Raw genomic sequence first — 288,358 nt, 5'->3', positions numbered from 1 at the left:
AGATCCGAATTCCGACATTCAATTCCATTGTTTTTGCAATGCGTTTACGTGCGCGTTATCAATGACCAAGGCATATCGTGCTGCTTTCTTGCAGCGAAATCTAGAGAAGCCCCAGTTTAAACGGTTTTATTGCCCCGCCTTGAATTATGCGGACCCACGCTTCTAGCTGAACTGGCAGCTGCAATTCTTCCACAACTTCCAGTTGATAATGCTGAGGCATTTTATTGGTCAGATTCCACCATCGTACTGTCGTGGTTAAATAAGCCACCCTGCACATGGACAACGTTTGTCCCTAATCGGGTAGCTAAAATTGTTATGCCAACCAATAGCGCCACATGGTATCACGTCCGTTCAGAGGACAATCCACCAGATCTCCCTAGCCGCGGCCTGATTGCGCAGGAACTTGTACATAAGAATTTGTGGTGGCACGGCCCACCATGGCTACGGGAACCACAAGAGTCCTGGCGGCGAGCGACACTACTCTCACTAGACACTACCTTGGAGAAGCGGGTAGTGAAGGTTCACGTCGCGATCGCTAAGCCAGCCAACGATATACTGTCTCGATTTTTCAATTTGGCACGTGCTTTACGAGTGGTAGCATATGTGGTCAGTTTCGGCAGAAAGTGTCGAAAACTTCCAAATGAATACTACGGGGAAGTGACCTCTAGTTAAATCAATCAAGTACTCCAGGCGTTGATCCAAGTCACTCAGCGTGAATATGTACTTCCCGACGGAACATCAGTGTCTACAGCAGAAGAAATCTCTGCCCACGTATAGTACCATTGTCAAATTGAATCCGTTCATTGGCGCATCAAGTGTGATCCGAGCATGTGGGCGTGTGCAACACGCAGCGGCCCTCAGTTACGATGAGCGTAACCCCAACCTGTTGCCAGTCGTAAGTCCATTGTCGTAGCTGTTGGTGCTTTTCACGCATCAGATCTCTCTCCATGGGGCAGTCAACTGGTAGTGCGTCTCATCCGACACAGATACTGGATTTCATGACTGCGGAATCTTGTCAAATCGGTGGTCAATTCCTGCAAGGTCTGTGCGGTTTACATAAGAAGGCTGCAATCACAGCTAATGGGCACCCTTCTGACCCAGCGAACCACTTTCGCACGCCCTTTTACGACCACTGGGATAGACTGCGCAGGTCCTTCCGATCTCAAGAGTTTCACCGGCAGCGCCTGTCGCATATCAAAGGGATGTGTGTGTGTCTTTGCTTGTTTTTCTACCAAAGCCATTCACCTTGAGGCAACTTCTGACCTGAGTACGAAAACAGGCCATTTCCTAGTAGGCGGTTCATTGCTCCTTCATGGAACCTGAAATCAAGGATCTGGTCCCGCCTATCATTAACCGGTGGCAGCGTCTGAAGGCTGAGAGTCAGCATTTCTGCACCCGGTGGAAAGAGGAATATCTAAAGAAGCTACATAAGCAAAATATGTGGCGATTCCCTTGTAAAAATTTTGAAGTGGGCGATCTGGTGGTACTCAAGGACGACAATCTTCCATTTAATGAATGGCGACTCGGGCGAATCCACCAAACGTACTCTGGCAGTGTCGGCAACGTCCGTGTCGTCGATCTGCTTACCTCTTGCGGTGTTGTGAAGCGTCCAGTCGCAAAGCTGATCTTTTTTCCTCTAGAAGAAAGAATTCAAGTCCAGCACTTGGTCCTTCCTCCCAAATAAGAGGGGCCGAGCGCCAATAGTAATATGTGTATTGTAAAGTCCTACATTAATTCGCTTTCTTCGTTATTTGTTTCGGCAGCTTCCTGATATCCGTCATTTTAAATCCCGTTTCTATGGCTCCAAATCCACGTTCACTACAGGCATCGAAGGAGGAGCGCAGATGTTCGCGAGAAACTGAGTCCTTCCGTTGCCGAGTCTGTCGCGGAATCCATCCTCTGAAGCGATGCCGTCGCTTCCTGCGGCTGAACGTGAAGAAGAGGATGAGGGCAGTGCACACTGCTGCAGCACCGCAACCCACACCTGATGCCTGCGGCGATGATAAGGTCCCCGATCAGCGAAGGATGTCGACTTGAGGCGATCCTGAAGGTGGTCGTTGGCTTGTGCTGCCGAACTCCAAGCTCTCCGGTGGACCCGCAAATTGCAAAAAAGTTCGAGGGCATCGTCCTGGCGGTTGACACTTTCCACCGACCGTCGTCGGTGTCCTTGGTCCTGGGCGCGGACGTAATGACGGAGGTCATGCTGGAGGGGAGTCAACCCGGAGTTGGCGGGCGGATAGTTGCGATGCGCACAGTCTTCGTCTGGACCCTGTCCAGAGCGTGACATTAGATTTCCTGGGTCTTGCACTCCTGCATGGGGGGGAGCATGTTTATGCCCAAAAGGCAACACAAGGGTTAAAGGAGGCGGGAGCTTTCACCTCGCGCCGCTCTCCCGATGATGCCCACCGCTCTCCCCACGATAAGAACTCCCCACACTTCGCTCCAAGCGGGGCTTATTCCCAGCTCTTAGATAAGTTTTGTTTATAGTTCAATTGTACCTGTGAATAAAGGTACAACTGCAAGGAAATTTCTGCGTGCCTACATCAATTCATCTTAAAGACGGAAGGAATTCATTTTGCTGCCCCCAAAAGAAGGAACTTCTGCTCTCCTACGAAACACAAATATTAAAAATGTGTAATAATGAAATTATTAAGAACTCTGTAACTGTGCTGCACGGGGTTTCGTTTGTATTAAAAACAAACTTAAGTTACAGTTTATATAGCGATCAGTTTATTTAGCGCAATTTTACAGGTTGTGTGATGTAATTTGACATTTTAAACTTTTAAACGAAGACGCTTGACGACGCTTCTTTCCAACGCTTTAAAAAAGTTTGTTGCTTTCTTTCCTGGTGCTATCACATACTGACGCCAAACTCTCGGTTGGTCCCGCTCGTGTTTTTCAGGGTTGCTAACCCCAGTATTTTCAGGTCTGCCATACCCCAGTATTTTCGGGTTGACGGTTAATTTTAAAATTTGTAATGACGGCGGTAACAGTAACTCTGTAGCAATTGTGGTCTAGGATATGTTTGCGTTGATCTAGACAGACGGACGGACGGACAGATTATCAAAAATATATATACTTTATATAGTCGGAGATGCTTCCTTCTAAGCGTTGTACACTTCTGACCAAAACTCATATACCATATACCAAAAAAAGGGGTTAATTGTAATTATTTCGAAAACCGTAGCTGAATAATTGGATCACATAACATTCATAAAATTAACTTATTTAACCATTAACATTATTTTCACAACAAATGAGATGATTTAGGTCGAATGCATGAAAATGGAATCGATATCTAAGTCATATTCAGCTCAAATGACAAACTAAAATATAACCTCAAATTGGAAAATTTCAACTCGCTTAAAAACCAAAAAACGAGCTATCTTTGAAAAACCCAAAAAGGGGTTTGCTAGTCAATAAATGTACTTTCAGAAAAAAATGGTCCGGTGCGGTTTGATTTTTGGTGTTGCACAGTGCAATCGCTTGCAAATCAATTCAGGGGCTTGTAGATGTTAGGCGGAGACTTTAATGCTAAATCACAAATTTGGGGCAACAACGTCCATAATCCTAGAGGAAGCATCATCGAGCAAGAATTCTTTAACTCTGGTTTCTTCTGCATAAATAACGGCAAATAATCAATCATAAAGAGGTAGCTCAAGACTTTGCACATATTGATATAGAAAACATACCGTATACCTTCATCGTAATCATATCGAAAAACACGATTAAAGTAGATACCAAAAATAAATACTTGCCAAGGAAATACTGATAACTGTTAAAAACTATTCAGGATTGAGAAGAGTTCATTCTATGGGTACGATAGAGAAAACAGTGAACAAGTGTCACCAGACAGTTTATAAATACACTGATTCAACTCTGGGCGAGCGACGTTATGCTCTACCCCTGGTGTTATCGATAAGTGAAGAAGCAGTAGTTGGCAAAACGTTGAGAAGAAAAGGTGCGAACGAATAAGCTCCTACTATCGGTGGTAACGAACGGCCATCACGAACGAATCCTATGGCATAGCTTTGCAAACGTCTTTATTTTGTTAATTCTCAGTTAATTAATAAAGTTATAATAATTACCTATCTAAACGTACGAGTCTCGCATTTATATTGTTCACGTAAACCGCACTCCCCGCCAAAGCCTTCGTGACAGCTTCTCTACTTAGAATCTTCCTTTGGGTAATGGGATTTACAACTGACATTCTCAGAAGTGGGTATTAGATGTTACACAAGTGTGTAAGACAAGGCAGCGGCCTTAGTCCCTTTCTTTTTAACATCTGTACAGCTGAGCTCCATAATATCACCAATGCACGAAACAGCATCCTTTTCCAATATGCTGATAATATTTTCTTAATAAGCTTCCACAAAAACATTTAAGCAGCTAAACATATTTTTGAAAAATCTAGTCAATTTAACCCCAATAAGTCATCAGTCATCTTTTTTAGCTTAGGAAGACAACCACTGAAAATACTCTGCAACAATTTAGCTTTAAGGAAAATAGACACTTTTTAATTTAGGTAGACTTAATAATGCAAATAACTCCTCCATAGATCACATAAAAAAACAATTCCGTTTCGGTTCAGAGAGCAACATTTATTTCTATGCGTCAGGGAAATTAATTTTTCATAATTTTAGTAAACTCTTGTTCCAGGCGTTCCAAGTCGTACCTTTGGGGTTATATTTCAATTCCAAAGTGTTCCACGCGTTCCAAGTCGTATATTGGAATGTTCCGGCTCATGAAGTTACCATTCCAAACTGTCAGGGCCAAAGGTCTGTCACATAAGCATTCGGTCATCGCATGGACCTCCAGTCCAGATAGAAATAGAAGCTTTTGTCCTGTCCCAAGTTGCTGATGATTTGACGTCATGTACGATATCCCAAGCCACACTGGAAGGAAGGCCCAATATTCTGCTAGCCGACCCTTCCTTAAGATAAAAGGCGAAGATCGATCAGCTTCTTGGTATTGATGTCATACCAGCGGTGACCCTTTCCGGCATCCATAATGGCTCAAGAGACGAGATTCGGTTGGGTCATTCCAGGCCGTTTCAAGGGGTCTCCGTTAGTTCGTGTGTCGCGTTCACCACGAGGGTCGCTGTTAGCAGAGAGGAAGCACTTGAAACTCTTCTCACAACGTTTTGGGAGGTGGAAGATCTACCGGTCAAATCGGTAGAAGATTCTAATTCCAAGTGCGAGCTTCAATTTGTTTATGCAAAAGCTTTGGCTACAAGAGCTAGGGTGGGATGATCAATTGCCCAGTGAACTCCATCACACGTGGCAGGATTTTACAAAGAGCTAATCCTTTTTTGACCAGATTCTTCAAGATCCCAATTTCGACATTCAATTCCATTGTTTTTGCGATGCGTCACAGCGGTCTTATGGTGCCGCAATTTACGTGCGCGTTATCAATGACCAAGGCATATCGTGCTGCTTTCTTGCAACGAAATCTAGAGAAGCGGGTAGTGAAGGTTCACGTCGCGATCGCAAAGCTAGCCAACGAGATACTGTCTCGATTTTTCAATTTGGCACGTGCTTTACGATTGGTAGCATATGTGGTCAGTTTCGGCAGAAAGTGTCGAAAACTTCCAAATGAATACTACGGGGAAGTGACCTCTAGTTAAATCAATCAAGTACTCCAGGCGTTGATCCAAGTCACTCAGCGTGAATATGTACTTCCCGACGGAACTTCAGTGTCTACAGCAGAAGAAATCTCTGCCCACGTCTGGTACCATTCTTAATTTGAATCCGTTCATTGGATAGATTGCGCAGGTCCTTTCGATCTCAAGAGTTTCAGCGGCCGCGCCTGTCGCATATCAAAGGAATGTGTGTGTGTCTTTGCATGTTTTTCTACCAAAGCCATTCACCTTGAGGCAACTTCTGACCTGAGTACTAAAACGTTTCTGAGGGTGTCCCCATCAAGTGCAGTCCGACAATGGTAAAAACATCGTAGGCGCGTCCAGAGTTCTCGAAAAAGATTTCCTAAGGTCAACGCAGCAATCTTATCCCACTATGGCTATCAGAATCTGTTTTGCATTCCATCCCTCCCGAGGTGAAACACATGGGAGGGTTGTGGGAGTGCTGGAGTTAAGAGTTTCAAAACTCTGTTCTACAAGGCCACTTCCAACCAAGGGTATACCTTTGAGGAGTTCTCTACTCTGCTTGCTAAGATAGAGGCTTGTTTGAACTCGTAGCCGATTTCTCCTATGTCTGAAGAGCCCACCGATTGTTTGGCTTTGAGCCCAGGCCATTTCCTAGTAGGCGGTTCGTTGCTATCCATCATGGAACCTGAAATCAAGGATCTGGTCCCGCCTATCATTAACCGGTGGCAGCGTCTGAAGGCTGAGAGTCAGCATTTCTGCACCCGGTGGAAAGAGGAATATTTAAAGGAGCTACATAAGCAAAATATGTGGCGATTCCCTTGTAAAAATTTTGAAGTGGGCGATCTGGTGGTACTAAAGACCGACAATCTTCCATTTAATGAATGGCGACTCGGGCGAATCCACCAAACGTACTCTGGCAGTGTCGGCAACGTCCGTGTCGTCGATCTGCTTACCTCTCGCGGTTTTGTGAAGCGTCCAGTCGCAAAGCTGATCTTTTTTCCTCTAGAAGAAAGAATTCAAGTCCAGCACTTGGTCCTTCCTCCCAAATAAGAGGGGCCGAGCGCCAATAGTAATATGTGTATTGTAAAGTCCTACATTAATTCGCTTTCTTCGTTATTTGTTCCGGCAGCTTCCCGATATCCGTCATTTTACATCCCGTTTCTATGGCTCCAAGACCACGTTCACTACAGGCATCGAAGGAGGAGCGTAGATGTTCGCGAGAAACTGAGTCCTTCCGTTGCCGAGTCTGACGCGGAATCCATCCTCTGAAGCGATGCCGTCGCTTCCTGCGGCTGAACGTGAAGAGGAGGATGAGGGCAGTGCACACTGCTGCAGCACCGCAACCCACACCTGATGCCTACGGCGATGATACGACTCGAGACGGGAGGGAAAATCTTCGATCTGAAGGCCCTCGTGGACAGCAGTGATAAGGTCCCCGATCAGTGAAGGATGTCGACTTGAGGCGATCCTGAAGGTGGTCGTTGGCTTGTGCTGCCGAACTCCAAGCTCTCCGGTGGACCCGCAAATTGCAAAAAAGTTCGAGGGCATCGTCCTGGCGGTTGACACTTTCCACCGACCGTCGTCGGTGTCCTTGGTCCTGGGCGCGGACGTAATGACGGAGGTCATGCTGGAGGGGAGTCAACCCGGAGTTGGCGGGCGGATAGTTGCGATGCGCACAGTCTTCGTCTGGACCCTGTCCAGAGCGTGACATTAGATTTCCTGGGTCTTGCACTCCTGCATGGGGGGAGCATGTTTATGCCCAAAAGGCAACACAAGGGTTAAAGGAGGCGGGAGCTTTCACCTCGCGCCGCTCTCCCGATGATGCCCACCGCTCTCCCCACGATAAGAACTCCCCACACTTCGCTCCAAGCGGGGCTTATTCCCAGCTCTTAGATAAGTTTGTTTATAGTTCAATTGTACCTGTGAATAAAGGTGCAACTGCAAGGAAATTTCTGCGTGCCTACATCAATTCATCTTAAAGACGGAAGGAATTCATTTTGCTGCCCCCAAAAGAAGGAACTTCTGCTCTCCTACGAAACACAAATATTAAAAATGTGTAATAATGAAATTATTAAGAACTCTGTAACTGTGCTGCACGGGGTTTCGTTTGTATTAAAAACAAACTTAAGTTACAGTTTATATAGCGATCAGTTTATTTAGCGCAATTTTACAGGTTGTGTGATGTAATTTGACATTTTAAACTTTTAAACGAAGACGCTTGACGACGCTTCTTTCCAACGCTTTAAAAAAGTTTGTTGCTTTCTTTCCTGGTGCTATCACATACTGACGCCAAACTCTCGGTTGGTCCCGCTCGTGTTTTTCAGGGTTGCTAACCCCAGTATTTTCAGGTCTGCCATACCCCAGTATTTTCGGGTTGACGGTTAATTTTAAAATTTGTAATGACGGCGGTAACAGTAACTCTGTAGCAATTGTGGTCTAGGATATGTTTGCGTTGATCTAGACAGACGGACGGACGGACAGATTATCAAAAATATATATACTTTATATAGTCGGAGATGCTTCCTTCTAAGCGTTGTACACTTCTGACCAAAACTCATATACCATATACCAAAAAAAGGGCTTAATTGTAATTATTTCGAAAACCGTAGCTGAATAATTGGATCACATAACATTCATAAAATTAACTTATTTAACCATTAACATTATTTTCACAACAAATGAGATGATTTAGGTCGAATGCATGAAAATGGAATCGATATCTAAGTCATATTCAGCTCAAATGACAAACTAAAATATAACCTCAAATTGGAAAATTTCAACTCGCTTAAAAACCAAAAAACGATCTAACTTTGAAAAACCCAAAAAGGGGTTTGCTAGTCAATAAATGTACTTTCAGAAAAAAATGGTCCGGTGCGGTTTGATTTTTGGTGTTGCACAGTGCAATCGCTTGCAAATCAATTCAGGGGCTTGTAGATGTTAGGCGGAGACTTTAATGCTAAATCACAAATTTGGGGCAACAACGTCCATAATCCTAGAGGAAGCATCATCGAGCAAGAATTCTTTAACTCTGGTTTCTTCTGCATAAATAACGGCAAATAATCAATCATAAAGAGGTAGCTCAAGACTTTGCACATATTGATATAGAAAACATACCGTATACCTTCATCGTAATCATATCGAAAAACACGATTAAAGTAGATACCAAAAATAAATACTTGCCAAGGAAATACTGATAACTGTTAAAAACTATTCAGGATTGGGAAGAGTTCATTCTATGGGTACGATAGAGAAAACAGTGAACAAGTGTCACCAGACAGTTTATAAGTACACTGATTCAACTCTGGGCGAGCGACGTTATGCTCTACCCCTGGTGTTATCGATAAGAGAAGAAGCAGTAGTTGGCAAAACGTTGAGAAGAAAAGGTGCGAACGAATAAGCTCCTACTATCGGTGGTAACGAACGGCCATCACGAACGAATCCAATGGCATCGCTTTGCAAACGTCTTTATATTGTTAATTCTCAGTTAATTAATAAACTTATATTAATTACCTACCTAAACGTACGAGTCTCGCATTTATATTGTTCCCGTAAACCGCACTCCCCGCCGAAGCCTTCGTGACAGCTTCTCTATTTAGAATCTTCTTTTAGGTAATGGGATTTACAACTGACATTCTCAGAAGTGGGTATTAGATGTTACACAAGTCTGTAAGACAAGGCAGCGGCCTTAGTCCCATTCTTTTTAACATCTGTACAGCTGAGCTCCATAATATCACCAATGCACGAAACAGCATCCTTTTCCAATATGCTGATAATATTTTCTTAATAAGCTTCCACAAAAACATTTAAGCAGCTAAACATATTTTTGAAAAATCTAGTCAATTTAACCCCAATAAGTCATCAGTCATCTTTTTTAGCTTAGGAAGACAACCACTGAAAATACTCTGCAACAATTTAGCTTTAAGGAAAATAGACACTTTTTAATTTAGGTAGACTTAATAATGCAAATAACTCCTCCATAGATCACATAAAAAAACAATTCCTCTTGTTCCACGCGTTCCAAGTCGTATCTTGGAATGTTCCGGCTCATGAAGTTACCATTCCAAACTGTCAGGGCCGAAGGTCTGTCACATAAGCATTCGGTCATCGCATGGACCTCCAGTCCAGATAGAAATAGAAGCTTTTGTCCTGTCCCAAGTTGCTGATGATTTGACGTCAATGTACGATATCCCAAGCCACACTGGAAGGAATGCCCAATATTCCGCTAGCCGACCCCTCCTTTAGATTAAAGGCGAAGATCGATCAGCTTCTTGGTATTGATGTTATACCAGCGGTGACCCTTTCCGGCATCCAGACCGAAGTGTGCGGATCTTGAATGTGTAAAAATTCCGCTTTTGTATCTTTCAAGATGTGATATTTTGTGTTTGTAAAAAGAAAGACACAAGCAGGTCTTTTCAGTTTGAGTATGGTTTATTGAATAATTCTTGATTCTATTACAATTGTTCTCTATAGCTAAAACCGCGTAGCTGCGCTTATGTATAAATGTATAATGTTTACATAAGATATGTATATATGTCGCCGCAGCGAGAGAGTGAGGATGTATCATATTGCATATTGGGCCTGAGTGGCCGCGCATGTTATATTTGCCGACGCAGCAATTGTCCAGCACCATGCACTCATGGGTGGTTATGTTGCTTAAGAGGCCAATGTACTTGAATGTTGCGCACATAAATATTGTTACTAATTGATACAATATATTTGTATACATTGCAATGTTGTTACATCCCCCCTCTTTAAAAAAATAACGGAATTATATGAAGTTATTTTCTAATGGGAATTTTTTTATGTATTATTGGTAAAAAAAATTTTTTTTTTTTTTTTCAGTTTCAATTTGAATGTTTGATTATCTGTTTGATGATATATATTTTGTATATGTGTATAGTGTCATTAAATGCAGATAAAAATTTTGTTTTGTTTTATTATTATTTTGTTCATATATATTAATTGATAAACATTTTTAACCTATCTTTATGCACTTATTGTTTCTTATTCTTTGTATCCTTAATTAAAATGTTATCCCTATCTCTTATTTCTTCTATAATGTATGGGCCTAAATACTTAGGTTCTAACTTATGACCCGTATCATTACGTAATAAAACTTTACCTCCTATTTCTAATTCGATATCTTTTACCTTTCTATCATATATTTCCTTATTCTTTGCCTTATGCTGTTCTTACATAATTCTGGCTCTTTTATAAGCCTGTTCTAATATAAATTTTGATTCCTTAGCATAATCTTCTATGTTATATAGTGGATTTATATTATCAACACTATTAAAATGTTTGGGTAAGTTCGCAGTTTTACTAAATACCAACTCATATGGACAATAATTATGTGCCATAGAGGGAGTTGTATTAAAACAATATGCGAAGTACCGTATCCATACATCCCAGTTAGTTTTGTCAACTGAAATGTATGATCGTAAATATTCATTGAGTGTTCGGTGGCTTCGCTCCACAGTGCCTACAGTTTGGTGATGATGTGCAGTTGAAGTTATCTTTTTAATTTGCAAGTTTTTGCATAAATCTTCAATTATTGAATTTCTATATTCTGTTCCCATGTCCGAAATGAACGTCTTCATTGGTCCGTATTGCAGAATGAAATCTTCAAAGATAGCTTTCGCTACTGTTTTTGCACTTTTGTCTTTTATTGGTATTATTACAAGGTATTTAGTTAGATCGCAGATTAAGGTTACTGCGTATTCATTTCCTTGTTCTGATTTTGGGAGTGGACCGATCGTATCCACAATTACCCTGTCGAAAGCCAGTTGCGGCGTTTCAGTTATGATTAATGGAGTTTTTGTGTGCTTTGTTATTTTTGCTTGTTGACACTTATTACATTTTTTTATATATTGAGATACATATATCTCGTGTCATATTCCTCCAATAGTAATGCCTTTTTATTTTGGCCATAGTTCTTAATATTCCAGTATGACCTCCTTGTATGGGGTGATCGTGGAACGTAAACAGTATTGCTTCTTTTTCTTTATCTTTATTTTTAATAGGGTCACCGGCTTGAGTAGCGCTACTCTTAATGATTGTAAAATTTTATTGCCCATATTTTTAAAAGATTCTATTTAGATAGTTTCAAAGATCTTTTCGCTCGGTGCCACTTTGACTTGACTTATGTTGAGTATACCGGCTTCCTTTTCGAGCCTTTGAAAAAATTGACCTATGTTGAGAATTCCATTGGTATACATATCGCAAATGTCAATTCTTGCTATAACTTTCCTGCCATGTTTGAACGTGGTTAAAGAATCGGTTATTCGCAAGGTCACTACTTTTTGTACTTCGTCGTTTACAATGACGTCATACACATTGGGCTTAGAAGCATTAAGAGATTGCTTTTGCAACTCTTTTATATTATTTTCTTTTTCTTTTCCTGCGCAGGAATTTGACTGTTTACTTTGATATCTGGTAGTGACTCTCAGAATTTTGTGACTGGTTAGTATATTTTGTAAGTCCTGTATAGTTATTCTCGATAGCGCGTAGGCTACGAAATTATCTTTTCCCTTTAGATATTCTACCGTAAAATTATATTCCTCTAATTCAAGTCGCATTCTGGTTAGCTTGGAACTTGGGTTTGCCATTGAAAACAAATAAGTTAATGCTCTGTGATCTGTTTTGACAGTAAAATGTCTACCATAGATGTATGGTCTGAAATGCGTGATTGCCCAGTGAATTGCAGCTAACTCTTGTTCAGTTGTACTCTTATTACTCTCACCTTTGGTGAAAGATCTAGACGCGTATGCTACTGGAAGCTGTAGTCCATTTTTGTTTTGCGTGAGGACTGCTCCACATGCATATTTACTTGCGTCTGTGATTATGCAAAATTCTTTGCTAAAATCTGGGTATTGTAACAGAGTTGGGTTCATTAATGCTGGTTTTAAATGCTCGAACGCATTTTGACAATCACTGGTCCATTCGAATTTAACATTTTTCTTACATAATCTTGTTATGTGACGAGAATATTCGGCGAAGTTTTGTATAAATCTTCGATAATAATTGCAAAATGCAATGAATCTTCTAGCGCTGTCCGCATCATGTGGGACTGGATAATTTTGAATGACATCATACTTTGTGTCATCAGGCAAGATTCCTTTATCTGTGCATTTATGTCCCAAAAAGGTGACTTCATGCATAAAGAATGAACATTTTTCAGGATGTAACTTTAGGTTGTGTTGCGTACACTTCTCAAAAACATCTGTTAGATTATTGAGCATACGTTTTTCGGAACAACCTATGACTATTAAGTCATCCATGTAAAGGAAAGCTTGCGAAGGTTCAAGGCCAGTGAATGCTATAGTCATCATTCTCTGGAACGAATTTGGCGCTATTTTTAAACCGAATGGTAATCGCGTGAAGCGATATGAGCCATTGCTCGTTGACAAAGACGTTATATCTCTTGATTTTTCTTCTAGTTCAATTTGATGAAAACCTGACATTAGGTCGAGGCATGAAAAATACTTTGCTCTACATAGTTGATCTAAAATGTCATCAATTCTAGGTAACGGAAATTTATCGGACAACAATTTTTTATTAATTTGACGATAGTCAATTACTAATCGCCATTTTTTATTTTCGGAATTTGGTAATGATTTTTTCGGTACTAATAAAAGTGGGCTATTGTAAGGTGGTACAGAGGGCTCGACTATTTCGTCTTTTATAAGTTTTTGGACTTGTTTTTGGATTTCGTCTTTCTGACTATGAGAATTTCTATAATTTTTGGTATATATTGGTTCATCGTCTACCAGTCTTAATTTTTGTTTATAAAAGTTATTTGTTGTTATTGGTTCGGTTTCTAGTCCGAATACATCACTATATTTCTTGCACAACTTAGTAAGTTGGCTGTGAAACTGTGGGGGAAAATTTTTTGATAACGTAGTTAGTACTGCGTTTTCACGCTGTTCTTTATTTGTTTCTATTATTTCGTAGCCGGAAAGCGGTTCATATTTCAAACTTGATATGTTTACTATTTGGTCTATGTTTGTAGTGTTTAGCAATCGTATGACTGCGTTTTGGGGGTTAGTTATGGTATTTGCTAAATAAATACAGAAGTAAACCCTATGGATTTAGTTACTTCTTGGCTGATTCCCTGTATGTTTATAATTTTATTGGTTTGAATATTTTGAAGATTATCGGAATTTCCTTTTACAATAGATATTTCCGCTCCTGTGTCTATTAAGAATACTAACTTTTTTTCCCGTTGCCACATTCGTGAAGGTAACAAACGTATTTTGATTTAAACTGATGGCGTGAATCTTATTACTCTTTACTGCTGAGTATCTAAAGGTGCCTGTGCTACCATAACATTATTATTGGTATAACCGTTTTGTCGGTTATTTCCTCGGTTACCTCTATTATTCTTGTTGTAACCTCTGTTGTTATTATTCCTGTTTTGCTGGGAATTTTGGCCGTTATTGTTATTATTATGGTTATTATAATAACCACGACAATAACAAATATAATTATTGCGGTAGAGGCAATACCGCAATAATTATATTTGTTATTATAATTACCACGGTTTCTTTGAGCATAATAGATGGCCTTATTTTGGAAGCTATCTGTAGATCCCGACTCTACTGAAAGAGTGGTAAATCTAGTGATTGCTTTTTTAGCGGATTGAAAGTGTCCTGAATCCATTAATAATTGGACTCGGACTTTTGGTGTGACCTACCATGGCATTTACTGCCACTTTGGTAGTATATTTTACTGCTTCCTCATTTGGAAGACCATCGGACATATATGCGCTTTTAAGGGCGTCAGTCAACTCAGTAATTTGGTTTGTGTATGAAACACAGTTATTGGGATTTCTCTGCAGATTTTTAATTTTTGCAGTTAAAAGGTCTACTGAGTCACCCTTGAAGATTGTTGATAGTCTTTGTATTACTTCATCGATCGTTTGTTCTGAGCTTAGGCTGCTAGCCGCTTGACCTTTTAATTTTGATTTTATTAGTTGGATGGCTACCGCTTCGTGCGGTTCTTTTATGGTGTCAAGAACGCGAAGCGCTCCGATGAAACCTGGTAGATTTTTAACATCACCATCGAAGTATGGTATCAGCTTGGTGGCTGTATTTATGAATTCTACCCTCGTTTGTGTCATTGTGCTCTCTTTTGGAATGGCTGGTTTTTTATGACTTATTATTGATTGATCAGAGCTCACTGAGTTCCTCTTGACCTATTTCTTCATCAGCCATTGGTTTTGTTACTTCTTCCAGCGATATTGAACTTTCCAAATCAATTGTTTGTTTATATTCAATATTGTATCTTTTCAATACGGACTTTGCCTTTTGTTTGCATTCATCATAGAATGCATCTGCGGCTGTTTTTCGTCCCGCACTTAGTTTACTGTAGTGTTCTTTTAACACTGCTCTGATTTTTTTTAAACTCTCTATTATTATTTTCGAGTGTTTTTCTATTGTACTTTGGGATGTTTCCCTATTCTGCGAGAGGCATTTACAAGATTTATTTAATTCTTGTGCATGTATTCTAGCTTCTCTTATTATTTCATCCCAAGTAATCATATTTTGTTAATAGAAAAAAACTACACTCTCTTTTTTTTTAACTCCGTGAGAGATCGATTGTCTCTATGGGTTCTTCAAAGAGTTTATGTACCCAGGTGGGTAAAATTCTATTTTTTTGCTTTAGGCGATTATATGCTTCTATTATGGATCTTGCAATCAAGTGGGCTATCCTTGTTTTGAATTTTCTGTTATTTACAATCCAGTCCTTAATTTCCTTATATTTTGGATTTGTTTCACCTCTGTTGAAGAGGAAATCTAAGAATGGAACATATTTGTTCAAATATTTAAGTCCTACTCGATCCATTTGTATATTATATCTAGGCCATTTGCTCTACTCTTATGTTTTTCTTGATTTTTGACTTTATTCTCGCAACAACTTATTATTGTTGAGCTTCATCCATCAGGTAGAAGCAAAATGTGCCTGTGGCATTTGTGTAACAGCACACATATGGTACTGTGAGGATGAAACTCATCTGTACACAAGTGCAACCTCTTACTGGGAATTCTTCTCCTGTTATATCTAGGTAAGCTAACCTAATCTGTATTAAACAAATCGAGCGTTGGGGAGAATTACTTTGCTCGCTTCTAAAAACCTCAATTAAGTGGGAAACTATTCTGGGATGCCTATCTACTATCTTCCTAAAATAATCCTCTATTTTACTTATCTTAATCAATTGATATATATTTTATTCAGCTTAAATATTTTTTCTTGAAATTGATATATATATTTGTTCTTTTGATAATAATTTTTTTTTTAAATCCACTTTTATTACAATTGTTGCATATGTTATTTAGATCTTATCAAGATCATTAGCATGGCTTAAGGCTCTTTTTGTTACACATTTATTGTGTAGTTTGTATGCTTTATATAACACATATGCGCTCATTATTATTACAATTACTAATAAAAGTGCATTTGTTGGCTTTAAATCTACATTCGATGACTCTATTTTATTAATGACGTTAGCAGTGGAGTCCACTGTCATGGTATCTATTAACCCCATATTGGGTTCATTTAATATGTCATCAAACTTGCTTATTCTAGTATCAAACATTCAAATTTTAAAATTTTTTTTTTTTTTTATCGCAATCGTCAATGAATTTCAAGACGCTCTTGGTTCAGCTGGCTTTCCTTTCCGCAAGTGGACATCGAATGTGAAGAGCGTGCTCAGTTGCATCCCAAAGTGTCATTTGCTGAATGCTGATTTCCTCGATATCGAAGAGGCTAGCACAGAAAAAACACTTGGAATCCGATGGAAAGCGACTACGGATAAGTTTTATTTTGTCATCTCACCCCAAGATTTCAAGTCAGCTTATACTAAGCGAGAAGTCTCGGGCAGATGGCCAAGTTATTCGATCCCGCTGGCTGGCTAGCTCCCTTCGTAATTCAAGTCAAGGTGTTTATGCAAAAGCTTTTGCTACAAGAGCTAGGGTGGGATGATCAATTGCCCAGTGAACTCCATCATAGGTGGCAGATTTTACGAAGAGCTACTCCTTTTTTGACCAGATTCTTCAAGATCCGAATTCCGACATTCAATTCCATTGTTTTTGCAATGCGTTTACGTGCGCGTTATCAATGACCAAGGCATATCGTGCTGCTTTCTTGCAGCGAAATCTAGAGAAGCCCCAGTTTAAACGGTTTTATTGCCCCGCCTTGAATTATGCGGACCCACGCTTCTAGCTGAACTGGCAGCTGCAATTCTTCCACAACTTCCAGTTGATAATGCTGAGGCATTTTATTGGTCAGATTCCACCATCGTACTGTCGTGGTTAAATAAGCCACCCTGCACATGGACAACGTTTGTCCCTAATCGGGTAGCTAAAATTGTTATGCCAACCAATAGCGCCACATGGTATCACGTCCGTTCAGAGGACAATCCACCAGATCTCCCTAGCCGCGGCCTGATTGCGCAGGAACTTGTACATAAGGATTTGTGGTGGCACGGCCCACCATGGCTACGGGAACCACAAGAGTCCTGGCGTCGAGCGACACCACTCTCACTAGACACTACCTTGGAGAAGCGGGTAGTGAAGGTTCACGTCGCGATCGCTAAGCCAGCCAACGAGATACTGTCTCGATTTTCCAATTTGGCATGTGCCTTACGAGTGGTAGCATATGTGGTCAGTTTCGGCAAAAAGTGTCGAAAACTTCCAAATGAATACTACGGGGAAGTGACCTCTAGTTAAATCAATCAAGTACTCCAGGCGTTGATCCAAGTCACTCAGCGTGAATATGTACTTCCCGACGGAACATCAGTGTCTACAGCAGAAGAAATCTCTGCCCACGTCTAGTACCATTCTCAATTTGAATCCGTTCATTGGCGCATCAAGTGTGATCCGAGCATGTGGGCGTGTGTAACACTCAGCGGCCGTCAGTTACGATGAACGTAACCCCAACCTGTTGCCAGTCGTAAGTCCATTGTCCGCGCTGTTGGTGCTTTTCACGCATCAGATCTCTCTCCATGGGGGCAGTCAACTGGTAGTGCGTCTCATACGACACTGATACTGGATTTCAAGACTGCGGAATCTTGTGAAATCGGTGGTCAATTCATGCAAGGTCTATGTGATTTACATAAGAAAGCTGCAATCACAGCTTATGGGCACCATTCCGTCCCTTTCGACCTCAAGAGTTTCACCGGCCGCGCCTGTCGCATATCAAAGGGATGTGTGTGTGTGTCTTTTCTGCTGTTTTTCTACCAAAGCCATTCACCTTGAGGCAACTTCTGACCTGAGTACGAAAACGTTTCTGAGGGTGTCCCCATCAAGTGCAGTCCGAAAATGGTAAAAACTTCGTAGGCGCGTCCAGAGTTCTCGAAAAAAATTTCCTAAGGTCAAAGCAGCAATCTTATCCCACTATGGCTATCAGAATCTGTTTTGCATTCCATCCCTCCCGAGGCGACACACGAATCCAACGGCATCGCTTTGCAAACGTCTTTATATTGTTAAGTCTCCAATTCTGTTTCGGGTAAAAGAGCAAAATTTATTTCTATGCGTCAGGAAAATTAATTTTTCATAATTTTAGTAAATTCTTGTTCCACGCGTTCCAAGTCGTATCTCTGGGGTTATATTTTAGTTCCGAAGTGTTCCACGCGTTCCAAGTCGGATGAAGTTACCATTCCAGACTGTCAGGGCCGAAGGTCTGTCACATAAGCATTCGGTCATCGCATGGACCTCCAGTCCAGATAGAAATAAAGGCTTTTGTCCTGTCCCAAGTTGCTGATGATTTGCCGTCAATGTACGATATCCCAAGCCACACTGGTAGGAATGCCCAATATTCCGCTAGCCGACCCCTCCTTTAGATTAAAGGCGAAGATCGATCAGCTTCTTGGTATTGATGTTATACCAGCGGTGACCCTTTCCGGCATCCAGACCGAAGTGTGCGGATCTTTAATGACTCAAGACACGAGATTCGGTTGGGTCATTTCAGGCCCGTTTCAAGGGGTCCCCGTTAGTTCGTGTGCCGCGTTCACCACGAGGGTCGCTGTTAGCAGAGATGAAGCACTTGAAACTCTTCTCACAAGGTTTTGGGAGGTGGAAGATCTACCGGTCGATCCGGTAGAAGATTCTGATACCAATTGCGAGCTCAATTTCCAGAAGACCACAAGAAGAGATGTTTCGGGGAGATAAATGGTCTCACTTCCGTTTCGAGACCCAACCAACATCAACCTCGGTCCTATATCCTAGCGATATTGTCAAGCCCTATATGTATGTCGATGATGTCCTGGCAGGGGCTCACAATGAAGCAACGGCAATCGCAATGGTCAATGAACTTCAAGACGCTCTTGGTTCAGCTGGCTTTCCTTTGCGCAAGTGGACATCGAATGTGAAGAGCGTGCTCAGTTGCATCCCAAAGTGTCATTTGCTGAATGCTGATTTCCTCGATATCGGAGAGGCTAGCACAGCAAAAACACTTGGAATTCGATAGAAAGCGACTACGGATAAGTTTTATTTTGTCATCTCACCCCAAGATTTGAAGTCAGCTTATTCGATCCCGCTGGCTGGCTAGCTCCCTTCGTAATTCAAGTCAAGGTGTTTATGCAAAAAACAAGGCAGCTGCCTTAGTCCCATTCTTTTCAACATCTGTACAGCTAAGCTGCATAATATCACCAATGCACGAAACAGCATCCTTTTCCAATATGCTGATGATATTTTCTTAATTAGCTTCCACAAAAACATTTAAGCAGCTAAACATATTTTTGAAAAATCTAGTCAATTTAACCCCAATAAATCACCTTTTTTGGCTTAGGCAGACAACCACTGAAAATAGTCTGCAACAATTTAGCTTTAAGGGAAATAGACATTTTTTTAAATAAAAAATAAATAAATAAATAGGTAGACTTATTAATGCAAATAACTCCTCCATAGATCACATAAAAAAACAATAGCGTCTTGTGTGTGTCTTTGCTTGTTTTTCTACCAAAGCCATTCACCTTGAGGCAACTTCTGACCTGAGTACGAAAACGTTTCTGAGGGTGTCCCCATCAAGTGCAGTCCGACAATGGTAAAAACTTCGTAGGCACGTCCAGAGTTCTCGAAAAAGATTTCCTAAGGTCAACGCAGCAATCTTATCCCACTATGGCTATCAGAATCTGTTTTGCATTCTCGCATGTCTCGCATTTATATTGTTCCCGTAAACCGCACTCCCCGCCGAAGCCTTCGTGACAGCTTCTCTATTTAGAATCTTCCTTTGGATAATGGGATTTACAACTGACATTCTCAGAAGTTGGTATTAGATGTTACACAAGTGTGTGAGGCAAGGCAGCTGCCTTAGTCCCATTCTTTTCAACATCTGTACAGCTGAGCTGCATAATATCACCAATGCACGAAACAGCATCCTTTTCCAATATGCTAATGATTTTAATAAGCTTCCACAAAAACATTTTAGGAAGACAACCACTGAAAATACTCTGCAACAATTTAGCTTTAAGGGAAATAGACATTTTTTTATTTAGGTAGACTTATTAATGCAAATAACTCCTCCATAGATCACATAAAAAAACAATTGCGAACTTTAACCAGACAATCAAATGCTGAGTGGAGATTTTAACGTTGAAGTGAGGACGCGTTTTCGTCTTTGCTTCCAAGTCTTTGTCTATAACGTGTTCTACCTGTGGCACTTTGTGGGGTATATATGCTGAAGGGTCGCTTTGAGGGAAAGGTAGAATAATATTTGATTAAAAAAAATTTGTGTTCCGCGCCCCTTTTTTATTTCCGAATATTAGAATTTCTGTTCCAATTCCGTTTCGGTTCAGAGAGCAAAATATATTTCTATGCATCAGGAAAATTTATTTTTCATAATTTTAGTAAACTCTTGTTCCACGCGTTCCAAGTCGTATCTTTGGGGTTATGCTTCAATTCCAAAGTATTCCACGCGTTTCAAGTCGTTTCTTGGAATGTTCCGGTTCATGAAGTTACCATTTTAAACTGTCAGGGCCGAAGGTCTGTCACATAAGCATTCGGTCATCGCATGGACCTCCAGTCCAGATAGAAATAAAGGCTTTTGTCCTGTCCCAAGTTGCTGATGATTTGCCGTCAATGTACGATATCCCAAGCCACACTGGTAGGAATGCCCAATATTCCGCTAGCCGACCCCTCCTTTAGATTAAAGGCGAAGATCGATCAGCTTCTTGGTATTGATGTTATACCAGCGGTGACCCTTTCCGGCATCCAGACCGAAGTGTGCGGATCTTTAATGACTCAAGACACGAGATTCGGTTGGGTCATTTCAGGCCCGTTTCAAGGGGTCCCCGTTAGTTCGTGTGCCGCGTTCACCACGAGGGTCGCTGTTAGCAGAGATGAAGCACTTGAAACTCTTCTCACAAGGTTTTGGGAGGTGGAAGATCTACCGGTCGATCCGGTAGAAGATTCTGATACCAATTGCGAGCTCAATTTCCAGAAGACCACAAGAAGAGATGTTTCGGGGAGATAAATGGTCTCACTTCCGTTTCGAGACCCAACCAACATCAACCTCGGTCCTATATCCTAGCGATATTGTCAAGCCCTATATGTATGTCGATGATGTCCTGGCAGGGGCTCACAATGAAGCAACGGCAATCGCAATGGTCAATGAACTTCAAGACGCTCTTGGTTCAGCTGGCTTTCCTTTGCGCAAGTGGACATCGAATGTGAAGAGCGTGCTCAGTTGCATCCCAAAGTGTCATTTGCTGAATGCTGATTTCCTCGATATCGGAGAGGCTAGCACAGCAAAAACACTTGGAATTCGATAGAAAGCGACTACGGATAAGTTTTATTTTGTCATCTCACCCCAAGATTTGAAGTCAGCTTATTCGATCCCGCTGGCTGGCTAGCTCCCTTCGTAATTCAAGTCAAGGTGTTTATGCAAAAAACAAGGCAGCTGCCTTAGTCCCATTCTTTTCAACATCTGTACAGCTAAGCTGCATAATATCACCAATGCACGAAACAGCATCCTTTTCCAATATGCTGATGATATTTTCTTAATTAGCTTCCACAAAAACATTTAAGCAGCTAAACATATTTTTGAAAAATCTAGTCAATTTAACCCCAATAAATCACCTTTTTTGGCTTAGGCAGACAACCACTGAAAATAGTCTGCAACAATTTAGCTTTAAGGGAAATAGACATTTTTTAAATAAAAAATAAATAAATAAATAGGTAGACTTATTAATGCAAATAACTCCTCCATAGATCACATAAAAAAACAATAGCGTCTTGTGTGTGTCTTTGCTTGTTTTTCTACCAAAGCCATTCACCTTGAGGCAACTTCTGACCTGAGTACGAAAACGTTTCTGAGGGTGTCCCCATCAAGTGCAGTCCGACAATGGTAAAAACTTCGTAGGCACGTCCAGAGTTCTCGAAAAAGATTTCCTAAGGTCAACGCAGCAATCTTATCCCACTATGGCTATCAGAATCTGTTTTGCATTCTCGCATGTCTCGCATTTATATTGTTCCCGTAAACCGCACTCCCCGCCGAAGCCTTCGTGACAGCTTCTCTATTTAGAATCTTCCTTTGGATAATGGGATTTACAACTGACATTCTCAGAAGTTGGTATTAGATGTTACACAAGTGTGTGAGGCAAGGCAGCTGCCTTAGTCCCATTCTTTTCAACATCTGTACAGCTGAGCTGCATAATATCACCAATGCACGAAACAGCATCCTTTTCCAATATGCTAATGATTTTAATAAGCTTCCACAAAAACATTTTAGGAAGACAACCACTGAAAATACTCTGCAACAATTTAGCTTTAAGGGAAATAGACATTTTTTTATTTAGGTAGACTTATTAATGCAAATAACTCCTCCATAGATCACATAAAAAAACAATTGCGAACTTTAACCAGACAATCAAATGCTGAGTGGAGATTTTAACGTTGAAGTGAGGACGCGTTTTCGTCTTTGCTTCCAAGTCTTTGTCTATAACGTGTTCTACCTGTGGCACTTTGTGGGGTATATATGCTGAAGGGTCGCTTTGAGGGAAAGGTAGAATAATATTTGATTAAAAAAAATTTGTGTTCCGCGCCCCTTTTTTATTTCCGAATATTAGAATTTCTGTTCCAATTCCGTTTCGGTTCAGAGAGCAAAATATATTTCTATGCATCAGGAAAATTTATTTTTCATAATTTTAGTAAACTCTTGTTCCACGCGTTCCAAGTCGTATCTTTGGGGTTATGCTTCAATTCCAAAGTATTCCACGCGTTTCAAGTCGTTTCTTGGAATGTTCCGGTTCATGAAGTTACCATTTTAAACTGTCAGGGCCGAAGGTCTGTCACATAAGCATTCGGTCATCACATGGACCTCCAGTCCAGATAGAGATAGAAGCTTTTGTCCTGTCCCAAGTTGCTGATGATTTGCCGTCATGTACAATATCCCAAGTCACACTGGAAGGAATGCCCAATAATCCGCTAGCCGACACCTCCTTTAGATTAAAGGCGAAGATCGATCAGCTTCTTGGTATTGATGTCATACCAGCGGTGACCCTTTCCGGCATCCAGACCGAAGTGTGCGGATCTTAAATGGCTCAAAAGACGAGATTCGGTTGGGTCATTTCAGGCCCGTTTCAAGGGGTCCCCGTTAGTTCGTGTGCCGCGTTCACCACGAGGGTCGCTGTTAGCAGAGATGAAGCACTTGAAACTCTTCTCACAAGGTTTTGGGAGGTGGAAGATCTACCGGTCGATCCGGTAGAAGATTCTGATTCCAATTGCGAGCTCAATTTCCAGAAGACCACAAGAAGAGATGTTTCGGGGAGATACATGGTCTCACTTCCGTTTCGAGACCCAACCAACATCAACCTCGGTCCTATATCCTAGCGATATTGTCAAGCCCTATATGTATGTCGATGATGTCCTGGCAGGGGCTCACAATGAAGCAACGGCAATCGCAATGGTCAATGAACTTCAAGACGCTCTTGGTTCAGCTGGCTTTCCTTTGCGCAAGTGGACATCGAATGTGAAGAGCGTGCTCAGTTGCATCCCAAAGTGTCATTTGCTGAATGCTGATTTCCTCGATATCGGAGAGGCTAGCACAGCAAAAACACTTGGAATTCGATAGAAAGCGACTACGGATAAGTTTTATTTTGTCATCTCACCCCAAGATTTGAAGTCAGCTTATTCGATCCCGCTGGCTGGCTAGCTCCCTTCGTAATTCAAGTCAAGGTGTTTATGCAAAAAACAAGGCAGCTGCCTTAGTCCCATTCTTTTCAACATCTGTACAGCTAAGCTGCATAATATCACAAATGCACGAAACAGCATCCTTTTCCAATATGCTGATGATATTTTCTTAATTAGCTTCCACAAAAACATTTAAGCAGCTAAACATATTTTTGAAAAATCTAGTCAATTTAACCCCAATAAATCACCTTTTTTGGCTTAGGCAGACAACCACTGAAAATAGTCTGCAACAATTTAGCTTTAAGGGAAATAGACATTTTTTTAAATAAAAAATAAATAAATAAATAGGTAGACTTATTAATGCAAATAACTCCTCCATAGATCACATAAAAAAACAATAGCGTCTTGTGTGTGTCTTTGCTTGTTTTTCTACCAAAGCCATTCACCTTGAGGCAACTTCTGACCTGAGTACGAAAACGTTTCTGAGGGTGTCCCCATCAAGTGCAGTCCGACAATGGTAAAAACTTCGTAGGCACGTCCAGAGTTCTCGAAAAAGATTTCCTAAGGTCAACGCAGCAATCTTATCCCATTATGGCTATCAGAATCTGTTTTGTTTGTTTCTGGTTAGCTTGGAACTTGGGTTTGCCATTGAAAACAAATAAGTTAATGCTCTGTGATCTGTTTTGACAGTAAAATGTCTACCATAGATGTATGGTCTGAAATGCGTGATTGCCCAGTGAATTGCAGCTAACTCTTGTTCAGTTGTACTCTTATTACTCTCACCTTTGGTGAAAGATCTAGACGCGTATGCTACTGGAAGCTGTAGTCCATTTTTGTTTTGCGTGAGGACTGCTCCACATGCATATTTACTTGCGTCTGTGATTATGCAAAATTCTTTGCTAAAATCTGGGTATTGTAACAGAGTTGGGTTCATTAATGCTGGTTTTAAACGCTGGCTCGAACGCATTTTGACAATCACTGGTCCATTCGAATTTAACATTTTTCTTACATAATCTTGTTATGTGACGAGAATATTCGGCGAAGTTTTGTATAAATCTTCGATAATAATTGCAAAATGCAATGAATCTTCTAGCGCTGTCCGCATCATGTGGGACTGGATAATTTTGAATGACATCATACTTTGTGTCATCAGGCAAGATTCCTTTATCTGTGCATTTATGTCCCAAAAAGGTGACTTCATGCATAAAGAATGAACATTTTTCAGGATGTAACTTTAGGTTGTGTTGCGTACACTTCTCAAAAACATCTGTTAGATTATTGAGCATATGTTTTTCGGAACAACCTATGACTATTAAGTCATCCATGTAAAGGAAAGCTTGCGAAGGTTCAAGGCCAGTGAATGCTATAGTCATCATTCTCTGGAACGAATTTGGCGCTATTTTTAAACCGAATGGTAATCGCGTGAAGCGATATGAGCCATTGCTCGTTGACAAAGACGTTATATCTCTTGATTTTTCTTCTAGTTCAATTTGATGAAAACCTGACATTAGGTCGAGGCATGAAAAATACTTTGCTCTACATAGTTGATCTAAAATGTCATCAATTCTAGGTAACGGAAATTTATCGGACAACAATTTTTTATTAATTTGACGATAGTCAATTACTAATCGCCATTTTTTATTTTCGGAATTTGGTAATGATTTTTTCGGTACTAATAAAAGTGGGCTATTGTAAGGTGGTACAGAGGGCTCGACTATTTCGTCTTTTATAAGTTTTTGGACTTGTTTTTGGATTTCGTCTTTCTGACTATGAGAATTTCTATAATTTTTGGTATATATTGGTTCATCGTCCACCAGTCTTAATTTTTGTTTATAAAAGTTATTTGTTGTTATTGGTTCGGTTTCTAGTCCGAATACATCACTATATTTCTTGCACAACTTAGTAAGTTGGCTGTGAAACTGTGGGGGAAAATTTTTTGATAACGTAGTTAGTACTGCGTTTTCACGCTGTTCTTTATTTGTTTCTATTATTTCGTAGCCGGAAAGCGGTTCATATTTCAAACTTGATATGTTTACTATTTGGTCTATGTTTGTAGTGTTTAGCAATCGTATGACTGCGTTTTTGGGGTTAGTTATGGTATTTGCTAAATAAATACAGAAGTAAACCCTATGGATTTAGTTACTTCTTGGCTGATTCCCTGTATGTTTATAATTTTATTGGTTTGAATATTTTGAAGATTATCGGAATTTCCTTTTACAATAGATATTTCCGCTCCTGTGTCTATTAAGAATACTAACTTTTTTCCCGTTGCCACATTCGTGAAGGTAACAAACGTATTTTGATTTAAACTGATGGCGTGAATCTTATTACTCTTTACTGCTGAGTATCTAAAGGTGCCTGTGCTACCATAACATTATTATTGGTATAACCGTTTTGTCGGTTATTTCCTCGGTTACCTCTATTATTCTTGTTGTAACCTCTGTTGTTATTATTCCTGTTTTGCTGGGAATTTTGGCCGTTATTGTTATTATTATGGTTATTATAATAACCACGACAATAACAAATATAATTATTGCGGTAGAGGCAATACCGCAATAATTATATTTGTTATTATAATTACCACGGTTTCTTTGAGCATAATAGATGGCCTTATTTTGGAAGCTATCTGTGGATCCCGACTCTACTGAAAGAGTGGTAAATCTAGTGATTGCTTTTTTAGCGGATTGAAAGTGTCCTGAATCCATTAATAATTGGACTCGGACTTTTGGTGTGACCTACCATGGCATTTACTGCCACTTTGGTAGTATATTTTACTGCTTCCTCATTTGGAAGACCATCGGACATATATGCGCTTTTAAGGGCGTCAGTCAACTCAGTAATTTGGTTTGTGTATGAAACACAGTTATTGGGATTTCTCTGCAGATTTTTAATTTTTGCAGTTAAAAGGTCTACTGAGTCACCCTTGAAGATTGTTGATAGTCTTTGTATTACTTCATCGATCGTTTGTTCTGAGCTTAGGCTGCTAGCCGCTTGACCTTTTAATTTTGATTTTATTAGTTGGATGGCTACCGCTTCGTGCGGTTCTTTTATGGTGTCAAGAACGCGAAGCGCTCCGATGAAACCTGGTAGATTTTTAACATCACCATCGAAGTATGGTATCAGCTTGGTGGCTGTATTTATGAATTCTACCCTCGTTTGTGTCATTGTGCTCTCTTTTGGAATGGCTGGTTTTTTATGACTTATTATTGATTGATCAGAGCTCACTGAGTTCCTCTTGACCTATTTCTTCATCAGCCATTGGTTTTGTTACTTCTTCCAGCGATATTGAACTTTCCAAATCAATTGTTTGTTTATATTCAATATTGTGTCTTTTCAATACGGACTTTGCCTTTTGTTTGCATTCATCATAGAATGCATCTGCGGCTGTTTTTCGTCCCGCACTTAGTTTACTGTAGTGTTCTTTTAACACTGCTCTGATTTTTTTTAAACTCTCTATTATTATTTTCGAGTGTTTTTCTATTGTACTTTGGGATGTTTCCCTATTCTGCGAGAGGCATTTACAAGATTTATTTAATTCTTGTGCATGTATTCTAGCTTCTCTTATTATTTCATCCCAAGTAATCATATTTTGTTAATAGAAAAAAACTACACTCTCTTTTTTTTTTTTACTCCGTGAGAGATCGATTGTCTCTATGGGTTCTTCAAAGAGTTTATGTACCCAGGTGGGTAAAATTCTATTTTTTTGCTTTAGGCGATTATATGCTTCTATTATGGATCTTGCAATCAAGTGGGCTATCCTTGTTTTGAATTTTCTGTTATTTACAATCCAGTCCTTAATTTCCTTATATTTTGGATTTGTTTCACCTCTGTTGAAGAGGAAATCTAAGAATGGAACATATTTGTTCAAATATTTAAGTCCTACTCGATCCATTTGTATATTATATCTAGGCCATTTGCTCTACTCTTATGTTTTTCTTGATTTTTGACTTTATTCTCGCAACAACTTATTATTGTTGAGCTTCATCCATCAGGTAGAAGCAAAATGTGCCTGTGGCATTTGTGTAACAGCACACATATGGTACTGTGAGGATGAAACTCATCTGTACACAAGTGCAACCTCTTACTGGGAATTCTTCTCCTGTTATATCTAGGTAAGCTAACCTAATCTGTATTAAACAAATCGAGCGTTGGGGAGAATTACTTTGCTCGCTTCTAAAAACCTCAATTAAGTGGGAAACTATTCTGGGATGCCTATCTACTATCTTCCTAAAATAATCCTCTATTTTACTTATCTTAATCAATTGATATATATTTTATTCAGCTTAAATATTTTTTCTTGAAATTGATATATATATTTGTTCTTTTGATAATAATTTTTTTTTTAAATCCACTTTTATTACAATTGTTGCATATGTTATTTAGATCTTATCAAGATCATTAGCATGGCTTAAGGCTCTTTTTGTTACACATTTATTGTGTAGTTTGTATGCTTTATATAACACATATGCGCTCATTATTATTACAATTACTAATAAAAGTGCATTTGTTGGCTTTAAATCTACATTCGATGACTCTATTTTATTAATGACGTTAGCAGTGGAGTCCACTGTCATGGTATCTATTAACCCCATATTGGGTTCATTTAATATGTCATCAAACTTGCTTATTCTAGTATCAAACATTCAAATTTTAAAATTGTTTTTTTTTTTTATCGCAATCGTCAATGAATTTCAAGACGCTCTTGGTTCAGCTGGCTTTCCTTTGCGCAAGTGGACATCGAATGTGAAGAGCGTGCTCAGTTGCATCCCAAAGTGTCATTTGCTGAATGCTGATTTCCTCGATATCGAAGAGGCTAGCACAGAAAAAACACTTGGAATCCGATGGAAAGCGACTACGGATAAGTTTTATTTTGTCATCTCACCCCAAGATTTCAAGTCAGCTTATACTAAGCGAGAAGTCTCGGGCAGATGGCCAAGTTATTCGATCCCGCTGGCTGGCTAGCTCCCTTCGTAATTCAAGTCAAGGTGTTTATGCAAAAGCTTTTGCTACAAGAGCTAGGGTGGGATGATCAATTGCCCAGTGAACTCCATCATAGGTGGCAGATTTTACGAAGAGCTACTCCTTTTTTGACCAGATTCTTCAAGATCCGAATTCCGACATTCAATTCCATTGTTTTTGCAATGCGTTTACGTGCGCGTTATCAATGACCAAGGCATATCGTGCTGCTTTCTTGCAGCGAAATCTAGAGAAGCCCCAGTTTAAACGGTTTTATTGCCCCGCCTTGAATTATGCGGACCCACGCTTCTAGCTGAACTGGCAGCTGCAATTCTTCCACAACTTCCAGTTGATAATGCTGAGGCATTTTATTGGTCAGATTCCACCATCGTACTGTCGTGGTTAAATAAGCCACCCTGCACATGGACAACGTTTGTCCCTAATCGGGTAGCTAAAATTGTTATGCCAACCAATAGCGCCACATGGTATCACGTCCGTTCAGAGGACAATCCACCAGATCTCCCTAGCCGCGGCCTGATTGCGCAGGAACTTGTACATAAGGATTTGTGGTGGCACGGCCCACCATGGCTACGGGAACCACAAGAGTCCTGGCGTCGAGCGACACCACTCTCACTAGACACTACCTTGGAGAAGCGGGTAGTGAAGGTTCACGTCGCGATCGCTAAGCCAGCCAACGAGATACTGTCTCGATTTTTCAATTTGGCACGTGCCTTACGAGTGGTAGCATATGTGGTCAGTTTCGGCAAAAAGTGTCGAAAACTTCCAAATAAATACTACGGGGAAGTGACCTCTAGTTTAATCAATCAAGTACTCCAGGCGTTGATCCAAGTCACTCAGCGTGAATATGTACTTCCCGACGGAACATCAGTGTCTACAGCAGAAGAAATCTCTGCCCACGTCTAGTACCATTCTCAATTTGAATCCGTTCATTGGCGCATCAAGTGTGATCCGAGCATGTGGGCGTGTGTAACACTCAGCGGCCGTCAGTTACGATGAACGTAACACCAACCTGTTGCCAGTCGTAAGTCCATTGTCCGCGCTGTTGGTGCTTTTCACGCATCAGATCTCTCTCCATGGGGGCAGTCAACTGGTAGTGCGTCTCATACGACACTGATACTGGATTTCAAGACTGCGGAATCTTGTGAAATCGGTGGTCAATTCATGCAAGGTCTATGTGATTTACATAAGAAGGCTGCAATCACAGCTAATGGGACCCTTCTTACCCAGCGAACCACTTTCGCACGCCCTTTTATGACCACTGGGATAGACTGCGCAAGTCCTTTCGATCTCAAGAGTTTCACCGGCAGCGCCTGTCGCATATCAAAGGGATGTGTATGTGTCTTTGCTTGTTTTTCTACCAAAGCCATTCACCTTGAGGCAACTTCTGACCTGAGTACGAAAACGTTTCTAAGGGAGTCCCCATCAAGTGCAGTCCGACAATGGTAAAAACTTCGTAGGCGCGTCCAGAGTTCTCGAATAAGATTTCCTAAGGTCAACGCAGCAATCTTATCCCACTATGGGTATCAGAATTTGTTTTGCATTTGTGGGAAGCTGGAGTTAAGAGTTTCAAAACTCTGTTCTACAAGGCCACTTCCAACCAAGGGTATACCTTTGAGGAGGTTTCTACTCTGCTTGCTAAGATAGAGGCTTGTTTGAACTCGTGGCCGATTTCTCCTATGTCTGAAGAGCCCACCGATTGCTTGGCTTTGAGCCCAGGCCATTTCCTAGTAGGCGGTTCATTGCTATCCTTCACGGAACCTGAAATCAAGGATCTGGTCCCGCCTATCATTAACCGGTGGCAGCGTCTGAAGGCTGAGAGTCAGCATTTCTGCACCCGGTGGAAAGAGGAATATCTAAAGGAGCTTCATAAGCAAAATATGTGGCAATTCCCTTGTAAAAATCTTGAAGTGGGCGATCTGGTGGTACTCAAGGACGACATTCTTCCATTTAATGAATGGCGACTCGGGCGAATCCACCAAACGTACTCTGGCAGTGTCGGCAACGTCCGTGTCGTCGATCTGCTTACCTCTCGCGGTTTTGTGAAGCGTCCAGTCGCAAAGCTGATCTTTTTTCCTCTAGAAGAAAGAATTTAAGACCAGCACTTGTTTCTTCCTCCCAAATAAGAAGGCCCGAGCGGCAATAGTAATATGTGTATTGTAAAGTCCTACATTAATTCGCTTTCTTCGTTATTTGTTCCGGCAGCTTCCTAATATCCGTCATTTTACATCCCGTTTCTATGTTTCCAACACCACGTTCACTACAGGCTTCGAAGGAGGAGCGCAGATGTTCGCGAGAAACTGAGTCCTTCCGTTGCCGAGTCTGTCACGGAATCCATCCTCTGAAGCGATGCCGTCGCTTCCTGCGGCTGAACGTGAAGAAGAGGATGAGGGCAGTGTACACTGCTGCAGCACCGCAACCCACACCTGATGCCCACGGCGATGGTACGACTCGAGACGGGAGGGAAAACCTTCAATCAGAAGGCCCTCGTGGGCAGCAGTGAACCCTGTCCACAGCGTGACATTAGATTTCCTGGGTCTTGCACTCCTGCATGGGGGTTGCCAAAAGGCAACACAAGGGTTAAAGGAGGCGGGAGCTTTCATCTCGCGCCGCTCTCCCGATGATGCCCACCGCTCTCCCCACGATAAGAACTCCCCACACTTCGCTCCAAGCGGGGCTCTGACCGTAGCTGAATAATTGGGTCACATAACATTCATAAAATTAATTTATTTAACCATTAACATTATTTCCACAACAAATGAGATGATTTAGGTCGAATGCATGAAAATGGAATCGATATCTAAGTCATATTCAGCTCAAATGACAAACTAAAATATAACCTCAAATTGGAAAATTTTAACTCGCTTAAAAACCAAAAAACGAGCTATCTTTGAAAAACCCAAAAAGGGGTTTGCTAGTCAATAAATGTACTTTCAGAAAAAAATGGTCCTGTGCGGTTTGATTTTTGGTGTTGCACAGTGCAATCGCTTGCAAATCAATCCAGGGGCTTGTAGATGTTAGGCGGAGACTTTAATGCTAAATCACAAATTTGGGGCAACAACGTCCATAATCCTAGAGGAAGCATCATCAAGCAAGAATTCTTTAACTCTGGTTTCTTCTGCATAAATAACGGCAGCCCAACCTTCGCTTACACTCCAGCATACAGCTCAGCATTAGATATTACCCTAGACAACAAAAACAACCTACAATTTAATTGCAATCACTTCCCGATTGCAATTTAGATAGGGGGAACAAAACAAAAAAATAATCAAAAGAGGTAAAGAGGTAGCTCAAGACTTTGCACATATTGATATGGAAAACATACCGTATACCTTCATCGTAATCATATCGCAAAACACGATTAAAGTAGATGCCAAAAATAAATACTTGCCAAGGAAATACTGATAACTGTTAAAAACTATTCAGGATTGGGAAGAGTTCATTCTATGGGTACGATAGAGAAAACAGTGAACAAGTGTCACCAGACAGTTTATAAATACACTGATTCAACTCTGGGCGAGCGCCGTTATGCTCTACCCCTGGTGTTATCGATAAGTGAAGAAGCAGTAGTTGGCAAAACGTTGAGAAGAAAAGGTGCGAACGAATAAGTTCCTACTATCGGTGGTAACGAACGGCCATCACGAACGATTCCAACGGCATCGCTTTGCAAACGTCTTTATATTGTTAATTCTCAGTTAATAACTCAATTACTCTCAATTAATAAACTTATGTTAATTACCTACCTAAACGTACGAGCCACGCATTTATATTGTTCCCGTAAACCGCACTCCCCGCCGAAGCCTTCGTGATTGCTTCTCTATTTAGAATCTTCCTTTGGGTAATGGGATTTACAACTGACATTCTCAGAAGTGGGTATTAGATGTTAAACAAGTTTGTGAGACAAGGCAGCTGCCTTAGTCCCATTCTTTTCAACATCTGTACAGCTGAGCTGCATAATATCACCAATGCACGAAACAGCATCCTTTTCCAATATGCTGATGATATTTTCTTAATTAGCTTCCACAAAAACATTTAAGCAGCTAAACATATTTTTGAAAAATCTAGTCAATTTAACCCCTATAAAGTGAATGTCATCTTTTTTAATTTAGCAATCAAAGTGTTCACCGCGATTTCTTATGTGTTCGAATTATTTCCATGTCAAACTAGTTTCCTCACGCGCGTATCTACTTACATACATACATCTTCATCTGTTGATGTACGTGCATATGTACATATCCATATACATACATATAATTTCTTCGCACATTTACCACACACAAACAAAAATTTAAATTGCCATTAACGTATGCATCGCGAATTCTTGTTTGTCCGAATTGGTTTAATTGCAAAAATTAATCTCCTCACGCGCGTATCCACTTACATACATACATCGCCATCTGTTGATGTACGCGCATATGTACATATCCATATACACATAATTCATTCGCACATTTACCACAACACAAAAAAACAAAAAAATTTGTTAATAGCAATTAACGTATGCACCGCGATTTTTTGTGCGTTCGAATTGGTTGCGAAATTAATTTCCTTACGCGCGTATTTGAAAACCGGTGCATTTGCTTACATATGTATGTACATACATACATACTTACATAGTCATACATTGATGCACGCACATATGTACATACATATCCACAACACATAATCCATTTCGGTGTTGTTGATTTAACAAAAAAAAAGGAAGGGGAAAGGAACCCTACATCTACATCTACCTGTGTACTTACGCATGTATGTACATACATATATCAAAGCATTCGTTCATATGCACTGATCGGGTATTTTGTTTATTCTCGCGCACAACACTTGCAGTGTGTAAAAAACGTTCGTTTTGTTCTTTTTCCTCCGCACAACCACAAAAAAAAAAAAATTTTTATTAACATAATTAAACAACAAAACCAAAACCAAATATATAAGCAGCGGCCGACAGCTGTTTTCGAGTCGTGATATCGATAGGCGGATCAAGCGCGCCAAATTCAAATCACATTATTTCCGATTTCCTTCTTTCGTCTAATTATATACCCGTCCATATTTATAAATAAAGATACATATACTTTCCTCCGGCCATTATTTTGCCCACATATATATCTGTCCACATTTATAAATTATATATATAATTTTTTACGGCCAGTATGTCGCGCACATAAATATCCGCACATATATATATATAAATCCATACATATATATTTTTTTTTCAGCATCATCGTGCCCCTATACATCCGTCCATATTTATAAATTATGTATATAATTTTTTCCGGCGATTATTGTGCGGACAAATATATTTATATCCGCCCATATTTCTAAATAAATACATATATATTTTTGTTCCAGCATTATCGTGCCCATATATATATCCGTCCATATTTATAAATCATATATAATTTTTTCCGGCCATTATTTTGCGCACATATATATATCCATATCCAGATTTATATAAAAACGTATTTTTTTTTATCCTATACATCTTTATTTATATATTTCATCCGTGTTTTGTTTTATACGTACTCCCATCGTTACTTACGAATCCATATAAACTTGTTTTGTAATCATTTCGCTTCGTCTACATGTAATTTTCAATCCGCATTCGTGCGTTCGTATATTGTTCCGCATCTATCCCCATTAAAAGGGCTTCGTTTCCGACCCACACGCGAGAAAATTCTCCCACAATCCTGCGGTGCACAGTGAGAAAGTTCTTGCGTCCCCATACAGTTCACTTCTCACTTCCAAAGCAAAAAAAAAAAAGGGACGCGCACAAACTCGGTGTTCGTCGGTAAGGTCGTCCCCTGAGTATGTCCACGGAGCCGTCCAAGACTGCGCCGAAGTCCAACAGTCTTTCGTCTCCCTCTGCAACTCCGGAGAAGGTTCGGCCTCCGAAAACTCCGATGACTGTGAAGCTTAGGGATATTTCGCGCAAGTTCTCGTCTGTTCGCAGCCGCAGCGAATCCCCAAGGTCCCGTCCGTCTTCGTCCAGCCTACCTAATGGTCGCAGATTCTCGGTTAAAGACTCTAGTGAACACAAAGGTCGTTCCAAGCTTTCAACCCAGACCCAGATCCCGCACGTTGTTGTGACGCACTGTTCTGACGCTCCCGTCACCCGATCCGTATCACAACAGCGTAGAGAACACTCCGATTTCGTTCTAGCGTGCGATGCATTGACTCTGTTTAAAGCTCGTGAGAGTGAAGCTCTAACTTCTGAAGTGCCCTTGTTTTCCATTAAAATGCACTTAGAGCAGCTCAAATCCCTTTGGTCAACTGTCGAGATGGAATACTCCCGTTGTCACAAGGCCTTGACAGTCCAAACCGACGAGGAAAGCTTGGCAAACATAAGCCACATCAAGGCGAAGCACGAATCCGCTTACGCGGCGTATGTGCGATGCGGGACGTTGTTCGGAGAACGCATCGAACAGCTCTCGGCACAGATGACGAGTCTTATGCGGCAGCCAACCGCTCCGTCGGGGCCACCGGGGCATAGAGTTCCTCCGTGTGAGGTGGAGACATTTGACGGCGACAACCTAGCATGGCCCACATTCCGCGATTTGTTCGTCGCCATTTATATCGCCAATCCGTATTTGTCACAATTGGAGAAGCTCTATCCCTTGAACGCCAAGACACGAGGGGAAGCGAGAACCATCGTGGCTAAGTCCCCCCTGACGAATGAGGGTTTCCAGGCCGCGTGGGAAAACCTCACCGCACGGTACGAAAATAGCCGTCTGCTTGTCATGACTCAAGCCAGACAACTCCTTCAGATTCCCGCGGGGGCACAAGAGTCGGGCAAATCCTTGCGAGAGCTGCAGACCGCGTTTCAAGGGTGTCTTACCGCACTTGAGCGTTCGGGTGTTAGTACTGAGAATTGGGATGTCTTACTTATCGCCACCTGCACTAGTAAATTGCCGAAGGCCCCAATCCTCCTGTGGGAGCAATAAGTGCCAAATAAGACTGTCGGCCCCAAGTGTCCAAGCCATCCCCATTGGCCCCCGCAAATCCTCTGCAACGATGAAGGTCCAAGCGTTTCCAGCGAAAGCTCAGCTTAAACCGGCGTCTTGCAAGCTGTGCCATCGGGAGAATCACCCAATACGTCTTTGCCCTAGTTTTCTTGATATGCCTGTTCAGAGGCGTTTGGAAACCATTAGAGATCAGGGTCTTTGTTTGAACTGTTTTGCCCGCATCTGTTGCATCCTAGTGATGTGTCCGTGTCCGCGCCATCCGCTGCGCAAGTCCCACCATCCAGCGCCACAGAGCGTCCGTCCACGAGCAACCAGCTCACAAATGCTCAAAGTTATTTTGCATCTACCCCAGGCAGAGGCCTTTTAGGCACTGCGATTGTCACTCTGCACCATCGTGGTGTGGATCACAATATTCGGGCGTTGATCGACTCTGGGGCCGATTCAACCTTTCTCTCCGAGCGTGTCTTCAACATGGTCCAACCCCCTTTTACCCAGTAGACGCCGCGGTTACTGGCATGGGTCAGAGTGATGGAGGCTGCGCCGACAAGGTGTGTCTGTTGATGCTGTCTCCCCCGTGTGGGAGACTGAACAAGATTGAGTTCTCCAAATTGTCAGGTGCCATTCCAACGGCTCCATTCCTTAACACTGTTCCGACGCAGTGCCTCGATCGCCCCCTGGCTGACCCATATTACAACAAGCCCGCGCCTATTGACATGATTATCGGTGTAGACCTGTTTCCCCACATCCTCGGAGAGCGGATCAAAAAGGATATTGGTGAGTTCGTCGGGCTAGAAACCATCTTTGGATGGGTTCTATGTGGGACTATCATGCCTGACCCTCCGGTGTCTCGATCAGTTTTCGCGGCACAGACGCGTGTTAGTCCAGAAGCAAAACTTGAAGTACTCCTTACCAAGTTTTGGGAGGTGAAAGACCTTTCCGCAAAGCCGGAAAAGGAGGATGACGTATTCTGCGAGCGGAACTTCCAGGAGACCACCCACAGAGGGAAGGACGGCCGATATGTTGTGTCCCTACCATTCAAAGGTCCGAATGGCGTCGACTTGGGCCACTCAAGACCGATCGCGCTGGCTCAATTCCTGCGGAATGAAGCACGCCTTCTCAAGGATCCCGTCCTAAAAACGCAGTACGATGCCATTATTCAAGAGTACGAGGAATTGGGTCATATGATTCGGGTGACGCCGCCTCAAGATGGGAAAAACTTCTATCTCCCCCATCATGCGGTGTTTAAGCCCGATAGCACCACCACTAAGGTACGCGTGGTATTTAACGCGTCGAGCCCCTCCACACAAGGCGTCAGCCTCAACGATGTCTTGCACACCGGTCCCACTCTTCAGGCCGACCTCACGCTTCAGGTACTGAAATGGCGGTTCTTTCAATTCGTTTTCAACGCCGACATAACGCAGATGTATCGACAAATCCGAGTCGATCCCAGGCATACCCCCTTTCAGCGGATCCTCTACCGAGACCGCTGCGGCAATATTCAGGATTACGAGTTACAAACTGTCACGTTTGGGATTAACTGCGCGCCATTCTTGGCGATCCGAGTCCTTTTACAACTGGCACAAGACGTGCAAGCGATGTATCCTCAGGCGAGCGAAATCCTTCGGAACTACATGTATGTTGATGATGTCCTTGCCGGCGTTCACACTGAAGCCGACGCCCGTCTCGCCATACGAGAGCTTAAAGCTGTCCTCCAATCTGCGGGCTTTCCGCTTCGGAAGTGGACTTCCAATAAGAAGGAAGTACTTCAAGCTATCCCGAGAGAGCACCTGCTGCGAGAAGACTTTCTCGAGCTGGAAGACGCGAGCACTGCAAAAACCTTGGGCATCCGCTGGCAAGCCGCCGAGGACGTCTTCTTCTTCACCGTAGCGGACCCCCCCTTGAAGCAGTCGATCTCCAAGAGGCAGGTTCTGTCCCATATCGCTAAGCTCTTTGACCCCGCTGGTTGGCTAGCCCCATTTGTCATCCGAGCGAAGATATTCATGCAGCAAATCTGGCTTACCGAACTGGGCTGGGATGATGTTCTGCCGCATCTCCTGCTGCAGCAATGGCACGAATTCCTGCAGGATTACCCAGGCCTCAGTCAACTCCGCATCCCCCGTTGGCTAAACACCAGCGATAAGCTCTCGTGGGAGCTTCATGGCTTCTGTGACGCGTCACAGAAAGCGTATGGAGCAGCCCTATATGTGCGGGTTCGGTACGACGATCAAGTAAGAGTCCATTAATTAACGGCTGAGACCCGTGTAGCTCCAGTCAAAACAGTCTCGCTGCCTCAGTTTTGGACCGACTCCACCATCGTGTTGGCTTGGCTCAATAAACCCCCGTGCAGTTGGTCCACCTTCGTGGCCGATCGGGTATCCAGCATCTCCAAAAGCACCAGTGGCCAAAGCAGGTCACATGTGCGCTCCGAGGACAACCCCGCTGATCTGGCGAGTCGTGGAGTCTCCGCGGCCGAGTTATCGGCCAGCAGCCTGTGGTGGCATGGGCCGGACTGGCTCCAGCGAGCCCTCGAGTATTGGCCAACTCTCAATCATGAACTCCCGGACACCCAGCTGGAGCAACGAGTCCAGTGCCACACTACCGCGACCACCCTACTCGACGACGTCAGCGAACGTTTCTCGGACTACGGTAGGGCATTACGGGTCACCGCGAACATCCTACGCTTCGCCACCAAAAGGATTTCGACGCCTTCCACGGTCCGCCTCACCAATGACGAACTTCTCTCCGCCGGGCGCGCCTTGATTCGGACCTCTCAGCGTCGGGAATACCTCGCGGGGATACGGGCCCTTGGTGAAGGGCGACCCCTGCCATCATCCAGCACGCTACTCAATTTGAAACCATTTCTCGACCAGCATGGGGTACTCCGCTTCTGCGGACGACTCCGTGCCGCTGAGTCCCTCCGGTATGATGAACGTCATCCTATTCTCCTCCCCCTATAGCACTCATTTCACTCGCCTGCTCACATGGCGGCAACCAACTGATGGTGCGGTATCTGCGCACCAAATTCTGGATCCCACGGATCAAGAACCCGGTGAAGTCCCACATCAAGGGGTGTAAAGTCTGCATCGTTCATCGTCGACGACTACAGACTCAGAGGATGGGTGATCTCCCCCCGAGAGCGCATCACACACCCTTCACCCACACGGGCATTGACTTCGCAGGGCCGTCCTAGATCAAGAATTACACCGGGCGTGCGTGTCTCATAACTAAGGGTTATGTCTGGGTCTTTGTGTGTTTCAGCACGAAGGCGATCCATCTTGAGGCTACCTCCGACCTCACCACTGAACGATTTCTTGCAGCCTTTTCTCGGTTTGTCGCACGGAGACAATGCCCACAGCGCAAATACTCCGACAATGGCAAAACCTTCGTAGGGGCCTCAAAGGCGCTCGAAAAAGATTTCCTGAACGCCACCAAGCTTGATATAATGAAAGCATTTCCCCAGCACATTTTATCCTGGCAGTTCATTCCGCCAAGCGCGCCCCATATGGGAGGACTGTGGGAAGCGGGAGGACCCTGCTTTACAAGTCATCTTCCACTGTCAAGTACACGTTCGAGGAACTCTCCACTCTCCTGTGTAGGATCGAGGCGTGCCTAAACTCCAGGCCAATTTCTCCCATGAGCGAGGATCCAGAGGATCTGCTGGCCCTAAGCCCGGGACATTTCCTGATTGGAGGACCGCTCTTATCCATTGCGGAACCAGAAATTCTGGTTGAGCCTATGTCGCTGATCAACCGATGGCAGCGACTGAAGGCAATCCAGCAGGCTTTCTGCACCCGCTGGAAGAGTGAGTACCTCAAGGAGCTTCACAAACGGAATAAGTGGAAATCACCGACTCGCAGCCTCCAGACCGGCGACCTCGTGATCGTGTCCGAAGATAATCTTCCCTCCAACGAATGGCGCTTAGGGCGCATTGAGCGCACTCTGCCCGGGGCTGACGGTCTCGTCCGAGTGGCTGATGTCACCACAACGCGTGGGTCTATCCGAAGACCCGTAGCGAAGCTCATCCTGTTGCAAGACAGCAGGAGTCCTGAGCCTAAAACCCTATCGTGACTCCCAATCCCTCTATGTTCCGTCCAAATGTCCTAGTCTCCGTGCATGTTGTTCGTTCCCGTGCATCGACTAATCCACTCCCCCTACGTAATTTCTTTCGTTGCAGTTCGTTCAGCTCGCCCCTCCATAGCGACATGGCCCCCACGCGTCTGCCGCACCACCGCAGCAAACGATCTGCTCCAGATTAAAGGCGAAGATCAATCAGCTTCTTGGTATTGATGTCATACCAGCGGTAACCTTTCCGGCATTCAGACCGAAGTGTGCGGATCTTTAATGGCTCAAGAGACGAGATTCGGTTGGGTCATTTCAGGCCCGTTGCAAGGGGTCCCCGTTAGTTCGTGTGCCGCGTTCACCACGAGGGTCGCTGTTAGCAGAGATGAAGCACTTGAAACTCTTCTCACAAGGTTTTGGGAGGTGGAAGATCTACCGGTCAATCCGGTAGAAGATTCTGATTCCAATTGCGAGCTCAATTTCCAGAAGACCACAAGAAGAGATGTTTTGGGGAGATACATGGTCTCACTTCCGTTTCGAGACCCAACCAACCAATCAACCTCGGTCCTATATCCTAGCGATATTATCAAGTTTTATATGTATGTCGATGATGTCCTGACAGGGGCTCACAATGAAGCAACGGCAATCGCAATGGTCAATGAACTTCAAGACGCTCTTGGTTCAGCTGGCTTTCCTTTGCGCAAGTGGACATTGAATGTGAAGAGCATGCTCAGTTGGAAAGCGACTACGGATAAGTTTTATTTTTTTCATCTCACCCCAAGATTTCAAGTCAGCTTATACTAAGCGAGAAGTCTCGGGCAGATGGCCAAGTTATTCGATCCCGCTGGCTGGCTGGCTCTCTTTGTAATTCAAGTCAAGGTGTTTACGCAAAAGCTTTTGCTACAAAAGCTAGGGTGGGATGATCAATTGCCGAGTGAACTCCATCACAGGTGGCAGGATTTTACAAAGAGCTACTCCTTTTTTGACCAGATTCTTCAAGATCCGAATTCCGACAATTCAATTGTTTTTGCGATGCGTCACAGCGGGCTTATGGTGCACATGGACAACGTTTGTCCCTAATCGGGTAGCTAAAATTGTTATGGCAACCAATAGGACAATCTACCAGATCTCTCTAGCCGCGGCCTGATTGCGCAGGAACTTGTGCACAACGATTTGTGGTGGCACGGCCCACCATGGCTACGGGAACCACAAGAGTCCTGGCGGCGAGCGACACCACTCTCACTAGACACTACCTTGGAGAAGCGGGTAGTGAAGGTTCACGTCGCGATCGCTAAGCCAGCCAACGAGATACTGTCTCGATTTTCCAATTTCGCACGTGCCTTACGAGTGGTAGCATATGTGGTCAGTTTCGGCAGAAAGTGTCGAAAACTTCCAAATGAATACTACGGGGAAGTGACCTCTAGTTTAATCAATCAAGTACTCCAGGCGTTGATCCAAGTCACTCAGCGTGAATATGTACTTCCCGACGGAACATCAGTGTCTACAGCAGAAGAAATCTCTGCCCACGTCTAGTACCATTCTCAATTTGAATCCGTTCATTGGCGCATCAAGTGTGATCCGAGCATGTGGGCGTGTGTAACACTCAGCGGCCGTCAGTTACGATGAACGTAACACCAACCTGTTGCCAGTCGTAAGTCCATTGTCCGCGCTGTTGGTGCTTTTCACGCATCAGATCTCTCTCCATGGGGGCAGTCAACTGGTAGTGCGTCTCATACGACACTGATACTGGATTTCAAGACTGCGGAATCTTGTGAAATCGGTGGTCAATTCATGCAAGGTCTATGTGATTTACATAAGAAGGCTGCAATCACAGCTAATGGGACCCTTCTTACCCAGCGAACCACTTTCGCACGCCCTTTTACGACCACTGGGATAGACTGCGCAAGTCCTTTCGATCTCAAGAGTTTCACCGGCAGCGCCTGTCGCATATCAAAGGGATGTGTGTGTGCCTTTGCCGAAGCCTTCGTGACAGCTGCTCTATTTAGAATCTTCCTTTGGGTAATGGGATTTAGAACTGACATTCTTAGAAGTCTTAGAAGTCTTCTTTTCAACATCTGTACAGCTGAGCTGCATAATATCACCAATGCACAAAACAGCATCCTTTTCCAATATGCTGAGGATATTTTCTTAATAAGCTTCCACAAAAACATTTAAGCAGCTAAACATATTTTTCAAAAATCTAGTCAATTTAACCCCAATAAGTCATCAGTCATCTTTGTTAGCTTAGAAAGACAACCACTGAAAATACTCTGCAACAATTTAGCTTTAAGGGAAATAGACATTTTTTTATTGAGGTAGACTTATTAATGAAAATAACTCCTCCATAGATCACTTAAAAAAACAATAGCGTCTTGTGTGTGTCATTGCTTGTTTTTCTACCAAAGCCATTCACCTTGAGGCAACTTCGGACTTAAGTACCGAATTATTTCTAGCTGCATTCCCTCGCTTTGTATCGAGGCGAGGGTGTCCCCAACAAGTGCAGTCCGACAACGGTAAAAACTTCGTAGGTGCATCCAGAGTGCTTGAAAAAGATTTCCTAAGGTCTACCCAGAGGAACTCTCCACTCTCCTGTGTAGGATCGAGGCGTGCCTAAACTCCAGGCCAATTTCTCCCATGAGCGAGGATCCAGAGGATCTGCTGGCCCTAAGCCCGGGACATTTCCTGATTGGAGGACCGCTCTTATCCATTGCGGAACCAGAAATTCTGGTTGAGCCTATGTCGCTGATCAACCGATGGCAGCGACTGAAGGCAATCCAGCAGGCTTTCTGCACCCGCTGGAAGAGTGAGTACCTCAAGGAGGTTCACAAACGGAATAAGTGGAAATCACCGACTCGCAGCCTCCAGACCGGTGACCTCGTGATCGTGTCCGAAGATAATCTTCCCTCCAACGAATGGCGCTTAGGGCGCATTGAGCGCACTCTGCCCGGGGCTGACGGTCTCGTCCGAGTGGCTGATGTCACCACAACGCGTGGGTCTATCCGAAGACCCGTAGCGAAGCTCATCCTGTTGCAAGACAGCAGGAGTCCTGAGCCTAAAACCCTATCGTGACTCCCAATCCCTCTATGTTCCGTCCAAATGTCCTAGTCTCCGTGCATAATGTTCGTTCCCGTGCATCGACTAATCCACTCCCCCCTACGTAATTTCTTTCGTTGCAGTTCGTTCAGCTCGCCACTCCATAGCGACATGGCCCGCACGCATCTGCCGCACCACCGCAGCAAACGATCTGCTCCACATGGGACGAACGGGTACCGATGCCGGGTCTCTCGGGGGGTTCATGCATTCCGGCAGTGTCAGCGCTTCCTGAACCTCCGAGGGGAAAAGCGGCTCCGGGCGGTGCTTATAAACAAGAACTGCCCCAATTGCTTGGCACACGAGCACTCATCCGACGCGTGCCGGACTCGCTATGGTTGCCGAAGATGCGGGTAAAGGCACCATTCCCTGCTCCACATTGCCGACCAACCGCCGAGACAACGCGCCTTAACCCGGCGTCGCAGCTCATCACCCTCCTCCGGGCGTGATGCACCACCGCCACAACCCCGTTCCCGATCTTCGTCCGACCGCTCCGCTTCCCCAGAAGGCGCACCCGAGATCTCTCTCTCCTCCCTGCTCCACGCCAGGACGACGATTGTCATGCCAACCGCAGTCTTCCGGTTGGGCAATGGCTCGAAATCCTTCGAGACCCGCGTCCTCCTCGATGCGTGTGCGGCTGAGAGCCGCATCAATCTTTCTTTTGCCCGGTCCCTGGGGTTGGCTGTGACCAAGGTCGGGGTCGACCAAGCCTGCACGGCCGTCCTCGAGTCGAGGTCCGATAAGACGTTCCGACGGAAAGTAATATTCCGGGTCGAAGAGGACCTGCTCATCCGCACTCCCATCCGAAAAGTGTCGGCGCCGGTTCGGGAGAAATTCGCCACCCTGATCCTGGCCGACCCCTATTTCTATCGGCCGGCGTCGGTGTCCGTGGTGCTCGGGGCAGACCTCTATCCTGAGGTCATCCAACCAGGCTGTGTGCCCGGCCATAGCGGTACGCCCGCAGCCCAGAGCACCGTGTTCGGATGGGTCGTCTCCGGCTCCTGTGGGATCTAGGCGCTCCAGGACGCTGCCGTCCCTCATCCATTATATGTCCAGGGTGGCAATTGCAAAATGTTGCAAGGGGGGCGTTATGTTCACGCCACCGGCTGAACAGCAGTGAGCCGCGAAGAGCAGTGAGGAGTGAGAAGGGTTTTTTGATCTTCGGCAGCTACGGTCACACCAGGAGGGGTGACTTGATTTTTCCCATGGGCATCGCCATTTAATCTAATACGAGATTTTAACCCGAACACCCGTTCTTTTCTTCTGATTTGCTTTTTTCGATCATAAAATTTTCCAACCAGCATCCATCTCGTGTGTGTCGGGACATATTGTAAAGTAATACCAATAAATATAGATTAGTTTAAAACGAAGTTCTCGCGCGTTTTAATTACTTACTACACCAGACCCTTGAAGACATTGGCACCCGCCAACCACTTGCGGCTTATTTGAATTCTTCCGCCCCTCCACGAAAAGGGTTTATATTTTAATTCCAAAGTGTTCCACGCGTTCCAAGTCGTATCTTGGAATGTTCCGGCTCATGAAGTTACCATTCCAAACTGTCAGGGCCGAAGGTCTGTCACATAAGCATTCGGTCATCGCATGGACCTCCAGTCCAGATAGAAATAGAAGCTTTTGTCCTGCCCCAAGTTGCTGATGATTTGACGTTATGTACGATATCCCAAGCCACACTGGAAGGAATGCCCAATATTCCGCTAGCCGACCCCTCCTTTAGATTAAAGGCGAAGATCAATCAGCTTCTTGGTATTGATGTCATACCAGCGGTAACCTTTCCGGCATTCAGACCGAAGTGTGCGAGCTCAATTACCAGAAGACCACAAGAAGAGATGTTTCGGGGAGATACATGGTCTCACTTCCGTTTCGAGACCCAACCAACCAATCAACCTCGGTCCTATATCCTAGCGATATTATCAAGTTTTATATGTATGTCGATGATGTCCTGACAGGGGCTCACAATGAAGCAACGGCAATCGCAATGGTCAATGAACTTCAAGACGCTCTTGGTTCAGCTGGCTTTCATTTGCGCAAGTGGACATTGAATGTGAAGAGCATGCTCAGTTGCATCCCAAAGTGTCATTTGCTGAATGCTGATTTCCTCGATATCGAAGAGGCTAGCACAGAATCTTCCTTTGGGTAATGGGATTTAGAACTGACATTCTCAGAAGTGGGTATTAGATGTTACACAAGTGTGTGAGACAAGGCAGCTGCCTTAGTCCCATTCTTTTCAACATCTGTACAGCTGAGCTGCATAATATCACCAATGCACAAAACAGCATCCTTTTCCAATATGCTGAGGATATTTTCTTAATAAGCTTCCACAAAAACATTTAAGCAGCTAAACATATTTTTCAAAAATCTAGTCAATTTAACCCCAATAAGTCATCAGTCATCTTTGTTAGCTTAGAAAGACAACCACTGAAAATACTCTGCAACAATTTAGCTTTAAGGGAAGTAGACATTTTTTTATTTAGGTAGACTTATTAATGAAAATAACTGCTTCATAGATCACTTAAAAAAACAATAGCGTCTTGTGTGTGTCTTTGCTTGTTTTTCTACCAAAGCCATTCACCTTGAGGCAACTTCGGACTTAAGTACCGAAACATTTCTAGCTGCATTCCCTAGCTTTGTATCGAGGCGAGGGTGTCCCCAACAAGTGCAGTCCGACAACGGTAAAAACTTCGTAGGTGCATCCAGAGTGCTTGAAAAAGATTTCCTAAGGTCTACCCAGCAGAAAATCTAATCCCACTATAGCCATTAGAATCTGTCCTGGCATTTCATCCCTCCCGGGGACCACACATGTGAGGCTTATGGGAGGCTGGAGTTAAGAGTTTAAAAACTCTGTTCTACAAGGCCACCTCCAACCAAAAGTATACCTTTGAAGAGTTCTTTACACTGCTGGCTAAGGTAGAGGCTTTTTTGAACTCGTGGCCGATTTCTCCTATGTCTGAAGACCCCACCGATTGTTTGGCTTTGAGCCCAGGCCATTTCCTAGTAGGCGGTTCATTGCTATCCTTCACAGAGCCTGAAATCAAGAATCAGGTCCCGCCTATTATTAACCGGTGGCAGCGTCTGAACGCTGAGAGTCAGCATTTCTGCACCCGGTGGAAAGAGGAATATCTAAAGGAGCTACATAAGCGAAATATGTGGCGATTCCCTTGTAAAAATCTTGAAGTGGGCGATCTGGTGGTACTCAAGGACGACATTCTTCCATTTAATGAATGGCGTCTCGGGCGAATCCACCAAACGTACTCTGGCAGTGTCGGCAACGTCCGTGTCATCGATCTGCTTACCGCTCGCGGTGTTGTGAAGCGTCCAGTCGCAAAGTTGATCTTTTTTCCTCTAGAAGAAAGAATTCAAACTCATTAATTCGCTTTTTTTGTTATTTGTTCCGGCAGCTTCCTGATATCCGTCATTTTACATCCCGTTTCTATGGCCCCAGGACCACGTCCACTCTAGGCATCGAAAGAGGAGCGCAGATGTTTGCGAGAAACTGAGTCCTTCCGTTGCCGAGTCTGTCGCGGAATCCATTCTCTGAAGCGATGCCGTCGCTTCCTGCGGCTGAACGTGAAGAAGAGGATGGGGGCAGTGCACTCTGCTGCAGCACCGCAACCCACACCTGATGCCCACGGCGATGGTACGACTTGAGACGGGAGGGAAAACCTTCGATCTGAAGGCCCTCGTGGGCAGCAGTGATAAGGACCCCGATCAGCGAAGTTGGTCGATTGCTGTGCTGCCGAACTCCAAGCTCTCCGGTGGACGCGCAAATTGCAAAAAAGTCCGAGGGCATCATTCTGGCGGATGACACATTCCACCGACCGTCGTCGGTGTCCTTGGTCCTGGGCGCGGACGTAATGACGGAGGTCATGCTGGAGGGGAGTCTACCCGGAGTTGGCGGGCGGCCAGTTGCGATGCATACAGTCTTCGTCTGGTCCCACACTCTCCCCACGATAAGAACTCCCTACACTTCGCTCCAACCGGGGCTTATTCCCAGCTCTTAGATAAGCTTGTTTATAGTTCAATTGTACCTGTGAGCTAAGGTGCAACTGCAAGGAAATTTCTGCGTGCCTACATCAATTCATCTTAAAGACGGAAGGAATTCATTTTGCTGCCCCCAAAAGAAGGAACTTCTGCTCTCCTACGAAACACAAATATTAAAAATGTGTAATAATGAAATTATTAAGAACTCTGTAACTGTGCCGCACGGGGTTTCGTTTGTATTAAAAACAAACTTAAGTTACAGTTTATATAGCGATCAGTTTATTTAGCGCAATTTTACAGGTTGTATTCTAGACAGACGGACGGACGGACAGATTATCAAAAATATATATACTTTATATAGTCGGAGATGCTTCCTTCCAAACGTTGTACACTTCTGACCAAAACTCATATACCATATACCAAAAAAGTGCTTAATTGTAATTATTTCGAAAACCGTAGCTGAATAATTGGGTCACATAACATTCATAAAATTAATTTATTTAACCATTAACATTATTTTCACACTAAATGAGATGATTTGGGTCGAGTGCATGAAAATGGAATCGATATCTAAGTCATATTCAGCTCAAATGACAAACTAAAATATAACCTCAAATTGGAAAATTTCAACTCGCTTAAAAACAAAAAAACGAACTAACTTTAAAAAACCCAAAAGGGGTTTGCTAGTCCATAAATGTACTTTCAGAAAAAAATGGTCCGGTGCGGTTTGATGTTAGGCGGAGACTTAAATGCTAAATCACAAATTTGGGGCAACAACGTCTATAGTCCTAGAGGAAGCATCATCGAGCAAGAATTCTTAAACTCTGTTTTCTTCTGCATAAATAACGGCAGCCCAACCTTCCCTTACACTCCAGCATACAGCTCAGCATTAGATATTACCCTAGACAACAAAAACAACCTACAATTTAATTGGACAGCAGCGAACTCTAAGATTTCCAACAGCAATCACTTCCCGATTGCAATTTAGACAGGGGGAGCAAAACAAAAAATAATCAATCATCAAGAGGTAGCTCAAGACTTTGCACATATTGATATAGAAAACATACCGTATACCTTCATCGTAATCATATCGCAAAACACGATTAAAGTAGATGCCAAAAATAAATACTTGCCAAGGAAATACTGATAACTGTTAAAAACTATTCAGGATTGGGAAGAGTTCATTCTATGGGTACGATAGAGAAAACAGTGAACAAGTGTCACCAGACAGTTTATAAATACACTGATTCAACTCTGGGCGAGCGCCGTTATGCTCTACCCCTGGTGTTATCGATAAGTGAAGAAGCAGTTGTTGGCAAAACGTTGAGAAGAAAAGGTGCGAACGAATAAGCTCCTACTATCGGTGGTAACGAACGGCCATCACGAACGAATCCTATGGCATAGCTTTGCAAACGTCTTTATTTTGTTAATTCTCAGTTAATTAATAAAGTTATAATAATTACCTATCTAAACGTACGAGTCTCGCATTTATATTGTTCACGTAAACCGCACTCCCCGCCAAAGCCTTCGTGACAGCTTCTCTATTTAGAATCTTCCTTTGGGTAATGGGATTTACAACTGACATTCTCAGAAGTGGGTATTAGATGTTACACAAGTGTGTAAGACAAGGCAGCGGCCTTAGTCCCTTTCTTTTTAACATCTGTACAGCTGAGCTCCATAATATCACCAATGCACGAAACAGCATCCTTTTCCAATATGCTGATAATATTTTCTTAATAAGCTTCCACAAAAACATTTAAGCAGCTAAACATATTTTTGAAAAATCTAGTCAATTTAACCCCAATAAGTCATCAGTCATCTTTTTTAGCTTAGGAAGACAACCACTGAAAATACTCTGCAACAATTTAGCTTTAAGGAAAATAGACACTTTTTAATTTAGGTAGACTTAATAATGCAAATAACTCCTCCATAGATCACATAAAAAAACAATTCCGTTTCGGTTCAGAGAGCAACATTTATTTCTATGCGTCAGGAAAATTAATTTTTCATAATTTTAGTAAACTCTTGTTCCAGGCGTTCCAAGTCGTACCTTTGGGGTTATATTTCAATTCCAAAGTGTTCCACGCGTTCCAAGTCGTATATTGGAATGTTCCGGCTCATGAAGTTACCATTCCAAACTGTCAGGGCCAAAGGTCTGTCACATAAGCATTCGGTCATCGCATGAACCTCCAGTCCAGATAGAAATAGAAGCTTTTGTCCTGTCCCAAGTTGCTGATGATTTGACGTCAATGTACGATATCCCAAGCCACACTGGAAGGAATGCCCAATATTCCGCTAGCCGATTCCTCCTTTAGATTAAAGGCGAAGATCGATCAGCTTCTTGGTATTGATGTCATACCAGCGGTGACCCTTTCCGGCATCCATAATGGCTCAAGAGACGAGATTCGGTTGGGTCATTTCAGGCCCGTTTCAAGGGGTCCCCGTCAGTTCGTGTGCCGCGTTCACCACGAGGGTCGCTGTTAGCAGAGAGGAAGCGCTTGAAACTCTTCTCACAAGGTTTTGGGAGGTGGAAGATCTACCGTTCAATCCGGTAGAAGATTCTGATTCCAATTGCGAGCTCAATTTCCAGAAGACCACAAGAAGAGATGTTTCGGGGAGATACATGGTCTCACTTCCGTTTCGAGACCCAACCAACCAATCAACCTCGGTCCTATATCCTAGCGATATTATCAAGTTTTATATGTATGTCGATGATGTCCTGACAGGGGCTCACAATGAAGCAACGGTAATCGCAATGGTCAATGAATTTCAAGACGCTCTTGGTTCAGCTGGCTTTCCTTTGCGCAAGTGGACATCGAATGTGAAGACCGTGCTCAGTTGCATCCCAAAGTGTCATTTGCTGAATGCTGATTTCCTCGATATCGAAGAGGCTAACACAGCAAAAACACTTGGAATCCGATGAAAAGCGACTACGGATAATTTTTATTTTGTCATCTCACCCCAAGATTTCAAGTCAGCTTATACTAAGCGAGCAGTCCTCGGGCAGATGGCCAAGTTATTCGATCCCGCTGACTGGCTAGCTCCCTTTGTAATTCAAGCCAAGGTGTTTATGCAAGAGCTTTGGCTACAAAAGCTAGGATGGGATGATCAATTACCCAGTGAACTCCATCACAGGTGGAAGGAATTTACAAAGAGTTACTCCTTCCTTGACCAGATCCGAATTCCGCGGTGGGTTCTCCATCTTCCAAATTCCGACATTCAATTCCATTGTTTTTGCTTATGGTGCAGAGGCATTTTATTGGTCAGATTCCATCATCGTACTGTCGTGGTTAAATAAGCCACCCTGCACATGGACAACGTTTGTCGCAAATCGGGTACCCAAAATTGTGACGGCAACAAATAGCGCCCCATGGAATCACGTCCGTTCAGAGGAGAATCTAGCAGATCTCTCTAGCCGTGGCCTGAGTTCGCAGGAACTTGTACACAAGGATTTGTGGTGGCACGGCCCACCATGGCTACGGGAACCACAAGAGTCCTGGCGGCGAGCGACACCACTCTCACTAGACAATACATTGGAGAAGCGGGAAGTGAATCACGTCGCGATCGCTAAGCCACCCAACGAAACACTGTCTCGATTTTCCAATTTGGCACGTGCCTTACGAGTGGTAGCATATGTGGTCCGTTTCGGCAGAAAGTGTCGAAAACTTCCAAACGATTACTCCGGGGAGGTGACCTCTAACGAGGTCAATCAAGTACTCCAGGCGTTGATCCAAGTCACTCAGCGTGAATATGTACTTCCCGACGGAACATCGGTGTCTACTGCAGAAGAAATCTCTGCCCACGTCTAGTACCATTCTAATTTTGAATCAAGGATCAGGTTCCGCCTATCATTAACCGGTGGCAGCGTTTGAAGGCTGTGATTCAGTATTTCTGCACCCGGTGGAAAGACGAATACTTTAAGGAGCCTTCCTCCCAAATAAGAAAGGTCCCAGCTGTCAGTAGTAATATGTGTATTCTATAGTCCTACAGTTCATATTTTGAATTCAACGAATGAAGATTGGGTTATTCTTCTTCTCCGAAATCCCTAATCATTTTGGTCCTTCGAGAAAAAGGAACTCTTCCCCCACCTGTGGTTAGAGACTCAGAGATTGAATCAGCTCCTTGAAGCCTTTATTCTTATGCAAGTGGAAATGCTAAGATCAGCTAAGGTAGCAAAATAAAAAACCTCTTGTTTTCCCCCACCAGTCGTAAGAAACAGAGTATAATATTAAAGCAAAATATTGCTTTAAAAAAAAGTGCGTGCCACCGAGTTAAATAAAGGCAGTTTGGCTAGTCGAGCAACTGCAATAATTTCGGCGGTGGCAAAAAAGATCAATATAAAAGGAGTTGGCTTGTGGTGTATTCAAAGCCCAGATATGGAAAGTGAAACAGTATAAAAATATAAAATACAAATCAGTGTATATATGTATACACAAAAATAGTTGCAAGTAGGCAACACAAAACATCAGCAAGCAATGACACAGTTGCAAAGAAGCAGCAAGGCAACACGAAAGCTGCGAAGACGAAGAAGGTGACCGGAGGCGAGACGAGCTATCGGCGAACTCTACCCGTTGACGGACAAGCAGTAGCCAACAGGATCATCAGATAAGATATAAATTAAAAAAGTCTTTAGTACATACATCAACCTACATATTTTATTATTATCATTATATAATTATTTCGATATCCAAATATACCCATAAGTTAAAATGTTCACAAATAAGGCTGCAAAAGCGTTAAAGAAGCAGGCAGGGTAACATACCAGGTTAAGGCAGTTAGAAGCACTAGATCCTAGAAACATAACTAACAAAGTTGTAGAGGAAGTAAAAGAGATAAGGAATCAATGGATACCTAATCATAAAAAAATTCCTCCAGTATGCTTCAGATTAAAATCATGATTATTTTAGAAATAAAATACATGAAGAAGTGTTAACAATAGTTGCCAAAGTCAAAGCCACAGGAGAGGTTAAAAAACCAGGCACTAGTAAGTCGGTGTGCGGTGAAGCAGAAGAGAACATTACAGAGATGTTTGAAGATAGCACAGGAGAGTCGCGCGGGGACCTCTTGTAATGAGAACGCTAATGTTAACCAGGAGATATTTTTGGATAGAGCCCAACAGCTCCAGGCATATTTGGATAGAGTAGTCAAAGATTTACGCACTATCGACAATGCAACAGGCAATGAGACATGCATAGTATATGTTAATAAGATCAATTATTTATGGGAGAAAGTTCAGGCGTGCCAGGTATTGACAAATAATGCAAGATTTAAGTATACTATGCATGATTTAGAATTCGATGTCCGGAATTCGCTTTCAGTGTTAGAAATGAAAATGAACAATAGGAAAAATTGAGAGGCTAGAGAATGGGACCTGTTTGTGGAATTATTTACGGAATTAATCGAAAAAAGAGAAGATTTAAGTCTTGCTCTTAAGTTCAATTATTTAAAATCCGCCTTAAATGGCGAAGCAGGGAGTATGGTAGCTCATCTATTGTCAGGTTCAGCTGACAATTATAGTGCCGCTTGGGAACTGTTAACCAAGCGGTATGAAAATAATCGGAGGGTATTTTCCGAGCAGAGAGACTTTACAATTGTATGAGAGTCAGATTAGAAAAACAAGGCAGAATTGCTATCTAATGTCAGGGAATACTTGTAGCAAAGATATTGCTCGCTAAGTGCCATGAGCAAAGAAGAGAAAAGAAGATTAGAAAAAACGTCGGCTACGGGGTTTAAAGATAGTTATTTGATTTGCAAAGGCCCCTGGCATAACGCACTTCTATGCTATAAGTTTAAAGCGCTAACATCTAAAGAAAGGCTGGAAATAGGCAAAAAAGTACAACTGTGTACACGATGCTTGAAGCATTCAAGCAACAAGAAATGCGATCTGGTCTGTTCATTTTGCAGCAGAGGACACCATACTTTACTACATTTTAAAGAAAATCAGGAGAGCGTTAATACCTGTGTAACGGCATAAAAGAAATTGTTGTCTACAGCCCTAATACAAATTAAGAAAAAAAATGGAGGGTTTGAAACATTAAGAGCTTTGGTTGATAGTGGTTCTCAGAGTACTATATTATCTGAAGAAGCCGCTCAAATATTGAAATAACGTAAAATTAAACAATATACAGAAATAAGTGGCGTGTCCTCAATAAAAGCCAAAAAATCAAAATATAAGGTAAAAATAGATGTGAAGACGCGAAATCCACGGGATAAACTTCTTAAGGTTGAGGCAATTGTGTTGCCAAAGAGAATAAACAATTCAAAATAAAACTCAACCACAAAACTCAAATTCGACTCCCCCGGCAGGACGTCACCTAAGAGGTAAGATAAAAGCTGAGGTAAAAGAAATAATTTTTGAAAGTAAAAAAGAAATAAGTTTATGTCCCCCGGCAGGACCTCAGTTTAGAGGTAAAGTAAAATCTGGGGAAGAAAAAGTATATATCCCATAGCCAGTACAAAATGAGAATACTCAGATGGCAATGGTTAAATTAAATATTGATCACCTAAAAAATAGTGTCAAAATAGATTCCGGTAACAAATTATCCGAGGCTGTATTACAAAAAAGGGCAGATATTGCAAAATCTTTACAAAGGGACAACATTTAAACCAAAAATCACTGTCTGTATCTCAGAGATAACCTTGAAAAAAAACTAAACATTATAAAATATCCTAGCTCCGAACATTCCTTAATAAATACAAATAGTCTTATAAATGTCGCCAGGGCGCAAATACAGATTACGCGTTGCCAATATTCGGCTGGTGCGCAAAGTCACATTTCCACCTGTTTAAACCAGCCTACCACACAGCGGTTCGACGCAGTATCAACGCCTTTCCAACATCTCCAATAAAATGCGTCCTAGCAGAAGCGGGTTTGTCAACATTAGAGGACAGAGTTGCAGAAACAACCGCCCTGCTTATACCGAAAATGTTCTGCTCACCCAACCAGCTCCTTCAAACTGTGGTACGGAAGGCTATAAAACAACGGAGAACTTACCGATACCTCTCCACAATACGCCGATGCGCCGCTCCCTCCAAACAACAATCCTCTATTAACTGCGCGCTACAGAAATTTCCAAAAAATCACACAAACGGGGAAACTTTCCTCCAACTATTTTATAATGAAACAGCCAAGAAACTTTATGATAATCGAACGTGGATAATCACTGACGCAAAAAAATCAGCTGAACTCACTGCATTCGCATGCGTTGACATCAATGGTAAAATTCTATCAGCAGGATCACTACCAGAATACTACTCTGTATTTTCAGCCGAAGCAGAAGCTATTCTGAAAGCCATCGTTTACGCACAAGGCATAGCCTATCGACTGTAGAATCTGTCAAAAATATATCTAACACAACAATCGTGCAGATACGGGAGAGTTTAATAAAAACCCCTCTAAAACTTAACATATCTTGGGTTCCCAGCCACAGGGGCATTAGGGGCAATGAGTTGGCTGACAATGCAGCAAAAGCAATGTCAAAGTATCCCACAATCTTGGTACTCCCCCTCAGCGGAAAAAGATCTGCGAAAAGTTATTCTCAAACTGCTTCACTTGCAAAAAATCGAATTCTGGGCTAACTTTCATCACAGATACAGGAACTGCAACCCAAACTTGGAGAAAGTCAAGTTCCCTATCAACACATCCCGTGCGAAAAACACTATTTTCACCAGCCTCCGGATAGGACACAGCAGTGGCACCCATAGCCATGTATTGTCAGGAGACCCAAAACCGAACTGCCACTTATGTGGTCTAGAGCTCTCTACCGCACACCTGCTGGACACCTGCAAAAAATTAGTTAGCATTAGAAAAGCCCATTTTCCAAATATACTACCCTCATCCATCTTACCCTACGTCACAACAATAAATATAAATAAAATATACAGATATTTACAAGATTGTAATTTAACAAATAAGATATAATCCTACATCGAGCCGAAGGCCTGGTCGCTATCGCTCTTATTATATAGGTACTTAGCTTTAATATTCTTGTGTATTATAGCTAACTTTGTAAAATAAAAAATAAACCAAATAACCACTCAAAATTCAGATACCAGCAAAAGCCACATTGTCTTAAGACGAGAGGTAGAAGTAGTTAGTCTCCACCATATAAATAGGCTAGAAGTCAAGACAGTAACTCACATCAGGAATGGGTAGATGTGAAAATTGTTAGGCATCGGGCGATATTAAACTAATTTGGTAAACTATACAACAGAAAAGGAAGTCAGTTATAAGAAGAATAACAAATAATAACTAATCTAGCATATGACTAGAATTACAATCAGCCTCACACATTGTAAAAAAACACTTGTAATTCTAAACTAACCCAAAAGATCACAACGGCGGGATGTCAAGCGGCTGCTGAAAGCCCAATGGCAAACATTTTGGCAATTTCTTTTGCTGTTGCAAATTTCATCCTGTATTCAGGTGGCATTTCCGCAGCTAGGTGACTTAGAATGTTTTTAGGTGTAGATCTAATAAGGCCTAAACATTTTCTTAAGTGGAGGTAAGCATGGATTTTTATGCTATTAACTTACTTTCACTCGTTGCAGAGGACGGATGTGCTTTTTTGTGCTTATCATCTTTTATTTTTTCTCGCGCGACTAAATACTTTTCTATAACTTATAAACTCATTATCGGTTCAATTAAAATTTTATCATTTTATTTTCATTTCGGGATTGCTTTCACTCGCTTTTGTGCTTTCGCAAAATAAAATCTTCAACAATTTCAATATAAATTAAAACTTACAACGAAAGTTGCATTAGCGGTGTTGTTGTTTTGTTTATCTCATTTGCGTTGTGTCTTACATTTTACCGTTGTAACTGACTCTCGCGCTCTTGCGTACAAATTATTGTTACATGTGTTCAATGTGTTTGACGCGCTCTCTAGTTCTTTTCTATTTCTATTTCATTGCGCTCTCGTCTTGTTGACTCCCATGATGATATTCTTTCTTGGCTGTGTGACAATGCGGTTCATGTTAAGTGTAGGTTACACAGGTAGAATCAAGGAGTCTATTGCTAAAGGTGGTGGCTTAAAATATGGATGGGAGGTCGAGAATGAGATGCGGGCATTTAAGAGGCGGGCTAGAGACACTTTGAGGGCAGGTTTCAACAAACTCCAAGCGGAGTTTACTGCGTTGGAGACTCAATTCAGAAGCTTATCGCTTATGAATGAGTCTCCAAAACGTAAAAGGCCTAGTACTTGGGGTGTGTCTCTATGTGTATATCCGCCAGCGTTTCTTATCGTCCCCGACCGGTCTCATGCACCGTAAACACCCAATTTGCAGCAATTGATATCGTTTAAGAGCCCGGCGATGAATGCTGAGAATAATCCCTCAAAAACGGTGCCAATTGTATTGTCCGAATTGTCCGGGCAACTACTCATTCAGACATGCTCATAGTTTTAGGTGATTTTAATTGACCTGCTTTAGCATGTTCACTAACAGATGAATCTGCCATGTTGATGCCTTCTATGTCACATGACTTTATTGATGGCCTTCTAGGCTTATCCTTATCCCAAGTCACTCCTGTTCTAAATTCTAATGGAAAATCGTTAGATTTATTTTTGTATTGGATTCTTCTTATTGCGATGTTTCCAGGATCGAACCGTTTGTTCTCCCTGAAGAAAAATTTCATCCTACATTAAATTTGAAAATTGATCTGCCCTCGCTATCATCATTACTTGGTTCAATTACCTTTAACTATGTGCTTTCGTAAGACTGACTTTGCCAGCCTTAAGGAAAACAAGACTACTGTTACCGATTGGTCTTATTTGTACAATTGTAGAGATATGAACTCAGTTATTCTCTTCTCTTATGATACTCTGAATTCACTTTATGATATTTTTGTGCCTCTTGGTAGGTAAGTGCGGTTTAACAAACAGCCCTGGTTCTCTCGAAAGTTATCCTATTTTATCACTGTTTCCACTTGTTCGAATATAAGAACGGCGTGTCCGATTACTCGGTGTAAATGAAGCTTTACAGAGCGCACAGCCGATTCCCATTTGCCTCACCAATGAGGCGAATGCGCAGCTTTAACTTCCAGTTGATGCATATGATCGATAACGCCTCTGCTATCTTGTCATTGTGCAGCTGAGATTGCACTAATTGTTCCATTTCGTCGCTCTCACGAAATTACGTCCATTGTCGCTGAACATCGTCACACATTTGCCTCGGCTTAAAACGTCTAAGAGTGTAAAGTTGAGGTTGCCATACACACGAAGAGACATATGTATCCTTTTTATTTAAGAGCGTTTCTTCCCTTGTGTGCCTTAGTCATGATTGGGCCAGCATAATCACAGCCTGTATTTTCGATTAAAAATGCTTGCCAAACTCTCACTGCCATAAATTGGTTGCTGGTATGTGCTCGCTGTCTGAAGCACCTTAAACAGTTGTGAGTTACCTTACGAATCAGATTCCTGGCTCCCATTATTATATGAATATGACAACTCTCTATAATTATCTAGAATCGGAGTCAGATTACACAGCTTTGAGCTTTTTGGCACACATCCTTTGTTCTGTAATCATTTTCGTTCCTCATGCTATTCGGCTTGAGCTTGCTACCAACATAGGTTCCTAGCGGCCTTAGACTCGTCATAGGTTACCGCGAGAGTGTCTAATCTTTCTTGGAGGTTTTTTTATGCGTCGAATGAATCGTAAGATATACGCCACAATGCGCACATGTCTCGGACAGGAAGAAATACGATCAATAAGTTCCTCAAGTGGAGAAGACTCGCTCCAGGATTCCGCGAGAGTAACTAATACTGCAGCTTTTAACACCTTTTTGTACTCATCATCTGAAATTAAATTAGAGATTTGTCTATCATTTCCATTACATAAGTTAAGATGTCTCTCAGCCAGCCAGTCGGGACCCTTCCACCAGAGAGTAAACTGGCGCAATTTGCGAGGTTTTGCTTGGTTTAATATGGCGCCACGACTATCTTGGTGTTATTTCCAATATTTCGGCAGTACGATTGCCAATGACCGTCTTCAAGCTAGCTGGCAAATGGTTCAGTCATCTTGGAGAGATGAATTTACTTCGATCGTTGATAAGAGAGATGCTGCATTTGATCCTTGTTTTGCTGCAATTGAGGTAACTACCCTCCCGATATTGTTGACATTGCAATTATGTTTCCATGTTCATCAAATACTTTTTCTCCTGTGAATAGGGACCACACGTAGTCGCTACCCAACAAAATGTAAACATGCTTAGCGCTGGTTTACGGTAAATCAGCCAGTTGTAACCCATTGAATACTTTCAATACTGCCGGGTCGATTTCATCCTTTGGGAATAGAATGGTTATCTTACCTAAAACACGAGCTGCAATATCTAATGTATGCTTCGAAAACCTTGATTTCAACTATACTGCGCTGACCCCTTTTGTAGTATCGGCCTGGATTGACGAAACTCCTGAGACAAGTATTCGAGATGGTGAGCGTGAAAGTCCCAGTGATCGTATACAATGCTCCAAAATGTATGTGTGTGTGTATGATCCCTTTTAATTTAATGCATAAACTAGAGATGTGGGCAATACACTCCTTGGTTTTCTTTGCTGCTGTAGATGTACTACCGTACATGCTAGATAACTCTGTGATTCACGACAATATACTTTGACTCCCATTTTGAAATACCATGGTCAGACCTTAGACAACTGAAACACGATCGTTTCTCTTTAGGAAATAATTGGCGCCTCTCCACTGAGAGCGCCAAGAACTGGTCACAGTTGTATACAGTATGCTCCTTAGACTCACATTTAAGGCACCCTCTTGAGTCTGTGGAAATCAATATCCGAGTAGATTTCTTACCGTTTGATTCTGCGACGCAAACTCTTTACAACGTCTCATAGTCTCCGTAGTCACCCTTAGGGTCGACGTAAACTTGCGATTCTTGAAAATCAAACATATCATCTGTGGATTGATTCAACTCCTTCCCCACGGTGTCGATTCTGATCATCATGGTATCGACCATATCCCCTGTGCAGTTCACAGGCGGATTCTCCGAAAGTGTAAGCAGTCGCGTGAGACTGGACTTTATCTTGGTGCGGGTTGCCTTAATTTTTATCATCTTAAACTTGAACAGAATTGCCAATCCCCAGCAGAATCAAAATCCGGTTCGAAGGACCAATTTTATGGTGATACATAAAATAACTTTGCTTAAAAATTAAAAATGTGATGTTTTCCGTTGGTCAATTAGCAATTAACTGAACTCAACAAACATTCTTATTTCACCAGACGCTGGATATTGCATCAGCCAAAAAAGGTGTGACCATGCACCGTAAATACCAGAATAATGAAATACAAAGATCGGTTAAATTCAAAATAATATTAAGCAGTTGGGAATTCACAAAGATTCAAACGATGAGCATGTATATTCGTACTTAGGTTGACAAAAGCACTAAATAAATAAGGGCTTTGGAGGGGTGAACTCCGAACCTACCACCGCTCAACATCTGCAGAAACATATTCGACTTGTTGGAGTTGGATAGTCGTGATTTGACATGATTAAAAGGAGAGTTGTTGATCAACGTCTGTGATTAAGGTGTTTCCTGATATTATGTTGAGATTTTGGCGTCTTCGGGTGAAGTGCATAACTCAAGAATTCCTGCGGTTATACGATAACGATCATAAATTATTTAGTGCTTTTCTAGCAGTCAGGAAGTCTCTACGAAAGGTAATTAAAAACAAATCATCAGCGTATTGAAATAAAATACTATTGATACATTGATAGCACCTTTCTTCACATTAACTGAAGTGTTTCCGATTTAAAATCTTCTATTTGAAAGAAAACTAGTAATAAAGTTGGTATATCAATGACTAAACCCGCACTCAATCAGCACTTTGCCTACAATAGGAACGTTTACGGAGTCAAAGGACTTATAAATATATAAGACAGCCGCTGTTACTTGAAAACCTTGGGCCTTCAAGTTAGTAATTTTATTGATAAAGTCATTGATACAGTTAGCTGTCGATCTCCTTGGTAATAAATTGAACTTATCAATATACGCCTCCTTTTACCTTTGATAAGACCTTCTGGCCTTTCCCAGCAGCCTTCAAAACTTGCTGAATTCGCTGGTATAAATTTCCGTTCGATTAATTTTCGTGCGAATTCTCCGCGCGCCGCTTGTACATCTGTTTCCTGTTGAGCTTCTGTTAGTTCTCCTGAAGCGCCTTTAATATTTGTGCCAGTATCGGACCATAGTGTGTAAAGTTCTCCTTGCCTTGCCATCAATTAGAGTATGCGCGATTTCCACATGTATTGCTCTAGATGTTAAGCATGTATACAAAACGCCATTCCGCTTTCGCAGGCGTTTAGTGTCCTGTGTATAGAACACGACAAAAATTCCATGCCAAATGATGTGAAGGGTTTTTGAAATGTAGACAACCTCTCCTTGGGTAATAGACCCATTTGCTTTTTAACCGAATCGGTTTTGCGTTGTCTACAGCACACACATTCGCTAATAATTCTTTTGATCTTGGTATTAATCTTCGGCATCCAGAACTGCGATTTGAATTTATGTACGACGACTTGTATTCCGGTATTCGTTGTAAAATCATCTTCACTCATAGAAAGAAAATATTTGGTGAGGCGTAGAGCCCCAGTTATAGTCCAGTCTCATCATAGGTTATGTGAAAACTTTCTGCTTGGACATGGAGATACCATTTTGATAGAGACCAATTATACTCTTCCACGACGATATCGCCCCGACGGAGTTCCTTCTTATATCGTTTCGCTTTTACGTTTTCAATAAATATTTTGACCCATGCTGAAGCACTTACCAGTTTAGTGAATTTCAAAATTATATTTTCCAGTATTTTAAATGGGTGCTCGTATTGGCGAACCAGCATCATAAGTCCTCACTCAGTTAATACCTTTCATTTTGGCTGTGGCATCATCTTTTTATATAATCCAAGAAAAGCTGGACCATGTTGCCATCTGTCTGTCGCAACTTATATGGATGTATCTCTTGTTATGATATCAGCAATGTTTTCCATGGTTGGAACCCAATTCCATTCTGACCTCTTGGACTTCTCTTTACTATTTACCCATGAAATCACCGTTCACGGGAGTCTGTCCAGAAATATCATCAAATTTTAGATGTATTTCGTTCTCAATAGTTTCCGCCAGTCTACATCCCATCACAGCTGCCAATGTTTCAAGTTTTGGAATCGTAACATGTTTTAGTGGTGAAACTTGAGCCCGAGATGCCATAACTTCTTGTAACTTACTCGGATATATCAGCATATATGCAGCGTACGCTTTGCTACTAGCGTCACAAAAAACATGTAGTTCGACTTTCGTAGCAAAAGATAAATGTTGAGAATAACATCTTGGTATATTAACATCATGTAATCTTTTAACCACTCTTTGACCACTTTTTGACAAGATCTCCTTTAATGACATTGTCCCATCCGATGCCAAGCTCCCAAAATATTACGCATCAAGATCCGACCAGTTGTTATTACTGGGGTCACCATTCCCAAGGGATCATATATTGAGTTGACCGCTGCAAGCACCATTCTTTTTGTAGGCATCCTTGTTCAATTCAATATGTCCTCGCTTATACTGTGCATTGTAGTTGTTGAGAATATAAATATATCTCTTTGTGCGTCCCAAATCATGCCGAAAACCTTTTGAGATATATCTCCTTTTGCGCCCAACCGAATCGAACAGGCCACGTAGATCTTCGGATATTTCCTGTAAGACATGATTATATGTCCAACTGCGTGTATCACTTCACTTTTGTGTATCGCCGCATTTCATGGATTTAATTACTGCGCAATTTGGCAGCAAATAAAGTTTTGGAGATTTAACCAAGTTGATATTAGTGAGTATTTTTCCATTACCATTCTTCAGTGGCTTCTCTAATGCATTCTGGTATGCTCGCTCTAGTTCATGTTTTCTGTCTAACTTTCTTTCTAAGCATTTTAGTCTTTGTTCTGCCATTTGGCAGTCGCCAAAGTTTCACCATGTCGCTTTTCCACGGTAAGTACTTGATATTTTGATAACAGACACTTTTTTTCCTGTTGGTTTAGTGTTGTTCGTTGCTGGTTTACGGACACCAAATCCTTCTATACTAAATTGGTTTTTAAGCATATGGCCAAGATGTTCAAGATGTTTGCTTTCACCGTCTACGACCCATCCGAGTTTGTTTTTTTTGCCATAATTGGACCCTTTGGGTTTACATTTAGTATGGTTTGAGTTGTCAGGATCGTTGTCCAATAAGGAGATGAGACCGAAGATTCCGAATCGAGTTCAATTTTGCAAATTTTGTACATGGAAATTCTTTCTATATAGCTTTCTAATCGATTCGTTGAGTTGGTGAATTCAAATCCTTGATAAGACTTACATTCTCAAGCTTCTGAGTTTTGCTATCGCCAGCAAGAGCAATATTTTCGATTTCTGAAGTCCCCTCATATCTAGAGTTTCCTTCTGTCCATCCAAAGCAAAACGGTTTAGGCTTCCCAATTATACCAACATCTCGTGCTACAGTCAAATCCAACATTGTGGTTGTGCTCCCATCGTCGAGAAAAGCCAGAATTTCTTTTTCACCAGTTGTTAGCATTTTAAGAATTGCTTCTTCTTGGACTTCTTGAATGCATCCGCCAACAGCTTGCGGCAAGGATGGTAGATGAGACTGTTTTGCCTTATGTAGTAAGCGATGATGATATCTTTCACAGTTGTCTATCTTGCATTGTTCACGATTATTACTTTGTCCCTTATGAAATTTTAGACATGAAGCAGGCGTTACTTGTGCTTGCCTAGTCCCATCGTTTCTTCAACTCTGTCTTTCTAAATTTACTATATTTATCTAGGGAATCCTTGTCTTCATCTTAAAATAAACACTTGCTGGTTGAGCGAGTTTGTGTACTTTTGCGTTTGAATTTGTGATTTGAATTTATTTTGTGCTTTATTATCTACGTTATTGATTGTAATTATCTTCTTGTAGAAACATGATCAATATACAATCTCGACTGCTCCTGTGTTCATTCAGCAAATATTTCAAAATAACAATCTGCAGCTCCTAATTTTCGAGCGGTTAAAAAATTCTCGGAAAAAACTTTCATCTAGCCGCCTCATTTAGCAATGAAAGCAAGTTTTGTGTATGGATGTATTTGCATTTTGATTGATATTTTGAACAGAGCTGTTGAACTATTGAAAATCTGCAGTTTTTTTTACATATTTTATTTCCTGTGCTTTTGTCATCAGTTCGAAAGCCAGATTTTCTTGAACTCCATATATGTTGTCCAAAATGGCTAGAATTTTCGATGGCACCTTGGCCAACATCAACAAAATGTCAACTTTCTTTCCCGCTGTCTCTTTTAGTGAATTTTCCAGACGATATTCATACATCCTCTATTTCTTAAAATGTGGCCAAGCCAAATGAGAGGAACCGTCAAATTCCAGATGTTTATTGCCTAGGTTTCGTCTGGCTAACATGGTAATGACTGAGCTTTCCATATTGTTGTCCCCGTTGGAGATCGATAGAGATACATTTAACAGGTGGTCTTTATCAGAATATACAGATTTTTGTGAGGAGGATGAACGTTGGTCCTTCGAGCCGGATAATTAACACAATTATTAACAAATGTGGAGTTGGCCAAAAGTGGTAGAAAAGAGGCATGGAAGTCGCAAGACTTTCGCGACGTTTATTTCGTCATAAAAAAAAATTTGTTAGAGAAAATTTCGTGAAGCGCGAACTACGAAAATTCAGCTCCAAAATGAAGCTGCAACACTTCGACTGTATCTCAAAAAAGCTGAGCGCAGGCGCTTTGCAAAGAGTATGCAAAATACTCCATACAAGCATCAAACGCGAACCAGTTCGAAAACATGAACCAGTTGGACGTACTTAGGGGAATAGAAGCCATAGATGTAGAAAACGTGGAACTTCAAGACGAAATCTTAAAAAAGGAAATATTGATGTTTGGTGTAAAATGACAGCTAAGCAAAGCCCAAACTGGGGGCGCTTTTGCTGACGTCATCGAAGAGCATGAATACGAAATACAACAACTGTCATTAAAGCTTTGGTGAGCAAAAAAAACATACTTTGAATATTACTGTAACACTTATCTGTTATGTAGTGGAATTGGCAGTGGTTTTTCATTAGTTTTAGAGAACTTTATTTTTTAATTCTTATAGGCACGTGTGTCTTCGGCATCGTTTTTATTAAGAGTGTGGCCATCTCTTTCTAGAACAAAATGATAAATTGACTTACATACTAGATTCAAGAACAGAAATGTTTTTTTTTTTTTTGGAAACATAGCTTAAATACAAATAATAAATATTTTCTGCGACACTGTATACAAGTAATTTTATAGCGTGGTGCGTAGTCGATTTGAACAATGATTCTTCCATTAATCTGCTGCCGCTTTTCGGACTACGAAACCAAAAAATAAACTTTGGAGTTGTAAGCTATGCTTGCCTTCTTTCTACAATTCTAGAGGGGTTAGCAAAGTATGCTGATGAGAGAACTCGGTAGTTCTTGTAATACCGCAATACGAACAACCTGCTCATATTTTGTCTTTCCCGAAGATGAAGTCGATCCTACTTATTCGAAAGATTGAAATATACAGAACGCTAAAATAAATGTCACATACCAATCGCCCGACACGGCGCACACTGCTGCTTTTTGGCATTTTACATTGCAAAAATCATATCTTTTAAACCAATAGAGCGATATAAAATATTTAAAAAGCGTTTGAGAAAAAGCTTCAAAATAAATGTTTGCCAAGAGTGCTGGGTGCTCTTGGTGCTGAAATTTTCAAGGTCAAATTCAGAAATTTGAAATTTTCACCATTTAACATATTCTTGCTCGTAACCAACACCTGCTATTGAAGACGTCATTTTATCATTTTCAAAAAATCTCCTTAAATTTTTTCAATCCTAGACTCCGAGAGAATTCATCTTGTATAATCTTCTTCGTATATCTCACTAGGTATATTATCCGTTTTTTATCTCCTCGCCGAAGAAGTGTGTAAACTAGCTTCAGAATAAAATCCATACACTTTATTCTGCAATGCAACGGGGAAATTCCATATTCGTAGCGGTTCTTCTCACTCACTGTGTGTCGTGAAATTCGCTTTGAGTTTTTTTGCAAATTGGACAACTCACAACTTTTCCGTCAATCATTGTCAGGAAAAAATCAAACTAAACCGTAAATGTTTTTCCACTCTTGGTTTGAAAATTATGCGGCCTTTTTCGTCCTCTGCTAGTTGATGGTTGAACGAATCTACAAATATTGTATACTTTTCAAGCCAAACTCAATTTTTTTCACAAAATGTGGCACATTTCTGCTGCTCGCGTTCGATTTTTGCCTTAAGTTATAGTGTGTATATTTGATTTTTACCTTAAGCTCCATTTTAGAACTTCAAAAATCCTTTTTTTTAACAACATTTTTGCACTAATAAATAAAATTGTCTTGAATTATGTTGACGAATACAATTTAGTCCAGATTTAAGGTGTGTCCTCTTATGAAGTTCAAAATAAACTGTCGCAAACAAGAGGAATATTAAGCATTATATTTTTTTAATTAACTAGGTACATACCTTTTTGTATTAATTGGCTAAAACCTTAATATTTACATCCAATTAGGTAAACAGAAACAGAAGGTATTTAAAAACAGCAATAGTAGTGTATGTAGTCCTGCATTAATCCTAGTTGATCCTTGTTAGTTGTATTCCGCCAAAACCAAAAACCCCAATATTTAGTGTATTTTTTGAACGCTTCTAGTTCAATAATAGTTTTAGTAACTATTATAATTTATGAATCATGCTATTAATAGCATGATTCATTAATGAATAACATACTTTTTAGATAAAACAACAGAATCCCAGATCGATTGTTGAAATCGCCCTATATTCAGTTTTGAAGTTGCGACTTTTTGTAAATATTATTATTTATTCTCTTTTGTTAAAAATGTCTCAACTCTGGGCGCCTTTAACAGTCATGAATCTTGAAATCTTTCAAATTTTTTTTTGATGATTGGACATAAAATTTGAAGAATTCCATATCAATTGCCTTTATGATGTTTGCAATATAAAAAAATTGATTTTTGCAAAGCTAGCCGGGCAGAGGCCCAACTGGGCGGCGTTTACAAATTAATTGTAAATAAAATATATTTGGAACTTTGTTTTCAAAAAAATCATATTTCTTTGTATGCTGTATGTATACAAGTAATACCATAGCATGTTGCGTAGTCGGTTTGAACAATGTTTCTTCCACTAATAAGCTGCCGGTTTTCGTAATATGAAAACCAAATATCAAAGAAGCTAACATCGGCTATGCCAAAGTTTATATACCCTTGCAGTCCTTGGCAATAATAATTTTACATGTTCAAAATTTGTTTTCTGCAACTCAATTCATGAATATACATACAAACAAAACAATTTTATTCTTTTTACTACAATTTGTTCTTCTTCTTCATGTGCTCTGTTGATTTGATGGGGTTTTATATGCAATATTATCACATGTGTAAATTTCAAAGCGATACTCCAATTTTTATGAAAATATAGTAGTCCGATCCTGAGAATTCTCATACTTGATCTGCTCCAGTAATAAAAGACACAGAAAAAATATTTCAGCCCGATAGCTCTTAAGATGGCTGAGTAAAACGCATACGCACGGACGGACAGACGGACATGGCTATATCGACTCAGCTTCTCATGCTGATCAAGAATATATATACTTTATGGGGTCGGAAACGTCTCCTTCTGTGCGTTACAAACATCTTACCAATTTTATAATACCCTCTGCAAGGGTACAAAAAAGGCAACATATACCCTTGCAGTCCTTGGCTAATATATTTCTTCATGTTTTAGACTCTTTTTCTGTAACTCAATTCATCGAGGCACAGACAAAACCTTTCAAATATCATTCCCATTTCTTTTTCTTCTTGTTCCCCATTCAATTTTACGTGCTGCGATTGGCAAGCAAGCACAAACAGTTTATGTAGGGTTGCGTCTGTCGGCAGCGTTTGAGCAGAGCCTATTTCTTTTGACTGTAACTTGTGTTCTATTTATTCAATTTGTTTATCGGATTTGATTTCTGGATCTCTATCTCTATTTTGTATAAAAAACTATAATAGTAAATTTCATAGGGATACTCCAATTTTTTAACCTATTTTTCTTCCATAACTACATATATGATATAGTTGTCCGATCCTGAAAATTTCCATACTTTATCTTACCCGGGTTATGAGTATCTCAAATATCAAGTTTCATCCCAATAACTTTTCATATGGCGGGGTAAATATGATTTGCACAGACGGACGGACGGACAGACGGACATGGCTATATCGATTATCTTCTCATGCTGATCAAGAATATATATTTCTTTTAGGGTCGGAAACGTCTCCTTCTGTGCGTTACAAACATCTGACCAATTTCGGAATATCCTCTGCAAGTGTATAAAAATTACAGAATTAATTAGAGTAAGTTTAAAACTTTTGAAAAATAAATATATTTACCTGTGAGATGAGTTCGCCCACGCAAAAATGATATAAAACCATCGTTATTTTTTAAAAATTTTATAATTCCAGAATTGAAAAAAAAACAGAATGTAAATGTTATAAATCTTTAATATCAAATATTAAGAATACAATTTATTTGTTTGTTTTTTTTAAATATTTTTAGGAGACCAAGTCGGCTTGAAACCCCTTAAAAAGGTACGGTGAACTGAATCATAAAGAAGCATTTTTGGAATTATGTCTATCCCGTTGGCATCAAGATTTTTGAGCTGGTTGGTCAATTGATTTATTGACCAACGAGGAAAAGTATTTCTGTAGTCGGGAAGTGAAGTAAAGCCTGGCCAAATTTCTTCAGTATGTGTTTTAAGAATCCTATAAAATTCGTCAGCTCTTCGTCAGAGGGATTACTCTCGATGGATAGTACAGTCTCTATTGTTCTTTTAAGGCATACATAGTTGGCCTTTCCCAGCAGCCTCCAAAACTTGCTGAATTCGATGGTAGACCCATTTGCGTTTTAACCGAATCGGTTTTGCGTTGTCTACAGCACACACATTCGCTAATAATTCTTTTGATCTTGGTATTAATCTTCGGCATCCAGAACTGCGATTTGAATTTATGTACGACGACTTGTATTCCGGTATTCGTTGTAAAATCATCTTCACTCATGGAAAGAAAATATTTGGTGAGGCGTAGAGCCCCAGTTATAGTCCAGTCTCATCATAGATTATGTAAAAACTTTCTGCTTGGACATGGAGATACCATTTTGATAGAGACCAATTATACTCTTCCACGACGATATCGCCCCGACGGAGTTCCTTCTTATATCGTTTCGCTTTTACGTTTTCAATAAATATTTTGACCCATGCTGAAGCACTTACCAGTTTAGTGAATTTCAAAATTCTATTTTCCAGTATTTTAAATGGGTGCTCGTATTGGCGAACCAGCATCATAAGTCCTCATTCAGTTAATACCTTTCATTTTGGCTGTGGCATCATCTTTTTATCTAATCCAAGAAAAGGTGGACCATGTTGCCATCTGTCTTTGGCAACTTATATGGATGTATCTCTTGTTATGATATCAGCAATGTTTTCCATGGTTGGAACCCAATTCCATTCTGACCTCTTGGACTTCTCTTTACTATTTACCCATGAAATCACCGTTCACGGGAGTCTGTCCAGTAATATCGTTCATCAAATTTTAGATGTATTTCGTTCTCAATAGTTTCCGCCAGTCTACATCCCATCACAGCTGCCAATGTTTCATGTTTTGGAATCGTAACATGTTTTAGTGGTGAAACTTGAGCCCGAGATGCCATAACTTCTTGTAACTTACTCGGATATATGCTGCTGCAGCGTACGCTTTGCTACTAGCGTCACAAAAAACGTGTAGTTCGACTTTCGTAGCAAAAGATAAATGTTGAGAATAACATCTTGGTATATTAACATCATGTAGTCTTTTAACCACTCTTGCCACTTTTTGACAGGATCTCCTTTAATGACATTGTCCCATCCGATGCCAAGCTCCCAAAATATTACGCATCAAGATCCGACCATTTATTATTACTGGGGTCATCATTCCCAAAGGATCATATATTGAGTTGACCGCTGCAAGCACCATTCTTTTTGTAGGCATTCTTGTTCAATTCAATATGTCCTCGCTTATACTGTGCATTGTAGTTGTTGAGAATATAAATATATCTCTTTGTGCGTATCAAATCATGCCGAAAACCTTTTGAGATATATCTCCTTTTTCGCCCAACCGAATCCGTGTTAACAGGCCACGTAGATCTTCGGATATTTCCTGTAAGACATGATTATATGTCCAACTGCGTGTATCACTTCACTTTTGTGTATCTCCGCATTTCATGGATTTAATTACTGCGCAATTTGGCAGCAAATAAAGTTTTGGAGATTTAACCAAGTTGATATTAGTGAGTATTTTGCCATTACCATTCTTCAGTAGCTTCTCTAATGCATTTTGGTATGCTCGCTCTAGTTCATGTTTTCTGTCTAACTTTCTTTCTAAGCATTTTAGTCTTTGTTCTGCCATTTGGCAGTCGCCAAAGTTTCACCATGTCGCTTTTCCACGGTAAGTACTTGATATTTTGATAACAGACACTTTTTTTCCTGTTGGTTTAGTGTTGTTCGTTGCTGGTTTACGGACACCAAATCCTTCTATGCTAAATTGGTTTTTAAGCATATGGCCAAGATGTTCAAGATGTTTGCTTTCACCGTCTACGACCCATCCGAGTTTGTTTTTTTGCCATAATTGGACTCTTTGGATTTACATTTAGTATGGTTTGAGTTGTCAGGATCGTTGTCCAATAAGGAGATGAGACTGAAGATTCCGAATCGAGTTCAATTTTGCAAATTTTGTACATGGAAATTCTTTCTATATAGCTTTCTAATCGATTCGTTGAGTTGGTGAATTCAAATCCTTGATAAGACTTACATTCTCAAGCTTCTGAGTTTTGCTATCGCCAGCAAGAGCAATATTTGCGATTTCTGAAGTCCCCTCATATCTAGAGTTTCCTTCTGTCCATCCAAAGCAATACGGTTTAGGCTTCCCAATTATACCAACATCTCGTGCTACAGTCAAATCCAACATTGTGGTTATGCTCCCATCGTCGAAAAAAAGCCAGAATTTCTTTTTCACCAGTTGTTAGCATTTTAAGAATTGCTTCTTCTTGGACTTCTTGAATGCATCCGCCAACAGCTTGCGGCAAGGATGGTAGATGAGACTGTTTTGCCTTATGTAGTAAGCGATGATGATATCTTTCACAGTTGTCTATCTTGCATTGATCACGATTATTACTTTGTCCCTTATGAAGTTTTAGACATGAAGCAGGCGTTACTTGTGCTTGCCTAGTCCCATCGTTTCTTCAACTCTGTCTTTCTAAATTTACTATATTTATCTAGGGAATGCTTGTCTTCATCTTAAAATAAACACTTGCTGGTTGAGCGAGTTTGTGTACTTTTGCGTTTGAATTTGTGATTTGAATTTATTTTGTGCTTTATTATCTACGTTATTGATTGTAATTATCTTCTTGTAGAAACATGATCAATATACAATCTCGACTGCTCCTGTGTTCATTCAGCAAATATTTCAAAATAACAATCTGCAGCTCCTAATTTTCGAGCGGTTAAAAAATTCTCGGAAAAAACTTTCATCTAGCCGCCTCATTTAGCAATGAAAGCAAGTTTTGTGTATGGATGTATTTGCATTTTGATTGATATTTTGAACAGAGCTGTTGAACTATTGAAAATCTGCAGTTTTTTTTACATATTTTATTTCCTGTGCTTTTGTCATCAGTTCGAAAGCCAGATTTTCTTGAACTCCATATATGTTGTCCAAAATGGCTAGAATTTTCGATGGCACCTTGGCCGACATCAACAATATGTCAACTTTCTTTCCCGCTGCCTCTTTTAGTGAATTTTTCAGACGATATTCATACATCCTCTATTTCTTAAAATGTGGCCAAGCCAAATGAGAGGAACCGTCAAATTCCAGATGTTTATTGCCTAGGTTTCGTCTGACTAACATGGTAATGACTGAGCTTTCCATATTGTTGTCCCCGTTGGAGATCGATAGAGATACATTTAACAGGTGGTCTTTATCAGAATATACAGATTTTTGTGAGGAGGATGAACGTTGGTCCTTCGAGCCGGATAATTAACACAATTATTAACAAAATGTGGAGTTGGCCAAAAGTGGTAGAAAAGAGGCATGGAAGTCGCAAGACTTTCGCGACGTTTATTTCGTCATAAAAAAAAAATTTGTTAGAGAAAATTTCGTGAAGCGCGAACTACGAAAATTCAGCTCCAAAATGAAGCTGCAACACTTCGACTGTATCTCAAAAAAGCTGAGCGCAGGCGCTTTGCAAAGAGTATGCAAAGTACTCCATACAAGCATCAAACGCGAACCAGTTCTAAAACATGAACCAGTTGGACGTACTTAGGGGAATAGAAGCCATAGATGTAGAAAACGTGGAACTTCAAGACGAAATCTTAAAAAAGGAAATATTGATGTTTGGTGTAAAATGACAGCTAAGCAAAGCCCAAAATGGGGGCGCTTTTGCTAACGTCATCGAAGACCATGAATACGAAATACAAGAACTGTCATTAGAGGTGAAAGTTCTGAATGCGCGCCCGGAAGCTTTGGTGAGCAAAAAAACATACTTTGAATATTACTGTAACACTAATCTGTTATGTAGTGGAATTGGCAGTGGTTTTTCATTATTTTTAGAGAACTTTATTTTTTAATTCTTATAGGCACGTGTGTCTTCGCCATCGTTTTAATTAAGAGTGTGGCCATCTCTTTCTAGAACAAAATGATAAATTGACTTACATACTAGATTCAAGAACAGAAATGTTTTTTTTTTTTTTTGGAAACATAGCTTAAATACAAATAATAAATATTTTCTGCGACACTGTATACAAGTAATTTTATAGCGTGGTGCGTAGTCGATTTGAACAATGATTCTTCCATTAATCTGCTGCCGCTTTTCGGACTACGAAACCAAAAAATAAACTTTGGAGTTGTAAGCTATGATTGCCTTCTTTCTACAATTCTAGAGGGGTTAGCAAAGTATGCTGATGAGAGAACTCGGTAGTTCTTGTAATACCGCAATACGAACAACCTGCTCATATTTTGTCTTTCCCGAAGATGAAGTCGATCCTACTTATTCGAAAGATTGAAATATACAGAACGCTAAAATAAATGTCACATACCAATCGCCCGACACGGCGCACACTGCTGCTTTTTGGCATTTTACATTGCAAAAATCATATCTTTTAAACCAATAGAGCGATATAAAATATTTAAAAAGCGTTTGAGAAAAAGCTTCAAAATAAATGTTTGCCAAGAGTGCTGGGTGCTCTTGGTGCTGAAATTTTCAAGGTCAAATTCAGAAATTTGAAATTTTCACCATTTAACATATTCTTGCTCGTAACCAACACCTGCTATTGAAGACGTCATTTTATCATTTTCAAAAAATCTCCTTAAATTTTTTTCAATCCTAGACTCCGAGAGAATTCATCTTGTATAATCTTCTTCGTATATCTCACTAGGTATATTATCCGTTTTTTATCTCCTCGCCGAAGAAGTGTGTAAACTAGCTTCAGAATAAAATCCATACACTTTATTCTGCAATGCAACGGGGAAATTCCATATTCGTAGCGGTTCTTCTCACTCACTGTGTGTCGTGAAATTCGCTTTGAGTTTTTTTGCAAATTGGACAACTCACAACTTTTCCGTCAATCATTGTCAGGAAAAAATCAAACTAAACCGTAAATGTTTTTCCACTCTTGGTTTGAAAATTATGCGGCCTTTCTCGTCCTCTGCTAGTTGATGGTTGAACGAATCTACAAATATTGTATACTTTTCAAGCCAAACTCAATTTTTTTCACAAAATGTGGCACATTTCTGCTGCTCGCGTTCGATTTTTGCCTTAAGTTATAGTGTGTATATTTGATTTTTACCTTAAGCTCCATTTTAGAACTTCAAAAATCCTTTTTTTTAACAACATTTTTGCACTAATAAATAAAATTGTCTTGAATTATGTTGACGAATACAATTTAGTCCAGATTTAAGGTGTGTCCTCTTATGAAGTTCAAAATAAACTGTCGCAAACAAGAGGAATATTAAGCATTATATTTTTTTAATTAACTAGGTACATATCTTTTTGTATTAATTGGCTAAAACCTTAATATTTACATCCAACTAGGTAAACAGAAACAGAAGGTATTTTAAAACAGCAATACGCAATGATATCAATTAAGTATAAACAAGCCACAGGCAAAAATGCATGCGCTCATAATTTTCCTTACACCTGCAGCATGTTTTTTAGGTTAGGTTTTCTTAGTTTATTGCCTTACGCACCAAATTCGCAATTTTTCGCAGATCGGGACCACATACATAGATAGAAAAATATTTCACCTACCTAGTGTATGTAGTCCTGCATTAATCCTAGTTGATCCTTGTTAGTTGTATTCCGCCAAAACCAAAAACCCCAATATTTAGTGTATTTTTTGGACGCTTCTAGTTCAATAATAGTTTTAGTAACTATTATAATTTATGAATCATGCTATTAATAGCATGATTCATTAATGAATAACATACTTTTTAGATAAAACAACAAAATCCCAGATCGATTGTTGAAATCGCCCTATATTCAGTTTTGAAGTTGCTACTTTTTGTAAACATTATCATTTATTCTCTTTTGTTAAAAATGTCTCAACTCTGGGTGCCTTTAACAGTCATGAATCTTGAAATCTTTCAAATTTTTTTTTTTGGATTCATAAAATTTGAAGAATTCCATGTCAATTGCCTTTATGATGTTTGCAATATAAAAAAATTGATTTTTGCAAAGCTATCCGGGCAGAGGCCCAACTGGGCGGCGTTTACAAATTAATTGTAAATAAAATATATTTGGAACTTTGTTTTCAAAAAAATCATATTTCTTTGTATGCTGTATACAAGTAATACTATAGCAGGTTGCGTAGTCGGTTTGAACAATGTTTCTTCCACTAATAAGCTGCCGGTTTTCGTAATATGAAAACCAAATATCAAAGAAGCTAACATCGGCTATGCCAAAGTTTATATACCCTTGCAGTCCTTGGCAATAATAATTTTACATGTTCAAAATTTGTTTTCTGCAACTCAATTCATGAATATACATACAAACAAAACAATTTTATTCTTTTTACTACAATTTGTTCTTCTTCTTCATGTGCTCTGTTGATTTGATGGGGTTTTATATGCAATATTATCACATGTGTAAATTTCAAAGCGATACTCCAATTTTTATGAAAATATAGTAGTCCGATCCTGAGAATTCTCATACTTGATCTGCTCCAGGTAATAAAAGACACAGAAAAAATATTTCAGCCCGATAGCTCTTAAGATGCCTGAGTAAAACGCATACGCACGGACGGACAGACGGACATGGCTATATCGACTCAGCTTCTCATGCTGATCAAGAATATATATACTTTATTTTATAATACCCTCTGCAAGGGTACAAAAAAGGCAACATATACCCTTGCAGTCCTTGGCTAATATATTTCTTCATGTTTTAGACTCTTTTTCTGTAACTCAATTCATCGATGCACAGACAAAACCTTTCAAATATCATTCCCATTTCTTTTTCTTCTTGTTCCCCATTCAATTTTACGTGCTGCGATTGGCAAGCAAGCACAAACAGTTTATGTAGGATTGCGTCTGTCGGCAGCGTTTGAGCAGAGCCTATTTCTTTTGACTGTAACTTGTGTTCTATTTATCCAATTTGTTTATCGGATTTGATTTCTGGATCTCTATCTCTATCTCTATTTTGTATAAAAAACTATAATAGTAAATTTCATAGGGATACTCCAATTTTTTAACCTATTTTTCTTCAATAACTACATATATGATATAGTGGTCCGATCCTGAAAATTTCCATACTTTATATTACCCGGGTTATGAGTAGCTCAAATATCAAGTTTCATCCCAATAACTTTTCATATGGCGGGGTAAATATGATTTGCACAGACGGACGGACGGACAGACGGACATGGCTATATCGATTATCTTCTCATGCTGATCAAGAATATATATTCTTATTAGGGTCGGAAACGTCTCCTTCTGTGCATTACAAACATCTGACCAATTTTGGAATATCCTCTGCAAGCGTATAAAAATTACAGAATTAATTAGAGTAAGTCTAAAACTTTTGAAAAATAAATATATTTACCTGTGAGATGAGTTCGCCCACGCAAAAATGATATAAAACCATCGTTATTTTTTAAAAATTTTATAATTCCAGAATTGAAAAAAAACAGAATGTAAATGTAAATGTAAATGTAAATTTATTTGTTTGTTTTTTTTAAATATTTTTAGGAGACCAAGTCGGCTTGAAACCCCTTAAAAAAGGTATGCTAAAATGCCCTTGGCCGAAATACGGTGAACTGGATCATAAAGAAGCATTTTTGGAATTACGTCTATCCCGTTGGCATCAAGATTTTTGAGCTGGTTGGTCAATTGATTTATTGACCAACGAGGAAAAGTATTTCTGTAGTCGGGAAGTGAAGTAAAGCCTGGCCAAATTTCTTCAGTAGGTGTTTTAAGAATCCTGTAAAATTCGTCAGCTCTTCGTCAGAGGGATTACTCTCGATGGATAGTACAGTCTCTATTGTTCTTTTAAGGCATACATAGTTGGCCTTTCCCAGCAGCCTCCAAAACTTGCTGAATTCGATGGTAGACCCATTTGCGTTTTAACCGAATCGGTTTTGCGTTGTCTACAGCACACACATTCGCTAATAATTCTTTTGATCTTGGTATTAATCTTCGGCATCCAGAACTGCGATTTGAATTTATGTACGACGACTTGTATTCCGGTATTCGTTGTAAAATCATCTTCACTCATGGAAAGAAAATATTTGGTGAGGCGTAGAGCCCCAGTTATAGTCCAGTCTCATCATAGATTATGTGAAAACTTTCTGCTTGGACATGGAGATACAATTTTGATAGAGACCAATTATACTCTTCCACGACGATATCGCCCCGACGGAGTTCCTTCTTATATCGTTTCGTTTTTACGTTTTCAATAAATATTTTGACCCATGCTGAAGCACTTACCAGTTTAGTGAATTTCAAAATTCTATTTTCCAGTATTTTAAATGGGTGCTCGTATTGGCGAACCAGCATCATAAGTCCTCATTCAGTTAATACCTTTCATTTTGGCTGTGGCATCATCTTTTTATCTAATCCAAGAAAAGGTGGACCATGTTGCCATCTGTCTTTGGCAACTTATATGGATGTATCTCTTGTTATGATATCAGCAATGTTTTCCATGGTTGGAACCCAATTCCATTCTGACCTCTTGGACTTCTCTTTACTATTTACCCATGAAATCACCGTTCACGGGAGTCTGTCCAGAAATATCGTTCATCAAATTTTAGATGTATTTCGTTCTCAATAGTTTCCGCCAGTCTACATCCCATCACAGCTGCCAATGTTTCATGTTTTGGAATCGTAACATGTTTTAGTGGTGAAACTTGAGCCCGAGATGCCATAACTTCTTGTAACTTACTCGGATATATGCTGCTGCAGCGTACGCTTTGCTACTAGCGTCACAAAAAACGTGTAGTTCGACTTTCGTAGCAAAAGATAAATGTTGAGAATAACATCTTGGTATATTAACATCATGTAGTCTTTTAACCACTCTTGCCACTTTTTGACAGGATCTCCTTTAATGACATTGTCCCATCCGATGCCAAGCTCCCAAAATATTACGCATCAAGATCCGACCATTTATTATTACTGGGGTTATCATTCCCAAAGGATCATATATTGAGTTGACCGCTGCAAGCACCATTCTTTTTGTAGGCATCCTTGTTCAATTCAATATGTCCTCGCTTATACTGTGCATTGTAGTTGTTGAGAATATAAATATATCTCTTTGTGCGTATCAAATCATGCCGAAAACCTTTTGAGATATATCTCCTTTTTCGCCCAACCGAATCCGTGTTAACAGGCCACGTAGATCGTCGGATATTTCCTGTAAGACATGATTATATGTCCAACTGCGTGTATCACTTCACTTTTGTGTATCGCCGCATTTCATGGATTTAATTACTGCGCAATTTGGCAGCAAATAAAGTTTTGGAGATTTAACCAAGTTGATATTAGTGAGTATTTTGCCATTACCATTCTTCAGTAGCTTCTCTAATGCATTTTGGTATGCTCGCTCTAGTTCATGTTTTCTGTCTAACTTTCTTTCTAAGCATTTTAGTCTTTGTTCTGCCATTTGGCAGTCGCCAAAGTTTCACCATGTCGCTTTTCCACGGTAAGTACTTGATATTTTGATAACAGACACTTTTTTTCCTGTTGGTTTAGTGTTGTTCGTTGCTGGTTTACGGACACCAAATCCTTCTATGCTAAATTGGTTTTTAAGCATATGGCCAAGATGTTCAAGATGTTTGCTTTCACCGTCTACGACCCATCCGAGTTTGTTTTTTTGCCATAATTGGACTCTTTGGATTTACATTTAGTATGGTTTGAGTTGTCAGGATCGTTGTCCAATAAGGAGATGAGACTGAAGATTCCGAATCGAGTTCAATTTTGCAAATTTTGTACATGGAAATTCTTTCTATATAGCTTTCTAATCGATTCGTTGAGTTGGTGAATTCAAATCCTTGATAAGACTTACATTCTCAAGCTTCTGAGTTTTGCTATCGCCAGCAAGAGCAATATTTGCGATTTCTGAAGTCCCCTCATATCTAGAGTTTCCTTCTGTCCATCCAAAGCAATACGGTTTAGGCTTCCCAATTATACCAACATCTCGTGCTACAGTCAAATCCAACATTGTGGTTATGCTCCCATCGTCGAAAAAAGCCAGAATTTCTTTTTCACCAGTTGTTAGCATTTTAAGAATTGCTTCTTCTTGGACTTCTTGAATGCATCCGCCAACAGCTTGCGGCAAGGATGGTAGATGAGACTGTTTTGCCTTATGTAGTAAGCGATGATGATATCTTTCACAGTTGTCTATCTTGCATTGATCACGATTATTACTTTGTCCCTTATGAAGTTTTAGACATGAAGCAGGCGTTACTTGTGCTTGCCTAGTCCCATCGTTTCTTCAACTCTGTCTTTCTAAATTTACTATATTTATCTAGGGAATGCTTGTCTTCATCTTAAAATAAACACTTGCTGGTTGAGCGAGTTTGTGTACTTTTGCGTTTGAATTTGTGATTTGAATTTATTTTGTGCTTTATTATCTACGTTATTGATTGTAATTATCTTCTTGTAGAAACATGATCAATATACAATCTCGACTGCTCCTGTGTTCATTCAGCAAATATTTCAAAATAACAATCTGCAGCTCCTAATTTTCGAGCGGTTAAAAAATTCTCGGAAAAAACTTTCATCTAGCCGCCTCATTTAGCAATGAAAGCAAGTTTTGTGTATGGATGTATTTGCATTTTGATTGATATTTTGAACAGAGCTGTTGAACTATTGAAAATCTGCAGTTTTTTTTACATATTTTATTTCCTGTGCTTTTGTCATCAGTTCGAAAGCCAGATTTTCTTGAACTCCATATATGTTGTCCAAAATGGCTAGAATTTTCGATGGCACCTTGGCCGACATCAACAATATGTCAACTTTCTTTCCCGCTGCCTCTTTTAGTGAATTTTTCAGACGATATTCATACATCCTCTATTTCTTAAAATGTGGCCAAGCCAAATGAGAGGAACCGTCAAATTCCAGATGTTTATTGCCTAGGTTTCGTCTGGCTAACATGGTAATGACTGAGCTTTCCATATTGTTGTCCCCGTTGGAGATCGATAGAGATACATTTAACAGGTGGTCTTTATCAGAATATACAGATTTTTGTGAGGAGGATGAACGTTGGTCCTTCGAGCCGGATAATTAACACAATTATTAACAAAATGTGGAGTTGGCCAAAAGTGGTAGAAAAGAGGCATGGAAGTCGCAAGACTTTCGCGACGTTTATTTCGTCATAAAAAAAAATTTGTTAGAGAAAATTTCGTGAAGCGCGAACTACGAAAATTCAGCTCCAAAATGAAGCTGCAACACTTCGACTGTATCTCAAAAAAGCTGAGCGCAGGCGCTTTGCAAAGAGTATGCAAAGTACTCCATACAAGCATCAAACGCGAACCAGTTCTAAAACATGAACCAGTTGGACGTACTTAGGGGAATAGAAGCCATAGATGTAGAAAACGTGGAACTTCAAGACGAAATCTTAAAAAAGGAAATATTGATGTTTGGTGTAAAATGACAGCTAAGCAAAGCCCAAACTGGGGGCGCTTTTGCTAACGTCATCGAAGACCATGAATACGAAATACAAGAACTGTCATTAGAGGTGAAAGTTCTGAATGCGCGCCCGGAAGCTTTGGTGAGCAAAAAAACATACTTTGAATATTACTGTAACACTAATCTGTTATGTAGTGGAATTGGCAGTGGTTTTTCATTATTTTTAGAGAACTTTATTTTTTAATTCTTATAGGCACGTGTGTCTTCGCCATCGTTTTAATTAAGAGTGTGGCCATCTCTTTCTAGAACAAAATGATAAATTGACTTACATACTAGATTCAAGAACAGAAATGTTTTTTTTTTTTTTGGAAACATAGCTTAAATACAAATAATAAATATTTTCTGCGACACTGTATACAAGTAATTTTATAGCGTGGTGCGTAGTCGATTTGAACAATGATTCTTCCATTAATCTGCTGCCGCTTTTCGGACTACGAAACCAAAAAATAAACTTTGGAGTTGTAAGCTATGATTGCCTTCTTTCTACAATTCTAGAGGGGTTAGCAAAGTATGCTGATGAGAGAACTCGGTAGTTCTTGTAATACCGCAATACGAACAACCTGCTCATATTTTGTCTTTCCCGAAGATGAAGTCGATCCTACTTATTCGAAAGATTGAAATATACAGAACGCTAAAATAAATGTCACATACCAATCGCCCGACACGGCGCACACTGCTGCTTTTTGGCATTTTACATTGCAAAAATCATATCTTTTAAACCAATAGAGCGATATAAAATATTTAAAAAGCGTTTGAGAAAAAGCTTCAAAATAAATGTTTGCCAAGAGTGCTGGGTGCTCTTGGTGCTGAAATTTTCAAGGTCAAATTCAGAAATTTGAAATTTTCACCATTTAACATATTCTTGCTCGTAACCAACACCTGCTATTGAAGACGTCATTTTATCATTTTCAAAAAATCTCCTTAAATTTTTTCAATCCTAGACTCCGAGAGAATTCATCTTGTATAATCTTCTTCGTATATCTCACTAGGTATATTATCCGTTTTTTATCTCCTCGCCGAAGAAGTGTGTAAACTAGCTTCAGAATAAAATCCATACACTTTATTCTGCAATGCAACGGGGAAATTCCATATTCGTAGCGGTTCTTCTCACTCACTGTGTGTCGTGAAATTCGCTTTGAGTTTTTTTGCAAATTGGACAACTCACAACTTTTCCGTCAATCATTGTCAGGAAAAAATCAAACTAAACCGTAAATGTTTTTCCACTCTTGGTTTGAAAATTATGCGGCCTTTCTCGTCCTCTGCTAGTTGATGGTTGAACGAATCTACAAATATTGTATACTTTTCAAGCCAAACTCAATTTTTTTCACAAAATGTGGCACATTTCTGCTGCTCGCGTTCGATTTTTGCCTTAAGTTATAGTGTGTATATTTGATTTTTACCTTAAGCTCCATTTTAGAACTTCAAAAATCCTTTTTTTTAACAACATTTTTGCACTAATAAATAAAATTGTCTTGAATTATGTTGACGAATACAATTTAGTCCAGATTTAAGGTGTGTCCTCTTATGAAGTTCAAAATAAACTGTCGCAAACAAGAGGAATATTAAGCATTATATTTTTTTTAATTAACTAGGTACATACCTTTTTGTATTAATTGGCTAAAACCGTAATATTTACATCCAATTAGGTAAACAGAAACAGAAGGTATTTAAAAACAGCAATAGTAGTTGTAACGATCCTTTTTCGTCCTTCGGGATATCTCCGATATCTCTTGGGCTAGGTTCGGCACAACAAATTTATTTTGTGCCCCGGTGAAATTAAACACACTCGATTTCAATTGCCGATGTTAATTATACATTTATTCAAGCTGTTAATGGAGTTGGTTGGATATGACGGTTTCTCACTGGTAGTGCCGGGCTCGGATAGCGTTAGTGAGTCACTTTGAGTCCCTCGTTGTCTCGTTCGTGTCTTCCTCTGGTTTCTGTAGCCGTTACTGGCTATTGACTCGATCTGTATCGTATGTGCTTGCTTTGTGATACGCCTTTGTACCCTTTCCGCTATATCTGTTGAGATCGCTTTGCTTCTCTCAACTTTATTTTGGCTTGGGCACGGCGCTTGATATCCTTGTCTAAGGACTGGTTATAATAGAACGAAGCTGTACAGGTTACTCGTAAGGCCTGTATAGTTCTTAACTTTGCTGCTGTTTCTTGTGTTTCCTTGATAGGTTTTTAAGGTTACTCGTAAGGCCTTAATTACTTGTTACTTGATCACGACTTGATGATTTGCTTGATGGGCATTGCCTTTATATAGGCAGATTCCCCGGCCTCAGGAATATCTTGGTGTAGTACCGCTATACAGCTGGTACATTTCCATCGACCCTCTGCTTTCACCCACGCATCCACTTGTTGCTATGCGTGGTGAAAGTCCCGTAAATCCTTGGCGCATATAACCACCTTCTTTGTGGCTGAGCGCCCATTTACGCCTTGTCCTTGTCTTTCTTGTTCGTACATCTTGACTTGCATCACTTTCTCGCATTGGCGTCGCCTTTCTATTGGCCGCCCTCCGTATTCCGTTGACTCTCTCTGCTTTCTCTGCCAACGCTGCCGTCGCCCGCCGCTCCCTTTGATCCACTCGTCATACCCAAATTCACCCACATTTACTCAATATTATCATCTACATACATATATGCTAATGGTATTAACTAAATTAATGTTTAAACATAATTAGCCTGATTACTTTAATATATACTATTGTTTAATTCCCCACGCAAACACTTTCATACGCATCTCGTATCTATTAGATAGAGGGCTTCCCCATGGCTCATCCCTCCCCCTTCGGCTTGCATATTCCCCTCACAAATCCACAAACCATTTTCGTTTACAATTTCTCGGCTCTCCCCCCTACTCCCCGTTTCATAAGCATAGCCCTCACTTGGTTTCATTTCGGTACCAAGCATTCCCCGCACCCGTCTTTCGGGCTAGCTTGGCCCTCGCTTTCGTTTTCACTCGCCCACGAAATTCTCTTGGCGCTTGCAATTTACCGCTCTCGCTCTCATGAGCGTGACGTATGCATAGCGCGGCCCATTGGCCACCGGTATTCTCTCTCGCCGTCACACGCATAGTGTACGTGTGACCTATATGTATGCTAATGCATGCATTTATTTGCATCTCCATGCTCTTAATTTGTCAAATGAGGCCAATGCCCCCTTTTCACATGCAATTGTGTCTTCAAGCCCGGCTTCATTTACTCTTATACAGCCACTCATATTTGTTATGCTTCCCACGCATCTTCCCGCTTGTACGAAATTGCCAAACGGTTGCATGGGGTTCGATTTGGTTCGATCGAGCCATGTCGGACTCGGCTGCCCGTCGCCTATGCATGTATAATTGTTTTTCATTATGCCTCCCACGCATCTTCCCGCTTGTACGAAATCGCCAGCTGTTGCGTGGGGTTCGATTCGGTTCGATCGAGCCATGTCGGATTTGGCTGCCCGTCGCCCATGCATGTATAATTGTTTTTCATTATGCCTCCCACGCATCTTCCCGCTTGTACGAAATCGCCAGCGGTTGCGTGGGGTTCGATTCGGTCATGTTCGGCCGGCCTCGCTACGTTTGCTCATTCACAGCCGATTTCACTCTTATATGACCAATTCTGTGCTTGGTCTTATACGGTGTGTTTGGTTTGTGTCTTGGCTGTGTTTGTATTTTGTAGATTGTTTGTTGTAGCTTGTTTGTTGTGGGGAACATTATTCTTGTCTATATAATGTTCCTCACACTCCCCCTTCTTCGGGAGGGATTTGCCCTCCCCTGTCCCTTGTACCTTGTTTTTGTTTCCTGTATGTATATTTTCCATTCTCGTATTTGTTCATTCAATATGTTTGCCTTTGTAGCTTTGGCATGTGTTTTTACTTGTTTTGTGTGTTTTTTTTTTTTTTGTGTTCTTCTTTGTGTTTTGGCTTGTATTTTGCTTGTTTTGTGCCTTTTTCCTTTGGGACTCAGCTCGCATCTTTTATTGGCCAAATGGCATCTTATAATGTTGGCGATTACTGAGTATCTTTTCTTAACTGTTGTCGGATTAGGGCATCTTTTCATTGTTTTTGTTTTTTTTTTTTTTTTTTTTGGCCCGTTCCGCATCTTTTTTTTTCTTCTTACATCTAATTATCCTACTTATTATACCCTCCTTTCCCTATCTACTGTTGCTGTTGCTGTTGTTGCTGCTGTTGTTGACGCTGTTGTTGCTGCGTTGTTGTTGCTGTTGTTATTGCTGTTGCTGTTATTGCTGTTGCTGTTGTTGCTGCTGCTGTTGTTGCTGCTGCTGTTGTTGTTGCTGTTGTTGTTGTTGGTTTGCAGCTTCTGCCAGCCTTTCCCTGGCCCTTCTTAGCTCGGCTTGTTGCTCTTGCCACTTTCTTGCCTCTGCCAGCCTTTCCCTGGCCCTTTCCAGTTCATTTTGCTGCTGCTGCTCCCACGCCAGCAGATCCCTCTCCGCCTCTTGCTGCTGCAGGATCTGCTGGCGCCACCAACTCATCCATTGGTGGCATGCCCTCATGGCACGTTCGGACTCGTTCTCTCTCATCGGCTCGCGTGGAGGTGGGCTGGCTACTCCATCAGCCGCACCTTCATCAGCCACGGCCATCTCCACCGTTTCACTGGCCTCTGACCTTGAGTCCACCATGTGAAACGGCGTTGGTGGCCGCGCTGGCTCCCACACTCTTGCCGGCGGCTCGTATACCTCGTTTTGGTCCCACGGTGCGTACTCATTTGGGCTGCTTCGGCCACTACCGGATTCGTCCGCCATCTCATTTTCCGCCATGGCTATCACCTCGTCCAGCTCTCTCCATATTTCGATGTCTCCCTCTTCCTGGTGGCCCGGGTCCATCGCCGACTCTGCCTCGCTCTCTCCTGACCCGTAGCCACTGTCTTCCACGTCCTCATCGTTCTCCTCGTCCGATGAGGCGGCGATTACCGGATCCATCATATCCGGCTCATCGTCGTCGGACTCCTCATCGGACCAGTGCCAGTCACCGCGCTCCATATTGGCCCGCGGTGCTGCACCTCCTCGAACTACGCCTTCATCCTGGCCAAAGTCTACGTTGAACGCATTCATTTTTATTTTTTTTTTTTTTTTGCTTCCTTGTGGGCTTTACTCGCTGACTGTTAAACTTTGAGTGGCTCTTGCTTGTGATTTTTGCATGCAGGAAACCTCGTATCTTTGATATTTGTCAGATCCTTACCGTTATTCACAACTTTGGGTTCTCTATTCTAACTACCGGAGCCGAGTATTTAATGCCCCTGCACTGCTCCTGCATTAACGCGCGCATGTGTGTGTATGTCGCGATGCTGCACGATTACATGCTCACTCGTATGCGCATGTGTATGTGTGTTCTCTTCTCTTTGTGCACTCAAACTATTACATGTGTAATATCGTGCGCATGTGTTGGTATTGACTCTCCTTGATTATGTGATCGGGTTTTTTTTTTTTTATTGTTTTTGTTTGCTATTTTCTATTTGTTCATGCATATTTGCCTGACTGTATGTATAAGATGTCCGCATATATTTATCTTGTTCCAGTATACGGTTTGCGACTTTGCTATTCTGCTTGTTCTTATTTACGCACTTTGTGATTTTTTGTTGTTTTATGTGATTTTGTACAATTTCGATGCACTCTGAGATTTTTGGCTCTGTGTCATGTCTTTGAGATTTTTGTCCAGCCGGCCGGTCTGTGCAGATATCTCGCCGCCATGTCATTCGAGTCGTCCATCCTCATTGCTCATCACGTTTCGTGCTATCCGGTTCTTCGCATATTTGTTGCTTCAGTTGGCTGATGTGTGCTTGTCTGGTTTTTCTCGTTTCTTTGTGCCGTATTTTGCATATGACCGGAGATACAAAACCTATTACTTCATATGGGCCTCCAAACTTTGGTGCCAGCTTTGCTGCGAATCCTTCTGCAGCATTTGAAAGGTGGTGTTCTTTTTGCCCATACCGTTGCTCCGATCACTGGTCTCCATTCTCTTCGTCTCAGATTGTAATGGCGGGCCTGATCCTGTGCAGCCGTTTCCAGATTTCGCCGTATTAGTTCGAACAGCTCTTGCATTTGTTTTACCTTCGCGTCTTGTGGTATCGTTTGCTTCCCTGTGCCTATGGTGACATTATCGTATAGTGCACCCGGCATTCTTGGTTCTCGCCCCTGTATTATATACGCTGGTGTGAATCCTGTTGCCTCTGATTGGCTTGTGTTCACTGCTAGAGTTATTTCTGGCCAACTTTCATCCCAGTTGCGTTGATTTTCCCCCGTAAATTGAGCAATCATTGTTTTTACTGTTCTATTTGCTCTTTCGGTTGGATTTTCTTGTGGCGTGTACGGTGCTGTCAGTTGGTGTTGGCATCCCCATTCTTCTAACATTTTTTTGAATATCCTGCTAGTGAATTGAACTCCATTGTCCGTTATCACCATTTTTGGAGCTCCGAATCGAGATAGTATCCTCTCTCGAAAGGCCTTAACTAGACTTTCTGCAGTTGCCTTCCGCATCGGTATCAGTTCTGTCCATTTCGAAAACCTGTCAATGATTACTAGTAGCATCGAATTTCCGTGTTTTGATCTTGGCAACGGTCCTACAAAGTCAGCGCATACTGTAGCCCATGGTTCTTCCGGAATTTGTGTTAGCATCTTTCCCGCTGCCTGCTGTTGGCTGGGTTTATATTGTTGGCATATCGTACACTTTCCTACAAATGTCCTGATATCTCGTTGCATTCCTGGCCAGTAATATCTTGCTGCAGCCCTGGCAGTAGTTCGCCTGCTCCCTGTATGCCCTGCTGTTGTTGTCGTGTGGTTTTCGGCCATTACTTGATTACGTAGTGTTTTTGGCACACATAGTTTCCAAGCTACCACTTCTTCTTGGCCTGCTCTGTGCGGAATGTTCCTGTATACTTGACTATTTTCTATAATGTAATCCGGATATTTCTGTGGTTGTTGTTTTATTTTTCCCATTATGTCTTGAATCCACCCACACTCGTTGTTCGCTTGTCTTAATCTGGCACCATTATCTACTATTCTTTTGCACCCTTCCATTGGTTGCCTTGACAAAGCGTCTGCGACAATGTTTAATTTTCCCTTTCTGTATGCTATTTCGAAATCGTATTGTTGTAGTTCCAGTGCCCATCGGGCTATACGGCCCGTAGGGCTTTCTATGCTATTCAACCATTTCAACGCCATGTGATCTGTTACCACTTTAAATCGGTATCCTTCAAGGTATGGTTTTAGTTTGCGTATTGCCCATACTATCGCTAGGCATTCCTTTTCTGTTGCCGAATAGTTCTTTTCCGCTGGGTTTAATTCTCTTGACAGGTATGATATCACTCTCTCTCCATCCTCAGTGTTTTGTACCAATATGGCTCCTAATCCCATGTTACTTGCATCCGTCTGGAGCACAAACGTTTTCGTGAAGTCTGGACATGCCAATACTGGGCCACTCGTCAGCCTTTCCTTTACAGCATCGAATGCTGCCTGATGCTCCTCGCTCCAGTGCCACTTTGTTCTCTTCTTTAGTAGTTCGTTCAATGGGTGTGTAAGTGCTGCGAAACCTGGTACGAACCGTCTGTACCAGGATGCCACTCCTAAGTACTGGCGCAATTCCTTTGTGCAAGTTGGTGGTTCTAATTGGGCTATTGCGGCCACCTTTTCGGGGTCCGTTGCAATACCGTTTTCTGTCACCAAGTGGCCTAGAAATTTTAGCTCCTTTCTAAAGAATTGGCACTTCTCGGCATTAATTCTCAAGTTTGCTTCCTTCAATCTCCTGAACACTTCTTGTAGATGATTCATGTGTTCTTCGATTGTTTTGCTCACTATCACAATGTCATCTTGGTAGGCGAATGCGTTTGGTATCATTTCTGGGCCAATGACTTGGTCCAGTGCGCGTTGGAAAGTTGCTGATGCTGAGTGTAAACCGAACGGCATTACTTTCCATTGAAATAACCCCTTCCCTGGGACTGTGAATGCCGTCATTGGTCTGCTTTTTTCTTCTAACGGAATCTGCCAGTATCCGTCCTTCAGGTCTAGGCTGCTTATAAATTTCGCTTCACGTAGTTGGTTTAAGATGTAGTCGATGCGTGGCATTGGGTATGCATCTTTTATAGATTTTGCGTTAATCTGTCTAAAATCTACGCATAATCTCCATTTGCCCGTCTGTTTCTTTCTCACCATCACTATGGGTGAGCTATAAGGGCTTTGTGATGGTTCGATGCATCCCATTGTCAACAGTTCATCGACCTTTGTGTTGATTTCTCCCTGTATTTTTGGATTCTTTGGGTAGTATCTTTGTTTTATTGGGATATCATCCTTCATCGTTATGCGATGTATCCCCACTTTTGACAGTCCCTTCACTTTCCCTAATTCCTTCAACTCCTGATTTAGGAAACTTTGTATTTCTTGTTGGTCACTGTTCTGAGTGACCATGATGGATATTCTTTCTACCAGCCTGCCCTGTATTCGCTTGACTGTCGGTATTAGCACTTTGTGGCCTCCACACGATATCTCTGTGTTCATAATCCGGAGGAAATTCCAACCTAGTATCAACGCATCCATTCCTTCTGGCATGACCAGGAATGGCATGTGGATTTCCTTGTCCCCAAATCTCACGTATCCTGTCCATTGCTCTTCAATGTCTCGTACCTTTCCGTCTGCCATGTATACTTGTTTATGTGTGTTCTCACATTTTCCCTTATTCCTCACTGTTTCCAACATCTGCTTGCTGATGAAACTACTCGTGGCTCCGGAGTCAATTGTCGCTTTCATCTGGACCCCTGCTACTTCGATGATTGCTGACAATTGATCCTCTTCCTCTACTAGCTGGCCTATTAGTGGTGAGGAGCTTGTTGGCTGGGTTCCTGCTCGCCCCTGATAGGCTGGAACCGCCTTTCGTTTCCCGAATTCCAACAACATTCTTTTGTTCTTTTCCCAATCTTTCCACACTGCCAACAGAAAATGAGTCTCTGATTGTTGCACTCCCTTGCCCAGTGTCCGGCTCCTCCGCATCTGCGGCATGCCTGGTTCGGGTTCAAGACTTTCCCATCTTGGATGTTTTTATTTTCTTGGCTTTGTCTTGAATTGTTCTCCATGCTGTTGTCTTGGCATCTTCGGCACTGTGTGACTGCTGGCCCGTAATTTTCTCCTCTGTGGCTTGATTGGTTGTTGTGTGTTCTTTGAGCATTATTTGGGCGATGGAAATCTGCTCGTTCTTGTTCAAGCATCTCATGTTCATCTGCCAACTGCATCAGCTCATCTAGGTTTCTGACTCTGTGCGGCCGAACGAATATCTTCAAATCTGGAGTGCAATTTTCTAATATAACCTCCAACTGTTCGTACTCTGGTATTTTGAGGGGTCTCATCATTGTTTGCATGTCGATCATATAATCCTTAAAATACTCGTTTCTGTTTTGTTTACGATTTTTCACTTGATCCGCCAATTTGTTGAAGAATCCTCTTGGCAGGAAGTATTTCTTGAAGCCCTCAACGAATTCCTTCCACGATCGCCACTGCTTGTTGTTTGCGACGTACCACTTGAGTGCTTTGTCTTTCAGTAGTTCTGGCATTGCTCTTGGGATCATGTCCAGCTCGATGCCATACATGTCTGCTGACCACTCGATCTGTTCTATGAACTCTAGTGGTCTGGAATTGCCGTCGAACCTGAATGTCCATTCCCTCACTTGTTTTGCCACCTTGGCGTATTCAGTGGTCCTGTTTGTTGCCTGTGGTACCGTTTTCTTGGGGTCTATCGTTTGTCTCCTTATGTCCCTCTTTGTTTCTGTGCTATCTAGGGCTCCTTCGCTTCCCCATCTTGGTGGTAAATATGGCGGAATTGCTAGTGTGGCTATGTTTATTTTCTGGAATTCATCGGCCTCCTTGTCTACGCCATTTTCGCATGTTTTTGATGTGCTTGCTTTCATTTTTAGATTTTTCGAGTACTTTGTCTCTAATCTATCTATTTCCTCCTTCCAGTCTGGGTCCGTGTCGTTCTTTTCTACCCATTCGCCTAGCTGTTTCCTCATTTCCTCCACTGTGCCGGTCATCTCGATCCCGACCCTTTGGCCTGTCTGTAACAGATCCTCCTTCTTCATGTGGTAAATCCATCCTTTCCCCATTTTTAATGTTTTCTTTGCAATTTTACACTTTTGTTTTGTTAAAATTTCACCAGTATAGCACGTTGGGCGCCAGTTGTAACGAGCCTTTTTCGTCCTTCGGGATATCTCCGATATCTCTTGGGCTAGGTTCGGCACAACAAATTTATTTTGTGCCCCGGTGAAATTAAACACACTCGATTTCAATTGCCGATGTTAATTATACATTTATTCAAGCTGTTAATGGAGTTGGTTGGATATGACGGTTTCTCACTGGTAGTGCCGGGCTCGGATAGCGTTAGTGAGTCACTTTGAGTCCCTCGTTGTCTCGTTCGTGTCTTCCTCTGGTTTCTGTAGCCGTTACTGGCTATTGACTCGATCTGTATCGTATGTGCTTGCTTTGTGATACGCCTTTGTACCCTTTCCGCTATATCTGTTGAGATCGCTTTGCTTCTCTCAACTTTATTTTGGCTTGGGCACGGCGCTTGATATCCTTGTCTAAGGACTGGTTATAATAGAACGAAGCTGTACAGGTTACTCGTAAGGCCTGTATAGTTCTTAACTTTGCTGCTGTTTCTTGTGTTTCCTTGATAGGTTTTTAAGGTTACTCGTAAGGCCTTAATTACTTGTTACTTGATCACGACTTGATGATTTGCTTGATGGGCATTGCCTTTATATAGGCAGATTCCCCGGCCTCAGGAATATCTTGGTGTAGTACCGCTATACAGCTGGTACATTTCCATCGACCCTCTGCTTTCACCCACGCATCCACTTGTTGCTATGCGTGGTGAAAGTCCCGTAAATCCTTGGCGCATATAACCACCTTCTTTGTGGCTGAGCGCCCATTTACGCCTTGTCCTTGTCTTTCTTGTTCGTACATCTTGACTTGCATCACTTTCTCGCATTGGCGTCGCCTTTCTATTGGCCGCCCTCCGTATTCCGTTGACTCTCTCTGCTTTCTCTGCCAACGCTGCCGTCGCCCGCCGCTCCCTTTGATCCACTCGTCATACCCAAATTCACCCACATTTACTCAATATTATCATCTACATACATATATGCTAATGGTATTAACTAAATTAATGTTTAAACATAATTAGCCTGATTACTTTAATATATACTATTGTTTAATTCCCCACGCAAACACTTTCATACGCATCTCGTATCTATTAGATAGAGGGCTTCCCCATGGCTCATCCCTCCCCCTTCGGCTTGCATATTCCCCTCACAAATCCACAAACCATTTTCGTTTACAATTTCTCGGCTCTCCCCCCTACTCCCCGTTTCATAAGCATAGCCCTCACTTGGTTTCATTTCGGTACCAAGCATTCCCCGCACCCGTCTTTCGGGCTAGCTTGGCCCTCGCTTTCGTTTTCACTCGCCCACGAAATTCTCTTGGCGCTTGCAATTTACCGCTCTCGCTCTCATGAGCGTGACGTATGCATAGCGCGGCCCATTGGCCACCGGTATTCTCTCTCGCTGTCACACGCATAGTGTACGTGTGACCTATATGTATGCTAATGCATGTATTTATTTGCATCTCCATGCTCTTAATTTGTCAAATGAGGCCAATGCCCCCTTTTCACATGCAATTGTGTCTTCAAGCCCGGCTTCATTTACTCTTATACAGCCACTCATATTTGTTATGCTTCCCACGCATCTTCCCGCTTGTACGAAATTGCCAAACGGTTGCATGGGGTTCGATTTGGTTCGATCGAGCCATGTCGGACTCGGCTGCCCGTCGCCTATGCATGTATAATTGTTTTTCATTATGCCTCCCACGCATCTTCCCGCTTGTACGAAATCGCCAGCTGTTGCGTGGGGTTCGATTCGGTTCGATCGAGCCATGTCGGATTTGGCTGCCCGTCGCCCATGCATGTATAATTGTTTTTCATTATGCCTCCCACGCATCTTCCCGCTTGTACGAAATCGCCAGCGGTTGCGTGGGGTTCGATTCGGTCATGTTCGGCCGGCCTCGCTACGTTTGCTCATTCACAGCCGATTTCACTCTTATATGACCAATTCTGTGCTTGGTCTTATACGGTGTGTTTGGTTTGTGTCTTGGCTGTGTTTGTATTTTGTAGATTGTTTGTTGTAGCTTGTTTGTTGTGGGGAACATTATTCTTGTCTATATAATGTTCCTCACATAGTGTATGTAGTCCTGCATTAATCCTAGTTGATCCTTGTTAGTTGTATTCCGCCAAAACCAAAAACCCCAATATTTAGTGTATTTTTTGAACGCTTCTAGTTCAATAATAGTTTTAGTAACTATTATAATTTATGAATCATGCTATTAATAGCATGATTCATTAATGAATAACATACTTTTTAGATAAAACAACAGAATCCCAGATCGATTGTTGAAATCGCCCTATATTCATTTTTGAAGTTGCGACTTTTTGTAAATATTATCATTTATTCTCTTTTGTTAAAAATGTCTCAACTCTGTGCGCCTTTAACAGTCATGAATCTTGAAATCTTTCAAATTTTTTTTTGTATTCATAAAATTTGAAGAATTCCATATCAATTGTCTTTATGATGTTTGCAATATAAAAAAATTGATTTTTGCAAAGCTATCTGGGCAGAGGCCCAACTGGGCGGCGTTTACAAATTAATTGTAAATAAAATATATTTGGAACTTTGTTTTCAAAAAAATCATATTTCTTTGTATGCTGCATACAAGTAATACTATAGCATGTTGCGTAGTCGGTTTGAACAATGTTTCTTCCACTAATAACCAAATATCAAAGAAGCTAACATCGGCTATGCCAAAGTTTATATACCCTTGCAGTCCTTGGCAATAATAATTTTACATGTTCAAAATTTGTTTTCTGCAACTCAATTCATGAATATACATACAAACAACACAATTTTATTCTATTTACTACAATTTGTTCTTCTTCTTCATGTGCTCTGTTGATTTGATGGGGTTTTATATGCAATATTATCACATGTGTAAATTTCAAAGCGATACTCCAATTTTTATGAAAATATAGTAGTCCGATCCTGAGAATTCTCATACTTGATCTGCTCCAGATAATAAAAAACACAGAAAAAAGATTTCAGCCCGATAGCTCTTAAGATGGCTGAGTAAAACGCATACGCACGGACGGACAGACGGACATGCTGATCAAGAATATATTTACTTTATGGGGTCGGAAACGTCTCCTTCTGTGCGTTACAAACATCTTACCAATTGTATAATACCCTCTGCAAGGGTACAAAAAAGGCAACATATACCCTTGCAGTCCTTGGCTAATATATTTCTTCATGTTTTAGACTCTTTTTATGTAACTCAATTCATCGATGCACAGACAAAACCTTTCAAATATCATTCCCATTTCTTTTTCTTCTTGTTCCCCATTCAATTTTACGTGCTGCGATTGGCAAGCAAGCACAAACAGTTTATGTAGGGTTGCATCTGTCGGCAGCGTTTGAGCAGAGCCTATTTCTTTTGACTGTAACTTGAGTTCTATTTATCCAATTTGTTTATCGGACTTGATTTCTGGATCTCTATCTCTATTTTGTATAAAAAACTATAATAGTAAGTTTCATAGGGATACTCCAATTTTTTAACCTATTATATCAAATATCAAGTTTCATCCCAATAACTTTTCATATGGCGGGGTAAATATGATTTGCACAGACGGACGGACGGACAGACGGGCATGGCTATATCGATTATCTTCTCGTGCTGATCAAGAATATATATTTCTATTAGGGTCGGAAACGTCTCCTTCTGTGCGTTACAAACATCTGACCAATTTTGGAATATCCTCTGTAAGTGTATAAAAATTACAGAATTAATTAGAGTAAGTTTAAAACTTTTGAAAAATAAATATATTTACCTGTGAGATGAGTTCGCCCACGCAAAAATGATATAAAACCATCGTTATTTTTTAAAAATTTTATAATTCCAGAATTGAAAAAAAACAGAATGTAAATGTAATAAATCTTTAATATCAAATATTAAGAATACAATTTATTTGTTAGTACAGTCTCTATTGTTCTTTTAAGGCATAAATAGTTGGCCTTTCCCAGCAGCCTCCAAAACTTGCTGAATTCGATGGTAGACCCATTTGCGTTTTAAACGAATCGGTTTTGCGTTGTCTACAGCACACACATTCGCTAATAATTCTTTTGATCTTGGTATTAATCTTCGGCATCCAGAACTGCGATTTGAATTTATGTACGACGACTTGTATTCCGGTATTCGTTGTAAAATCATCTTCACTCATAGAAAGAAAATATTTGGTGAGGCGTAGAGCCCCAGTTATAGTCCAGTCTCATCATAGATTATGTGAAAACTTTCTGCTTGGACATGGTGATACCATTTTGATAGAGACCAATTATACTCTTCCACGACGATATCGCCCCGACGGAGTTCCTTCTTATATCGTTTCGCTTTTACGTTTTCAATAAATATTTTGACCCATGCTGAAGCACTTACCAGTTTAGTGAATTTCAAAATTATATTTTCCAGTATTTTAAATGGGTGTTCGTTCTCAATAGTTTCCGCCAGTCTACATCCCATCACAGCTGCCAATGTTTCAAGTTTTGGAATCGTAACATGTTTTAGTGGTGAAACTTGAGCCCGAGATGCCATAACTTCTTGTAACTTACTCGGATATATGCTGCTGCAGCGTACGCTTTGCTACTAGCGTCACAAAAAACGTGTAGTTCGACTTTCGTAGCAAAAGATAAATGTTGAGAATAACATCTTGGTATATTAACATCATGTAGTCTTTTAACCACTCTTGCCACTTTTTGACAGGATCTCCTTTAATGACATTGTCCCATCCGATGCCAAGCTCCCAAAATATTACGCATCAAGATCCGACCATTTATTATTACTGGGGTCATCATTCCCAGGGGATCATATATTGAGTTGACCGCTGCAAGCACCATTCTTTTTGTAGGCATCCTTGTTCAATTCAATATGTCCTCGCTTATACTGTGCATTGTAGTTGTTGAGAATATATATATATCTCTTTGTGCGTCCCAAATCATGCCGAAAACCTTTTGAGATATATCTCCTTTTTCGCCCAACCGAATCCGTGTTAACAGGCCACGTAGATCGTCGGATATTTCCTGTAAGACATGATTATATGTCCAACAGCGTGTATCACTTCACTTTTGTGTATCGCCGCATTTCATGGATTTAATTACTGCGCAATTTGGCAGCAAATAAAGTTTTGGAGATTTAACCAAGTTGATATTAGTGAGTATTTTGCCATTACCATTCTTCAGTAGCTTCTCTAATGCATTTTGGTATGCTCGCTCTAGTTCATGTTTTCTGTCTAACTTTCTTTCTAAGCATTTTAGTCTTTGTTCTGCCATTTGGCAGTCGCCAAAGTTTCACCATGTCGCTTTTCCACGGTAAGTACTTGATATTTTGATAACAGACACTTTTTTTCCTGTTGGTTTAGTGTTGTTCGTTGCTGGTTTACGGACACCAAATCCTTCTATGCTAAATTGGTTTTTAAGCATATGGCCAAGATGTTCAAGATGTTTGCTTTCACCGTCTACGACCCATCCGAGTTTGTTTTTTTGCCATAATTGGACCCTTTGGGTTTAGATTTAGTATGGTTTGAGTTGTCAGGATCGTTGTCCAATAAGGAGATGAGACTGAAGATTCCGAATCGAGTTCAATTTTGCAAATTTTGTACATGGAAATTCTTTCTATATAGCTTTCTAATCGATTCGTTGAGTTGATGAATTCAAATCCTTGATAAGACTTACATTCTCAAGCTTCTGAGTTTTGCTATCGCCAGCAAGAGCAATATTTGCGATTTCTGAAGTCCCCTCATATCTAGAGTTTCCTTCTGTCCATTCAAAGCAATACGGTTTAGGCTTCCCAATTATACCAACATCTCGTGCTACAGTCAAATCCAACATTGTGGTTATGCTCCCATCGTCGAAAAAAGCCAGAATTTCTTTTTCACCAGTTGTTAGCATTTTAAGAATTGCTTCTTCTTGGACTTCTTGAATGCATCCGCCAACAGCTTGCGGCAAGGATGGTAGATGAGACTGTTTTGCCTTATATAGTAAGCGATGATGATATCTTTCACAGTTGTCTATCTTGCATTGATCACGATTATTACTTTGTCCCTTATGAAGTTTTAGACATGAAGCAGGCGTTACTTGTGCTTGCCTAGTCCCATCGTTTCTTCAACTCTGTCTTTCTAAATTTACTATATTTATCTAGGGAATGCTTGTCTTCATCTTAAAATAAACACTTGCTGGTTGAGCGAGTTTGTGTACTTTTGCGTTTGAATTTGTGATTTGAATTTATTTTGTGCTTTATTATCTACGTTATTGATTGTAATTATCTTCTTGTAGAAACATGATCAATATACAATCTCGACTGCTCCTGTGTTCATTCAGCAAATATTTCAAAATAACAATCTGCAGCTCCTAATTTTCGAGCGGTTAAAAAATTCTCGGAAAAAACTTTCATCTAGCCGCCTCATTTAGCAATGAAAGCAAGTTTTGTGTATGGATGTATTTGCATTTTGATTGATATTTTGAACAGAGCTGTTGAACTATTGAAAATCTGCAGTTTTTTTTACATATTTTATATCCTGTGCTTTTGTCATCAGTTCGAAATCCAGATTTTCTTGAACTCCATATATGTTGTCCAAAATGGCTAGAATTTTCGATGTCGCCTTGGCCGACATCAACAAAATGTCAACTTTCTTTCCCGCTGCCTCTTTTAGTGAATTTTTCAGACGATATTCATACATCCTCTATTTCTTAAAATGTGGCCAAGCCAAATGAGAGGAACCGTCAAATTCCAGATGTTTATTGCCTAGGTTTCGTCTGGCTAACATGGTAATGACTGAGCTTTCCATATTGTTGCCCCCCGTTGGAGATCGATAGAGATACATTTAACAGGTGGTCTTTATCAGAATATACAGATTTTTGTGAGGAGGATGAACGTTGGTCCTTCGAGCCGGATAATTAACACAATTATTAACAAAATGTGGAGTTGGCCAAAAGTGGTAGAAAAGAGGCATGGAAGTCGCAAGACTTTCGCGACGTTTATTTCGTCATAAAAAAAAAATTTGTTAGAGAAAAATTTCGTGAAGCGCGAACTACGAAAATTCAGCTCCAAAATGAAGCTGCAACACTTCGACTGTATCTCAAAAAAGCTGAGCGCAGGCGCTTTTGCAAAGAGTATGCAAAGTACTCCATACAAGCATCAAACGCGAACCAGTTGGACGTACTTAGGGGAATAGAAGCCATAGATGTAGAAAACGTGGATCTTCAAGACGAAATCTTAAAAAAGGAAATATTGATGTTTGGTGTAAAATGACAGCTAAGCAAAGCCCAAACTGGGGGCGCTTTTGCTGACGTCATCGAAGACCATGAATACGAAATACAACAACTGTCATTAGAGGTGAAAGTTCTGAATGCACGCCCGGAAGCTTTGGTGAGCAAAAAAACATACTTTGAATATTACTGTAACACTAATCTGTTATGTGGCAGTGGTTTTTCATTATTTTTAGAGAACTTTATTTTTTAATTCTTATAGGCACGTGTGTCTTCGCCATCGTTTTAATTAAGAGTGTGGCCATCTCTTTCTAGAACAAAATGATAAATTGACTTACATACTAGATTCAAGAGGTATGTAGCTTAAATACAAATAATAAATATTTTCTGCGACACTGTATACAAGTAATTTTATAGCGTGGTGCTTAGTCGATTTGAACAATGATTCTTCCATTAATCTGCTGCCGCTTTTCGGACTACGAAACCAAAAAATAAACTTTGGAGTTGTAAGCTATGCTTGCCTTCTTTCTACAATTCTAGAGGGGTTAGCAAAGTATGCTGATGAGAGAACTCGGTAGTTCTTGTAATAGCGCAATACAGACAACCTGCTCATATTTTGTCTTTCCCGAAGATGAAGTCGATCCTGCTTATTCGAAAGATTGAAATATACAGAACGCTAAAATAAATGTCTTATACCAATCGCCCGACACGGCGCACACTGCTGCTTTTTGGCATTTTACATTGCAAAAATCATATCTTTTAAACCAACAGAGCGATATAAAATATTTAAAAAGCGTATGAGAAAAAGCTTCAAAATAAATGTTTGCCAAGAGTGCTGGGTGTTCTTGGTGCTGTAATTTTCAAGGTCAAATTCAGAAATTTGAAATTTTCACCATTTAACATATTCTTGCTCGTAACCAACACCTGCTATTGAAGACGTCATTTTATCATTTTCAAAAAATCTCCTTAAGTTTTTTCAATCCTAGACTCCGAGAGAATTCATCTTGTATAATCTTCTTCGTACTCTGTATATCTCACTAGGTACATTATCCGTTTTTTTATCTCCTCGCCGAAGAAGTGTGTAAACTAGCTTCAGAATAAAATCCATACACTTTATTCTGCAATGCAACGGGGAAATTCCATATTCGTAGCGGTTCTTCTCACTCACTGTGTGTCGTGAAATTCGCTTTGAGTTTTTTTGCAAATTGGACAACTCACAACTTTTCCGTCAATCATTGTTAGGACAAAATCAAACTAAACCGTAAATGTTTTTCCACTCTTGGTTTGAAAATTATGCGGCCTTTCTCGTCCTCTGCTAGTTGATGGTTGAACGAATCTACAGATATTGTATACTTTTAAAGCCAAACTCAATTTTTTTCACAAAATGTGGCACATTACTGCTGCTCGCGTTCGATTTTTGCCTTAAGTTATAGTGTGTATATTTGATTTTTACCTTAAGCTCCATTTTAGAACTTCAAAAATCCTTTTTTTTAACAACATTTTTGCACTAATAAATAAAATTGTCTTGAATTATGTTGACGAATACAATTTAGTCCAGATTTAAGGTGTGTCCTCTTATGAAGTTCAAAATAAACTGTCGCAAACAAGAGGAATATTAAGCATTATATTTTTTTAATTAACTAGGTACATACCTTTTTGTATTAATTGGCTAAAACCTTAATATTTACATCCAACTAGGTAAACAGAAACAGAAGGTATTTTAAAACAGCAATACGCAATGATATCAATTAAGTATAAACAAGCCACAGGCAAAAATGCATGCGCTCATAATTTTCCTTACACCTGCAGCATGTTTTTTAGGTTAGGTTTTCTTAGTTTATTGGCTTACGCACCAAATTCGCAATTTTTCGCAGATCGGGACCACATACATAGATAGAAAAATATTTCACCTACCTAGTGTATGTAGTCCTGCATTAATCCTAGTTGATCCTTGTTAGTTGTATTCCGCCAAAACCAAAAACCCCAATATTTAGTGTATTTTTTGAACGCTTCTAGTTCAATAATAGTTTTAGTAACTATTATAATTTATGAATCATGCTATTAATAGCATGATTCATTAATGAATAACATACTTTTTAGATAAAACAACAAAATCCCAGATCGATTGTTGAAATCGCCCTATATTCAGTTTTGAAGTTGCTACTTTTTGTAAACATTATCATTTATTCTCTTTTGTTAAAAATGTCTCAACTCTGGGTGCCTTTAACAGTCATGAATCTTGAAATCTTTCAAATTTTTTTTTTTGGATTCATAAAATTTGAAGAATTCCATATCAATTGCCTTTATGATGTTTGCAATATAAAAAAATTGATTTTTGCAAAGCTATCCGGGCAGAGGCCCAACTGGGCGGCGTTTACAAATTAATTGTAAATAAAATATATTTGGAACTTTGTTTTCAAAAAAATCATATTTCTTTGTATGCTGTATACAAGTAATACTATAGCAGGTTGCGTAGTCGGTTTGAACAATGTTTCTTCCACTAATAAGCTGCCGGTTTTCGTAATATGAAAACCAAATATCAAAGAAGCTAACATCGGCTATGCCAAAGTTTATATACCCTTGCAGTCCTTGGCAGTAATAATTTTACATGTTCAAAATTTGTTTTCTGCAACTCAATTCATGAATATACATACAAACAAAACAATTTTATTCTTTTTACTACAATTTGTTCTTCTTCTTCATGTGCTCTGTTGATTTGATGGGGTTTTATATGCAATATTATCACATGTGTAAATTTCAAAGCGATACTCCAATTTTTATGAAAATATAGTAGTCCGATCCTGAGAATTCTCATACTTGATCTGCTCCAGGTAATAAAAGACACAGAAAAAATATTTCAGCCCGATAGCTCTTAAGATGGCTGAGTAAAACGCATACGCACGGACGGACAGACGGACATGGCTATATCGACTCAGCTTCTCATGCTGATCAAGAATATATATACTTTATGGGGTCGGAAACGTCTCCTTCTGTGCGTTACAAACATCTTACCAATTTTATAATACCCTCTGCAAGGGTACAAAAAAGGCAACATATACCCTTGCAGTCCTTGGCTAATATATTTCTTCATGTTTTAGACTCTTTTTCTGTAACTCAATTCATCGATGCACAGACAAAACCTTTCAAATATCATTCCCATTTCTTTTTCTTCTTGTTCCCCATTCAATTTTACGTGCTGCGATTGGCAAGCAAGCACAAACAGTTTATGTAGGATTGCGTCTGTCGGCAGCGTTTGAGCAGAGCCTATTTCTTTTGACTGTAACTTGTGTTCTATTTATCCAATTTGTTTATCGGATTTGATTTCTGGATCTCTATCTCTATCTCTATTTTGTATAAAAAACTATAATAGTAAATTTCATAGGGATACTCCAATTTTTTAACCTATTTTTCTTCAATAACTACATATATGATATAGTGGTCCGATCCTGAAAATTTCCATACTTTATATTACCCGGGTTATGAGTAGCTCAAATATCAAGTTTCATCCCAATAACTTTTCATATGGCGGGGTAAATATGATTTGCACAGACGGACGGACGGACAGACGGACATGGCTATATCGATTATCTTCTCATGCTGATCAAGAATATATATTCTTATTAGGGTCGGAAACGTCTCCTTCTGTGCATTACAAACATCTGACCAATTTTGGAATATCCTCTGCAAGCGTATAAAAATTACAGAATTAATTAGAGTAAGTTTAAAACTTTTGAAAAATAAATATATTTACCTGTGAGATGAGTTCGCCCACGCAAAAATGATATAAAACCATCGTTATTTTTTAAAAATTTTATAATTCCAGAATTGAAAAAAAACAGAATGTAAATGTAAATGTAAATGTAAATTTATTTGTTTGTTTTTTTTAAATATTTTTAGGAGACCAAGTCGGCTTGAAACCCCTTAAAAAAGGTATGCTAAAATGCCCTTGGCCGAAATACGGTGAACTGGATCATAAAGAAGCATTTTTGGAATTACGTCTATCCCGTTGGCATCAAGATTTTTGAGCTGGTTGGTCAATTGATTTATTGACCAACGAGGAAAAGTATTTCTGTAGTCGGGAAGTGAAGTAAAGCCTGGCCAAATTTCTTCAGTAGGTGTTTTAAGAATCCTGTAAAATTCGTCAGCTCTTCGTCAGAGGGATTACTCTCGATGTACAGTCTCTATTGTTCTTTTAAGGCATACATAGTTGGCCTTTCCCAGCAGCCTCCAAAACTTGCTGAATTCGATGGTAGACCCATTTGCGTTTTAACCGAACCGGTTTTGCGTTGTCTACAGCACACACATTCGCTAATAATTCTTTTGATCTTGGTATTAATCTTCGGCATCCAGAACTGCGATTTGAATTTATGTACGACGACTTGTATTCCGGTATTCGTTGTAAAATCATCTTCACTCATAGAAAGAAAATATTTGGTGAGGCGTAGAGCCCCAGTTATAGTCCAGTCTCATCATAGGTTATGTGAAAACTTTCTGCTTGGACATGGAGATACCATTTTGATAGAGACCAATTATACTCTTCCACGACGATATCGCCCCGACGGAGTTCCTTCTTATATCGTTTCGCTTTTACGTTTTCAATAAATATTTTGACCCATGCTGAAGCACTTACCAGTTTAGTGAATTTCAAAATTATATTTTCCAGTATTTTAAATGGGTGCTCGTATTGGCGAACCAGCATCATAAGTCCTCACTCAGTTAATACCTTTCATTTTGGCTGTGGCATCATCTTTTTATATAATCCAAGAAAAGCTGGACCATGTTGCCATCTGTCTGTCGCAACTTATATGGATGTATCTCTTGTTATGATATCAGCAATGTTTTCCATGGTTGGAACCCAATTCCATTCTGACCTCTTGGACTTCTCTTTACTATTTACCCATGAAATCACCGTTCACGGGAGTCTGTCCAGAAATATCGTTCATCAAATTTTAGATGTATTTCGTTCTCAATAGTTTCCGCCAGTCTACATCCCATCACAGCTGCCAATGTTTCATGTTTTGGAATCGTAACATGTTTTAGTGGTGAAACTTGAGCCCGAGATGCCATAACTTCTTGTAACTTACTCGGATATATGCTGCTGCAGCGTACGCTTTGCTACTAGCGTCACAAAAAACGTGTAGTTCGACTTTCGTAGCAAAAGATAAATGTTGAGAATAACATCTTGGTATATTAACATCATGTAGTCTTTTAACCACTCTTGCCACTTTTTGACAGGATCTCCTTTAATGACATTGTCCCATCCGATGCCAAGCTCCCAAAATATTACGCATCAAGATCCGACCATTTATTATTACTGGGGTTATCATTCCCAAAGGATCATATATTGAGTTGACCGCTGCAAGCACCATTCTTTTTGTAGGCATCCTTGTTCAATTCAATATGTCCTCGCTTATACTGTGCATTGTAGTTGTTGAGAATATAAATATATCTCTTTGTGCGTATCAAATCATGCCGAAAACCTTTTGAGATATATCTCCTTTTTCGCCCAACCGAATCCGCGTTAACAGGCCACGTAGATCTTCGGATATTTCCTGTAAGACATGATTATATGTCCAACTGCGTGTATCACTTCACTTTTGTGTATCGCCGCATTTCATGGATTTAATTACTGCGCAATTTGGCAGCAAATAAAGTTTTGGAGATTTAACCAAGTTGATATTAGTGAGTATTTTGCCATTACCATTCTTCAGTAGCTTCTCTAATGCATTTTGGTATGCTCGCTCTAGTTCATGTTTTCTGTCTAACTTTCTTTCTAAGCATTTTAGTCTTTGTTCTGCCATTTGGCAGTCGCCAAAGTTTCACCATGTCGCTTTTCCACGGTAAGTACTTGATATTTTGATAACAGACACTTTTTTTCCTGTTGGTTTAGTGTTGTTCGTTGCTGGTTTACGGACACCAAATCCTTCTATGCTAAATTGGTTTTTAAGCATATGGCCAAGATGTTCAAGATGTTTGCTTTCACCGTCTACGACCCATCCGAGTTTGTTTTTTTGCCATAATTGGACTCTTTGGATTTACATTTAGTATGGTTTGAGTTGTCAGGATCGTTGTCCAATAAGGAGATGAGACTGAAGATTCCGAATCGAGTTCAATTTTGCAAATTTTGTACATGGAAATTCTTTCTATATAGCTTTCTAATCGATTCGTTGAGTTGGTGAATTCAAATCCTTGATAAGACTTACATTCTCAAGCTTCTGAGTTTTGCTATCGCCAGCAAGAGCAATATTTGCGATTTCTGAAGTCCCCTCATATCTAGAGTTTCCTTCTGTCCATCCAAAGCAATACGGTTTAGGCTTCCCAATTATACCAACATCTCGTGCTACAGTCAAATCCAACATTGTGGTTATGCTCCCATCGTCGAAAAAAGCCAGAATTTCTTTTTCACCAGTTGTTAGCATTTTAAGAATTGCTTCTTCTTGGACTTCTTGAATGCATCCGCCAACAGCTTGCGGCAAGGATGGTAGATGAGACTGTTTTGCCTTATGTAGTAAGCGATGATGATATCTTTCACAGTTGTCTATCTTGCATTGATCACGATTATTACTTTGTCCCTTATGAAGTTTTAGACATGAAGCAGGCGTTACTTGTGCTTGCCTAGTCCCATCGTTTCTTCAACTCTGTCTTTCTAAATTTACTATATTTATCTAGGGAATGCTTGTCTTCATCTTAAAATAAACACTTGCTGGTTGAGCGAGTTTGTGTACTTTTGCGTTTGAATTTGTGATTTGAATTTATTTTGTGCTTTATTATCTACGTTATTGATTGTAATTATCTTCTTGTAGAAACATGATCAATATACAATCTCGACTGCTCCTGTGTTCATTCAGCAAATATTTCAAAATAACAATCTGCAGCTCCTAATTTTCGAGCGGTTAAAAAATTCTCGGAAAAAACTTTCATCTAGCCGCCTCATTTAGCAATGAAAGCAAGTTTTGTGTATGGATGTATTTGCATTTTGATTGATATTTTGAACAGAGCTGTTGAACTATTGAAAATCTGCAGTTTTTTTTATATATTTTATTTCCTGTGCTTTTGTCATCAGTTCGAAAGCCAGATTTTCTTGAACTCCATATATGTTGTCCAAAATGGCTAGAATTTTCGATGGCACCTTGGCCGACATCAACAATATGTCAACTTTCTTTCCCGCTGCCTCTTTTAGTGAATTTTTCAGACGATATTCATACATCCTCTATTTCTTAAAATGTGGCCAAGCCAAATGAGAGGAACCGTCAAATTCCAGATGTTTATTGCCTAGGTTTCGTCTGGCTAACATGGTAATGACTGAGCTTTCCATATTGTTGTCCCCGTTGGAGATCGATAGAGATACATTTAACAGGTGGTCTTTATCAGAATATACAGATTTTTGTGAGGAGGATGAACGTTGGTCCTTCGAGCCGGATAATTAACACAATTATTAACAAAATGTGGAGTTGGCCAAAAGTGGTAGAAAAGAGGCATGGAAGTCGCAAGACTTTCGCGACGTTTATTTCGTCATAAAAAAAAATTTGTTAGAGAAAATTTCGTGAAGCGCGAACTACGAAAATTCAGCTCCAAAATGAAGCTGCAACACTTCGAGTGTATCTCAAAAAAGCTGAGCGCAGGCGCTTTGCAAAGAGTATGCAAAGTACTCCATACAAGCATCAAACGCGAACCAGTTCTAAAACATGAACCAGTTGGACGTACTTAGGGGAATAGAAGCCATAGATGTAGAAAACGTGGAACTTCAAGACGAAATCTTAAAAAAGGAAATATTGATGTTTGGTGTAAAATGACAGCTAAGCAAAGCCCAAACTGGGGGCGCTTTTGCTAACGTCATCGAAGACCATGAATACGAAATACAAGAACTGTCATTAGAGGTGAAAGTTCTGAATGCGCGCCCGGAAGCTTTGGTGAGCAAAAAAACATACTTTGAATATTACTGTAACACTAATCTGTTATGTAGTGGAATTGGCAGTGGTTTTTCATTATTTTTAGAGAACTTTATTTTTTAATTCTTATAGGCACGTGTGTCTTCGCCATCGTTTTAATTAAGAGTGTGGCCATCTCTTTCTAGAACAAAATGATAAATTGACTTACATACTAGATTCAAGAACAGAATTGTTTATTTTTTTTTTGGAAACATATGTAGCTTAAATACAAATAATAAATATTTTTTTTCCGTAACTCTCCCCAACGTTAGAACGTTTAAATAATATAAATGATTTGGGCGTACTTATGGACCATAAGTTATATTTTAACACCCACATTTCCACCACGGTCGCAAAGGGCATGAGTGTCCTGGGTTTCATTAAAAGATGGTCAAAAGAATTTGATGACCCCTATACAACTAAAGTTCTTTTTACTTCGCTTGTCCGTCCTATTTTAGAGTATGGATCTTGCATTTGGTCACCTCAATATGAGTCGCACCAGATTAGACTTGAATCCGTTCAAAAGCAGTTTTTGCTATTTGCTCTTCGTGGCTTAAGCTGGGATCGCAATGTCAATTTGCCTTCGTATTCTAGTAGACTTCTCTTGATTAACCTTCCGTCCCTAACTAACCGTAGAATTATGCTTGGTGTCATTTTTATGCACAAGCTCCTAATTGGTGATATCGACTCGCCTGAGTTATTAGCTCAGGTGAATCTGTCGGTACCATGTAGACGGAGTAGACATCCTTTGATACCTTTATCCCTTAGTCGTTGTTCTTCTAACTATGCTATGCATGAACCTTTTAGGGTCCTCTGCTCTGATTACAACCTTCTATTCCCTGTAATCAGCTCAGAGTTTTCTATTAATATGCTTAAAACATCTATCCTATCCCATTTAGTTAATAGATAGCTATAGTATTATTTGTTTGTCTGTTTTTTCTATTGTGTATTTGTCCACGCGATTCGTGCCGTGCGTTATACGGCTGCACCCCTCGGTCGATCGGGTGGGAGGTGGGCAGTTATCTGCTTGAACTCGCGCGTAAAAAAAAAAAAAAAAAAAAAAAAAAAGGAATTTTATAGCGTGGTGCGTAGTCGATTTGAACAATGATTCTTCCATTAATCTGCTGCCGCTTTTCGGACTACGAAACCAAAAAATAAACTTTGGAGTTGTAAGCTATGCTTGCCTTCTTTCTACAATTCTAGAGGGGTTAGCAAAGTATGCTGATGAGAGAACTCGGTAGTTCTTGTAATAGCGCAATACAGACAACCTGCTCATATTTTGTCTTTCCCGAAGATGAAGTCGATCCTGCTTATTCGAAAGATTGAAATATACAGAACGCTAAAATAAATGTCACATACCAATCGCCCGACACGGCGCACACTGCTGCTTTTTGGCATTTTACATTGCAAAAATCATATCTTTTAAACCAATAGAGCGATATAAAATATTTAAAAAGCGTTTGAGAAAAAGCTTCAAAATAAATGTTTGCCAAGAGTGCTGGGTGCTCTTGGTGCTGAAATTTTCAAGGTCAAATTCAGAAATTTGAAATTTTCACCATTTAACATATTCTTGCTCGTAACCAACACCTGCTATTGAAGACGTCATTTTATCATTTTCAAAAAATCTCCTTAAATTTTTTCAATCCTAGACTCCGAGAGAATTCATCTTGTATAATCTTCTTCGTATATCTCACTAGGTATATTATCCGTTTTTTTATCTCCTCGCCGAAGAAGTGTGTAAACTAGCTTCAGAATAAAATCCATACACTTTATTCTGCAATGCAACGGGGAAATTCCATATTCGTAGCGGTTCTTCTCACTCACTGTGTGTCGTGAAATTCGCTTTGAGTTTTTTTGCAAATTGGACAACTCACAACTTTTCCGTCAATCATTGTCAGGAAAAAATCAAACTAAACCGTAAATGTTTTTCCACTCTTGGTTTGAAAATTATGCGGCCTTTCTCGTCCTCTGCTAGTTGATGGTTGAACGAATCTACAAATATTGTATACTTTTCAAGCCAAACTCAATTTTTTTCACAAAATGTGGCACATTTCTGCTGCTCGCGTTCGATTATAAGTTATAGTGTGTATATTTGATTTTTACCTTAAGCTCCATTTTAGAACTTCAAAAATCCTTTTTTTTAACAACATTTTTGCACTAATAAATAAAATTGTCTTGAATTATGTTGACGAATACAATTTAGTCCAGATTTAAGGTGTGTCCTCTTATGAAGTTCAAAATAAACTGTCGCAAACAAGAGGAATATTAAGCATTATATTTTTTTAATTAACTAGGTACATACCTTTTTGTATTAATTGGCTAAAACCTTAATATTTACATCCAACTAGGTAAACAGAAACAGAAGGTATTTTAAAACAGCAATACGCAATGATATCAATTAAGTATAAACAAGCCACAGGCAAAAATGCATGCGCTCATAATTTTCCTTACACCTGCAGCATGTTTTTTAGGTTAGGTTTTCTTAGTTTATTGGCTTACGCACCAATTTTTCGCAGATCGGGACCACATACATAGATAGAAAAATATTTCACCTACCTAGTGTATGTAGTCCTGCATTAATCCTAGTTGATCCTTGTTAGTTGTATTCCGCCAAAACCAAAAACCCCAATATTTAGTGTATTTTTTGGACGCTTCTAGTTCAATAATAGTTTTAGTAACTATTATAATTTATGAATCATGCTATTAATAGCATGATTCATTAATGAATAACATACTTTTTAGATAAAACAACAAAATCCCAGATCGATTGTTGAAATCGCCCTATATTCAGTTTTGAAGTTGCTACTTTTTGTAAACATTATCATTTATTCTCTTTTGTTAAAAATGTCTCAACTCTGGGTGCCTTTAACAGTCATGAATTTTGAAATCTTTCAAATTTTTTTTTTTTGATTCATAAAATTTGAAGAATTCCATATCAATTGCCTTTATGATGTTTGCAATATAAAAAAATTGATTTTTGCAAAGCTATCCGGGCAGAGGCCCAACTGGGCGGCGTTTACAAATTAATTGTAAATAAAATATATTTGGAACTTTGTTTTCAAAAAAATCATATTTCTTTGTATGCTGTATACAAGTAATACTATAGCAGGTTGCGTAGTCGGTTTGAACAATGTTTCTTCCACTAATAAGCTGCCGGTTTTCGTAATATGAAAACCAAATATCAAAGAAGCTAACATCGGCTATGCCAAAGTTTATATACCCTTGCAGTCCTTGGCAATAACAATTTTACATGTTCAAAATTTGTTTTCTGCAACTCAATTCATGAATATACATACAAACAAAACAATTTTATTCTTTTTACTACAATTTGTTCTTCTTCTTCATGTGCTCTGTTGATTTGATGGGGTTTTATATGCAATATTATCACATGTGTAAATTTCAAAGCGATACTCCAATTTTTATGAAAATATAGTAGTCCGATCCTGAGAATTCTCATACTTGATCTGCTCCAGGTAATAAAAGACACAGAAAAAATATTTCAGCCCGATAGCTCTTAAGATGGCTGAGTAAAACGCATACGCACGGACGGACAGACGGACATGGCTATATCGACTCAGCTTCTCATGCTGATCAAGAATATATATACTTTATTTTATAATACCCTCTGCAAGGGTACAAAAAAGGCAACATATACCCTTGCAGTCCTTGGCTAATATATTTCTTCATGTTTTAGACTCTTTTTCTGTAACTCAATTCATCGATGCACAGACAAAACCTTTCAAATATCATTCCCATTTCTTTTTCTTCTTGTTCCCCATTCAATTTTACGTGCTGCGATTGGCAAGCAAGCACAAACAGTTTATGTAGGGTTGCGTCTGTCGGCAGCGTTTGAGCAGAGCCTATTTCTTTTGACTGTAACTTGTGTTCTATTTATCCAATTTGTTTATCGGATTTGATTTCTGGATCTCTATCTCTATTTTGTATAAAAAACTATAATAGTAAATTTCATAGGGATACTCCAATTTTTTAACCTATTTTTCTTCCATAACTACATATATGATATAGTGGTCCGATCCTGAAAATTTCCATACTTTATCTTACCCGGGTTATGAGTAGCTCAAATATCAAGTTTCATCCCAATAACTTTTCATATGGCGGGGTAAATATGATTTGCACAGACGGACGGACGGACAGACGGACATGGCAATATCGATTATCTTCTCATGCTGATCAAGAATATATATTTCTATTAGGGTCAGAAACGTCTCCTTCTGTGCGTTACAAACATCTGACCAATTTTGGAATATCCTCTGCAAGTGTATAAAAATTACAGAATTAATTAGAGTAAGTTTAAAACTTTTGAAAAATAAATATATTTACCTGTGAGATGAGTTCGCCCACGCAAAAATGATATAAAACCATCGTTATTTTTTAAAAATTTTATAATTCCAGAATTGAAAAAAAAACAGAATGTAAATGTAAATGTAAATGTAAATTTATTTGTTTGTTTTTTTTTAAATATTTTTAGGAGACCAAGTCGGCTTGAAACCCCTTAAAAAAGGTATGCTAAAATGCCCTTGGCCGAAATACGGTGAACTGGATCATAAAGAAGCATTTTTAGAATTACGTCTATCCCGTTGGCATCAAGATTTTTTGAGCTGGTTGGTCAATTGATTTATTGACCAACGAGGAAAAGTATTTCTGTAGTCGGGAAGTGAAGTAAAGCCTGGCCAAATTTCTTCAGTAGGTGTTTTAAGAATCCTGTAAAATTCGTCAGCTCTTCGTCAGAGGGATTACTCTCGATGGATAGTACAGTCTCTATTGTTCTTTTAAGGCATACATAGTTGGCCTTTCCCAGCAGCCTCCAAAACTTGCTGAATTCGATGGTAGACCCATTTGCGTTTTAACCGAATCGGTTTTGCGTTGTCTACAGCACACACATTCGCTAATAATTCTTTTGATCTTGGTATTAATCTTCGGCATCCAGAACTGCGATTTGAATTTATGTACGACGACTTGTATTCCGGTATTCGTTGTAAAATCATCTTCACTCATAGAAAGAAAATATATGGTGAGGCGTAGAGCCCCAGTTATAGTCCAGTCTCATCATAGATTATGTGAAAACTTTCTGCTTGGACATGGAGATACCATTTTGATAGAGACCAATTATACTCTTCCACGACGATATCGCCCCGACGGAGTTCCTTCTTATATCGTTTCGCTTTTACGTTTTCAATAAATATTTTGACCCATGCTGAAGCACTTACCAGTTTAGTGAATTTCAAAATTCTATTTTCCAGTATTTTAAATGGGTGCTCGTATTGGCGAACCAGCATCATAAGTCCTCATTCAGTTAATACCTTTCATTTTGGCTAAGGCATCATCTTTTTATCTAATCCAAGAAAAGCTGGACCATGTTACCATCTGTCTTTGGCAATGAAATCACCGTTCACGGGAGTCTGTCCAGAAATATCGTTCATCAAATTTTAGATGTTCGTTCTCAATAGTTTCCGCCAGTCTACATCCCATCACAGCTGCCAATGTTTCAAGTTTTGGAATCGTAACATGTTTTAGTGGTGAAACTTGAGCCCGAGATGCCATAACTTCTTGTAACTTACTCGGATATATGCTGCTGCAGCGTACGCTTTGCTACTAGCGTCACAAAAAACGTGTAGTTCGACTTTCGTAGCAAAAGATAAATGTTGAGAATAACATCTTGGTATATTAACATCATGTAGTCTTTTAACCACTCTTGCCACTTTTTGACAGGATCTCCTTTAATGACATTGTCCCATCCGATGCCAAGCTCCCAAAATATTACGCATCAAGATCCGACCATTTATTATTACTGGGGTCATCATTCCCAGGGGATCATATATTGAGTTGACCGCTGCAAGCACCATTCTTTTTGTAGGCATCCTTGTTCAATTCAATATGTCCTCGCTTATACTGTGCATTGTAGTTGTTGAGAATATAAATATATCTCTTTGTGCGTATCAAATCATGCCGAAAACCTTTTGAGATATATCTCCTTTTTCGCCCAACCGAATCCGTGTTAACAGGCCACGTAGATCGTCGGATATTTCCTGTAAGACATGATTATATGTCCAACTGCGTGTATCACTTCACTTTTGTGTATCGCCGCATTTCATGGATTTAATTACTGCGCAATTTGGCAGCAAATAAAGTTTTGGAGATTTAACCAAGTTGATATTAGTGAGTATTTTGCCATTACCATTCTTCAGTAGCTTCTCTAATGCATTTTGGTATGCTCGCTCTAGTTCATGTTTTCTGTCTAACTTTCTTTCTAAGCATTTTAGTCTTTGTTCTGCCATTTGGCAGTCGCCAAAGTTTCACCATGTCGCTTTTCCACGGTAAGTACTTGATATTTTGATAACAGACACTTTTTTTCCTGTTGGTTTAGTGTTGTTCGTTGCTGGTTTACGGACACCAAATCCTTCTATGCTAAATTGGTTTTTAAGCATATGGCCAAGATGTTCAAGATGTTTGCTTTCACCGTCTACGACCCATCCGAGTTTGTTTTTTTGCCATAATTGGACCCTTTGGGTTTAGATTTAGTATGGTTTGAGTTGTCAGGATCGTTGTCCAATAAGGAGATGAGACTGAAGATTCCGAATCGAGTTCAATTTTGCAAATTTTGTACATGGAAATTCTTTCTATATAGCTTTCTAATCGATTCGTTGAGTTGATGAATTCAAATCCTTGATAAGACTTACATTCTCAAGCTTCTGAGTTTTGCTATCGCCAGCAAGAGCAATATTTGCGATTTCTGAAGTCCCCTCATATCTAGAGTTTCCTTCTGTCCATCCAAAGCAATACGGTTTAGGCTTCCCAATTATACCAACATCTCGTGCTACAGTCAAATCCAACATTGTGGTTATGCTCCCATCGTCGAAAAAAGCCAGAATTTCTTTTTCACCAGTTGTTAGCATTTTAAGAATTGCTTCTTCTTGGACTTCTTGAATGCATCCGCCAACAGCTTGCGGCAAGGATGGTAGATGAGACTGTTTTGCCTTATATAGTAAGCGATGATGATATCTTTCACAGTTGTCTATCTTGCATTGATCACGATTATTACTTTGTCCCTTATGAAGTTTTAGACATGAAGCAGGCGTTACTTGTGCTTGCCTAGTCCCATCGTTTCTTCAACTCTGTCTTTCTAAATTTACTATATTTATCTAGGGAATGCTTGTCTTCATCTTAAAATAAACACTTGCTGGTTGAGCGAGTTTGTGTACTTTTGCGTTTGAATTTGTGATTTGAATTTATTTTGTGCTTTATTATCTACGTTATTGATTGTAATTATCTTCTTGTAGAAACATGATCAATATACAATCTCGACTGCTCCTGTGTTCATTCAGCAAATATTTCAAAATAACAATCTGCAGCTCCTAATTTTCGAGCGGTTAAAAAATTCTCGGAAAAAACTTTCATCTAGCCGCCTCATTTAGCAATGAAAGCAAGTTTTGTGTATGGATGTATTTGCATTTTGATTGATATTTTGAACAGAGCTGTTGAACTATTGAAAATCTGCAGTTTTTTTTACATATTTTATTTCCTGTGCTTTTGTCATCAGTTCGAAAGTTACATTTTCTTGAACTCCATATATGTTGTCCAAAATGGCTAGAATTTTCGATGGCACCTTGGCCGACATCAACAAAATGTCAACTTTCTTTCCCGCTGCCTCTTTTAGTGAATTTTTCAGACGATATTCATACATCCTCTATTTCTTAAAATGTGGCCAAGCCAAATGAGAGGAAACGTCAAATTCCAGATGTTTATTGCCTAGGTTTCGTCTGGCTAACATGGTAATGACTGAGCTTTCCATATTGTTGTCCCCGTTGGAGATCGATAGAGATACATTTAACAGGTGGTCTTTATCAGAATATACAGATTTTTGTGAGGAGGATGAACGTTGGTCCTTCGAGCCGGATAATTAACACAATTATTAACAAAATGTGGAGTTGGCCAAAAGTGGTAGAAAAGAGGCATGGAAGTCGCAAGACTTTCGCGACGTTTATTTCGTCATAAAAAAAAATTTGTTAGAGAAAATTTCGTGAAGCGCGAACTACGAAAATTCAGCTCCAAAATGAAGCTGCAACACTTCGACTGTATCTCAAAAAAGCTGAGCGCAGGCGCTTTGCAAAGAGTATGCAAAGTACTCCATACAAGCATCAAACGCGAACCAGTTCGAAAACATGAACTAGTTGGACGTACTTAGGGGAATAGAAGCCATAGATGTAGAAAACGTGGACATTCAAGACGAAATATTAAAAAAGGATATATTGATGTTTGGTGTAAAATGACAGCTAAGCAAAGCCCAAACTGGGGGGCGCTTTTGCTGACGTCATCGACGACCATGAATACGAAATACAAGAACTGTCATTAGAGGTGAAAGTTCTGAATGCACGCCCGGAAGCTTTGGTGAGCAAAAAAACATACTTTGAATATTACTGTAACACTAATCTGTTATGTAGTGGAATTGGCAGTGGTTTTTCATTATTTTTAGAGAACTTTATTTTTTAATTCTTATAGGCACGTGTGTCTTCGCCATCGTTTTAATTAAGAGTGTGGCCATCTCTTTCTAGAACAAAATGATAAATTGACTTACATACTAGATTCAAGAACAGAATTGTTTATTTTTTTTTTGGAAACATATGTAGCTTAAATACAAATAATAAATATTTTCTGCGACACTGTATACAAGTAATTTTATAGCGTGGTGCGTAGTCGATTTGAACAATGATTCTTCCATTAATCTGCTGCCGCTTTTCGGACTACGAAACCAAAAAATAAACTTTGGAGTTGTAAGCTATGCTTGCCTTCTTTCTACAATTCTAGAGGGGTTAGCAAAGTATGCTGATGAGAGAACTCGGTAGTTCTTGTAATAGCGCAATACAGACAACCTGCTCATATTTTGTCTTTCCCGAAGATGAAGTCGATCCTGCTTATTCAAAAGATTGAAATATACAGAACGCTAAAATAAATGCTTTTTGGCATTTTACATTTGCAAAAATCATATCTTTTAAACCAACAGAGCGATATAAAATATTTAAAAAGCGTATGAGAAAAAGCTTCAAAATAAATGTTTGCCAAGAGTGCTGGGTGTTCTTGGTGCTGTAATTTTCAAGGTCAAATTCAGAAATTTGAAATTTTCACCATTTAACATATTCTTGCTCGTAACCAACACCTGCTATTGAAGACGTCATTTTATCATTTTCAAAAAAATCTCCTTAAGTTTTTTTTAATCCTAGACTCCGAGAGAATTCATCTTGTATAATCTTCTTCGTACTCTGTATATCTCACTAGGTACAATATCCGTTTTTTTATCTCCTCGCCGAAGAAGTGTGTAAACTAGCTTCAGAATAAAATCCATACACTTTATTCTGCAATGCAACGGGGAAATTCCATATTCGTAGCGGTTCTTCTCACTCACTGTGTGTCGTGAAATTCGCTTTGAGTTTTTTTGCAAATTGGACAACTCACAACTTTTCCGTCAATCATTGTCAGGAAAAAATCAAACTAAACCGTAAATGTTTTTCCACTCTTGGTTTGAAAATTATGCGGCCTTTCTCGTCCTCTGCTAGTTGATGGTTGAACGAATCTACAAATATTGTATACTTTTCAAGCCAAACTCAATTTTTTTCACAAAATGTGGCACATTTCTGCTGCTCGCGTTCGATTTTTGCCTTAAGTTATAGTGTGTATATTTGATTTTTACCTTAAGCTCCATTTTAGAACTTCAAAAATCCTTTTTTTTAACAACATTTTTGCACTAATAAATAAAATTGTCTTGAATTATGTTGACGAATACAATTTAGTCCAGATTTAAGGTGTGTCCTCTTATGAAGTTCAAAATAAACTGTCGCAAACAAGAGGAATATTAAGCATTATATTTTTTTAATTAACTAGGTACATACCTTTTTGTATTAATTGGCTAAAACCTTAATATTTACATCCAATTAGGTAAACAGAAACAGAAGGTATTTAAAAACAGCAATAGTAGTGTATGTAGTCGTGCATTAATCCTAGTTGATCCTTGTTAGTTGTATTCCGCCAAAACCAAAAACCCCAATATTTAGTGTATTTTTTGAACGCTTCTAGTTCAATAATAGTTTTAGTAACTATTATAATTTATGAATCATGCTATTAATAGCATGATTCATTAATGAATAACATACTTTTTAGATAAAACAACAGAATCCCAGATCGATTGTTGAAATCGCCCTATATTCAGTTTTGAAGTTGCGACTTTTTGTAAATATTATCATTTATTCTCTTTTGTTAAAAATGTCTCAACTCTGTGCGCCTTTAACAGTCATGAATCTTGAAATCTTTCAAATTTTTTTTTTTTGTATTCATAAAATTTGAAGAATTCCATATCAATTGTCTTTATGATGTTTGCAATATAAAAAAATTGATTTTTGCAAAGCTATCTGGGCAGAGGCCCAACTGGGCGGCGTTTACAAATTAATTGTAAATAAAATATATTTGGAACTTTGTTTTCAAAAAAATCATATTTCTTTGTATGCTGCATACAAGTAATACTATAGCATGTTGCGTAGTCGGTTTGAACAATGTTTCTTCCACTAATAACCAAATATCAAAGAAGCTAACATCGGCTATGCCAAAGTTTATATACCCTTGCAGTCCTTGGCAATAATAATTTTACATGTTCAAAATTTGTTTTCTGCAACTCAATTCATGAATATACATACAAACAACACAATTTTATTCTATTTACTACAATTTGTTCTTCTTCTTCATGTGCTCTGTTGATTTGATGGGGTTTTATATGCAATATTATCACATGTGTAAATTTCAAAGCGATACTCCAATTTTTATGAAAATATAGTAGTCCGATCCTGAGAATTCTCATACTTGATCTGCTCCAGATAATAAAAAACACAGAAAAAAGATTTCAGCCCGATAGCTCTTAAGATGGCTGAGTAAAACGCATACGCACGGACGGACAGACGGACATGCTGATCAAGAATATATTTACTTTATGGGGTCGGAAACGTCTCCTTCTGTGCGTTACAAACATCTTACCAATTTTATAATACCCTCTGCAAGGGTACAAAAAAGGCAACATATACCCTTGCAGTCCTTGGCTAATATATTTCTTCATGTTTTAGACTCTTTTTCTGTAACTCAATTCATCGATGCACAGACAAAACCTTTCAAATATCATTCCCATTTCTTTTTCTTCTTGTTCCCCATTCAATTTTACGTGCTGCGATTGGCAAGCAAGCACAAACAGTTTATGTAGGGTTGCATCTGTCGGCAGCGTTTGAGCAGAGCCTATTTCTTTTGACTGTAACTTGAGTTCTATTTATCCAATTTGTTTATCGGACTTGATTTCTGGATCTCTATCTCTATTTTGTATAAAAAACTATAATAGTAAGTTTCATAGGGATACTCCAATTTTTTAACCTATTATATCAAATATCAAGTTTCATCCCAATAACTTTTCATATGGCGGGGTAAATATGATTTGCACAGACGGACGGACGGACAGACGGGCATGGCTATATCGATTATCTTCTCGTGCTGATCAAGAATATATATTTCTATTAGGGTCGGAAACGTCTCCTTCTGTGCGTTACAAACATCTGACCAATTTTGGAATATCCTCTGTAAGTGTATAAAAATTACAGAATTAATTAGAGTAAGTTTAAAACTTTTGAAAAATAAATATATTTACCTGTGAGATGAGTTCGCCCACGCAAAAATGATATAAAACCATCGTTATTTTTTAAAAATTTTATAATTCCAGAATTGAAAAAAAACAGAATGTAAATGTAATAAATCTTTAATATCAAATATTAAGAATACAATTTATTTGTTAGTACAGTCTCTATTGTTCTTTTAAGGCATAAATAGTTGGCCTTTCCCAGCAGCCTCCAAAACTTGCTAAATTCGATGGTAGACCCATTTGCGTTTTAAACGAATCGGTTTTGCGTTGTCTACAGCACACACATTCGCTAATAATTCTTTTGATCTTGGTATTAATCTTCGGCATCCAGAACTGCGATTTGAATTTATGTACGACGACTTGTATTCCGGTATTCGTTGTAAAATCATCTTCACTCATAGAAAGAAAATATTTGGTGAGGCGTAGAGCCCCAGTTATAGTCCAGTCTCATCATAGATTATGTGAAAACTTTCTGCTTGGACATGGAGATACCATTTTGATAGAGACCAATTATACTCTTCCACGACGATATCGCCCCGACGGAGTTCCTTCTTATATCGTTTCGCTTTTACGTTTTCAATAAATATTTTGACCCATGCTGAAGCACTTACCAGTTTAGTGAATTTCAAAATTATATTTTCCAGTATTTTAAATGGGTGTTCGTTCTCAATAGTTTCCGCAAGTCTACATCCCATCACAGCTGCCAATGTTTCAAGTTTTGGAATCGTAACATGTTTTAGTGGTGAAACTTGAGCCCGAGATGCCATAACTTCTTGTAACTTACTCGGATATATGCTGCTGCAGCGTACGCTTTGCTACTAGCGTCACAAAAAACGTGTAGTTCGACTTTCGTAGCAAAAGATAAATGTTGAGAATAACATCTTGGTATATTAACATCATGTAGTCTTTTAACCACTCTTGCCACTTTTTGACAGGATCTCCTTTAATGACATTGTCCCATCCGATGCCAAGCTCCCAAAATATTACGCATCAAGATCCGACCATTTATTATTACTGGGGTCATCATTCCCAGGGGATCATATATTGAGTTGACCGCTGCAAGCACCATTCTTTTTGTAGGCATCCTTGTTCAATTCAATATGTCCTCGCTTATACTGTGCATTGTAGTTGTTGAGAATATATATATATCTCTTTGTGCGTCCCAAATCATGCCGAAAACCTTTTGAGATATATCTCCTTTTTCGCCCAACCGAATCCGTGTTAACAGGCCACGTAGATCGTCGGATATTTCCTGTAAGACATGATTATATGTCCAACAGCGTGTATCACTTCACTTTTGTGTATCGCCGCATTTCATGGATTTAATTACTGCGCAATTTGGCAGCAAATAAAGTTTTGGAGATTTAACCAAGTTGATATTAGTGAGTATTTTGCCATTACCATTCTTCAGTAGCTTCTCTAATGCATTTTGGTATGCTCGCTCTAGTTCATGTTTTCTGTCTAACTTTCTTTCTAAGCATTTTAGTCTTTGTCGCTTTTCCACGGTAAGTACTTGATATTTTGATAACAGACACTTTTTTTTCCTGTTGGTTTAGTGTTGTTCGTTGCTGGTTTACGGACACCAAATCCTTCTATGCTAAATTGGTTTTTAAGCATATGGCCAAGATGTTCAAGATGTTTGCTTTCACCGTCTACGACCCATCCGAGTTTGTTTTTTTGCCATAATTGGACCCTTTGGGTTTAGATTTAGTATGGTTTGAGTTGTCAGGATCGTTGTCCAATAAGGAGATGAGACTGAAGATTCCGAATCGAGTTCAATTTTGCAAATTTTGTACATGGAAATTCTTTCTATATAGCTTTCTAATCGATTCGTTGAGTTGATGAATTCAAATCCTTGATAAGACTTACATTCTCAAGCTTCTGAGTTTTGCTATCGCCAGCAAGAGCAATATTTGCGATTTCTGAAGTCCCCTCATATCTAGAGTTTCCTTCTGTCCATCCAAAGCAATACGGTTTAGGCTTCCCAATTATACCAACATCTCGTGCTACAGTCAAATCCAACATTGTGGTTATGCTCCCATCGTCGAAAAAAGCCAGAATTTCTTTTTCACCAGTTGTTAGCATTTTAAGAATTGCTTCTTCTTGGACTTCTTGAATGCATCCGCCAACAGCTTGCGGCAAGGATGGTAGATGAGACTGTTTTGCCTTATATAGTAAGATGATATCTTTCACAGTTGTCTATCTTGCATTGATCACGATTATTACTTTGTCCCTTATGAAGTTTTAGACATGAAGCAGGCGTTACTTGTGCTTGCCTAGTCCCATCGTTTCTTCAACTCTGTCTTTCTAAATTTACTATATTTATCTAGGGAATGCTTGTCTTCATCTTAAAATAAACACTTGCTGGTTGAGCGAGTTTGTGTACTTTTGCGTTTGAATTTGTGATTTGAATTTATTTTGTGCTTTATTATCTACGTTATTGATTGTAATTATCTTCTTGTAGAAACATGATCAATATACAATCTCGACTGCTCCTGTGTTCATTCAGCAAATATTTCAAAATAACAATCTGCAGCTCCTAATTTTCGAGCGGTTAAAAAATTCTCGGAAAAAAACTTTCATCTAGCCGCCTCATTTAGCAATGAAAGCAAGTTTTGTGTATGGATGTATTTGCATTTTGATTGATATTTTGAACAGAGCTGTTGAACTATTGAAAATCTGCAGTTTTTTTTACATATTTTATTTCCTGTGCTTTTGTCATCAGTTCGAAAGCCAGATTTTCTTGAACTCCATATATGTTGTCCAAAATGGCTAGAATTTTCGATGTCACCTTGGCCGACATCAACAAAATGTCAACTTTCTTTCCCGCTGCCTCTTTTAGTGAATTTTTCAGACGATATTCATACATCCTCTATTTCTTAAAATGTGGCCAAGCCAAATGAGAGGAACCGTCAAATTCCAGATGTTTATTGCCTAGGTTTCGTCTGGCTAACATGGTAATGACTGAGCTTTCCATATTGTTGTCCCCGTTGGAGATCGATAGAGATACATTTAACAGGTGGTCTTTATCAGAATATACAGATTTTTGTGAGGAGGATGAACGTTGGTCCTTCGAGCCGGATAATTAACACAATTATTAACAAAATGTGGAGTTGGCCAAAAGTGGTAGAAAAGAGGCATGGAAGTCGCAAGACTTTCGCGACGTTTATTTCGTCAAAATGAAGCTGCAACACTTCGACTGTATCTCAAAAAAGCTGAGCGCAGGCGCTTTGCAAAGAGTATGCAAAGTACTCCATACAAGCATCAAACGCGAACCAGTTCGAAAACATGAACCAGTTGGACGTACTTAGGGGAATAGAAGCCATAGATGTAGAAAACGTGGATCTTCAAGACGAAATCTTAAAAAAGGAAATATTGATGTTTGGTGTAAAATGACAGCTAAGCAAAGCCCAAACTGGGGGCGCTTTTGCTGACGTCATCGAAGACCATGAATACGAAATACAACAACTGTCATTAGAGGTGAAAGTTCTGAATGCACGCCCGGAAGCTATGGTGAGCAAAAAAACATACTTTGAATATTACTGTAACACTAATCTGTTATGTAGTGGAATTGGCAGTGGTTTTTCATTATTTTTAGAGAACTTTATTTTTTAATTCTTATAGGCACGTGTGTCTTCGCCATCGTTTTTATTAAGAGTGTGGCCATCTCTTTCTAGAACAAAATGATAAATTGACTTACATACTAGATTCAAGAACAGAATTGTTTATTTTTTTTTTGGAAACATATGTAGCTTAAATACAAATAATAAATATTTTCTGCGACACTGTATACAAGTAATTTTATAGCGTGGTGCTTAGTCGATTTGAACAATGATTCTTCCATTAATCTGCTGCCGCTTTTCGGACTACGAAACCAAAAAATAAACTTTGGAGTTGTAAGCTATGCTTGCCTTCTTTCTACAATTCTAGAGGGGTTAGCAAAGTATGCTGATGAGAGAACTCGGTAGTTCTTGTAATAGCGCAATACAGACAACCTGCTCATATTTTGTCTTTCCCGAAGATGAAGTCGATCCTGCTTATTCGAAAGATTGAAATATACAGAACGCTAAAATAAATGTCTTATACCAATCGCCCGACACGGCGCACACTGCTGCTTTTTGGCATTTTACATTGCAAAAATCATATCTTTTAAACCAACAGAGCGATATAAAATATTTAAAAAGCGTATGAGAAAAAGCTTCAAAATAAATGTTTGCCAAGAGTGCTGGGTGTTCTTGGTGCTGTAATTTTCAAGGTCAAATTCAGAAATTTGAAATTTTCACCATTTAACATATTCTTGCTCGTAACCAACACCTGCTATTGAAGACGTCATTTTATCATTTTCAAAAAATCTCCTTAAGTTTTTTCAATCCTAGACTCCGAGAGAATTCATCTTGTATAATCTTCTTCGTACTCTGTATATCTCACTAGGTACATTATCCGTTTTTTTATCTCCTCGCCGAAGAAGTGTGTAAACTAGCTTCAGAATAAAATCCATACACTTTATTCTGCAATGCAACGGGGAAATTCCATATTCGTAGCGGTTCTTCTCACTCACTGTGTGTCGTGAAATTCGCTTTGAGTTTTTTTGCAAATTGGACAACTCACAACTTTTCCGTCAATCATTGTCAGGACAAAATCAAACTAAACCGTAAATGTTTTTCCACTCTTGGTTTGAAAATTATGCGGCCTTTCTCGTCCTCTGCTAGTTGATGGTTGAACGAATCTACAGATATTGTATACTTTTAAAGCCAAACTCAATTTTTTTCACAAAATGTGGCACATTACTGCTGCTCGCGTTCGATTTTTGCCTTAAGTTATAGTGTGTATATTTGATTTTTACCTTAAGCTCCATTTTAGAACTTCAAAAATCCTTTTTTTTAACAACATTTTTGCACTAATAAATAAAATTGTCTTGAATTATGTTGACGAATACAATTTAGTCCAGATTTAAGGTGTGTCCTCTTATGAAGTTCAAAATAAACTGTCGCAAACAAGAGGAATATTAAGCATTATATTTTTTTAATTAACTAGGTACATACCTTTTTGTATTAATTGGCTAAAACCTTAATATTTACATCCAACTAGGTAAACAGAAACAGAAGGTATTTTAAAACAGCAATACGCAATGATATCAATTAAGTATAAACAAGCCACAGGCAAAAATGCATGCGCTCATAATTTTCCTTACACCTGCAGCATGTTTTTTAGGTTAGGTTTTCTTAGTTTATTGGCTTACGCACCAAATTCGCAATTTTTCGCAGATCGGGACCACATACATAGATAGAAAAATATTTCACCTACCTAGTGTATGTAGTCCTGCATTAATCCTAGTTGATCCTTGTTAGTTGTATTCCGCCAAAACCAAAAACCCCAATATTTAGTGTATTTTTTGAACGCTTCTAGTTCAATAATAGTTTTAGTAACTATTATAATTTATGAATCATGCTATCAATAGCAATCATGCTATTAATAGCATGATTCATTAATGAATAACATACTTTTTAGATAAAACAACAAAATCCCAGATCGATTGTTGAAATCGCCCTATATTCAGTTTTGAAGTTGCTACTTTTTGTAAACATTATCATTTATTCTCTTTTGTTAAAAATGTCTCAACTCTGGGTGCCTTTAACAGTCATGAATCTTGAAATCTTTCAAATTTTTTTTTTTGGATTCATAAAATTTGAAGAATTCCATATCAATTGCCTTTATGATGTTTGCAATATAAAAAAATTGATTTTTGCAAAGCTATCCGGGCAGAGGCCCAACTGGGCGGCGTTTACAAATTAATTGTAAATAAAATATATTTGGAACTTTGTTTTCAAAAAAATCATATTTCTTTGTATGCTGTATACAAGTAATACTATAGCAGGTTGCGTAGTCGGTTTGAACAATGTTTCTTCCACTAATAAGCTGCCGGTTTTCGTAATATGAAAACCAAATATCAAAGAAGCTAACATCGGCTATGCCAAAGTTTATATACCCTTGCAGTCCTTGGCAGTAATAATTTTACATGTTCAAAATTTGTTTTCTGCAACTCAATTCATGAATATACATACAAACAAAACAATTTTATTCTTTTTACTACAATTTGTTCTTCTTCTTCATGTGCTCTGTTGATTTGATGGGGTTTTATATGCAATATTATCACATGTGTAAATTTCAAAGCGATACTCCAATTTTTATGAAAATATAGTAGTCCGATCCTGAGAATTCTCATACTTGATCTGCTCCAGGTAATAAAAGACACAGAAAAAATATTTCAGCCCGATAGCTCTTAAGATGGCTGAGTAAAACGCATACGCACGGACGGACAGACGGACATGGCTATATCGACTCAGCTTCTCATGCTGATCAAGAATATATATACTTTATGGGGTCGGAAACGTCTCCTTCTGTGCGTTACAAACATCTTACCAATTTTATAATACCCTCTGCAAGGGTACAAAAAAGGCAACATATACCCTTGCAGTCCTTGGCTAATATATTTCTTCATGTTTTAGACTCTTTTTCTGTAACTCAATTCATCGATGCACAGACAAAACCTTTCAAATATCATTCCCATTTCTTTTTCTTCTTGTTCCCCATTCAATTTTACGTGCTGCGATTGGCAAGCAAGCACAAACAGTTTATGTAGGATTGCGTCTGTCGGCAGCGTTTGAGCAGAGCCTATTTCTTTTGACTGTAACTTGTGTTCTATTTATCCAATTTGTTTATCGGATTTGATTTCTGGATCTCTATCTCTATCTCTATTTTGTATAAAAAACTATAATAGTAAATTTCATAGGGATACTCCAATTTTTTAACCTATTTTTCTTCAATAACTACATATATGATATAGTGGTCCGATCCTGAAAATTTCCATACTTTATATTACCCGGGTTATGAGTAGCTCAAATATCAAGTTTCATCCCAATAACTTTTCATATGGCGGGGTAAATATGATTTGCACAGACGGACGGACGGACAGACGGACATGGCTATATCGATTATCTTCTCATGCTGATCAAGAATATATATTCTTATTAGGGTCGGAAACGTCTCCTTCTGTGCATTACAAACATCTGACCAATTTTGGAATATCCTCTGCAAGCGTATAAAAATTACAGAATTAATTAGAGTAAGTTTAAAACTTTTGAAAAATAAATATATTTACCTGTGAGATGAGTTCGCCCACGCAAAAATGATATAAAACCATCGTTATTTTTTAAAAATTTTATAATTCCAGAATTGAAAAAAAACAGAATGTAAATGTTATAAATCTTTAATATCAAATATTAAGAATACAATTTATTTGTTTGTTTTTTTTTTAATATTTTTAGTAGACCAAGTCGGCTTGAAACCCCTTAAAAAAGGTATGCTAAAATGCCCTTGGCCGAAATACGGTGAACTGGATCATAAAGAAGCATTTTTGGAATTAGGTCTATCCCGTTGGCATCAAGATTTTTGAGCTGGTTGGTCAATTGATTTATTGACCAACGAGGAAAAGTATTTCTGTAGTCGGGAAGTGAAGTAAAGCCTGGCCAAATTTCTTCAGTAGGTGTTTTAAGAATCCTGTAAAATTCGTCAGATCTTCGTCAGAGGGATTACTCTCGATGGATAGTACAGTCTCTATTGTTCTTTTAAGGCATGCATAGTTGGCCTTTCCCAGCAGCCTCCAAAACTTGCTGAATTCGATGGTAGACCCATTTGCGTTTTAACCGAATCGGTTTTGCGTTGTCTACAGCACACACATTCGCTAATAATTCTTTTGATCTTGGTATTAATCTTCGGCATCCAGAACTGCGATTTGAATTTTTGTACGACGACTTGTATTCCGGTATTCGTTGTAAAATCATCTTCACTCATAGAAAGAAAATATTTGGTGAGGCGTAGAGCCCCAGTTATAGTCCAGTCTCATCATAGATTATGTGAAAACTTTCTGCTTGGACATGGAGATACCATTTTGATAGAGACCAATTATACTCTTCCACGACGATATCGCCCCGACGGAGTTCCCTCTTATATCGTTTCGCTTTTACGTTTTCAATAAATATTTCGACCCGTGCTGAAGCACTTACCAGTTTTGTGAATTTCAAAATTATATTTTCCAGTATTCGCCGTTCACGAGAGTCTGTCCAGAAAAATCGTTCATCAAATTTTAAATGTATTTCGTTCTCAATAGTTTCCGCCATCCCATCACAGCTGAAACAGGCGAAGGCAAGGTTTGACTTGAAGTGATTTATTGGGGCCTCAAGCCCGGTATTTATAGGGGAGCATCTACATTGGTCTTATGGCTAGTGTCCTTAACGGTACTTAAAGCTAAACATTATGCTTAAGTTCTAATTACTTATGATCTATCCCTAAAAGTATACTACATATACTATATATATGTAGTATAGAAAAATATTTATATTTTTCTTATATCCCATTTATATTATTTTAATTCTATCTAAATGTAGGTACTGTTTGCTTTTTGTTTTTATCATCAGTTATTACTATATTATTGTTTGGACCTATGCTCTGTATTTTATATTTGCCTATGCAAATATATTTTATATAATCAGTTTTGCTCTATTTTGTGCTATTTGTAGTTTAAATTTTATTTCTTTATTGAAGTCATCAATGTTGTAAATGGGTTCATCAGCCTCAGTTCAAAGCTTAACTCTGAACAGACAAAACGTGTGTACGGAAAGTTCTTTTGCTCGTGCCCTACCGCAAACCAAACTCGTAAACAAACAAAAGCACAAAGCATAAAACAAAAAAAAAACAAAAAAAACAGTTCAACTTAATAAAACCGAAAATAATACCCGTTACGATGGGGACCGACGATCCCCCGATAAGCTGAAATTAATGCTTGAGCCCGAATTTTTGATTATGAAACGCAGTGATGATAACTCAATGGCAAATATATCTCCGTTCTTGATTAAGAAATCTATTGACTTCGCTTGCAACGGTGAAGTGCTAATGGCCAAGAAAACACGCGACGGAAACCTATTAATTAAAACAAAAAATGGTATACAAGCTCTAAAGTTGATGAAACTACAATTGCTGGGACCTTTTCCTGTTGTAGTTTATGAACATTCTACCCTAAATGTCTGTAAAGGTGTCATTTACTCAAATGATCTCCGCTGCCTAGCCGAAGATATCATCAAACAAGAACTAAAAGCCCAAAACGTCGACCCTTATCGTCCCCGACCGGTCTCATGCACCGTCCACTCCTAATGTACAGCAATTGATTTCGTTTAAGAGCCCGGTTGTGAATGCTATTAGTAAGGAATTACCGGTATCACCTGGGAATGATCTCTTAAAAACGATGCCTATTGTAGTGTCCGATGTGTCCGGGCAATTACCCATTACAATGGAAATTGCCGATAGTTCTAAAAGTATCGAGGGCCCCGTAAACAAGTTGACTGCTGCAGTGGGTGACTTGTCCAACGTTACTGCTGCGGCTGACGCTTCGGGACCGCGGCCTCTCGTTGGCATACCACCAAAGAAACATATATTTGTTTCTAGGCTAGACCCTGTTGTCACATCTGATGATGTAATAGCCTATATTCGGAAAAAAAGTTAACGTCTAGAATATTACGGTGGAGAAGTTTAAATTTTCTTATTCTCGGGACATTTCGTCCTTTAAAATTAGTGTTTCTGCCAATATCTTCGACACTATATGTCGAGAAGATTTTTGGCCAAAACATATAATAGTTAAGGAATATACTGTAAAAAAGAAAAATCGGAATCCGATTCGCTTGCCAACAACAACAACTAATACTATTCCCGCCACATCAGCATCTGCTGGTGTGTCAAAAAACTAGCTTCGTCCCGTAACCTGAGTTACCAGAACGTTAGAGGACTGAAATCTAAACTTTCTAATCTCTATGTAGATAGTCTTTCTTTTGAACATAACATTCTAGCTTTTACAGAGACGTGGCTAAAACCTGATATTGCTGATGCATCGGTTTTTTCCACAAACTTTTCTATATTCAGACGTGACCGGATTTCTCGCATAGGTGGTGGCGTTCTGATAGCTGTTGATGCTGCTTTATCATCTGAAATGATTCAATTTTCTAGTACCCAGGAGATTGAGTTTGTCGGTCTTAAAGTAAATTTTAAATCTTTTAATGCTTTCATTACTTGTTCCTATATTCCACCATTGTCAGACATGGTGGTATATTTAAATCATTTAGAGGCAATTCAGTTTGTCTCCTCTTTAGTTTCCAGTCAAGACTTGCTCATAGTTGTAGGTGATTTTAATGTACCCGCTTTAGCATGGTCACTAACAGATGAATCTACCATGTTGCTGCCCTCTTTGTCACATGACTTTATTGATGGCCTTCTAGACTTATCTTTATCCCAAGTCAATCCTGTCTTAAATTCTAATAGAAAATCGTTAGATCTTATTTTTGTATTGGATTCATCTTATTGTTATGTTTCTAGGATTGAACCATTTGTTCTTCCCGAAGACAAATTTAATTCACCATTACTTGGTTCAAATAAATTACCTCTAACTAGGTGCTTTCGTAAGACTGACTTTGCCAGCCTTAATGAAAACATTGCTACTACCGATTGGTCTTATCTGTACAATTGTAGAGATATGAACTCAGCTGTTCGTTTTTTCTATGATACTCTGAATTCACTCTTTGATATTTGTGTGCCTCTTGGTAGGCTGGAGCGGCTTAACAAACCTCCCTGGTTCTCTCGTGAGTTATCCAATTTGAAAAATGTGAAGACACGATATTATAAGAAGTTTCAAAAAAGTTTCATAAGAATTATCTTCGGCGGTGTAAGCTTCAGTTTTCTTCTGACCCTAAACAATTTTATAACTTTGTTAATTCTAAACGTAAGACCTCTGTGCACCCATCTTTTTGTCTTTTCAAAATAAAAAAGCGAGCACTGATCAGGCAATTGCCGATATGTTTGCGAATTTTTTCAAAACAACCTATTCCTCAACGGAATATCGAGAAAGTCCGTATCCTTATCATTTAGAAAAAGCTAATTGCATTTTCAATCCAGTGATTGATGAAAGTTCTCTTCTAAACGAACTTAAACTAGTTAAACCTAATTATTCTCCGGGGCCAGATGGTCTTCCTGGATGTGTACTCAGGTTCTGTGCAAACGCATTATGTAAACCCGTTTTAAAATTGTTTCTATTGTCTGTCGAATCTTTCTCTTTTCCACCTATTTGGAAGGAGCCGTATATCATTCCTCTGCATAAAAATGGCAAAAAGTCCGAAGCCTCTAACTATAGAGGTATCTCAAAATTGTCCGCTATTCCGAAAGCTTTTGAGAAAATTATAACTTCTCAACTAAATATCAAGGGGTTCAAAAATGGTAATCAAACTGATGTAATATATACTGACTTTAGCAAAGCCTTTGATTCCGTTAATCATACCCTATTACTTTCTAAGCTGAGCGACATTGGGTTTCCACCCCTTTTCCTTTCTCGGGTTCTAGAATATTTAACAAATAGAAAACAGAAGTACTTTTTAAGTGTTCTTTTTCCGCTTCCATTCCTGTGACTTCTGGTGTACCTCAAGGTAGTCATCTTGGCCCTCTGCTCTTCACACTATTCATTAACGATCTTTCATCAGTCATTGTTCATTCGCGTGTGCTTATGTATGCTGACGATTTCAAGCTTTGTCTTACTTATAAAGATACAGATTCATTTAGTCGGCTACAAGCTGATCTTAAAAACTTTCAATCCTGGTGCCACTTTAATCTACTAAATCTTAACACTACCAAATGTAAGGTAATGACTTTTTTTCGTAACTCTCCTCAACTGGTCACTTATTTTCTAAACAATAGCCCTCTAGAACGTCTAAATAATATGAATGATTTGGGCGTACTTATGGACCATAAGATAAATTTTAACACCCATATTTCCACTACGGTAGCAAAGGTCATGAGTGTTCTGGGTTTCATTAAAAGATGGTCAAAAGAATTTGACGACCCCTATACAACTAAAGTTCCTTTTACTTCGCTTGTCCGTCCTATTTTAGAGTATGGATCTTGCATTTGGTCACCTCAATATGAGTCGCACCAGATTAGACTTGAATCCGTTCAAAAGCAGTTCTTGCTATTTGCTCTTCGTGGCTTAAGCTGGGATCGCAATGTCAATTTGCCTTCGTATTCTAGTAGACTTCTCTTGATTAACCTTCCGTCCCTAACTAACCGTAGAATTATGCTTGGTGTCATTTTTATGCACAAGCTCCTAATTGGTGATATCGACTCGCCTGAGTTATTAACACAGGTGAATCTGTCGGTACCATGTAGACGGCGTAGACATTTTATGATACCTTTATCCCTTAGTCGTTGTTCTTCTAACTATGCTATGCATGAACCTTTTAGGGTCCTCTGCTCTGATTACAACCTTCTATTCCCTGTAATCAGCTCAGAGTTTTCTATTAATATGCTTAAAACATCTATCCTATCCCATTTAGTTAATAGATGGCTATAGTATTATTTGTTTGTCTGTTTTTTCTATTGTGTATTTGTCCACGCGATTCGTGCCGTGCGTTATACGGCTGCACCCCTCGGTCGGTCGGGTGGGAGATGGGCAGTTATCTGCTTGGGCTCGCGCATAACAGGCTATGTCCTGGTGGCGTAGGGGCCACTTGAACGTACTGCGCATAGTATCGTCAACGTCCGCTAAAAAAAAAAAATACTGGAACAGACGATCTTTAAATACAATGTGAAACACCTTTCTCCATGTCCAGATTACACTTCCATAATGGAATCCGCATTTTGCTCAATGTCACCAGAGATAACCAAAGAAATCAAATCAGTTTAAACAGTTTTTCTTTTTCGTGATTAGTGTTTGGTGCATTTACATATTCTTTTTTATTTTTTTTTTCTTTCTTTCGTCATTGCTTCTGCAGTTGCTCCCCTCATCGCCCCCATCATACCATCAGTGCTAGTGGCTTTGTTGTTCTCTCTGCTTTGTGCTTGTGCTCAGCTTCTCTCCCGCGTAATCACTTTTGTAAGGCCGCCTCTCAAAGTTCGGCTTATAACTGTTCTTGCACTCTCTGTTGTGCTGTGCACTCTAGCTGTCTCTTTGTTTTATTTGTAATTATTGATTATTTATCAATAATTATCTTTGTGCTGTGAATTAAATTTTTCTATATATTCTTATATATAAATTTATTTTTTTTTGCCTTTCTTTTAGCATGACAAATTTTTGGTTTGTCTGTGTCTAAGCCTGAGCTTGGCTTAATGCGCTGGACTTGCCCATCTTGTGCCAGCCAGCAGCTTGATTTTAGCCGTATGTATAGGGATCTTTGTTTAAGGTTTCTTTCTTTAAACAAACTGGCCAAACAGCTGTCAAACGAGTGTGACTCTAGCGTTCAATTATTGTCGCAATTCAAGTTTGTTCCACCTTCTGCGAAATTGCACAAGAAATGTACTCTTGAGTTGCCTCGTAAGCAGACGCCAGCTCCCTCTATTACTTCCTCTCCGATTTTACTTTCGCCTACACCATCTTCTTGTCCCTCTTTATGCTCTTCTTTTCAGATTGAAGTACCCATTACAAGCCCTGGTGTACCTCAATCTATCCCTCACGGGAACTCTGATCAATCACAGGATCATGCCGGCTCTCAATCACTTGCGGATCCCAATGCTCCTCCGCCTCCACTAACTGTAGTGCCTCATCGCAAACAATTATTTATCTCTAGGCTTGCTCCAGATACTTCTGAGTCGTCTGTGGCAGCTTACATTGGTAATATTTGCCCTGCTAAGGTTTTAATTCAAAAGTTTAAGTTTTCTAGGCCTCGCGAAATCTCCTCTTTTAAAATTACAGTACCAAATGAGTACTTCTCAGCTATGGTTGACCCTAATTTTTGGACAGAGGGCCTAGTTGTACACGAGTTTGCGCCCAAAAGGCGCTCTCGTCCGTTCCCTGTCCACCTTCTTAATTTATCTTCTGCTTCAAAAAACTAATGACGTCTAGTCTTTGCATTCATTATCAAAATGTAAGAGGACTTCTTACCAAGCTCTCGAACCTGTTCTGTGATAGCCAAACCTTTTCGGCTGACATATTAGCTTTCTCTGAAACTTGGCATAACTCCTCTGTTTTAGATAATAAAATTCTTTCTAATAACTTTATTTCTTATGGGCTTGATCGTGTTGGTCGTCGTGGCGGTGGAGTACTCATTGCTGTCAACTCGAATCTGTCTTCAAGTGTGGAGCCGATTAATCTCCCCTTAGGTGTTGAGTTTATTTGCGTCGAAGTTACATGATCTAACTTTAGCCTATATATCTCTTGTTCATATATTCCTCCAGCTTCTGATATCATGATCTACGTGCACCATGCTGATGCTTTACGAACTATTTTTGGTCGTCTTAAAGATCGAGATTTTGTTATAGTTTTAGGTGATTTTAAATTGCCTAATATGTCTTGGCTTGTTGATGATAATCTATCTTTCTTAATTCCTTCATCTCAACATGTTTTTCTTGATAGCCTACTTGAATGTCCACTATATCAGTTGAATTCTTTCCTTAACTCTTCTAAAAGAATCCTTGATCTTGTTTTTGTCTCTGATCACACGGTTAGTGCTGTATCGTAATCAAAGCCACTAGTGAAACCTGAAAATCCTTACCATTGAAGTTACTATTTCTTACAATTCCGTTACTAACTTATATAATAACATCTCAAATTCTCGTCGTAGATGTTTTCGTAAAACAAATTTCAATCTTCTTAACAGCCTTATTTTCTCTTTTGATTGGTCGTTTCTATTTGAGTGCTGCGATATAGATTGTGCAGTGAATTTTTCTACTCTGCTCTTAATTCTCTAATTGATAAATGCGTTCCTTATGTGAATGTCTCTACCGTCTCCAGCTCGCCAGTCTGGTTCACACGTAGGCTCTCTAATCTTCGTAACATTAAATCGAGATATTTTAAAAGATTTAAAAAAACTGCTTCGCGACTTGACTATGCAAATTATTGTATAGCCAAATCTCAATTTTGTCTTTTAAATACTCAATGCTACAACAATTATGTCGTTCGCTGTAAGGTTGAATTTTATAAGAACCCCAAAAGATTTTACAACTTTGTCAATTCCAAAAGACGCTCTAATGTACTACCTTCCACCTTCAGACTTAACGACCAGTCTGCTAATAATGATTTAGATATTGCAGATCTGTTTGCTAAATTTTTTCAGTCGACATATTCTACTACTGTTTCGGGTCCCACACCCTATCCCTTTTCAATACCACATAAAAATTGTATGTTTTTTCCCAGTATTACTGAAGACTGTATTCTCTCTAGCTTGTCATCTATGAAGTCTTCCTTCGTTCCCGGGCCTGATAATATACCTAGTTGCATACTTAAGATGTGTTCGATTTCCCTATCTAAGCCTTTAGCTCGGTTATTCTTTATATCGAGTGAGACTTGTAGCTTTCCTGATATTTGGAAGGAGTCTTTTATTATTCCGCTTTTTAAAAAGGGTAGCAAATCGGATGTTTCTAACTACCGTGGCATTGCCAAACTTTCGGCAATACCTAAACTGTTTGAGAAAATTATTACGTCTTCCCTTCAACATCTATCCAGATCCACTATTTCTCCTTGTCAGCATGGCTTCATGAAAGGTCGTTCGTCGCTTACCAACCTTTTAGAATTGACTACCCTTGTACACCATGGCTTCCGTAAAAAGTGTCAAACTGATGTTATTTATACTGACTTCAGTAAGGCTTTTGATACGGTTGATCATTCTTTGCTTCTCGCGAAACTTAACATCATGGGTTTTTCACCAAAATTATTGGGTTGGTTAAAATCGTATCTTATTGGCAGAACCCAAAAGGTGTCTTTTCGTTCCTCGATATCTAAAACTGTTCGAGTTACGTCAGGTGTACCCCAAGGCAGTCATCTGGGCCCACTATTATTTACATTGTTTATAAATGATTTGCCTTTAGCCTTGGCTCATTCACGCGTGCTCATGTTTGCGGATGCCGTCAAGATTTGTTATTCCTATGATGATCCTTCTTTCCAACAGTACTTGCAATCAGATCTCGATGCGTTCTGTGATTGGTGCCACGTTAATAAATTACACCTTAATGCCTCTAAGTGTTCTTTTATGACTTTCAGTCGTTTGTCTCCGCTCCTAGCTCATTACTCTATTAAGTCTGTTCTGTTAGATTGTGTTCCATCATTCAAAGACTTAGGCGTTATGTTTGACCCTAAACTTTCATTTAATGTTCATATTTCTTCAATTGTCAACAGAGCAAGCAGCCTTCTCGGCTTCATCAAACGTTGGGCCAAAGAATTTGATGATCCCTATGTAACAAAGGTTTTATACACTTCGTTAGTTCGCCCTACTCTAGAATATTGCTCGCCAGTGTGGAACCCGCAATATGATGTTCACCAGCGTAGTATTGAATCGGTACAGAAGCAATTCCTTAAGTTTGCGCTACGCGGTCTAAATTGGGACCCGGGTCTTCGCCTACCTTCTTAGTCTGACAGACTTCTTCTTATTAATCTTCCTTCACTTTATAACCGTAGGCTTCTTTTTGGCATTCTCTTTCTCCATAAACTAGTCAACGGCGAAGTCATTTCTACCAATTTACTAGATACGCTGTATTTTTGTGTTCCCTCACGTCGGACCAGAAACTTTTTTCCTATTCACCTTAGTAGATGTCTGACTAACTACTCTCTTCACGAACCTCTTCGTGTTCTTTGCCAATCTTTTAACAACCTTTCTCACCTTATCTCTCTTCATCTTTCTGTCACTTCTCTTCGCGCTATACTTTTTAATCATCTACAGCGAAACCAATGAAAATATTCTGGACTTGGATTGGCTGCAACTCATCCCTGGCCACATTGGCTGTGAATCGGGGCATAGCTGGCACCTTGTGCAAGTAAAACACCTCCACCGGGTCGGGGATGTTTAGTTGTGTATAAAGCTAAGCTACCTTCTTCATTTAATTACTATCTGTCTTTAGCTTAAGCTTTTTCGTCGACTGGTGTGTTAGTTGACGTAAATAAAATAAATAAATAAATAAATAAATAAAAAAAAAAAAATTCCATTATTCGAAGCATCGTTCTGTATATTCTTTGTAATTCCGATTTTTCTAATCATATTGCTATATGGACGCATGGGATTTAAGATCCGTTCGAGAACCACACAAAAATTCAGCATGATTCCCTCCATCGCGAATCTCGAAATTCTCAGATGAAAAAGAAAGCTGTTATACGAATGTTGGCCGCTGTGTTTATTACATTTTTTGTCTGCTGGTTTCCATTTCATATGCAAAGGCTATGGATACTTTATGCCACGAATAATGCAAATTTTAAGGATATCAATGAATGGCTGTTTTCTCTTGCAGGATTTGCTTACTATGTTTCATGCACTATAAATCCAATTGTATACAGTGTAATGTCACATCGATATCGTGTTGCATTCAAAGAAATCCTGTGTGGAAGGCGTATGGGTGCATATTATAACAATGGATTCCTGCGAGATCATTCAAGAAACGACAATTGCTACCAGTTTGGGTGCCCATATTAATTATGATCGAGTGCATTCAGTTCATATTCGATCAAGTCGTCAATTGAACAATTGCAAGGAAACTGAATCCATTTCTTCAAATAAGGTGTCCATTAAAAATACTTATAGTCTTCCCTCAAGAAAGAATACGTATTCCCCAGTTTTCAGCACCACTGACATAGTCATTGTCCTGGAGAATAATTCAAATGATCATCGTAGTCCAGAGAACAAAGTTAAAGAAGATTTTTGGATTAAGAACGATGAAACCTGCATTTAAGTCCTAGTATTAAGTAAAACTAGTTGATCAATCTAATTGATTATAAATACATCACTATAGTGCACTACCTTTTCGGATCTCTTTCCCAAAAATGGAGCAAAAATTGTGTCGAAATTATGTATACATGCAAAAAGTGAAGAAAATAATGAGAAAAGTCAACAACGAACTGGAAGAACCTGGATTGAACATACTTACATTTGCCTCACACACAACACCAGAAAATATCAAAATAGGATACGAACTGGTGAAGGTACGCACCTATATACCTGCCCCACTCCGCTGCAACAAATGCTTCCGGTTTGTACTTATCACCAAACACTGCCGCAACAAAAAGTGTTGCATTAATTGTTCCAAAGAATATCACACGAACCCCGACTCCAAAGAGCTGTGTACCTTCGAAAAATGCTGTGTAAACTGTAGGGAGGAGAATCTTCCCGAAACCAACCATTCATCAGTCTTTAGAAAGTGCCCCATCTTTGTAACACAACAACAAATACAGGCCATAAAGACCCTCGAAAAAGTAAACTTCAAAAATGCTGTGTCCATATACAATTCAAGACGCCCACACAATGGATCTTTGTACTCCAGTGTAGTAAAAAACAACTCTAACATAGCCCAATCTTCAACAACATGCACTTCGTTAAGCAATCCAAAAAATTGTAACATCGTCGCGGTGCCACATCAGACAGCAACAATACGTAAGATCATAACCTACGATGACCTATCTCAGAGTAAAGAGCTACCCACCTCCTCAAAAAATGTACTAAAAGTACAACCACAACAAACCGACACCACACTACCCACTATAAACCAAACTTTTAAAATCCTTCCTAAAAATATTTCAAATAGACTTAAGTCACAACTTAAAGCTAAAGTAAAAACACAAACATAACCAAACAATAACATAATCTTATCACAAGAACTGTCAAATGAAAATAACAATAACTGCTCGTCCTCAGATGAGCAAATGGAATGTTCCAATGCAGAATATGAACTCAAATAAAAACCAGAGGGCCGGGGCTAACTTCGACCGCGTCAAAGTTTGTATACCCTTGCAACTTTTTGGTAACTCTTTCCTTACCTATAAGCCATCAATGTTTAAGAACGTTTTATCTAAAAAGGCTTATGTTTGCGAAAGAATGGCCTACAATCGTAGGAAATAATGAAGATATTGATCATAGTCACTGTTTTCCACCGATCGTTCCTATGGGAGCTATATGATATAGTCATCCGATCTTTATCAAATTCGACACAGTCATTAAAAGATATATTAAATTAGGAAAAGTTTAATTTGAAAACAATCGCGTTAAAAGTAACGAAGTTATTTACAAAAGTCACTGTTTTTGACCGATCGTTCCCATGGGAGCTATATGATATAGTCGCCCGATCTTGATCAAATTTGGCACAGTCATTAACAGATATATTAAACTAAGAAATGTTTAATTTGAAAACAATCGCGTTAAAAGTAACGAAGTTATTTACAAAAGTCACTGTTTTCGACCGATCGTTCCTATGGCAGCTATATGATATAGTCTTCCGATCTTGATCAAATTTGGCACAGCAGTTAATAGGCGTAATAAACTCTCTAATATTAAGTTTCACGATAATAACACAGAAAATAACGAAGTTATTGAGAAAAGTCACTGTTCGTGACTTTGGGGTTTGTATGGGAGCTATATGCTATAGTGGTCCGATCCGGCTGAATCCGAGATATACAACCCCTGCAGTATATACAAGCCTACGTGCAAAATTTCAGCTTTGTAGCTCTTACGGTCTAGGAGGAGTTTGCGTTGATCCAGACGGACGGACGGACGGACGGACGGACATGGCTATTTGAACTCGTCTCGTCGTGCTGATCAAAAATATATATACTTTGTATGGTCGGAGATGCTTCGTTCTATGCGTTGCACACTTCTAACCAAAATTAATATACCCTTTTTGCAAGGGTATAATAAACTTCCTGTGTTACGATACCCATTTCCATAAAACTCTCTAACTATCTCAATGTCTCTGAAAGTGATACAATGGAATATTAACGGCTACAACAACAACTACAGTGAACTCAAAGTCCTTATAGCAAAATACAGGCCACACGTTATAGCCCTACAAGAGACACATATTTTAGCACACAATATTCACCCCACCCCCACCAACTATGTAATGATTACTCTTAACTCCTCCTATAGAATATAAAGAAAGAATTCTTAGATCGGACTTTGATGCCATCTGCGTTGAAATCTGTTCAAAGAAAAAGCTTCAAATAATTTCTGCATACATTATACCTAGTGAAAAGTTTAACCTAAACAACATCTTCTTAGTTCTAAGCATTCCAAATAACCTTCCGACTTTAATAACAGGCGACTTCAATTGTTGGCATAGGAGATGGGGCTCCCCTACTAATAACAGGAAAGGGGTTACTTTAGAGAAATTCATTACTCAGTCCAACCTAATTATTTTAAACGATGGTAGTCCAACACACTTGAGCACACACAACACACTAACACACATTGATCTCACGCTTTGCACAACCGATCTTGCATAAGAAGCAGAATGGTCAATTGAAACAGACTTTTTTGGTAGCGACCACTTGCCAATTTCTTGTGTTATATTTAAGAGAGTCCAACCTCAGAAACCAACCCATAGACCTCTTTTTTAAAACAAATGCAGCTCACTGGTACCTCTATACAACTCTCTCTATCAGCCACAACTATTCCATACCAGTAAGCCAAAACATTAACAAAGAATCAGCCAACCTAAGCAAAATCATTTTAAGAAGCGCGCACGAAAGTATCCCAAAGTCCACTCCCAAAACATCGCATTGCGTGCCTTGGTGGAGCAAGGAACTGGCAAAAACTTAAGAGACACATTTCTAACGAAAATATAACAGATTACAGAAAAAAAAATGCACTTTTTAGACGAACTCTGAAACAAGCTAAGAAAGAATCTTTAGCAAAATTTACCGAAGAATCTTCGCAAGTAACTGGTCTATGAAAGCAAGTAACTCCAACTTCACCAACTTATTTAAGTCTAACAAAAGTAGGATATTAGCGGACGATTTTTTGTATGCCCCAGGAAAAAATGCTATCCCAATAGAACAAGAAATAAATTTCATTCAATTTTCCTCTGCCCTGGATTCGCTAAAAGGCAACACACCAGGCTTGGATCGAATAACTTACCCCATGATTAAAGCACTACCTAGAGAAGTCCAGAACAGACTTATAAACCTATACAACGCAATACTGGGTGGCATTATACCACAACAATACAAACTGAGCATGATTATACCAATATTAAAACCTAACAAAGAAAAAACAAATGTCACTCATGCTTGGCAAAAGTCCGCGACAAAATTATAGCAAAAAGACTATGGTGGTTTGTAACTACAAATAAACTTCTACACAATAGAATAACGAATAATTTTTTTTTTTTTTTTACAATAGTCAAGTCGGCTTTCAAAAAAGATAAATCTGTTATGGACTGTCTCCTATTTATAGATCACCTGGTGACTAAATCTTTGGACACAAAAAACCATATTTCAATAATATCTCTCGACTTTGCTAAGGCGTTTGATAAAATAGGAATACATGTCGTAATAGATCAGCTTATTAAGTGGAAAGTTAGCACAATTATACTTAATTAAGTCAAGAGCTTCAAACAGCGCTGACTCTCCAATCAACAACGTAATAAAAAAAATACAAACCACCGAAAGTGGGGAAAAAACATTCGGTCTTGGACAGAGTCCTCTTATCAAGCAAGCCTATTGAAATCAGCATAAGACCTTTAAAGAAACTGAAACAAAAAGCCCCCCATGGGCACTTAAGTCGAATGCAATAACTACACAATTTAGCACCTTTAGCAAAAGCGCAACGTCTCCAGAAGTATATAGACAACAGTTCCATCAATACAAATCAGAACAGAACAATAAAGCATTTATATATACAGATGGTTCGCAAATAAATGAATCGACAGGTTACGCTATAACCACTGATACTGACGTCTTAAAAATTTGCCTTCTTCCGACATACTCAACTGTGTTTTCTTCAGAATCAATAGCCATACACGAAGCCATATTACTCTTAAAAGAACGAAAAGGAAAATTTGTTATTTGTGCCTATCACATTGTTGAGATACGAAATCTATTGATTAGACTATTCCCAAAATTCTTCCTTCTGTGGATCCCTAGCCACATTAACATAAAAGGAAATGAGTTTGCTGATAAAACAGCAAAGAATGCTAGGCTTTTTCCCCTTATTTATACACCAAACCACAATAATACTGATATAAAAAACCAAATAAAAAAGTTGTATCACAAAAATCAACAAAATTCTTTCATAGATACATCTAAGTGGTATCAACTAATTAATTCAGAAAAAAATAGTATAAAAAATTATCTCGCATACAAGGTTAAAGTAATGATCTCTCGTAAAGATGAAATTAAGTTTATACGTCTCCGACTGGGACATACAAATATAACACATGCACACTACATGGACAAAAACTTCTCAAACTTATGCCCCTTCTGTAACACCAACAACTCTATTAGTCTTGACCATCTCCTAACCTTTTGTCCCATATTAATCCAAATCAGAGCACAATATTTTACCCATCATCCACCAATAACCTTATTATCCAACCTATCCTCAGAAAACATTAAATTAATAATAAAATATCTTAAAGAATGTAACATCTTCCATAGACTATAAAATATACATAATAAATATAGAAATGAAATATATAAGTAGCAAAATCAATAAATTACTATCCTTAATTTTGTAATGTTAATATTATCACTAAAACTAGCTTAACAAGACCACGACCCAAGAATTCTTTAAATAATCCCTTTCCCCCACCCCAAAAAAAAAAAAAAAAATATATATATATATATATATATTGTAATTGTTGATTTTTTGCGACCTTTTATTGTTAAATGTATGTTTTGCCGGCTCGAGGTCAAATTTTCTTGGGTGAATAAAACAAAATAATAATATTTTGTGTTGTTCTTTTCCGATATATTTCGACCACTCATCGGTGGTCGTCTTCAGGGCAACTATAAACACATTTAATTGTGATTAACTTTAACATAACATAATTTAACAGCAAGAAACACCTACTTATTTTTACACGTCCGCACACTGTGACGTGGAGCTACACACTGACTTGTCCCTAATAAATGCCTGTATAAATGCGCGCAGTTGCCTGTATCTACCTTATAATTAAGTCTTATACTTGTCGTATTTATTATGTGCAGCATCTCCAAAGTGTAACGTTTGTTGTAATGTTGTTCTTGGTCTATTATGTTTACTTCGTCGAAATTTGGGGAATGTCCACTGGCAGCTCAACTGGATAACTCAAAATACAATAGGATTTTCACAAGATACTGACACATATTCGGACATTAACAAAATATTAGAAAGACATACTCATAATTTTAACACAAAGATATTAAGCTTATTAATAAAACATAAACATAACATACTAGCCAGACAAAACAAAGAGAAGGAAAAAGCAACAAAAAAGTTACAGGAACAGCTGGACGAAAATGATTTTAAAACATTTATGAAGAGTGAGAGTACGATAGCCGAAAAATTATCAACAACTTTGAAGAGACATCAAGAATCCAAACATGAGAGACTACGAAAACAACGGAACAGCGTTCTCTTGAACAAAAACAACAACAACACAAACGATTGGTTTGTGAATAAGACGAATATAGAATTTCCGACCGACGTAAAAGCGTTACTGGCGAAAGGCCCTAAGTTCGCAATCCCAGTGGAGAAGAGAAAATTCCCTCTCTTTAAATATATAGCAGACGGAGAGGAGCTAGTACAGACTGTAAAAGACAAAGACAAACAAGAGGAAGCACGCACAAAATTCTCTTTATTAATAAAAGACCACAAAACATCTAACAAAGAAGACGCAGCTGATCGTGCAATACTTAACACAGTGGAACAAAGAAGCAAATTTCTTAGACAGAATGACGACATATTAATTTTAACCTCTGATAAAGGGAATAAGACAGTTGCAATGGATAAGATTGAGTATGACAAATGGATAATATACTTAACGATTTAAATACATATAGAACTTTAAGGAAGGACCCGACCACTAGACTACAGACCAGAAACAACGAATTGGTGGAAAAATTATACAAACAAGAACTTATTTCACGGACCGAACGAAAAAAGCTTATAACAAACACATCAATTCCACCAAGAATATATGGATTACCTAAAATTCATAAAGACGATACGCCATTGAGACCAATCTGCTCATCAATTGGTTCTCCATCATACGGACTATGTAAATAGTCAACATATTAAAAAATATAACGGCAGACTCAACATACAACGTAAAGAACGCCTCAGAATTTAAGACAAGGATCAATGACACATTTATTTGCGACGATGAAAGATTGATATCATTTGACGTAGTCTCACTTTTTCCAAGTATTCCGATAGAATTGGCACTTGACAATATTAGGGAAAAGTGGATAAAAATAAAAGCGCACACTAACATTCCAAAATCAACATTCATCGAAATAGTACGTTTTTGTACACACTTTAAAAAGGAATGCCTATGGGCTCACCAGCATCACCAATAATAGCCGATATAATTATGGAAGAACTCTTAGACAAAATGATGAGAACACTACAACGACCACCTAGAGTTATGACGAAATATGTAGAGGACCTTTTTGCCATAATTAAAGAAGACGAGATCCAAAACACACTTGACAACCTAAATTCATTTGACAGAAACATAAAGTTTACAATAGAGTTAGAAAATGACAACAAATTGACATATCTAGACGCATCAATACACAGACGAGGAAACGAGCTAAAATTAAAATGGTACAAAAAACCAACATCATCAGGACGAATCATCAACTTCAACTCCAAACATCCTAAGTCGATGATAATGAATACAGCAAGAGGTTGTATACAACGGATGCTCAACATATCGGACCCAATTTTTCACGAAGAAACAAGGGAAGAAATACGACGAATTTTAAAGGATAATGACTTTCCAAACCACACCATAAGGACTTTACTAAATTCCAACAATAAGAAATCCAATAAAGAGGTTTCGACAAAACGCTTTATGTCTGTCACATACAGTGAGTCAAAAAAGTATTGGCACACTCACAAAGTTTAGGTTTTTCGTGCCATAACTTTTCATCCAATAACAAATTTTAAAAATTTAAAAAAGTATTTTCTAAATTCATGCTTTTATTATACATCTAAACAAAACAAAATATAATTTTCAACGTTGTTTTATAAGTTTAACCTTAAAAAGTAAAAAAAGGCACAAATTTACATCAAATAAGTATTGGCACAGGTATCGAAATCAGCTTGCTCCATTGCAGGTGTACCGGGCTAATACTTTGTGGGTCCTCCTTTGGACTGAATGACATAACTGTCGGAAAGATTAGCAAACTAAAGAGGTTTCGACAAAACGCTTTATGTCCATCACATATGTCCCACAACTGTCGGAAAGATTGGCAAACTCCGATTGCTATGACACAGAACAAATACAGATAGCACATAAACCCAACAACACGTTACGGAGTATTTTCAACAGGACAAAAAGCAAGATTGATACAATGGACAAGAGTAACGTAGTATATAAAATACCGTGCAACGGGACAAATGAAGAAAGCTGTGATAAAATGTATATAGGGACAACCAAATCGAAGCTAAAAACTAGACTATCACAACATAGATCTGACTATAAACTTCGTCAACACTTCAATATACAAAAAACGGCACTTATGGCCCACTGTGCTGCCAGTGAACATTCCCCAAATTTTGACGAAGTAAACATAATAGACCAAGAACAACATTACAACAAACGTTACACTTTGGAGATGCTGCACATAATAAATACACCGACAAATATAAGACCTAATTATAAGGTAGATACAGACAACTGCGCGCATTTATACAGGCATTTATTAGGGACAAGTCAGTGTGTAGCTCCACGTCACAGTGTGCGGACGTGTAAAAATAAGTAGGTGTTTCTTGTTGTTAAATTATGTTATGTTAAAGTTAATCACAATTAAATAATTTTATAGTTGCCCTGAAGACGACCACCGATGAGTGGTCAAAATATATCGGAAAAGAACAACACAAAATATTATTATTTTGTTTTATTCACCCAAGAAAATTTGACCTCGTGCCGGCAAAATATACATTTATATATATTGTATAGTAGCTGTAAGATATCTATATACTATATTTATGTACATGTCGGAGAATGAATCAAAGCCTCCTATGTTGTTTTATCAGGTGTCAATGAATCAAAGCCTACTATGGTGCTTTGAGAATTGTCAGGTGTCAGCGCATTGTGTAGTTTACAACACTGCCGTGCAGCGTTTGCAGACTGACACCTGACTAATAAGTCAAAGCCTACTAGTTAGTTCCAATGTATTGACAGGTGCGTCAGTTGTAGCCCTGGTTGAGCATCTAAGCAACCTTAGCAACTAATGTTGAGAGCTGTCTTTAGGTCAGGTCCTATATAAAGGGGGGCCTCGGGCTAGAGGGCTCAGTGTACAACCTCCCCGGGAACTAGCCGTACAGTTAAACATACAAGTAAAAAAGTGAAAGTAGTGCAAAGTACAAAAAACAATAAAAAGACAATGAGTGATTTAAATAAAACAGGCTACACCCCGACATACATATAATCTAGCCGAAAGCCTCAGTAGCCATGGCTACAAACTGTTGGCTTAAACTTTGTAAGTTTAAGTTAACTCTACAAATAAAATAAAATGTAAATGGGTTCTACAGTTTTCCTTGATGCCATAATCAAGACGTCATATTTTGTTACGGCTTCTGCATCTTTGTAACTTACTCGGATATATGCTGCTGCAGCGTATGCTTTGCTACTAGCGTCACAAAAAACGTGTAGTTCGACTTTCGTAGCAAAAGATAAATGTTGAGAATAACATCTTGGTATATTAACATCATGTAATCTTTTAACCACTCTTGCCACTTTTTGACAGGATCTCCTTTAATGACATTGTCCCATCCGATGCCAAGCTCCCAAAATATTACGCATCAAGATCCGACCATTTATTATTACTGGGGTCACCATTCCCAAGGGATCATATATTGAGTTGACCGCTGCAAGCACCATTCTTTTTGTAGGCATACTTGTTCCATTCAATATGTCCTCGCTTATACTGTGCATTGTAGTTGTTGAGAATATAAATATATCTCTTTGTGCGTCCCAAATCATGCCGAAAACCTTTTGAGATATATCTCCTTTTTCGCCCAACCGAATCCGTGTTAACAGGCCACGTAGATCTTCGGATATTTCCTGTAAGACATGATTATATGTCCAACTGCGTGTATCACTTCACTTTTGTGTATCGCCGCATTTCATGGATTTAATTACTGCGCAATTTGGCAGCAAATAAAGTTTTGGAGATTTAACCAAGTTGATATTAGTGAGTATTTTGCCATTACCATTCTTCAGTAGCTTCTCTAATGCATTTTGGTATGCTCGCTCTAGTTCATGTTTTTTGTCTAACTTTCTTTCTAAGCATTTTAGTCTTTGCTTCAAAGCTTCAAAATAAATGTTTGCCAAGAGTGCTGGGTGTTCTTGGTGCTGTAATTTTCAAGGTCAAATTCAGAAATTTGAAATTTTCACCATTTAACATATTCTTGCTCGTAACCAACACCTGCTATTGAAGACGTCATTTTATCATTTTAAAAAAATCTCAAGTTTTTTCAGTCCTAGACTCCGAGAGAATTCATCTTGTATAATCTTCTTCGTACTCTGTATATCTCACTAGGTATATTATCCGTTTTTATCTCCTCGCCAAAGAAGTGTGTAAACTAGCTTAGGAATAAAATCCATACACTTTATTCTGCAATGCAACGGGGAAATTCCATATTCGTAGCGGTTCTTCTCACTCACTGTGTGTCGTGAAATTCGCTTTGAGTTTTTTTGCAAATTGGACAACTCACAACTTTTCCGTCAATCATTGTCAGGAAAAAATCAAACTAAACCGTAAATGTTTTTCCACTCTTGGTTTGAAAATTATTTTTGCACTAATAAATAAAATTGTCTTGAATTATGTTGACGAATACAATTTAGTCCAGATATAAGGTGTGTCCTCTTATGAAATTCAAAATAAACTGTCGCAAACAAGAGGAATATTAAGCATTATATTTTTTTAATTAACTAGGTACATACCTTTTTGTATTATGTGGCTAAAACCTTAATATTTACATCCAATTAGGTAAACAGAAACAGAAGGTATTTAAAAACAGCAATACGCAATGATATCAATTAAAAATGCATGCGCTCATAAATTTCCTTACACCTGCAGCATATTTTTTAGGTGAGGTTTTCTTAGTTTATTGGCTTACGCACCAAATTCGCAATTTTTCGCAGATCGGGACCACATACATTTGATAGAAAAATATTTCACCTACCTAGTGTATGTAGTCCTGCATTAATCCTAGTTGATCCTTGTTAGTTGTATTCCGCCAAAACCAAAAACCCCAATATTTAGTGTATTTTTTGAACGCTTCTAGTTCAATAATAGTTTTAGTAACTATTATAATTTATGAATCATGCTATTAATAGCATGATTCATTAATGAATAACATACTTTTTAGATAAAACAACAGAATCCCAGATCGATTGTTGAAATCGCCCTATATTCATTTTTGAAGTTGCGACTTTTTGTAAACATTATCATTTATTCTCTTTTGTTAAAAATGTCTCAGCTCTGGGCGCCTTTAACAGTCATGAATCTTGAAATCTTTCAAATTTTTTTTTTTGGATTCATAAAATTTGAAGAATTCCATATCAATTGCCTTTATGATGTTTGCAACATAAAAAAATTGATTTTTGCAAAGCTATCCGGTCAGAGGCCCAACTGGGCGGCGTTTACAAATTAATTGTAAATAAAATATATTTGGAACTTTGTTTTCAAAAAAATCATATTTCTTTGTATGCTGTATACAAGTAATACTATAGCATGTTGCGTAGTCGGTTTGAACAATGTTTCTTCCACTAATAAGCTGCCGGTTTTCGTAATATGAAAACCAAATATCAAAGAAGCTAACATCGGCTATGCCAAAGTTTATATACCCTTGCAGTCCTTGGCAATAATAATTTTACATGTTCAAAATTTGTTTTCTGCAACTCAATTCATGAATATACATACAAACAAAACAATTTTATTCTTTTTACTACAATTTGTTCTTCTTCTTCATGTGCTCTGTTGATTTGATGGGGTTTTACATGCAATATTATCACATGTGTAAATTTCAAAGCGATACTCCAATTTTTATGAAAATATAGTAGTCCGATCCTGAGAATTCTCATGTCGACATGTGAAGTAAAGCCTGGCCAAATTTCTTCAGTAGGTGTTTTAAGAATCCTGTAAAATTCGTCAGCTCTTCGTCAGAGGGATTACTCTCGATGGATAGTACAGTCTCTATTGTTCTTTTAAGGCATGCATAGTTGGCCTTTCCCAGCAGCCTCCAAAACTTGCTGAATTCGATGGTAGACTTATTTGCGTTTTAACCGAATCGGTTTTGCGTTGTCTACAGCACACACATTCGCTAATTATGCTTTTGATCTTGGTATTAATCTTCGGCATCCAGAACTGCGATTTGAATTTATGTACGACGACTTGTATTCCGGTATTCGTTGTAAAATCATCTTCACTCATAGAAAGAAAATATTTGGTGAGGCGTAGAGCCCCAGTTATAGTCCAGTCTCATCATAGATTATGTGAAAACTTTCTGCTTGGACATGGAGATACCATTTTGATAGAGACCAATTATACTCTTCCGCGACGATATCGCCCCGACGGAGTTCCTTCTTATATCGTTTCGCTTTTACGTTTTCAATAAATATTTTGACCCATGCTGAAGCACTTACCAGTTTAGTGAATTTCAAAATGATATTTTCCAGTATTTTAAATGGGTGCTCGTATTGGCGAACCAGCATCATAAGTCCTCATTCAGTTAATACCTTTCATTTTGGCTGTGGCATCATCTTTTTATCTAATCCAAGAAAAGGTGGACCATGTTGCCATCTGTCTTTGGCAACTTATATGGATGTATCTCTTGTTATGATATCAGCAATGTTTTCCATGGTTGGAACCCAATTCCATTCTGACCTCTTGGACTTCTCTTTACTATTTACCCATGAAATCACCGTTCACGGGAGTCTGTCCAGAAATATCGTTCATTCAAATTTTAGATGTATTTCGTTCTCAATAGTTTCCGCCAGTCTACATCCCATCACAGCTGCCAATGTTTCAAGTTTTGGAATCGTAACATGTTTTAGTGGTGAAACTTGAGCCCGAGGTGCCATAACTTCTTGTAACTTACTCGGATATATGCTGCTGCAGCGTACGCTTTGCTACTAGCGTCACAAAAAACGTGTAGTTCGACTTTCGTAGCAAAAGATAAATGTTGAGAATAACATCTTGGTATATTAACATCATGTAATCTTTTAACCACTCTTGCCACTTTTTGACAGGATCTCCTTTAATGACATTGTCCCATCCGATGCCAAGCTCCCAAAATATTACGCATCAAGATCCGACCATTTATTATTACTGGGGTCACCATTCCCAAGGGATCATATATTGAGTTGACCGCTGCAAGCACCATTCTTTTTGTAGGCATCCTTGTTCAAATGAATATGTCCTCGCTTATACTGTGCATTGTAGTTGTTGAGAATATATATATATCTCTTTGTGCGTCCCAAATCATGCCGAAAACCTTTTGAGATATATCTCCTTTTTCGCCCAACCGAATCCGTGTTAACAGGCCACGTAGATCGTCGGATATTTCCTGTAAGACATGATTATATGTCCAACTGCGTGTATCACTTCACTTTTGTGTATCGCCGCATTTCATGGATTTAATTACTGCGCAATTTGGCAGCAAATAAAGTTTTGGAGATTTAACCAAGTTGATATTAGTGAGTATTTTGCCATTACCATTCTTCAGTAGCTTCTATAATGCATTTTGGTATGCTCGCTCTAGTTCATGTTTTCTGTCTAACTTTCTTTCTAAGCATTTTAGTCTTTGTTCTGCCATTTGGCAGTCGCCAAAGTTTCACCATGTCGCTTTTCCACGGTAAGTACTTGATATTTTGATAACAGACACTTTTTTTCCTGTTGGTTTAGTGTTGTTCGTTGCTGGTTTACGGACACCAAATCCTTCTATGCTAAATTGGTTTTTAAGCATATGGCCAAGATGTTCAAGATGTTTGCTTTCACCGTCTACGACCCATCCGAGTTTGTTTTTTTGCCATACTTGGACCCCTTCGGTTTACATTTAGTATCGTTTGAGTTGTCAGGATCGTTGTCCAATAAGGAGATGAGACTGAAGATTCCGAATAGAGTTCAATTTTGCAAATTTTGTACATGGAAATTCTTTCTATATAGCATTCTAATCGATTCGTTGAGTTAATGAATTCAAATCCTTGATAAGACTTACATTCTCAAGCTTCTGAGTTTTGCTATCGCCAGCAAGAGCAATATTTGCGATTTCTGAAGTCTCCTCATATCTAGAGTTTCCTTCTGTCCATCCAAAGCAATACGGTTCAGGCTTCCCAATTATACCAACATCTCGTGCTACAGTCAAATCCAACATTGTGGTTGTGCTCCCATCGTCGAAAAAAGCCAGAATTTCTTTTTCACCAGTTGTTAGCATTTTAAGAATTGCTTCTTCTTGGACTTCTTGAATGCATCCGCCAACAGCTTGCGGCAAGGATGGTAGATGAGACTGTTTTGCCTTATGTAGTAATGATGATGATGATATGATGATATCTTTCACAGTTGTCTACCTTGCATTGATCATTATTATGTCCCTTATGAAATTTAGATATGAAGCAGGCGTTACGTGTGCTTGCCTAGTCCCATCGTTTCTTCACCTCTGTCTTTCTAAATTTACTATATTTATCTAGGGAATGCTTGTCTTCATCTTAAAATAAACACTTGCTGGTTAAGCGAGTTTGTGTACTTTTGCGTTTGAATTTGTGATTTAAATTTATTGTTATTGTTATTGTTATAAGTATAGGATATAGTTGTAAACTATCAACCTAACTATATTTTACAAGCACTGGCAGCTAAGACCTTCGGCTTACAATTAGACGAAAACTACATCCATACACTAGCCTGGGATTCGAACCCGGGTCCTCGTTGTTCAGTTGCCCAAATAACTGGGTCACTTAGACAACTCATCTACCGAGGACTGCGATTTAAATTTATTTTGTGCTTCATTATCTACGTTATTGATTGTAATTATCTTCTTGTATAAACATGATCAATATACAATCTCGACTGCTCCTGTGTTCATTCAGCAAATATTTCAAAATAACAATCTGCAGCTCCTAATTTTCGAGCGGTTAAAAAATTCTCGGAAAAAACTTTCATCTAGCCGCCTCATTTAGCAATGAAAGCAAGTTTTGTGTATGGATGTATTTGCATTTTGATTGATATTTTGAACAGAGCTGTTGAACTATTGAAAATCTGCAGTTTTTTTACATATTTTATTTCCTGTTCTTTGTCATCAGTTCGAAAGCCAGATTTTCTTGAACTCCATATATGTTGTCCAAAATGTCTAGAATTTTCGATGGCACCTTGGCCGACATCAACAAAATGTCAACTTTCTTTCCCGCTGCCTCTTTTAGTGAATTTTTCAGACGATATTCATACATCCTCTATTTCTTAAAATGTGGCCAAGCCAAATGAGAGGAACCGTCAAATTCCAGATGTTTATTGCCTAGGTTTCGTCTGGCTAACATGGTAATGACTGAGCTTTCCATATTGTTGTCCCCGTTGGAGATCGATAGAGATACATTTAACAGGTGGTCTTTATCAGAATATACAGATTTTTGTGAGGAGGATGAACGTTGGTCCTTCGAGCCGGATAATTAACACAATTATTAACAAAATGTGGTAGAAAAGAGGCATGGAAGTCGCAAGACTTTCGCGACGTTCATTTCGTCATAAAAAAAAATTTGTTAGAGAAAATTTCGTGAAGCGCGAACTACAAAAATTCAGCTCCAAAATGAAGCTGCAACACTTCGACTGTATCTCATAAAAGCTGAGCGCAGGCGCTTTGCAAAGAGTATGCAAAGTACTCCATACAAGCATCAAACGCAAACCAGTTCGAAAACATGAACCAGTTGGACGTACTTAGGGGAATAGAAGCCATAGATGTAGAAAACGTGGATCTTCAAGACGAAATTTTAAAAAAGGAAATATTGATGTTTGGTGTAAAATGACAGCTAAGCAAAGCCCAAACTGGGGGCGCTTTTGCTGACGTCATCGAAGACCATGAATACGAAATACAACAACTGTCATTAGAGGGGAAAGTTCTGAATGCACGCCCGGAAGCTTTGGAGAGCAAAAAAACATATTTTGAATATTACTGTAACACTAATCTGTTATGTAGTGGAATTGGCAGTGGTTTTTCATTATTTTTAGAGAACTTTATTTTTTAATTCTTATAGGCACGTGTGTCTTCGCCATCGTTTTTATTAAGAGTGTGGCCATCTCTATCTTAGAACAAAATAATAAATTAACTTACATACTAGATTCAAGAACAGAAGTGTTTTTTTTTTTTTTTTTGGAAACATAGCTTAAATACAAATAATAAATATTTTCTGCGACACTGTATACAAGTAATTTTATAGCGTGGTGCGTAGTCGATTTGAACGATGATTCTTCCATTAATCTGCTGCCGCTTTTCGGACTACGAAACCAAAAAATAAACTTTGGAGTTGTAAGCTATGCTTGCCTTCTTTCTAATATTCTAGAGGGGTTAGCAAAGGGTGTGCTTGGTGCTGTAATTTTCAAGGTCAAATTCAGAAATTTGAAATTTTCACCATTTAACATATTCTTGCTCGTAACCAACACCTGTTGGTCACGACGTCATTTTATCATTTTCAAAAAAAACTCCTTAAGTTTTTTCAATCCTAGACTCCGAGAGAATTCATCTTGTATAATCTTCTTCGTACTCTGTATATCTCACAGGTATATTATCCGTTTTTTTATCTCCTCGCCGAAGAAGTGTGTAAACTAGCTTCAGAATAAAATCCATACACTTTATTCTGCAATGCAACGGGGAAATTCCATATTCGTAGCGGTTCTTCTTACTCACTGTGTGTCGTGAAATTCGCTTTGAGTTTTTTTTGCAAATCGGACAACTCAACTTTTCCGACAATCATTGTCAGGAAAAAATCAAACTAAACCGTAAGCCACTCGGACGAGACCGTCAGCCCCGGGCAGAGTGCGCTCAATTCGCCCTAAGCGCCACTCGTTGGAGGGGAGATGATCTTCGGACACGATCACGAGGTCGCCGGTCTGGATGCTGCGAGTCGGTGATTTCCACTTGTTCCGTTTGTGAAGCTCCTTGAGGTACTCACTCTTCCAGCGGCGGCAGAAAGCCTGCTGGATTGCCTTTAGTCGCTGCCATCGGTTGATCAGCGACATAGGCTCGACCAGAATTTCCGGTTCCGCAATGGATAAGAGTGGTCCTCCAATCAGGAAATGTCCCGGGCTTAGGGCCAGCAGATCCTCTGGGTCCTCGCTCATGGGAGAGATTGGCCTGGAGTTTAGGCACGCTTCGATCCTACACAGGAGAGTGGAAAGTTCCTCGAAGGTGTATTTGACAGTGGACGAGGACTTGTAAAACAGGGTCTTAAAACTTTTGACCCCTGGTTCCCACAGTCCTCCCATATGGGGCGCGCTTGGCGGAATGAACTGCCAGGATAAAATGTGCTGGGGAAATGCCTTCATTATTTCAAGCTTGGTGGCGTTCAGGAAGTCTTTTTCGAGCGCCTTTGAGGCCCCTACGAAGGTTTTGCCGTTGTCGGAGTAAATGCGCTGTGGGCATTGTCTCCGTGCGACAAACCGAGAGAAGGCTGCAAGAAATCTTTCAGTGGTGAGGTCGGAGGTAGCCTCGAGATGGATTGCCTTCGTGCTGAAACACAAAAAGACGCAGACATAACCCTTAGTTATGAGACACGCACGCCCGGTGTAATTTTTGATCTCGAACGGCCCTGCGAAGTCAATGCCCGTGTGGGTGAAGGGCCTGGAGTACGTGATGCGTTCTCGAGGGAGATCACCCATCATCTGGGTCTGTAGTCGTCGACGATGAACGATGCAGACTTTGCACCCCTTGATGTGGGACTTTACCATGTTCTTTATCCGTGGGATCCAGAATTTGGTGCGCAATTACCGCACCATCAGTTGATTGCCGCCATGCAACGTGATGCGGTGGGCGAATTCGACAAGCAGGCGAGTGAAATGAGTACTATAGGGGAGGAGAATAGGGTGACGTTCATCATATCGGAGGGACTCAGCGGCCCGGAGTCGTCCGCAGGAGCGGAGTAACCCATGCTGGTCGAGAAATGGGTTCAGATTGAGTAGAGTGCTGGATGATGGCAGGGGTCGCCCTTCACCCAGGGCCCGTATCTCCGCGAGGTATTCCCGCCGCTGAGAGGTCCGAATCAAGGCGCGCTCGGCGGAAAGAAGTTCGTCATTGGTGAGGCGAACCGTGGAAGGCGTCGAAATCCTCTTGGTGGCGAAGCGTAGGATGTACGCGATGACTCGCAGTGCCCTACCATAATTCGAGAAACGTTCGCTGACGTCCTCGAGTAGGGTGGTCGCGGTAGTGTGGCACTGGACTCGTTGCTCCAGCTGGGTGTCCGGGAGTTCATGATTGAGAGTTGGCCAATACTCGAGGGCTCGCTGGAGCCAGTCCGGCCCATGCCACCAGAGGCTGCTGGCCGATAACTCGGCCGCGGAGACTCCACGACTCGCCAGATCAGCGGGGTTGTCCTCGGAGCGCACATGTGACCTGCTTTGGCCACTGGTGCTTTTGGAGATGCTGGATACCCGATTGGTCACGAAGGTGGACCAACTGCACGGGGGTTTATTGAGCCAAGCCAACACGATGGTGGAGTCGGTCCAAAACTGAGGCAGCGAGACTGTTTTGACTGGAGCTACACGGGTCTCAGCCGTTAATAAATGGACTCTTACTTGATCGTCGTACCGAACCCGCACATATAGGGCTGCTCCATACGCTTTCTGTGACGCGTCACAGAAGCCATGAAGCTCCCACGAGAGCTTATCGCTGGTGTTTAGCCAACGGGGGATGCGGAGTTGACTGAGGCCTGGGTAATCCTGCAGGAATTCGTGCCATTGCTGCAGCAGGAGATGCGGCAGAACATCATCCCAGCCCAGTTCGGTAAGCCAGATTTGCTGCATGAATATCTTCGCTCGGATGACAAATGGGGCTAGCCAACCAGCGGGGTCAAAGAGCTTAGCGATATGGGACAGAACCTGCCTCTTGGAGATCGACTGCTTCAAGGGGGGGTCCGCTACGCCGAAGAAGAAGACGTCCTCAGCAGCTTGCCATCGAATACCCAAGGTTTTTGCAGTGCTCGCGTCTTCCAGCTCGAGAAAGTCCTCTCGCAGCAGGTGCTCTCTCGGAATGGCTTGAAGTACTTCCTTCTTATTGGAAGTCCACTTCCGAAGCGGGAAGCCCGCAGATTGGAGGGCCGCTTGAAGCTCTCGTATGGCGAGACGGGCGTCGGCTTCAGTGTGAGCGCCGGCAAGGACATCATCAACATACATGTAGTTCCGAAGGATTTCGCTCGCCTGAGGATACATCGCTTGCACGTCTTGTGCCAGTTGTAAAAGGACTCGGATCGCCAAGAATGGCGCGCAGTTAATCCCAAACGTGACAGTTTGTAACTCGTAATCCTGAATATTGCCGCAGCGGTCTCGGTAGAGGATCCGCTGAAAGGGGGTATGCCTGGGATCGACTCGGATTTGTCGATACATCTGCGTTATGTCTGCGTTGAAAACGAATTGAAAGAACCGCCATTTCAGTACCTGAAGCGTGAGGTCGGCCTGAAGAGTGGGACCGGTGTGCAAGACATCGTTGAGGCTGACGCCTTGTGTGGAGGGGCTCGACGCGTTAAATACCACGCGTACCTTAGTGGTGGTGCTATCGGGCTTAAACACCGCATGATGGGGGAGATAGAAGTTTTTCCCATCTTGAGGCGGCGTCACCCGAATCATATGACCCAATTCCTCGTACTCTTGAATAATGGCATCGTACTGCGTTTTTAGGACTGGATCCTTGAGAAGGCGTGCTTCATTCCGCAGGAATTGAGCCAGCGCGATCGGTCTTGAGTGGCCCAAGTCAACGCTATTCGGACCTTTGAACGGTAGGGACACAACATATCGGCCGTCCTTTCCCCTTTGGGTGGTCTCCTGGAAGTTCCGCTCGCAGAATGCGTCATCCTCCTTTTCCGGCTTTGCGGGAAGGTCTTCCACCTCCCAAAACTTGGTGAGGTTTTGCTTCCGGACTAACTCGCGTCTGTGCCGCGAAAACGGATCGAGACACCGGAGGGTCAGGAGTGATAGCCCCACACAGAACCCATCCAAAGATGGTTTCTAGCCCGACAAAATCACCAATATCCTTTTTGATCCGCTCTCCGAGGATGTGGGGAAACAGGTCTACACCGATAATCATGTCAATAGGCGCGGGCTTGTTGTAGTACGGGTCAGCCAGGGGGCGATCGAGGCACTGCGTCGGAACCGTATTAAGGAATGGAGCTGTTGGAATGGCCCCTGACAATTTGGATACGACCAGGGCGGAGACCTCAATCTTGTTCAATCTGTCACACGGGGGAGACAGCATTAGCAGACACACCTTGTCGGCGCAGCCTCCATCACTCTGGCCCATGCCAGTAACCGCGGCGTCTACTGGGTAGAAGGGGGGCTGGACCATGCTGAAGACACGCTCGAAGAGAAAGGTTGAACCGGACCCCGAGTCGATCAACGCCCGAATATGATGATCCACACCACGATGGTGCAGAGTGACAATCGCAGTGCCTAAAAGGCCTCTGCCTGGGGTAGATGCAAAATAACTTTGAGCATTTGTGAGCTGGTCGCTCGTGGACGGACGCTCTGTGGCGCTGGATGGTGGGACTTGCGCAGCGGATGGCAAGGGCACGGACACATCACTACGATGCAACAGCGTATGATGACGTTCCTTGCAGGTATGGCAATTATGCGCACTGGAGCAGCCCTTCACTTGATGACCGCGGGCAAAACAGTTCAGACCAAGTCCCTGCTGTCTAATGGTTTCCAGCCGCCTCTGAACAGGCATATCAAGAAAACTAGGGCAGAGCCGTATTGGGTGATTTTCCCGATGGCACAGCTTGCAAGACGCCGGTTTGAGCTGAGCTTTCGCTGGAAACGCTTGGACCTTCATCGTTGCAGAGGATTTGCGGGGACCAATGGGGATGGCTTGGACACTTGGGGCCGACTTATGTTCTTCGGTGGCATCCAGGAAACGATACCGATCGGTAAGAAATTGGTTCAAATCGGACCACGTTGAGACGACAGTCTTATTGGGCACTGATTGCTCCCACAGGAGGATTGTGGCTGTTGCCGCCGAAATCCACTGACTGCCCAGCAGACCCGACGCAGCCACCAATGGGTTAACCCATATCACTCATTCTCTTTCATTTTCGTACTTATACTTAAGCGCCAGCCTACGTGCTGGGAAATTAACCGTTGCATCTTGCGCTTTAAGCTTACATGTTAGGTTCTATGCTTGTTACTAAGCGGCGGACAGAACAGTTTGGTTACAACCGCGAGTAAGGGCGATTAATTTATAGCGGCTCAACTACCGACTCGCTCGCTCACCATACACACACCCACTTAGCCTACCATTAGCATAAGAAAACACGTGGAAGAAATAAATGAAGTATCACGTGAAAAGTGAAGTGTTTCTTGTGGGCCCGCTAAAACATCGAACCTTAGCGCCAAACTCAACAATTCTATAAATTACGCCAGGAATTAATTCTATAATTAATTCTATAAATTATGCCAGGAATTAATTCTATAATTAATTCTATAAACTATAGGCCATGAATTAATTCCATAAGTTAATTCTACAGATTAATTCTATATATTAATCTAACAGTGGTAAACCACTAAAGGAACCGAAAAAGTTAATTATTTAACTCAACTCGACGGGTCAACCCACGGTTCTACAAGTAAATCATATAGAGGTTAACCTCGATGATTGCATAACCAATCACTAAATTGTGATACATATGTACATAACCTCAACGGTCAACCGTTTACGACCTACATCGGTCACGTAACTAATCAACGTCGCTTAAAAGTATAAACTCATTGGTAAACCATGGCAACAAAAGACTTATCAAGTGGAATATATCATTGCAAGAAATGCATGCAGGAAGACAGTGACCGCATGGTGCAATGCAATCGATGCTGTTCCTGGTATCATTTCGACTGCGCTGGAGTAATAGACGAGAAATCTGAGAACAGCTGGAACTGCGACTGCGTCAACGTGTCAACGGAAGTCATCACAACCATATTGAGCAACGAATTGCAGAACCTCGGAAATACCACACGAGCAGGCGAACCTCAGGCTACTTCGTCACCAGCAAAACCAACGGGGCCGCTACAAGAACCGGATCGGGACTTTGGACTATGCCCTCCAAAAATATTCCAGGACACAGCTAGGACAGCTGTTCCTATTTTTACTTCTGCCAAACAAAAAGCGATGGTCACACACTTAGCTGTGCGTGACACGTGGCATTACGATCACGAGGCACCGCAGCTGCCGTTCCTAACCTCAAACAACACGCGTGCTACGACACGCGAACAACCGCACCTAAGTGCTACGCCGATGGCACCCTGGAATTTTACGAATACTCAAAACAGGGCTGCATCGTACTATCCAGAAAATAAAGTGCGAATGGACGTAGACCTAAACACAGGAATGCCAATCGCGGCACAACTTGCAGCCCGTCAAGCGATACCGAAAGAGCTTCCAACATTTGATGGCAATCCTCAGAACTGGCCTCTATTCTACAGTAGTTTTCAGACAAGTACGGAAATCGCTGGGTATACGAATGCAGAAAATCTTATGCGGCTGCAAGCTAGCCTAAAGGGAAAAGCACGTGAGTTAGTTCAATCCAAACTCCTTTTACCCGCAATGGTCCCTGAAATCATACAAACATTACGTATGTGTTTCGGTCGGCCAGAGCATATTTTGCACAACTTACTGGAAAAAACGCGGCAACTACCCGCAATAAAAGATAAGCTTGAACCACTTATCGAATACGCACTGTGTGTACGAAACATCTACTCAACGATGGAAGCATGTGGACTCACAGGTTACATGCAGAACCCAATGCTCGTACAAGAGCTACTAGAGAAACTCCCCACACAACTGAAGCTGCAGTGGGCAATGTTTCCCAAAGACACTAAGATACCATCAATGGAATCTTTTAGCAAATGGATCTACGACATAGCTGAAGCAGCAAGCCAGGTAACATCACCGCTTTACCATAAGAAGAGCGGAAGCCTAAATCATCACACAGAGGCACCTGAAGAGCAGGTCAAGGAAATTACGTGCGTCGTATGTAACGAACCTGGGCACAAAATACACAGCTGCCCATCGTTCAAAGCCACGCCACATCAACAAAAGATTTCTTTTCTGAAAAATCACAAGCTCTGCCAACAATGCCTAAACCGTCATCACCAAAAGTGCCAACGTGAGAAGGTTTGCGGCATACGAGGCTGCCGAAGCAAACATCACCCATTGATCCACGAGATGCAGCCAATACCAGAGGCTGCGAAATCCAGCAGCCCAAACAGGCCAGCTATGGTCACCAACGTGCATACGCCGGAGGGCAAGCACACCCAGCGATCCAGAGAGTCTGGCTCAACATATTTCCGCGTCATTCCAATACAAATCATCAATAAAACGAAAGTCACTAACACTTTTGCATTTCTAGATGAGGGATCGGCACTAACGCTCATCGACAACAAGGTCTTTAAGCAGCTCGGCTTAAAAGGCGTTCCAGATCCACTGTGCCTAAAATGGACCAACGATACAACACGCGAAGAAAATGCATCGGAACGTGTCACGCTTACGGTTGCCAATCCACATAATGGCAATCAATTCTACTTGGAAGAGGTTCACAGTGTAGATACCCTGGATCTACCTGTACAGTCTATCGACATAAGGGCTCTCGCCAAAGAATTCCCCCACCTAGCGGGACTACCGATAGCATCATACACCAACGCACGCCCAAGCATCCTAATCGGCACAAATAACTGGAACCTCGCCGTACCCCTTAAAATCAAAGAGGGGGCATGGCACCAACCAATAGCGTCAAAGACGCGACTGGGATGGGCACTACAAAGCTCCACGCGATCAAGGGCTACTAGAGCTAATGTGAGCGTTCACATGTGTGGATGCAGGGACGCAGACGCTAAGCTACATGAGATCATCAAACAAGCGTTCTCATTAGACGCTACCACAGCAAAACCGCTATCATCACCAGAAGAAACTCAAGCTTTAACCAGACTTGAATCTACTACCTCCCTTAAGAATGGCAGGTACGAGGTCGGCCTAATGTGGAAAGACCCTGAAGTTTCATTACCCGATAGCTACGCAAACGCACTAAAACGGCTTAAATGCCTACAAAAGCAATTTTCCCGACAACCACAGTTGAAGGAGCAAATCACCAAACAAATCGAGAACCTCGTCGAAAAGGGCTATGCTCGCATGCTGACGCCGGAGGAAATAGCTGCACCAAACAGACGGACATGGTATCTACCAACCTTCATAACTAAAAATCCAAATAAACCAGAGAAGGTCCGGCTTGTATGGGACGCAGCCGCCCAATCTGGCGGCAAGGCCCTGAATGACTACATCTGGAGTGGCCCAGATCTCTTCAACTCCCTGTTTGACCTCTTGCTCTCATTCCGAGTGGGACGAGTGGCGATCTGTGGCGATATTGCCGAGATGTTCCACCAGATCCGAGTGAAACCAGCAGACACCCATGCGCAAAGGTTTCTGTGGTCCGACAGCAAATCCGAGAGGCAAGAGCCTAACGTCTATGTTATGGAAGCGCTTACTTTCGGAATCAATTGCGCACCCTGCATTGCACACTTTATTCGCGACAAAAATGCAGATCGATTCTGCCAACAGTACCCTCAAGCAGCACAAGCCGTGAAGGACTACCACTACGTGGATGATTTTATATACAGTGGCGACGACTACGTGGAAGTCGGAAACATCGCAACTCAAGTCAGAGATATCCATGCAGCAGGTGGTTTCCACATACGCAATTGGTCTTCGAACTCAAAGGATGTCCTTCGAATACTAAAGAGCGATTCGCTGCTCCCCGAAGCTGTCGAAATTACCGCCACGGAAAAGGTACTCGGCTTATACTGGGTGCCGAACTCCGACGTATTCACATTCATCTGCAAGTTCGCCAGGTTGAAGCGCAACGTTTTGGACAGCGACAAAACACCAACCAAACGCGAGCTCTTGCAAGTACTTATGTCAATGTACGACCCACTCGGCTTCATCTCATCCTTTACAATAGAGCTCAAAATCCTACTGCAAGAAGTCTGGAGAAGTGGCATTGGCTGGGACACTGGTTTGCCCGACGCATTGTTACCCAAATGGATACGATGGAAACGGATCCTTACAACAATCTCCGGATTGACCATCCCGAGATGTTACTTCGACAGCAGCGATCAAGTCCATGATGTCCAGTTACACACGTTCGTTGACGCCAGCGAATTGGCATACGCAGCAGTCTGCTACCTTCGGATACGCCAGGGGAAAAGAACCTACCTCAGCTTCGTGGCCTCCAAGGCGAAAGTGGCACCGTTGAGTCCACTATCTATACCAAGGATGGAACTGCAGGCCGCAGTGATCGGAGCAAAGCTGAGTAACCGAATCCAACGCAATCCAAGTTTGTCAATTAATTCGAGTTGTTATTGGTCCGACTCGAAGACTGTTCTCAAATGGCTTCGTATGGATCTACGAAAGTTTCAGCAATTCGTCATGCACCGCGTTGGCGAAATACTGGAATTCACAAACGTTAGCCAATGGAACTGGGTTCCAACCAACCTTAACCCTGCAGATCTTGCTACTAAAACACACAACGCCAACATGAAACTTGGCTACACGGTCCAGACTATTTGCTGCAGGATCAACACGAGCGGCCAAAATGCGATGATTTGGGGCCACCAAACAATGCTGAAGTCAGGCACAACATACTCTTCATCGACAATGCGCCGATGGAGCTAAAACTTAACGCGGAATATTTTTCCGACTGGCGCAGGCTATATCGAGCTTTAGCGCGTTTAATTCTCTATATTGAGAAACTGAAAGCAAAACAAACAAAGGCATCGCCACCTACAGAGGTGTCTTACGAGATGATTCAGCAGGCACGCACACTCCTACTGCGGCATGCGCAGTCATCTGAATTCAACCCAGAAATTCGCAACTTAACGAGAGGTAAACCTTTAAAAACAAATTCTAAACTCATATGTTTGAATATCTTCCTAGACGAAAATCAGCTCCTACGTACCCGAGGGCGAGCAGAAAACCTAAACGGACAAAACCAAATACTGCTCCCATATGGGCACCACATTACTCGGCTCATAGTGAACTGGTATCATCAGGAAATGCACCACACATCCCATGAGATGTGTATTTACAGGATTCGCGGTTTTACATACCACGCCTACGAGTCTTATACAAAGGCATGCGGAAGTCTTGCCAACGCTGTAAAAATGAGAGCGCCATGCCTGATCCACCGCAAATGGCTCCCTTGCCCATTGCCAGGCTGGCTGCCTACCAACGTCCCTTCACTTACGTCGGTATCGACTACTTCGGGCCCTTCTTGGTCGCTGTAGGACGGCGAAGCGAAAAAAGATGGGGAGTTATTTTCACCTGCCTAACCATACGGGCGGTGCATATAGAACTGGCGTGCTCTCTGGACACTGCATCGTGCATAATGTGCATCCGAAACTTCATCAATCGGCGCGGGACCCCAAGAGAAATTTACAGCGACAATGGCACTAACTTCAAAGCTGCCGAAAAGATTATCTGTGACAAAGCGCAGACGATCAACTTCAACGCCGTGCAACCGGCGTCCGATGACATCAAATGGAAATTTAATCCACCAGCCGCTCCTCATATGGGGGGAGCATGGGAGCGACTTGTTCGTTCCGTCAAGACTGTACTCTACGCAATCTGCCCAGCGAGAAAATTCACCAGTGAGGGCCTACAAAGCGCACTCTGGGAAGTGGAATTTATCCTAAACTCCAGACCCCTTACTTTTGTCTCTCTGGACAGCAAAGACGACGAGGCTATCACCCCTAACCATCTACTACTAGGATCAGGAAGCGGCTATAAACCAGTCTTCAAAACCACACACACCGTACAGCACACATGGCAAGCTGTTCAAGAATTCGCCGATCAATTCTGGCGACGATGGGTACGCGAATACGTTCCAGATTTAGCCAGGCGAGGAAAATGGTTTACGAAGAGACCACCAATAGCAGCTGGAGACGTCGTTGTAATATTGGACGAGACTCTGCCCCGAAATAGATGGCCAAAAGGTATAGTCGAGCAAACAATCCTGGCCAAAGACAACCAGGTGCGTCGAGTGATCATCAGAACCGCCAATGGGACTCTTCAACGGCCCGTGGCTAAAGTAGCTGTATTAGACGTCGGCTGTAATGGAGCAAAGCAACCCCATGAAGAGAGCAGCTTTACTGGGGGGGGAATGTTGCCGCCGAAATTCACTGACTGCCCAGCAGACCCGACGCAGCCACCAATGGGTTAACCCATATCACTCATTCTCTTTCATTTTCATACTTATACTTAAGCGCCAGCCTACGTGCTGGGAAATTAACCGTTGCATCTTGCGCTTTAAGCTTACATGTTAGGTTCTATGCTTGTTACTAAGCGGCGGACAGAACAGTTTGGTTACAACCGCGAGTAAGGGCGATTAATTTATAGCGGCTCAACTACCGACTCGCTCGCTCACCATACACACACCCACTTAGCCTACCATTAGCATAAGAAAACACGTGGAAGAAATAAATGAAGTATCACGTGAAAAGTGAAGTGTTTCTTGTGGGCCCGCTAAAACATCGAACCTTAGCGCCAAACTCAACAATTCTATAAATTACGCCAGGAATTAATTCTATAATTAATTCTATAAATTATGCCAGGAATTAATTCTATAATTAATTCTATAAACTATAGGCCATGAATTAATTCCATAAGTTAATTCTACAGATTAATTCTATATATTAATCTAACAGTGGTAAACCACTAAAGGAACCGAAAAAGTTAATTATTTAACTCAACTCGACGGGTCAACCCACGGTTCTACAAGTAAATCATATAGAGGTTAACCTCGATGATTGCATAACCAATCACTAAATTGTGATACATATGTACATAACCTCAACGGTCAACCGTTTACGACCTACATCGGTCACGTAACTAATCAACGTCGCTTAAAAGTATAAACTCATTGGTAAACCATGGCAACAAAAGACTTATCAAGTGGAATATATCATTGCAAGAAATGCATGCAGGAAGACAGTGACCGCATGGTGCAATGCAATCGATGCTGTTCCTGGTATCATTTCGACTGCGCTGGAGTAATAGACGAGAAATCTGAGAACAGCTGGAACTGCGACTGCGTCAACGTGTCAACGGAAGTCATCACAACCATATTGAGCAACGCATTGCAGAACCTCGGAAATACCACACGAGCAGGCGAACCTCAGGCTACTTCGTCACCAGCAAAACCAACGGGGCCGCTACAAGAACCGGATCGGGACTTTGGACTATGCCCTCCAAAAATATTCCAGGACACAGCTAGGACAGCTGTTCCTATTTTTACTTCTGCCAAACAAAAAGCGATGGTCACACACTCAGCTGTGCGTGACACGTGGCATTACGATCACGAGGCACCGCAGCTGCCGTTCCTAACCTCAAACAACACGCGTGCTACGACACGCGAACAACCGCACCTAAGTGCTACGCCGATGGCACCCTGGAATTTTACGAATACTCAAAACAGGGCTGCATCGTACAATCCAGAAAATAAAGTGCGAATGGACGTAGACCTAAACACAGGAATGCCAAGCGCGGCACAACTTGCAGCCCGTCAAGCGATACCGAAAGAGCTTCCAACATTTGATGGCAATCCTCAGAACTGGCCTCTATTCTACAGTAGTTTTCAGACAAGTACGGAAATCGCTGGGTATACGAATGCAGAAAATCTTATGCGGCTGCAAGCTGGCCTAAAGGGAAAAGCACGTGAGTTAGTTCAATCCAAACTCCTTTTACCCGCAATGGTCCCTGAAATCATACAAACATTACGTATGTGTTTCGGTCGGCCAGAGCATATTTTGCACAACTTACTGGAAAAAACGCGGCAACTACCCGCAATAAAAGATAAGCTTGAACCACTTATCGAATACGCACTGTGTGTACGAAACATCTACTCAACGATGGAAGCATGTGGACTCACAGGTTACATGCAGAACCCAATGCTCGTACAAGAGCTACTAGAGAAACTCCCCACACAACTGAAGCTGCAGTGGGCAATGTTTCCCAAAGACACTAAGATACCATCAATGGAATCTTTTAGCAAATGGATCTACGACATAGCTGAAGCAGCAAGCCAGGTAACATCACCGCTTTACCATAAGAAGAGCGGAAGCCTAAATCATCACACAGAGGCACCTGAAGAGCAGGTCAAGGAAATTACGTGCGTCGTATGTAACGAACCTGGGCACAAAATACACAGCTGCCCATCGTTCAAAGACACGCCACATCAACAAAAGATTTCTTTTCTGAAAAATCACAAGCTCTGCCAACAATGCCTAAACCGTCATCACCAAAAGTGCCAACGTGAGAAGGTTTGCGGCATACGAGGCTGCCGAAGCAAACATCACCCATTGATCCACGAGATGCAGCCAATACCAGAGGCTGCGAAATCCAGCAGCCCAAACAGGCCAGCTATGGTCACCAACGTGCATACGCCGGAGGGCAAGCACACCCAGCGATCCAGAGAGTCTGGCTCAACATATATCCGCGTCATTCCAATACAAATCATCAATAAAACGAAAGTCACTAACACTTTTGCATTTCTAGATGACGGATCGGCACTAACGCTCATCGACAACAAGGTCTTTAAGCAGCTCGGCTTAAAAGGCGTTCCAGATCCACTGTGCCTAAAATGGACCAACGATACAACACGCGAAGAAAATGCATCGGAACGTGTCACGCTTACGGTTGCCAATCCACATAATGGCAATCAATTCTACTTGGAAGAGGTTCACAGTGTAGATACCCTGGATCTACCTGTACAGTCTATCGACATAAGGGCTCTCGCCAAAGAATTCCCCCACCTAGCGGGACTACCGATAGCATCATACACCAACGCACGCCCAAGCATCCTAATCGGCACAAATAACTGGAACCTCGCCGTACCCCTTAAAATCAAAGAGGGGGCATGGCACCAACCAATAGCGTCAAAGACGCGACTGGGATGGGCACTACAAAGCTCCACGCGATCAAGGGCTACTAGAGCTAATGTGAGCGTTCACATGTGTGGATGCAGGGACGCAGACGCTAAGCTACATGAGATCATCAAACAAGCGTTCTCATTAGACGCTACCACAGCAAAACCGCTATCATCACCAGAAGAAACTCAAGCTTTAACCAGACTTGAATCTACTACCTCCCTTAAGAATGGCAGGTACGAGGTCGGCCTAATGTGGAAAGACCCTGAAGTTTCATTACCCGATAGCTACGCAAACGCACTAAAACGGCTTAAATGCCTACAAAAGCAATTTTCCCGACAACCACAGTTGAAGGAGCAAATCACCAAACAAATCGAGAACCTCGTCGAAAAGGGCTATGCTCGCATGATGACGCCGGAGGAAATAGCTGCACCAAACAGACGGACATGGTATCTACCAACCTTCATAACTAAAAATCCAAATAAACCAGAGAAGGTCCGGCTTGTATGGGACGCAGCCGCCCAATCTGGCGGCAAGGCCCTGAATGACTACATCTGGAGTGGCCCAGATCTCCTCAACTCCCTGTTTGACCTCTTGCTCTCATTCCGAGTGGGACGAGTGGCGATCTGTGGCGATATTGCCGAGATGTTCCACCAGATCCGAGTGAAACCAGCAGACACCCATGCGCAAAGGTTTCTGTGGTCCGACAGCAAATCCGAGAGGCAAGAGCCTAACGTCTATGTTATGGAAGCGCTTACTTTCGGAATCAATTGCGCACCCTGCATTGCACACTTTATTCGCGACAAAAATGCAGATCGATTCTGCCAACAGTACCCTCAAGCAGCACAAGCCGTGAAGGACTACCACTACGTGGATGATTTTATATACAGTGGCGACGACTACGTGGAAGTCGGAAACATCGCAACTCAAGTCAGAGATATCCATGCAGCAGGTGGTTTCCACATACGCAATTGGTCTTCGAACTCAAAGGATGTCCTTCGAATACTAAAGAGCGATTCGCTGCTCCCCGAAGCTGTCGAAATTACCGCTACGGAAAAGGTACTCGGCTTATACTGGGTGCCGAACTCCGACGTATTCACATTCATCTGCAAGTTCGCCAGGTTGAAGCGCAACGTTTTGGACAGCGACAAAACACCAACCAAACGCGAGCTCTTGCAAGTACTTATGTCAATGTACGACCCACTCGGCTTCATCTCATCCTTTACAATAGAGCTCAAAATCCTACTGCAAGAAGTCTGGAGAAGTGGCATTGGCTGGGACACTGGTTTGCCCGACGCATTGTTACCCAAATGGATACGATGGAAACGGATCCTTACAACAATCGCCGGATTGACCATCCCGAGATGTTACTTCGACAGCAGCGATCAAGTCCATGATGTCCAGTTACACACGTTCGTTGACGCCAGCGAATTGGCATACGCAGCAGTCTGCTACCTTCGGATACGCCAGGGGAAAAGAACCTACCTCAGCTTCGTGGCCTCCAAGGCGAAAGTGGCACCGTTGAGTCCACTATCTATACCAAGGATGGAACTGCAGGCCGCAGTGATCGGAGCAAAGCTGAGTAACCGAATCCAACGCAATCCAAGTTTGTCAATTAATTCGAGTTGTTATTGGTCCGACTCGAAGACTGTTCTCAAATGGCTTCGTATGGATCCACGAAAGTTTCAGCAATTCGTCATGCACCGCGTTGGCGAAATACTGGAATTCACAAACGTTAGCCAATGGAACTGGGTTCCAACCAACCTTAACCCTGCAGATCTTGCTACTAAAACACACAACGCCAACATGAAACTTGGCTACACGGTCCAGACTATTTGCTGCAGGATCAACACGAGCGGCCAAAATGCGATGATTTGGGGCCACCAAACAATGCTGAAGTCAGGCACAACATACTCTTCATCGACAATGCGCCGATGGAGCTAAAACTTAACGCGGAATATTTTTCCGACTGGCGCAGGCTATATCGAGCTTTAGCGCGTTTTATTCTCTATATTGAGAAACTGAAAGCAAAACAAACAAAGGCATCGCCACCTACAGAGGTGTCTTACGAGATGATTCAGCAGGCACGCACACTCCTACTGCGGCATGCGCAGTCATCTGAATTCAACCCAGAAATTCGCAACTTAACGAGAGGTAAACCTTTAAAAACAAATTCTAAACTCATATGTTTGAATATCTTCCTAGACGAAAATCAGCTCCTACGTACCCGAGGGCGAGCAGAAAACCTAAACGGACAAAACCAAATACTGCTCCCATATGGGCACCACATTACTCGGCTCATAGTGAACTGGTATCATCAGGAAATGCACCACACATCCCATGAGACGTGTATTTACAGGATTCGCGGTTTTACATACCACGCCTACGAGTCTTATACAAAGGCATGCGGAAGTCTTGCCAACGCTGTAAAAATGAGAGCGCCATGCCTGATCCACCGCAAATGGCTCCCTTGCCCATTGCCAGGCTGGCTGCCTACCAACGTCCCTTCACTTACGTCGGTATCGACTACTTCGGGCCCTTCTTGGTCGCTGTAGGACGGCGAAGCGAAAAAAGATGGGGAGTTATTTTCACCTGCCTAACCATACGGGCGGTGCATATAGAACTGGCGTAATGTGCATCCGAAACTTCATCAATCGGCGCGGGACCCCAAGAGAAATTTACAGCGACAATGGCACTAACTTCAAAGCTGCCGAAAAGATTATCTGTGACAAAGCGCAGACGATCAACTTCAACGCCGTGCAACCGGCGTCCGATGACATCAAATGGAAATTTAATCCACCAGCCGCTCCTCATATGGGGGGAGCATGGGAGCGACTTGTTCGTTCCGTCAAGACTGTACTCTACGCAATCTGCCCAGCGAGAAAATTCACCAGTGAGGGCCTACAAAGCGCACTCTGGGAAGTGGAATTTATCCTAAACTCCAGACCCCTTACTTTTGTCTCTCTGGACAGCAAAGACGACGAGGCTATCACCCCTAACCATCTACTACTAGGATCAGGAAGCGGCTATAAACCAGTCTTCAAAACCACACACACCGTACAGCACACGTGGCAAGCTGTTCAAGAATTCGCCGATCAATTCTGGCGACGATGGGTACGCGAATACGTTCCAGATTTAGCCAGGCGAGGAAAATGGTTTACGAAGAGACCACCAATAGCAGCTGGAGACGTCGTTGTAATATTGGACGAGACTCTGCCCCGAAATAGATGGCCAAAAGGTATAGTCGAGCAAACAATCCTGGCCAAAGACAACCAGGTGCGTCGAGTGATCATCAGAACCGCCAATGGGACTCTTCAACGGCCCGTGGCTAAAGTAGCTGTATTAGACGTCGGCTGTAATGGAGCAAAGCAACCCCATGAAGAGAGCAGCTTTACTGGGGGGGGAATGTTGCCGCCGAAATTCACTGACTGCCCAGCAGACCCGACGCAGCCACCAATGGGTTAACCCATATCACTCATTCTCTTTCATTTTCATACTTATACTTAAGCGCCAGCCTACGTGCTGGGAAATTAACCGTTGCATCTTGCGCTTTAAGCTTACATGTTAGGTTCTATGCTTGTTACTAAGCGGCGGACAGAACAGTTTGGTTACAACCGCGAGTAAGGGCGATTAATTTATAGCGGCTCAACTACCGACTCGCTCGCTCACCATACACACACCCACTTAGCCTACCATTAGCATAAGAAAACACGTGGAAGAAATAAATGAAGTATCACGTGAAAAGTGAAGTGTTTCTTGTGGGCCCGCTAAAACATCGAACCTTAGCGCCAAACTCAACAATTCTATAAATTACGCCAGGAATTAATTCTATAATTAATTCTATAAATTATGCCAGGAATTAATTCTATAATTAATTCTATAAACTATAGGCCATGAATTAATTCCATAAGTTAATTCTACAGATTAATTCTATATATTAATCTAACAGTGGTAAACCACTAAAGGAACCGAAAAAGTTAATTATTTAACTCAACTCGACGGGTCAACCCACGGTTCTACAAGTAAATCATATAGAGGTTAACCTCGATGATTGCATAACCAATCACTAAATTGTGATACATATGTACATAACCTCAACGGTCAACCGTTTACGACCTACATCGGTCACGTAACTAATCAACGTCGCTTAAAAGTATAAACTCATTGGTAAACCATGGCAACAAAAGACTTATCAAGTGGAATATATCATTGCAAGAAATGCATGCAGGAAGACAGTGACCGCATGGTGCAATGCAATCGATGCTGTTCCTGGTATCATTTCGACTGCGCTGGAGTAATAGACGAGAAATCTGAGAACAGCTGGAACTGCGACTGCGTCAACGTGTCAACGGAAGTCATCACAACCATATTGAGCAACGCATTGCAGAACCTCGGAAATACCACACGAGCAGGCGAACCTCAGGCTACTTCGTCACCAGCAAAACCAACGGGGCCGCTACAAGAACCGGATCGGGACTTTGGACTATGCCCTCCAAAAATATTCCAGGACACAGCTAGGACAGCTGTTCCTATTTTTACTTCTGCCAAACAAAAAGCGATGGTCACACACTCAGCTGTGCGTGACACGTGGCATTACGATCACGAGGCACCGCAGCTGCCGTTCCTAACCTCAAACAACACGCGTGCTACGACACGCGAACAACCGCACCTAAGTGCTACGCCGATGGCACCCTGGAATTTTACGAATACTCAAAACAGGGCTGCATCGTACTATCCAGAAAATAAAGTGCGAATGGGCGTAGACCTAAACACAGGAATGCCAAGCGCGGCACAACTTGCAGCCCGTCAAGCGATACCGAAAGAGCTTCCAACATTTGATGGCAATCCTCAGAACTGGCCTCTATTCTACAGTAGTTTTCAGACAAGTACGGAAATCGCTGGGTATACGAATGCAGAAAATCTTATGCGGCTGCAAGCTAGCCTAAAGGGAAAAGCACGTGAGTTAGTTCAATCCAAACTCCTTTTACCCGCAATGGTCCCTGAAATCATACAAACATTACGTATGTGTTTCGGTCGGCCAGAGCTTATTTTGCACAACTTACTGGAAAAAACGCGGCAACTACCCGCAATAAAAGATAAGCTTGAACCACTTATCGAATACGCACTGTGTGTACGAAACATCTACTCAACGATGGAAGCATGTGGACTCACAGGTTACATGCAGAACCCAATGCTCGTACAAGAGCTACTAGAGAAACTCCCCACACAACTGAAGCTGCAGTGGGCAATGTTTCCCAAAGACACTAAGATACCATCAATGGAATCTTTTAGCAAATGGATCTACGACATAGCTGAAGCAGCAAGCCAGGTAACATCACCGCTTTACCATAAGAAGAGCGGAAACCTAAATCATCACACAGAGGCACCTGAAGAGCAGGTCAAGGGAAATTACGTGCGTCGTATGTAACGAACCTGGGCACAAAATACACAGCTGCCCATCGTTCAAAGCCACGCCACATCAACAAAAGATTTCTTTTCTGAAAAATCACAAGCTCTGCCAACAATGCCTAAACCGTCATCACCAAAAGTGCCAACGTGAGAAGGTTTGCGGCATACGAGGCTGCCGAAGCAAACATCACCCATTGATCCACGAGATGCAGCCAATACCAGAGGCTGCGAAATCCAGCAGCCCAAACAGGCCAGCTACGGTCACCAACGTGCATACGCCGGAGGGCAAGCACACCCAGCGATCCAGAGAGTCTGGCTCAACATATTTCCGCGTCATTCCAATACAAATCATCAATAAAACGAAAGTCACTAACACTTTTGCATTTCTAGATGAGGGATCGGCACTAACGCTCATCGACAACAAGGTCTTTAAGCAGCTCGGCTTAAAAGGCGTTCCAGATCCACTGTGCCTAAAATGGACCAACGATACAACACGCGAAGAAAATGCATCGGAACGTGTCACGCTTACGGTTGCCAATCCACATAATGGCAATCAATTCTACTTGGAAGAGGTTCACAGTGTAGATACCCTGGATCTACCTGTACAGTCTATCGACATAAGGGCTCTCGCCAAAGAATTCCCCCACCTAGCGGGACTACCGATAGCATCATACACCAACGCACGCCCAAGCATCCTAATCGGCACAAATAACTGGAACCTCGCCGTACCCCTTAAAATCAAAGAGGGGGCATGGCACCAACCAATAGCGTCAAAGACGCGACTGGGATGGGCACTACAAAGCTCCACGCGATCAAGGGCTACTAGAGCTAATGTGAGCGTTCACATGTGTGGATGCAGGGACGCAGACGCTAAGCTACATGAGATCATCAAACAAGCGTTCTCATTAGACGCTACCACAGCAAAACCGCTATCATCACCAGAAGAAACTCAAGCTTTAACCAGACTTGAATCTACTACCTCCCTTAAGAATGGCAGGTACGAGGTCGGCCTAATGTGGAAAGACCCTGAAGTTTCATTACCCGATAGCTACGCAAACGCACTAAAACGGCTTAAATGCCTACAAAAGCAATTTTCCCGACAACCACAGTTGAAGGAGCAAATCACCAAACAAATCGAGAACCTCGTCGAAAAGGGCTATGCTCGCATGATGACGCCGGAGGAAATAGCTGCACCAAACAGACGGACATGGTATCTACCTACCTTCATAACTAAAAATCCAAATAAACCAGAGAAGGTCCGGCTTGTATGGAACGCAGCCGCCCAATCTGGCGGCAAGGCCCTGAATGACTACATCTGGAGTGGCCCAGATCTCCTCAACTCCCTGTTTGACCTCTTGCTCTCATTCCGAGTGGGACGAGTGGCGATCTGTGGCGATATTGCCGAGATGTTCCACCAGATCCGAGTGAAACCAGCAGACACCCATGCGCAAAGGTTTCTGTGGTCCGACAGCAAATCCGAGAGGCAAGAGCCTAACGTCTATGTTATGGAAGCGCTTACTTTCGGAATCAATTGCGCACCCTGCATTGCACACTTTATTCGCGACAAAAATGCAGATCGATTCTGCCAACAGTACCCTCAAGCAGCACAAGCCGTGAAGGACTACCACTACGTGGATGATTTTATATACAGTGGCGACGACTACGTGGAAGTCGGAAACATCGCAACTCAAGTCAGAGATATCCATGCAGCAGGTGGTTTCCACATACGCAATTGGTCTTCGAACTCAAAGGATGTCCTTCGAATACTAAAGAGCGATTCGCTGCACCCCGAAGCTGTCGAAATTACCGCCACGGAAAAGGTACTCGGCTTATACTGGGTGCCGAACTCCGACGTATTCACATTCATCTGCAAGTTCGCCAGGTTGAAGCGCAACGTTTTGGACAGCGACAAAACACCAACCAAACGCGAGCTCTTGCAAGTACTTATGTCAATGTACGACCCACTCGGCTTCATCTCATCCTTTACAATAGAGCTCAAAATCCTACTGCAAGAAGTCTGGAGAAGTGGCATTGGCTGGGACACTGGTTTGCCCGACGCATTGTTACCCAAATGGATACGATGGAAACGGATCCTTACAACAATCGCCGGATTGACCATCCCGAGATGTTACTTCGACAGCAGCGATCAAGTCCATGATGTCCAGTTACACACGTTCGTTGACGCCAGCGAATTGGCATACGCAGCAGTCTGCTACCTTCGGATACGCCAGGGGAAAAGAACCTACCTCAGCTTCGTGGCCTCCAAGGCGAAAGTGGCACCGTTGAGTCCACTATCTATACCAAGGATGGAACTGCAGGCCGCAGTGATCGGAGCAAAGCTGAGTAACCGAATCCAACGCAATCCAAGTTTGTCAATTAATTCGAGTTGTTATTGGTCCGACTCGAAGACTGTTCTCAAATGGCTTCGTATGGATCCACGAAAGTTTCAGCAATTCGTCATGCACCGCGTTGGCGAAATACTGGAATTCACAAACGTTAGCCAATGGAACTGGGTTCCAACCAACCTTAACCCTGCAGATCTTGCTACTAAAACACACAACGCCAATAAACATGAAACTTGGCTACACGGTCCAGACTATTTGCTGCAGGATCAACACGAGTGGCCAAAATGCGATGATTTGGGGCCACCAAACAATGCTGAAGTCAGGCACAACATACTCTTCATCGACAATGCGCCGATGGAGCTAAAACTTAACGCGGAATATTTTTCCGACTGGCGCAGGCTATATCGAGCTTTAGCGCGTTTTATTCTCTATATTGAGAAACTGAAAGCAAAACAAACAAAGGCATCGCCACCTACAGAGGTGTCTTACGAGATGATTCAGCAGGCACGCACACTCCTACTGCGGCATGCGCAGTCATCTGAATTCAACCCAGAAATTCGCAACTTAACGAGAGGTAAACCTTTAAAAACAAATTTTAAACTCATATGTTTGAATATCTTCCTAGACGAAAATCAGCTCCTACGTACCTGAGGGCGAGCAGAAAACCTAAACGGACAAAACCAAATACTGCTCCCATATGGGCACCACATTACTCGGCTCATAGTGAACTGGTATCATCAGGAAATGCACCACACATCCCATGAGACGTGTATTTACAGGATTCGCGGCATGTTTTACATACCACGCCTACGAGTCTTATACAAAGGCATGCGGAAGTCTTGCCAACGCTGTAAAAATGAGAGCGCCATGCCTGATCCACCGCAAATGGCTCCCTTGCCCATTGCCAGGCTGGCTGCCTACCAACGTCCCTTCACTTACGTCGGTATCGACTACTTCGGGCCCTTCTTGGTCGCTGTAGGACGGCGAAGCGAAAAAAGATGGGGAGTTATTTTCACCTGCCTAACCATACGGGCGGTGCATATAGAACTGGCGTAATGTGCATCCGAAACTTCATCAATCGGCGCGGGACCCCAAGAGAAATTTACAGCGACAATGGCACTAACTTCAAAGCTGCCGAAAAGATTATCTGTGACAAAGCGCAGACGATCAACTTCAACGCCGTGCAACCGGCGTTCGATGACATCAAATGGAAATTTAATCCACCAGCCGCTCCTCATATGGGGGGAGCATGGGAGCGACTTGTTCGTTCCGTCAAGACTGTACTCTACGCAATCTGCCCAGCGAGAAAATTCACCAGTGAGGGCCTACAAAGCGCACTCTGGGAAGTGGAATTTATCCTAAACTCCAGACCCCTTACTTTTGTCTCTCTGGACAGCAAAGACGACGAGGCTATCACCCCTAACCATCTACTACTAGGATCAGCAAGCGGCTATAAACCAGTCTTCAAAACCACACACACCGTACAGCACACGTGGCAAGCTGTTCAAGAATTCGCCGATCAATTCTGGCGACGATGGGTACGCGAATACGTTCCAGATTTAGCCAGGCGAGGAAAATGGTTTACGAAGAGACCACCAATAGCAGCTGGAGACGTCGTTGTAATATTGGACGAGACTCTGCCCCGAAATAGATGGCCAAAAGGTATAGTCGAGCAAACAATCCTGGCCAAAGACAACCAGGTGCGTCGAGTGATCATCAGAACCGCCAATGGGACTCTTCAACGGCCCGTGGCTAAAGTAGCTGTATTAGACGTCGGCTGTAATGGAGCAAAGCAACCCCATGAAGAGAGCAGCTTTACTGGGGGGGGAATGTTGCCGCCGAAATCCACTGACTGCCCAGCAGACCCGACGCAGCCACCAATGGGTTAACCCATATCACTCATTCTCTTTCATTTTCATACTTATACTTAAGCGCCAGCCTACGTGCTGGGAAATTAACCGTTGCATCTTGCGCTTTAAGCTTACATGTTAGGTTCTATGCTTGTTACTAAGCGGCGGACAGAACAGTTTGGTTACAACCGCGAGTAAGGGCGATTAATTTATAGCGGCTCAACTACCGACTCGCTCGCTCACCATACACACACCCACTTAGCCTACCATTAGCATAAGAAAACACGTGGAAGAAATAAATGAAGTATCACGTGAAAAGTGAAGTGTTTCTTGTGGGCCCGCTAAAACATCGAACCTTAGCGCCAAACTCAACAGTGGCCTTCGGCAATTTACTAGTGCAGATGGCGATAAGTAAGACATCCCAATTCTCAGTACTAACACCCGAACGCTCAAGTGCGGTAAGACACCCTTGAAACGCGGTCTGCAGCTCTCGCAAGGATTTGCCCGACTCTTGTGCCACCGCGGGAATCTGAAGGAGTTGTCTGGCTTGAGTCATGACAAGCAGACGGCTATTTTCGTACCGTGCGGTGAAGTTCTCCCACGCGGCCTGGAAACCCTCATTCGTCAGGGGGGACTTAGCCACGATGGTTCTCGCTTCCCCTCGCGTCTTGGCGTTCAAGTGATAGAGCTTCTCCACTTGTGACAAATACGGATTGGCGATATAAATGGCGGCGAACAAATCGCGGAATGTGGGCCATGCTAGGCTGTCGCCATCAAATGTCTCTACCTCACACGGAGGAACTCTATGCCCCGGTGGCCCCGACGGAGCGGTTGGCTGACGCCTAAGAGTCGTCATCTGTGCCGAGAGCTGTTCGATGTGTTCTCCGAACAACGTCCCGCATCGCACATACGCCGCGTAAGCGGATTCGTGCTTCGCCTTGATGTGGCTTATGTTTGCCAAGCTTTCCTCGTCGGCTTGGATTGTCAAGGCCTTGTGACAACGGGAGTATTCCATCTCGACAGTTGACCAAAGGGATTTGAGCTGCTCTAAGTGCATTTTAATGGAAAACAAGGGCACTTCAGAAGTTAGAGCTTCACTCTCGCGAGCTTCAAACAGAGTCAATGCGTCGCACGCTAGAACGAAATCGGAGAGGGACATTCTGGAGTGTTCTCTACGCTGTTGTGATACGGATCGGGTGACGGGAGCGTCAGAACAGTGCGTCACAACAACGTGCGGAATCTGGGTCTGGGTTGAAAGCTTGGAACGACCTTTGTGTTCACTCGAGTCTTTAACCGAGAATCTGCGACCCTCAGGTAAGCTGGACGAAGACGGACGGGACCTTGGGGATTCGCTGCGGCTGCGAACTGACGAGAACTTGCGCGAAATATCCGTACGCTTCACGGTTACCGGAGTTGTCGGAGGCCGAACCTTCTCCGGAGTTGCAAAGGGAGACGAAAGACTGTTGGACTTCGGCGCGGTCTTGGACGGCTCCGTGGACATACTCAGGGGACGACCTTACCGACGAACACCGCGTTTGTGCGCGTCCCTTTTTTTTGTTTTGGAAGTGAGAAGTGGACTGTATGGGGACGCAACAACTTCCTCACTGTGCACCGCAGGATTGCGGGAGAATTTTCTCGCGTGTGGCTCGGAAACGAAGCCCCTTTAATGGGGATAGATGCGGAATAATATACGAACGCACGAATGCGGATTGAAAATTACCGATGGGAGTACGTATAAAACAAAACACGGATGAAATATATAAATAAAGATGTATAGGATAAAAAGAAAATACGTTTTTATATAAATCTGGATCTGGATATATATATGTGCGCAGAATAATGGCCGGAAAAAAATTGTATATATAATTTATAAATATGGACGGATATATAAATATGGGCCCGATAGTGCTGGAAAAAATATATATATATGTATTTATTTAGAAATATGGGCGGATATATATATGAGCGCAAAAGGCTGGCCGGAAAAAATATATATATAGTTTTTAAATATGAACGGATATATAAATATGGGCCCGATAGTGCTGGAAAAAATTTATATGTGTTTATTTATAAATATGGGCGGATATATATATGAGCGCAAAATACTGGCCGAAAAAAAAAAATTATATATATAATTTATAAATATGGACGGATATATAAATATGGGCCCGATAGTTCTGGAAAAATATATATGTATTCATTTATAAATATGGGCGGATATATAAATATGGACCCGATAGTGCTGGAAAAAATATATATGTATTTATTTATAAATATGGGCGGATATATATATGAGCGCAAAAAGTTGGCCGGAAAAATTATATAAATAATTTATAAATATGGACGGATATATAAATGTGGGCACGATAGTGCTGGAAAAAATATATATGTATTATTTTATAAATATGGGCGGATATATAATTAGGCGAAAAAGGAGAATCGGAAATAATGTGATTTGAATTTGGCGCACTTAAGCCGCCTATCGATATCACGACTCGACTCACGTGTCACCACTACTCCGAAAACAGCTGTCGGCCGCTGTTTATATATTTGGTTTTTGATTTTGTTGGTTAATTATGTTAATAATTTTTTGTGGTTGTGCGGAAAAACCAAGAACAAAAGAACGCTTTTACACACCGCGAGTGTTGTGCGCAAACAAAACAACCGATCAATGCATATGGACAGATGCTTTGATCTATGTATGTACGTACATGCATAAGTACACAGGTGAGTATATAGATATGTATGCACACGCGTTGTTCACAACAACAAAAAAAAACGTAAGTAATTGTAATTTAATTGGATGTGGGGTTGTGTTAAATCAATGCGCGACACCGAAATGTATTATGTGTTGTGGATATGTACATATGTATGTGCAATGTATGACTATGTAAGCATATATGTATGTACGTATGTAAGCAAGTGCACCGGTATCCAAAGACGCGCGTGAGGAAATTAATTTCGCACCTAATTCGAACGCGCAAGAAATCGCGATGCATACGTTAAGTGCTATTTTAAAAAGAATATTTTTTTTTTTCTCCTTTTGTGTCGTGGTAAATGTGCGAAGGGATTATATGTATATGGATATGTACATATGCGCGTACATCAACAGGTGACGATGTATGTATGTACGTAGATACGCGCGTGCGGAAATAAGTTTGGCATTAAAAATAATTATTCCAACACATAAGAAAACGCGGTGAACACTTTGATTATTATTTTTCCCTATTTTTTATAACACTTTAATAATTTTTTTTTGTTTTTTAAACTTTTACGCGGATTTGGCAAACAGCTGTGGAAATTACATACATGTACATGTGAATGCATATGTAAAAAAAAGAGGTGGATTTGGACAAGTGCGAGGAAAAAACATAAATAAAAAATGGATAATCGTGGAATGTAAAACGAGAACGTTGGACAATCACGCTAAGGATTAGGAACTACCATGTAACCTTGGAACAGGTCAGGTATGTACATACAATATGTAAAAGTGTGTAGGTCGCTATGGAGAAGCGGGAAAACCTCACACTTTTAGTAGTATGGAAATAAAATGAATAATGAAATTTTGTACTTATCAGGAATTCCGCCAATGCAAGCTGGAGGAGCGGAAGGATATCCGGCTCGAAGGACCAATGTTCGTGGAGGGGCGGAAGGATCCAAATAATATACAAGTAGTTGGCGGGTGCCAATTTCTTCTGGATATGGTGAGCGAGTGGTGAATTAATAACGCGCGATAACTTCGGTTAAATAAACTTATGCTTTATTAAATATTCACAGGGAGCCCGACACACACGAAAATGGTTCGGGTTGAAAAAATTGACAAATCGTAAAAGCAAAAGAACGGGTGTTCGGGTGAAAAGCTCGATTCAGAATAATGGCGGTGCCCATTGGAAAAACCAAGTCACTCCTCCTGGTGTGACCGTAGATGCCGAGGATCAAAAAACCCTCCTCACTCCTCACCGCTCACTGCTCTTCGCCGCTCACTGCTGTTCACCCGGTGGCGTGAACACCACTCTTGGTTTGAAAATTAATCATTCCTTCCTCGTCCTCTGCTAGTTGATGGTTGAACGAACCTACAAATATTGTATACTTGGTTTGAAAATTAATCATTCCTTCCTCGTCCTCTGCTAGTTGATGGTTGAACGAACCTACAAATATTGTATACTTTTCAAGCCAAACTCAATTTTTTTCACGAAATGTGGCATATTTCTGCTGCTCGCGTTGGATTTTTGCCTTAAGTTATGGTGTGTATATTTGATTTTTACCTTAAGCTCCATTTTAAAACTTCAAAAATCCTTTTTTTAACAACATTATGAAGTTCAAAATAAACTGTCGCAAACAAGAGGAATATTAAGCATTATATTTTTTTAATTAACTAGGTACATACCTTTTTGTATTAATTGGCTAAAACCTTAATATTTACATCCAATTAGGTAAACAGAAACAGAAGGTATTTAAAAACAGCAATACGCAATGATATCAAATAAAAATGCATGAGCTCATAATTTTCCTTACACCTGCAGCATATTTTTTAGGTGGGGTTTTCTTAGTTTATTGGCTTACGCACCAAATTCGCAATTTTTCGCAGATCGGGACCACATACATTTGATAGAAAAATATTTCACCTACCTAGTGTATGTAGTCCTGCATTAATCCTAGTTGATCTTTGTTAGTTGTATTCCGCCAAAACCAAAAACCCCAATATTTAGTGTATTTTTTTGGACGCTTCTAGTTTAAAAATAGTTTTAGTAATTATTAAATTTTATGAATCACGCTATTAATAGCATGATTCATTAATGAAAAACATACTTTTCAGATAAAACAACAAAATCCCAGATCGATTGTTGAAATCGCCCTATATTCAGTTTTGAAGTTGCGACTTTTTGTAAACATTATCATTTATTCTCATTTGTTAAAAATGTCTCAACTCTGGGTGCTTTTAACACTCATGAATCTTAACCGATTTCAAATTTTATTTTTTGGATTCATAAAATTTGAAGAATTCCATATCGATTGCCTTTATGATGTTTGCAATATAAAATAATTGATTTTTGCAAAGCTATCCGGGTAGAGGCCCAACTGGGCGGCGTTTACAAATTAATTGTAAATAAAATATATTTGGAACTTTGTTTTCAAAAAAATCATATTTCTTTGTATGCTGTATACAAGTAATACTATAGCATGTTGCGTAGTCGGTTTGAACAATGTTTCTTCCACTAATAAGCTGCCGGTTTTCGTAAAATGAAAACCAAATATCAAAGAAGCTAACATCGGCTATGCCGAAGTTTATATACCCTTGCAGTCCTTGGCAATAACAATTTTACATGTCCAAAATTTGTTTTCTGCAACTCAATTCATGAATATACATGTAAAGACGAGATGGGCACACTCATCTCAGATTACCCCTATTTTGATGACGCGTATAGCAGCTGAGAGTGAGAGGCATCTAAGAGAGAGAGTCGGGAGTCGAAAGTCAGTCGTCGTCGAGAACGGGCAAGATAAAAACAGATTACGAGAGCGTTCGGCAGTTGTGAAATTAATTATTATTCTCAAAGAAATATATGTACTACACCTCAATTTAATCATTTCAGTTAATATTATGTACCTACAATAAACTATTACAAATATAATGTTAACCTCACATTTGATGGCTCGCCGGTTTTGTGTGTGTTAGTGCACGTGTAATGTGGAGAAAGTTCTTAGAAAAATGTAAATGTGGTTGTGCTGAAATTTAAAAAACAATAAAGTTTTAAAGTTGCGGTTGATTTTGTAAAAGTATGTACAAAACATCCAAATAAAAATTGTACAGTTGTGAAAATTCCAGTAGTGCGCGATAGCTTTTCTAAGAAATCGTTCTCGAACAGTCGTTCAGTCGGCGCCACGAAGTCGCAAAAAACCGAAATGCCGCCACCTCTGCGCACACCAGCGAAGTCGAAAAACGAAAAGAAGATCGTTGAAAAGAAGACCTTGAACGAAACGTTTGGTTTAGTGGAAGAAGAAGAATCGATAAAAAATAATATGGAAGTGAAAGAAGTTAGTGACGTAGAAAAAAGTGATCCCAGAGATCTAGATATTAAGAAACAACAGTTAATACAAATGTTTTCTCTTAAAATCGAAGCAGATGAGAGAAAGTATGCAGAAGTCAAAATAAACCCTGAGCCTTTCGAAAAAGTTGTATGTGTGTTCGACGGTTACAATGTACCGGTGGAGAAATGGTTTCAGAACTTTGAGCAGAATGCCAGAAACAGAAACAGTGAGTGATTTTTAGAGTTTGAGACAAATTTTGTGTTGTGAGTTCGAGTCAAATTTAAGTAGCGCTGACCTACATACATCAACAGTTACGCGATCGTAAAATGCACAGTGGTGAATCGTTTCACGAATATATGCTAAATATGAGAAAAATTGCTGGTGCTGGAAAAATCGAAGGCGCGGCGGTTATACGGTACATAGTTGATGGGCTTAATATTAAAAGCGAGTTCAAGTTCTCAATGTACAATTGTAAATCGCTAAAAGAATTAAAAGAGCAATATGGTGAATTCGAGCATGTAAAAAAAATTGATAATATTGAGAAAAACAATCGTAAAATCACGTCTATTGCAAAAGTGGAAAACATTAAAAAGAAAGAACATTGTTTTATTGCGGTTCCAGTGAGCACAAGCGTAAAGACTGTAATAGTGCGGATAGAAAATGTTTTACAAGGGGAACTTCAGGTATGCGAATCACCGATTTGGATATTTTGGATATGTTGTAGAATACCCCGTAATTTCAAGCTGTGTGAATTTCGGCGCACTATTCTATATTTTCCTGAAAAATCGAGTTTAAAGTTATAATTTCGGTGAGTTATGGGTAAAACTCCGAGTGGTCTTCAAGCAGCACGGTGGTGTAAGGCGTAGAGTTCCTGCCTAAAAGTCAAGAATTCCTAGTTCAACCCCCGCCCTAAACCAGTTAGTTTTGGTTTTTGATGATTATTTTTTTTTTTTTGCTTTTTTAATAATTACACTGTGATAGTTTTTAAAAAAAAAAAAAAAAGACATGGCAAAATTCGATGGTTTCACCCTATCTCGGGTCCTGCGAATCGAACTGCATCATTAGTTTTTTAAGTTATCACGATGGTTTCATACAAAATTTTTTGCGGAAGTTTTTCATCAAAGTTGCCATTTTTTCGAAAAGAATGTTTTTTTCATTTGCTTCTAACTTCTAAAATATTCATTCTTTTTACAAACTTTCTTTAGCAAAGTTTCTTAGAATTTAAAGAACTACAAATATTGGGAAGACATCTAGCCTCTAAATCAGTCCGTTCCCGAGCATTGGGACAAAATGTAAAAAAAATCGAATCTTGACCAAATTTTTTTATGTTTTCTTTCTCAGATTTTGCTAAAGTTGATATTATTCCATTTGAAGCTTGATCATTATATGAGAATTTATTTTGCTCAATGGCAGCAGAAGAGACACCAGACCTACCTAATTAACGATTTATAATATAACCACATAATCAAATTGAGTTTTTTTTAGATATGTGAGCAAAATTAAACTAACTGTAGTTCTTTAGTTTTTGAAAAATATTTATACAGTCGGTATAATCTGGTATCCCAATGACAAATGAAGCACATGTTTTTCGTGTAACCCGCTTGCAAGCCAGTGAGTAGATGTCCATTGATGTTTTCTATACTGAACACAATCCAAAATTAGTTTCATTGAATCGATAAACAATCGCCACTCCTTTAGTTTGTACGTGCAATTCATATGTTTCATTAACCCAACGATATTTTTGCAGTATGCAAACGTATTATTGCTGTTTATTTCGAAAAAGTCCAAAAGTCTCTTCCTATACCCGTACACTTTTACATCCTTAGACAAAACGTTAACAGATCGTAAATAATGTGCTAAAGAGTTCGCTTGCCTTTGCGACAATTTTAGTTGTCTTACCATCGTATATAATCGAGCTGGGGATATCTAGAGATGTTGACAAGTTTTATCGATTTGGGATGGATCATACAGATCGTAAATAATGTGCTAAAGAGTTCGCTTGCCTTTGCGACAATTTTAGTTGTCTTACCATCGTATATAATCGAGCTGGGGATATCTAGAGATGTTAACAAGTTTTATCGATTTGGGATGGATTATACGTTGAAAGTAACTCTTCAGGTTCGGTGACAAATTTTGACGAATTATACCTTTCTTTTGGGCTATGACATCTTTGTAATTGTAATATACTCCGAATGAGATACTGTGCAGATTGAACACTTTTATAGACCATAAAACTCTTCTTTAGTTTTGCGAGTTTATTCTGGCATGCGTAGCAGTTATCCGTATGATGCCATTGTGAATCTATCTAAATCATTGAAATGCCGAAACCCATTTTTGGGCGCAACCTTTTTGACCAATTTTGCAAAGTTTTATTGCATTGTGGGCTCGTAAATTTTCCACACACGTAGCAAAATCCGGCAAAACTTGTGGGACACTTGTTCGCAAGTCAAAATTACGATTAACATCTATGCTTACACGATCAGTAGAGGTAATTTTTGCTGTCATAAGTACCCACCGATATCAGTAGAATAGCGGTAAAATAACGGAAATAAATATTTCTAATATCAAGGGCGTAACCAGTATTTAAGTTTGTAAGGGGTAACATTTTTTTTCAGTTAACATAACTCTTATAATGCATTATCAAGTTCCCCTTTAAGTAAATTGATTTAAATGCACCCCTCCCCCTCTCCCATGCTCAATCAAGGCGCCATTGAGCAAAATAAATTCTCATATAATGATCAAGCTTCAAATGGAATAATATCAACTTTAGCAAAATCTGAGAAAGAAAACATAAAAAAAATTTGGTCAAGATTCGATTTTTTTACATTTTGTCCCAATGCTCGGGAACGGACTGATTTAGAGGCTAGATGTCTTCCCAATATTTGTAGTTCTTTCAATTCTAAGAAACTTTGCTAAAGAAAGTTTGTAAAAAGAATGAATATTTTAGAAGTTAGAAGCAAATGAAAAAAACATCCTTTTCGAAAAAATGGCAACTTTGATGAAAAACTTCCGCAAAAAATTTTGTATGAAACCATCGTGATAACTTAAAAAACTAATGATGCAGTTCGATTCGCAGGACCCGAAATAGGGTGAAACCATCGAATTTTGCCATGTCTTTTTTTTCGACTATCACAGTGTTATTTAGGCAGGTTAAAAATAATATAGAGCGGATGAAAAACTCCTCAACGTGTATAAAAAAAAAATCGTGGAATTTCATCAAGTGAAGACTGCATTAAGGTCTAATTCCTTGCACATTTCCTTTTGTCATCCCTAATATTGAAGGAAGTTCTTAAGTATTCATGGTTCGCTTCGAAGTTGACCGATAAGAGAGGGTTTTTCCAAAGTTGTTATTCGGTTTGTTTCTTTCAAATTTATTTAATGTTGGTATATTTTTGCACAAAATCATTTCATGTTTTTATGATTTATATCACAACAAAAAATGTAAAGGCAGAAATTAATTTATCTATTTTACGTATGTAATGGTTTATATTTCTACGTTTATGTTTTTGTAAAGGCATAATAAATGAATTCATTCAAAAATCATTATTATTATACTATTCTGCTATTAGAAAAAACAATTATTAAAATGTAAAAAAAAAAGAATGAAAAACCAAAACTAACTAGTTCCGAGCGGGGGTTGAAACAGCATTTCATGACTTTTAGGCAGGAATTCTACCCCTTACACCACCGTGCTGCTTAAAGACCCACAGGTAGTACTGATGTTTCTATAATTTGCGATCCATGTACCAAAATTTTGTGCAAAGTGGGCGACATTGGATACCACGGGAATATTACCATATACATAGTATAGACCTTGTTACAAAACTTTTCAAATCGAACCATATTAATAGAAAATTCACTTGAAATTACTATTAAAATGGTACAAACCATATTAATAGAAAATTCACTTGAAATTACTATTAAAATGGTACGAAGGCATCCTATAATTTCTAAATCTATTTCTAAGATAGAAGCAAATAATTTTGCATTTGCAAACGCCCTCCTCGCAGTGTTGCCATCGTTTGTGTTACCGCTGCCATTTTGTTTCGGTTTATCCGCATGTATACCCATTTTTTGCCACAACATCTTTTGTATCTTTTGTTTTCTTTCCATCATTATATTTTTTTCTGCTTGATCCCTTACTTGCCATTTTTTTATCCCAATTCTGTACGATATTTTAAGCAACAGTTCGAAAACTCGTATCCAGGCATGCAGAGGACTCATTCCATAAATAAGGCTCCCAGGCTTAGGCTTAAATTTCAAAGAGCTCATATCATTGACCTCCATAAACTGTTTAGGACCAGCACCACATATTGCACAAAGTTGACAAGATTTTGTTCCAGTTAAAAAATTTAATACTTTTCCGTCTATAAGAGTCATATCAAGATTATAGGACACTGTGATTGTTTTTTTATTGCTAAATGTGAAAGTGAATGGCAAAAGTTCCATTATTTGTTTGTCTAAATTAGCCTTCTCAATTAGAACGTAATCTTTGGTTTCCTTGGCGAAATCTATTTTGAGAGGCCTACAATATCTCACAGATTGAAGAGTTCTATTTAGCCAGAAAACTGTATTAGAGCTATCTATTAGTTTGAGCGGTATGACGGTCGTAACGAACAAAGAGTGGTCAAGCGAATCCGGCTCATTTGTTTCGTATCTTTGTTTATACATGCTTTGTCCCGTAGATCCATCAAATCCATAGCTTAGTATTAACATGACACTCCCAATATTCTCCAAATTTAAAAATATCTCTTCTTGCATAAGAACGATTCTACTGGCCGTATGATTCAAAAGTCGTTGTAGGGAAACTTCGGCTGTAATATCAGTACAAGATACTCCCTGGGTCTTAATAGCGATTTAGCTTCTAGAACTTTGTGGTAGCTTGGGAATATATCAGAATTTTGTCTTTTGTTAAGATCTCGCATATCATTGTATTGTTTTTTGCTTAGCGAGCTTTCAAGCAAATGCGCTAAGGCTTCGTGCGGAGTTAGAGGTATGGGTTCCTTAGCAACAATTTTTTTTTCTTATTTCACTAGGTCCACTTGGAGTAAGCATTGCGCGCGACAGTACAAAGGCTGCATCAGTTTCGTTTAATTTTCTTGCTGAACAAGCAGCCGCATGCAACAGAAGATTTGTGTCATCTGCAACTTCTGCAAGTTCCGATGCTATCTTTCGCTTCAGACGTGCCCCTGCTGCATCATACGATAAAATTGGGCGTCCCCCTTTATTATCTGATGTTGTTTCTAAATCTGTTTCTAAATCCATTTTATCCAATAAGATAACCACGGGCATTGAAAGCCATTTTGAGTGTCTTACTTTAAATACCTTCAGATTATAAGAGCATTTCAAATAGTTTTGTCCCAAGTAAAGTTCAAAGCTCTTGACTTTTTTGTTAATTTCAGCTATGTTTTTATCGCTCATAAAACTCTCACCAACTTGCTCAAAGATCCAGCTCGAAATTGCAGAAGCCTTTCGATTATTTTTCGCCCAAACCTCCAAAAACGAGGTGCGGCAGAAGTCAAACTTGGCTACAATAAATGATAATATAAATTTACCTCGGAAAAACTCGGAAAAAGTAATCATAACATAATTTAATACATACTTTGAGCTGTAATTTACTATAATTACAATTTCGCAGAAATTCGCAGAAAGTTAGTTTTCACTCCACAATAGACGCACACATGGGTTAAGTTTTATTTATTTTAGAACATAAACAATCATTACACAAAAAAAACAATTAACATATACAAATTGAAATTTCGTGCAGTATTTACATTCTACATACCTTGATTAATATTATCCATTACAAAAGTTATTTTACAATTTGTTTGTTAATTTTTTACACTGGCTCAAAGTTTGCCTACAATTTCCCGCTTTTTTTGGCAGAGCGAACAGCTGACTAAACACCTGACTTTAAAAGTGTGCCAAAATTTCAGGGGTGCAGTAAAAACAAAAATATTTTTATATTCGATATATTCAAAGTATTCTGTCCAACAAAAAATTGTTTAAATACGATTTTGTTTCAACAAATTTTTTTAGGTTTATGCCACAATATCTGGATTTTGGACCACAGTGCACTCGGAGTTTTACCTATAACTCACCGAAGCTATAACTTTAAACGCGATTTTTCAGGAAAATATAGAATAGTGCGTCTAAATATTTCACACAGCTTGAAATTACGGGGTATTCTACAACATATCCAAAATTCATCCAAATCGGTGATTCGCATACCTGAAGTTCCCCTTGTTAGTTGTAATAAAAGTGGACATATTTCAAGTAATTGCCCCAGAAAGTTATCAGCTGTTCGTAAAATAAATATACAAAAACGGGTCAAGTCGGTGTCGTTAAATGGCGTAAATGTTGACGGTTTGATCGATACAGGCTCAGATGTCACTATTGTAAAGAACTCTTTTCTAAAATACTTGGGTAATATTGATTTAAAAGAAAGTTGCTTAATGCTGTGCGGACTAGGCAAAAGCCAAACAAAAGCAAAAAACTTTTTCGAGACAGAAGTCATCGTAGATAACCTAAAGACGCAGTAAAAATTTTTGGTAGTGGAGAGCAACACTATGGACTGTGACGTTATTTTGGGATACGACTTTGTGGAGAAGTTTAGAGTATCGATCGATGAGCGTGGATATACATTTATGAGCCTGGTTGAAGACACCAAATCGCAAGAAGAATATGCTGACAATTGGTACAATGTTTTTGACATCTCATGTATTTATTCGGCGCCACCGCAATATCAAAAGCAAGTCGAAGCGTTGATACAGGATAGCTATCAGCCGAATGATGCAGAGAAGGTAAATTGCCCTATTGAGTTAAAAATTGTACCAGATGGCGCAATAATCCCATTTAGGCAGTCGTTTGTCAGCACCAGAAGCGGAAGCGGTTAAAAATCAAGTTGATGAGTGGGAAGAAAACGGAATAGAGGTGTAGTTGTAAAGAAGAAGGACAATACTTTGCGGGTTTGTGTAGACTACAGGAAGCTTAATAGCGTGGTCTTGGAAGACTGCTTTCCAGTTCCTTTAATGGATGAAGTGCTTGAGAGATTGCAGGCGGCAAGCTTTTATACGATTATGGATTCGGAAAATGGAGTCTTCCATGTGCCCATAGAGGAATCTAGCAAATCATATACAGCTAAGAGGCATAGCTACAATCTTGAAGTCAAGGCAGCATATGTATATTGCGTTAAAAAAATTTCGACATTATTTGCTAGGGATCCCGGTGAAATTGGTGACAGACTGCATTGCATTTAAGCAAACTACGTCAAAGCCGGGCATCCCAAGGGAAGTTGCGCAATGGATATTGTATCTACAAGATTTCAATTTGAACGTGGAGCACCGATCAGCAGTTAAGATGCAGCACGTGGAGTGTTTAAGCCGTTACCCGCAGTAACCCGCAATAACAGCGCGTTTAAAGAAGGCACAGCAGACAGATGATCATATTATCGCAATTATAGAGGTACTAAAGCAGCAACCATATAAAAGCTTCAACGTGAAAGGTGGTTTGCTATTCAAAGAAGTTGAAGGTAATGAGTTATTGGTTGTACCAAAGCTAATGGAACGCGAGATAATACAACGATCGCACGAGGTTGGACATTTTTCGACGCGCAAGACAATGCACGCTATCCACCAACAGTACTGGATACCGAATTTGGAAATTAAAGTATCAAGATTGATTGCAAACTGCATAAAATGTATAGTTCATAATAAACAGCTGGGTAAAAAAGAAGGATATTTGCATTGAATAAACAAAGGAGACACACCGCTACTTACTTTACATTTGGATCATTTAGGACCCATGGACAGCACCTCCAAGCAGTACAAATTAATTTTGGCAATGGTAGATGGTTTTTCGAAATTTGTATGGTTGTTTCCAACGAAGTCCACAGGTCAAGAAAAAATAATTAAAAGACTCAACGAATGGACAGACATTTTTGGATTTCCCGAGAGGATCATAAGTGACAGAGGGGTGGCCTTCACATCAAACGCTTTTAAAGAATTCCTTCGATCAAACGATGTAGATCATGTACTGTCAACCACAGGAGTAGCAAGGAGCAATGGCCAAATCGAACGAGCTAACCGTTGTATCCTGTCTATTATCGGAAAAATATCAGCAGATGAACCCATGAAATGGTATAAAGGGGTTTCTCAAGTACAGAAGGCTATTAACACAACGATGCATTCATCAACGAAAATGTCACCTTTTGAAGTCCTGTTTGGGAGGAGAATGCGTAACCATATAGATAACCGTTTGCTGGATATATTACAGGAGGAACAAGTAGATCAGTTCAACAACGAGCGTCAAAAGCTACGACAAGAGGCTAAGATTAATATAGAGAAGGCGCAGGCGACTTCCAAGAGGAATTACGATAAGAACAGGAAAGGCGAAGCTATCTACCAAGTTGGCGATATGGTAGCTATAAAGAGAACGCAGTTTGTAGCGGGCCGTAAATTGGCAAGTCAGTTTTTGGGACCCTATAAAGTGATCAAAGCTAAGCGCAACGGCCGGTACGATGTAAAGAAAGCGACCAATGGTGAAGGGTCAATGATGACAACTACGAGCGTGGACTATATGAGACTTTGGCGATATGTGGCTGAGAACGACGAGTTGCTGTCTTCTGAGTCAGAAGACGATTATCAGGAGGGCCAAGTGTAAAGACAAGATAGGCACACTGATCTCAGATTACCCCTATTTTGAGGCGTGTAGCAGCTGAGAGTGAGAGGCATCTAAGAGAGAGAGAGTCGGGAGTCGAAAGTCAGTCGTCGTCGAGAACGGGCAAGATAAAAACAGGTTACGAGAGCGTTCGGCAGTTGTGAAATTAATTACAATTACAAGTATAATGTTAACCTCACATACATACAAACAAACCAATTTTATTCTTGTTACTACAATTTGTTCTTCTTTTTCCCCCATTCCCTAAGCAAAGCAACGCACACATACACATACAGTTCATGTAGCGTTGCGTCTGTGTGTGTATGCATGTGCTGTGTTGATGACGTATGACGTAGTAGACAGCAAGCAGCGCTGCCGGCAGAGCAGAGATTTTTATATTGACTGTAACTTGTGTTATATTTTTTCGATCAGATTTAAATTTTTGGATCTGGGATCATATGTAAATTTCATAGCGATACTCCAATTTTTATGAAAATATAGTTGTCCGATCCTGAGAATTCTCATACTTGATCTGCTCCAGATAATAAAAAACACAGAAAAAAGATTTCAGCCCGATAGCTCTTAAGATGGCTGAGTAAAACGCATACGCACGGACGGACAGACGGACATGCTGATCAAGAATATATATACTTTATGGGGCCGGAAACGTCTCCTTCTGTGCGTTACAAACATCTTACCAATTTTATAATACCCTCTGCAAGGGTACAAAAAAGGCAACATATACCCTTGCAGTCCTTGGCTAATATATTTCTTCATGTTTTAAACTTTAAACGGCAGCGTTTGAGCAGAGCCTATTTCTTTTGACTGTAACTTGTGTTCTATTTATCCAATTTGATTATCAGATTTGATTTCTGGATCTCTATCTCTATCTCTATTTTGTATAAAAAACTATAATAGTAAATTTCATAGGGATACTCCAATTTTTTAACCTATTTTTCTTCCATAACTACATATATGATATAGTGGTCCGATCCTGAAAATGTCCATACTTTATCTTACCCGGGTTATGAGTAGCTCAAATATCAAGTTTCATCCCAATAACTTTTCATATGGCGGGGTAAATATGATTTGCACAGACGGACGGACCGACAGACGGACATGGCTATATCGATTATCTTCTCATGCTGATCAAGAATATATATTCTTATTAGGGTCGGAAACGTCTCCTTCTGTGCGTTACAAACATCTGACCAATTTTGGAACATCCTCTGCAAGCGTATAAAAATTACAGAATTAATAAGAGTAAGTTTAAAACTTTTGAAAAATAAATATATTTACCTGTGAGATGAGTTCGCACACGCAAAAATGCTACAAAGCCATCGTTATTTTTTTAAAATTTTAAAATTCCAGAATTGGAAAAAAACAGAATGTAACTGTAATAAATCTTTAATATCAAATATTAAGAATACAATTTATTTGTTTTTTTAAATATTTTTAGGAGACCAAGTCGGCTTGAAACCCCTTAAAAAAGGTATGCTCTAAAATGTCCTTGGCCGAAATACGGTGAACTGGATCATAAATAAGCATTTTTTGAATTAAGTCTATTCCGTTGGCATCGAGATTTTTGAGCTGGTTGGTCAATTGATTTATTGACCAACGAGGAAAAGTATTTTTATAGTCGGGGAGTGAAGTAACGCCTGGCCAAATTTCTTCAGTAGGTGTTTTAAGAATCCTGTAAAATTAATAAAAAAAAATATTTTAATATTATTTGGTACAGTTGTGTTCAAAATAATAGCAGCGCATATAAGCTCTGACTTTAAGATTGATAAATAATATGATATTGACTACAGACCAAAATTTTTTTTTCAAATTTAGTATTTATATATAATTTTAAACAAAATTAGTGTGTTTTTTATCAAAAAACTTATTTCATTTATAAATTTTAGTAAAAAATGATAAAAATGCCGAAATTGCCCTGTTCAAAATAATAGCAGCAAAAAACGAAAATGTTAAATGTGTCAACTAAATTTAGTTTTATTAATTATGTTACTCATGAACTAATACTTGGTTGGGAACCCCTTATTAGCTAGAACAGCTTCACGTCCCTGCGGCATGGAGTCAAGTACGTCCCGGCAGCGCTTTAAAGGAATCTGAGCCCATGCATCCTGAACAACTTGCCAAAGTTGCGCACACTTCGTTGAACGTCCCCCCACAAGTTTTCAATCGGGTTGAGATCTGGGGAACGAGCTGGCCATGGTGAAGAGGATTTCAGCACCGCACACTAAAACACCATCTTCATCTCTTGAATTCAAAATATGAACTCATTTTATTAACAAAGGTCTTGTGTATATAAATGAAATCTTAAAATCTATAAGACGAAAATTGTTCTTAAAAATACTTATTCTAATGACCCACGTTTTTCGTGGGTTAAAAATTGTTTATATTTCATGCTCAGCGTCGGTTACTTGATACTGCGCCGCTGTTACAATCTTAAGTGTTTTCCACAGAATGTGGATGCATGTTTTGGTTGGTTTTTGAGCCATACTTGATATATGAATCTGTATCAGCTATTTTTGTTTTATGTTTTGTATATTTTATTGTTCAATCTGATTTGGTGAAGCCATTTCAGATGAACACTATGTTTATTCTTAGATACATGGCATTACATCAATGTTTTCCGTTGCAAACCACTGTTTGGCAAGTTTGCTGGAATGCTTAGGATCATTGTCCTGTTGGTAAGTCTATTTAAGTGGCATTTCCCATGAGAAATATGGAAGCATAACGTTTTGTAATATATCCACGTATACATTTGCATCCATAATCCCATTAATCATGTAAATAGGGGCCTACTTCGCCATATGAAAAACAGGCCTATATTAATATTTTCAATCCATCATGTTTCACTGTCTTTAGAGTGTGGTTCGGCTGATATTCTGTGTTTGGGAGGCGACGGACATATTGTCTGGATCTAGTTCCACCGAACAACACAATTTTACTCTCGTCCCTCCAGAGTATGTTGCGCCACTTTGTTAAGGGCCATTTTAGGTGCTCTTTAGCAAACTATAGTCGAGCTTTGATATCGTTTGAAGTTAGTAGCGGCACTTTTCTTGGACTTCGGTCCTTGAGTTTATGATGCGCTGTTATTATTTTGAACACAGCTGTATAAAAAAGTGATATCAACAAATAATTTCTTTAATCTAAAAACATTTTTTTTTTTAATTTAAAAGCTATTAGGAACAACTTGGTATTAAGATACTATGAATTTTGAATTTTATATATATTTACATATATATTTCGATTTGCAGAGGCTCTCTGCGGTGAGCTCGATATTGGGTTACAGAATCATCCGAGCAAAAAAATTAAATTGATTCCAAAAGGTAAAAAATATGAGCTGGTTTTTCGATTTTTTTTTTTTTACACGGTCTTAAAGTAAAAATTTCGTTTTTCGGCCAATTTTTCAATATTAAAAAAAAATGCGTACAATGCGAAGTACGTACAAGTGGCCCATACGACACCAGGACACCACGGACAAACAAATAAAATAAGGCTTCTGATCTGATTACGGATAGAAAGATTGTAATTAGATGATAGGAGTCGAAAAGGTTCAGGTTCAGGGCAAAGAATAATTCGAAATATCGAGTTTTATGGATTGAGGAATAAATTTTCTGGTAGTGCAGACAGGTTCAACTGGTTCAAATGCTCAGTAGAGTCTATTTCACCTATTAAAAGGTTATAAATAAAGATAGCACCATGCATTACTCTATGATTAATAAAAGAAGGAAGATTGATTAAAAGAAGCCTACTGGAGTATAATGGCAAATTGACATTGCGATCCCAATTTAGACCGCGAAGAGCAAAAAGCAGAAATTGCTTTTGAACAGATTCAATTTTACTTTGGTGCGTCTCATATTGAGGTGACCATATGCAAAATCCTTACTCTAAGATAGGACGGATTAAAGAAGTATACAGAATTTTGGTTGTGTACGGATCGTCAAACTCTTTTGACCATCGTTTCACAAACCCAAGAACATTCATAGCTTTACTAACTGTAGCAGAAATATGATGATTAAAGGTCAATTTATGATCCATAAGAACACCTAAGTAATTGATAATATCTAACCACTCTAAGGCGGTGTCGTTAAGATAATAAGTTGCTAAGTATGGTGCATCTATAAAAAGACATAACTTTACACCTAGAGCCGTTGAGGTTTAATAGATTGGTTTCACACCAACTGTGAAGATCATTAAGATCGGATTGAAGCAGGCAAGAAGACGATATGTCTTTAAAAAATGGAGTAAAGCTTAACATCATCCTCGTACATAAGCACACGAGAATGTGTCACTACCAATGGAAGATCAAATAGAAGATTAAATACCAATGGACCCAAATGACTACCCTGAGGTACTCCAGAGGTCACATGGATGGTCATAGAAAATGAAGACTTAAAGAGGGCCTTTTGCGTACGCTCAGAAAGACTTACTGAAGTCAGTATAAATGACGTCTGTTTGCACGGCAGTCTTGAATCCTTTAATCGAGTGAGATGTAAATTCTAAAAGGTTAGTAGTAGTCGATCTACATTTTTTAAACCCATGCTGGGATGACGAAATAATTGAGCTACAAAATGCTGCGGTTGAGATGTTATTATTTTCTCAAATTCTTTGGGTATGGCAGACAATTTAGAAATACCCCTATAATTGGAGGCTTCTTTTTCCCCTTTTTTATGAAGAGGAATAATACATATATGATTCCTTCCACATAGACGGGAAGGTGGAAGATGTGACGGTCAGTGTAAACAGCTTAAGTATTGGCTTACATAGGGCCTCTGCACAAAAGCTTAACACGCAGCCTGGTATTCCGTCAGGGCCAGGCCAAACACAGGATCTAAAATGCAGTTAGACGATTGCAAGTGATGAGGATAAGGGGAAATTGCTTGATAATTCGAAGAGGAATAAGTTGTTTTAAAGAAATCAGCATAAATATCGGCAATTGCCTGATCAGTGTCAGCTTTATTATTTTCGAAAGACAAGTAAGACTGGTGCACTGATGTCTTACGTTTTACATTGACAAAGTTATAAAATAGCTTAGGATCGCGAGAAAACCTAAGTTTACACCGCTGAAGATAATGCTTCTAGCATTGTGAATTCAGCACCATAAAATTTGATCGAGCAACTAACCTATTTTTTAAATCTTTACCCAATTTTTTAAATCTTTTATAGCATTTTACGTTCTTCAAGTTACATAACTCACGTGAGAACCAAGAAGGGCAATCAGACCATCCTTGGATCACACGCGGGACACAAACATAGAAGACAGAAGTGGCAGAGTCCATATCCGTGCGAGTATGTATACAGATATGACAAATCATTAGTTAACAAAAGTTTATTAAGTCTTCATCCAGAGTTTTTAGTTAAGGGATCAGTCCTGGAAACATCGCAGTTGGAAGAATCCAATACAAATACCAGATCTAGTGATCTGTCACGACTATTCCGGACAGGAATTTATTTGAGTTAGGGACAACTCAAGCAGACCATCTATAAAACAATGTGACGAGAAGGGCAACAGTAATAAAGAATCATATGAAAGAGTCCAGGCAATTTCAAAATTAAAATCTTCCAAAACAACGAGAAAGTCTTTGTTAGAGAGATATGAGAAAATAAGTTGAATAGCTTCCAAATGGTAAATGTATTGTGCCAATTCGGACTGTGGTGGAATATACGAACAAGTAATATAGGCATAAAAAGAATTTAAAGAAATTTTAACACAAACTAATTCCATCTCCTGATTGGAAGACTGGACAATTTCAGACAAGACTGGTGAATCAACAGCGATCAAAACACCACCACCATTACGGATAGTCCAATCATGTCTACATGTTAAATATTTGAAGGTGAAAATTTAAACATCGGGAATATCAGGCTTCAGCCAAGTTTCAGTAAAGGCAAGAATATGAAAGTCAAAAGCTAAACTATCTACATAGAGTCTAGCGAGTTTGGACTCCAGTCCCCGTACATTCTGGTAGGCCAGAGTTACCACGAAGCTAGTTTTTTGACTCGCCAACAGGTGCCGACGAACGTTGAAGGAACGTTGCTTGCAGAGGCAGAAACAGGCTAATCGAAGGCCGATTCTTCTTTTTTATTGATGACATACTTTGGCAAAAAGATCTGGGGAGACACTTATTTTGAAGAACGAAATGTCCCGAGTATATGAAAACGGAACTTTTCCACTGCAATGTTAGGGGCTTGAACTTTGCCATGGATGTAGGCAATGACTTCATCAGAAGTAGTGTTGGGATCAACCTCGAAATAAAAATTTGCGTTTTGCTTGGAACTACAACAAGGGAACTAGAAGTGTCAGGTACAGACTACTGCATCTGCTGTTGCAGCTAAAGCAGCCAACACTTTACTAGTTCCTCTTGTAACTACTTTATTGGCAATATTCCTGGGAACGGATGTTTGCCCGGACAGTTCGAAAACCACAACAGATATCGTGCTAGTAGGTGGGATACTGTCTCCAGGGGAAATGGGAAGAGAATCCACACCTGCTAAAGACGGACTCCTAAACGATATCAGCTGCTGATATTTGGTGACATAGGGTCATTGTCCGATGCCGGAACTGCTAAAATCTATTTGCCGACAGACTGAGAGACGCGCCTTGAAACCTGTCCCTCTTACGCGTCGGAGAATCGAACTGAATTGAACCTCCATCGCCAAAAGCTCCTCCTGGAGCTTATGTATGCCAGCTGACAGGTTTTTAAATGCATCCTCAGTCCGTTTCATAAAACCCCGCATCTCCAGCTCCAAGCCACGACACGAATCACAGCCCCATTTAATATCCCGAACTTTGACTGTATAACCAGCACACTTAAAGTGCATTACATTGTCACACAGCCAACAGTAAAGAAAGTCTTCACTGGTCTTGCTGGGATTATTGCAATTATATTTGCAACAGACTGACATTATTAAAAAATTGATTTATCAAAAACAAATTATAAATCAATATGTAAATAAAATGGGAAAAATGTATATGTTAAGAGAGGCGTATAGAAACCAAAGCAAAAAATAACTGCAATATGCAAATGAAAAAGAGACAACAAAAAAAAAAAATACTTTTTGTATTAAAACCCACAACAACAAAAACTTGTCACAACCGCGAAGTCAAAGGACGCGAGCGCGATCAAAAGAGAAAACAAATGAATAGAGAGCACCAGCACCACAAAAACAAAATATGAACTGTAAGTTGAGAGCGCTGGTGGGAGCAAAAAATAGAAACATATAAAATGCGTTTGTTAATGTTTAGATAATAATAAAAATGTGAATTCATATTTAAATTTAATATGTAATAAATTAAAAACACAAAAGAACGAAAAAAATAGTTGAGCTAGAGAGCAAAAAAATAAGACCGACTTTGATGAGAATCAACTAGGATGAATGCTGGTTTACTTACACTATGTAGGTGAAATATTTACCTATCAGATGGGACTGAGTGGAGACATCCCAAATCCGGACTGAATAGTATTTGCCAATATAATTCAAAACAGTCTTCTTTATTTGTGAAAAATGTTGTTAAAGAATGAAAGGATTTTGAAAGTTTTGCACGAGTGTGAAAACAAAAATGGTTTTGTAATGGGATTGCTGAAGGAGATGGGCGTTTCATTCAAAAACGCTAGTACAGAGCTTAAGGTAAATTTGGTAGATTCGGAGCAGGAAGATGTTCAATCATCAACAAGCCGAGGAAGAGGAAGGCAACAACTATAGAAGATTGATCAATGATTACAAGGAAACGAAAGCTTCAGGGTGCAAAGCATTACAACGGAGCATCTTTCAGAAGCACTTTCTTCAAAGTATACAAAGCAAGAAGAGAGGGCAAAGGCGAGCATTACAAAATCTGTGCAGATCGACAGGCCTATTCGACTTAATAGGATTATGGAAAGTATTCCAACACCACCAAACTTAGTTGCCACTAAGTACACTGAGGAAGAGGGCAAATAAAATGATAACAGAGGTCTCTGTAGAAATAAAACTCCAGGATTTAATGAATTCCTCTGCGAGGCGTCTCCATGCCTGAAGGAGAGGTGCAGCTTTTTCCGGAGCGCTTACAAGCAGATTATACACACAGAAGACGAGGCTATTTTTGATGAAAATATGTTCATGGCTTCTGTAGCTCCTTTGCGGCTAAGAAGTGAAAGTTCTGAAAATTTAATAAATCTTTGTAAGTTTTTTTTAAATGATGAAATGACATCTTTAATAACAGGTGTTAGTCAAGAGATCATTAAAAGGTTGGCTTTTATGTTGAATGTTATTCATTGCAAGGAAATGGTAAATGTTGAAAAATTTAGCGAATATGCTTTAAAGACTGCTCAACTTTTGACTGAATTGTTACACCAACGGTATATAGAGTTTTGGCTCACGGAAAGGCCACAATAGAGGATCAGTGTTCGAAAATTAAACAGCTATTCAAAATAGCACAGGAATGTAAAAACTTGGACTACAAATGGTATATAATGACGGCAGCCTCTTCGGACCAACTTTTTGCTTTGCTAAGACACTTGCTATCATGAAAGGATTTGAAAAATAGGAAATATAGTTCCGAAAGTTTGAGTTTATTAGATATTCATATTAATACTCTAAGTCTCATGATGATCTGCAATGGCTTTGCTCTTGTACTTTATAAGTTTTTCTGGAATTTATTGGCGCCAGTCTGGTGCTCTCTGTCTCTTTATAAACCTATGTGTCTTATGTAGTTTCTTATGAGATATTAAACACAGTGGTTTATTACTCATTATATAACCTTTATTTTGATGAAAATCAACCATCAATAACAAACACTCAAAGTTAACCTAAGAAAAATCTCAAAATCTAATTAAAACATTAAAAAACGCTATATAGTCGTTTAAAATAATACGAAATTTTATTTGGGTTGAAAAAAGAAATGGTTTTTATTAAAATTTCAGAGGAAAAACATACTTGAAAATATTTTCTGACTTTGACCTTGAATCTTACAGCACCACGGACACCCAGCAAATTTGGCAAACATTGATTTTGAGGAATTCTTTATTATACGCATGTTAAATATTTTAAATCGCTCTAACGGTTTAGAAGCTATGATTTTTGTAATGTAAAATGTCAAAATGCCCCACTGAGCGATGGTCTAAACTACTGCCTAGAACCTTAAGCCCGGATGACCAGACAGCTAATGATTTTTATACCATATACCCATAGGGTGAAATGGTATATTAAAGTCGTCAAAATGTATGTAACAGGCAGAAGGAAGCTTCTCCGACCCTATTAAGTATATATATTCTTGATCAGGATCAACAGCCGAGTCGATCTAGCCATGTCCGTCTGTATGAACACGCAGATCTCGGAGACTATAAGAGCTAGAGCCACCAAATTTGGTATGTATACTCGTGTAGTATGTAAATGTACAGAGTTAATTGGAATTTTGGCCACGCCCCCTTACGCCCACAGGAATCAAATAAAACTATTTTTCTTAAAAATTATAACAGCTAGAGACATCAAATTTAGTTTGTATACCCGTTTAGTTAGCGCGCAGAAATTAATTGTTCAAACTTTTTGCCACGCCCCCTTCAGCCCCCAGGAATCACATAAAACTGTTTTTCTTAAAAAGTATAATAGATAGAGACATCAAATTTGGTTTATAAACTCGTTTACCGACCGACATTAAATTTAATGTCGGTATGCAGACTAGCTTAATGGACGCGCAGATATCGGCTATTTAAAAATTTTGTCACGCCCACTTCCGCCCCCGCATATTAAACAAAACTGATTTTATCAAAAACTAAAGCTAAAGTCACCAAATTTAGTATGTATACTGGCTTAGTATGTGCGCAGAGTATATATATTTTCATATTTTTCCACGCCCACTTCCGCCTCCATTATTAAGAAAAATCCGATTTCCTCCTGTAGTTTTTTGACTATCGCAATCAAATTCGGCAGTCTAATTATTCTTATCTATTTCTATCAAACTACCAAATTTTATTGAAATCGGACTAGAAACATGCAAAATATGCGATACAATATTTTTTTTAGTTCGAATGCTGTTCGTATTTCGGATGTTAACAAGTCAATCGCAGTTCAATTGTCCCGTGTTTTTTGCGAAAGCCAAACTGACATGAAAGGATTGTGTTTTAGGATGGCAGGTTTTGTCGCATCTGCAGTACCTTTTCAAAAAGCTTCCGAAGACTTGACAGCAAACTAATTGGACAATAGAATAATGGGTGCGTTTTGGCCACTTTAAGGGAAGTAAACAAGTTTTATAATAACGTTGAACAGTTTGCAGATATATTGTACGGCGATAGTTGGATGTTCTAGGATCATTTTTGGTTTAGTTAAATCATAGCCAGGAGCTTTTTTCGGTTTTAAATGCTTTTTAACAATTGCAGAAATCTTATTCGATTAAAGTTCAAAGTACTCCCTGTCTTTTTATTTGCCATAGGGGGGATGTACAAACAAGTTTGATGTTGGGTTTGCCTGGAAAACGATTTAAAGATATGTGGCAAAGACGGATGCAGTCTTCATTAACCGGTTGGACTCCTTATCGGTGAAACTGTTAATGTAGGAGGGCTTAAAATTGGGTGGGCTTTCCACAAAGGATGTTTAGTGCTGGTTAAACTAAGCTTTTCTATGTATTTTGTTTAAGCACAGCTTTTTTCTGAACGTCTTGGAGAGGTTGCGGTTGGCATGCCTTAGAAAAAGTTTTGCAGCTTCTAGCATTGACACAAGTGCTGAGACACACAAGTTAATGTCCTTGCAACATCCAGTTTCGGCATACAGTCAATGTGGGCACTCATATACATTTTGAAATAAAGTCAGTTTGTATTGTTTTTTGTAGGCCTATAGTAGGCGGTCAAGTTTTTCATCAAGTACTCTTGGTTCCTGCAGGCACTTTTTGTTGAGGACCAGTATGTAGGTCTTACCGGTGAGACGCCATCAATCTTATTGAGTGGGTTCATTATTATGTTTTATAGATGATTCCCCTTTAGGATTTACCAGGCAAGATTCCCAAGCGATCTCCGAGTGTGCGGTAGAAAATAGTAAATTCCTCTTCAGAGATAAAAAAGCATACTGAGTAGTACCCTTGTAAAACAGTAAGTAAGTAGGCCTACCCGGTGAGACGCAATCCATCTTATTGAGTGGGTTGACTATTGTGTTGTACAACTGCTTGCCTTTAGGATTTACCAGGCGAGATCCCCAGGGCGTATGTTTGGTGTCATAGTCCCCTGCTGCAATGAAGCGATTTCCATGTGTGTTAAAGAAATCGGTAAACCACTTGTAGCTTGCTGGCCAAGTTCAGGTGGGCTAAGTGACGGTTTCGATGCATAGTGAAGGGACGGAGTCTCTTTAGTGGGTTCCGTCTCTCCAGTTCGAAAAATTTCGCCCGTTTAGGTGATATTTAAAGTTTTTGAAGACAGGACAGGTCAGGACATCGTCTGTAGTTGGACCTTTCTTCTGTGTAATAGGAGCTGAAGGTTTTAGATGGGGTGCACTTATTTTGGCTTTGATTGCTTTCTCTGGTTGGAGCTTTTGTTACTAATGATGACATTGAAAACGGACTTAACCGTGAAACACAACCTAAAGCCCTTTACTGCTTTTTAGTTCGTAGGCATAAAAGTTGATGTTAGCAGACCAGAGGTACTTTTCGATGATGCGAAAATTGACCTCAGTATGAGTTTGGCATTTAATATCTTTTATGTTTCCCTTATTGAAAAGGGGTTACAACAAAGCTATTTGCCCCTACTAGTTCACAGTGCCAGCCAAGACGGCTAGTCTTGGTGATCGACAGTAATCTATAACCGATTACCGCTTAGGGGTTCTATGCATTCATTTGGTTTTGTTATTTTGGGCGTATGCCACTTTTTTCTTTTGCGGGCTTAGCTTCCGCTTAGTTATTCTTATACTATATAAGAGGGTACTAACCCTTAGTAGCACATAACATCTGATATGTTGATCAGATCTAATCTGTGGGTCATTTAAAAACTACGGCGCATTTTTCGAGTCAAAACTTTCGTTTAATTTTCGTACATCTTAAATTGTCAATAGAGCATGTAATCTTCTTGTCTTCATTAAACGTTGGGACAAATAATTTTATGACCTCTACAAAACAGAGGATTTATACTTCGTTAGTTCGCCGTACTTTAGAATATTGCTCGCCAGTGCACGGTGGGCGAAACGAGTGATTTAGCGGCGATTCATTTATAACTTCTGTAAAAATAGTGCTACTTTTGTACGGTTAATTGTTTCGTAGATGTAATAACACATCAAACTACATTTTTTTTTTTTACGATAGGAAGTTTTTTTTTTTTATGGATGGAGTCTTTTTAATATTCTCCTTGCTTTATCTTTGGCAAGCTCGTTTGCCAGATTGTTAGTAAATTGTCATAGTGTCTCTGTCATTTTGCTGGCGATCGAAGCAATGTAGGAAATGTCTAAATCGCAGTGTAATGTGCTTCCTCGAAGAAACCAGGGTGTGCCTGTTATGGTGCGCAGGTCCATATTTTGCTTGACTTGGAGGCGTTTTATTTGGCTGTGTGATGCTGTCCCCCAAAATTGTATGCCTTAGCGCCATGTGGCTACAACTACATCTCAGGCTTAAGCCGCTTTTATAATGCAGACACCAGCTTACCTTGTTCATTCTGTAGTTGTGCTTCTTTACTAGTGTAGATATGTGGGGTTTCCAAGTTAGTCTTCTATCAAGGGTCATTCCCAGATATGTCGCCTGCTTTGTCTGTGGAATTGGAAGTCCTTTGTAAAATACTTCGGGGCGGTTTTCTCTACGTAGCGTAAATGTAACGCTTTGGGATTTATTTGTGTTAATTCCGATTCTCCAATATCTGGCCCATTCCCGAAACTTATTTAGATAATCCTGAATCTTGGCAGTGCAGTAATATGGGCACTGCGATCTTAACAACACAGCAGTGTCCTCGGCAAACGTTGCCAAGAGCATGTCTGTTTCGATTGTATTAAGTTCATCGTTGGGTTTGGGCATGCCAGCTGTTTATACGGTGTATAAGACCAACCCAAGACCACTCCCTGCGGAACACCGGCATTCATACTGCGTGTCAATTATAAGATTTCATCAATTGACACCTGAAAAGTTCGCTTTTTTAGAAAGGAGTCAATAGTTTTGAAGAGTGGCTGGGAAAAAATTGACTGTAGTTTTGTGAGGAGACCCGTATGCCACACAAATGCCTGTTTCACATCCAAAAACACCGCTAGGCTGTATTCTTTTTCTTCATAAGCTTTCAGAATATGTTGCACGACTCGGTGCTGATGTTTAAAAATTAAATTAATGGTTTGGTAATATGTCTTGGTTATCGAGCTCCGCCAATATCATTGTTAAAAGTGTTTTTATCTAATATTTTAGAGAGGACTGGCAGAAGACTGATTGGGCGATATGATTCAAAAGCTTTGACAGGTTTACCTGGTTTTGGGATCATTTTGATTCAGCACGTTTCCATAGTTTTGGGAAATACGAGAGATTTAGCATGGCATTGTATACAGTTTTTTGGGATTGTCCTTATAAGTAGTCCTGGTGTACTGAGGTACTGTGTTAAGAGGCCGAATAGTCTGTTCCAGATAAAGAGAAAACGCTTCGACCTTATCTTTCCTGGAGGAGACACAACGGCCATCCGCTCCCTTTATAGGGTGTCGTGGTGGATCTTGCCTCTTGAGAGTTTTCGTGGGTTTCCAAATGCACGAGGAAGCGCCGCTAGTAACATCTGCGTCTTCAGCAGTTTTTCAAAGTGTTAAGCTCTAGCTTTCTTTAGTAGCCTGGGGGCTTCTTTCAGTAGTATTAAGTCTTCTGGCCTTCGGTATCGTCTGGCGTGCTTGTACAGTTTTCTTCTGGTTCTTATGAGATCACGTACTTCTAGAAAAATTGCAAAATGAGTTCCTCTTCTTGATAAGGTTTGTGTGCAGGGTCTTGCCTGTGATGCAGCATTAGTGATCATTTCAACCAATTTCCTAGTCGCAAATTCGATATCCTCTCTACTGGTAATTTCTATTTCAGGATGAACTGTGTCTCTAAGCACGCTTTTAAATAATCCAATATTTGCTTCTTTAGGCAATAGTTGAAATCTTGTCAGAAACTAAGTCATTAACTTCAGTGATTTCAAGTCTTTGTGGCGAGATGCCTTTGTAAATGCAGAAATCAATCGCTGTTAAAAAGGGAATAGCTGCATTTCGGAATTAATTATTGGAAGTAACGTTATGTGTTGAATTGAATTTTCGATAATTATGGAAGCCCCGCCAATTCTATTGGGTTGGTTGTTATGAGCACTATAGTGTGTGCGTCCAAGGTATTTTACTTTTGGGCACGAAAACGTTTCAGATATCATCACTATGTCAATATCTCTTCGTTCAAGGACCTTCGCCTGCTGAGCAGGCCATTGGCGTTTCAAAAAACAATTTTGAACCTTATTTACGGTGAAGCATCAGTTGCTGCTGCTGTTGAAACTTGTTTGCTCTGGTAAGTGTGAATTCGCAAGAAACTAATTTTAGCTTGTTAATTATTTTTCGGTAGGAGTCACTATCAAAGCAATAGACTCTGACGCCGTTTGCAGAGGATTGCAAAGAATATCTATCGTTGTCCAAATAATTAAAAAATGTACAATGTTTTCTATGTTAGGAATAACAATTGGAGAAATTTTTTGATTCTTGTTGCTTTCCTTATTGCTTACTAGCAATGGGATTCCTCATCAATCACATTGGTCATCAGGTTTCTTATCACCAAACGCTTTAAATTTCTAAGCATTATGACTACCGAGCCAACCTTCAGTTGTAAATTGTGCGGAGGTAAGCACGGCAAGGAGTTCAAAAGTTCATTTAGATAATTAGTAGTTTATTCTTCTTTTCTTACACAGTCGATAGATTTGACAGAATACAGAGTACCTACATCGTTGATTAATTGCTCGCTCACTTAACTATTTAATGTTAATGGCAATAATATCCGGAAATACTTTGCTGATAAGCAAAGAGAAATGATTTTAACCCGCTCGTTTCGTCAACAGGAACACGGCCATTACCGATAGTCAGCAATTGCTCAGAGAAATCATCAGCAGATAGACCGTTAAACAATGCAACATTCAAATTTACATACAGTTGAAGTTTCATTATATTTCGCCACTGATTTAATACTTTGAGGCAAGCGTTTGTTTCGTCGGCAGCAGTAGATCTTGGAACGACTGGTAGAGTTTTTATCGGCAATCGCCAAATAATCAAATCATTGCACCAGCAAAACATCTCGAGTCATTGCGCAAAACTTTCAGTGTTCGGTTTAGTGCTTCCAATCTGCTTTTGATGCAACTTAAACTTTGGATATTGCAGATTGTTTCGAAATGTTGCATGTCGGTTATTCAGTAGTTTGAAGGTTTAATGGCAATTTTTAGCGCTGATTGAGCCGTACGTCATCCGTCTAACAATGTGGTCGCTATTCCAGAAGAAGCAACTGTTACCGCAATTTCGGACATCGCACGCACATCATTAATTGCGTTAATCAGTGTATCACAAACTTGCCTCTGCTTTGGATTCAGCAGTGGTACATTCGTTTGAACTGATTGGATAAGTAATGTGTCTCATATTCATATCAAACCATTAACAGTTCGTCATGATTCAAAGAATGTTGGCCCTCGAACATGTATCAGTAACAACCGCAAATAGAAACATTCAACATTGTTCGGATGAACTGTGGGAATACGACCAAGAGCATCAGGAGAAGGCATACCGACTTTGAAATTTCTTCTAAGCCAGTTCTGCATAGCCTGAGCCATGCATGATTTTCATGAAGCATTTTCTTCACATCTTTTAGAATTTCTCTTTTCGCAGCTGTGTTGATCCCTTGACGCCGGTCATAAATTGCCATACAGCGATGGCAAATCAGTCCCTGAATCTTTTAAGTCGGAGCCATAATTATAGTTATAGACACTTTTTTTAAACGCAAATTCCCTAAAATGTTGGATTATATCCGTGTTCTTCGATAATTTCAGAACCAAATGAAGTCATTTGAAAGTACCCATTGTATTTTTGAGTGTTCGCTAGAAAATGTAATTCTAGTGTTTCGCTATAAAGCAAGGAACACAATGGCTCTGGTGGCGGGACCAATAATGGCAGTGGTAAACCAGCCGTTTCACCAGCAAACTTCAATGCGCCACAATGCTGGCAAACAACATTCATAGGACCAATGCAAATTAGTCAATTCAAGCTGTAGTCGATGCACACTGGGCGAAATTGCCAATTAAGTGGCATGAAGTCGAATAACGCAGACATTGAGCTTAAACTTTGATAAGAATAGCACTCTAAATATTGAAACAAAATTTAAAGTTCATATGAACACGCCTACCCAAATAACCCATATAAGGCAACAATGCGTATACGTGATCACAAAGGAAAGTATAAGAACTATAACAACAATTTATGTATTAGTTATATATATTATTATTAGCTCTTTACACTAATTCAGCTGGCGCCCATGGGTATGCACACAAAAAAAGGTGGATTCTGCAGTTGCAAGCTTTGCCGTTCTTTTTTCGCTTCATGTAGTTTGAATTCTCAACTACTTTTAGCGTTGAAGATATAGTATGGCCATTACAATTGCGGATTCTTTAGCGAAGTCTGCTGATGATAGAACTTGGTGGTTCTTGAAATAGCTATACAGACAACCTGCTCACCTTTTGTGCTGCCTAGAATTTAAAATCTTACAAATAAATCAGTAAGATTGACCTGAAGCCTCGCTCAAACAAAGTTTTTTGATTAACTTCAACAAGGTCGAAATCTAGACAAATATTATTATTATTTATTTCCGTCAATTGGCCAAATATCCAGTTTGCAAGAACGGCAGAATTGCGGCCGCTGTAGATCCATACGTCCAGCAGCGTTGAATGACAGAACTCAACGTGATCTACAAGTTCAAAATACCGCCAGAGCCGCAAAAAGCCGCCAGCAAGATTATTACTAACTTTTTATACACACTCTCTACTTTATTTTCACATACATTACATAACGCAGAAACACGCAGAAGATTAGTTTTTATACCCTTGCAGAGGGTATTATAAAATTAATCAGATGTTTGTAACGCACAGAAGGAGACGTTTCCGACCCCATAAAGTATATATATTTTTCATCAGCATGAGAAGTTGAGTCGATAAAGCCATGTAAGCCTGTCCGTCTGGGCGTATGCGTTTTACTCAGCCATCTTAAGAGCTATCGGGCTGAAATTTTTTTTGCGTGCTTTTTATTATCTGGAGCAGATCAAGTATGAAAATGGTGAAAAATTTAAGGGGGGAGCCTGCTTTAGAGGCTCAAAAAATCGAATTTTTTTTATTGCTTAAATCTGTTCCTAATATATCTAAGAATATGTCTGTCAATTTTGGAAAGACAATTCGAATTATTTTCGAAGATACAGTACTAAAAGCAGTTGGGCGCCGAGCAGGTATACGAGTAAACCGTAAACTTTAAAGCGCGTTCTGTCGAGTTTTCATTTTTGGGATTTTCCAAAATTGGCGGGCAAAATTACAAAAAAAGTATTCAACCAATCGTAAAAAACCAAAGCTTATTAGATTCAGTATCTTATTACCTCCTCTGTGAACTTAAAAAGTTATTGAAAAAAAATTTTAAACTATTTTTTTTTTAAATTAAGGTTAGGTTTTTTGGTGAAAAATTCAACTTTTTTTTTAAATCTAAAAAAAAAACTTTGATTTTCGCGTTTTGTTCGGGTTTTCCCAGGTTCACATAGAAGAAGGACTAATGAAAATTGATTATCCATTTGATTTTTTTGTTTCCGACAAAAATTGCGACCTACATTTTGCCCGCCAATTGGACACTTCGATTGCGCGGTGGTGCCCAAAAGTAGATGAAAGTGGGCTGTACTTCGATATTTTAAATTTAAAAAAATGTTTTTTGTAAGTTTAATATGTAATAAAATGATGTAAAAATTTCATTACATTTGCTTGTTTTTTTCTATCCTATCCTCCCCCCCTTAATAAAAATTTGAGTATCCCCATCAAATTTGCTAATGTGATCCCAAAATTTTAATCGGATCGGATAAATAGAACACAAGTTACAGTCAATAAAAATCGGTTCAATCGCTGCCGGCAACGCTGCTTGCTGCCTACTACGTCATCATCAAATCAACAGAGAAATTGAGTTGCAGAAAACAAATTTCGAACATGAAAAATTATTATTGTCAAGGACTGAGGGTACATAAACTTCGGCATAGCCGAACTTAACTTCTTCTTTACTCCACAGAAGATGAACACATGCTTATGTTATTTTTCTATCTTTTTGGACAATAAAAACAGTAGCCATATATAAAATATAGTAAATTTGAACACCAAATTGTATTGTTTTATCCATTCTACATACCTTGGCCTCCAAAATCTACTTTTTACAATATCTTATTTTTCTTTTGTGTAAAAAGCCAAGCGATTAAAGTAAATAAAAATTACCCGCCAATTTTGTCGCAGGCATCAGCTGTCTAATCACCTGACTTTGAAGCTTGATCAGAATGACAGGGTTGCATGTTTGGCGAAAGCGATCATCGATTTTTATACCCTTGCAAAAAGGGTATAAAAATTTTGGTCAGAAGTGTGCAACGCATAGAACGAAGTATCTCCGACCATACAAAGTATATATATTCTTGATCAGCACGACGAGAGGAGTTCAAATAGCCATGTCCGTCTGTCCGTCCGTCCGTCTGGATCAACGTAAACTCCTCCTAGACCGTAAGAGCTACAGAGCTGAAATTTTGCACTTTGAAATTTGTATATACTGCAGGGGTTGTATATCTCGGATTCAGCCGGATCGGACCACTATATCATATAGCTCCCATACAAACGCCAAAGTCACGAACAGTGACTTTTCTCAATAACTTCGTTATTTTATATGCTATTGTCGTGAAACGTAATATTAGAGAGTTTATTACGCTTATAAACGACTGTGCCAAGTTTGATCAAGATCGGATGACTATATCATATAGCTCCCATAGGAACGATCGGACGAAAACAGTGACTTTTGTAAATAACTTCGTTACTTTTAACGCGATTGCGATCGTGTATGTAACAGGCAAAAGGAAGCTTCTCCGACCCCATAAAGTATATATATTCTTGATCAGGATTAACAGCCGAGTCGATCTATGTCCGTCTGTCCGTCCGTCCCTCCGTCCGTATGAACACGCAGATCTCGGAGGCTATAAGAGCTAGAGCCACCAAATTTGGTTTGTATACTCGTGTAGTATGTAAATGTATAGAGTTAAATGGAATTTTGGCCACGCCCCCTGACGCCCCCAGGAATCACCTAAAACTATTTGTCATAAAAAGTATAACAGCTAGAGACATCAAATTTGGTTTATATACTCGTTTAGCTAGCGCGCAGAAACGCCCATTTCCGCCCCCGCAAATTAAACAAAACAGATTTTTTCGAAAACTAACTTCAAACTAAACTTCCGGCAATTATTTACTGTTTTTAGGATGTATTCTGCTATTCCGGGCCGAGATAAACCCAACAAATTAATAACTATGAAAATTGGTTCAGCAGATCTCGAGTTATAAGTTGTTGAGCAAATCCGACTTTCTTTTATATATAAGAAGATGTTAATGTTGATTAATAAGACATTAGCTTCAATGTTTTTGAAAGACACAGAATATACATACAGTGACTAAACTTTTGTATTACGCAATTAAACTTAAATGTTAACACGAGTTCAAACACAAAATTTGAAGATTATTTTGTTCATTTTTTCAATCCGATGTTTTAAATACTGTATAAAATAGTTTTTTAAGATGTTTTGCTATATTTTGAAAATACGCAACAAAAAGCAAAAAAAAAATTCTTTAATATAAAAGGAGATTTCAATGAAAGCAAGGATGAAATTCTACAAGAGCTATTCATGTAGGATCACGGTATGGTAAAGGTGACTTCGAGTGAGAATCGGTATCGACGTAATATCGATAAAAACGATACACGATAGTAAGAAGTAGTCAGTCAGTCCGAAGAGCAGAGAGTGGAATAGAGTGAGCCGGTAAAGTTGTGTCTCGAAGTGTTAGCAGTGCATTCGCAGTGAATGCGAAAAATAAAGAGAAATATTGTGAAGTAATTAATAATTTTGTAAATAAGCTAATAAACTAACCAAATACAATAAAGCTGATAAAATTAAAACCCAGTGTTTGCAAATCGAATCTCTTCATCTCGGGGACTCGTTAAGGAATTGGTAATTGGTAGGTAATTGGTCAAAAATTGCACCAACTAATTGACCACACTCTGTTCTTCCGATTTTACTTCAATTTTTTTATTATGACAGTAACTCTCCAACATTATCTTCTTTATGAAAAATGTTCTTTGTAATATAGCTTAGGTATAGTTGCGTGATCAAAAAGTTGAGCCACTCTATGTATGTATGTGCTGAAAGATGAATTGTTCAACCAATCTTCGTTTGTCACGACATTCTCTTCTCTTTAAATGCTTGCACCAATTATCTGAAAAACCATGTCAAATTTTCATTTTGGCGGAGCAGACGATTGAGGGTCGTGTTTTTTTTTTTTTTTTTTTTTGGGCTCCCGCTTAAATACTGGTTTTCACTCTTTGGTGGTGTTAAATTCAATATTAAATTAATCCAACAAATTTTTATTGAGTTCACACTCATCGTGAAGTTTTAATAATAGTTGCATTTAAATATTTTATAAAAACTAACATTCATTTAAATAAAAGATGCTTAGTTTTTCATCATTAGAATTTCACTCCCACCCAAGCTCTCGAGTTTGAAGTACGGCCTACATATAGCGCGCGCTCCGAATTAATACTAACAAACATTATTACCTTTTTTCTTTTTCTTATGTTTCACTTCATATTTGAGCTACTTATAGCCAGGAGCAGATAAAGTATGAAAGTTGTCAGAATCGGACCACTATATCATATATGTAAATAAAATATATTTATCCGAAATTTCAAACAGATCGGATAAATAGAACACCAGTTACAGTCAGTATCAATCGCTGCATCAAGCCTACTAAGCAGCTAAGCACACGCATACACACACAGACGCAACGCTACATAAACTGTATGTGTATGCGTGCCAATCGCAGCATGCAGCATGGGGAAAAAAGAAAAAGGAATTGAAATGATATTAGGAATGTTTTGTCGGTGCAGTGATGAATCGAGTTACAGAAAAAGAGTTTGGAACATGTAAAACTATTATGGCCAAGATCTGCAAGGGTATAAAAACTTTGGCACAACCGAAGTTTGCTACTTTGATATTTTGATTATTCAATTATATTAAAAAACTCTGCTTTACTTTATTATTTTGACGAACTTTGTCATGTGATGTTAACCAAAATTTACAATTTGATTATTTTCTTATTCAATAGTGAAATATTTACAATTTAATTATATTCTTAAACCTAGTACCGATGTATATATATACATATATATTTTGCTAACAAATTGCAAAATTTATTTATTTATCCAATGTCTTATATTCTGAGCACTCCAGCCGCATTAATAAGGATTGCGCGATAATTGAAATCCATCCACATATTTTATTAAAAACCTGTCACTTTTCAAAATTTTTGCTATCGCGTACGGCCCTTTATTTTTCGGTATTAACTTCCTCGTTATTCCTGCGGTACTATTAAAATTTTTAACCATTATATAATCGCCCTCTTTATATTCCGGTGCAACTTTCTTTTTATTGTTATAGTATTTTTCATTATCGGCCTGTTAATTCTGTTTTCTAATATTTTCTACAACAAAAATTCGACTTTTTCAATGACCACATCCCAATACAATCCTTTCTTAAGTTCGGTGATTTTTGCAATCATAGGTCCTAAACTTCTATTAATCCTTTCCACTTGTCCATTTGCTTGTGGCGATCCCGTAGCTATTTTTATTTGTTTTATATTCGCTTCTTTTATGAAATTTTTCAATTCTCCCGATGTAAAACAACTGCCTCGATCCGAAATTATACATTTCGGTCTACTATATGATCGAAAATAATCTCCTAATGCTTAAATGACTTCTTTAGTGTTTGTAGTTTTCGTGGTGTATAATCTAACAAATTTAGTAAATGCATCTACAACAACTAAAATATACTTCTTTGATCTTCCTGAATCTACCGGTCCATAATGATCAATATGAACTGCATCAAAGGGCTTATTTCCTTTCGATATACTATGCAAGAGACCATCTCCTTTTCCTGTTTTCGGTGAATACGCTATACATTTCAAACAATTTCCTATATGGTTTATTGTCTTCTCCATCATATTTGGAAAATAGTATCCTCTTCCTGTTGCTTCTATCATTTTGTTCCTGCCAATATACCTGCGTAACGCATATATTAGTGCTAGTGTTTCTAACTCAAAAATGTGGTATTTTGTCTCTGTTACCGTAGTGCGTTTGGAAAAAAAAAGAAATTGGGTGTAGCTGCTAATCCTCTTTTCTTTGAAGCATAACTGCTCAAATCCCTAAAGCACTGGCATCACAGTGTAATTCAGTTTCATCATTAGGATTATAGATAGCCAATATAGGCGCTTTCATCAATTTCTTATTAAAATTTAAAAAACAATTCAAGCTCTAAGTTCTAATTTTTTCCGCACTAATATCTTGAATACTTCTTTTAACGTTTCTAAATGTTCCTCAATATTTTTGCTAGCAATCATTATATCATCCATGTATAAAATAATTTTCTTTTCCCTAATCATGTCATCAAATATGCTGTTTATAAACCGTTGAAACACATGCGTTGCATTTTTTAGTCCCATTGGCATCCTAAGAAATTCATACTGGCCTAATGGTGTTACAAACGATGTAAATTTAACCGACTCTTTGTCCATGAACACATAAAAATATCCATTTTTTAAATCTAATTTTGTGAATACTTTGTTTCTTGTGCTAAGCGATCCGATCCAGGAGATCGTCTATTAATGGTAATGGATAGTTATCTTAAGCCATACTTTTGTTCATTTTTTAAAGTCTGTACATAGACGCAAATCTCCAGTTTTCTTTTTGACCAAAACTATCGGCGATGCATATGCTGAATTACTGGGTTGTATAATTCCTTTTTTTAAATAATCATCTATCAAAATATATTATTTTTCTTTTTCCGTATAAGATAACCTTCTAGGTGAACAACTAAAGGGTTTTGTATTTTGAAGAGTTATCTTCATTTCATATTTAAAACCTGGATTTTCCGGTCTGTGCTAACAGTTTAGACAAACTTACAACGAGTCGTAAAATCAACGCTTTCACCGATGATGTATGCATGTTCTTCTTTTGCATTGGATAATAAATTGATTTCAAATATTTCTTTCTGAAAATTTTCTACTAACGCATTTCCCTCATTTTCTTTAACAATGTTCTCTACAACCACATTTCTAATATTGATTTCTCCATATTTCTTTCTCCTTTATCTACATTACTAACAATTTTTCTCTCATATTTTCTAACAATTTTACTTTCTATTCCATTTTCATTTTTCAGCATTTTATTATATTCATAAATTACATTACATACTCATAGATTCTTCAGGCACAATTATTACATCAAAATAATTTTTTATTGACTTTTTCCAAACATAATGTATTTTTCTGAAAATTTGTAATTTGTTTTCAATATTATCATTTAGCTGCACATCCTTAGGCATTTTTGATGTTTTTAGAAACGAAATGGCGCTGCTCAAATCTATGCGGCACTCTCTAATTATTGGTTTTTATTATAGTCTTTTAAAAATAATTTAATATATCTTACATAATTGTTTACTTCGTCTTTTGACTTCTTTATTTGCGGGTACTGCGCTATGAGATGGTCTTTGCCACCACACCCATAACAACATCCACGAACACGTAAAGACTTTAGGCAATCCTTCGCCCAATGATTTCTCGAATTACAATTATGGCACCTCGAGTCCTTGGGTACCCTGTTTTGCCTCTCGACGAACTTCTTACCTGGCAGCCGGACTTCCACAAATGCTCTTAACAATCGGTTTGGATTGTCAAAACATTGTACATGCGCTTGTATACGCATGCTCTCCAATGGAATTCCCTCTATGATGAAATCTAGTAGCGCGTCGTCCTCAATATTGACGTGTTGGGCTAGCGTTGATTAACGTTGATTCTCGCTGAGTTCACACACATTATTTAATTGTACAATCCAATTTTGTACGTCTGGTCCGCCATTATATTCCAGCAGCAGTTCCTTAGCCATCTGGTAGCCAGAATAAGTCCAATTATTTATTTTCTGCTCAGCTACTCTGGTCACATTGTTCTGCTAAATTGGTGTTGCCATCTCTAAAACACGCTCGCGCTCCGAACTCTCTTTGTCGTTTTCTTCGTCTGCTTTTGAAATATGTTCGTCGCCACTCTCATTTTCGTCGCGTCTATTGCAGTCTCGCTTTTGCATGGCCGCTTGCGACTGCGTTATGCAAACTTTCTAGAAGTTTCTTGGCTTCTTTTATTTTGTTGCGTAGTCCCTCTAACATAACTGTGCTTTCGGTTATTTCATCATGTTCTTGGTGTAGAGTTTGAGACTCCAATTGTCTCATTTGTTGTTGTTGTTGCTGTAACTTTGTACCAACGCCGCTTGTACATGGAATAGCATCGACATCTGGTATTGGAGCTACTGGAAGGCCTCCACGTACATCCTCCGGAATTTCCAGTAGTCTGCTTATTAACTCCGTCTTGGAGCCCTTGGTGTCCATTCCCAACGCCACCAGTCAACTTTTTAGGCTTGCCGTAGAAATTTTGTTTAACATTTCCGACATTTTATGGATTTTTGAACCACTTCTGATTTTATGGTAGTATAAATAATATGGTTGTGTCACTTATTAATTGCTCGTTGCTTTATTTATTTGATCTAATCACTTTGGATATTGCTTACGAACTGACTCTCTGCTCGCAGACAAAGTAGTTAGAGAGTTAGATATTCAACAATAAAGAGAGCATCTTCGCTTGCAAGGCAGAGTGAGAGACGCTTTATGAAATCAGAGAGTGAGGAATCTATATCAATAGTTATAAAGGTGCTTAAACAGTGGTTGCAATACCACTGTTTCTTATGCTTTGGACACTGGGCCCACTACAAACGTTCTTCCACATTGATGGCTAATGTGTAAGGAAACAATTACCAAAAAAGTTGCAAGGGTATACAACTTTGACGCGCTCGAAGTTAGCCCCGACCCTCTGGTTATTATCTGGAGCAGATCAAGTATGAAAATGATCAGGATCGGACACTATATCATATAGCTCTAGAACATTTTCATAAAAATTGGAGTATCGCTATGAAATTTACATATGTGATAATATTAAATGTAAAACATCCATCTGATCGGATAAATAGAACACAAGTAACAGTCAATATAAATCAGTTTTTCATTTTGGGGGTATTTTTTAGTTTGTCACGTGAGCTAAATTTGACTTATATATCGATTTCTTTTTTCATGCATACGACCTGAATCGTCCTCATTTATTGTAGAAATGTTGTTAATGGTTAAATAAATTCATTTTATGAATGTTATATAACCCAGAATTACTTTTTCAGTTACAGTTCTAGAAATGCTTACAATTGAGCTCTTTTTTAGAGTAGTTTTTGAAGTGTTTTTAATTTATAACTATTTTTTGATAGAACAATATCAAGATTAATTTAAAACAACATATATGAAAAATTAGAAACGAGTTCTTTTTGGTTGTGGTTCATTTCCTTTATCAAGATCAAAGTAATCCGATTCGCTCTACCCAACGGCCAATTCTGCCCTTATGGAACGCATAGTAAAATATGTTCATACGCACATTTTGCATGTTTCTAGTCCGATTTCCGATTTGTAGCTGGCAATCGATTCTTTCTAAATTATGGAGACGGAAATGGCCGTGGCAAAATATTAAAGTATACAAATCCTGCGCGCAAACTAAAAAAAATTTACATTTTAAATTTAGTGAGAGAAAATTTGTTTTATTTCATTTTCTGTTTTATTTTATTTCTCGGATTCAGACGGATCGGACCACTATATCATATAGCTCCCATACAAACGCCAAGTCACGAACAGTGACTTTTCTCAATAACTTCGTTATTTTCTGTGCTATTGTGCTATTAATATTATACAGTTTATTACGCCTATAAACTACTGTGCCAAATTTGATCAAGATCGGGTGACTATATCATATAGCTCCCATAGGAACGATCGGTCGAAAACAGTACTTTCAAATTGAACATTTGTTAGTTTAATATATGTATCTCTTAATGACTGTGCCGAATTCGATAAACATTGGGTGACTATATCATATAGTTAGAAAAAGAGAGCATTTTCGCTTGCAAGGCAGAGCGAAAGACGCTTTATGAAATTAGAGAGTGAGGAATCTATATTAATCTAGTTATAACGGTGCTGAAACAGTGGTTGCAATACCACTGCTTCTTATGCTTTGGACACTGGGCCTACTACAACTCGGCCGTCCTGACTTTAAGATTGTTCTCAAACTCTGCTTTACTTTATTATTTTGACGAACTTTGTCATGTGATGTTAACCAAAATTTACAATTTGATTATTTTCTTATTCTATAGTGAAATATTTGCAATATAATTATATTCTTAAACCTAGTACCGATGTATATATATACATACATATATATATGTATTTTGCTAACAAATTCCAAAATTTATTTATTTATCCAATGTCTTATATTCTGAGCACTCCAGCCGCCTTAATAAGGATTGCGCGATAATTGAAATCCATCCACATCTTTTATTAAAAACCTGTCACTTTTCAAAATTTTTGCTATCATATACGGCTCTTAATTTTTCGGTATTAACTTCCTCGTTATTCCTGCGGTACTTTCAAAATTTTTAACCATTATATAATCGCCCTCTTTATATTCCGGTGTAACTTTCTTTTTATTGTTATAGTATTTTTCATTATCGGCCTGAGCTAACCGTTGATTTAATTCTGTTTTCTAATATTTTCTACACCGAATTAATATTTTCTACAACGAATTAATATTTTCTTATATTTTTTACAACTTAAATGACTTCTTAAGTGTTTGTAGTTTTCGTGGTGTATAATCTAACAAATTTAGTAAATGCATCTACAACAACTATACATTTCAAACAATTTCCTATCTGGTTTATTGTCTTCTCCATCATATTTGGAAAATAGTATCCTCTTCCTGTTGCTTCTATCATTTTGTCCCTGCCAATATACCTGCGTAACGCATATATTAGTGCTAGTGTTTCTAGCTCAAAACTGTGGTATTTTGTCTCTGTTACCGTAGTGCGTTTGGAAAAAAAAAGAAATTGGGTGTAGCTGCTAATCCTCTTTTCTTTGAAGCATAACTGCTCGAATACCTAAAGCACTGGCATCACAGCGTAATTCAGTTTCATCATTAGTATTATAGATAGCCATTATAGGCGCTTTCGTCAATTTTTTCTTGAAATTTAAAAAACAATTCAAGCTCTAAGCTCTAATTTGTTCCGCACTAATCTCTTGAATGCTTCTTTTAACGTTTCTAAATGTTCCTCAATATAAAATAATTTTCTTTTCCCTAATCATGTCATCAAATATGCTGTTTATAAACCGTTGAAACACATGCGTTGCATTTTTTAGTCCCATTGGCATCCTAAGAAATTCATACTGGCCTAATGGTGTTACAAACGATGTAAATTTAACCGACTCTTTGTCCATGAACACATAAAAATATCCATTTTTTAAATCTAATTTTGTGAATACTTTGTTTCTTGTGCTAAGCGATCCGATCCAGGAGATCGTCTATTAATGGTAATGGATAGTTATCTTTAGCCATACTTTTGTTCATTTTTTAAAGTCTATACATAGACGCAAATCTCCTGTTTTCTTTTTGACCAAAACTATCGGCGATGCGTATGCTGAATTACTGGGTTGTATAATTCCTTCTTTTAAATAATCATCTATTAATATCTGTAATTTCTCTTTTTCCGTATATGATAACCTTTTAGGTGAAAAACTAAAGGGTTTCGTATTTTCAAGGGTTATCTTCATTTCACATTTAAAATCTGGATTCTCTGGTCTGTTCTGCTCAATATAGCATTCTTCCAACAGTTTGACAAACTTACATCGAGTGCTAAAATCAACACTTTCACCGATGTTGTATACAAGTTCTTCTTTTATATTGTCTAATAAATTGATTTCTAACATTTCTTTCTCAAAATTTTCTACCAACACATTTCTAATATTAATTTTTACATCTTTCCTTTTTTCTCCTTAATATACATTACTAACAATTTTTCTCTCATCTTTTCTAACAACTTGACTTTCTATTCCGTTTTCATTTTCCAGCATTTCGCCTAAATAATTTTCTTGATTTTCTAACAAATTTTGACTTTCTATTCCGTTTTCATTTTTCAGCATTTTATCTAAATAATTCTCCTGATTTTCTAACAAATTTCGACTTTCTATTCCGTTTTCATTTTACAGCATTTTATCTAAATAATTTTCCTGATTTTCTAATAAATTTCGTTCGCTTTTTTCAACGTAATCATTTTCAACGCGTCTGGATTAATTTCTAAATTACATTTTTTCATAAAATCTCTGCCCAATACTAAAATCTCTCGCCATTACATCAAAATAAATTTTTATTGAACTTTTCAAAAAACATTGAATTTTTTCAAAAATTTGTAATGGACTTTGATTTAGCCCGCAAAAGCTTTCAAAATTATCATTAATCTGCACATCCTTAGGCATTTTTAATGTTTTTATAAACGAAATGGCGCTGCCCGAATCTATGAGGCACTCTGCAATTATTGGTTTATGAAAATAATTTAATATATCTTACATAATTGTTTACTTCGTCCTTTGGCTTCTTCCTTTGCGGGCACTGCGCTATGAGGTGCTCCTTGGCACCACACCCATAACAAGATCCACGAACACGTTAAGACTTTAGGCAATCCTTCGCCCAATGATTTCTCGAATTACAATTATGGCACCTCGAGTCCTTGGGTACCCTGTTTTGCCTCTCGACGAACTTCTTACCTGGCAGCCGGACTTCCACAAATGCTCTTAACAATCGGTTTGGATTGTCAAAACATTGTACATTCGCTTGTATACGCATGCTCTCCAATGGAATTCCCTCTATGATGAAATCTAGTAGCGCGTCGTCCTCAATATTGACGTGTTGGGCTAGCGTTGATTAACGTTGATTCTCGCTGAGTTCACACACATTATTTAATTGTACAATCCAATTTTGTACGTCTGGTCCGCCATTATATTCCAGCAGCAGTTCCTTAGCCATCTGGTAGCCAGAATAAGTCCAATTATTTATTTTTTGCTCAGCTACTCTGGTCACATTGTTCTGCTAAATTGGTGTTGCCATCTCTAAAACACGCTCGCGCTCCGAACGCTCTTTGTCGTTTTCTTCGTCTGCTTTTGAAATATGCTCTCATTTTCGTCGCGTCTATTGCAGTCTCGCTTTTGCATGGCGTCGCCGCTTGCGACTGCGTTATGCAAACTTTCTAGAAGTTTCTTGGCTTCTTTTATTTTGTTGCGTAGTCCCTGTAACATAACTGTACTTTCGGTTATTTCATCATGTTGTTGGTGTAGAGTTTGAGACTCCAATTGTCTCACTTGTTGTTGTTTTTGTTGTAACTTTGTACCAACGCCGCTTGTACATGGAATAGCATCGACATCTGGTATTGGAGCTACTGGAAGGCCTCCACGTACATCCTCCGGAATTTCCAGTAGTCTGCTTATTAACTCCGTCTTGGAGCCCTTGGTGTCCATTCCCAACGCCACCAGCCAACTTTTTAGGCTAGCCGTAGAAATTTTGTTTAACATTTCCGACATTTTATGGATTTTTGAACCACTTCTGATTTTATGGTAGTATAAATAATATGGTTGTGTCACTTATTAATTGCTCGTTGCTTTATTTATTTGATCTGATCACTTTGGATATTGCTTACGAACTGACTCTCTGCTCGCAGACAAAGTAGTTAGAGAGTTAGATATTCAACAATAAAGAGAGCATCTTCGCTTGCAAGGCAGAGTGAGAGACGCTTTATGAAATCAGAGAGTGAGGAATCTATATCAATAGTTATAAAGGTGCTTCAACAGTGGTTGCAATACCACTGTTTCTTATGCTTTGGACACTGGGCCCACTACAAACGTTCTTCCACATTGATGGCTAATGTGTAAGGAAACAATTACCAAAAAAGTTGCAAGGGTATACAACTTTGACGCGCTCGAAGTTAGTTTGTCACGTGAGCTAAATTTGACTTATATATCGATTTCTTTTTTCATGCATACGACCTGAATCGTCCTCATTTATTGTAGAAATGTTGTTAATGGTTAAATAAATTCATTTTATGAATGTTATATAACCCAGAATTACTTTTTCAGTTACAGTTCTAGAAATGCTTACAATTGAGCTCTTTTTTAGAGTAGTTTTTGAAGTGTTTTTAATTTATAACTATTTTTTGATAGAACAATATCAAGATTAATTTAAAACAACATATATGAAAAATTAGAAACGAGTTCTTTTTGGTTGTGGTTCATTTCCTTTATCAAGATCAAAGTAATCCGATTCGCTCTACCCAACGGCCAATTCTGCCCTTATGTTCATACGCATATTTTGCATGTTTCTAGTCCGATTTCCGATTTGTAGCTGGCAATCGATTCTTTCTAAATTATGGAGACGGAAATGGCCGTGGCAAAATATTAAAGTATACAAATCCTGCGCGCAAACTAAAAAAACTTTACATTTTAAATTTAGTGAGAGAAAATTTGTTTTATTTCATTTTCTGTTTTATTTTATTTCTCGGATTCAGACGGATCGGACCACTATATCATATAGCTCCCATACAAACGCCAAGTCACGAACAGTGACTTTTCTCAATAACTTCGTTATTTTCTGTGCTATTGTGCTATTAATATTATACAGTTTATTACGCCTATAAACTACTGTGCCAAATTTGATCAAGATCGGGTGACTATATCATTTAGCTCCCATAGGAACGATCGGTCGAAAACAGTAATTTCAAATTGAACATTTGTTAGTTTAATATATGTATCTCTTAATGACTGTGCCGAATTCGATAAACATTGGGTGACTATATCATATAGTTAGAAAAAGAGAGCATTTTCGCTTGCAAGGCAGAGCGAAAGACGCTTTATGAAATTAGAGAGTGAGGAATCTATATTAATCTAGTTATAACGGTGCTGAAACAGTGGTTGCAATACCACTGCTTCTTATGCTTTGGACACTGGGCCTACTACATCTCGGCCGTCCTGACTTTAAGATTGTTCTCAAACTCTGCTTTACTTTATTATTTTGACGAACTTTGTCATGTGATGTTAACCAAAATTTACAATTTGATTATTTTCTTATTCTATAGTGAAATATTTACAATATAATTATATTCTTAAACCTAGTACCGATGTATGTATATATATACATATATATATTTTGCTAACAAATTCCAAAATTTATTTATTTATCCAATGTCTTATATTCTGAGCACTCCAGCCGCATTAATAAGGATTGCGCGATAATTGAAATCCATCCACATCTTTTATTAAAAACCTGTCACTTTTCAAAATTTTTGCTATCATATACGGCTCTTAATTTTTCGGTATTAACTTCCTCGTTATTCCTGCGGTACTTTCAAAATTTTTAACCATTATATAATCGCCCTCTTTATATTCCGGTGTAACTTTCTTTTTATTGTTATAGTATTTTTCATTATCGGCCTGAGCTAACCGTTGATTTAATTCTGTTTTCTAATATTTTCTACACCGAATTAATATTTTCTACAACGAATTAATATTTTCTTATATTTTTTACAACTTAAATGACTTCTTAAGTGTTTGTAGTTTTCGTGGTGTATAATCTAACAAATTTAGTAAATGCATCTACAACAACTATACATTTCAAACAATTTCCTATCTGGTTTATTGTCTTCTCCATCATATTTGGAAAATAGTATCCTCTTCCTGTTGCTTCTATCATTTTGTCCCTGCCAATATACCTGCGTAACGCATATATTAGTGCTAGTGTTTCTAGCTCAAAACTGTGGTATTTTGTCTCTGTTACCGTAGTGCGTTTGGAAAAAAAAAAGAAATTGGGTGTAGCTGCTAATCCTCTTTTCTTTGAAGCATAACTGCTCGAATACCTAAAGCACTGGCATCACAGTGTAATTCAGTTTCATCATTAGTATTATAGATAACCATTATAGGCGCTTTCGTCAATTTCTTCTTGAAATTTAAAAAACATTTCAAGCTCTAAGCTCTAATTTGTTCCGCACTAATCTCTTGAATGCTTCTTTTAACGTTTCTAAATGTTCCTCAATATTTTTGCTAGCAATCATTATATCATCCATGTATAAAATAATTTTCTTTTCCCTAATCATGTCATCAAATATGCTGTTTATAAACCGTTGAAACACATGCGTTGCATTTTTTAGTCCCATTGGCATCCTAAGAAATTCATACTGGCCTAATGGTGTTACAAACGATGTAAATTTAACCGACTCTTTGTCCATGAACACATAAAAATATCCATTTTTTAAATCTAATTTTGTGAATACTTTGTTTCTTGTGCTAAGCGATCCGATCCAGGAGATCGTCTATTAATGGTAATGGATAGTTATCTTAAGCCATACTTTTGTTCATTTTTTAAAGTCTGTACATAGACGCAAATCTCCAGTTTTCTTTTTGACCAAAACTATCGGCGATGCATATGCTGAATTACTGGGTTGTATAATTCCTTTTTTTTAAATAATCATCTATCAAAATATGTTATTTTTCTTTTTCCGTATAAGATAACCTTCTAGGTGAACAACTAAAGGGTTTTGTATTTTGAAGAGTTATCTTCATTTCATATTTAAAACCTGGATTTTCCGGTCTGTGCTAACAGTTTAGACAAACTTACAACGAGTCGTAAAATCAACGCTTTCACCGATGATGTATGCATGTTCTTCTTTTGCATTGGATAATAAATTGATTTCAAATATTTCTTTCTGAAAATTTTCTACTAACGCATTTCCCTCATTTTCTTTAACAATATTCTCTACAACCACATTTCTAATATTGATTTCTCCATATTTCTTTCTCTTTTATCTACATTACTAACAATTTTTCTCTCATATTTTCTAACAATTTTACTTTCTATTCCATTTTCATTTTTCAGCATTTTATTATATTCATAAATTACATTACATACTCATAGATTCTTCAGGCACAATTATTACATCAAAATAATTTTTTATTGACTTTTTCCAAACATAATGTATTTTTCAGAAAATTTGTAATTTGTTTTCAATATTATCATTTAGCTGCACATCCTTATGCATTTTTGATGTTTTTAGAAACGAAATGGCGCTGCTCAAATCTATGCGGCACTCTCTAATTATTGGTTTTTATTATAGTCTTTTAAAAATAATTTAATATATCTTACATAATTGTTTACTTCGTCTTTTGACTTCTTTATTTGCGGGTACTGCGCTATGAGATGGTCTTTGCCACCACACCCATAACAACATCCACGAACACGTAAAGACTTTAGGCAATCCTTCGCCCAATGATTTCTCGAATTACAATTATGGCACCTCGAGTCCTTGGGTACCCTGTTTTGCCTCTCGACGAACTTCTTACCTGGCAGCCGGACTTCCACAAATGCTCTTAACAATCGGTTTGGATTGTCAAAACATTGTACATGCGCTTGTATACGCATGCTCTCCAATGGAATTCCCTCTATGATGAAATCTAGTAGCGCGTCGTCCTCAATATTGACGTGTTGGGCTAGCGTTGATTAACGTTGATTCTCGCTGAGTTCACACACATTATTTAATTGTACAATCCAATTTTGTACGTCTGGTCCGCCATTATATTCCAGCAGCAGTTCCTTAGCCATCTGGTAGCCAGAATAAGTCCAATTATTTATTTTCTGCTCAGCTACTCTGGTCACATTGTTCTGCTAAATTGGTGTTGCCATCTCTAAAACACGCTCGCGCTCCGAACTCTCTTTGTCGTTTTCTTCGTCTGCTTTTGAAATATGTTCGTCGCCACTCTCATTTTCGTCGCGTCTATTGCAGTCTCGCTTTTGCATGGCCGCTTGCGACTGCGTTATGCAAACTTTCTAGAAGTTTCTTGGCTTCTTTTATTTTGTTGCGTAGTCCCTCTAACATAACTGTGCTTTCGGTTATTTCATCATGTTCTTGGTGTAGAGTTTGAGACTCCAATTGTCTCATTTGTTGTTGTTGTTGCTGTAACTTTGTACCAACGCCGCTTGTACATGGAATAGCATCGACATCTGGTATTGGAGCTACTGGAAGGCCTCCACGTACATCCTCCGGAATTTCCAGTAGTCTGCTTATTAACTCCGTCTTGGAGCCCTTGGTGTCCATTCCCAACGCCACCAGTCAACTTTTTAGGCTTGCCGTAGAAATTTTGTTTAACATTTCCGACATTTTATGGATTTTGGAACCACTTCTGATTTTATGGTAGTATAAATAATATGGTTGTGTCACTTATTAATTGCTCGTTGCTTTATTTATTTGATCTGATCACTTTGGATATTGCTTACGAACTGACTCTCTGCTCGCAGACAAAGTAGTTAGAGAGATAGATATTCAACAATAAAGAGAGCAGCTTTATGAAATCAGAGAGTGAGGAATCTATATCAATAGTTATAAAGGTGCTTAAACAGTGGTTGCAATACCACTGTTTCTTATGCTTTGGACACTGGGCCCACTACAAACGTTCTTCCACATTGATGGCTAATGGGTAAGGAAACAATTACCAAAAAAGTTGCAAGGGTATGCAACTTTGACGCGCTCGAAGTTATCCCCGACCCTCTGGTTATTATCTGGAGCAGATCAAGTATGAAAATGATCAGGATCAGACACTATATCATATAGCTCTAGAACATGTTCATAAAAATTGGAGTATCGCTATGAAATTTACATATGTGATAATATTAAATGTAAAACATCAATCTGATCGGATAAATAGAACACAAGTAACAGTCAATATAAATCGGTTCAATCGCTGCCGGCAGTGCTGCTTGCTGCCTACTACGTCATCATCAAATCAACAGAGCACATGCATACACACACAGACGCAACGCTACACTAACTGTATGTGTATGCGAGCCGTGCTTTGCTTAGGAAATAATGAAAGAAGAAAAATTGTAGTAAAATAAGTAATAATGTTTTGTTTGTGTATTGATGAATTGAGTTCCAGAAAACAAATTGTGAACATGTAAAACAATTATTTTCAAGAACTGCAAGGGTACATAAACTTGGGCATAGCTGAATTTAACTTTTTTCATATTTTTCAATAGTTTCTTCTACAATATTTTTTTTCCCATCCTCTTTTCTAAATTAAAAAAATATAATTTGAATTTTACACATAGTTTACCTGAACATTCGAAATAACTGATCTATTTCAGAGTCTCCTTGAAAAAGAGGCTTCCGTGTAGCCATTTCCGCGAAAATGCAGCCAATTGACCAAATATCCACTGGGCAAGAATAGCGATGCGAGCCCAAAAGCACTTCAGGAGCTCTGTACCATAAGGTAACAATTTCGTGTGTGTATATGCGCACGGGAATACCAAAGGATCTCCCTAATCCGAAATCGGCCACTTTAATTATGCCATTTTTGTCGATTAAAAGATTTTGGGGTTTGAGATCGCGATGCAATACGCGACGCCGATGACAAAATGAAATTGCGTTTGTAATTTGATACAAATAGCTCTGCACCAGTTTGCTGTCCATTTGCTTTTCCGACGGCAAGGAATCCATATATTTCTTTAGGTCCATTGACAAAAACTCGAATATTAAGTAAATTCGATTCTCCTCCATTAGAACATCTTCCAAGCAAACGATATTTGGATGTTTTAACTCTTTTAATAAGGAAATTTCCCTGCAAAAAATATTATATTATGTTACATAACGGAGGTTTATAAGACCTGCTTAAAATTTAAGTCAAACATTACATTTAAGACGGTTCGAGGCCAATCTTTAAAAATAAGATTTTCTCAAAGGCAATATAAAAAGGTGACCAGGTTATCTGTAAAAAAATGTTTTACCATATGGTACAATAAACCGTGTATTTAAGGACGAAGCTCCTAAGCTAATTTTTCATAGCGCCTGTGGGTATGCACATAAAGGTGGACTTTGGTACTGTAGGCTTTGCAAATTTTTGTTCGCCTCATTTAGTTGCAATTCCCAACTGGTTTTAGCGTTGAAGACTTGGAATGGCTATCGGAATTCTGGAGTTCTTTAGCAAAGACTGCTGATGATAGAATTTTAAGTGTTGCCTTTAAAGTAATCTTCTTTTTGAAGATTGATTGAAGATATCGGAATTTAAAAGGTATACTAAAGCTTTCGACCGATCGGTGCTATGGAAGCTATATGATGTAAAAGTTTTGCACAGTCATTAATAGAAATGTAACGCTAATGTTTAAAAATAAACATCGTGTTCATCTGAAATGGCTTCACCAAATCAGATTGAACAAAGAAATATACAAAACACAAAACAATAATAGCTGATACAGATTCATATATCAAGTATGGCTCAAAAACCAAACAAAACATGCGTCCACACTCTGTGGAAAAGCACTTAAGATTAAAACAACTGCGTAATATCAAGTCGTCAACGCTGTGCATGAAATATAAACATTAGAATAAGCATTTTTGAGAACAATTGTCGCCTCCTAGAGTCTAAGAATTCATTTATATACACAAGACGTTTGTTAATAAAATCAGTTCATATTTTGAATTCAAGAGATGAAGATGGTGTGTTAGTTTGCGGTGCTGAAATCCTCTTTAGCTGACAAATATTAATATTAATTTTTGTGCCAATAGCTTAAAAAACAAAAAAGTTCTTGAGAAAGATACTATTCATGACTTTTTCATTTGTATGTTGTAGTGGCCGAATCCGAGATTCACAAACTGTGCAGTATATACAAGCCTGCATACAAAATTTCAACTTTTTAGTTCTTCAGGTGTAAAAGGAGTTTGTCGACGGACAGACGGACATGGCTATATGAACTTGCCCCGTCGTGTTGATTAACAATATATAATAAGGTAAGTAACTCGTCTTGTCGACTTCGATATACCATACACCAAATAACACCAAACATTTTTAGCTTTAAATAACAAGTACATATATGTTGGTATTTAAAGTTCTGTTTATTTCCTGCTTAGCAATCATATTTCGCTATCTCGAATACACAAGCACTTTAGCGTCGCCCCCGGCCAAAAATTAACTCATATATTTTTAGTCTAATTTTAATCGAATTTGAAACTTTACTGGATATCACTAACGAGTTTTAGTATGCCAAGTTTAATTGCAGTAGTTAAAAAGTTGCGGGAAATAATCGGATTTAAACCGTTGCAGAAGTGTGCAACGCATTTAAGGAAGCATCTTCGTAAAATATAAAGTATATGTATTCTTGATCAGCATGACGAGACGAGTTCAAATAGCCATGTCCGTCCGTCCGTCCGTCTAGATCAGCGCAAACTTCTAGACCGGAAGAGCTACAGAGCAGAAATTTTGTATGTGGGCTTGTGGGCCATTTTAAGCGGAAGGATTTGTTTTTGCAATAGCTAAGTAATAAGTGGAATTTTTAAAATAGGGTGAAAAATGCACCCGTAGGGTGAAATGGTATATTAAAGTCGCCAAAATGTATGTAACAGGCAGAAGGAAGCTTCTCCGACCCTATTAAGTATATATATTTCTGATCAGGATCAACAGCCGAGTCGATCCACCCATGTCCGTCAGCTAGAGCCACCAAATTTGGTATGTATACTCGTGTAGAGACATCAAATTTGGCTTATATACTCGTTTAGTTAGCGTGCAGAAACTAATTGTTCAAACTTTTTGCTATGCCCCCTTCCGCCACCGGAATTCACATAAAACTGATTTTCTTAAAAACTATTACAGCTACCGACATCAAATTTGGTATGTAGACTATCTTAATAGACGCGCCCACTTCCGCCCCCGCATATTTAACAAAACTGATTTTATCAAAAACTAACGAAGCTAAAGTCACCAAATTTAGTATGTACACTGTCTTATATATATTTTCATATTTTGCAACGCCCACTTCCGCCTCTGTAATTTAGAAAAAAACGATTTCCTCCTGTAGTTTTTTGACTATCGCCTTCAAATTCGGCAGACTAATTAATCTACTTCTACCAAACTACTAAATTTTATTGAAATCGGATTAGAAACATGCAAAATATGCGTATGAACGTATTTTACTAAGCGGTCCACATGGCCAGAATTGGCCGTTGCCTGGTGGCGGCGCTAGAGTGCTCGTGTGCTTGTAGAGTGAGCGAGATAGCACATAGTATGAAGCATGTAAAAACAATTTAATAGACATAAATTTGGTTTTCGAAATTTGAAATATTTGTTTCACCTGGTGTATAGTATACCCAAGTCGGCGAGTCGACTTGCTTTATTTTTTTTTTTGAAATTCATTTATTTAGGTCCAAGGAGATTTGTTCTAACTACTTTTTGAATATGATTTCTCGTAAATGACCGCCTGTGGCCTTAACCGCAAAACGTGCCCTTTTTTCGAAATGGCCAAAAATGAAAGTGGCTTTTGGCCGGAAGATTAATATCGAAAAACTGCGATTATGACTGGCCACCAAGATCACCTGATTTGGCTTTTTTTTTTTGGGAATATTTAAAATCCAAGGTATACACTGGTAAACCAAGGACCCTGGCTACGCTGAAAGACAATATCCGACAAGAAATTGCTGCCATATCGGCCAAAACATTGGGCACAGTGATGCGAAATGCCGAAAAAAGGGCACATTTTGCGGTCAAGGCCAGAGGCGGTCATTTCCGAGATATCATATTAAAAAAGTAGTTAGAACAAATCTCCTTATACCTAAATAAATAAATTAAAAAAAAATTTTTTTAATTCCACTTTTTACTTTAACAAATCCACTTTAAATGGCCCACCCTGTATATAGTGTACAGGTTGTATATCTCGGATATCTCAGCCGGATCGGACCACTATATCATATAGCTCCTATACAAAGGGCAAAGTCACGAACAGTGACTTTTCTTAATAACTTCGTTATTTTCTGATTTAATATTGGTAAGTTTATTACACTTACAGTATGTCCATTAATTGTTTGCAAAATGAAAAAAGGCACGCAAATTAAACTTTAACTTAATTATTTATTATAAAAGGCACTTATTTTCATGTTTAGTCCTTTACAATATTTTTTTTCAGTCTATTCTGAAGTAAATAGTAAACAAAAAAAGTCAAAAAAGAAACAAAAACATAAACAATTCATAGAAACAAAAAAAAAACAGCAAAAAAATGTGTCTATTAATTGTTTGCAAAATGCAAACATTACATAAAAAAAGAAATTTCTCTCAAAGATTAAGCTAATATTTGGCTAATATTTCGTATGCCCTCCTTTAGCATCTACCACTCCTTTGAGACGTCGCGACATCGAGCATATAAGGCCATTCATGTCGTAGTATTCCGGTATTTTAACCCACTCCTCATTTATGCATCGAATCAAATCGCCTTTTGAAATGGGGCATCGTTTGGCTACCTTTTTCTTGAGCAAGGCCCACAAATTCTCTATAGGATTGAGATCCGGACTCTGGGGGGGGCGTGTCAATCACTTTGCTACAATTGTAAAGGACCCAACTGCGACACAGGAACGACTTATGTTTCGGATCGTTGTCCTGGTATAATTTGTATTTGAGTTTGCTGGGGTTTTGTGGGTCAAGGAAGCCAAAATTCTGTGCACTTTTTGTCAGTTCATTTTTCAATATGTCCAAATAAAACTCCTTGGTCATAATATCGTTGAATATCCGAAGCTCGCCAACACCTTTCGACGAAATACAACCCCAAACCATGACTGAAAGCTTGCCAAATTTTACCGTAGGCACGATATTCTTTGCCTGGAGGGCTGTATTCGGTTTTCGCCAAACCTTTCCAGGGCCTTCATTGTAGTAGAGCATGATCTTGGTCTCATCACAAAAGATGACATCGTTCCAATACTCCAGAGGCTTGTTAACATTTGATACTCCGAAGCTTAAACGTTTCTCAATATTAACAGCTGAAAGCAACGGCTTCTTCCTTGCTACGTGCGACGAATATTTGTGGATATTTAGCACTTTTCGAACAGTCTCAGGGCACACGGATTTGTTGAGATTCATTTTAATGTCATCCACCAATTCTCTGAGGCTTGTTTGCGGTTTGTTTTCAATCGTTTTCAGGATTTTTGAACAATCCCGTCGAGAAAGTTTTTTTGGCCTGCCTGTGGAGGTCTGCAGATCCAGTCTATTCTCCTGTTCCGCACGTTTTATAATATTATAAACTGTTCTCAGTTTGACTTGGAACATTTTAGCCAACTCTTTTGCTGTCTTTCCTTTGTTATAATGGAAATAAACCAATTGTATCAAATTGTTATCGGTTCTTTTACCAGGCATTGCGAAAATTTGATTTGGACAATAAAGTGCACCGAACTCAACAAAATTTTGGAAAGAATGAGTGTAAAGAAGACGTAAGAAAACCACGCGACGCAAAGTTTTCATATTTGATGTCCCGTTACTTTATCTTTCGTCTTCTTTCAATCGGTGTTTGCATTTTGCAAAGAATTAATAGACAGAGCCGAAAATGCCGTTTCTTTGTTTTTTTCATTTCTTTTACATTTTTCTTGAAATTTTTGTTTTGTTTTTTTGTCTTACCTACAGTTGAATTACGGATAAATAATAATTAATAAAAAAAAACCCCCAAATTATGCCTTTTCCTATATTTTCCATCTATAACTTGAATTTGTGTGCCTTTTTTCATTTTGCAAACAATTAATGGACATACTGTATAAACAACTGTGACAAATTTGATCAGGATCGGGTGACTATATCATTTAGCTCCCATAGGAATGATCGGTCAAAAGCAGTGACATTTACGAATAACTCCGTTACTTACGACGCTTCGTTTTTTCCTATGTAAGCCGTTTAGACTTTAAAGAAAACCTTTAAAACGTTTTTTCACTTTTAAGACCACAGGAAAGAGTAACAAAAAACTTGCAAGGGTATACAAACTTTGATGCGGTTGAAATAAGATTTCGAAAATTGGTCTCGGCTAAATTGCAAGTTTTGACTTAAATTTTAAAAAGGTCGCAATCTAATCAGATATTCCAGATTATTAGAAAAATATTTTAAAGGCGGTATTTTCCTAAATGCAAACGGTTTGAAACCGAGTAATTTGGCCTTGCGTCGGAAGCAAGATGAGGTCTCAAATTCGATTCCACCAAAAAAAAAACATTCGATATCGGAAACTGGAACAAACCTGAATATTATTTATACATACTTATTACCCTATATCAAATTGAATGTTACGTATTATACCCAAATACAAATGGAATATTTGCAAATACTCTTGACTTGACTCACAAACGAGAAACAGTTTACCGTGAAAAGAGCTATGCGCTTCTCCACCAATATTGATAACTTAGCCAACTATTGCACAGACCAGCATCGTCAGCTCATTGAAAACGTTACATTACAAGGTGTCGCAAAAGAAGACATCCGATGTTGTTTGGCTCTTATTTTTTTCTAAATAAAAAACTTCGATTCTGTTTTTTGATTATGTTTATTTATAAAGAATATACATATATATACATAAAACAGAATCGAAGTTTTTCAATTAGGAAAAAAATAAGAGCCAAACAACATCGGATGACTTCTTTTGCGCCGGATGACTTCTTTTACGCCACCTTCTATAATGGAAACTTCAATTAACAGAGTTCACCACAACCAAAAAGGGTCGAAAAGCTAATCGAAAGAGCTACGCACTTCTACACATATACCTTTTATACCTGTGCTGATCTTACAGCACTCTCATCGTCAATCGTCCACAGATGCCCACTACCATAGTCACACAATTTAAAACCGAGAAAATCACACATTCCTAAATATAAAACAGACAGTGCTCACTGAATGAAATTCCAAAGAGAGCTATCAACCAATAAGAAGGCCTTTATACAAAGCGATTCACACAGCAGCAAATATAGTCAAGCCACAGAAAAGGATTGTAGTTTGCCACAACGGACCAAAATTAATATTCCCTTTTTTGCAAGGGTATCAAAATTGTAGCCCGCCGACTGATGTATGAACTATATCAAATCACCAATACCAATTTTATTTCACCCTGTAGTAATACTTAAGCTAAGTATAAGTATCCCTAATGAAAAACTCCAATAACACCCATTGTTGTACAATTGTACAATACATATGTAGATCTTAAGATATGTAAATTTAAGCGCTCTCTCACAAAGATCAGATAATCACGAGATAAATCAAATAAATAGACATTCTGTGAGATACAGTTGTTTTTGACGGACGTGTTTAACTCGCCTTCCTAAAATTCAGAAGTGGGATAGAACCTAAAAAATTTTTTTGTTGCAACCACACAACCAAATATAACAATGATCGATAAAAATAACATTGGCAAGCACGATTTGGCGATTCTTGGGAAAGAACGACGAAAAGGGAGATAACAACAACGCAATAACGGACGCCGCAGACGGCTTTGGCAATATAGAAATTGATGACGTCATGACAAAGATGCTGGAGAATAACACTTGTGACGTTCCTCATGCAACATTGAAACTAGTGGCAATACTGAAACTGGTGGCAACGCTTAATCTAGTGGCGATGGTGGAGCGGTCGGCATTACGCAAGCAGTCGACAAAAGTGTCTACACTGCACTAATGAAAGTTAAATTAAAAGTTAATTTTGACGAATGGTTTACAATTCTACAATTCTAAATACCATTAAAAACACTTTTGAGATGGACGATCATAACTTACGCACACTTATATGCGTACGACTTAAAGCAAAAGCTAGTCAGTGGCTCTCTTTTAATTTGAAAAATTCTCAAAATATTGATGCAACTCAAAATGGTTTTCGGTACAAAAGAAATTCGTAAGTGGGAAAAAACTAAAAATGTTGCTGAGTATTACCACACTATATTATCATTGGCAAACAATTTGCGCATCGGCGACAACGAGTTGGTTCAGTACTTAATTGATGGAATCTCGGGTATTCAATTGAAGAACCAAGCGAAACCACAGCGCTTAAAGCTTCTGTCTCAAGTCGACACGTCGACATCAAGCAAGGGAACGTGCCCAATACAAAAAAGGAAAGAAGAGCAATGAAATTGTAAGATATTTTAATGTAAGCTTTACAAAAGAAAATAGTAATAATGAAATTATTATTCTTAAAGAGTGCCTTATAGATTCAAAAAGAGATGTCTCATTCGTAAAAAAAACACGTTACCATAACACTAGATATGTAGATGGAAAACATTCACCAAAATTATTTTGGAATTAATTAAGGTAAATTAAATACAATACACCCAATGGTTCTAGGCAATAAAGATTTAAAAAAGATCATAAATATTTATGAAGATGCAAACATGCAAAAGAAAGAAATGATTACCATAAAACAAGATAAAAATGTAATTCAATGCAAAATGAATTATTTAAATGAAAAAGAATCGAAAAATGGACAGAATTAAGTGAATGAAAACCAGAGGGCCGGGGCTAACTTCGACCGCGTCAAAGTTTGCATACCCTTGCAACTTTTTTAGTAACTCTTTCCTTACATATTAGACATCAATGTGGAAGAACGTTTTATCTAAAAAGGCTTATGTTTGCGAAAGAATGGCCTACAATCATAGGAAATAACGAAGATATTGATCATAGTCACTGTTTTCCACCGATCGTTCCCATGGGAGCTATATGATATAGTCACCCGATCTTTATCAAATTCGACACAGTCATTAACAGATATATTAAATTAAGAAATGTTTAATTTGAAAACAATCACGTTAAAAGTAACGAAGTTATTTACAAAAGTAACTGTTTTCGCCCGATCGATCCTATGGGAGCTATATGATATAGTCATCCGATCTTTATCAAAATTGGCACAGTCATTAACAGATATACTAAACTAACAAATGTTTAATTTGAAAGCAATCGCGGTAAAAGTAACGAAGTTATTTATTTTAATTTAACTGCCGCCGTGTACAGACGTGTTTTTTAATGCACTCCGCAAAAATTGAGTGAAAAAAAAAAAACCGCGTTTGCAAAAATTTGTGTAGGGCTCTCAGTCGCCCCAGAGACGCCTATTTACAATCATATTGCTATTAGATTGCTCTAATAGCAATAAATACTAAGTTGCAACAACAAAGTGCGTAATTTTTACAAAAGCCATGTCCACCAATTCGGGCCCAAGCTCTCTCGATCCCCAACAGCAACAGCTACAAGAACTAATTGTACAACAACAACGTGAGCGTCGACTCTCGGTACAACGCAACAACGCATACTTTTCGGTGGTGTCGCCGACCCCACTGAATGCTAACGTAAGCAATAACACCGAAAGTGCCAGCCACTCAGCAATCAAAAGCAACTTACCGTGGAGAGAGCAGTGTGCTTCTCCATCAATAACGATAACTGGGTCACCGATTGCACCAACCAGCACCGTCAGCTCGTTGACAGCAACTACTGCAACGTCTGCCGAAGTATTGACCTGCCTCAAGCCGTCAACGACAAGTCGCCTTAGTCAGCCACAATAGTAAACCCAACGACTTCTGTCCAAACTGGAATGGATAGATATATTAAAATAACTAAGCGGAAGCTAAGCCCGCAAAAGAAAAAAAGTGGCAATACTCCGAAAATAAACAAACCAAATGAACGAGTAGCACCCCTTAGCGGGAATCGTTTAAAAATTCTTGCCGATCAGCAAGAATATCATGCTGGCGCTGTAGATAAAGTTAAATCGGCTAGACCACCCCCTTTATACATCCGTGGAGCCAACGGCAGCGCCCTCATTTCGAACTTAGTAGAAACAGTAGGGGCAAATAACTTTGTTGTAACCCCCATCAATAGGGGTAACATAAAAGAAAGTAAATGTCAAACCCAAACTGAGGACAATTTCCGCATCATCGAAAAGTACCTCCGTAATGCTAACATCAACTTCTATACCTACCAACTAAAAAGCAGTAAAAGGCTCCAGGTTGTGTTGAAGGGGATTTAGCCATCAGTCCCTACTCAAGAAATAGCAGACGCGTTGGTCGAAAAAGGGTTTGCGGTCAAATCCGTTGTCAACATCATCAACAGGAACAAAGTCGCACAGCCGCTCTTTAAAATCGAGCTCCAACCAGATGCAAAGCGTTCGAAGCCAAATGAAGTGCACCCAATCTACAACCTACAGCTCCTATTGCACAGAAGAATCACCGTAGAGGAGCCCCATAAGAGACACCAACCACCGCAGTGTAAAAACTGCCAGGAATACAACCACACCTCTAACAACTGCAATCTCAGGTCAGTGTGTGTTGGCTGTGGCGAACATCATAAAGATGGCATTTGCACCAAGGACAGAAACAATGTCGCACTAAGACTATTTATTTATTTATTTATTTATTTATTTACGTCAACTAATCAGTCGACGAAAAAGCTTAAGCTAAAGACAGATAGGCCCGGTGGAGGTGTTTTATTTGCACAAGGTGCCAGCTATGCCCCGATTCACAGCCAATGTGGCCAGGGATGAGTTGCAGCCAATCCAAGTCCAGAATATTTTCATTGGTTTCGCTGTAGATGATTAAAAAGTATAGCGCGAAGAGAAGTGACAGAAAGATGAGAAGAAATTAGGTGAGAAAGGTTGTTAAAAATTGGCAAAGAACACTAAAAAGTTCGTGAAGAGAGTAGTTAGTCAGACATCTACTAAGGTGAATAGGAAAAAAGTTTCTGGTCCGGCGTGAAGTCGGGAAGTGAAGTGAGGGAACACAAAAATATAGCGTATCTAGTAAATTAATAGAAATGACTTCGCCGTTGACTAGTTTATGGAGAAAGAGAATGCCAAAAGCGAGCCCACGATTATAAAGTGAAGGAAGATAAATAAGAAGAATCTGTCAGAATAAGAAGGTATGCGATGACTCGGGTCCCAATTTAGACCGCGTAGCGCAAACCTAAGGGATTGCTTCTGTACCGATTCAATACTACGCTGGTGAACATCATATTGCGGGTTCCACACTGGCGAGCAATATTCTAGAGTAAGGCGAACTAACGAAGTGTATAAAACCTTTGTTACATAGGGATCATCAAATTCTTTGGCCCAACGTTTAATGAAGCCGAGAAGGCTGCTTGCTCTGTTGACAATTGAAGAAATATGAACATTAAATGAAAGTTTAGGGTCAAACATAACGCCTAAGTCTTTGAATGATGGAACACAATCTAACAGAACAGACTTAATAGAGTAATGAGCTCCTAGCTAGGAGCGGAGACAAACGACTGAAAGTCATAAAAGAACACTTAGAGGCATTAAGGTGTAATTTATTAACGTGGCAATCACAGAACGCATCGAGATCTGATTGCAGTACTGTTGGAAAGAAGGATCATTATAGGAATAACAAATCTTGACGGCATCCGCAAACATGAGCACGCGTGAATGAGCCAAGGCCAAAGGCAAATCATTTATAAACAATGTAAATAATAGTGGGCCCAGATGACTGCCTTGGGGTACACCTGACGTAACTCGAACAGTTTTAGATATCGAGGAACGAAAAGACACCTTTTGGGTTCTGCCAATAAGATACGATTTTAACCAACCCAATAATTTTGGTGAAAAACCCATGATGTTAAGTTTCGCGAGAAGCAAAGAATGATCAACCGTATCAAAAGCCTTACTGAAGTCAGTATAAATAACATCAGTTTGACACTTTTTACGGAAGCCATGGTGTACAAGGGTAGTCAATTCTAAAAGGTTGGTAAGCGACGAACGACCTTTCATGAAGCCATGCTGACAAGGAGAAATAGTGGATCTGGATAGATGTTGAAGGGAAGACGTAATAATTTTCTCAAACAGTTTAGGTATTGCCGAAAGTTTGGCAATGCCACGGTAGTTAGACACATCCGATTTGCTACCCTTTTTAAAAAGCGGAATAATAAAAGACTCCTTCCAAATATCAGGAAAGCTACAAGTCTCACTCGATATAAAGAATAACCGAGCTAAAGGCTTAGATAGGGAAATCGAACACATTTTAAGGATGCAACTAGGTATATTATCAGGCCCGGGAACGAAGGAAGACTTCATAGATGACAAGCTAGAGAGAATACAGTCTTCAGTAATACTGGGAAAAAACATACAATTTAAATGTGGGATTGAAAAGGGATAGGGTGTGGGATCCGAAACAGTAGTAGAATATGTCAATTGAAAAAATTTAGCAAACAGATCTGCAATATCCAAATCATTATTAGCAGACTGGTCGTTAAGTCTGAAGGTGGAAGGTAGTACATTAGAGCGTCTTTTGGAATTGACAAAGTTGTAAAATCTTTTGGGGTTATTATAAAATTCAGCCTTACAGCGAACGAGATAATTGTTGTAGCATTGAGTATTTAAAAGACAAAATTGAGATTTGGCTATACAATAATTTGCATAGTCAAGTCGCGAACCAGTTTTTTTAAATCTTTTAAAATATCTCGATTTAATGTTACGAAGATTAGAGAGCCTACGTGTGAACCAGACTGGCGAGCTGGAGACGGTAGAGACATAAGGACACATAAGGAACCCATTTATCAATTAGAGAATTAAGAGCAGAATAGAAAAACTTCACTGCACAATCTATATCGCAGCACTCAAATAGAAACGACCAATCAAAAGAGAAAATAAGGCTGTTATGAAGATTGAAATTTGTTTTACGAAAACATCTACGACGAGAATTTGAGATGTTTTTAAATAAATTAGTAACGGAATTGGAAGAAATAGTAACTTCAATGGTAGGATGATAAGGATCTTCAGGTTTCACTAGTGGCTGTGTTTGCGATACAGCACTAACAGTGGGATCAGAGACAAAAACAAGATCAAGGATTCTTTTAGAACAGTTAAGGAAAGAATTCAACTGATATAGTGGACATTCAAGTAGGCTATCAAGAAAAACATGTTGAGATGAAGGAATTAAGAAAGATAGATTATCATCAACAAGCCAAGAAATATTAGGCAAGTTAAAATCACCTAAAACTATAAGAACATCACAATCTTTAAGACGACCAAAAATAGTTCGTAAAGCATCAGCATGGTGCACGTAGATCATGATATCAGAAGCTGGAGGAATATATGAACAAGAGATATATAGGCTAAAGTTAGAACATGTAACTTCGACGCAAATAAACTCAACACCTAAGGGGAGATCAATCGGCACCACACTTGAAGACAGATTTAAGTTTACAGCAATGAGTACTCCACCGCCACGACGACCAACACGATCATGCCTATAAGAAATAAAATTATTAGAAAGAATTTCATTATCTAAAACAGAGGACTTAAGCCAAGTTTCAGAGAAAGCTAATATGTCAGCTGAAAAGGTTTAGTATGCAGTAACTGTGAAGGGAACCACACGGCCAACTACAGAGGATGTCCTGTCTTTAAGGATCTTAAATCTCACCTAAACGGGCGCAAACCCCCAGCTGGACCAAAAGTCACCGTCAACGCCTCTAAAACTACACCGGAGGTATTCTTCGCCAAGGCTGTTAGATCATCTAACATGCCTGCTACATACAGTCCTAGTGTATCATTCGCTAGTGTTCTTCGAACTGGACAGACGGAGCCCGCAAAGGAGACCCCGTCACTCCACCATCTACAGAATCCGCAACCTAGCGCACCAGAGCTTGGCCAGCAAACTCCAAGTGGCTTAGAGGCCCTATTGATCTCACTCAATCAAAACATGACCGCTTTTATGACGTTCATGCAAAACTGTACGCATGAACTGATGCGGAATCAAACCCTGCTTATCCTGAAGCTTATCGAGAATAAATAATGGCTTCCCTACGTCTATGACTTTGAAATGCTAACGGCATCTCCAAGCACAAAAATTAACTGCAACTATTCCTAGACTCAAGTGAAATCGACGTTATGCTAATTTCGGAAACACATTTAACATCAAAAAATAATTTTCAAATACCAAAATATACCTTCTATGCAACAAACCATGCAGACGGAAGAGCTCATGGCGGGACTGGTATCCTAATCAAAAATCGTATAAAACACTCGGCTCTCAACAGATTTGAAACACAGCACCTACAAGCAACTGCTATAACCGTCCAAACCAGATGCGGCAACACTACATTGGCTGCCCTGTACTGCCCACCACGCTTGTCAATCTCTGAAAAATAGTTTACCGATTTCTTTAACACACTCGGAGATTTCTTCATTGCAGCAGGGGACTATAACGCCAAACATACGCACTGGAGGTCTCGCCTGGTGAATCATAAGGGCAAGCAGTTGTACAACACAATAGTCAACCCTCTCAATAAGATGGATTGCGTCTCACCGGGTAGGCCTACTTATTGGCCCACAGATCCACAGAAAGTGCCCGACTTGATTGATTTCGCAGTAACCAAGAGGATTCCACGCAATCGGATCACTGCGGATACACTGCTGGATTTAACTTCCGATCACTCTTCAGTACTACTCACACTATTAACAAAACCTCAAGTACTTGATCGCCCATATAGGCTTACAAACAAAAAAACAAATTGGCTAAAATTTAAAATGTACATGGGTGCCCACATTGTTTGTTCGCCGAAACTGGATGCTGCAGAGGACATTGATATGTGCGTCACTGCACTTGAGTCTATGATGGGAGCTGCAGCAAGAGTATCTACTCCACCTGCCTCTTCTTACACTAAACCTGTTGACAGGCATACGAATCGGCGGATAGAACAATTAGTAACGGAAAAACGACGTCTAAGAAGAGAATGGCAGATTACTCGCTCACCAGCAGCAAAACTTCGCCTAAGGCATGCTAATCGCAACCTCTCCAAGGCGTTAAGACAAGAGGAAAGCTGGGCTCAAAGAAAATACATAGAAAAGCTCAGCCCAACCAGCACTAAACATCCTCTGTGGAAAACCCACCCAACTTTAAGCGCTCCTACAGAGACAATTTCACCGATAAGGAGTCCAACCGGTGGATGGGCCCGCAGTGACGAAGAGAGGGCATCCGTATTTGCCACACATCTTAAAATGGTTTTCCAGCCAAATCCAACATCAAACTCATCTGTACTTCCCCCTTCGAGCACACTACTCGGAACTCCAATCGGACGAGATCACTGCAGTTATTAAAAACCACATAAAGCCAAAAAAAGCCCCTGGCCATGACCTAATCACACCGAAAATGATCCTGGAACTCCCTATCATTGCCATACAATACATCTGCAAACTGTTCAACGCTATAATAAGAATTGGCTACTTCCCAAGAACATGGAAAAGGTCCACTATTATCATGATTCCTAAAGTGGGAAAGGACAAAACCCAGTCATCATCCTATAGGCCAATTAGTTTGCTGCCATGTCTTTCGAAGCTTTTTGAAAAGGTCCTGCAGATCAGACTAAACTCATTTCTGGCATCGGAGAACACAATCCCTTCACACCAGTTCGGCTTCCGCGAAAAACATTGTACAATTGAACAAGTCAATCGCATAACATCCGAAATACGAACAGCATTCGAACTAAAAGAATACTCTGCGGCTGTATTTCTCGACGTTGCCCAGGCTTTCGATAAAGTTTGGCTGGAGGGTCTGATGTTCAAAATCCGGCAATAACTGCCACAGTACACCCACAAACTCATGGAATCTTACCTTTACAATAGGCCATTCGCTGTAAGATGTAATGGCTCCGTCTCGGCTGATTTTGAAATCAAAGCTGGTGTACCGCAAGGCAGTGTACTCGGCCCATTGCTCTACATACTGTACACTGCAGACTTACCAACGAGTTTAGGACTTACAACGTCCACTTTTGCCGATGACACGGCAATCCTCAGCAGATCCAAATGCCAAAACAAGCCTCTGCAAAATTAGAGGAACACCTCAAGGTGGTAGAGGAATGGCTAGCAACCTGGCGTATCCGGGGCAACGAGCAGAAATGCAAACATGTTACATTTACGCTTAACAGAAGAAACTGTCCAGCTCTAATGCTAAACAACGTACCAATTCCTCAAGCCGTGGATGTCACTTACCTTGGCATCCACCTAGACAGAAGACTAACTTGGCGCAAGCACTTCGAAGAAAAAAAGTCACAGCTTAAACTGAAAGCGAGTAGCCTACATTGGATCATCAATGCTCGGTCCCCTCTACGTCTGGAGTATAAAGTCCTCCTATACAACTCCGTACTAAAACCCATCTGGACTTACGGAGCCGTACTATGGGGAAATGCAAGCACCAGCAATGTCGATTTTATACAAAGAGCGCAGTCAAAGATTTTAAGATCAATCACGGGGGCCTCTTGGTATATACGGAACGACAACATTCAAAATGATCTACATATACCTAGCGTAAAATCTGAAATAGGTAGTCAACAACTAAAGTATTCTGCGAAACTGGATGCACACCCAAATGTTCTTGCCAATTGCCTCACGCGAACTAACAATAGGACTCGTCTCAAAAGCCTGCAATATCCCCAGGATTTATCTTAAGTACTAGATTAAGAAAAATATCTCAAACTTGTTGTTAGGCTCTAATTTAAGAGTAGATTCAACAAACATATATAAAAAGTTAAAAAAAAAAAAAAAATTTACAAAAGTTACTGTTTTCGACCGATCGTTCTTATGGGAGCTATATGATATAGTCATCCGATCTTGATCAAATTTGGCACAGCGTAATAAACTCTCTAATATTAAGTTTTACGATAATAACACAGAAAATAACGAAGTTATTGAGAAAAGTCACTGTTCGTGACTTTGGGGTTTGTATGGGAGCTATTTGATATAGTGGTCCGATCCGGCTGAATCCAAAATATACAACACCTGCAGTATATACAAGCCTACGTGCAAAATTTCAGCTCTGTAGCTTTTACGGTCTAGGAGGAGTTTGCGTTGATCCAGACGGACGGACGGACGGACGGACATGGCTATTTGAACTCGTCTCGTCGTGCTGATCAAGAATATATATACTTTGTATGGTCGGAGATGCTTCGTTCTATGCGTTGCACACTTCTGACCAAAATTAATATACCCTTTTTGCAAGGGTATAACAACAATGGAAAATGCAAAGTAGCATTTAATACTGATATCAATAAATTGGAAAAGGAAAGGAATAGTTTCACAGATAATTGAATAGTTTGACCATCAAATGTTTAATATTAACGAAGTAGAAGATAGTAAAGTAACCTAGAAAATATGTAATAAAATCACTGGAAATGTAATTTTGAGAATTGAAAAACCGCAAAGACCACTGGAACCCAAGCAAAAGGGTTTAATGAAAATCAAAGTTGAAAAAGAAAAACCGTTTAGATGCACATCACGAAGGATTTGTGGTAATATATTTAGATGATATAATGATCCCAACTAAGGACATAGAAGAAAATTTTTCACTTTTAAAAGAATTTTTCAAACGAGGAGTATACAACAAACTGGAACTGAGAGAAGACAAATTTGAATTTTTAAAGTCACCAATAGATTATCTGTATACGGTATACAAGCCAGTAAGGCAAGTTGTGGAAGCAATCAAATGTTATCCAATTCCAGCAAAAATTCATGAAGTCCAAAATTTTTTAGGACTTTGTTCATATTTTAAAAAATTTATCAAAGGTTTTTTAATAATAGCAAAGACATTGTATGATCTGTTAAAAAATGACAGAGTTTAAGTTTGAAAAAGAGGAACTCGATGCATTTAATTCACTCAAAAGCAGGGTTATAGAAGCACCTGTTCTAGAAATTTACGATTCAAGAGATGAAATAGAAGCAATATTACTACAAAGGAAAAGTGATTCGAAATTTCACCCAGGGTTTTTTTTTTTAACGAACTAGTAAAGTAGTGCTCAGATATCACAGCTTTGATTTGGAAACATTATGTATACATGTATTAAAACGCTTTAGAGTCTATTTACAAGGAATATAATTTAAAATATTAACGGACTGCGATTCACTAACATTGAACAAGAGAGAACTAAAATCACGTATCGCAAGGTGGGCATAAGAATTGCAGAACTACAATTATAATCTAAACCATAGGGCTGGAAAAAGAATTCAAAATGTTGATGCCTTGAGTCGCAGCAACACCATCCTTACAATAGAAGCGAATATATTTGAAGAAAATTAAATTATATGTCAGGGAAAAGATTAAAAAGATAAAGGAGAAAAAATGTAGTACATTATTCAGTATCATAATGAAATGGGGCATGTAGAACTAGACAAAGTAGTTGACTTGATAGAAAAAAATTATTGGTTTGGATGTAGAAAATTGTCTGAATAGCGTTTTCAAATAAATTGAGCAAATCAAAAAGGAAAAGAATAAGAATAATTATGTACTAAGTAACATTGTAACAAGAAGTAAAGCAGCGAGTATCAGGGGATACTCAGGGTCAGGAAGGCCGAATTGTAGCAGTATTTAAGTTAAGTGTAAGTATCCCGTTGTGCGCTCTCTCATAAAGAGAGAGATAATCATGTATCACGAGAAAATTGAAATAAAGATTTATTTTGTGAATAACTAAAGTTATGATCGAACTTATATTACTCGCCTTTCTAAAATACCACGAGGCCAATTTTCTAATCTGTACCTTGACACGATTGACAGCGAAATGTACAAAGAAGAAGCTAACTTCGGCTATGCCGAAGTTTTTATACCCTTGCAGTCCTTGGCAATAACATTTTTACTTTTTGAAATTTCTTTCCCTGCAACTCAATTCATCAATACACAATATACAATATTCTTCCATCATTCTCTAAGCAAAGCACGACACGCATACACATACAGTTCATGTAGCGTTGCGTCTGTGTGTGTATGCATGTACTCTGTTGATGACGTATGACGTATATATTGACTGTAACTTGTGTTCTATTTATCCGATCACATTCAAATTTTGGAATCTGAGTTTTTATATCCAATACTATCATCGTAGTAAATTTCATGGGGATACTCCAATTTTTATGAAAATGTTTCTTCTAGACCTATATGATATTGTAGTCCGATCCCGACAATTTTCATACTTTATCTACTCCGGGCTATAAGTACCTCAAATACCAAGTTTCATCTCTTAAGATGGCGGCGTGAAGTTGATTTGCACAGACGTACGGACGGACATGGCTATATCGACTCAGCTTCTCATCCTGATCAAAAATATATATACTTTATGGGGTCGGAAACGTCTCCTAATACCCTCAGCAAAAGTATAAAAATCGTAAAAACCCGTTTGTCGAAACTATTGATCCACTAAAAAAAAAGAAGTCCTTTTACCACAAAATGAATTTTTAGGGATTTGAAAACAATTCCGTCATACTTCAAGGACCAGAAGCCCATTTTCCTCCGGATATGCGAATCGGTAGTCTAGTGGTTTAGTATTGTTTTCCAAACCAAGAGATTCGTTTGACTTAATCGTATTTCTGAAATCAACTGTTTGGCAAGAAAACACCATGCACCCATAGGGTGAAATGGTATATTGGAGGCGGAAGTGGGCGTGGCAAAATAGGAAAAATATACATACTCTCGCGCATACTAAGCCAGTGTACATACTAAATTTGGTGACTTTAGCTTTGTTAGTTTTTGGTAAAATCAGTTTTTTTTTTAATTTGCGAGGGCGGAAGTGGGCGTGTCCAAATATGAAAATATATATGTATACTAAGCCAGTGTACATACTAAATTTGGTGACTTTAGCTTTGTTAGTTTTTGATAAAATCAGTTTTGTTCAATTTGCAGAAGCGGAAGTGGGCGCCGCAAAATTTTTAAATAGCCAATATCTGCGCGTCTATTAAGCTAGTCTGCATACCAAATTTGATGTCTCTAGCTACTTTTTAAGGAAATCAGTTTTATGTAAATTCCGTGGGCGGAAGGAGGCGTGGCAAAAAGTTTAAACAATTAATTTCTTCGCGCTAACTAAACAAGTATATAAACCAAATTTGATGTCTCTAGCTGTTATACTTTTTAAGAAAAATAGTTTTATGTGATTCCTGTGGGCGTAAGGGGGCGTGGCCAAAATTCCAATTAACTCTATACATTTACATACTACACGAGTATACAGCTCTTATAGCTTCCGAGATCTGCGTGTTCATACAGACGGACGGACGGACGGACGGACAGACGGACATGGCTAGATCGACTCGGCTGTTGATCCTGATCAATAATATATATACTTTATAGGGTCGGAGAAGCTTCCTTCTGACTGTTACATATATTTTGGCGACTTTAATATACCATTTCACCCTATGGGTGTATGTATAAAAACTCACGCCAAGAAAACAAATAGAGAATGTCCGTCTTACGTGTCCCACAACTGTCGTTTAATGTTAATCATCATTAAATGTTATTTATACTTTAATAAGACCACCGATGAGTGGATTAGTCAGAATATAACATTATAACCCATAATGTATGAGGTTATGTATGTGCACAACGTTTTTTTGTCTGTATTTTTATTTAAAACTAACTACATATTTAAAAACTAAATAATTTTTGGTACACATAATTTTTATATTTGGCCCCACTGCCAGAATGTTTTTGCAAAATTCTTTTTTCGTCACCTTTCGCGGAATCGTTATCACCTTTTTGTATGGCATCATATCACTTTTTGCAAGTCTTTTGTTCTTAAGTAAACAAAAAACCCATAGGCAACTAGACATTACCATATTGCTGTTAAATTTATCTGTTGAATGCCACTAGGGACACATTTAAGTGTTGAGGAGCGTGGCTTGATTCTAGACATGAAAGAAAATGTGAAAACCATTGCAGAAATTGCTTCCGTAGTGAATCGTCATAAGAACACCGTAGCAACACCTTTTGCAACTTCGTAACTACGAAGGAGGGTCCCGATATGCTTTACTCCGACAAAAACAAATGTATATTATACTTCTTGTTATAGAGCTCATTGAGTTTTCGGAAAAATTGTATCCTGACGATATGATTTTTCAACAGCACAATGCTCTAACACACACACCAAACTCTACAAGATTTTTTTTTCTCATATAATGTTGATGTTTTAGAGTGGCCAGCTTACAACCAGACCTTAATGCAATTGAAGTCCATTGGTCATTTGGGGCATTTCAAAAATGTGGTCGCTGAGTGGGGAAAAATGAGCAAATCCACCTATAGAGGCTCTATGTAAGCCAATACTTAATATAGCAGTATAATACGGTTATGTCACTTGTTAATTGTTCATTGCTTTATTTATTGAACTGATCACTTTGGATTTTACTTACAAACTGACTCACTGCTGGCAGACAGAGTAGTTAGATATTCAACAATAAAAGACCGAGCGAGAGAGTGGTCCGTAGGGTAGGAGGCCATCACACATAGGATTCCAAAATATGGAGCGCCGAGTTTCAAGACTTTTAAAACGCGTCCTCGTACTTCATGCACTCGTTCTTCCGGAAATAGTTCTGTGTTAAGTCAATGAGTGTCAATGAGGTTTAAACTCCCCAGCAATCTACAATTCAATTTTTATACCCTTGCAAAAAGGTTATATTAATTTTGGTCAGAAGTGTGCAACGCATAGAACGAAGCATCTCCGACCATACAAAGTATATATATTCTTCATCAGCACGACGGAACGAGTTCAAATAGCCATGTCCGTCCGTAGACCGTAAGAGCTACAGAGCTAAAATTTTGCACGTAGGCTTGTATATACTGCAGGGGTTGTATATCGCATTCAGCCGGATCGGACCACTATATCATATAGCTCCCATACAAACCCCAAAGTCACGAACAGTGACTTTTCTCAATAACTTCGTTATTTTCTATGCTATTATCGTGAAACTTAATATTAGAGAGTTTACTACGCCTATAAGCGACTATGCCAAATTTGATCAAGATCGGGTGACTATATCATATAGCTCCCATACAAACGGCCAAGTCACAAACAGTGACTTTCTCAATAACTTCGTTATTTTCTGAGCTATTGTCGTGAAACTTAATATTAGAGAGTTTACTACGCCTATAAGCGACTATGCCAAATTTGATCAAGATCGGGTGACTATATAATATAGCTCCCATACAAACGAGCAAGTCACGAACAGTGACTTTCTCAATACCTTCGTTTTTTTCTGTGCTATTATCGTGAAATATAATATTAGAGATTTTATTACGCCTATAAACTACTGTGCCAAATTTGATCAAGATCGGATGACTATATCATATAGCTCCCATAGGAACGATCGGTCGAAAACAGTGGCTATGATCAATATCTTCGTTATTTCTTATGATTGTAGGCCATTCATTGGCAAACATAAGCCATTTTAGATAAAACGTTCTAACACATTGATGGCTTTTTTTTCAATTTCGCTTTTCACGGAATGTAACGGAACATATTTTTGAATATTAGTGCTTTAAGTGCATTATTTGACTCCTTCAAACATTGAAAAACATACGAAAGGCAAAACAAAAACAAAATGAAGCAAGTAAGTCGACTCGTCAACTTGGGTATACCATACACCAGGTGAAACAAATCTTTAAAATTTCGAAAACCAAATGTATGTCTATTAAATTGTTTTTACATGTTTCATAGTATGTGCTATGAGCCAACGGCCAATTCTGGCCTTGTGGACTGCTTTGTAAAATACGTTCATACGCATATTTTGCATGTTTCTAATCCGATTTCAATAAAATTTGGTAGTTTGGTAGAAATAGATAAGAATAATTAGACTGCCGAATTCAAATGCGATAGTCAAAAAACTACAGGAGGAAATCGGTTTTTTCTTAATTATGGAGGCGGAAGTGGGCGTGGCAAAATATGAAAATCTATATATTCTGCGCGCATACTAAGCCAGTTTTTGATATAATTAGTTTTGTTTAATTTGCGGGGGCGGAAGTGGGCGTGTCAAAATTTTTAAATAGCCAGTTTCTGCGCGTCTATTAAACTGGTCTGCATACCAAATTTGATGTCTCTAGCTATTATTCTTTTTAAGAAAAACAGTTTTATCTGATTCCTGGGGGCGTAGCAAAAAGTTTGAACAATTAATTTCTGCGCGCTAACTAAACGGGTATACAAACTAAATTTGATGTCTCTAGCGGTTATACTTTTTAAAAAAAATAGTTTTATGTGATTCCTGGGGGCGTAAGGGGTCGTGGTCGAAATTCCAATTAACTCTATATATTTACATAGTACAGGAGTATACATACCAAATTTGGTGGCTCTAGCTCTTATAGTCTCCGAGATCTGCGTGTTCATACGGACGGACGGACGGACAGACGGACATGACTAGATCGACTCGGCTGTTCATACTGATCAAGAATATATATACTTTATAGGCTCGGAGAAGCTTCCTTCTGCCTGTTACATACATTTTGGCGACTTTAATATACCATTTCACCCTATGGGTGTATGGTATAAAAATCCAAAACTAACTTAGCTCTGAACAGCGAGTCCTCTGCCCGATTATCGTTGCAAAAATATTTTTTTTTTTATACCATAGGGTTTTATTGCGTATTAAAGTCGCCAAAATGAATGTATAGAGTAGACGGAAGTTCTTACTACCCCATAATGAATATATGTATATATTCTTGATCAGCATCAACAATCAGATCATGCCTTGCCCGGTAGTCCATTTCTTGGAACAAGCTTTTGAAATATTTACATACCTACTGTGATGCATTTCAAGTTTATCGATAAAACTTATAGTCTCGATTTTGAAGATATCGAAAGTAAAAGCTGTATCAAATAAGCTGTGAGCCACTGTATATAGTTTGGTAACAATTTCCAAAATTTATTTATTTATCCAATGTCTTATATTCTGAGCACTCCAGACGTCTTAATAAGGATTGCGGGACAACTGAATTAAATCCACATCTCCTATTAAAAACCTGTAATTTTTCAAAATTTTGGCCTTCACATACAGCCCTTTATTTTTCGGTATTAACTTTCTCACCATTAATTTAATTTAATTTTGCCTGTTTTCTAATATTTTCGAGTTTTCTGTCACTGACTTCATCTAATTTGTCACTTAATTAATTTTTTTTTTTTAAATCATCTGATGTGACCTCTCCTTTTTGTGCTAATCCAAAAAGTATCTCTGCAGGTAATTTTTTTGATGCCACGATGTTGTGTATTGTTTAACGAAAATTCGACTTTCTCAGGTTCGGTGAGTTTTGCAATCATAGGTCTAAACTATTATCTATTAATCCTTTCCACTTGTCCATTTGCTTGTGGCGATCCCGTAGCTAGTTTTATATGTTTCATTTCGATTCTATCATGAAATTTTAAAATTTTAGCTATGTAAAACAACTGCCTCGGTCCGAAATTATACATTTCAGTCAACTGTGTGATCGGAAATAATCTCCTAATGCTTTAATAACTTCTTTAGTGTTTGTAGTTCTCGTGGTGTATAATAAATAGACGTAGTCGTACAACGCTCAGTACGAACAAGTGGCCCATATGACACCAGGCCCGGGCCTGCTGCGAATGACACTAAGTAAAGTTAATCTTACAACCTCTACCCACTCCGACCTAAGGGCATAGACGTATTACATATATAAACATAAATTAAACTAAAGAAATAGAAAATATTAAATGTAATAAGTTAATAGGTTACATATAAAAAGAAAACAGGATAGGTTAAAATAAAGATGATTACAACTAATTAGCGAGGAAGGACAAGATCGCAGTTTTTATACCCGGAAGCGATCTTTCGGAACCGATAATATTCCAAAGTCTGTTGTAGTCACTACATAGTATACGAAAAAGTTCATGCAGAGAAAAGTTAGTTGTACAAGTGGGAAGTAAAAGCGGTGTGAAATGGCGGGTTCTTCTAGATGGAACAGAAATGTTAATTTGGCTTAACAGCTCGGAAGAGTCAATCTCACCATTAAAAAGTTTGTAAAGAAAAGTTACACGAAGCATAGTTCTACGATTAGTTAAAGAAGGAAGGTTAATTAACTGAAGTCGACTAGAATAAGATGGAAGTTGTACAGTTGGATCCCAGTGCAAATCACCAAAGGCAAAGAGTAAAAACTCTTTTTGTACAGATTATAATTTGTTTTGATAAAACTCATATTGAGGAGACCAAACATAAGATCCATACTCCAATATGGGGCGGACTAAAGATGTAAAAAGTATTTTGGTAGTATATGGATCCTTGAACTCCTTCGACCAGCGCTTTATAAAGCCAAGTCTTTGTGGTCTATTAAGATCCCCAAATCTTTTACAACCAAAGAAGTATTATTTATTCTTTCCAACGGGAAATTATTTAAAAAGTAACTCGGTATTTGGGAAGAACTAATAAAAATACATCAATTTGCACTTAGAACAGGTTATCCCTACACCACCCCTGAAAAGCATTCAGGTCAGGTATGACTTGAGAGAGTCTACGATGCGATTAGCGATTTTTACATCGTCGGCATACATAAGAACTCTGGAATTTAAAAGAACGGTGAGGAGATCAATAATAAAAATGGTGAACAGTAATGGGCCAAGGTGTCTGCCCTGTGGGACTCCCGATTCAACACAAATGATCTTAGAAAGAGAGGACTAAAAAGAACCCTCTGCCTCCTATTGCTTAGATATTGTGGAATCCAATCAAGCAGAGCATCCGGAAAACCAACTAAATTCAGCTTATGTAATAGTAAGGCATAGTTTATGCCGAATCGAAAGCCTTACTGAAATCCGTTTATATAACATCAGTTTGCTTTTGTTACTTAAAACCTTGGATTACAAAAGATGTAAACTGTAAAAGGATAGTTGTGGTAGACCTATTCTTGACAAACCCATGCTGATATGGCGAAAAAATAGATTTACATAAATGCTGTATTTGAGACGTCATAATTTTCTAAAACAGTTTAGGTATCGCTGACAATTTAGAAATTCCTCTGTAATTAGTGACGTCGGATTTATTGCCACATTTGTGAAGAGGTAAAATAAACGAATCCTTCCATATAGTTGGAAACTCGGACAGTGTAACGGACAACTCAAAAAGCTTAAGTAAATGCGATCACAATAATTCCGCACAGAACCTCAGGACACAAGCGGGAATACCGTCTGGGCCAGGTGAGTATACCGGCCTAATCGTCATTAGTTCCTTAGCTATCGAACTTTGCGTTATAATAGGATTAAGAATGCAGTTGGATTTAGTTACAGGATATGGATATATCTGACTAGAGTTGTACTTTGTGGATATGTACGTAGTCGAGAAGAAATTAGCAAATAAATTAGAAATGAATTGACCAGAAGAGGCCGAATCATTATTAAAAACTGCAAACGATGGAAAGGAGATAGAATTTCGCTTTGAGTTAACGAAACTATAGATCTCTTTAGGATTTTCGGAGAATTGCAACTTGCAACGTTGTAAGTTACTATTATAGCATTTAGCTTTAGAAACAATAAAATTCGATTTAGCAACCAAGTAACGAGAAAGATCCGATGATAGACCCGTGACTTTATACTTTTTGTAATACCTAGACTTAAGATTCTATAGTTTTGATGGCCCCCGCGTAAACCATGGTGATTTTTGCATCACCACAGGAGACACTAGGGGTACACAGTCATTAAAGATTGGGTCAACAGTGGTATAAAATAAAAAAAATGGCGGAATTCATATCCGTACAAGTGTATAAATTAGTCCAATCGGTATTAAAAAAGGCATTGTTTAGTGCGACAAAGTCAGTCTTCCGAAAACATCGGGTGCGTACCGTAGTATCACACTCAGAGATGGGCTCGCGGCTGGGAAACTCAATAGATAACTCTAAAGTTGGATGATAACTATCCTCTGGTAACACCATTGGACTAGTTCTAGATACTTCACAAAAACTAGGATCAGAAGTAATAATCAGATCCAGAAATCTGCCAGAAGTATTACAAATCGAATTCAGCTGGGCTAACGAAAGCTCAAGCAGACCATCAATAAAATCGGGACACCCAGAGGGCAGTAACGTTGTGCTACCATTAAGTGTTGACCAAGTCATATTGGGCAGGCTAAAGTTCCAAAGGACAATTAATAAGTCTCTGTCAGAAAGTAGTTCAAGTATAAATTTAATAGATTCTAAGTGTAGTAAGTAGGTTGGACATTCCGATTGGGGCGGAATGTAAGAACAGGTAACAAAAATAGAAAAACGAGTAAAAGATACCTTAGCGCATATAAAGTCGATACTACTTGAGACAGGTATTGTTATCAGACCCGATGATAGGGCGGAATCTACAGCAATAAGAACTCCGCCACCCCTACGATCAGTAGGATCACGTCTAAAAATCTTGAAATTAGAGGGTAAAACTGTGGCGTCAAAAACTTCAGGTTTTAACCAAGGCTCAGTAAAGACACTTAGGTCAAAATCAAAAGACAGACTATCTAAAAAGAGTTAAGTAAGTTTAGTATAAGGGCCCCTGACATTCTGATAACCGACAGAGAAAGAAGTTGTTAGTTTTTTGATAGAGTAGAAAAAGGAATAGATAAGAAAGGAGTGGGAATAGATGAAGAAGAAAGAGGAATAGATGGAGAAGTCTCGAAACAATGAAGCAAGTAAGTCGACTTGGGTATACCATACACCAGATGAAAGAAATATTTAAAATTTCGAAAACCAAATGTACATATGTCTATTAAACGTTTTTACATGCTTCATACTATGTGCTATCTCGCTCACTCCACAAACACACGAGCACTCCAGCGCCGCCACCAGCCAACGTTTAATTCTGGCCTTGTAGACCGCATTGTAAAATACGTTCATACGCATATTTTGGATGTTTCTAGTCCGATTTCAATAAAATTTAATAGTTTGGTAGAAGTAAATAAGATTAATGGGCGTTGCCAAATATGAAAATATATATACTCTGCGCGCATACTAAGCCACTATACATACTAAATTTGGTGACTTTAGCTTTGTTTGTTTTTGATATAATCAGTTTTGTTTAATTTGCGGGGACGGATGTGGGCGTGGCAAAATTTTTAAATAGCCAATATCTGCGCGTCTATTAAGCTAGTCTGCATACCAAATTTGATGTCTCTAGCTATTATACTTTTTAAGAAAAACAGTCTTATGTGATTCCTGGGGGCGTAAGGGGGCGTGGCAAAAAGTTTGAACAATTAATTTCTGCGCGCTAACTAAACGGGTATACAAACTAAATTTGATGTCTCTAGCGGTTATACTTTTTAAGAAAAATAGTTTTATGTGATTCCTGGGGGCGTGGCCGAAATTCCAATTAACTCTATACATTTACTTTATACACGAGTATCAAACCAAATTTGGTGGCTCTAGCTCTTATAGTCTCCGAGATCTGCGTGTTCATACAGACGGACGGACGGTCAGACGGACATGGGTGGATCGACTCGGCTGTTGATCCTGATCAAGAATATATATACTTTATGGGGTCGGAGAAGCTTCCTTTTGCCTGTTACATACACGATCGCAATCGCGTTAAAAGTAACGAAGTTATTTACAAAAGTCACTGTTTTCGTCCGATCGTTCCTATGGGAGCTATATGATATAGTCATCCGATCTTGATCAAACTTGGCACAGTCGTTTATAAGCGTAATAAACTCTCTAATATTACGTTTCACGACAATAGCATATAAAATAACGAAGTTATTGAGAAAAGTCACTGTTCGTGACTTTGGCGTTTGTATGGGAGCTATATGATATAGTGGTCCGATCCGGCTGAATCCGAGATATACAACCCCTGCAGTATATACAAGCCTACGTGCAAAATTTTCAGCTCTGTAGCTCTTACGGTCTAGGAGGAGTGGCTATTTGAACTCGACTCGTCGTGCTGATCAAGAATATATATACTTTGTATGGTCGGAGATGCTTCGTTCTATGCGTTGCACACTTCTGACCAAAATTAATATACCCTTTTTGCAAGGGTATAAAAAACCAACAAAGGTTATAAACAGAATTAAATTTGTTAAAAATTATTAACACAAACACACAAAAATGCAAACGAGTGATACGGTGCAAGTTAGATTTAATAACATAATATAATTTTCGATCGCGATGCCGATTAAACAATAAAAAAAAATTATAAAATCAATAAAAAACGGGGGAGCTCAAAAAAAAAAACACGTCTTCCTCGAGAGCATTGATTGGACAAATTTCGTACAACAAATAAAATGTGCTTCTTTGATCTTCCTGAATCTACCGGTTCATAATGGTCAATGTGAACTGTTTTTGCTATGCAAAAAAAAACATCTGCTTCTTTTGTTTTGGTGAATACGCTATGCAATTTCCTATATGGTTTATTGTCTTCTCCATCATATTTGGAAACCAATATCCTCTTCCTGTTGCTTCTATCATTTTGTCCCTGCCAATACACCTGTGTAACGCATATATTAGTGCTAGTGTTTCTAGCTCAAAACTGTGGTATTTTGTCTCTGTTACTGTAGTGCGTTTGGGAAAAAAAAAAGAAATTGGGTGTAGCCGCTAATCCTCTTTTCTTTGAAGCAGAATTGCTCGTAACCCTAAAGCACTGGCATCACAGTGTAATTCAGTTTCATCATTAGGATTATAGATAGCCAATATAGGCGCTTTCATCAATTTCTTATTGAAATTTAAAAAACAATTCAAGCTCTAAGTTCTAATTTGTTCCGCACTAATCTCTTGAATACTTCTTTCGTTTCTAAATGTTCCTCAATATTTTTGCTAGCAATCATTATATCATCCGTGTATAAAATAATTTTCTTTTCCCTAATCATGTCATCAAAAATGCTGTTTATGAACCGTTGAAACACATGCGGTGCATTTTTTAGTCCCATTGGCATCCTAAGAAAATCATACTGGCCTAATGGTGTTACAAACGATGTAAATTTAACCGACTCTTTGTCCATGAACACATAAAAATATCCATTTTTTAAATCTAATTTTGTCAATACTTTGTTTCTTGTGCTAAGCGATCCAGGAGATCGTCTATTAATGGTAATGGATAGTTATCTTTAGCCATACTTTTGTTCATTTTTTAAAGTCTATACATAGACGCAAATCTCCAGTTTTCTTTTTGACCAAAACTATCGGCGATGCATATGCTGAATTACTGGGTTGTATAATTCCTTCTTTTAAATAATCATCTATCAAAATATGTTATTTTTTTTTTTTCCGTATAAGATAACCTTCTAGGTGAACAACTAAAGGGTTTTGTATTTTGAAGAGTTATCTTCATTTCATATTTAAAACCTGGATTTTCCGGTCTGTGCTAACAGTTTGACAAACTTACAACGAGTCGTAAAATCAACGCTTTCACCGATGATGTATGCATGTTCTTCTTTTGCATTGGATAATAAATTGATTTCAAATATTTCTTTCTGAAAATTTTCTACTAACGCATTTCCCTCATTTTCTTTAACAATATTCTCTACAACCACATTTCTAATATTGATTTCTCCATATTTCTTTCTCTTTTATCTACATTACTAACAATTTTTCTCTCATATTTTCTAACAATTTTACTTTCTATTCCATTTTCATTTTTCAGCATTTTATTATATTCATAAATTACATTACATACTCATAGATTCTTCAGGCACAATTATTACATCAAAATAAATTTTTATTGACTTTTTCCAAACATAATGTATTTTTCTGAAAATTTGTAATTTGTTTTCAAAATTATCATTTAGCTGCACATCCTTAGGCATTTTTTATGTTTTTAGAAACGAAATGGCGCTGCTCAAATCTATGCGCCACTCTCTAATTATTGGTTTTTATTATAGTCTTTTAAAAATAATTTAATATATCTTACATAATTGTTTACTTCGTCTTTTGACTTCTTTACTTGCGGGTACTGCGCTATGAGATGGTCTTTGCCACCACACCCATAACAACATCCACGAACACGTAAAGACTTTAGGCAATCCTTCGCCCAATGATTTCTCGAATTATAATTATGGCACCTCGAGTCCTTGGGTACCCTGTTTTGCCTCTCGACGAACTTCTTACCTGGCAGCCGGACTTCCACAAATGCTCTTAACAATCGGTTTGGATTGTCAAAACATTGTACATGCGCTTGTATACGCATGCTCTCCAATGGAATTCCCTCTATGATGAAATCTAGTAGCGCGTCGTCCTCAATATTGACGTGTTGGGCTAGCGTTGATTAACGTTGATTCTCGCTGAGTTCACACACATTATTTAATTGTACAATCCAATTTTGTACGTCTGGTCCGCCATTATATCCCAGCAGCAGTTCCTTAGCCATCTGGTAGCCAGAATAAGTCCAATTATTTATTTTCTGCTCAGCTACTCTGGTCCCATTGTTCTGCTAAATTGGTGTTGCCATCTCTAAAACACGCTCGCGCTCCGAAATCTCTTCGTCGTTTTCTTCGTCTGCTTTTGAAATATGTTCGTCGCCACTCTCATTTTCGTCGCGTCTATTGCAGTCTAGCTTTTGCATGGCCGCTTGCGACTGCGTTATGCAAACTTTCTAGAAGTTTCTTGGCTTCTTTTATTTTGTTGCGTAGTCCCTCTAACATAACTGTGCTTTCGGTTATTTCATCATGTTCTTGGTGTAGAGTTTGAGACTCCAATTGTCTCATTTGTTGTTGTTGTTGCTGTAACTTTGTACCAACGCCGCTTGTACATGGAATAGCATCGACATCTGGTATTGGAGCTACTGGAAGGCCTCCACGTACATCCTCCGGAATTTCCAGTAGTCTGCTTATTAACTCCGTCTTGGAGCCCTTGGTGTCCATTCCCAACGCCACCAGTCAACTTTTTAGGCTTGCCGTAGAAATTTTGTTTAACATTTCCGACATTTTATGGATTTTGGAACCACTTCTGATTTTATGGTAGTATAAATAATATGGTTGTGTCACTTATTAATTGCTCGTTGCTTTATTTATTTGATCTAATCACTTTGGATATTGCTTACGAACTGACTCTCTGCTCGCAGACAAAGTAGTTAGAGAGTTAGATATTCAACAATAAAGAGAGCATCTTCGTTTGCAAGGCAGAGCGGGAGACGCTTTATGAAATCAGAGAGTGAGGAATCTATATCAATAGTTATAAAGGTGCTTAAACAGTGGTTGCAATACCACTGTTTCTTATGCTTTGGACACTGGGCCCACTACAAACGTTCTTCCACATTCTCCCATACAAACGCCAAGTCACGAACAGTGACTTTTCTCAATAACTTCGTTATTTTCTGTGCTATTGTGCTATTAATATTATACAGTTTATTACGCCTATAAACTACTGTGCCAAATTTGATCAAGATCGGGTGACTATATCATATAGCTCCCATAGGAACGATCGGTCGAAAACAGTACTTTCAAATTGAACATTTGTTAGTTTAATATATCTCTTAATGACTGTGCCGAATTCGATAAACATTGGGTGACTATATCATATAGTTAGATAAAGAGAGCATTTTCGCTTGCAAGGCAGAGCGAAAGACGCTTTATGAAATTAGAGAGTGAGGAATCTATATCAATAGTTATAACGGTGCTGAAACAGTGGTTGCAATACCACTGTTTCTTATGCTTTGGACACTGGGCCTACTACAACTCGGCCGTCCTGACTTTAAGATGTTTCTCAAACTCTGCTTTACTTTATTATTTTGACGAACTTTGTCATGTGATGTTAACCAAAATTTACAATTTGATTATTTTCTTATTCTATAGTGAAATATTTACAATTTAATTATATTCTTAAACCTAGTACCGATGTATATATATACATATATATTTTACTAACAAATTCCAAAATTTATTTATTTATCCAATGTCTTATATTCTGAGCACTCCAGCCGCCTTAATAAGGATTGCGCGATAATTGAAATCCATCCACATCTTTTATTAAAAACCTGCCACTTTTCAAAATTTTTGCTATTATATACGGCTCTTTATTTTTCGGTATTAACTTCCTCGTTATTCCTGCGGTACTTTCAAAATTTTTAACCATTATACATATAATCGCCCTCTTTATATTCCGGTGTAACTTTCTTTTTATTGTTATAGTATTTTTCATTATCGGCCTGAGCTAACCGTTGATTTAATTCTGTTTTCTAATATTTTCTACAACGAATTAATATTTTCTAATATTTTCTACAACTTAAATGACTTCTTAAGTGTTTGTAGTTTTCGTGGTGTATAATCTAACAAATTTAGTAAATGCATCTACAACAACCATACATTTCAAACAATTTCCTATCTGGTTTATTGTCTTCTCCATCATATTTGGAAAATATGTTGCTTCTATCATTTTGTCCCTGCCAATACACCTGCGTAACGCATATATTAGTGCTAGTGTTTCTAGCTCAAAACTGTGGTATTTTGTCTCTGTTACCGTAGTGCGTTTGGAAAAAAAGAAATTGGGTGTAGCTGCTAATCCTCTTTTCTTTGGAGCATAACTGCTCGAATCCCTAAAGCACTGGCATCACAGTGTAATTCAGTTTCATCATTAGGATTATAGATAGCCATTATAGGCGCTTTCGTCAATTTCTTTTTGAAATTTAAAAAACAATTCAAGCTCTAAGTTCTAATTTGTTCCGCACTAATCTCTTGAATACTTCTTTTAACGTTTCTAAATGTTCCTCAATATTTTTGCTAGCAATCATTATATCATCCATGTATAAAATAATTTTCTTTTCCCTAATCATGTCATCAAATATGCTGTTTATAAACCGTTGAAACACATGCGTTGCATTTTTTAGTCCCATTGGCATCCTAAGAAATTCATACTGGCCTAATGGTGTTACAAACGATGTAAATTTAACCGACTCTTTGTCCATGAACACATAAAAATATATAATTTTTTAAATCTAATTTTGTGAATACTTTGTTTCTTGTGCTAAGCGATCCGATCCAGGAGATCGTCTATTAATGGTAATGGATAGTTATCTTAAGCCATACTTTTGTTCATTTTTTAAAGTCTGTACATAGACGCAAATCTCCAGTTTTCTTTTTGACCAAAACTATCGGCAATGCGTATGCTGAATTACTGGGTTGTATAATTTCTTTTTTTAAATAATCATCTATCAAAATATGTTATTTTTCTTTTTCCGTATAAGATAACCTTCTAGGTGAACAACTAAAGGGTTTTGTATTTTGAAGAGTTATGTTCATTTCATATTTAAAACCTGGATTTTCCGGTCTGTGCTAACAGTTTGACAAACTTACAACGAGTCCTAAAATCAACGCTTTCACCGATTATGTATGCATGTTCTTCTTTTGCATTGGATAATAAATTGATTTCAAATATTTCTTTCTGAAAATTTTCTACTAACGCATTTCCCTCATTTTCTTTAACAATATTCTCTACAACCACATTTCTAATATTGATTTCTCCATATTTCTTTCTCCTTTATCTACATTACTAACAATTTTTCTCTCATATTTTCTAACAATTTTACTTTCTATTCCATTTTCATTTTTCAGCATTTTATTATATTCATAAATTACATTACATGCTCATAGATTCTTCAGGCACAATTATTACATCAAAATAAATTTTTATTGCCTTTTTCCAAACATAATGTATTTTTCTGAAAATTTGTAATTTGTTTTCAAAATTATCATTTAGCTGCACATCCTTAGGCATTTTTTATGTTTTTAGAAACGAAATGGCGCTGCTCAAATCTATGCGCCACTCTCTAATTATTGGTTTTTATTATAGTCTTTTGAAAATAATTTAATATATCTTACATAATTGTTTACTTCGTCTTTTGACTTCTTTATTTGCGGGTACTGCGCTATGAGATGGTCTTTGCCACCACACCCATAACAAGATCCACGAGCACGTAAAGGTTTTAGGCAAACTTTCGATGATTTCTCGAATTACAATTATGGCACCTCGAGTCCTTGGGTACCCTGTTTTGCCTCTCGACGAACTTCTTACCTGGCAGCCGGACTTCCACAAATGCTCTTAACAATCGGTTTGGATTGTCAAAACATTGTACATGCGCTTGTATACGCATGCTCTCCAATGGAATTCCCTCTATGATGAAATCTAGTAGCGCGTCGTCCTCAATATTGACGTGTTGGGCTAGCGTTGATTAACGTTGATTCTCGCTGAGTTCACACACATTATTTAATTGTACAATCCAATTTTGTACGTCTGGTCCGCCATTATATCCCAGCAGCAGTTCCTTAGCCATCTGGTAGCCAGAATAAGTCCAATTATTTATTTTCTGCTCAGCTACTCTGGTCCCATTGTTCTGCTAAATTGGTGTTGCCATCTCTAAAACACGCTCGCGCTCCGAACTCTCTTCGACGATTTCTTCGTCTGCTTTTGAGGCATGTTCGTCGCCACTCTCATATCATTTTAAAGTCTAAAGGTGCACTTTAAGTCTTCATTTGCTAAAACCATTCAAGAGACCTCTGGAGTACCAGTGGGTAGTCATTTGTGTTCATTGCTATTCAGTCTTTTTATAAATGATCTTCCATTGGTAAATGAAAAGTCGATTTCAAATGCACTAGCAATGAAATCTAGCAACTTATTTTCTCACGACACTCCCTTAGAACGGTTGGATATAATTAACATCTTATCCCTTTACTTTCGGAAGCGGGCCTGCAAGTGCCTGGTTCGACTCCGCTGGGAAGAGTTAACTTCAAATTTTTTTTCTATTAGGAATTTAATTATATAATATAATTATATAATTTAATTATACCATACACTCATAGGGTGAAATGGTATATTAAAGTCGCCAAAATGTATGTAACAGGCAGAAGGAAGCTTCTCCTACCCCATAAAGTATATACATATATTCTTGATCAGGATCAACAGCAGAGTCGATCTAGCCTTGTCTCGTCTGTCCGTATGAACAAGGAGATCTCGAAGACTATAAAAGCTAGAATAGCAAATTTGGTATGTAGAAGCGTGTAGTATGTAAATAGGTCAAGTCTATTTCCTATTTTTGCCACGCCCCTTTCCGACCCCGTAATTTAAGAAAGGCGTTTATCTCAAAAACTCAGTGGCGTAGTAACGGGGGGGGGGTTTTGTATTTGGTATTGTTTCTGTCGAACTGTCGATGTAATAATGGATCAATGGCCAACAGCTACTGAGGCAGCTGTTTCCATAGTAATAAATGAAGTCCTATTGTGGAGACAACGTTGGATTGGGGCAGAAACTCATCCGAAGACATTCATCGACGCATAAAATCTTTGCATCGAAGGACTTTTTCCCAACGTTTCAAAATTTTTGAAGATAGGAGCAACGTTAGCTGTGACCATTGCTAGCAGCGAACGGAGCTTTTCAACTTTGAGGCGTTTAAAAAATTGGATAAGAAATTTAACTGGAGAAGATAGGCTGAACGGACTTGCTTTAATGAGTATTAACAGAGATATTGATATCACGGTAGATGAAGTTATCGACAGATTCGCTCAAAAACAGAGGAAAATCGATTTGTGATTTCGTACATTTATGTTTTTCAACAGTTTTTTATGCTCCAGAATTATCAATAAATTGATCAATACTTATTCAATACAATATGATTTCAACTGTTTTTTCCACAAACAATTATTTACATGTAAATATTGTTTAGTTACTTATTAAAAATGTTTTATCTATAATTAAACTTAGTATAAACTGCAATGGAAAATCGTACGTCAAATTTTATCTTGAGATGCTCATATTTATATACACTCTATAAAATTAAATTTTTACATTCTATACAGCATTTCAATATACAACACCCTATATATTACACATTATCTAAGTGATATCTCATATTTAGAATTTTGTCAATATCTTTGATCCTAAAACATGTTAGGCCCATGAACTGGCCCTGACATTACATCGATTCTCTCAAATTAGAAACAACTTTTTTGAGCTTGCTCCTATGTTTTGGTTCGTTGCACTAGTGATATGACCATTTTATGGCCATGATCCATATGATATATGAGAGCTTTATCTTCTTCATGATGTTTACGTAGACATTTCGTTTCATATACCCATCAATCTTATGAATTGGACCAAGTCCAATAAATGAGAAACAAGGCTTAATCATTGAATATTGCCTAGCCGTTGTTTGCGTGTGGTTTTGGTGGTATTCCGTATATTCTAGGCGACGTATATACTGTTTAGACCCTGCACTTTGCAATGGCAAGATCAAAATACAAACGTGCTTTTACAAGCTTCGAAGTCAACAGTGGGACATTCTTTGTACTTCGCACGTTTAGCAGATAAGTGACTTTTTTTACTGATAGGATTAGATCATGTTTTAACAAATTAGAAGATGCAACCGGATTGAATCTGCTGTCGAACTATGTGTTACTCATCTGGAACCGTTTTTGCAAGTTTTACGCCATGTTTTTCGGTTTTCTTTTTTATTTTTTTTTTTTTGGAAATTTAGGGCAGCAGAGACCATCTATGCAGGACATAGAAAAAAGTTTGGATTTTTGGATTTGGATTTTAAATTTTATCTGGGGCAAGGCTTACCAGTTAGCAGCCAAGCGTGTAGACTCCAGCAGGAACCAAAAAAAAAGCCGAAATCCACAACGTTTCAAGATGATATACCTTTCGGTACAGCCCTATTTAAATTCAAAATCTTGACAGTCGTTTTTTCCGTCCGTGCTTTTCTTGCCTGCCGTGACTACTGTCAAATAGACTTTGGCAGCGGAAACATATCAATATTTTTGTAAGGAACCCAACATGACCCAATACGAAATTTATTTTAAATCGGCATGGCCCATGCTCATCTCTAGTCTGGATAATTATCTGCAAAAATATCCATGGCTTGTGCAATAATTGGCATTACTCTAGAAATTTTTGCAGCTACTAATTTTATTTCTTCTGATATGTTTGGGAATTAAACGACTTTATATATGTAGTTTAAGTTAATATTCATGTAATTGACCCACTGAATATCTTCTATTCTTCTTTACATACGCATTTGTATGTGGACGCAACGTTGGTACATCCGTTATTCGATATTTGCACAAACCACTCTGCTTAGCTTCAAATGCATGCGTAACTAAATCACTTACATTTTGAAAGCGGCATGGGACATACAACATTTTTGGTACTTCGAGCCGGATAGGAATCAAAGATAACGGTTAACTATTAAAAACCCTCTCAGCCTAATAAGCGTTTAATTAACTAGTTGTGAAACTATCACAGTCAAACGATGAATCGCATTATGAAAGAATGTGAATTTACTATGTATTATGCAACTCACACGTGCGTGCAACAACGCATATCAGGCAGTTGATTCAGGAGAATCAGTAGATGCTTTGGACCATCGCTTAATAAGACTTAAGAACATACACGATCATTTCATGGATCTTAGCGAGGATTATTGTCAATTTCAAGAGAAGAAGAGAAGTACTATAAGGCATGTGATGTACTAACAGAGGCTACTAGCGTGTTACAGAAACCAGACAATTCAACCATTGCTCAACCATTACTCCTCAGCTACTTCATACACTAAACGAAACTGGAATAAAATCGGCCTTTGTTCAAAGGCTCTATAGATAAAAAACAAAGTCTCAGTAAGTGCCAAAAATTCCATTACCTCATATCATATTTGGAAGGTGATGCATTGAAACTTGTGAAACACATAACGGTCACCAATGCTAACTATGAAAAAGCATGGGAGAAGCTAGATCAAAAGTACAAAAAGAAACCGCTAATCGTTCGTTCCTTTATCACGAAATTCTTAAATTTTCCGGCAGCTCTGTGAACTATTTGCGAAGCCTCGTCGATGGTGCTGATGAAGTTGTGCGGGGGCTAAGCCCACTTTGTTGCGATTCTCGTGACCCATGGCTTATACATATTTTGCTGATAAAGTTAGATGTCGACACACGTCAAATCTGGGCGGAACAAAGCAACTCAAATCGTGACAAGGTGACCATTGATGATTTTTTGGAATTTCTTACAAGTCGCTGCGTTGGAGACGTGTCAGCCTACCATTTCACCCAGTGTTCAAAATCGACGGCAAACCATCGTGCATCATACCACTGAGCAAAGAACAGTAACTCCATATTGTTCATACTGCAATGAGTCTCATTTTATTTCAACTTGCATGAAATTTAAAGAACTTGATTTGAATTTCCGTCGCATGTTTGCATATAAAACCAGATTATGTTACAACTGCTTTAGTAAGTATCATCAAGTCAAGAAATGTAAGTCAACCTTTAATTGTCGCCTATGTACATAAATTAAGGCACCACACATTGATACATGTAGGGCAATCAGACGCCTCTAATGTACAAGCAGAGTCAACACAGCGGGAAAACGTAACGCAGAGTCACATAACTCTGGATTGGCTTATTCCGGTCCGGCTGTTGCTCATCACTCATACGACGTGGCAAAAGACCCTGTATTCAGCGAAGGCATAAGGCAGACGAGCACTTGCGCTGAGTATATGAAACCATGGGTATCATACGACGACGACGATGCATTCGGGGCGAATGAAGTGTAGGATGGCCGATTTGTCTGACAATCCTATTCAGCCAGCCCTAGTTGAGTCAGCTGACTCAAAAAAGCGAGAGTGAATCTGGCAAGCCAGTCAGACAGAGAAGTATGAAGCAGACGGAGGTTTTAAGACGAAAAGCTGAAAGTGTAGGACGTATAGACGACGAAAAGACGAAAGACATTAAACAATAATTAATTATATCTACTATTATCCAAAAACCAATACTTACATATCTTAACATTAAATAAAACTATTATAAAGCTATAACCGGGACTGTGTTTATTCGCAAGACAATACCCCACTCCCACAGTTATATAACCCAAAATTACTTTTTTAGCTACAGTTCTAGAAAAAAATTACATATTATATATATTATTGCGTATGCGTTTTACTCAGTATGAGAATTATCAGGATCGGACTACTAAATCATATAGCTCCAGAACAAACATTTTCATAAAAATTGGAGTATCGCTATGAAATTCACATACGTGATAATATTAGATATAAAACCCCAAATCCCAAAATTTGAATCGGATCGGATAAATATAACACAAGTTACAGTCAATATAATAATCTCTGATCTGCTCCCAGCTCTGCCGGCAGTGCTGCTTGCTGTCTACTACGTCATACGTCATCAACAGAGCACATGCATACACACACTGACGCAACGCTACATGAACTGTATGTTTATGTGTGCGTTGCTTTGCTTAGGGAATGAGGGAAGAGTAAAATTGTTTTGTATGTATATTGATGAAATGAGTTGCAAAAAACAAATTTTAAACATGTAAAATTATTATTGCCAAGGACTGCAAGGGTATATAAACTTCGGCATAGCCGATGTTAGCTTCTTTGTTATTTTAGAATAGTTGTTTGGGAATTAAACGACATTAAATAGTTTAAGTCAATATTCATGTACACGAACCACTGTATATATGTATTCTATTGTTCTTTACGTATGCATTTGTTTGTGAACGCAACGTTGGTACATCCGTTATTATCCGAAAAACACTTACATTTTGACATTGGTACAGACCAGTCGCGTTCATTGGTAACTATCTTTAATTACACTATAACCGAATAAAGATTAATACAGTCCACACATTTCTAAACATACAAATTTTCTGGTCCTTCGAGCCGGATAGGGATCGGATCCGGATTAAAGATAACGGATTTCTGAATACAATATTTCGATCAGCCTAATTAGAGTGTAATTAAATAGTTGTGAAACCATCACTGTCAAACAATGAATCGCATTTCTAATCAACGTGCGTTTACTATTACGCAACTCACACGTGCGTGCAACAACGCATATCAGGCAGTTGATTCAGGGGAATCAGTCGACGCATTGTACCATCGCTTACTAAGACTCAAAAACACGTTCGATCATTAGATGGATCTTAGCCAGGATTATTGCCAATTTAAAGGGGTAGAAAACTACGTCGACCCTAGTGAGGAGCTTGAAGAGTGCGAAGGCATATGATGTACTCTCAGAAGCTACCAGCGTGCTACGGAAACCAGACAATTCAACTGATGAGCTTACTTCTCAATTACTTCATACACTTAGCGAAAGTGGCATCAAATCGGAATTACAGTGTGAAAGAATCAAGATTCCAACGTTTTCGGGAAACTATGAGGATTGGCCGCAATTCAGTGATTTATTTAAAGGCTCAATAAATCGAAAACAAAGTCTCAATATGTGCCAAAAATTCCATTACATAAAATCATACTTGGAAGGTGATGCATTGAAACTTGTGAAACACATAACGGTCACCAATGCTAACTATGAAAAAGCATGGGAGAAGTTAGATCAAAAGTACAACAAGAAACCGCTAATCGTTCGTTCCTTTATCACGAAATTCTTAAATTTTCCGGCAACTACTGAACTCTCTGTGAACTATTTGCGAAGCCTCGTCGATGGTGCTGATGAAGTTGTGCGGGGGCTAAGCCCACTTTGTTGTGGCTTATAGATATTTTGCTGATGAAGTTAGATGTCGACACATGTCAAGTTTGGGCGGAACATAGTAATTAAAATCCAGACAGGGTGAGCATCGATGATTTTTCGGAATTTCTTACAAGTCGGTACGACGCGTTGGAAACGTGTCAGCTTACCATTTCACCCAGTGCTCAAAATCGACGGCACACTGTCGTGCATCATACCACTGTGCAAAGAACAGCTACTCCATATTGTTCATACTGCACTGAGCCTCATTATACCCTTGCAGACGGTATTTTAATATTGGTCAGATGTTTGTAACGCACAGAAGGAGACTTTTCCGACCCCATAAAGTATATATATTCTTGATCAGCATGAGAAGCTGAGTCAATATGGCCATGCCCGTCTGTCCGGCCGTCTGTGCAAATCATTTGGTATTTAAGCTACTTATCGCCCGGAGCAGATAAAGTATGAAAATTGTCAGGATCGGACCACTTTAGCATATAGCTCTAGAAATTTGATGAAATGAAATTTAATACTATTATAGTTTTGGATATAAAAACTCAGATTCCAAAATTTGAATCTGATCGGAAAAATAGACCACAAGTTACAGTCAATATAAATCGGTTCAACCGCTGCCGGCAGCGCTGCTTGCTGCTTACTACGTCATCATCAAATTCACAGAGCACATGCATACACACACAGACGCAACGCTACATGAACTGTATGTGTATGCGTGCGTTGCTTTGCTTAGGAAATGATGGTAGAAGAAAAATTATGGTAAAATTAGTAATAGTGTTTTGTTTGTGTATTGATAAATTGAGTTGCAGGAAAAGAAATTTTGAACACGTAAAAATATTGTTGCCAAGGACTGCAAGGGCTATGACGACGTTAGCTTCTTTTATATTTTAATTTAATATTATTAACAAATCATTATATTTTCATTATAATTAATATTATAATTAATTATAATATTATATAGTAGTAAAAACCGGCAATCGCAAGGACAAATCAGAAGTCTGTTTTCAGGGTGGACAAGAGTTAAACAAAAACCAGAGGGCCGGGACTAACTTCGACCGCGTCAAAGTTTGTGTACCCTTGCAACTTTTTTAGCAACTCTTTCCTTACCTATTAGCCAACAATGTGGAAGAAAGGCTTATGTTTGCGAAAGAATGGCCTACAATCATAGGAAATAACGAAGATATTGATCATAGTCACTGTTTTCCACCGATCGTTCCTATGGGAGTTATATGATATAGTCACCCGATCTATATCAAATTCGGCACAGTCATTAACAGATATATTAAACTAAGAAATGTTTAATTTGAAATCAATCGCGTTAGAAGTAACGAAGTTATTTACAAAAGTCACTTTTCGACCGATCGTTCCTATGGGAGCTATATGATATAGTGGCCCGATCTTGATCAAATTTGCCACAGTCATTAACAGATATATTAAACTAACAAAGGTGTAATAAACTCTCTAATATTAAGTTTCACGATAAAAGCACAGAAAATAACGAAGTTATTGTTCGTGAGATAATAGCGCAGAAAATAACGAAGTTATTGAGAAAAGTCACTGTTCGTGACTTTGGGGTTTGTATGGGAGCTATATGATATAGTGGTCCGATCCGGCTGAATCCGAGATATACAACCCCTGCAGTATATACAAGCCTACGTGCAAAATTTCAGCTCTTAGCTTTTACGGTCTAGGAGGAGTTTGCGTTGATCCAGACGGACGGACATGGCTATTTGAACTCGTCTCGTCGTGCTGATCAAAAATATATGTATATACTTTGTATGGTCGGAGATGCTTCGTTCTATGCGTTGCACACTTCTGACCAAAATTAATATACCCTTTTTGCAAGGGTATAAAAATGTTATAAAATACACAACATACCAAAGGAAACAAAATTTTAGTACCATCTTTGCTGGACACACGGTTTATAAATTTGTAAGAACAATACACATGTTCTTGTTTGTGTGAGGCGTCGAATAAAAAATTGTATAGAGTAATTTTCAGACAACCCTGGACGCTACATACGTTTTCATTTGCAATTTTTTTATAGTACACATTTCAGAATAATATTCGAATAAATAGCATTGACCAGGCAAATTTTGATCAACAAGAATTTTACCTTATTGCGGTTGATGGTACACCCTCATCATCTGACTCTAAACGAATTTTCTTCATGGCTACAATCTGACCAGTTAGTCGATTGCGACCCTTATAAACTACGCCGTACGTTCCCTCTCCAATTTTCTCAATTTTTTCAAAATCTTCCATCGCATAAACAATTTAATTTTTTCAAAACCGCGCGTATTGTTAGAAAATAATACTTGAAAAGTTTTCGAGTTACCAGACTTACTCTTTTTTGTTAAAGTTTCCATATCATAAGGCCGTATTCCCACATTGTAACATTTAATTTGCAACCTTTTAATATTTTCTTCCTTAATCTAAGGCCCGATTCCCACTAATTCCATCTGCGGGAAACGTTTCGGATTAACTGTTGATGTGAAGTAGTGATTCCCACTGGACCATCCACGATCTCCTCGCAGCTGATTTTACAGCTGCCATAGGACTTGTTCCAAAGTGCTGTAACTTAAAAGAGATTAAAAGTTTATATATGTATGTATATAATTAGTAATATATACAATTTTGCAGATTTAAAGACATTATTTGCCATTCCCGATACATTTATATGGCTAGCACATGCCTGTGCTTACAAATTCAAACGAATGTATGCATATATGTATGTAATATGTACACACATGCATTCCTTCAGTAGCGTTTCAACTAAACTGAGCCTAAATATAACACATCGCGTGTATTTATTTAAATACATATAAAAACCCACTGTCAGTGTCGTCTACAATGAAAAACTTTTAGAATCAAATATGCAAACAATTCGGATAATTTCTTGTGTCATTCAAAATCGATCTTTGACAACAAACATTCTGGGACATTCATGTTTTCCAGTGAATGACAAATTTATAGCGTTGCATTCGCAAAATATCGATATAGCTGCCAATCAAACAGCCTGAAATGGGAGCGGCTATTTCACTATGCAACACAAATTTGTCAGAAGTTTGCAACGCATAGAACGAAGCATCTCCGACCATACAAAGTATATATATTCTTGATCAGCACGACGAGACGAGTTCAAATAGCCATGTCCGTCCGTCCGTCTGGATCAACGCAAACTCCTCCTAGACCGTAAGAGCTACAGAGCTGAAACTTTGCACCTAGGCTTGTATATACTGCAAGGGTATATTCGATCTCGGATTCAGCCGGATCGGACCACTATATCATATAGCTCCCATACAAACCCCAAAGTCACGAACAGTGACTTTTCTCAATAACTTCGTTATTTTCTGCGCTATTATCTCACGAACAGTGACTTTTCTCAATAACTTCGTTATTTTCTGTGCTTTTATCGTGAAACTTAATATTAGAGAGTTTATTACACCTTTGTTAGTTTAATATATCTGTTAATGACTGTGGCAAATTTGATCAAGATCGGGCCACTATATCATATAGCTCCCATAGGAACGATCGGTCGAAAAGTGACTTCTGTAAATAACTTCGTTACTTTTAACGCGATTGATTTCAAATTAAACATTTCTTAGTTTAATATATCTGTTAATGACTGTGCCGAATTTGATATAGATCGGGTGACATTATCATATAACTCCCATAGGAACGATCGGTGGAAAACAGTGACTATGATCAACATCTTCGTTATTTCCTATGATTGTAGGCCATTCTTTCGCAAACATAAGCCTTTTTAGATAAAACGTTCTTCCACATTGTTGGCTAATAGGTAAGGAAAGAGTTACCAAAAAGTTGCAAGGGTATACAAACTTTGACGCGGTCGAAGTTAGCCCCGGCCCTCTAATTTTTTATATCGAGTTGAAATTTTTAATTTTTGGGGTATTTTTTAGTTTGTCATATGAATTATTTTTAGTTTATAACTATTTTTTGTGAGAATATTAATCTTGGAAGTATTTTTATTGGCAAAAATATGTAAAATTTCAACCAACCAAAATGTAAAAATATTTTGAAAAAATTTAACAGAGAAGCCGTTTTTCAAAAGTGAGTTTTATTTTGAGCGAAAAAAATAAAAATCATCAGCTTTAGCTTTTGACAAATGTATGAAAAATAAAAACAATGATAAAATTGGTATTAATACTAATGCAAAAAAAGAAAAATTTTATGGAGTGGTAGTCCTTGAACTCCTTTTTAAGGATGTGCAAAAATATTTTGAAAATATTTAACATGGAAGCCGTTTTTCAAAAGTAAGTTTTATTTAGAGCGAAAAAAATAAAAAAATCATTTTTAATCATTATTTTTGATTTTTATTTTTTTTGATCAAAAAAGATTTTTATGGATAATTCTTATTCAGTTACTCAAAATTAATGATCTTTTTTGAAGAAAAATGAAAAAAATCGAAATGTAATGATTATCGAATAAGTTTTTTAATATAACTTATAATGATTACGGTCCCTGGTTTGCAGAGCTTGTTATGTCGGGTTGGTTAACCATCCGCATAAAAATCAAAAAAAAAAAAAATGTCATTTGGTGTACCAATGATATGGTACAATTCAGGAGAACATGACCCAAAAATTGTTATGCTTGTGCCAAAAAAGTGACTGGACTTAACAAAAGAAAGGCGAAAAACAAAGTCTACGTCTACGTTCCGAGTGTGCAACTGCAATTATTCCGAGTATATCCCCGAATCATCAGTATCAAATCACGTAGTTCTTATAACACAAAGCAAGTTTGATGGAATGGTTGCAAAATTAGAGCTAACGCAGAAAAAATCAGAAATGTTACCATCTTTTTCTTTGTCACAGCGTTTCGAAATCGTAAGGAACACTTCAAAAGTTTTTTACTGTGAACCAAGAAAATACTTTTGCCTCTTGTCACGATACTTTGTCTCTCATGAATGAAATGGTGTTCTGTACAGGTCAAACGATTGGAGACTATTCATTGATAGTTCAAAATTTATATTGAAAGCCGTATTGCTTGAAAAAAATAATTCATAGCCATCGATCCCCGTTGCATATGGGACTGATACTAAAGAGACGTTTGAAAAAATGAAATGGATCTAATATCCATATTAGAATTGGTGGAATACTAAAAACACAATTGGCGTGTGTGTTGCGACTTGAAAGTCATTGCCATGCTAACCGGACTCCAAGGCGGCTACACTAAACACATGTGTTTTTTATGCGATTGAGACACTCGGTTCAAGGGCGATCAGTGCACAAAAAAAAAAATTTGGAAAATAAGAGCTGAAAGTAAGAGAAAGGATGCCTCGTATCACCAGAAAAAATCATTTTCCCTCCACTTCACATCAAACTCGGAATTGTTACAAATTTCTTGATGGTTGTCGGTAGAAAAGACGCTGTATTTTGATGTTTACAACAAATCTTTCTAAGGATTAGTGATGCAAAATTAAAAAATGGGAAGGAATTTTTTTATATCTACAAATACATATATACACGAATACTTTTGACCTTTGTCAAATCTTTCACGCGTTTTGAATGGCCCTGATATTCATTGTGTGGACATCGGTAAAGGAGACCATCGTTGGGCTTTTAGGCAAAAATCGTTCACCTAATTTTGACGAGTCCGTGAAAAGAATGTCTAATTCAGTTTCGAAAATTGGAGTCCACATTTCGCTGAAAATTCACTTTCTTCACCACCATTTGGACCAATTTAGTCGACAGCTATCGACTGAATCAGATGAACAGGGCGAGCGGTAGCATCAAATTGCCTTGCCATTTGAATTAAGGTATCAGGAAAAACGAGCTCCAGATGCTATACTGGCCGAAATATGTTGGTGGACCAAGCAAATATTATAATTCAAAGAAGATGAAAATCAAAATGAAGAAGTGCAGAAAAATGAACTCGACGGAATGGAGTTCTCCACTGACGAATCGGATTACTTTGATCTTGATAAAGGAAATGAACCACAACCAAAAAGAACTCGTTTCTAATTTGCCATATTTCAAAATATATTTGTTGTTCTAAATTAATCTTGATATTATTCTCACAAAAAATAGTTATAAATTAAAAATTCTTCCAAAACTAGTGTTTAGAAATGTGTGGACTGTATTAATCTTTATTCGGTTATAGTGTAATTAAAGATAGTTAACAATGAACGCGACTGGTCTGTACCAATGTCAAAATGTAAGTGTTTTTTGTACGCATGCATTTGATGCTAAGCAGCATGGTTCGTGCAAATTAAGAATAACGGATGTACCGACGTTGCGTTCACAAACAAATGCATACGTAAAGAACAAAAGAAAATATACAGTGGTTCGTGTACATGAATATTGACTTAAACTATTTAATGTCGTTTAATTCCCAAACATACCGCCCGCCCTGAACGATCGTTCAGAATAACGGCCACCTTTACAATTGGGCGCTTGATTATTACTCGAGCTGTCTGAACGCTGACGACTCTAACTTTCTCATCTTGTCCAGGATGAACTTCGGTTATGCGGCCCAGCAACCATTTGGAGGGTGGCAAATGCGGCTCTTTAATGACTACTAGCGTCCCGGGTTGCAGATTTAGGTTTTCGCGTTGCCATTTATTCCTAGGTTGCAGGGTAGATAGATATTCGTTGTGCCATTTTTTCCAAAATCCTTGGACCATAGCTTGCAACTGTTTATATCGTTGCAACCGATTGAGGTTAACATATAGCAGATTAGGTTGTGGTATAGATGTATACGATTCACCCGTCAGTACGTGTGAAGAGGTGAGGGGATCCAAACTTGTGTCACCAGCTGAACACAATGGTCTAGAATTGAGTATGCCGTGTTGTGCGACGAAATTCGCTAACTCCTGTGGTTGGTTTTGTAATAGTAGTAACTCTCGTATCTCTTTGAGTTCCTTTTGTGCACCTTGAAACGTGGTGCCGTTGTCAGAATACATATCTGTGATTGGTCCTCTACGTGCCCAGAAACGCTCCAAAGCGGCGATAAATGCAGACGACGTAAGACCACTCACCAGCTCAAGATGAATTGCCTTTGTAGATAGGCAAACAAATACCGCAAACCATGCCTTTCCAAATTTTGGTGTGCGGCCTGTAGAAATCTTGATAGCGATAGGCCCAGCATAATCTACTCCTGTATGAAGAAAACATTTTAGTGGTTGGACCCTAGGTACCGGTAGATTAGCCATAATCTGCGAACTGGTAGCTCGTCTTTGCATGAAACAAAACTTGCACCGCGTGCTTCAATAATCCAATACTGTTGTCGAACACTGTTGAAGATACCATCTATTCCAGCATGAAGACATTTCTTGTGATGATGTCGAACAACTAAAACGGCTATAGGCGTAGATTTTGGTATTACAATGGGATGTTTGTCCTCCAACTCGCATAACTCCATCTTCATCCAAGAATGGGGTTAATCGAATAAGCTTTGATTTAAGCGAAAGTTGACATCCTTTGCTAAGAGCTTCAGATTCCTTGTCAAAGAATGTACGTTGAACATATTGAACTAGTTGATTATGGGCATGTTGAATTTCTATTGCTGTGATGTGTCTAGAGTTTGAATAATCTTGAAGTATGGCATCTGGAGTACGACGTAAATGATTATCAAATCGATAGCAATAGCAGATAATTCTTAAAATTCGACTCCAATCCGAAATTTTGCTAGCAAGCTTTTGAAACCAATACTCCTCCTCTAACGAATGTAGTGTGACTTGTGGGATTGCCCGTTTCTCCAGTGTAACGTTATTGTCCGTTGATTGCCAACATTGTGGGTTGACTGCTGACCATGTTGATTTGGGATTGGACAGCCAACTCGGTCCTGTCCACCACAACTGATGTGCCACAAGTTTTTATGGTAGCATTCCTCTAGAGATGCAATCAGCAGGATTTTGTTCTGACCGTACATGTTGCCAACAGCTGCGTGGATACTCTTCTAAAATTTCAGCTGTTCTATTGCAAACAAATGTGTTCCAGGTGCGCGGTGAGGCAGATAGCCAATGCAGAACTATCTCCGAATCTGTCCAACAAGAACTGCTAGAAATAGAAATTGTTAGCGATTGTTTTATGATTGTCATCAATTTACTCAGCAAATGCGCAGCGTTTAGTTCTAGTCGATATTGGTTTCAGTGGTGCTACTCGTGTTCTGGAGGCAATGAGCGTAACCTAGTAACTGTCTCCGAATTTCACTCGATTGTACACTACAGCTCCATAAGCTTGTGCCGAAGCATCTACAAACCCATGCAATTCGATGTCCGTATTTGGTATTGCAATATAACGAGAAATCCTACAGGTCTGAAGTAGGCAAAGCTCCTCTCGTACTACGTGCCAGCGCGCACATAGTTTCTCTGGTAAAGGTTCATCCCACGGCAACGAAGTTATCCAACTTTCTTGAAATAGGATTTTGAGCATAACTGTAATGGCTCCATAAATGCCAAGTGGAGCCGCAGATAACAAAGTCCGTTTGCTTAGAACTTGCGCCTCCCTTTGGTTACTGAAATTGGCTGATAAATCATATTTGCAGGGGTTCCAGTGTAGACCTAGAATTTTTACAATTGTTAATGTTTCGTTCGAAGGGTGATGTTCACAGATTTCCTTTGGCATTGTTTGTAGAAGTGCGTCACAATTTGAACTCCATTTGTGAAGTCTGAAATTCGCTTCATTCAGTAACGAAATAAGGTCATCTTTAAGTGCGATCAACTTGTTCACTGAATCGCATCCGGTGGGAATATCATCAACATATGCGTCTCTTGCCAACGCGATTGATGCTAAAGGGTACTTCTCTTGATAATCATCGGCGAGTTGCTTTAAAACTCGTACAGTTAGAAATGGCGATGGGCATAATCCATAAGTAACTGTTCACAAACGATAATGCTGAAATGGTTCGTCTCCTTCCTTGCGCCATATAATTCTTTGATAGTTAGTGTGCTTGGATGAAACATCTTCTCTATATCAGCGCAAAATACATAGCGATGCTGTCGAAAACGTAGACATACTCCCAATAAATCTCTTTGTATAGATGGTCCTATGTGAAGCCGGTCATTTAGCGAGAAACCCTTCTCATCCTTTCCAGATCCGTCAAATACAACGCGACATTTTGTATTCGAGCTGCCTGGTTTAAGTACAGCGTGATGAGCTAAATATACACAAGTATCAGGGTTTTCGTCTATTTGCATCTGTGAGTTCCATGTGTCCTTGTTTTTCGTAGTCGTTTATAAACTTCACATATTGCTGCTTAAGTTGAAATTCCTTACGAAATTGTCGTTCCAATGAACTAAATCGTTGCTTAGCCTGAGACAATGTTGGGTAGATGGGTGGGGCTTCATCCTTAAATGGGTAGTTGACGATGTACGTTCCATCTTGTGTGCGGGTATGTGTACTTCGAAAGTGTTGCTCTACTGGATCGGTGGCTTCAATTGTGGCTTTTGATGCTTGAACGTTGTCTATCTCCAAAAAAGTCCGAACCAGTGTGTCGAGGTCTTCATGAGCATGATAGGAAAATACTGGCATTACGGTGTCACTTGCAGCGCTATATGAACCTGCAATGACCCAACCGAATTTTGTATTAAAAGCAATAGGATTGTTTTTACCAAATGTTTTGATCTCTCCTAAGTAGATATTTCATAGTTGATCCGAACCCAGGATCACGTCGATAGCATTAGGTATGTGGAATGAGGGATCAGCCAGCTTCAACTGACGAATCTGTCTCCAGTGGGATGAGCTCGTATTGATCGCTTGCGCTGGTATCGATGACGTTAGTAACCTCATGATTAGCGTAGTGACTTCAATAGAGTTTGAATTGGTCCTCCAATATAGTTGAATTGTTGAGCGCCCTCTAGTGACCCCAGCACTATTGGCGGCAAGACTTGAAACTGATATCCGGGCATGTGTTCGTGTAACACCAATACGTTGAACAAATGCTTCAGTCGCCAACGTGATTGACGACCCTGTATCGGGTAGGATCCTACAAATAGTTTTGTTACCCCATGCGTCGATTACAGTAGCCAAAAGAGTAGGTAGAATTGCTTGCTTAGCTTCCGCAGGAATAGTTTCCAAATCAAATCAAGTTCTTTAAATTTCATGCAAGTTGAAATAAAATGAGACTCATTGCAGTATGAACAATATGGAGTTACTGTTCTTTGCTCAGTGCACGATGGTTTGCCGTCGATTTTGAACACTGGGTGAAATGGTAGGCTGACACGTCTCCAACGCAGCGACTTGTAAGAAATTCCAAAAAATCATCAATGGTCACCTTGTCACGATTTGAGTTGCTATGTTCCGCCCAGATTTGACGTGTGTCGACATCTAACTTTATCAGCAAAATATGTATAAGCCATGGGTCACGAGAATCATAACCAAGAGCGCTTAGCCCCCTACAATTTCATCAGCACCATCCACAAGGTTTCGCAAATTGTTTACAGCAAGTTCAGTAGTAGCCGGCAAATTTAAGAATTTCGTTACAAAAGGAAAGAACGATTAGCGGTTTCTTGTTGTACCTTTGCTCTAACTTCTAACTTGTCATAGTTATCATTGGTAACCGTTATGTGTTTCACAAGTTTCAATGCATCACCTTCCAAGTATGATTTTAGGTAATGGAATTTTTGGCACATATTGAGACTTTGTTTTCGATTTATTGAGCCTTTAAATAAATCACTGAATTGCGGCCAATCCTCATAGTTTCCCGAAAACGTTGGAATCTTGATTCTTTCACACTGTAATTCCGATTTGATGCCACTTTCGCTAAGTAGATGAAGTAATTGAGAAGTAAGCTCATCAGTTGAATTGTCTGGTTTCCGTAGCACGCTGGTAGCTACTGAGAGTACATCATATGCCTTCGCACTCTTCAAGCTCCTCACTAGGGTCGACGTAGTTTTCTACCCCTTGAAATTGGCAATAATCCTGGCTAAGATCCATCAAATGATCGAACGTGTTTTTGAGTCTTATTAAGCGATGGTACAATGCGTCGACTGATTCCCCTGAATCAACTGCCTGATATGCGTTGTTGCACGCACGTATGAGTTGCGTAATAGTAAACGCACGTTGATTAGAAATGCGATTTATTGTTTGACAGTGATGGTTTCACAACTATTTAATTACACTCTAATTAAGCTGATCGAAATATTGTATTCAGAAATCCGTTATCTTTAATCCGGATCCGATCCCTATCCGGCTCGAAGTACCAGAAAATTTGTATGTTTAGAAATGTGTGGACTGTATTAATCTTTATTCGGTTATAGTGTAATTAAAGATAGTTAACAATGAACGCGACTGGTCTGGACCAATGTCAAAATGTAAGTGTTTTTCGGATAATAACGGATGTACCAACGTTGCGTTCACAAACAAATGCATACGTAAAGAACAATAGAATATATACAGTGGTTCGTGTACATGAATATTGACTTAAACTATTTAATGTCGTTTAATTCCCAAACAACTATTCTTGAAGACGATTTCAGCACCGCAAACTAAAACACCATCTTCATCTGTTGAATTCAAAATATGAACTGATTTTATTAACAAAAGTATGGAGTTTATAAAGGGAATCTTAGGCTCTAGGAGGTAACAATTGTTCTTAAAATATCTTATTCTAATGACCCACGTTTTTCGGGGGTTGAAAATTGTTTATATTTCATGCTCAGCGTCGGTTACTTGATACTCCGCTGCTGTTACAATCTTAAGTGTTTTCCACAGAGTGTGGATGCATGTTTTTGTTTTTAGAATTAAGCAATAATTGTCATAGGAATCTTTATGACTTATTTTTCTTGTGTGTTTTGTGTATTTCTTTGTTCAATCTGATTTGGTGAAGCCATTTCAGATGAACACGATGTTTATTCTTAAACAACTCTAAAATAACAAAGAAGCTAACATCGGCTATGCCGAAGTTTATATACCCTTGCAGTCCTTGGCAATAATAATTTTACATGTTTAAAATTTGTTTTTTGCAACTCATTTCATCAATATACATACAAAACAATTTTACTCTTCCCTCATTCCCTTAGCCAAGCAACGCACACATAAACATACAGTTCATGTAGCGTTGCGTCAGTGTGTGTATGCATGTGCTCTGTTGATGACGTATGACGTAGTAGACAGCAAGCAGCGCTGCCGGCAGAGCTGGGAGCAGATCAGAGATTATTATATTGACTGTAACTTGTGTTATATTTATCCGATCCGATTCAAATTTTGGGATTTGGGGTTTTATATCTAATATTATCACGTATATATCTATATATACAGTGGCGGATCTACGGGGGTGAAATAGGGGAAATTTCCCCCCAAAACTCCGAGTCGGATAGAATATCAGATTTTGGTTGACAAATTCAACTACTTGTTTGTGCGTGGATTGCGAGACTTTTTGTGAATATATTAAGTTCATATGATATATGTATGTATTGACTTATTTTTACAATATACAGTTAAAAAACAGACCAAAACATTCTAGATAGCCAGTTGAGAGCTTGATGGGTGATAAATTGCTATCACGCGTGTTAATCACGCGTGATGTCACTGAAGCACATGGCAAAATCGATAGTCGTATGCGCGCTAATGTATTGATTAATCGATCATCGTTTTAACTCAGCTGTGCGTACACTGCCAGATTTCTCCACAAGTTAGATCACATCAAAGTAAAGGAGCTTTTGTTTTTCGAGTTCATTTCAATTTATATTTAAACTAATTGTAAGTACTGTGCAATCGATTTATGCAATAGTATAGCTATTGTTTGTCGCTACTGAGTGCTGAAGCGTTCAATGTATGGAATGCCCTTCTTGGCACATGAAACGTTCTAGAAAATGGTGAGTATAAACATATGCGTTTTTCTGGGATGGCCATAGTGGCTCTGAAAAATTATTCCTAATGAGTGATTAGAAAAAATGTTCATAGAGTTGATTAATTTCAGTCTCGCCAGCAGCCTTCGATTGCCACTTTTTTCCAACCTCTCAAAAAAAAAGTTAGAAGACGTCGCTTCAGATGAAACGTATCATGTTGACGAAGATCAAGTTTCGGATACTACTTCCGAAAATAATACTACATTGACACAAGGAACTCAGAATTTGTCGAGAATTAGTTCACTAGGCGCTTGTTCATCGTTTATGACAGACACAAATGATAACCTAGCTTCTATGGTTATGCCAGAATTCTCCAGCGACATAGGTCATTTTATCGGCAAGAAGATAAGCGATAGGGTTAAAGGAGAACTTTTGGAAAACCCTTGGATACCATCGAAGAATTATATATTTCCTTTCTCCAGCAGAAATGTTTGCGGAAAAGAGATTAGGCATTATGTATCACATAAACATTTAGTTGATCACAACGAATGGTTGGTTTTTTCTGATGTCAAAAAAGGCCTCTATTGCAAATACTGTCCATGGTTCACAACAAACAATTTAGGAGGTTACCAAAAAAATACTCCTTTAGGTATACTAGTCACGCAACCGTTGGTTAACTTCAAGAATCTAGCCGGCAAGTTAGGAGATCTAGAAAGCCATTCTCAACACCTTTACCACAAGAATGCAGTTGTTGCAGGCAAAGATTTTCTGAAGAATTACCACAATCCACAATTCGGCGTCCACAATATCATAAATGAAGAACATCTGTCTCAAAGCCAAGAAAATAGAAAATTTCTAAGGTCTATTGTAAGAGCAGTTATTTTCCTCGGACGACAAAACATGCCATTTCGTGGGCATAGAGATGATGGTGAAGTTTCAACAGAATCAGTTCCTGCACGAAATGAAGGAAATTTTCGGGCACTGCTGAAATATCAAATGGAGTCAGGAGATATAACACTAGAAGACCGTCTGAAAAAAGCTTCAACAGTCGCAACTTACATCAGTAAGACAAGTCAAAATAAACTTATCGACTGCTGCAGAGTTGACATTCAAGAAAAAATCATACGACGTGTAGCTGACGCTGAATTCTACTCTATAGAATTCGACGAAACTTCCGATTTATCGGGAAAAGCACAGGTAACTAATTTTTTATATATTGCTGACTTTAAATGACGTGTCTAGTACACTGAGGAAAAGGATTTTTCATAGTTAGAACTGTCTTCATTTATAGTCAATAACTATTTGTTATCCATATTTCAATTTCAATTAAAAAGAACTTAGTATGTTATCAACAAATCGAGTTGAAGTCCAATTAAGAGGTATTTAATTATATCCAAAACAAGCAATTTGTTAACATTTAACAAATTTTGATTAATTTGTATAAAAACAGCACATATCGAGTGTAAATGATGTATTTTACGCAAAGTTTCGGCTCAAATCATCGTGATCGTCAATCCAAATCGTGAGCGAAAACGTTGCGAATCATTTACACTGGACATTTGCTGTTCTTATACAAATTAATTCAAACGTGTCATTTTAACCCAAATTTTGAATAATACAAATGAACCATCCTTTACGTTCACTGAAACAGCGACATTGGAAACAAATTAGTAATTTTATAGTTATCAATTTCTTTTTTGTCTAGATAAGTCTCATACTTCGGTACATGGATTTTTCTTCTGGTAAACCACATATCAGAGAAGACATCGTGGATTTCATAGACGCTTTTGGCGAACTTTGTAAAGAAGAGGGAAATTATGTTTATGAGGGGACTAAAGACGATGAAGATAACGATGAAAATTATGAAGATTCGGAAAACGACGTAGAATTATCACTGACCGGAGTTTCTCTAGGCAGGATCGTTTTAAAAGCAATGAAGAAACTAAATTTGAATTTAGAAAACTGTATCTCCATTGGGGCTGATGCGTGTGCTGTTAACATTTCAGAAAAATGTGGAGCTGTGAATGAAATCAGAAAAGAAGCGAATAACGCTACTTTGGTTCCATGCTTCTCTCACAAACTTAACAGCAGTCTCATGAAATCTTCTAATATTCAGTCAATTCAAAAAGTTTCCGACGTCATACGAGAGGTGACAAAATTCTTCCAGAATGCACATCCAAAACGTTGTACAGCATTATCAAAATTACTTGGACACAAGCTGAAAAGTTTATGCGATACAAGATGGGTCGAACGACATGATTCTGTTCTCCAGTTTGTAGTGGATTTGCCGAAAATTTTTAAGGCGTTGACCAAAGTGAGTAAATGGAACAACAGAGAAACAGCGGGTAAAGCAACATTACTTATTGCTGCTCTTAGCTCTTTCGACTTCATCATTGCGCTGTTTTCTTTGAGTGATGTTTTATCCTTGACACGACCCTTGAGTGTAATTCTTCAAAAAGAAGACATGGATTTGGCGAAAGCTTCCCAAAAAATTAAATGTCTAGTTGAAGTTTTAGCGAATCAAAGGCAAGAGGCCGACGAGAAGTTCAAACAAATATACACAGATGCAGAAAAATTGGCTAAGGAATTGAATATAGAAGTAAAGAAACCAAGAACAGCAGGTAGACAAACGAAACGTGAAAATCACGACACGTCTAACTGTGAAGATTACTTCCGAGTCTCCATGTATATTCCACTTCTGGAAAATATTATTGAAGATTTAAAAATTCGATTTTCTCAAGAAGTTCTAGATGGCTTCAAATTATGTTCATTGCTTCCAACAAATGTTAAGGATATGACATCAAACGAAAATACAGATTTAATCAACTGTTTAATTCAACGATTCGGCATTCTACTTAAGGAACCAGAAAAACTTTTGCACCTGAGACTCAAAGGAGAAATGACCCACTGGCAGTACTTTTGGAAAAATAAAATAACTCAGATTTCTCCGAAAAACTCTGCGATACCAGTTAGTGCTTTGGAAACATTGGAACTTTGCGACAAAGATGTCTATCCTACAATTCACGCTTTGCTCAGAATTTTATGTACACTGTGCGTCACAAATGCAAGCGCCGAACGGTCCTTTTCAACCTTGCGACGTATGAAAACATGGCTAAGAACAACCATGCTACAGAATAGATTGGTAGGCCTAGCACTGCTGAATATTCATTATGACATTGAAGTAAGACCAGAAGATATCATTCAACGGTTTGCAAATCTAGGAGCACACCGAATGGTTTTGTAATTTATGTTTGAGACAGCAACTTATTTGTGTTATTAATCTCATTAACGTATATTCTTTGATGAATTGTAGATTTCTCATCTACGCGTAATATAATATACCAAAAATCCAGTTTGAAAACACTTCTATGTATGTATGTATATATTATTTTTGACTTAGTGTAATAAAATGAAATTTTTTCCATACTTGGTCTACAAAAATTTTTGTCTTCGATTTCCCCCCAAAATCGAATGCACGGTCCGCCACTGATATATATATATATATATACTAGTTGGTTCGACAATAAGTTCGTTGTCCGAGATAAGTTTCTGCAGAACTCCAGCCTTTAAAAATAAATAAAATAAAATTGTGATTCGTCTTATCTGCCAATACGTCTATAATAGCCTTCAGCTGGTCGTCCTGAGCTTGCAGATGCTTGATTCTGCTATGCATACTGGTTTCGCTGATCATCATCATTATTGGTACCCGACTGAGTGCATCAGCATGGCGTATTCGAGTGAAATTCCAGCATTTGGAGAATCCAACGAGCTACCCTTGTGCATAGATCTTTTTATACCATACACCAATAGGGTGAAATGGTATATTAAAGTCGCCAAAATGTATGTAACAGGCAGAAGGAAGCTTCTCCGACCCTATAAAGTATATATATTCTTGATCAGGATCAACAGCCGAGTTGATCTAGCCATGTCCGTCTGTCCGTCCGTCCGTCCGTCCGTCCGTCCGTCTGTATGAACACGCAGATCTCGGAGACTATAAGAGCTAGAGCCACCAAATTTGGTATGTATACTCGTGTAGTATGCACATGTTCAGCATTAATTGGAATTTCGGCCACGCCACCTTACGCCCCCAGGAATCACATAAAACTGTTTTTCTTAAAAAGTATGACAGCTAGAGACATCAAATTTAGTTTGTATACCCGATTAGTTAGTGCGCAGAAATTAACTGTTCAAACTTTTTGCCACGCCCCCTTACGCCCCCAGGAATCACACAAAACTGTTTTTCTTAAAAAGTATAATAGCTAGAGACATCAAATTTGGTTTATAGCGCGCAGAAACTAATTGTTTAAACTTTTTGCCACGCCCCCTTCCGCCCCCGGAATTTACATAAAAGTGATTTCCTTAAAAACTATGATAGCTACCGACATCAAATTTAGTATGTAGACTAGCTTAATAGACGCGCAGATATTGGCTATTTAAACATTTTGCCACGCCCACTTCCGCCCCCGTAAATTAAACAAAACTGATTTTATTAAAAACTAACAAAGCTAAAGTCACCAAATTTAGTATGTATACTGGCATAGTATGCGCAGAGAATTTAGATATTTTCACATTTTGCCACGCCCACTTCCGCCTCCATAATTTAGAAAAAAACGATTTCCTCCTTTAGTTTTTTGACTATCGCATTTAAATTTGGCAGACTAATTAATCTTATCTATTTTTACCAAACTACCAAATTTTATTGAAATCGGACTAGAAACATGTAAAATATGCGTATGAACGTATTTTACTACGCGGTCCACAAGGCCAGAATTGGACGTTGGCTAGTAGCGGCGCTAGAGTGCTCGTGTGTTTGTAGAGTGAGCGAGATAGCACATAGTATAAGATATGTAAAAACAATTTAATAGACATACATTTGGTCTTCGAAATTTGAAATATTTGTTTCACCAGGTGTATGGTATACCCAAGTCGACGAGTCGACTTACTTGCTTCATTTTTTCTGAATAGTTTTAGCTAGAGCATTGCAATCTGTAACAAGTTTGAAGCGTAATCCTAGCAAATAAACTCGAAATTTCTTTAATGCTTCTACAACAGCTAAGATTTCTAACTCGTAACTGGTGAACTTCTTTTCGGCATTTGTCATTTTCTTGCTCATATAATACACTGGATGAAACTATATATATATATTTAAATGAACCCGATTCTTTGATCTTGTCTGTGTCTTTTTTCTTTCCGAAACTGATTAAATAAACGTTAGAATCACTCAACATTGGATTATTCATGTTTTTCAGCATTGCTTCAGATATTAAATTGCACTTGTTACCGGTGTCTAAGAACGCGTTATAATTAATATTATCGATTTTAACTGGAATAGACATAAAATTTTGAGATGACGTAATTTTGCATGTATTGGCTTCATCATTTTTGGCACTGCTTGTTAGGCAATCTTTGGCAATATGTCCGAAATTATTACACTGATGATGGTAAATGATGTATGGCCCTTGGCGCCGCAATTAAAACATTTGAGTTCTTTGTTTGCACTTTTCTTTTGCACTGCGTCGTTTTTCGGATACTGCTTGCCAACACCATTGTTATATTTGTTTTTATTTTTCGATATCTCGCGCATAACTTCAAAAATTTTTAGCTTAGCTTTATCTTTGGCTTTTTAGCTTTATCTTGAAAGTCGTATTGCTTGAAAAAAATAATTCAAACCCATCGATCCCCATTGCATATGGGACTGATACTAAAGAGAAGTTTGAAAAAAATGAAATGGATTTTAGAATTGGTGGAATACAAAAAACACAATTGGCGTGTGTGTTGCGACTTGAAAGTCGTTGCCATGCTAACCGGACTCCAAGGCGGCTACACTAAACACATGTGTTTTGTATGCGATTGAGACACTCGGTTCAAGGGCGATCAGTGTACAAAAAAAAAAAAAAATTGGAAAATAAGAGCTGAAAGTGAGAAAAAGGATGCCTCGTATCTCCAGAAAAAATAATTTTCCCTCCACTTCACATCAAACTCGGAATTGTTACAAATTTCTTGATGGTTGTCGGTAGAAAAGACGCTGTATTTTGATGTTTACAACAAATCTTTCCAAGGATTAGTGATGCAAAATTAAAAAATGGGAAGGAAGTTTTTTATATCTACAAATACATGCACGATATTATACACGAATACTTTTGACCTTTGTCAAATGTTTCACGCGTTTTGAATGGTCCTGATATTCGGAGATTGGTAAAGTTTGAAGATTTCAACAAAGTTTTAGCTGGCGACGAAAAATGAACTCGACGGAATGGAGTTCTCCACTGACGAATCGGATTACTTTGATCTTGATAAAGGAAATGAACCACAACCAAAAAGAACTCGTTTCTAATTTGCCATATTTCAAAATAAATTTGTTGTTCTAAATTAATCTTGATATTATTTTCACAAAAAATAGTTATAAATTAAACATTTTTCCAAAACTATTCTAAACCAGAGTGCCGGGGCTAACTTCGACCGCGTCAAAGTTTGTATACCCTTGCAACTTTTTTGGTAACTCTATCCTTACCTATTATCCATCAATATGGAAAAACGTTTTATCTAAAAAGGCTTATGTTTGCGAAAGAATGGCCTACAATCATAGGAAATAACGAAGATATTGATCAAAGTCACTGTTTTCCACCGATCGTTCCTATGGGAGCTATATGATATAGTCACCCGATCTTTATCGAATTCGGCACAGTCATTAACATATATATTAAATTAAGAAATGTTTAATTTAAAAGCAATCGCGTTAAAAGTAACGAAGTTATTTACAAAAGTCACTGTTTTCGACCAATCGTTCCAATGGGAGCTATATGATATAGTCACCCGATCTTGATCAAATTTGGCATAGTCGCTTATAGGCGTAATAAACTCTCTAATATTAAGTTTCACGACAATAGCTCAGAAAATAACAAAGTTATTGAGAAAGTCACTGTTCGTGACTTGGCCGTTTGTATGGGAGCTATATGATATAGTGGTCCGATCCGGCTGAATCCGAGATATACAACGCCTGCAGTATATACAAGCCTACGTGCAATTTCAGCTCTGTAGCTCTTACGGTCTAGGAGGAGTTTGCGTTGATCCAGACGGACGGACGGACGGACGGACATGGCTAGTTGAACTCGTCTCGTCGTGCTGATCAAGAATATATATACTTTGTATGGTCGGAGATGCTTCGTTCTATGCGTTGCACACTTCTGACCAAAATTAATATACCCTTTTTGCAAGGGTATAAAAAGGGCTTAATTGTAATTTTTTCTAGAACTGTAGCTAAAATGAATCAAGTAAGTCGACTCGTCGACTTGGGTATACCATACACCAGGTGAAACAAATATTTCCAATTTCGAAAACCAAATGTATGTCTATTGAAGTGTTTTAACATGCTTCATACTATGTGCTATCTCGCTCACTCTACGAACACACGAGCACTCTCTTTTTTCTTAATTATGGAGGCGGAAGTGGGCGTTGCCAAATATGAAAATATATATACTCTGCGCGCATACTAAGCCACTATACATACTAAATTTGGTGACTTTAGCTTTGTTTGTTTTTGATATAATCAGTTTTGTTTAATTTGCGGGGACGGATGTGGGCGTGGCAAAATTTTTAAATAGCCAATATCTGCGCGTCTATTAAGCTAGTCTGCATACCAAATTTGATGTCTCTAGCTATTATACTTTTTAAGAAAAACAGTCTTATGTGATTCCTGGGGGCGTAAGGGGGCGTGGCAAAAAGTTTGAACAATTAATTTCTGCCGCTAACTAAACGGGTATACAAACTAAATTTGATGTCTCTAGCGGTTATACTTTTTAAGAAAAATAGTTTTATGTGATTCCTGGGGGCGTGGCCGAAATTCCAATTAACTCTATACATTTACTTTATACACGAGTATCAAACCAAATTTGGTGGCTCTAGCTCTTATAGTCTCCGAGATCTGCGTGTTCATACAGACGGACGGACGGTCAGACGGACATGGGTGGATCGACTCGGCTGTTGATCCTGATCAAGAATATATATACTTTATAGGGTCGGAGAAGCTTCCTTCTGCCTGTTACATACATTCTAGCGACTTTAATATACCATTTCACCCTATGGGTGTATGGTATGGTATATATGTATATATATGGTGTTTTTTAGGTGGCACTCCCACCAATGGTTTCGGCATTGCAGGTATTGCACCAGCTACCGCATTAATTATAGCATCAGTTGCAACAAGTGGCCCTCCGGCACTACTATCACTAGAATCCCTGTCGGCAAAATCCATGGGTGTAGATTCTTGCCCAGACAAAACGGACACTACAGACATCGTCTGCGGAATTGGAGTTTGCTTTGGTTGAGAAGGGGTCGGAACCGATATAGATGTGGAGACCGGCAAACGCGAGGACAAATCAGAAGCCTGTTCTCCCGCCTTCTTACGCTTTCGAGACTCAGTAGCGTTAAACTTCTAAACTGAGATCCGGCATGACTCACATCCCCATTTGAGACCCAATAGTAAATAAAACTATTCAGGGGTGCCGAACAGGCAGGCATTATGAGGTTATAAGATGAATTAGTAACCAAACAAATTAAAATGGGAAATGTTTTGGTATTAAAATATACAACTCACTCTGAGGTCCAGAAATAATAAGAAAGAGAGATATTGAGGGTGCACAAGGGCTAAAAGAGAAAGAGAGTGACTAAGTGATATAGTGTCTAAATTACAGACACACAACAGACTGCAGTATGAGCGCAAATAACGGCGACGAGTGAAACGAAAATGAGAAAAAAAGACCGCGAGCGCGGGAGCTAGAAATCACAATAACAAAAACGCAAGACAACAACAAATGAGCGTTGCTTGTGATTTGCAACAAAAAAAAAAAATGAGGTTAAGGTGGAAGAGAGAGGAAGAAAAGAAAAAAAAAACAGAGGGCAGGGGATAACTTCAACCGCGTCAAAGTTTGTATACCCTTGCAACTTGTTTGGTAACTCTTTCCTTCCATCAACGTGGAAGAGCGTTTTATATAAAAAGGCTTATGTTTGCGAAAGAATGGCCTACAATCATAGGAAATAAGAAAGGTATTGATCATAGTCACTGTTTTCCACCGATCGTTCCTATGGAGCTATATGATATAGTCATCCGATCTAGATCAAATTTGGCACAGTCATTAAGAGATATATTAAACTAACAAATGTTTAATTTGAAAGCAATCGATTTAAAAGTAACGAAGTTATTCACAAAAGTCACTGTTTTCGACCGATCGTTCCTATGGGAGCTAAATGATATAGTCGCCTGATCTTTATCAAATTCGGCACCGTCATTAACAGATATATTAAATTAACAATGTTTAATTTGAAAGCAATCGCGTTAAAAGTAACGAAGTAATTTACAAAAGTCACTGTTTTCGACCGATCGTTCCTATGGGAGCTATATGATATAGTCGCCCGATCTTGATCAAATTTGGCACAGTCATTAAGAGATATATTAAACTAACAAATGTTTAATTTGAAAGCAATCGCGTTAAAAGTAACGAAGTTATTTACAAAAGTCACTGTTTTCGACCGATCGTTCCTATGGGAGCTATATGATATAGTCATCCGATCTTGATCAAATTTGGCACAGTCGTTTATAAACTCTCTAATATTACGTTTCACGACAATAGCATAGAAAATAACGAAGTTATTGAGAAAAGTCACTGTTCGTGACTTTGGCGTTTGTATGGGAGCTATATGATATAGTGGTCCGATCCGGCTGAATCCGAGATATACAACCCCTGCAGTATATACAAGCCTACGTGCAAAATTTTCAGCTCTGTAGCTCTTACAGTCTAGGAGGAGTTTGCGTTGATCCAGACGGACGGACGGACATGGCTATTTGAACTCGACTCGTCGTGCTGATCAAGAATATATATACTTTGTATGGTCGGAGATGCTTCGTTCTATGCGTTGCACACTTCTGACCAAAATTAATATACCCTTTTTGCAAGGGTATAAAAAACCAACAAAGGTTATAAACAGAATTAAATTTGTTAAAAATTATTAACACAAACACACAAAAATGCAAACGAGTGATACGGTGCAAGTTAGATTTAATAACATAATATAATTTTCGATCTCGATGCCGATTAAACAATAAAAAAAATTATAAAATCAATAAAAAACGGGGGAGCTCAAAAAAAAAACACGTCTTCCTCGAGAGCATTGATTGGACAAATTTCGTACAACAAATAAAATGTGCTTCTTTGATCTTCCTGAATCTACCGGTTCATAATGGTCAATGTGAACTGTTTTTGCTATGCAAAAAAAAACATCTGCTTCTTTTGTTTTGGTGAATACGCTATGCAATTTCCTATATGGTTTATTGTCTTCTCCATCATATTTGGAAACCAATATCCTCTTCCTGTTGCTTCTATCATTTTGTCCCTGCCAATATACCTGTGTAACGCATATATTAGTGCTAGTGTTTCTAGCTCAAAACTGTGGTATTTTGTCTCTGTTACTGTAGTGCGTTGGGGAAAAAAAAGAAATTGGGTGTAGCCGCTAATCCTCTTTGCTTTGAAGCAGAATTGCTTGTAACCCTAAAGCACTGGCATCACAGTGTAATTCAGTTTCATCATTAGGATTATAGATAGCCAATATAGGCGCTTTCATCAATTTCTTATTGAAATTTAAAAAACAATTCAAGCTCTAAGTTCTAATTTGTTCCGCACTAATCTCTTGAATACTTCTTTCGTTTCTAAATGTTCCTCAATATTTTTGCTAGCAATCATTATATCATCCGTGTATAAAATAATTTTCTTTTCCCTAATCATGTCATCAAAAATGCTGTTTATGAACCGTTGAAACACATGCGGTGCATTTTTTAGTCCCATTGGCATCCTAAGAAAATCATACTGGCCTAATGGTGTTACAAACGATGTAAATTTAACCGACTCTTTGTCCATGAACACATAAAAATATCCATTTTTTAAATCTAATTTTGTCAATACTTTGTTTCTTGTGCTAAGCGATCCAGGAGATCGTCTATTAATGGTAATGGATAGTTATCTTTAGCCATACTTTTGTTCATTTTTTAAAGTCTATACATAGACGCAAATCTCCAGTTTTCTTTTTGACCAAAACTATCGGCGATGCATATGCTGAATTACTGGTTTGTATAATTCCTTCTTTTAAATAATCATCTATCAAAATATGTTATTTCTCTTTTTCCGTATAAGATAACCTTCTAGGTGAACAACTAAAGGGTTTTGTATTTTGAAGAGTTATCTTCATTTCATATTTAAAACCTGGATTTTCCGGTCTGTGCTAACAGTTTGACAAACTTACAACGAGTCGTAAAATCAACGCTTTCACCGATGATGTATGCATGTTCTTCTTTTGCATTGGATAATAAATTGATTTCAAATATTTCTTTCTGAAAATTTTCTACTAACGCATTTCCCTCATTTTCTTTAACAATATTCTCTACAACCACATTTCTAATATTGATTTCTCCATATTTCTTTCTCTTTTATCTACATTACTAACAATTTTTCTCTCATATTTTCTAACAATTTTACTTTCTATTCCATTTTCATTTTTCAGCATTTTATTATATTCATAAATTACATTACATACTCATAGATTCTTCAGGCACAATTATTACATCAAAATAAATTTTTATTGACTTTTTCCAAACATAATGTATTTTTCTGAAAATTTGTAATTTGTTTTCAAAATTATCATTTAGCTGCACATCCTTAGGCATTTTTGATGTTTTTAGAAACGAAATGGCGCTGCTCAAATCTATGCGGCACTCTCTAATTATTGGTTTTTATTATAGTCTTTTAAAAATAATTTAATATATCTTACATAATTGTTTACTTCGTCTTTTGACTTCTTTATTTGCGGGTACTGCGCTATGAGATGGTCTTTGCCACCACACCCATAACAACATCCACGAACACGTAAAGACTTTAGGCAATCCTTCGCCCAATGATTTCTCGAATTACAATTATGGCACCTCGAGTCCTTGGGTACCCT

At 38.9% G+C, this 288,358-nt stretch overlaps 10 protein-coding genes, 1 long non-coding RNA gene and 1 pseudogene across 11 annotated transcripts; 10 read left to right on the top strand and 2 right to left on the bottom strand.

The window, feature by feature from the left end:
• The first annotated feature begins 29,554 nt into the window (after nt 1–29,554).
• On the top strand, nt 29,555–30,803 carry LOC137578050 (uncharacterized). Its single transcript, XM_068291729.1, has 2 exons — nt 29,555–29,666; nt 30,262–30,803. The coding sequence occupies exons 1-2, from the start codon at nt 29,555–29,557 to the stop codon at nt 30,801–30,803; spliced, it is 654 nt and encodes a 217-aa protein (XP_068147830.1).
• A 6,497-nt stretch (nt 30,804–37,300) lies between these two features.
• Nucleotides 37,301–42,797, top strand: LOC137577974 (uncharacterized). The gene is made up of 6 exons (XM_068291617.1): nt 37,301–37,884; nt 38,017–38,589; nt 38,928–39,182; nt 39,266–39,471; nt 39,592–39,733; nt 42,326–42,797. Exons 1-6 carry the CDS (start codon nt 37,301–37,303, stop codon nt 42,795–42,797), a joined length of 2,232 nt encoding a protein of 743 aa, XP_068147718.1.
• Nucleotides 42,798–89,397: 46,600 nt separating this feature from the next.
• Nucleotides 89,398–133,770, top strand: LOC137577900 (neuropeptides capa receptor-like; annotated as a pseudogene).
• A 15,138-nt stretch (nt 133,771–148,908) lies between these two features.
• Nucleotides 148,909–152,029, bottom strand: LOC137577806 (uncharacterized). Its single transcript, XM_068291390.1, has 2 exons — nt 151,409–152,029; nt 148,909–148,989 (listed from the first exon to the last, which is right to left on the bottom strand). The coding sequence occupies exons 1-2, from the start codon at nt 152,027–152,029 to the stop codon at nt 148,909–148,911; spliced, it is 702 nt and encodes a 233-aa protein (XP_068147491.1).
• A 2,962-nt stretch (nt 152,030–154,991) lies between these two features.
• On the top strand, nt 154,992–158,930 carry LOC137577712 (uncharacterized). The gene is made up of 2 exons (XM_068291286.1): nt 154,992–155,775; nt 155,992–158,930. The coding sequence occupies exons 1-2, from the start codon at nt 154,992–154,994 to the stop codon at nt 158,928–158,930; spliced, it is 3,723 nt and encodes a 1,240-aa protein (XP_068147387.1).
• Nucleotides 158,931–159,429: 499 nt separating this feature from the next.
• On the top strand, nt 159,430–160,476 carry LOC137577623 (uncharacterized). The gene has a single exon (XM_068291181.1). It carries the CDS (start codon nt 159,430–159,432, stop codon nt 160,474–160,476), a length of 1,047 nt encoding a protein of 348 aa, XP_068147282.1.
• Nucleotides 160,477–161,185: 709 nt separating this feature from the next.
• On the top strand, nt 161,186–165,124 carry LOC137577536 (uncharacterized). Its single transcript, XM_068291064.1, has 2 exons — nt 161,186–161,969; nt 162,186–165,124. The coding sequence occupies exons 1-2, from the start codon at nt 161,186–161,188 to the stop codon at nt 165,122–165,124; spliced, it is 3,723 nt and encodes a 1,240-aa protein (XP_068147165.1).
• Nucleotides 165,125–165,623: 499 nt separating this feature from the next.
• LOC137577442 (uncharacterized) lies at nt 165,624–166,645 on the top strand. The gene is made up of 2 exons (XM_068290952.1): nt 165,624–165,808; nt 165,865–166,645. The coding sequence occupies exons 1-2, from the start codon at nt 165,624–165,626 to the stop codon at nt 166,643–166,645; spliced, it is 966 nt and encodes a 321-aa protein (XP_068147053.1).
• Nucleotides 166,646–167,354: 709 nt separating this feature from the next.
• Nucleotides 167,355–171,990, top strand: LOC137577354 (uncharacterized). The gene is made up of 4 exons (XM_068290832.1): nt 167,355–168,138; nt 168,355–168,593; nt 168,730–171,508; nt 171,659–171,990. Exons 1-4 carry the CDS (start codon nt 167,355–167,357, stop codon nt 171,988–171,990), a joined length of 4,134 nt encoding a protein of 1,377 aa, XP_068146933.1.
• LOC137577260 (uncharacterized) lies at nt 171,990–172,823 on the top strand. Its single transcript, XM_068290718.1, has one exon. The coding sequence runs from the start codon at nt 171,990–171,992 to the stop codon at nt 172,821–172,823; it is 834 nt and encodes a 277-aa protein (XP_068146819.1).
• Nucleotides 172,824–175,379: 2,556 nt separating this feature from the next.
• LOC137573291 (uncharacterized) lies at nt 175,380–177,126 on the top strand. The gene is made up of 4 exons (XR_011031849.1): nt 175,380–175,511; nt 176,077–176,251; nt 176,363–176,488; nt 176,562–177,126. It is a non-coding gene; the product is annotated as an uncharacterized lncRNA (long non-coding RNA).
• An 11,734-nt stretch (nt 177,127–188,860) lies between these two features.
• Cdk1 (Cyclin-dependent kinase 1) lies at nt 188,861–265,953 on the bottom strand. Its single transcript, XM_068283928.1, has 3 exons — nt 265,739–265,953; nt 222,802–223,305; nt 188,861–189,162 (listed from the first exon to the last, which is right to left on the bottom strand). Exons 1-3 carry the CDS (start codon nt 265,885–265,887, stop codon nt 188,925–188,927), a joined length of 891 nt encoding a protein of 296 aa, XP_068140029.1. The 5' UTR covers nt 265,888–265,953; the 3' UTR covers nt 188,861–188,924.
• Between the last annotated feature and the right edge of the window lie 22,405 nt (nt 265,954–288,358).

This window comes from Drosophila tropicalis, unplaced genomic scaffold (genome assembly GCF_018151085.1).
Source record: "Drosophila tropicalis isolate 14030-0801.00 unplaced genomic scaffold, ASM1815108v1 contig_1002, whole genome shotgun sequence".
Taxonomy (NCBI): Eukaryota; Metazoa; Arthropoda; class Insecta; order Diptera; family Drosophilidae; genus Drosophila; species Drosophila tropicalis.
This window is presented reverse-complemented; position numbering and strand designations above follow the sequence as displayed.

What these genes read in the sequence shown, in the direction of transcription:
- LOC137578050 (XM_068291729.1), top strand. Translation starts at nt 29,555, where the DNA reads ATGTACTTCCCGACGGAACATCAGTGTCTACAGCAGAAGAAATCTCTG. An exon ending in ATCAAGTGTGATCCGAGCAT is followed by an intron (nt 29,667 to 30,261) that starts GTGGGCGTGTGT and finishes ATTTGTGGGAAG; the next exon opens with CTGGAGTTAAGAGTTTCAAA.
- LOC137577974 (XM_068291617.1), top strand. Translation starts at nt 37,301, where the DNA reads ATGTATGTTGATGATGTCCTTGCCGGCGTTCACACTGAAGCCGACGCC. An exon ending in GCGCCCCATATGGGAGGACT is followed by an intron (nt 39,183 to 39,265) that starts GTGGGAAGCGGG and finishes TCTCCTGTGTAG; the next exon opens with GATCGAGGCGTGCCTAAACT. An exon ending in TTTCTGCACCCGCTGGAAGA is followed by an intron (nt 39,472 to 39,591) that starts GTGAGTACCTCA and finishes AATGGCGCTTAG; the next exon opens with GGCGCATTGAGCGCACTCTG.
- LOC137577806 (XM_068291390.1), bottom strand. Translation starts at nt 152,029, where the DNA reads ATGCAGCAAATCTGGCTTACCGAACTGGGCTGGGATGATGTTCTGCCG. An exon ending in CGACCACCCTACTCGAGGAC is followed by an intron (nt 148,990 to 151,408) that starts GTCAGCGAACGT and finishes TTCGTCTTGAAG; the next exon opens with ATCCACGTTTTCTACATCTA.
- LOC137577712 (XM_068291286.1), top strand. Translation starts at nt 154,992, where the DNA reads ATGGCAACAAAAGACTTATCAAGTGGAATATATCATTGCAAGAAATGC. An exon ending in TAGCCTAAAGGGAAAAGCAC is followed by an intron (nt 155,776 to 155,991) that starts GTGAGTTAGTTC and finishes GTGGACTCACAG; the next exon opens with GTTACATGCAGAACCCAATG.
- LOC137577623 (XM_068291181.1), top strand. Translation starts at nt 159,430, where the DNA reads ATGCCTGATCCACCGCAAATGGCTCCCTTGCCCATTGCCAGGCTGGCT.
- LOC137577536 (XM_068291064.1), top strand. Translation starts at nt 161,186, where the DNA reads ATGGCAACAAAAGACTTATCAAGTGGAATATATCATTGCAAGAAATGC. An exon ending in TGGCCTAAAGGGAAAAGCAC is followed by an intron (nt 161,970 to 162,185) that starts GTGAGTTAGTTC and finishes GTGGACTCACAG; the next exon opens with GTTACATGCAGAACCCAATG.
- LOC137577442 (XM_068290952.1), top strand. Translation starts at nt 165,624, where the DNA reads ATGCCTGATCCACCGCAAATGGCTCCCTTGCCCATTGCCAGGCTGGCT. An exon ending in GCGGTGCATATAGAACTGGC is followed by an intron (nt 165,809 to 165,864) that starts GTAATGTGCATC and finishes AGAAATTTACAG; the next exon opens with CGACAATGGCACTAACTTCA.
- LOC137577354 (XM_068290832.1), top strand. Translation starts at nt 167,355, where the DNA reads ATGGCAACAAAAGACTTATCAAGTGGAATATATCATTGCAAGAAATGC. An exon ending in AGCAGGTCAAGGGAAATTAC is followed by an intron (nt 168,594 to 168,729) that starts GTGCGTCGTATG and finishes CATCACCAAAAG; the next exon opens with TGCCAACGTGAGAAGGTTTG. An exon ending in AATTCGCAACTTAACGAGAG is followed by an intron (nt 171,509 to 171,658) that starts GTAAACCTTTAA and finishes CTCGGCTCATAG; the next exon opens with TGAACTGGTATCATCAGGAA.
- LOC137577260 (XM_068290718.1), top strand. Translation starts at nt 171,990, where the DNA reads ATGTGCATCCGAAACTTCATCAATCGGCGCGGGACCCCAAGAGAAATT.
- Cdk1 (XM_068283928.1), bottom strand. Translation starts at nt 265,887, where the DNA reads ATGGAAGATTTTGAAAAAATTGAGAAAATTGGAGAGGGAACGTACGGC. An exon ending in GTACCATCAACCGCAATAAG is followed by an intron (nt 223,306 to 265,738) that starts GTAAAATTCTTG and finishes TATTTTTTGCAG; the next exon opens with GGAAATTTCCTTATTAAAAG. An exon ending in CAGTTATTTCGAATGTTCAG is followed by an intron (nt 189,163 to 222,801) that starts GTAAACTATGTG and finishes TTAATTTTACAG; the next exon opens with GATTCTTAAAACACCTACTG.